General features: G+C 45.5%; 1 protein-coding gene across 3 annotated transcripts; it reads right to left on the reverse strand.

The window, feature by feature from the left end:
* Positions 1 to 18,144: 18,144 nt before the first annotated feature.
* MAP7D1 (MAP7 domain containing 1) lies at positions 18,145 to 175,944 on the reverse strand. Of its 3 annotated transcripts, none has more exons than XM_063954406.1 (13): positions 175,089 to 175,944; positions 90,285 to 90,381; positions 68,931 to 69,356; positions 66,656 to 66,724; positions 52,808 to 52,971; positions 29,329 to 29,443; positions 28,893 to 29,000; positions 26,544 to 26,666; positions 26,323 to 26,450; positions 25,926 to 26,059; positions 25,541 to 25,845; positions 20,367 to 20,589; positions 18,145 to 18,374 (listed from the first exon to the last, which is right to left on the reverse strand). In XM_063954406.1, exons 1-13 carry the CDS (start codon positions 175,116 to 175,118, stop codon positions 18,176 to 18,178), a joined length of 2,121 nt encoding a protein of 706 aa, XP_063810476.1. In that variant the 5' UTR covers positions 175,119 to 175,944; the 3' UTR covers positions 18,145 to 18,175. The 3 variants fall into 3 exon arrangements, with proteins under 3 accessions (XP_063810476.1, XP_063810475.1, XP_063810477.1); XM_063954405.1 differs by having other exon boundaries at positions 25,541 to 25,848; XM_063954407.1 differs by lacking the exon at positions 90,285 to 90,381 and having other exon boundaries at positions 25,541 to 25,848; positions 175,089 to 175,938.
* Positions 175,945 to 258,629: the final 82,685 nt, after the last annotated feature.

Here is a 258,629-nt window from a genome sequence, read left to right on the forward strand (position 1 = left end):
GCTCCAGGACATTGATGGGAAGCTTGCTTTCCTGGGCAGTCCAACGTCCTTGGAATGTATACTGGTCGGAAACTGCACCCCCACCCCCGCAGGCTGACATCCGTGGTGAGCAGGATCCAATCTTGGATCCAAAAGGGGTGTCCCTGATCCAGGTTGGACCGAAGAAGCCACCGTGAAAGGGAGTACCGCACTTCTCTGGACAGGACAATGGACAATCCTGCAAAGTGCAGGTGGGTTCCATTCCATTTGGCTAGCACTTTCAACTGAAGGTCGCGAATGAAACTGCGCATACTCCACCATGTCGAAAGTGGCCACCATGGACCCCAGGATGCGCATACAAGCCTGTATGGACACCCTGCAGTGAAGAAGAAAACGTTGAATCTTGGATTAAAGAGTTTGAATTTTGTCCTCTGGGAGGAAGAGCCGCGAATTGAGCAGAGCTCTCAAATGTAACATCTCCTGCGAAGGCACCAAGAATGATTTGCGCCAATTTATCTTCCAGCCGTGAAATTGTAGAAGATTCACCGTAAGCTGAATATGTTGAAGTAGTACCTCCCGGGACTGGGCCATGAGGAGCAAGTTGTCCAAATAAGGAAGGATCCGTACACCCCTGCAACAAAGTCTCTCCACCATGACTTTCATAAAAACCTGAGGTGCCATTGACAAACCGAATGCCTAAAATTGGTAATGATCCTGTTGAATAGCAAACCTGAGGAACCGCTGAAGACTGGCCCGAATTGGAATATGCAAATAGACATCCTGAATGTCCAGTGATGCCAGAAAGTCCCCCGCTTCCAAGGCAAGGAATATCCTGTGGAGAAACTTGGGAATTCGCAGAGCCTTATTCAACGACTTTAAATTGAATATAGGGGGTAATTCTGAGTTGATCGCAGCAGGAACTTTGTTAGCAGTTGGGCAAAACCATGTGCACTGCAGGGGAGGCAGATATAACATGTGCAGAGAGAGATAGATTTGGGTGTGGTGAGTTCAATCTGCAATCTAAATTGCAGTGTAAACATAAAGCAGCCAGTAGTTACCCTGCACAGAAACAAAATAACCCACCCAAATCTAACTCTCTCTGCAAATGTTATATCTGCCCCACCTGCAGTGCACATGGTTTTGCCCAACTGCTAAAAAAAATGTCCTGCTGCGATCAACTTGGAATTACCCCCATAGGGCGGTAAGAGCCATCCAGCTTCCGCACCAGAAACAATGTTAAATAAAATCCCTGTCCTCTCTGGGACTGAGGAACCGGGATAATCACATTGGAGGCCAGAAGGGAATTAACTGATTCCCGTAGAGCTTCTGCTTTCCCTGGATCCACTGGGAGACCTGTGGAAAAGAACCTGACACGGGGACGCTTCCAAAAGTATATTGCGTACCCCTGAGAAACAATGTCCCTGACCCAATTGTCCGACGTGGTCTCCAGCCATAACGGGGCAAACCGCAGAAGTCGGCCTCCCACCCCGGGGTTCCTCAGAGGGAAGCCCGCCCCGTCACTCGGCATCTGGTGGCCCATGGCTGTTTAGCGCAGGACTTTGCTCCCTTGGATGGGGCCTGGTACTGTGGGGAAGCCTGACCCTTAGCTCTTCCCTGCGGGTGAAAGAAATGAAATGTAGGTCTGGCCTTGGACAGAGCTGCCGAAGGAAAGGAAGGTGGTCTTGGCCTCCGCTAAAGTTGTGACAATCTTGTCCAGACCCTGCCCAAAGAGAGTATCTCCAGAAAAGGGAAGAGCCTCCAGAGCCTTTTTTGAGCTGGCATCAGCACGCCAGTACTGGAGCCAGGGCACTCATCTAGTTGCAGCTGATACCTTGGAGGTTAGGACCCCGGTATCCATAGCTGCTTCCTCCAAATAGGTGCTAGCCTATTTAATATTTAGCATGTGAGCAAGCAATTGCCGTCTGCTAGTACGAGACGAAAGTCCTTGTTCCAACTGTTCTGCCCAGCTATCGATGGCCTTGGCAACCCAGGCTGAGGACAGGGCAGGACGAGCCACCGCCCCAGCATGCGAGTAAGCCGTTCTCAGCAAAGCTTCCAACTTCCGATCCGTAGGGTCCTTTAGGGAAGATGTGTCTGAAATGGGCAAAGGACTGAAGATCTCACCAATCTGACCACATGGGCGTCCACCGGAGAAGTTTCCCACTTAGCACGCTCTTTAGGATGTAGTGGGTAAAATGAAGCCATGCTCAGGCACATGAAAACGTTTGGTAGGCTCAGCCCATGCAACCTCTAAGAGATCTTCTAATTGAGTGGAGGAAGGAAACTGGGTCGACTTTTTTCTGCTGTTTAAACAATGGCACCTTATCCTTAGGAGCTGGATCAGAGTCTTCAATTTGAAGTATTGACCAGACTGCTCGAACCAAAGCCTCAACATCGATCAGAGACATAGAATCTTCCGTAACCGAAGAATACTCCTGGTCGGTATTAGCCGACCCAGTGTCCTCCGTGTTCGACACCGACTCAGGATCGGACTGGGCCAGTGAAGTAGAACTATCACGGGCCAGTAACCTACGCCTAGCAGGCCTGTCCCTTTCTACATCTGTGTTAAGGCCTGTACCGACTGCGTAAAAGACTGCATCCAAGGTGGCTCAATCTGAGACATCTGAGGTTGGAAAGAAGTGGCCCAACTGGCCGCAGCTGGTAGTGGAGCAGGAGGTACAGCCACCAGGCGATCAACAAGCTGAGACATTACCTGTGTCAATGTTGATGCCCAAACCAGATCAGGAGAGGGTGTCGGCTGTACCGATGTCACATTCTTAGATGACGTGAAGCAGTGGACACATGAGCCATCCTTATCTGGGTCCTGTGGAGAACAAATAGTGACAAAGACCCTGCAAGTATTAGGCTCTGGAGGAGTGACTTCCTTGCTAGCCTCGTTTCTGGCAGACATGTTAGCAGAATACAAGGCAGTCACCACACTGAAATTAAAATAACAGTAGGATACCAACAGTGCAAATAAGGACACCAACCGTCCCTATATAAATGGGGTAAGGTTTAGAATAATAGGATGTCAATGCAATAGGTTGTTCCTATTAGTGAGTGGAAGAGAATTACAGACACACACTCTACATGTACACAGTAAACTCTCAATGCACAGAAAAACAGGGTGTGGAGGCAATAAATGATACTCAACAACCCAGCCACCAAGTAGCAGGAAGGAGTAGGCGAAGAACCTGGCTGCAGGAGTGAGGAACTGGAGAGAGAAAAGCTGAGGGATCCTCTCCTTTCCAAACTGGATTAGCAATGTGCCTAAAAATGGCTGCCCAGCGTCCTGAGGGAGGGGAACTGAGAAGGAGGAGGAAAAAGCCTCCAGGCAGGCAGAATACATTGTAAATGGGAGCCCCAGAGGTGGGGGTGGGGGGCAAGGACTCCCTCCCCCTCAGGCAACAGGACCCCAGGGACACAGCTACTGTGCCTGTGCTAATGCCCTGCTGGTCTAGTGACATAGCGCAGCAACCTGGGCTTGCACTGCACCTGCACCCAGTGCTCTCTCACCCGCAGCATGGACTGCCGCCTCGTCACGGCTCCCTGGAGCCGGTCAACTTACCCTCCAGTCCCCGGACGCGGCAGCGGGCGCCTGGAGTGTGCGGCTGCCTAGCGATTCACGGCAGAAGTCACTGACTCGGTCGTCGGTGCTGCCGCTGCCGGAGCTGGGCGGAGGAATAACTATGCAGGCATCCAAGGGATGCCTCATAGTTACTCAGAAGAATCCATTCTGTAAGAGGGAGCTAAGTTCAGCTACCTACCTCAAGGTGCCCAGCTCCTGCCATGCACCAAAGAAAAAAACTGGCGGGCCGCAGGAAGCGGGCGGGGTATGCGAGAGAGGAGGCCTGAGGGCTGCTGGGAAGAGTTCTGTAAATCTCTGGGAGTGTAGTATGGTTTGCCGGCGACCAGCATACCGGCGCCAGAATCCCGACTGCTGGTAAACCGACAGCTAGGCGAGCGCAAATGAGCCCTTCGCGGGCTTGCTGCGGGCATGGTGTCACGCTATCTATTCTCCCTCCAGGGGGGTCGTGGACCCACAAGAGGGAGAAAAGATGTCAGTATGCCGGCGGTCAGGATTCCGGCGCCGGTATGCTGGTCGCCGGGACCCCAACCGCCGGCAACCTGAAGACCACCCACTCTTTGGTGTCTGGACTCTGTCCTCTGCCTTCCTATACCCAGCCTTTATCCCTGTGCCCCGTAGTGGGCGAATATGAATGGCCGCTATGCAGTGTGTTTTATTAGGGTTTGCTTAGATTTTGGCGGTGGATCCGACTGAGCAGAAGAAATAATTGAGGCTAAAGGAAGGAGTTTAGAAGACAGTGTAGTGGCATAGTTGTACAGATCCGCATTACTAACAGTGAGGGATACACCTTATTTTAATTGTTTTTATATTAACTGCATCTGAACCGGTCTGGTATGTCTTTAAGTTTAATTCTACTAGATGGTCACCTTCTCTTGAAGCAACTTGTGCTCAGTTAGTTATGGGACAAGATCTGTTCTTTCGTTTTGTTTTCTATGTGGTCTGTAGTTGTACCTAACTTTATGACTTCAGGTTTTATTTAACAGTCACTCTAAATTAGATTAAAGATCTGCTTTTAAAGATTACACTAAAAAGGGGTCTTAAAGTCTGACCGGACCATCAATTTCCAATTGAGTAGGCTAAGGGGTATACCCCTATTCTATCCCATCTAAATTCGACTTTTTCAAGTCGAATTGAGATGAGGGGCCCAGAGGAGAAGAGGGGGGAGTCGCGGGGAGACCAGCGGGGGACAGCCGACGGCAGACGGAGGAGATCAGCGCTACAGTAGCGCTGCAGAAGGATGTCACACAGCCGCCCGACCTCACGGCAGTGTCCACACGGCTCCAGCAAGCGTGACTTCACTTGCTCGAGCCGGGTGTACGCTGCCTTGAGCGGCGTGGCTGTGTGACATCCTGCTGTAGCGCTGATCTCCCCTGGCTGCCCACGGTGTCCCCCGTCTCCCTGTGGCTCTCCGCCCTCTCCTCCTCTGGATCCACATCTCAGTCAGACATTTTTTTATGTCGGACTGAGATGGTCGAAAAGGGGGCGCCCCGTTTTCGACACAAGCACGTGGATCGGCAGCTATACCACCGATCCACGTGCTTTTCGACAAGTTGAATTTCTCAACTTGTCGAAAATATTGAATAGGTTGGAACCCCTTCCGACCTAAAAAAGTTGAAAACTGCCGTCTTTTCGACATCAACTGAATATACCACTAAGGCCCTTAAGTGGGATCTAGACAATTTCAAGTTCTTTGCACCCAGTGTAATGCATGGATCGCTTCTGTAGTCATATACACGTTAGGAAGGGACATAAGAACTATGAGCTTCAACCTGATTTCCATTTACAGGTAATACAGGAGTTGTTAAGAAATGTCAGTGACAGGACCAATGGAATATTTTGAGAATATTTGAACAGCTATCACATAGCAGCTTGTAAATCCACTAAGCTGCCACCAGATGTCAGTGTAGATACAAACAAGTATCAATCAGCAGAGCTAGCCTAGTAACGGTAGAGCGTAAACCTACCACTCAACTTCCGTCCAGATGAAAAGAACAAGCACACAGACAATACAATACGTGGCAGACAGAGAGAAGAATAAAAAAAACGTCAAGAGAATATAGCCCTTCTGTTGAAGCAGACACCCACTGGGACTCAAAATATTATATCTGCCTGGAGTAACAGATTGTTGTTGCCTTAATGAAAGCAGGCCAAGAAAATATCGAGCTCCAGTATCTACATACATATAGAGGGAGATGTATCAAGCCTTGGCGAGAGATAAAGTGGAGACGTTGCCAAAGCAACCCTTCAGCTTCATGAATTTATCTAGCAGTCTCTGATATGACTGTTACATGCTGACTAGTTGCTATGGGCAATTCCTCCACTTTTTCTCTCTCCAAGGGGTATATGTAATAGGGTCCGAATTTGCCAGAGGTGTGGGATGCCGGCCGATCTTGGACGTTTTTAAGCTGGCAATCATTTACAAGGCAAAATCATAACTTGTAAATGATTGCCCCTTTAAAAAAACCCGTCTGAGACCAGCCAGCATCCCGCACCTCCGGCACACTCAGACCCTATTACAAATGTACCCAAGGCTTGGTACATCTCAAAGAAACTGTGGCAAGAAAAACAGGTTGTAAGTAAATAGAGAACTTTGAGCTCATATACAGCCCCATTCAAGATGTAGATAGTGGACAGTTAAGTAATATTTGACAGCAGAAAAGAACAATGTGGCCAGGGGTGTATCTAGGGGTGGTCTTCAGTTTGCCGGCGGCAGGGCTCCCGACAACCATCATACCGGCGCCGGAATCCCGACCACCGGCATACAGACAGCTTTCTCCCTCTTGGGGGTCCACAACCCCCCTGGAGGGAGAATAGATAGCGTGCAAGGGGTGCATTTGCGCTCGTCCAGCTGTCGGTATGCCGGCGGTCGGGAATACGTCACCGGCATGCTGGCCGCCGGCATAACATACTACACCCGTATCTAGAGAAGAGGAGGCCCGTGTTCGGGCTGCGTCTGGGCCCCCTCCTCTCTAGCTGGCAGCGCCTTAGCTCTGGGCACTGGGGTCCGTAGCACTGTCACAGAGCCTAGAGCGCATGTGCAAATTTCCAAGTGATTTTCCTACTTTGCATGAGCAAAACACTAGGAAAATGGCGCACCGTATTTCTGCAATGCTGTTGCTGCACAGAGTGTTAAAAATAAGTGTTAAATAAAAACAAGTGTTAAAAATAACGGGTCAGGGTGTGCCGTGTGGGACTCCCTGGACCCCGTTGGCCTGTGTGCATCACACACACTGCACCGATTATAAATACGCCAGTGCACGAGGCCTATCTAGTCTGACCATGTATACACACACACACACACACACACACACAATTACACATTCATTATTGTAAATTAAATAGCAACAATTAATATCACTGGCAACAGAAACCTGCAAAATCCCAAAAATACAAAACTACCAGCCCCTCATATACTGAAATAGTGACTGTAGATGTTTGGATGGTGCGCCGATAGTATTAAAGTGAGATATACAAGATTAAAAATCCTTTAAAGGATTGAACAGCAAACTGGAACCACAGAAAACTCACACGAGACCAGCGTGCGTCAAATAAAAATATTGCCCTTTGCTCCCCCCATACGTCAAACCCTGGCTATGCCACTGCCCTGTCTGCGTGATGTAACCTAAAGTCAGGGCCGGAGACATGGGGGTTCAAAGGGGGCACCTGTACCGGGCCCCAAGGATTTGCTGCTCAGTGCCCTGCAGGGATGTGAGCAGTCTTTTCCAAATATGGCAGCGAGCTGTAGGTGGTGTGGGTGCTGCCTCAGAGTCATAGGAGCTTCTCACATACAGTGACTGTGTAGCGCAAGTGAGCGCTCACTCTTCTGGGTCCACCTCTGTTGCAGGCAGTTACGGGACATGGCAACAGCTCCACTGGCCAGGATTCCTGTACACCGCGCTGGCCTCTTTTGGTGGGGTGTGAGGCCTGCATGGTATATGCTGTGCGGCGTTCGGGTCTGGATACTGGGGAGTGCAGCGCAGGCGAGTCTTTCCCCAAGATAAGAGTGGATTGGTGAGGGGATACAGGGCTTAGGGATGGGGTGGGGAGCTGGGAATGCAGCATGGAGTCATTGGGGAGAGACAGACTGTGGGGTGTGTGGGGGAGGAAGGAGAGATATACATATTTATAGAAATATATATTTGACACACAGTGGCGGATCCAGGGGGGGGCACTCGGGCCCGTCCCCCCCTGTCATTTGTGGCTTCCCGTCCCCCGTCCCCCCCCCGCGGCGTCGGCGCCGCACAGGGAGATGACGGGCGCCCGCTGAGATTGTGTTACCAGCGGGCGCCCGTCTCCCTGCACAGCGGTAGCCGGAGGCAGGAGCTCAGTACTGAGCTCCGGCTTCCGGCGCTGTCACTGCGCCGTGCGCTATGGGAGAGACGTCAGTCATGACGTCTCTCTCATAGTACTGAGGAGAGGACGCCAGCCAGAAGGAGGACTGCAGCGGCGCGGGAACGGGGCTCGGTAAGTATTATGTTTTTTTCTTCCTTAATGCAGCGGGGGCATCTCCTGGGGGAAACTACAGGGGGACATTACTACTGGGGGGGGCACCAACAAGAGGCATTACTACTGGGGGGGGCATCAACAAGGGGCATTACTACTGAGGGGGCTTTGCTACTGGGGGCATTATAACTGGGGGCATCACTACTGGGGGGGCAGCTACTGGGGGCATTATTACTGGGGGGCACCTACAGGGGGCATTACTACTTGGGGGCTAAACTACAGGGGCATTACTACTTGGGGGCTAAACTACAGGGGGAGCCAAACTACTGGGGGCATAACTACAGGGGCCAAACTATTGGGGGCATTACTACTGGAGGCTAAACTATAAGGGGGGCATAACTACAGGGGCTAAACTACAATGGGGCAAACTATAGGGGGGCATTACTACTGGTGGCTAAACTACTGGGGTCATAACTGCAGGGGCATTACCACTGGGGGCATAATGACTGGGGGCATTACTACAGGCAACATTACTACTGGGGGCAATACGGGCATTGCATAAGGGACACCACTACTATGGGGTCTATATAAGGGGCACTACCAGTACAGTGGACATTGCATAATGAGCGCTACAACTGTGGGCATTGTATAAGAAGCGCCACCTCACATGCACCGAAGCCGCACGCAAATGTACTTGCCCCTTCCATGGTGCCCCCCCTATCATTTTCTTCTGGATCCGCCCCTGGACACACATACATATACATACATATACATACATACATATATATATATATATATATATATATATACACACACATACATACATACATACATATACACACACACACACACACACACACACACACACACACACACACACACACACACATATACTGTAGATAGATAGATAGATAGCTATATATAATTATCTTCAGCAGCCTGGCAGCAAACCAGAGATAGAGAACCAGCACATCTGATTTAGTAACGTGCAATAGGTTTTTAATCCCAGATGCTCAAGTTATGGCAGCATAATATACTTTACATGCGTACGGTCAGCACACGGTATGGCATGGGAGACATTCCTCCTGTAAGAAACCAGCACATGCCATACCATGTGCTGACCAGACGCATGGACTTGCTTGTCCTCTATCTCTGGCTTGCTGCAAGGCTGCTAAAGATAACTATATATATGACCTGGCACTCCAATATTGCTAAATGGATAAGTGTGTTCATCCCCCATTGCTTCTCTTTTTTTGCTCTGTTTCACAGCATATTGCCTTGAAAAAAGCGCCCTGGCGCTGAAACGTCGGCCATGATATGCCACTTATCTGATCCACTTGTTTAATACAATAGTGTTTTCACAAGTCCTCGGAGTGCCGCCTGTTCTTTCACCATTGGGAGTGGGTTGAAGCACCCCCCCCTCTAGAAGGACATTTCTTTTCTATATTATATATATATATATATATATATATATATATATATATATATATATATATATATATATATATATATATATATATATATATATATATATAGATATATACTGTGCAAAAGGGTCCGGCACTCCTCGTCCCTGCTGGGTACCTGCTCCGGTGCCCTCCTTAGGCTGTGAAAGCTCAATGTATGTGCAATGGAAGGCGGCACTCAGAGACTGTCATCAGGTGAAAAACATGTGCTTTGATCGACGTTTCGGGAGACGTACTCCCTTCCTCAAGACACAGCAAACAGATCTAGGATGTGTTATTTTAGTGTTCCCTTTATTTTTTTGAGGTATGTATGTATGTATGTATGTATGTATGTATGTATGTATGTATGTATGTATGTATGTATGTATGTATGTATGTATGTATGTGCCCCACACGCAGCTCTGCAAAAATGAGTCTTGTACCCTGGGAAATTGGCTCACACATTGCCAGGAAAGGGCAACCGTGTAAAAGCACATGAGGCTATCAGGGATCATCCTCTCTGTGACTGTTTGCAACAGGATGTATTTCACAGTGTGTATGGGTCAGTACAGGAATGGACAGACAAGTGAAGGGATCTCGATGAATCCAGTAGATTATAGTAGGTGGGCAGAGATGTACAGCGGATACACCTGTGTAAACTAATGGACCGTCCTCTAGACTGGCCAGCTAAATGGTGAAGCTAATCAACCAATCAGTTTAATTAAAAATAGGATTTGAATTACCTACCGGTAAATCCTTTTCTCGTAGTCCGTAAAGGATACTGGGTCCTACATTAGTACCATGGGGTATAGACGGGTCCACTAGGAGCCATGGGCACTTTAAGAAATTGATAGTGTGGGCTGGCTCCTCCCTCTATGCCCCTCCTACCAGACTCAGTCTAGTAAACTGTGCCAGAGGTGACGGACATACTTTGAGAGAAGGATATAAAAGGATAGTGGTGAGATTCCGAACCAGCACACACAAGAGGAAAGCCAAGCTAACCCAACTTTAAACCAGGAACAGCAACCGCTGAACCAACAATACTTAACCAAGTAACAGTGCAGGAAGAAATGAAGCACTGGGCGGGTGCCCAGTATCCTCTACGGTCTATGAGAAAAGGATTTACCGGTAGATAATTAAAATACTATTTTCTCTTACGTCCTAGAGGATACTGGTTCCTACATTAGTACTATGGAGATGTACCAAATCTCCCAAACCGGGTGGGAGAGTGCTGAGGTTCCTGCAGAACTGATTGACCAAACTGAAGGTCCTCAGAGGCCAAAGTATCGAACTTGTAGAACTTAGCAAACGTGTTTGAACCAGACCAAGTAGCTGCTCGGCAGAGCTGTAAAGCCGAGACACCCCGGGCAGCCGCCCAGGAAGAACCCACCGACATAGTAGAGTGGGCCTGTACAGATTTAAGCATGCTGGATAGTAAGCCTGATCCAGCGTGCAATTGTCCGCTTTGAAGCAGGACACCCAATTTTATTGGGATCATAGAGAATAAACAGAGAGTCCGATTTCCTGTGACGAGCTGTCCGCTTCACATAGATCTTCAAAGAACTCACAACATCCAAGGACTTTAAAGTAGCAGAGGTGTCGGTAACCCCCGAAACCACAATAGGTTGGTTGATCTGAAACGCATACACCAACTTTGGATGAAATTGCTGACGAGTTCAGCCCCATCTTCATAAAATATCAAATAGGGGCTTTTGTGAGACAACGACCCCAGCTCCGACTAAAGCCTAACAGAAGCTAAGGCCAACAGTGTGACAGCCTTCCACGTAAGAAACTTGACGTCAACATCCTGTAAAGGCTCAAACCATTCTGATTTTAGGAACTGCAACACCACGTTGAGATCCCAAGGTGCCGTAGGAGGCACAAAGGGCGGTTAGATGTGCAGAACCCCCTTCAAAAATGTCTGAACCTCAGGAAGAGGAGAAGCCAATTGTTTCTGGAAGAAAATGGATAAGGCCGAAATCTGGACTTTGATGGAGCCCAAACGTAGGCCCACATCCACACCTGACTGTAGAAAAAGTCCCAGTTGAAATTCCACCGCAGGGAATCTCCTGTGTTCACACCAAGAGACGTATTTTTTCCAAATACGGTGGTAATGTTTAGACGTTACCCCCTTTCTGGCTTGGATAAGGGTTGGAATAACCCTTTCCGGGTTAGAATTTGACGCTCATCCTCCATGCCGTCAAACGTAGCCGTGGTAAGTCTTGATAGGCCCCTGTTGGAGAAGGCCCTCGCGAAGAGGTAGAGGCCACGGGTCCTCTAGGAGCATCTCCAGTAGACCTGCATACCAGGCCCTTCTTAGCCAGTCCGAAGAATGAGAATTGTTTGAACCTCTTCCCTTTTTATTCTTTTGAGAATCTTTGGGATCAATGGGAGTGGTGGAAACACATACACCATATGGTAGACCCATGGAGTCACCAGAGCGTCAACTGCCACTGCTTGTGGGTCCCTCGACCTGGAACAATACCGCTTGAGCTTCTTGTTGAGACGAGAGGACATCATGTCGATTTGTGGAATTCCCCACCAACGTGTCAAGCACCCGAACACCTCCGGGTGAAGGTAGTGTCTGCTGAGAAAGTCTGCTTCCCAGTTGCCTACTCCAGGAATGAAGATCGCAGACAACACCAATGCATGTCTTTCTGCCCAGAGAAAATCCTTGTTACCTCTGACATTGCTGCTCTGCTCTTCGTTCCGCCTTGTCGGTTTATGTACGTTACTGCCGTCACATTGTCTGACTGAACCTGAATGGCTTGATCTTGAAGATGTGATGCCTGTAGAAGGGCGTTGTATATGGCCCTTAGTTCCAGAATGTTGATCGGAAGAATGGCTTCCTGACTTGACCATCTTCCATGGAATTGTTCCCCTGGGTGACTGCTCCCCAACCTCTGAGGCTTGCGTCTGTGGTTAGCAGAATCCAATTTTGAATCCCGAACCTTCGGCCCTCGGTCAGGTGAGAAGTCTGAAGCCACCACAGAAGAGAAATTCTGGCTTTGGCGACAGACGGATCCTCTGGTGCATGTGAAGATGCGATCCAGACCATTTGTCCAACAGATCGAACTGGAATGGCCTTGCGTGCAGCGCCTCGTAAGCAGCTACCATCTTTCCCAGGGGGCGAATGCATAGATGCACTGATATCCAGGTTTGTCTTAGAACATCCCGCACGATCGACTGGATTTCCAATGCCTTTTCCAACAGAAGGAATACCTTCTGTGATTCTGTATCCAGTATCATCCCCAGGAACAGAAGCCTCCGTGTGTTGGTTCCAGATGAGATTTTGGTAGGTTCAGAATCCACCTGTGATCCTGGAGTAGTCGGGTTGAGAGGGCAATGTTGTCTAACAACCTCTCCCTAGATGGTGCTTTTATCAGCAGATCGTCCAGGTATGGTATTATGTTCACTTCCTGTTTGCGGAGGAGAAACATCATCTCTGCCATTACCTTGGTGAACACCCTCGGTGCCGTAGAGAGGCCAAATGGCAGGGCTTGGAACTGGTAGTGACAGACCTGTAAAGCAAACCTTAGATAAGCCTGATAAGGCGGCCAAATCGGAATATGAAGGTACGCATCCTTGCTATCCAGAGACACCAAGAACTCCCCCTACTTTAGACCCGAGATCACCGCTCTCAGAGACTCCATCCTGAACATGAACACCCGTAAGTACGGGTTCAACGACTTGAGATTTAAAATGGGCCTTACCGAACCGTCCGGTTTCTCAACTACAAACAGGTTGGAATAATAACCCTGAGTTTGCAGCTGAAGTGGAACTGGGACAATGACTTGAGTCTGTACCAGTTTTTGAATTGCTTCCTGTAAAGTCATACTTGCTTCTTGAGAAGCTGGTAAGCCTGATTTGAAAAATCTGTGAGGTGGGAGTTCCTGAAACTCCAGTCTGTAGCCCTGGGCTATAAGATCTCTGACCCAGGGATCCTGGCATGATGTTGCCCATATGTGACTGAAGAATCTCAAACGGGCTCCCACCTGCCTGTCTTCCAGGCAGTGCGGTCCACCATCATGCTGAAGGCTTAGAGGAAGCAGAACCAGAGTTCTGTTCCTGTGAACCTGCAGTTGCTGGTTTTCTGGGTTTATCTCTATTGCCTTTAAAGGCCGTAGAAGAACCTTTGGTTTTGTGTTTAAACTTTGCTGTCCGAAAGGACTGCAGAGTTGGAGCAGTGTAGGATTTTCTAGCCGGGCAAGCTGCGGAAGGAAGGTATGTAGACTTACCCGCCCATAGCCTTGGATATCCACGTATCCAGGTCATCTCCAAAAAGGGCTTCACCTGTGAAAGGTAGGCTTCCCATGCCTTTCCTGGAATCCACGTCCGCAGTCCACTGGTGCAGCCACAAGCCCTTGCATGCGGACACTGCCATGGCAATGGTGCGTACATTGAGTAAACCAATTTCCTTTATGGCTTCCACCATAAAGTTAGCAGAATCCTGTATATGCTGTAGGAGTAAAATTATCTCCCCCCGGACAAGGAATCTAACCCGTCAATTAGATTACCTGACCATTTTGCAATGGCCCTAGAGATCCATGCACAAGCTATAGTGGGCCTCTGGGCCACCCCCGCAGCGGTGTACAGAGATTTGAGAGTGGTCTCAATCTTGCGGTCTGCAGCATCCTTCAAGGAAGCTGCCCTAGGAACAGGTAAAACTATCTTACGTGACAGCCTAGAAACAGATGCGTCAACTATCGGTGGGTTTTCCCATTTTTTCCTATCATCCTGAGGAAATGGATGTGAGTAACCGTTTTGTGACCTGAAACTTCTTGTCAGGATTTACCCAAGTTGCTTCAAATTGGGAATTGAATTCCTTAGATGCAGGGAAAGTAGTTTTCTTTTTCACATTAAAAAAGGATTCCTCCTCGTCCTCTGACATCTTGTCAGGAATGTGCAGGACATCTCTTATAGCTTCAATCAGGGCCTGTATTCCCTGTGTTAAAGCTGCATCTCCCCCTACCAAGTCCACCTCCCCCTCCTCTGGGTCTGATACACCATCATCGGTATCAGCATGCATGATTTGGGCCAGAGTATGATTCTGTGGACAAATAGCTGGGGTCTGAGAGACTGGAATGACCACTAAATCTTTATTCAACAGGTCATCTACAGATTACCTTAAATACTGCGTCTCCTTTTCATTTTGGGATAATTTGTTTGAAATATTTGAAATCATCCCTTTTAATGAATCTAACCATATAGGTTCAGATCCGCTAGCCTGAGAATGTGTACCATCCTGAGTACACTGCAGAGATTCCCCAGACTAAGAAAAGCACTCTGCTGTGCATGATACACACTCCTTTGACATGATAAATGTAAAAGAACACACACAGTGAGGAATAGGTTAAAAGCAGTTAACCCACACAGGCCCTTCTAGGGAGACAGAGTATATTGGAGCCAGCCACACAGCATCCCTATAGCTAAAGTACAAACTTAGCTGGGTTGCAAACTAAGTACCTTAATAGGGCTTAGTACAGCAAAATATTGCTCCCCCCCTTTGCTATGACCCCCTGGTACCGCTGAGGTGCTCTAGAGTCCTTGTGGAGGAGCTGTGCTTCCCTGTGAGGCTGCCTGTGTAAGCTGCATATGGGCAAATGGCACCGGGGAGATGCTGGATCTGCTCCAAGTGAAGGCCTCCGCCCCGTAATGGCGCGCGGTCTTCCCGAGCATTATACTGGCTGAGGTGCAGAATAAAGTCTACAGTGGTTAAAACTGCTGTAAGGTATGCCAGTTTGTGGGTAATAGTAATGGCTCCAGCCGCCCCTCACAGCGGTCACACAATGCATCTGAAGCCTGTAGCGCAGCGTGCACGCAGCGCTGCGCTCCTACTCTTATGCAGTCATTACATCCGGCAACCCGCTAACCGGGATACCGGCCACCAACTCAACACTCTTCAGTCTGCTGGCTGTGTTAGGGGTGGCGGCGTGCTGCGGGTCTGTACGCTCGCCGTGGTGGAGCTTGCGAATAGGACCCTCAGGAGCTCCTGAGCGGGGAATGTCCTGTCAGCGGGGAATGGTACCATTAACCATTGGGAGGTATACCATATAGAAGACCCAGCTGTTAAACTGCAAGAGCAGGTGGACTGGGAGCAAAGGACTGCAATAACAGAACTGACTACTGGGCGTCCACAACAGAACCAGAATACCAGGGGTTAACCTGGGAGCACAGAGCTTGAGCACCTTACAGCAACAAGTAAACTTGAAGCACTGGCAACCATGACTACGCATCAACCCCTTTTTATAAGGAAAGACTGCACCGGATTGGCTGGATGCGAACTGGGATACCTATTGGCTTGACTTGGTCTCCAACATGGCAGCTCCCTGCACAGAGGACACATGTGGAACCAGCACACAGCCACTACCTCAGGCCTCAGCCTCCCAGACACCGCACTCCAGCAACAGAACACTTGGAAACAGACACCTCCGGCTGCCATGCTCCGCTCCCCAGGACCCGGACCCCGGCCTCCAGACACCCGACAGCCGCAACGGAGGACCTCGCTGCCACAGCTCCTATCCGCCGCAGTCACACCAGCCAGCTAAAACGAAGGCCGCAGGGACCAGAACAGGAGGTAAGACTCCAGATGCTGACATTATGTAACATATTAGTGGTTTTATTGCTACTTAGCTGAACCCAGCTTTCTATAAAGAGCATTACGTCCCAGACTGTGAAAATAGTGAGGTAACAGATACACGGGGCAGTTAAGTTTAACATGCTGTGGGAGTAGTAACAGCAGTAGGATAGCCCTCTGCAATGGCAGTACTATAGATGTAACAGTACATGGCAACTTCTATGGGGCCCAGTAGCACAGGGGAATCTGTCCTTGATGCATTATGTACCCCAGAATACATATTTAGTATATCTTCATAACCAGTGTATTCAGACAATTCAATGATTTGGAAAATAAGGAGGAAATTATGACTACATATATTACTAATGTTCCAAATTTCTACCAATACAATTAGTTCTCTGCCTGTTGGGTATTGATTAGAGATGGCACAGACATTGTGGTGGGTTTGACTTTATGATAGTGTATGCTGTGCCAAGTCATAATTAGGCCCTGGGCCACATATCACCATAATGAGTAAGTGAGCTAGGCAGTTATTTATAAATGAATAACTTTCACTTACATAGCGCCAGCATGGTCAGTTGCGCTTTTTTGCGCTTTTTAATAAAGAAACCAAGTGGCTATGCACACGCTAAGGCAAAGAAAAGGGTTTGACCCCAGGTGCAATGAGCGGAGTACACTACAAAGGCTGATAAAGCTGGAGTGAAATAGCACTAGAAAGAATTACTTTTAATAGTAAAAGTAACCTCAACATACTATTTTAGTTGCATATGGCTCTTTAGGGAGTACTACAATCACATGTACTATAGAAATTCATGATCTCTGCTGTGACAGCCATTTTAGCTGCATTCATCTAGAGGTAAGTTTTCCAGCTTCAGGACCTTGAATACTAATCAATAATACTGTATTTATCAAAGATTCAGTCAAGTTATAGGTCACCAGATGCTGCCATGACAGATCTCCAGTTTCTACACACCCCAGAAGTGATAGATAAGCGATATAGGGAATAGGACTGTTGGGATTAAATTATGCTAATATGAGAAAAAAAAAACCCTATAAAAATAAACTTATTCTTTAACAGCTTTTAAATAGACAAAACAAAAATAAAACAACAGAACACAAAGTATTCATAGTCCCACTCTGTGGTTACTGCAGATAAACTTTTCTAATATTACTGTTTGTACAGGAGTATAGTCTACTTTTTTTGGGTATGGGTCGTTGGGTCGACCCAACTTAGGTAGACAGTCATTAGGTCGACCACTAAAGGTCAACAGGGCAAAAGGTCGACATGAGTTTTTGGACCTTTTTTGGTGTTGTTTTCTTCGTAAAGTGATGGGGAACCCCAATTAGTGCACTGTGTCCCCTCGCATGGCTCGCCATGCTTCGCGCAAGGTGCCTCGCTGCGCTCAGCACAGGTTACCGTTCCCAATTGTAGTCCACGTGGATGGTAAAGTATGAAAAAGTACAAAAATTGGGGGAAAAAACTCATGTCGACCTTTTGACCTGTCGATCTAGTACATGTCAACCTAATGACCATGTCGACCTTTAGTGGTCAACCTAATGGCTGTCGACCTAACAACCGTATCCCCTTTTTTTAATAGATGAGAGTTTGCTGATGGACTACACAGCTGGCAAGGTTTCTGAAATTTATAAAATGTACCTAATATGTAATACTTAATTAGTTTGAAATAACAGAATATAATGTACTGTAGTTTGTACTTTGGAACCTTTTGTTAAAATTCAGAATTAATGATGTGAATACATCAGTTTTCTATGAAAGGACAGAAAATCAGGTATAGAGTAAAATAAAAGAAATTCAGCAGAGTCCCAGTAGAGGGAATAAAAGCAACATCCTTGCATTTAATGCTGCATTTGCACAGCAAGATGTGTGTGAATGCCTTTGTATAGCATATGCAACCACAGTGTATTGTGTGATCTGTTCTGTATCTGTCATATGATCAGGCAACGGGACATCCGTGTCAATAAACTCCTCTGCCCCTGCATGACCCAGCATAGTGTAGATTTACATTTAACTATGTGATTCAAGATGTTTGCAACCAACAGCTAGAACTTGTACAATATCAGCAACATCTTCAATCTAAATCTTTCCTGTCCTATACTGGCAACGTATGGTATCTACTTTATTCATACTTGTTTCTGCAGTCTTTCCATTTCCTCTTGCTCAACTTGGGCTCTTTCTTCAGCTTCTTTCCTCTGTTGTTCCTCTTCCCGCAGGCGCCTCTCCACTTCCTCCAGCTTTCGCTGTTCCTCCAGCCGTTGAGCTTCTGCCTCCCTCTGAAGCTTTTCCTCAGCCTCCCTCAAAGCACGCTCTTCTCGTTCTTGTCTACATAAAGTGAGAGTTTACATTTAGTGACCATGAATGCTACAGTAAACTAATAAAAACAGAGGAGTATACTTACGATATGGGAAGAAGGCCATTCCGGGACAAATGTCTACAACAGGTGTGGGCAATTACTTCAGGTGAGGGCCGTTTAAGTAAACAGTCGAGCAGCTCTGCATGCCCCTCTTATGCCATCACCCTCCTACACATGCCCCTTTTATACAATCACACTCCTCCATATGCCCTTGGAAATAAGCCACCACTAGATGGCCTTTATAATTTGAATATAACCATGAGAATCCACAATGTCTCCTGCTTAGCTATTCTGTGGGAGCCCATGCAGAGAGATAGGAAAACATTCTTCCTCTGGCCCTCAAAGGAGAACCATGCTCCCCACTGATTTCCAGCATTGTGTAGCAGGAAAAGCCAAGTCAGTGACATACCCACAGTGCAGGTCCTTCCCCTAGCCGCTGTTGCCTGCTGTGCTGTTTAAAGTTGTTGCCAACCTACACCTGAGCCAAACCGTGCAGTGTGGTGTAGCTAGGAGCAGAACAGGTCACATATATGCTGTAGGGGGGAGAGGATGTGGGCTGGACTAAACTGCCTGATGGCCCACATACGGCCTGAAGAATGTATTTTGTAGGGGTAATGAAATGTTAAGTTATGGTGACTAGAACTTAAAGAGCATTTTTCTACTTTGCATTTTTCTCATAACAGTGAAAAATTGATACAGGTTGAGTATCCCTTATCCAAAATGCTTGGGAACAGAAGTACTGTATTTTGGATATCTGATTTTTCCGTATTTTGGAATAATTGCATACCGTAATGAGATATCATGGGGATGGGGCCTAAGTCTAAGCACAGAATTAATTTATGTTTCAAATACAGTACACCTTATACACACAGCCTGAAGGTAGTTTTAGCCAATATTTTTAATAATTTTGTGCATTAAACAAAGTGTGTCTACATTCACACAATTCATTTATGTTTCATATACACCTTACACACACACCCTGAAGGTCATTTAATACAATATTTTTTAATAACTGTGTATTAAGCAAAGTTTGTGTACATTGAGCCATCATAAAACAAAGGTTTCACTATCTCACTCAAAAAATTCTGTATTTCGGAATATTTGGATATGGGATACTCAACCTGTATAACAGATATAAGAATGCAATAGGCTGGCAGGCAGGTCACCGTTTGCTAAGACAGGTTACAGATCAGCAATTGGTAGTCCAATGGGAAATGGTCAAACCCTAAAATGAATGTTGTTCATGAGACTGGGAAATACTGTTGTAGAACAAGAGAAGTGGCTAAAAACAGAGCAATGTATAGTAAAATAAGGGAGAACATGCAGAACCTGTAATGACCAATATTGGATTACTTTGTTAAATGGGTTATTTAAACAGTCTGCCCATGGTGGTCTTAATGTTAGTTTGCAGTTAGGTTTTCCATAAAAAGGGTTATCTTGAAATATACTTTTGTGAACAAACTTATCCAGTAATATATACTGTATGTACATGATATATACCTTTCCATTACTAAAACATTAACCTAATGATCCACAGGTTCTCAATCTCGGTCCTCAGGACCCCACACAGTTCTTGTTTTGCAGGTCATCTGTAGATTTTTAAAATGTGACAGTTGGTGATATACAGTGCACCTGCTGGGTGACATGGAAAACGTGAACCGTGTGGGGTCCTGAGGATCGAGTTTGAGAACCACATTATAAAGCAAGCTCCAGTCACAAAACTGCTCTGCACACTATGCAGCAGTAACAAATTTTAATGAGTCTTGGGAAAATTTTGATCCGTAAAATTTAAAAGTCAGACTTTGCCCAGATATAGATACGATTTACTTACAGCACCATTGTTATACTTTTATTTACATAGGGGGGCCAACTGTTCTTCCATGCATCAATAATGGAAATCATGACAGAATCAGTTGTGTCGACTGGGCGCACTTCATCATTATATCCAGTGCGACACCCACCTTTGTTGTTCCTCCTTCTCCCTCCTCTCCTGCTCCTCTCGCTCCCTCTGCTCTCTAGCCTGCCGTCTCTTCTCTGCCAGCAGCCGGGCAGCTTCATCTTTATCTGTTGTGCCAGCCATGGGCTTGTTTGGTGAGGGGGCAGGAGCTGGAGCATTGCTCACTGCTATAGGAGCATGTGAAGGGGCTGGTGCAGGGCCGGTGTCACTGGAAGAAATGATAAAATCTGAAAAACAAAAAGGAGGTTTTAATGGAGACAATCGTATTCCTGTCTGGCTGTCTCTAAAGCTGATCCCACTTACTACCTGGCATTGTTCGGAGTCCCTCAGCATATGAGCTAATGGGTGGCTAGAAAACAACTATACAACTTTATTACATGAATTAAAAATCACAAAATGGACAATAAATAGATTTCATTCTTACAGAGTATGGAGAATGCTAACAATGAAATGTTATGATTGTCAATTTTTTCATACCTGGAAAAGTGATAGCATTCATGCCATCACTTTGACATGCCCTAAGAAAACTAGACAGGAAAGGATGGATAGCTATGCACTGGTGAAGGGGCGGGATTTGAACTCTGGTAGCAGATTTAATTAGCCACGAATTAGGTCGCGCCAATTTTTACCACAGGTAAAACCCCCGGACTGTGTATAGTTAACAAGCAACATTGGCACCATACCAACAAATTGCCGTTTCTACTTTCTAGCAAAAATACCCAGCGATATGCACGTAAAATTAGGTTGGGACTTCACAGTACAGAACTTGTGGGTATTGTATCTGCCCACATATCGATTAGCCTCTCTATACTCTGTAGTTGTTTTCTTTTATGACTTGAAGAGAGGCTACACTCAGAATAAATAATAAAAAACAAATGTAACAGCAAATATTCTATATAGGATACTAGTACAGGTTGAGTATCCCATATCCAAATATTCCGAAATATGGAATATTCCGACATACGGACTTTTTTGAGTGAGATTGAAATAGTGAAACCTTTGTTTTTTGATGGCTCAATGTACACAAACTTTGTTTAATGCACAAAGTTATAAAAAATATTGGCTAAAATGACCTTCAGGCTGTATGTATAAGGTGTATATGTAACATAAATGCATTCTGTGCTTAGATTTAGGTCCCATCACCATGATATCTCATTATGGTATGCAATTATTCCAAAATACGGAAAAATCCCATATCCAAAATACCTCTGGTCCCAGGCATTTTGGATAAGGGATACTCATCCTGTATATCCCAAATAAATATTTGTCGTAATTCATTTTGTTTCTTCCTGTGTGGTATGCATGTTCTTAAAAATAAGAAAATGTAAGAACTTAGAAAGATTAATGTGAAATACTGTAATTAAAATAAGAGGTCCGCCATCTGGATAATACTATAGTCTATCAATTAAATATGTTGTAAATGAATAAGAAAACAAATGGTATAAGTATAATAAACCAGTATAAATAATTTATTGATATATTAGTTTAAAAATATCCTGTAATCTAATCCACAAACAAAAGCAGTCTCTTAGCTTTATTAGATCAGTAATGATTATTAAAAAAGTTCTGCTATTGAACTTGAAATACAGAACATTATGGATCTAGTTAAAAGAAAAAGAAAAAAGAGACAACTATTAACTGCAATATAAGGCAACAATAATTTTATAACAGAGAAATCAGTAAGAAAATTTACCTATGCTGGTTTGTAATAATCCTATGCCATTTGTGTTCTCAAGGTATGTAACATATAGATTGATTACAGAATCACCTGAACCTTGCTTTGATTCGGTCACACAAATCTTTTTTTTTTTTTTTTTTTTAAATGCTAACCATTTTTATTCTACATTTTTATTGTACAATAACTGCATATAAAACAGTATAGTAAACAATAAAAAGAAAAGAAACTGCCTGGATAAAAAGCAGAACGGCATATGATTACAAAGATAACAGCGATGTAGAAATACATAGTGTCCCAATGACACTTTACAGAAAACAAAATATAGAACAAAAAATATAACAAAGATAAGGAACAACAAGGTATACCAAAATTAAACAGGAGACAGGAGGGAGGGATAAGGAGGTAATGGAAGACCAAGGGATGGAGAAGAGGGATAGGACGATAAGGGAGAGAGTAGTAGGATGCATCTGTGGCTCTGAGGTATGAGGTGCATAGCGAAGTTCCTTTAAATTTCAACCAGGGTAGCCAGGTAGTAGAAAAATCTGAATACTTGCCTACAGAAAATATTATATCAACCATGTCTATATAATAATCAGTCCTTGAGAACCATTCCTTGATATATGGGAAAAGTGAGACAACCCCCAAAGGAATGGAATCACAGCCTCTGCTGCTTTATTGAGGTTTTTTTTAAAAAAGGGGGATTTCTTGTAGGTGGATATTTTTATAAACTGTTACATATTGGGATGAGGGGCACCTTCTCCTTTACCCACCAATTTAGATTAAGTTTTCTTGTCTTTTCTCATAAGTAAATAGGAGAATTTAACAGAACAAAGTAAGGTGTGGCTAGCAGAAACTATCCACAATTAAATATCTAGAGAGCCATCAGGCGTGTGGCCAGAGCATAACTAAGAAGTGCAGAAGTCCTAAATCCGACAGAGGTAAGAGACGGGGGAGGAGTGCGTGCATCTGTCTGTATCCATAGAGGAGAGAGTCGACAAACAGGGGCACACATTGTGGTAGAAGTAGCCGGGAAACTGCATGCTAAGTATGTATGCTCATCTAGGGTGCTTTAAAGCAGACCAAGCCCCTTAGTTAAGGGGGAGACCCAACACCATAGGACCAAAGGGGATAGTAGAACTCTGGGGCCCCGCAGCACGGCCAGAGTGGCCCAGCCGCCTTCAAGAGTGCCTTGTTGACAGGTTAGGAGGTCAGGCTCTGGCCAAAAGATGACCGCAGGCATGGGTGTGGGCAGTCAGACACATTTGGATTGTGAATCTGAGTCAGGGAGATCACCACAGTAGAAGTGTAGAGGGGTCCAGGGTATGTATACCTTATGTCCATCGAGAACTTTCCAAGTGTGTCCACTATGTTAGGCAGCCAGGGGACACATAAATATTTTGCCAAAGAAATATCATGTACCACATGGTAGCATGATTTTAAATACACAATTGATATCCTAAAAATACTATTCTTATCAATATAATTGGGATTTATGTTGCCCCCTAAAAAGTGGAAGAGAAATTAAAAAGCCGCTGTAATAGGCTACTAAGGCAGAGGTGGTCTGTTACATCAAGCACAACACGGTATAAAATAAATAAATAAATAAATATATATATATATATATATATATATATATATATAGTTGTGCTCATAAGTTTACATACCCTAGCAGAATTTGTGATTTTTTGCTGGCCATTTGTCAGAGAATATGAATGATAACTCACAGACTTTTCTTTCACTCATGGTTAGTGGTTGGGTGAAGCCATTTATTGTCAAACAACTGTGTTTACTCTTTTTAAATCATAATGACAACAGAAACTACCCAAATGACCCTGATCAAAAGTTTACATACCCTGGAGATTTTGGCCTGATAATATGCACACAAGTTGACACAAACGGGTTTGAATGGCTACTAAAGGTAAGCATCCTCACCTGTGATCTGTTTGCTTGTAATCAGTGTGTGTGTATAAAAGGTCAGTGAGTTTCTGGACTCCTGAAAGACCCTTGCATCTTTCATCCAGTGCTGCACTGACGTGTCTGGATTCTGGGGAAAGCAAAAGAATTGTCAAAGGATCTGTGGGAAAAGGTAATTGAACTGTATAAAACAGGAAAGGGATATAAAAAGATATCCAAGCAATTGAGAATGCCAATCAGCAGTGTTCAAACTCTAATTAAGAAGTGGAAAATGAGAGATTCTGTGGAAACCAAATCACGGTCAGGTAGACCAACAAAAATTTCAGCCACAACTGCCAGGAAAATTGTTCGGGATGCAAAGAAAAATCCACAAATAACTTCAGCTGAAATACAGGACTCTCTGAAAAAAAGTGGTGTGGTTGTTTCAATATGCACAATAAGGAGGCATTTGAAGAAAAATGAGCTGTATGGTCGAGTCGCCAGAAGAAAGCCATTACTACGCAAATGCCACAAAGCATCCGTATTACAATACTCCAAACAGCACAGAGACAAGCCTCAAAACTTCTGGAACAAAAAGTCATTTGGAGTGATGAGACCAAAATTTAAGTTTTTGGCCACAACCATAAACATTACATTTGGAGAGGAGTCAACAAGGCCTATGATGAAAGGTACACCATTCCTACTGTGAAACATGGAGGTGGATCGCTGATGTTTTGGGGATGTGTGAGCTACAAAGGCACTGGAAACTTGGTCAAAATTGATGGCAAGATGAATGCAGCATGTTATCAGAAAATACTGGAGGAAAATTTGTACTCATCAGCACAGAAGCTGCGCATGGGACGTACTTGGACGTTCCAACATGACAATGATCCAAAACACAAGGCCAAGTCGACCGGTCATTGGCTACAGCAGAATAAAGTGAAGGTTTTGGAGTGGCCATCTCAGTCTTCTGACCTCAATATCATTGAGCCACTCCGGGGAGATCTCAAACGTGCAGTTCATGCAAGACAGCCCAAGAATTTACAGGAACTGGAGGCTTTTTGCCAAGAAGAATGGGCAGCTTTACCATCTGAGAAAATAAAGAGCCTCATCCACAACTACCAAAGACTTCAAGCTGTCCTTGATGTTAAAGGGGGCAATACACGGTATTAAGAACTGGGGTATGTAAACTTTTGATCAGGGTCATTTGGGTAGTTTCTGTTGTCATTATGATTTAAAAAGAGTAAATACAGTTGTTAGACAATAAATGGCTTCACCCAACCACTAACCATGAGTGAAAGAAAAGTTTGTGAGTTATTATTCATATTCTCTGACAAATGGCCAGAAAAATCACAAATTCTGCTAGGGTACGTAAACTTATGAATACAACTGTATATATATATATATATATATATATATATATATATTTACTTTATTACAAGTGCACCTTAAATATGTGGAATTAATGTAAAAAAAATGTCCTTACTGAACACACCTGGATGCACGTTTAGCGCATAGTACAGCTTCACGAAACAGAGTTTAACTGAGTGTTGTACCATTACACTGATGCTCAGGTGTTAGTAAGGTCTTAGCTTCAGCATACAAACCTATAGTTGGCGTTGTGCTGCAGGGGCCAGCGCCTGGAGTTTCCTGTGTCTTTGTGATTTCCTGTGGTTGGAGTGCACGGGATGGTTGCCTCTCCTTCTCAACCTTTTGCTCTACTTTCTTCTCTCTAGTTTTGCTTGAGGTTTTCTCCTTCGGCTTCTCTACCTTTACTTTTGACTTCAGTGTTCCCTGAGTACCCTTTGGGGGAGACAGCTTTGGGGTTAGTGGTGCTGAAGAAGCTGGACAAGGCGATGCCGGGCGGCGAGTAGGAGTAGATGGTGAGGATGGGCGGTTTTTGGACTTTGTACTGCTGAGAATAAGAGAAACCATTATAACATGTATTCCAAAGTGAAACAGCTTCTCAGTATTCTGCAGCTTTACACTGACCTTGTGTCAGGTGTTGGAGATGCACGGCTCTTTGTAGCAGGAAGTGACTGGCGTTTCTTCAGGATACGGTCCCTAGTCAGGGCACTTCTTTCACGCTCATTTTCTCGGTCTTTCTCCTTCTTTTCTTTCTTTTTCTAAAAAGGTTGTAAGACAATCCTCTTAATGTCATGAACACTACTTTAATCAACACACATTTTAACCAATTAAATAAGATGGACTGAAAACAATGCTAATACAAACAAAATATTCATCACCATTACACCTGTAATTGATTAAAAGTTAAGAACATGGAACTATGAATTATCATGCATTATTTATTGTCCCCTCATCCTCAATCCTACTTTGGATCTCATATCTTAATGGGGTAAGAATTCCCCGAGTGGGAGGTTACACTCACCGGGGAGGAATCACTCCTCTTTCTGGGGGTTACATCAGGGCTGCTGACTGTGATCCTACGGCGGTGCTTGTGATTGTTACATGGGGCTAGGGGGCTTGCAGAGGCAGAGCGGGGACATACCAAAGAACCTGGCAAAGAAGAACGGTATGTTAGTATTGCACACAATGAAAAATAGCAATGAAAACCATATTGAGACAGAAATTTCCTGCTACAGGTCTTACTCAGATTACTGCTGTTTCCCGGGAGAGCTGCTGCACTGCGGCTTCGGGCTAGAAAGGACAGTGTGGGTGTCATCAGGCGGTCAACAATACTGCTTTCCCAAGGGCTGAGCTGCAAACTCCTGTCTGCAGAAAAGAAACCCGGTTATAAAGACGGGGAGAAAAATCAAGAAGCAGAGGGGGAAAGAAGACCGAATTGCCAAATTAAAGGCGGTGTCAAATAAAGACAAAAACTATATTTTTAACTTTACAGAGTATCCAAATGTGGTTGATTGAAACTTAGCTGAGCAACTTCCATTTCCATAACATTATTCAGGAATATCTGATTAAAATAGGAGGCTTAATCATGCAGAATATACTGTAAGAGCTATTCTATTATATTATAGCTTTCTTGTATTTTACCTGTAGGAGGGGGAGAATAGATTGTACTCTACTGGCAAATTGAGGCTTGAAACTTCTAACAAGATAGGTAAACTGTGTAACAGGGCTTACTCCAAAACGTTAGAAAGTTGTATATTTTAGATGCATTAGTAAATAGTCTCCTGGAGTATGCCAGCCCTATCTTTACAACCTCATGGAGAAGCTGGTGTACATGCAATAAGGTAGGGGTAGGCAACTCTTGGCATTAGTACCACAAGGTGGCACTGGAGGATGTTTGGGGTGGCAATAGTGGAGTCAGTCCCTCCCCTGCAAAGCTTTATCTTCCCTCACAGCAATACACTTTCTTTGGTGGTGTTATACCCTCTACAAACCAAAGTGTGGCCTGCATACCCAATGAAGCCTGGACCTTTGGTGAGTGAACTGGTTAGTACTGTTCACAGATGAAAAACAGCACAAAATTCTGAGGCATGTTGTTTTCTCCAGACTACGAAGTATCAACCTAACCTGAGCATACTAGCTTTAAAGGGGATGCAGTAACAAAACCGCTAGTCGGGATTCCGGAAATCACAGGCTTTTCTCCCTCTATAGGTTTCCACGACACCCATAGAGGGAGAATATAAGCCGTGGCAAGCGCAGCGAGCCACCATGCCCGCAGTGTAGCAAGGCCGCAAGGGGCTTTCTAGAGCTCGCCCCGCTGGCGGCATACCGGTGGCCGGGATCCCGCTGACGATATACCGACGGACGGGATTCCTGACGCCAGTTTTTCATACTGATCCCCTTCAAAAAAAGCAATGACAGGAAATCCACTAACATTTTAGTTACAATGTATTCATTTGTAATGTTTGTATATGTTGTATATGTTGGCACTTTGTAAACATTTTACTGGCTTATAATGTTAAACATTTGGCACCTAAATGAGAAAAAAAGTTTTTTCTAATCCTGTACGAAGGTATAATCTGTAACACTGATGTGCATATTACAGTACAATAGCATCTTTCAGATCCCAAAACCAAGTTATTTTAAAAGAAGATTCTGTAGTGTTTGTACAAAGGAAAGAACAGGCCTGCAACTTCACTGTTACACAATGATGAAACTCCAACCTCCGCTATCCGCCCTGGAAATATCTGGGAGGCCAAAGCCGGTAATTAGCAACATTCCTGAGAAACTGAAAGTACTCTGCAGCCACTAAGTCTTTGAGCAGTAGTTTCATTTATATACATGGACAGACCATTAACATTGCAGTCCCAGAACAATATTCTTTTGATATGAATCATGTTATTATGGGGTAGATCTATTATAGCGGCACAAGCTCTTCCTGCTTTATCTCTTTATCGCGGCGAAGCAGGAAGCAATACCGAGGAGATGCGTTACATCTCGGCTACCGGAGTGGGGGATGAATACCCCCCCCACCCCCCCCCCCACCCCACCCCGGCGACCCCTGCCTGAGCCCACAGCACATCAACTTAGTGCTGATGCGCTGTGTATCAACTCCCGGCCGGCTTCACTGGGTATGTACGAGATCTCGCAAACACTCCTGAGATCTCATGTAAGCAGCCACCACAGATAATAACATATCCCGGGAGGTAATACCTGCAGATATGTGAAATGATTATTTTTTTGCGCCATACAATTGTATGGTTATGGTGAAATTGTTAGATGTTTTCAGATACCATAGAGAAGAGTGATTTTGAAGTAATCTGCTTTCATACATACAGAGGTTAGTTGTAAGTGTCAAATAGCGCTGGTTATAGAGCAATTGCCACTTAACCACCTCCTCTTTTATCTCCCACTGTATGAAGGACCCTCTACCTTTAAGCATTCAGAGACCAAGAAAAACCTAATTAAAATCAATCTGCGACCTGGACATTAACTGATTTATGGCACTATTAAACAAGACCTGATTTTTAGTCACACAGATATAACACACCAGGCTTAGCGAGAACATTTCCCACAACAATATACATCTCTTACTTCTGTTGGGAGAGTTCCACAAGGTGGCAGAAGATTTGGATAATCGCTTGTTGATTATGGAGTCAACATGTCTGGGAAGGTTTACTGCGGATACAGAGCATCTGTTTGCTGCCGAAATAAAAAATAAATAAAAAACAAACACACGAGACTGACTGATTACACACAGAACTACTAACCTCTGAGCTAATGCAGCAGCTAGATTTAATGTTATTTAGGTCTGGGCCACACATAGCGGTCAGGCGGGTCCTGCTGAACGGGACCTGCTTGGCCGCTATGTGTGGCCCCACACTTAGGCCCAAAATATTAATTTATAACTAACACACCTGAAATAAGTACTGTAAAACAAATGAATACAATTGTTTTGTACTCAAAAATAAAATTCATAAAATTGATCCAAGGTTGTAAAGACAGCACCCTCATATAGAGTATTACTTACCGCCTTTCTGTCCAGGAGAGTTCTGATGCAGTGCGCCTGCCCAGGACCATCGCTGCTGGCGAATCTCTGCCCACGTCTTCTTTGTGGCACGGCTGACCGCAGACTCGTATCTCTCCTGAGAATTGGCACATTGTTAGAATTACATTGTATTAAAATAAATAAAATAAAACCACAATAGTGATGGCCTTACAATTGGTGTAACATTCTAGGTAAATATACAACAAATAACGAGTTTTATGGTAAGAACTTACCTTTGTTAAAACTCTTTCTGCGAGGTACACTGGGCTCCACAAGGATAGACATTGGGGTGTAGAGTAGGATCTTGATCCGAAGCACCAACAGGCTCAAAAGCTTTGACCTTCTTCCAAAGATGCATAGCGCCGCCTCCGTGCACAGGAGCTCAGTTTTGTTACCCAGCCCAATGCAGTAGCAAGTAAAAGAAACGACAACTGCAAGTTGCCACAAACACCACACTCTCCCGACAGGAGAAAGTGTCAGCGGCTAATGCCACACCAACCCAAAGAAGCTAAGTGCGTCAGGGTGGGCGCCTTGTGGAGCCCAGTGTACCTCGCAGAAAGAGTTTTAACAAAGGTAAGTTCTTACCATAAAACTCGTTTTCTGCTGCGGGGTACACTGGGCTCCACAAGGATAGACATAGGGGATGTCCTAAAGCAGTTCCTTATGGGAGGGGACGCACTGTAGCGGGCACAAGAACCACGTTTCCAAAGGAAGCATCCTGGGAAGCGGCAGTATCGAAGGCATAGAACCTTATGAACGTGTTCACTGAGGACCATGTAGCCGCCTTGCACAATTGTTCAAGGGTAGCACCACGGCGGGCCGCCCAAGAAGGTCCAACGGACAGAGTAGAATGGGCCGTAATGTGAGCAGGAGCTGACAGACCAGCCTTCACATAAGCATGTGCAATCACCATTCTAATCCATCTGGCCAAAGTCTGCTTGTGAGCAGGCCAGCCACGTTTGAGAATCAGATTTCCTACTAGAAGCAGTTCTCTTCACATAGATACGGAGAGCCCGTACCACATCCAAAGACCGCTCTTTGGGAGACAGATCAGGAGAAACAAGTGCCAGAACCACAATCTCCTGGTTAAGGTGGAACAAAGAAACCACCGTAGGTAAATATCCGGGACGAGTCCTAAGAACCGCCCGGTTTCGGTGAAATATCAGATATGGGGAACTGCAAGGCAAGGAAACCAAATCCGACACTCTTCTAGCTGAAGCAATAGCCAGCAGAAACACCACCTTAAGGGAAAGCCACTTAAGCTCAGCTGAACCAAGAGGTTCAAACGGAGACTCTTGTAACTCCTCCAAAACCACTGACAAGTCCTAAGGAGCCACAGGCGGGACATAGGGAGGTTGGATACGCAACACACCATGAGTAAAGGTATGCACATCAGGTAAGGTCGCAATCTTTCTCTGAAACCACACCGACAAGGCAGATATTTGAACCTTGAGGGAGGCTAGATGCAGGCCTAAGTCCAGGCCCTGCTGAAGAAAGGCCAACAACTTGGCTGTACTAAACTTGGAAGCGTCATAATTGTTAGATGCGCACCAAACAAAGTAAGAATGCCAGACCCTACGGTAAATCTGAGCAGAAGCCGGTTTCCGGGCCCGCAACATAGTTTGAATGACCACCACAGAAAACCCTTTAGCCCTTAAGACGGAAGCTTCAAGAGCCACGCCGTCAAAGACAGCCGGGCTAGGTCCTGGTAGACACAGGGGCCCTGAACGAGGAGGTCTGGGCATTGTGGAAGTAGAATTGGACGCTCTGACGATAGGCCCTGCAGGTCTGAGAACCAGTGCCGTCTGGGCCACGCTGGTGCTATGAGAAGCAGAATTCCTCTTTCTTGCTTGAACTTCCGAATTACCCTGGGGAGGAGATACACCGGAGGGAACACGTAAGGCACCGAAACCTCCACGGCACCGCCAGCGCATCCACGAATGCTGCTTGAGGATCTCTTGTCCTTGCTCCGAAGACTGGAGCCTTGTGATTGTGTCGAGATGCCATCAGATCTACGTCTGGAAAGCCCCACTTTTCCACTAGGAGTTGAAACACTGCTGGATGGAGGCCCCACTCTCCGGCGTGTACGTCCTGACGACTGAGAAAGTCTGCTTCCCAATTCAGGACTCCCGGAATGCATATTGCCGATATGGCCGGTAGATGGCGTTCCGCCCATTGCAGAATCCGTGAGACTTCCTTCATTGCCAAACGGCTTAGAGTGCCGCTTTGATGATTTATGTAAGCCACTGTGGTGGCGTTGTCCGACTGTATTTGAACAGGACTCTTGTGAATTAAATGCTGGTCCAGGTTCAACGAATTGAAGCCCGCCCGCAATTCCAGAATGTTGATCGAGAGGAGATCCACCAGCCCTGAAGGGAGTGTTGCTCCAGCACCGCGCCCCAACCTCTCAGACTGGCATCTGTCGTCAACAGGACCCAGTCGGATATCCAGAAGGGATGGCCCCTGCACAATCGTTGGTCCTGAAGCCACCAGTGCAGCGACAGACGGACCTCCGGAGTCAATGAGATCATGCGAGACCTGATCCGGTGAGGCAAGCCGTCCCACTTGGCTAGAATAAGCCTCTGGAGAGGGCGAGAATGGAATTGAGCATACTCCACCAAGTCGAATGCTGACACCATGAGGCCCAGCACCTGCATCGCCGAATGTATCGACACTTGCGGACGAGAAAGGAAGCAACGAATCCTGTCCTGAAGCTTCAGGACTTTCTCCTGGGACAAAAACAACTGCTGGTTGTGAGTGTCCAATAACGCTCCCAGGTGCACCATGCTCTGAGCAGGGACCAGGGAGGATTTCTTCCAGTTGGAGAGCCACCCGTGGGCTTGTAGAAACCGGACAGTCATATTCAGATGACGTAAAAGAAGTTCTGGGGAATTTGCCAGGATCAACAAGTCGTCCAGATACGGCAGTATCCTGACCCCTTGACGGCGGAGTACCACCGTCATCACCGCCATGACTTTGGTGAAGACTCGCGGAGCCGTAGTTAAACCAAAAGGTAACACCCAAAACTGGTAACAGAGGTTGCCAATCGCAAACCTCAGGTATTGCTGATGTGACACTGCTATAGGAATATGCAGGTAAACATCCTGTATGTCCAGGGAGACCATATAATCCCCAGGTTCCAAGGCCAGAACTATAGAGCGAAGGGTTTCCATACGGAACTTGGAAACTTTCACAAACCTGTTCAATGCCTTGAGATTGAGAATGGGCCGAGAGGACCCATTCGGTTTCGGGACTAGAAACAGCGGAGAATAGTACCCCCGGCCCCTCTGAGCAAGAGGCACCTGTACTACGACTCCTGTATCCAGGAGGGTCTGTACCACCGAATGTAGAGTGTTTGCCTTTGTCTGGTCCAATGGGACGTCTGTCTGGCAAAATCGATGAGGGGGACATTTTATGAAGGCTATGGCGTAACCTCGAGTGACGACTTCCCGTACCCAGGCATCTGAAGTGGTCTTCAACCATTCCTGGATATACCCTAGAAGCCGGCCCCCCACCCTGAGATCCCCCAGGGGGAGGCCCGCCCCATCTTGCGACAGGCTTATCCATCTTGGAAGCTGGCTGACGGGCAGCCCAGGCTCTTTTGGGCTTCGACTTACCAGGTTTGGAAGTGTGGGCCTGCTTTTTGTACGCCTGACCTTTTGCTTTACCTGAAGGACAAAAGGGGCGAAAGGACGTACCTTTAGCCTTCGACACAGAAGGAGCGGTACTTGGCAGACAGGCAGTTTTGGCAGTAGCCAACTCAGCCACTATCTTATTTAAGTCCTCCCCAAACAGAATATCTCCCTTGAAAGGGAGTACCTCCAGGGTTTTTCTAGAGTCCAGATCCACAGACCAGGATCTCAGCCACAATATCCGGCGAGCCAGGCCTGATGTAGTAGAGGTCTTGACTGCTAGAATACTAGCATCAGAAGCCGCCTCTTTAATATACTGAGAAGCTGTGACAATATATGACAAGCATTGTCTAGCATGTAATTGAAAGAAAATTTAGTTTTTAAGTCGGGGGCCTTCCTGTACACTACTTTTGGTTGTGGGGGTAGGATTCTGGCTAGTGTCTCATCCTGCATCAGAATGTCCCAGTGTTTCTTGATGCTTTGTTTGATTTTTCCAGCTGCATTGTTGTACAGCAGGCATTCCCAACCACGGTCCTCAAGGCACACCAACAGTACAGGTTTTAGTGATATCCAGGCTTCAGCACAGGTGACTTAATTAGTAGCTGAGCTATTTTGATTTAACCATCTGTGCTGCAGCCTGGATATCACTAAAACCTGTACTGTTGGTGTGCCTTGAGGACCGTGGTTGGGAATGCCTGCTGTACAGTGTCACAAAGTATATATAATTTCCTTGCTTCGCTTGGTTCCTATCTTTGTACGTCAGAAGTGTTCCCCTATCCGTTTCTTCCAGTTTCTGATATGCCTGGTCTACAGTCTCTTTGTCATATCTTTTATCCAAAAATTTCTGTTTTAACTCCTGTCCCTGTTCCTTGTAGTCATCCATCTGTGTACAATTTCTCCTCAGACGTGTAAACTGCCCTATGGGGATACTTTTGAGCCAATTCAGGTGATGGCTACTGGTAGATAGGATGTAACTGTTCACACCCACTTGTTTGTGGTATGTGCGTGTTTCTATCCTGTTGTTGACGATGTGAATGTCTAAATCCAGGAAGATTGCCTTCTCTTTACTGTAGGTGGTGGTGAATTGTAAATTTCGGTCGTTGTCATTAATATAGGATATGAATGCCTGTAGGTCACTTTCTGTTCCTTTCCAAATGAACAGTATGTCGTCTATAAAGCGTCGCCAGAGGACCAGGTTTGCCCCGAAGCCATGCCCCTGCCAGATGTTGTCCTCCTCACACTTACTCATAAACAGGTTGGCATAGCTCGGGGAAAACCTGGTCCCCATGGCTGTCCCTGTCACACTCACAAAGACTACACATACTAACCAGAAGTACATAGGCACACCACACCTATGGTAAAGGTGACCCATACTAGGGTACACCAGACATTAACCCCAGCCGGGGTCCTTCTGAGTAAGGTATACCATCAGGAGGGTATACTTATAAAGGGTGGTCTGCAAGACACACCTGATAGTGGTAATTGGACACATTGACTATAAGGGCTTAAGCACAAGTGTACCATTCAGGAGGGCACACTCAGAAAGGGTGGTCTGCAGGACACACCTGAAGAGGGACATTTGTCTATAGCAAACAGTGAATAAATATACACAACCTATTCTGTCTTACGGGTATCATTACACAAACAGGGAATATACTCCATATAAGAACAAGACCAACCCCCCCCCTCCCCCCCCCATTTTTCATCTATTCTCAGTGCACTCTGGGAGTGTGGATATTGGGGGGGCCCAATATCCACTCCCAGAGTGCGCTGACCATTTTCTTTCAATTATCTGCAATAGGAGACAGGACACCTCCAGGTCCAGCAGCACTCATCCTAACTGTCCCCCAGTGAGCGCTATCTCTCCCCATTTCAAAATTGTCTAGCATGGTCAGAAGAGATTTCAGCTTCCAACTCTAGGGCCTATGCTTCATTAGCCTCTGCAGCCCATGTTGCTGCAATAGTGGGCCTTTGTGCAGCACCCGTGAGGATGTAAATCGCTTTCAGACAACCCTCCACACGTTTATCTGTAGGCTCTTTTAGAGACGTGACGGTAGTGACAGGTAGAGCCGAGGAAACCACCATCCGAGCCACATGCGAGTCCACTGGAGGAGGCGTTTACCAATTTTTAGACAGCTCTGGCGCGAGGGGATAGCGAGCCAGCATCTTCTTTTGAGGCACAAACTTCTTTCCTGGGTTTCCCCAGGATTCCTGAGTGAGGTAAAACTTGTTTAACCACCTTCTGACTCTTGAACCTATTTGGTTTCTTAGGAGGGACGGATGGCTCGGGATCATCCGTAATCTGTAGAATCAACTTAATAGCCTCCAAAAGATCAGGAACATCCACATGTGAACTACCCTCCCCATCAGCAGTATCTGTGTCAGAATCTGTGGGGTCAGTGTAAGCGCCATCTCCATCAGACGAGGTGTCAGTGACAGCAGTGGATTGTGAGGAGGTAAGAGCTCGCTTAGAGGACCCCATGGTCTTAGGCGAGCGAGGACTTTTTACTAGTCAAGGACTGGTTCAATTTCTTCAATTGAGCAGACAAGTTATCTGCCCATGGCAGGTTAGCCGCGGGGACCACATACGGTTGAACTGGCATAGGAGGTCCCATAGGGGGTGTTAGTTTAGCAACTAGCGTATTTAGAAGCGTGGAGAAAGTAGCCCACGGTGAGTCGTTATGGGCCCCCATTGCCACAGTCCCACTGGGGGGCAAGGAGCCCCCAGAACAAGAGCCCGCAGCTGCTATAGCCTCCTCATAGGGATTTGTGGCTTCAGCAACACCGGCAGTGTGTTCAGCCCCAGAACCGTTACCTTCAGAAGCAGACATGATGTAACTTGCAATATCAGGTAACACAGTACAATTGTCAGCAGCACAATACCTCATGCCCAAACTCCTGCCCAATGTAGTCAGCACAAGCAGGGATACAGGAGAGATATGGTGACTAAAATCCAAGAGAAAAATACGTATTAGAGTATATCTTGTGAATATCCTATATTATAAAACCTGACGCACCAAGCCCCCTCAGGTTATAGAATATAGGGATAGCAAGGTGAGTGAGAGACACGCAATGGAAATCACTCAGCAACCTAATGCACACACATATAGTCACAGTTATACAATGCAGAGGTTATTACCAACAATAATACTGCACTGGACCTATATATATATATATATATATATATATATATATATATATATATATATATATATATATATATAATATAAGAATTTACTTACCGATAATTCTATTTCTCGTAGTCCGTAGTGGAAGGTGGGAACTCCGTAAGGAACATGGGGAGTAGCGGCTCCGCAGGAGACTGGGCACAAAAGTAAAGCTTTAGGACTACCTGGTGTGCACTGGCTCCTCCCCCTATGACCCTCCGCCAAGCCTCAGTTAGGATACTGTGCCCGGACGAGCGTACACAATAAGGAAGGATTTTGAATCCCGGGTAAGACTCATATACCAGCCACACCAATCACACCGTACAACCTGTGATCTGAACCCAGTTAACAGCATGATAACAGCGGAGCCTCTGAAAAGATGGCTCACAACAACAAAAACCCGATTTTTGTAACAGCAACTATGTACAAGTATTGCAGACAATCCGCACTTGGGATGGGCGCCCAGCATCCACTACGGACTACGAGAAATAGAATTATCGGTAAGTAAATTCTTATTTTCTCTGACGTCCTAGTGGATGCTGGGAACTCCGTAAGGACCATGGGGATTATACCAAAGCTCCCAAACGGGCGGGAGAGTGCGGATGACTCTGCAGCACCGAATGAGAGAACTCCAGGTCCTCCTCAGCCAGGGTATCAAATTTGTAGAATTTAGCAAACGTGTTTGCCCCTGACCAAGTAGCTGCTCGGCAAAGTTGTAAAGCCGAGACCCCTCGGGCAGCCGCCCAAGATGAGCCCACCTTCCTTGTGGAATGGGCTTTTACAGATTTAGGCTGTGGCAGGCCTGCCACAGAATGTGCAAGCTGAATTGTACTACAAATCCAACGAGCAATAGTCTGCTTAGAAGCAGGAGCACCCAGCTTGTTGGGTGCATACAGGATAAACAGCGAGTCAGATTTTCTGACTCCAGCCGTCCTGGAAACATATATTTTCAGGGCCCTGACTACATCCAGCAACTTGGAGTCCTCCAAGTCCCTAGTAGCCGCAGGTACCACAATAGGCTGGTTCAGGTGAAACGCTGAAACAACCTTAGGGAGAAATTGAGGACGAGTCCTCAATTCTGCCCTGTCCGTATGAAAAATTAGGTAAGGGCTTTTATAGGATAAAGCCGCCAATTCTGACACACGCCTGGCCGAAGCCAGGGCCAACAGCATTACCACTTTCCATGTGAGATATTTTAAGTCCACAGTGGTGAGTGGTTCAAACCAATGTGATTTTAGGAACCCCAAAACTACATTGAGATCCCAAGGTGCCACTGGAGGCACAAAAGGAGGCTGTATATGCAGTACCCCCTTGACAAACGTCTGAACTTCAGGAACTGAAGCCAGTTCTTTCTGGAAGAAAATCGACAGGGCCGAAATTTGAACCTTAATGGACCCTAATTTTAGGCCCATAGACAGTCCTGTTTGCAGGAAATGCAGGAAACGACCCAGTTGAAATTCCTCTGTAGGGGCCTTCCTGGCCTCGCACCACGCAACATATTTACGCCAAATACGGTGATAATGTTGTGCGGTTACATCCTTCCTGGCTTTGATCAGGGTAGGGATGACTTCATCCGGAATGCCTTTTTCCTTCAGGATCCGGCGTTCAACCGCCATGCCGTCAAACGCAGCCGCGGTAAGTCTTGGAACAGACAGGGTCCCTGCTGGAGCAGGTCCCTTCTTAGAGGTAGAGGCCACGGGTCCTCTGTGAGCATCTCTTGAAGTTCCGGGTACCAAGTCCTTCTTGGCCAATCCGGAGCCAAGAGTATAGTTCTTACTCCTCTCCGTCTTATAATTCTCAGTACCTTGGGTATGAGAGGCAGAGGAGGGAACACATACACTGACTGGTACACCCATGGTGTTACCAGAGCGTCCACAGCTATTGCCTGAGGGTCCCTTGACCTGGCGCAATACCCGTCTAGTTTTTTGTTGAGGCGGGACGCCATCATGTCCACCTTTGGTTTTTCCCAACGGTTCACAATCATGTGGAAGACTTCTGGATGAAGTCCCCACTCTCCCGGGTGGAGGTCGTGCCTGCTGAGGAAGTCTGCTTCCCAGTTGTCCACTCCCGGAATGAACACTGCTGACAGTGCTATCACATGATTTTCCGCCCAGCGAAGAATCCTTGCAGCTTCTGCCATTGCCCTCCTGCTTCTTGTGCCGCCCTGTCTGTTTACGTGGGCGACTGCCGTGATGTTGTCTGACTGGATCAGCACCGGCTGACCTTGAAGCAGAGGTCTTGCTAGGCTTAGAGCATTGTAGATGGCCCTTAGCTCCAGGATATTTATGTGAAGTGATGTCTCCAGGCTTGACCACAAGCCCTGGAAATTTCTTCCCTGTGTGACTGCTCCCCAGCCTCTCAGGCTGGCATCCGTGGTCACCAGGACCCAGTCCTGAATGCCGAATCTGCGGCCCTCTAGAAGATGAGCACTCTGCAACCACCACAGGAGAGACACCCTTGTCTTTGGTGACAAGATTATCCGCTGATGCATCTGAAGATGCGACCCGGACCATTTGTCTAGCAGATCCCACTGGAAGGTTCTTGCGTGGAATCTGCCGAATGGGATTGCTTCGTAGGAAGCCACCATTTTTCCCAGGACCCTTGTGCATTGATGCACTGAGACTTGGCCTGGTTTTAGGAGATTTCTGACTAGCTCGGATAACTCCCTGGCTTTCTCCTCCGGGAGAAAAACCTTTTTCTGGACTGTGTCCAGGATCATCCCTAGGAATAGAAGGCGTGTCGTCGGGATCAGCTGCGATTTTGGAATATTGAGAATCCATCCGTGCTGCCGCAACACTATCTGAGATAGTGCTACCCCGACTTCCAACTGTTCCCTGGATCTTGTAGGTAAGCATCTTTGATGTCCAGAGACACCATATAATCCCCTTCTTCCAGGTTTGCAATCACTGCTCTGAGTGACTCCATCTTGAATTTGAACCTCTGTATGTAAGTGTTCAAGGATTTTAGATTTAAAATTGGTCTCACCGAGCCGTCCGGCTTCGGTACCACAAACAGTGTGGAATAATACCCCTTTCCCTGTTGCAGGAGGGGTACCTTGATTATCACCTGCTGGGAATACAGCTTGTGAATGGCTTGCAATACTGCCTCCCTGTCTGAGGGAGACGTCGGTAAAGCAGACTTTAGGAAACGGCGAGGGGGAGACGTCTCGAATTCCAATTTGTACCCCTGAGATACCACCTGAAGGATCCAGGGGTCCACTTGCGAGTGGGCCCACTGCGCGCTGAACTTCTTGAGACGGGCCCCCACCGTGCCTGAGTCCGCTTGTAAAGCCCCAGCGTCATGCTGAGGACTTTGCGGAGGCGGGAGAGGGCTTCTGTTCCTGGGAACTGGCTGTGTGCTGCAGCCTTTTTCCTCTCCCTCTGCCACGGGGCAGAAATGAGGAGCCTTTTGCCCGCTTGCCCTTATGGGGCCGAAAGGACTGTGCCTGATAATACGGCGTCTTCTTATGTTGAGAGGCTACCTGGGGTAAAAATGTGGATTTTCCAGCAGTTGCCGTGGCTACCAGGTCTGATAGACCTACCCCAAATAACTCCTCCCCCTTATAAGGCAATACTTCCATGTGCCTTTTGGAATCCGCATCACCTGACCACTGCTGCGTCCATAACCCTCTTCTTGCAGAAATGGACAGCGCGCTAACTCTTGATGCCAGTCGGCAAATATCCCTCTGCGCATCACGCATATATAAAAATGCATCTTTTAAATGCTCTATAGTCAGTAATATACTGTCCCTATCTAGGGTATCAATATTTTCAGTCAGGGAATCCGACCACGCCACCCCAGCACTGCACATCCAGGCTGAGGCGATTGCCGGTCGCAGTATAAACACCCGTGTGAGTGTATATACATTTTAGGATATTCTCCTGCTTTCTGTCGGCAGGTTCCTTTAGGGCGGCCGTATCAGGAGAGGGTAGTGCCACCTGTTTAGACAAGCGTGTGAGCGCTTTATCCACCCTAGGGGGTGTTTCCCAACGTGCCCTATCCTCTGGCGGGAAAGGGTATGATGGCAATAACCTTTTAGGAATTATCAGTTTTTTATTGGGGGAAACCCACGCCTCATCACACACTTCATTTAATTCCTCGGATACAGGAAAAACTACAGGCAGTTTTTTCTCACCAAACATAATACCCTTTTTAGTGGTACTTGTATTATCAGAAATATGCAAAACATTTTTCATTGCCTCAATCATGTAACGTGTGGCCCTACTGGAAGTCACATTTGTCTCATCATCGTCGACACTGGAGTCAGTATCCGTGTCTGTGTCTGCCATCTGAGGTAACGGGCGTTTTAGAGCCCCTGATGGCGTTTGAGACCCCTGGACAGGCACAAGCTGAGTAGCCGGCTGTCTCATATCGTCAACTGTCTTTCGTAAAGAGCTGACATTGTCACGCAATTCCTTCCATAAGCTCATCCACTCAGGTGTCGACTCCCTAGGGGGTGACAACTCTATTATAGGCAATTGCTCCGCCTCCATCTCATTTTCCTCCTCAAACAGGTCGACACAATCGTACAGACACACCGCACACACACAGGGAATGCTCCGATAGAGGACAGGACCCCACTAGCCCTTTGGGGAGACAGAGGGAGAGTATGCCAGCACACACCAGAGCGCTATATATAGACAGGAATACCACTATATAACGTGCTTCTCCCTTTATAGCTGCAGTTATTATCAAAACTGCGCCAAATTAGTGCCCCCCCTCTCTTTTTTACCCTTTTCTGTAGTGCAGGACTGCAGGGGAGAGTCAGGGAGACGTCCTTCCAGCGGAGCTGTGATGGAAAATGGCGCCCGTGTGCTGAGGAGATAGGCTCCGCCCCCTTCTCGGCAGCCTTTTCTCCCGCTTTTTGGTGAATTCTGGCAGGGGTTAAAATACATCCATATAGCCCTGTGGGTTATATGTGGTGTATTTTCGCCAGCCAAGGTGTTTTACATTGCTGCTCAGGGCGCCCCCCCCTAGCGCCCTGCACCCTCAGTGACCGGAGTGTGAAGTGTGCCTGAGGAGCAATGGCGCACAGCTGCAGTGCTGTGCACTACCTTGTTGAAGACTGATGTCTTCTGCCGCCGATTTTTCCGGACCTCTTCTTGCTTCTGGCTCTGTAAGGGGGCCGGCGGCGCGGCTCTGGGACCGGACTCCGAGGCTGGGCCTGTGTTCGGTCCCTCTGGAGCTAATAGTGTCCAGTAGCCTAAGAAGCCCAAGCTGGGTGCAAGCAGGCAGGTTCGCTTCTTCTCCCCTTAGTCCCTCGATGCAGTGAGCCTGTTGCCAGCAGGTCTCACTGAAAATAAAAAACCTAAAACTAAACTTTCACTAAGAAGCTCAGGAGAGCCCCTAGTGTGCACCCTTCTCGGCCGGGCACAAAAATCTAACTGAGGCTTGGAGGAGGGGGAGGAGCCAGTGCACACCAGGTAGTCCTAAAGCTTTACTTTTGTGCCCAGTCTCCTGCGGAGCCGCTATTCCCCATGGTCCTTACGGAGTTCCCAGCATCCACTAGGACGTCAGAGAATATATATATATATATATATATATATATATATATATATATATATATATATATATATATAATCAATAGATATACCACTGCACAGTAAGAACTGGATGTATATCACAGGGTACTTGTACCAGAGAATACTGACTAAATGCACTCTCTTAACTAACACTATCTAATTGACATGTAGAATACTTAAGTGTCATGTAAAGTCACAGCGCTGACAACCAGGCGGCTCTACAAAGGAGGATTTGCCCAAGCAGTGTAGCTGGGGAAATGGCGCCCAAACACTGACAGGGAGTGAGGGAGAGACAGATATGCAGCTCCAGGGCGGGAACATTTACTGGAAATGGCGCCCTGAGGATGGGGGAGGGGCTCCAGGTCTAAGCCTTATCCCCTCTGCTGGCAAAACCACCGGGTACTGCGGGATACTTGTAAAAAGGTTTAGAGAGAAAACCTGACCTGCACCCATGCCCTGGTGATCTAGTGGGATCGCCTGTACTGCCACAGTGGCCACCGCCGGTGAGCGCTGCCCGCCTCCCACCGGCCGCGCCGGATCGCGATAACGTGCGGGTCTGCGAGCGGGACCCACTTACCTCCTCTTGAAGTGCGGCCACGCGATCCCGGAGAGCCCCAGCCGTGTGTGACTGACTTGGAAGAAAACCGGAGCCTCCTGCTGTAGGTACCCGGCAGCCAGGGCGTGGGAGTGTACAGCGCCGCTGAGGGAAAGATGGAGCTGCAGCAGGTAATTGTCTACTGACCTAACACAATCTGTGCCTCTGCTGCAGCCCTTGTAGTCTTCTTTTTTTCCTCAGAAAAAGCTTTTTCTAGAGCTGCTGTGAGCAGCTCTTCCTGTTACATGCTTGCACTGCAAGCACCAACTACAAACTGAGCTCCTGTGCACGGAGGCGGGGTGATATAGGAGGCGGCGCTATGCATCTTGGGAGGAAGGTCAAAGCTTTTGAGCCTGTTGGTGCTTCGGATCAAGATCCTACTCTGCACCCCAATGTCTATCTTTGTGGAGCCCAGTGTACCCGGCAGCAGAAACAAGGTTGATTGTCTAATCAGTAACACGTTCACATATAAAAACAAAAATGTAAGTAACCTAAATTTATACATATACCACATTTCTTTATCCCGCTTTCAATCAGCTAGAAAATATGTCCACAAAAAGGAAATGCCACAAAAAGAACACCCCCATTTTTCCAGTTTTTATTAAAACTTACAAAGTTTAACATCTCAATGTACTCTGAAATTAAAACAAATAAGCAACTGAAGAGAAGAAATCATAGTGTCATATGTTTAATAAGTTTTATTCCAAATTTTTACTCCTCAAAGTAGCCACCTTTCGTAGACTAAGGGACCCAATGTGATGAAGTCACCTGGTTGCGATACATGGGTCAGCATATTAGCGCAAATGTGTGCTAACAACTTCAAATATACTCCATGTTAATTGTGCGGGTTTATTGAAATTATTCTCACTATAAGTGTTCTTAGTGCTAGGAGTGTGCATCTGCATCTTTTGTAGAATGCCAGACATTGTGGCATACTTTCTACAATACAAATCAAATACTGCTCGAGAAGTTCTTCTCAACACAATCGCCAATTCGAGATTTAGCAAAAGAGCCCCAGACCATCACATTTCCTCTTCCATGGTTGACAGCTAACGTCACATTGGGGTTATTTACCAAGCATAAATATACGCAGAAAAAAGGCGCCATTTAAAACTCACGGCTTACTAAATAAACCCCACACATCGAGGAACCATTCTTTTGTCTATTTGATGTCATACAAAACCCTACAAGGTGAACAAAAGATTTCAAATTTGTTCAGTGCTGCAGAACAGCGGTATGTTCTTAACCCATTACTAGTTCACAGAAAAAGGCTTCTTTTTTTTATTTAAAGCACTGCAACTCACATTTTTCTTTTTACCTCTCATAGATTGGCCCTAAAAAATAAAAAAAACTGTACCATTTCAGGTTATTCACAGTCCTTATATTTCAATAAAAAGTGGTAAAATGGAACTGTACTAACAATTTTGACCAGTGGGGAAAGTACACAAGTTTGGCCCATACTTGCAGACTCTTTTAATGGAAAGCTCCGGAGAGACAGTTTGCAATTAAGTATATAATCTCAGAACCTCCTGCTACGGTGCAGCTGGGACAGTGCAAAAGGCCTTTATTCACCAAAAATCATGTCATCAAGCCCTTAGACCACTGATTTCACGGGGGGGGGGGGGGGGGGGGGAACAGGAAGGATGGTCTACTTTCACAGAAGAACCAAATTTCTGGAATCTTCCAAATATTCCGGGAGAGTAAGAATGTATAATTTGGGTCCTTCATTTGGATACAACATATCAATTATTCTGTCAATATCCTTCAGTTGTGCTATATTTACGTATACAGGGTTCAACGAAAACTCCCTGTTCATGCCATATAATCCGTTCATTTACTTGATGGGTATACAAATTAGTCTCCTCAACACCAAAAGTTAATCACATTTTTGCTGTAACTAGGTAGCTAAAACTTTTTTTATAAAACTTCGTACACCAAGTTGTGTAATGGCCAGTCCTTTATTGAAAGCATAGCTGAAAGTCTGTCAGACACTCCATGGATGCTATTTGGGAGTGCGGCTATAAATACATTTCTATCATCTTTGTTCAAAAGGAGGGGAAAAAAAAATACCAGGACATTGGCTGTGTAGCAACAGCAAACACATACCATTAACTAGCACATGAAGAAGCATAGCTAGGCCAGGATCAAGACAGATGAAGCAGGGCACCGATGGCATCCACCCATTTGTCCCGAAGAAGCAAAAAGTCAGTAATTGATAGAGGACCATTTTAGTTGACCATGACTATGTATGTATGTATGTAATTAGTAAGCAGGGGGAGGAAGTCTCTTGGTAGTGCAAATTATGTGATCTATTTATATTTTGAAAAAGATTTTAATACTAATCCACAAAACAGTCTGGCATTCAAAATGAAAGGATTGGGCCTAGGAGTAAAATAGTATGAAAATGGATACAGAACAAGATCAAGATAATTAATAATGGGACATATTCAGACTGGGCTAAAGTTACATGTGCAACATCAGAGAGATTAGTAATAGCCAAAGCCCTTTTTATGAATTTCCCTGTAGATGGCCTATACCTAGACAGTAAGGGGCCCATATTTGCTAATGCATTCACATTTGACATGTGATACTGGAATTTATTTATTTTTGTTAAACCTATATTTTATTAGAGAGATCAAAGTGAGTTACAGCGACCAAGACAGGTAAACATCACAATTGCAGAGATAACATGCATAATAAGTCTCAACTCCATCAAAACAAACGCATTAGTGATCTAATTTTATACATAACACAAAACAGTGATGGAGGGTAACTCCCACACACAGAGCAGTAAAGAATACCGGAGAAATGGAGCTATAGAAATAGTAAAACAGGGTGAATAGGATAAAGAAAAGGACCATCGGGGGTGTGGTGGTGAAAAAATAGAGTGTGCAGTTATGAAGCAGTGTTTCTGGTATTTAACATTTCATTGTTTAAAACGCAAGTGGGCACCTGCCTATAAGGGTAGCTATGCTGTAAGATGCCCTGCCACATGATGCGGTGATGGCAAATTCATTAACTAAAAACTTAAACATGGATTGGGAATTTTTCTTACCATGGAGCCACCTTGCACAATTGTTCAGCGGACGCGCCATGACGGGCTGCCCAAGAGGGTCCAACAGACCGAGTAGAATGGGCTTTAATAGCAGCAGCAGCTGTGAGTCCAGCCAGCAAATAAGCTTGTGCAATCACCATTCTAATCCAGCTGGCCAAGGCCTGCTTATTCACAGGCGAGCAACGTTTGTGGAAACCAAAAAGTACAAAAAGGGTCCTCCTAATAGAGGCAATTCTCTCCACATAAACACGGAGAGTCCTTACCAAATCCAAAGACCGCTCTTTGGAAGACAAGTCAGAAGAGATGAAGGCAGGAACCACAATCTCTTGGTTAAGGTGAAAAGATGACACCACCTTAGGCAAATAACCGGGATGAGTTCGGAGAACTGCGCGGTCACAATCAAAAATCAAAAAGGGTGGACAACAGGACAAAGCGCCCAAGTCCGATACCCTTCTGGCAGAGGCAATAGCCAATAAGAAAAGGATCTTGGCTGTGAGCCATTTAAGGTCCACTGACTCAAGAGGTTCAAATGGAGACTTGCAGGGCATTCAGGACAACAGACAAATCCCATGGAGCCACAGGAGGGACATAGGGAGGCTGAATTCGCAGTACGCCCTGAGTGAATGTATGAACGTCAGGTATAGACGCGAGTTTTCTCTGAAACCACACCGACAAGGCAGATATGGAACGGATAATGAAGGTTGTCAATAGCAAACCGCAGATATTGCTGATGCGATATGGCAATAGGTATATGCAGATAGGCATCTTGTATATCCAGGGATACCATATAATCTCCGGATTCCATGGCCAGTACAATCGAGTGCTGCGTTTCCATACGGAACTTGGACACTCACAAATTTGTTCAGTGATTTGAGGTTGAGTATAGGCCGGAAAAAGACCCATTGGGTTTCAGGACTAGAAACAGGGTCGAGTAGTATCCTCCACCTCTCTGGGACACGGGTACCGAAACTACCACTCCTGTATCCAGGAGGGAACGCACAACCAGGTGTAGTGCTCACACCTTCAACGGGTCCGAAAGTATAACAAGTTGTTCTGAAGTGGTCTTTAACCAGACCTGGGTGAATTTCAGAAGTCAGCCTGTCACCCTCGGATCCCCCGGGGCGAGGCCTGCCCCGTCATGCAGCAGGCTTGTCTTGTTTGGAAGCAGGATGACGGGCAGCCCAGGATTGTTTTGCTTTGGGCTTAGTGGTTTTGGGAGCACAAGCTTGTCTCGGGTATGCCTGACCTTTTGCTTTCCCTTGAGGTCGAAAGGAACGAAAAGTGGTACTCTTTGCCTTCTGTGCAAAAGGATTAGTATTTGGGAGAAATGTAGTCATAGCAGCCAATAAGTCAGTCAAAATCTTATTCAGATCCTCCTGAGCACCTCCAAGGTCTTTTTGGAGTCCAGGTCCACCTTCCATGACCTCAACCACAGAATTCGGCGAGCCAGGATGGACGTAGTCAACGCCTTGACTGCCTCAGAGGACACCTCCTGAATGTAGTGGGAGGCGGTGGCAATATGAGACAGATATTGTCTGGAAGTGTCAGATATATCATGAGGTAGCTCTTCCTCTATAGCCAGAACCCATGCTTCAATTCCTTTTGCGCACCAGGAGGCTATTATAGTGGGTCTATGTACAGCACCTGTAAGGGAGTAAATAGACTTCAACACGCTTATCTGTCGGTTCCTTCAGTGAGGTGATAGTTGTGACAGGCAGAGTAGATGACACCACAAGACGGGTGACATGGGAATCCACCAGCGGTGGATTTTCCCACTTGTTACACAACTCAGCGGATAGAGGATAACAAGCTAGCATCTTTTTAGACAGGGAGAATTACTTTCCTGGAGAAGACCAGGGTTCCTGATGTATGTCTACCAAGTGGTCAGAATGAGGTAAAACTACTTTAGTTACCTTCGGACGTTTAAATTTCTCAGGCTTCTTATACGCAGTAGTGGGATCTACATCATCTTCATCGATTTGTAGAATCAGCTTAATAGCCCCCACTAGGTCAGGGACGTCAACATGCTTCCTCGTCAGAAACGACTGTATCAATGTCTGACAGATCAGTATACTCCCCATTCTCATCATAAGTATCACCTGAGATATTAGTAGATTGTGAGGAGGAGGCGGCCCGCTTAGATGACCCCTTGACCGCAGAGGGACGTTGGGTAGGTTTTTGTCTAATCAAAGATTGATTCAATTGTTGTATCTGGGTAGACAAAGGGGGTCATTCCGACCTCATCACATGCTAGCTATTTTTTGCAGCGCTGCGATCAGGTCAAAACTCGGCAAAACTGCGCATGCGTATGCACCACACTGTGCCGGCGCGTCGTACGGGTATAAAGCGGATCGGTGCTGGGCGATGGATTTTACGAAGAATCCATTCGCACAGCACAGCCGATCGCAAGAAGATTGACAGGAAGAAGGCATTTATGGGTGTCAACTGGCCGTCTTCAGGGAGTGGTTGGAAACTACGCAGGCGTTTGCAGGGCGGTTGTCTAACGTCAATCCCGGGACCGGACAGGCTGAAGTGATCGCAGTGGCTGAGTAAGTTCAGACCTACTCAGAAACTGCACAAAACTTTTTTGTACCGCTCGGCTGCACAAGCAATCGCACACTTGCAAAGTGAAAATACACTCCCCCATAGGTGGCTACTATCTGATCACAGCGCTGCAAAAAAAAGCTAGCGAGCGATCGGAATGACCCCCAGACTATTTGCCCAGGGTGGATTTACCATAGGGGCAATATGTGGCTGTAATGGCACAGGAGGTCTGTCACAAGCGTATTAAGCATATTTGAGAATGCTGCCCAAGGTGGTTCCTGATTGGTGACAAGAGCAGCGGGCTGACTGGGAGATGTATAGCACATATTACACAGACCATCCTTCAAAACTTCCCCCTCAGGCAAATCCATGGTGCATGCGCTGCAGGATGCAGGAACCTCCACGGTTTCCCGCCCTTTGTGGTAGACATTATAATGAATGTACGCTATAGCCAGACAAATATAATACCTGCAAATAAATCCCCTATTTATGTGTCAGAAAATGCAAAACACAAGCCGAGAATAAATGCCGTATGAGGTGACTGAAATACACAGTAAAATACACAACTGTAAATACTGCGTAGCGCTATATAACAGACCCTGACGCACCTAGTCCCCTAGGGTACAGAATACAGTGATGGCTATAGCTTGTGATACACTGAAAGTGAAATTCACACAGCAGCTACAGGCACACACAGTCACAGTGACACTGCAGATAATTAGTTTAGTCAGAAAATAAAACTGCAGTTGACTAGTTATATATATATATATATATATATATATTTTTATATATTACACACATACATACATACATACATACATACATACATACATACATACAGTTGTGCTCATAAGTTTACATACCCTAGCAGAATTTGTGATTTTCTGGCCATTTGTCAGAGAATATGAATGATAACTCACAAACTTTTCTTTCACTCATGGTTAGTGGTTAGGTGAAGCCATTTAATGTCAAATAACTGTGTTTACTCTTTTTAAATCATAATGACATCAGAAACTACCCAAATGACCCTGATCAAAAGTTTACATACCCCAGGTCTTAAATACCGTGTATTGCCCCCTTTAACATCAATGACAGCTTGAAGTCTTTTATGGTAGCTGTGGATGAGGCTCTTTATTTTCTCAGATGGTAAAGCTTCCCATTCTTCTTGGCAAAAAGTCTCCAGTTCCTGTAAATTCTTGGGCTGTCTTGCATGAACTGCACGTTTGAGATCTCCCCAGAGTGGCTCAATGAAATTGACATCAGGAGACTGAGATGGCCACTCCAGAACCTTCACTTTATTCTGCTGTAACCAATGACAGGTCAACTTGGCCTTATGTTTTGGATCATTGTCATGTTTTAACGTCCAAGTACGTCCCATGCGCAGCTTCCGGGCTGATGAGTGCAAATTTTCCTCCAGTATTTTCGGATAACATGCTGCATTCATCTTGCCATCAATTTTGACCAAGTTTCCAGTGCCTTTGTAGCTCACACATCCCCAAAACATCAGCGATCCACTTCCGTGTTTCACAGTAGGAATGGTGTACCTTTCATCATAGGCCTTGTTGACTCCTCTCCAAATGTAACGTTTATGGTTGTGGCCAAAAAGTTAAATTTTGGTCTCATCACTCCAAATGACTTTGTTCCAGAAGTTTTGAGGCTTGTCTCTGTGCTGTTTGGAGTATTGTAAGCAGGATGCTTTGTGGCATTTGCGTAGTAATGGCTTTCTTCTGGCGACTCGACCATGCAGCCCATTTTTCTTCAAATGCCTCCTTATTGTGCATCTTGAAACAACCACACCACTTTTTTCAGAGAGTCCTGCATTTCAGCTGAAGTTATTTGTGGATTTTTCTTTGCATCCCTTACAATTTTCCTGGCAGTTGTGGCTGAAATTTTTGTTGGTCTACCTGATCGTGATTTGGTTTCCACAGAATCCCTTATGTTCCACTTCTTAATTATAGTTTGAACACTGCTGATTGGCATTCTCAATTGCTTGGATATCTTTTTATATCCCTTTCCTGTTGTATACAGTTCAATTACCTTTTCCAGCAGATCCTTTGACAATTCTTTTGCTTTCCCCATGACTCAGAATACAGACACGTCAGTGCAGCACTGGATGAAAGATGCAAGGGTCTTTCAGGAGTCCAGAAACTCACTGACCTTTTATACACACACACTGATTACAAGCAAACAGATCACAGGTGAGGTTGGTTACCTATAGTAGCCATTCAAACTCGTTTGTGTCAACTTGTGTGCATGATCAGGCCAAAATCTCCAGGGTATGTAAACTTTTGATCAGGGTCATTTGGGTAGTTTCTGTTGTCATTATGATTTAAAAAGAGTAAACACAGTTGTTTGACAATAAATGGCACCACCCAACCACTAACCATGAGTGAAAGAAAAGTTTGTGAGTTATCATTCATATTCTCTGACAATGGACAGAAAATCACAAATTCTGCAAGGGTATGTAAACTTATGGCACACACATATATATATATATATATATATATATATATATATATATATATATATATATATATATATATATATATATATATATAGGCAATTTACGGCACTCCTGAGTCCTGTATATTGATGTAGTTGTTGATAATGGCCGGTGCCCTCCAAAGGAAAACGGGAGAAGCCGGTTCCCGACATAAGAAGCATGCAGCGGCGGCACTCACAGCACTGAAGAAATTCATATATACATATACACACACACACACACACACACACACACACACATATACACACACAGTGGGGCAAAAAAGTATTTGGACAGCCACTGATTGTGCGAGTTGACCCACTTAAAAAGATGAGAGAAGTCTGTAATTTCCATGTTAGGTACACTTCAACTGTGAGAGACAGAATCTGAAAAAAAAACCAGGAAATCACATTGTATGATTTTTAAACAATTTATTTGTATATTCTTGTGGAAAATAAATATTTGGACAATCAAAAAGTTTAAAGGTCCGTACACACTTAACGATAAAATGAGCGACGTCGCTCATTTTCCCCCTCCTTGAGCGACGTCGCTCATTTTATCGTCAAGTGTGTATGCCGCCAGCGACGACCGATGCGCGGCCCAGCGGGTCGGCAACGATCGTCGCTGTCGGTAGGGCATGCATGAAGGATGTGGACTGTCGTCCACGACCTTCATGCAGGGCTGGCGGGGGCGTGACGTCACTGAGCGATATGAGCAGTCATATCGCTCAGTGTGTATAGTCGGCCGCCGGCCCGGGAGGGGGAAACATTAGACGATGTCGCTCACAGAGCGACATCGTCTAATGTGTATGGGCCTTAACTCAATACTGTGTAATATAACCTCGGTTGGCAATTACAGAGGTCAAACGTTTCTTGTAGTTCTTGACCAGGTTTGCACACACTGTAGCAGGTATTTTGGCCCACTCTTCCATGCAGATCTTCTCTAGATCTGTCATGTTTTGGGGCTGCCGCCGGGCAGCATGGACTTTCAACTCCCTCCACAGATTTTCTTTTGGGATTAGGTCTGGAGACTGGCTAGGCCACTGCAGGACCTTGAAATGCTTCTTACGAAGCCACTCCTTAGTTGCCCGGGCGGTGTGTTTGGGGTCGTTGTCATGTTGGAAGACCCAGCCACGTTCCATTTTCAATGCTCTTACTGAGGGAAGGAGGTTTTTGCCCAAAATCTCACGATACATGGCCCCATCCATCCTCTCCTTAATACGGATCAGTTATCCTGTCCCCTTTGCATAAAAGCAGCCCCAAAGCATGATGTTTCCACCCCCCATGCGTCACAGTGGGTATGGTGTTCTTGGGATACCATTCATCATTCTTCTCCCTTCAAACACTGCGAGTGGAGTTGATACCAAAAAGTTTGATTTTGCTCTCATCTGACCACATTACATTCTCCCAATCCTCCTCTGGATATTCCATATGGTCACTGGCAAACTTTAGATGGGCCTGGACATGTGCTGGCTTAAGCAGAGGGACCTTTCAGGATGCAGCAGGATTTCAATCCAGGACAACGTAGTGTGTTACTAATGGTAACCTTTGTGACTGTGGTCCCAGCTCTCTTGAGGTCATTGACCAGGTCCCCCCATGTAGTTCTGGGCTGATACCTCACCGTTCTCAAGATCATTGTTACCCCACGAGGTGGAGCCCCAGGGTGAAGGAGATTGTCAGTGATCTTGCATTTCTTCCATTTTTTAATAATTGCGCCAACAGTTGATCTCTTCTCACCAAGCTGCTGGTCTATTGTTAAGTAGCTCATCCCAGCCTTGTGCAGCTCTACAATTTTGTCCCTGGTGTCCTTAGCTCTTACATTTGTGTTCAGCTTTGGGTAAAGTCCTCTAGGAACTTAGGCTCCAATTCTAAGTTAGGAGTATATCCAAAGAAATGTAGATAGGTGAGGGGTGTGTCCAAACTCAAATCTAAATTGCAATTAATGCTAAAAAGAACGCTGTCCAGCGTTTCTAGGCTACAGGCAAGATAAGCCAGTCTTTGCATGCACAAAAGTATTTGCACACCTTGCTTGCTTTGCTCAGTAGCAGCCATATATTGAGAACAAATCACCTCTTAACATTGGAGAATACAAGCAATGCCAAATAAAATCAAGAGAACTCAAATTAAAAAAACACAAGACGGTCAGAATGTTTTGCTAGCAAATTTGGTCTACGTTTATGAGCATGTAGCTTGCAACTAGTAAAATGGTAATGTAGTTCCATCACATAAGATAGTAAGAAATATAATGGAAAGTCAAAGATTACCATATGTGACTACCAACAATAAAAACAAGAGCGTATTTGCTAGGCCCACAGCAATACTGTGTGAGAAGGGCGTAAAGGACTCCATGAGACTGTGTTTTAGTAAAAGGAGGGGAAAGGAAATACTCTCCTGTAGCATGTCTTGAATCATTGTACTGTAACAATCTACATTTACCAAAAGTCCTATTCAGCATACACCCTTACCTTGTTTTTCTCATGCTTTAACCTTTGCCGTTCCTCCAATAGAACCCTTTTTCGCTCTGCCTTGATCCTCTGTTCTTCCAACTTCTTCCTCCTGTCTTGTAACTGCTTCTCCCGGAGTTGCTTTGCCTTTTCCTCTTTCTCAAGCCATACATTCTTCTTGGCAGCTGAAGGATATAAAAAAAGCTTGCTTGGATCATTTGCTTGAATAATATTAACATTTGTACTGTAGTGTACTATTGATTGTCCAAAATGTAGAATGGAATTCCATTCCCAAGTATTACAACTTCACTATAACCACGGGGAGAATTCAATACAGTGCGATGTTCCAGTTAAGATGTTCAGCTGTGCACAATAAAAGCATTAATGTCTAATGCTGGGATAAGTGTGTGTGACCGGATGCACCTCGCTGCGCTAATCGTTCACAGATTCTGCTTGATCCCACTGGACCTGGGCTAATAGGAGATTCTCTCTTACCGTCAGTACCCGCCCACTGCGCATAATGTGCTGCTACCACCTACAATCAGCACCTGAAACTGCATCTTCCACTCAGGCGCCTTGAAACAACCTATTCCCGAGTATGCATGGACACACTGCTGATGTCTGCGAATTCCCACTGGTCCCTCACCCCTATCCGTTTGATAGATAGACAGTGTCTAGTTAGACAGTCCATAGATAAACACCATATATTAGACAGACATTAGGTCGACAGGGTCAAAAGGTCGACAGGGTCAAAAGGTCGACAGGGTCAAAAGGTCAACATGAAAATTGTCGACATAAAAAAGATAGACAAATGTGTTTTTTTTAATGTAACATGTTTTTGGATTATTTCATACTTTCTCTATCCATGTCGGCATAGAGTTGGTTATAAACCTTGTGGCGAGCGCAGCGAGCCACCGTGCCCGAAGCGTGGCGAGCAAAGCGAGCCCCGCGAGGGTATGCCTTTCTACAATTGGGGGTCCCAGATGACAAAACTATCCACACAAACCACAAAAATGCAAGAAACATGGTGTCTAACTTTTTCATGTCGACCTTTTGACCCAGTCGACCTTTTGACCTGTCGACCTTTTCCATGTCGACCTCTTGACCCTGTCGACCTTTTGACCCTGTCGACCTAATGTCCATCTAACATATGGTGTCTATCTATTGACTGTCTAACTAGACACTATCTATCTTTCATACCGGAACCTCCCTCACCATGGACCAGTTCTCTGCAGGGTAGCTGGCAGAGGGCTTATAGGTCTATTTACTAAGCCGTGAATGGAGATAATATGGACGGCGATAAAGAACCAGCCAATCAGCTCCTAACTGGCATTTTTGCAACATAGCCTGTGGCATGGCAGTTGGAAGCCGATTGGCGATTTACTAAGCTGTGATAAGAGCGGAGAAGTTGTCCATGGCAACCAATCAGCACTGAAGTAACATCTATAATTTGCATACTATAAAATGATACAGAGCTGCTGATTGGTTGATGGGGCAACTTCTCCACTGGCTCACTTCTCCGCTCTTATCACTGATTAGTAAATGTCCCTAAAGTACCAGCCATCACCTTTATCTCCATCCAAGGCTTAGTAAATAGACCCCTCAGTCTGGAGACACCGTCCTTAACCCAGAACAGCCAAAGAACGGAATAACGTTTTGCGCAATTCTGTTGGTCGCAGGATACAGATGCAGTCATCTTAAAGACAATATGTTTATTGCTCAAAAAGTCTTAAAAAAGACTGTGGGGTCTATGTACTAAGCCTTGGAGAGATAAAGTGGTCATAGATAAAGTCTAATAAGCTTCTAAGTCATTTTTCAAACACAGACTGTAACATGTCATTTAGGAGCCGACTGGCTAGTACTTTATCACTCTCCAAAGCTTAGTACATAGACCCCTTAGTCCATCGCTAAAAGGTGCTAAGAACCATTGGCAGCATACAAAAATGATACAGAAGATCAGTCCTCTCCCAGAGTCCAAGGATATCTATACACACAAGACTCGCTCGCATGCCTGCTTTTTATCCTGTCCTAACACAACACAGGGGCTAAATCCACCCTGGATTTTTTAACCAATCATGCTATCCCACAAAATAGCATGACTGGTTAATTTGTTAGCTCATTTCAAAGGGGCTAACAAATGGATAAAACAATGTCCTCCTTCCTTTCATAGATATACAGCACCAGAAGCCTCCACTTGACCATCTCCAGTTTTGATGACATATTGCATGAAGGTTGGTATATATGTATAACTAACTTTGGTAAAGTTTCAGTTCATAGTGTGCAGTAGTAGTGGAGTTGTGGCCCTGGTAGTGAAGGTAGGTGAAACGGTCACAGACTCCGCAGTGCACAACCAGCAATGTTCAAGTAATTGCTGTGGCAGATCTATGAGAGCAAAAATTGTGAAAGTGCACATACTTATACAACGTTTGATGCCGATGTCAAAAATTGCTGTCTCAAGGCTTACAAAAAAGTTATTTTTTGACAGTATGAGGCCAGAGTAGGCCTAAATATCTGTTGTGCAATTTTTTTCCACTAATTCAGCTGCCCATATCTCTACAGGAAACCATTATTTTAGTATGACATTAGTATAGCTAGCTATCCAAGTGGGCAGCATCACAATCATAAATTAACAGACTTGAAGTCGCTTAGTTTCTGAGATAATGTCATCTAAAATTGCTTTTACAAATCGCGCAATTTTCTACTATCTTTGAAGTTCAATAGCAAAAAAGAAGCAAAACAGATTTTCTTGAAACAACATTAAAAAGAGCAGACTTTAACTTGTATCAATAGATCACCCACTATCACGCAGTAAAAATAAAAATCTAGAATACAAAAAAACAAAAACTGTATAATTAGGTAAATAGCTTCCTAGTATTTTTCACTACGGGTTTGATATCGAAGATCTATACTGTCTAGGCAGACCGTCATTGGGCCAACCACATGTGGTCGACATGCATTAAGTCGACGGGTCAGAAGGTCGACAGGTAAAAGGGGTAAGGTCGGCTGGTGTAAAAGGTCAACAGGATCAAAATGTCAACATGGCAATGGTCAATACAAAACAAGGTTGACACAAGTTTTTAAAAGTTTTTGTAATTTTGTATGTTTAACCATAGCTAAGAAAAACTAGCAGAAACATGAACCTTGGAGAGCTCGCTTCAGTCGCCACACTTTGGTCAAGGTGGCTCACTGCGCTCACCACAGGTTGCTATTCCCAATCATAGTCTACTGTAGAAAGTACATCAAGCAACAGTTGGAAAAACATGAAAAAAAAAAAACATTGTCTACCATTGTCATGTTGACCTTAAGCAATGTCTTCATTTGGACTATGAACTAGACATTGGAACCCCTTCACCACTAGGTTGTGTTTTCTCTGGAAATCCACAGATAAATGAAGATTTTGTATACACAATTCCGTCATTTTCCAGCTAAAGGATACCTTTAAATAATATACCGATGCAGAAGAACTATTATTGCGATAGATCTGCAAATATGCATGGAAAATAAGAATTTACTTACCGATAATTCTATTTCTCATAGTCCGTAGTGGATGCTGGGGACTCCGAAAGGACCATGGGGAATAGCGGCTCCGCAGGAGACTGGGCACAAAAGTAAAAAGCTTTAGGACTACCTGGTGTGCACTGGCTCCTCCCCCTATGACCCTCCTCCAAGCCTCAGTTAGGATACTGTGCCCGGACGAGCGTACACAATAAGGAAGGATTTTGAATCCCGGGTAAGACTCATACCAGCCACACCAATCACACCGTACAACTTGTGATCTGAACCCAGTTAACAGCATGATAACAGAAGGAGCCTCTGAAAAGATGGCTCACAACAACAATAACCCGATTTTTGTAACAATAACTATGGTACAAGTATTGCAGACAATCCGCACTTGGGATGGGCGCCCAGCATCCACTACGGACTATGAGAAATAGAATTATCGGTAAGTAAATTCTTATTTTCTCTAACGTCCTAGTGGATGCTGGGGACTCCGAAAGGACCATGGGGATTATACCAAAGCTCCCAAACGGGCGGGAGAGTGCGGATGACTCTGCAGCACCGAATGAGAGAACTCCAGGTCCTCCTCAGCCAGGGTATCAAATTTGTAGAATTTAGCAAACGTGTTTGCCCCTGACCAAGTAGCTGCTCGGCAAAGTTGTAAAGCCGAGACTCCTCGGGCAGCCGCCCAAGATGAGCCCACTTTCCGTGTGGAATGGGCTTTTACAGATTTTGGCTGTGGCAGGCCTGCCACAGAATGTGCAAGCTGAATTGTACTACAAATCCAACGAGCAATCGTCTGCTTAGAATCAGGAGCACCCAGCTTGTTGGGTGCATACAGGATAAACAGCGAATCAAATTTTCTGACTCCAGCCGTCCTGGAAACATATTTTCAGGGCCCTGACTACGTCCAGCAACTTGGAATCCTCCAAGTCCCTAGTAGCCGCAGGCACCACAATAGGCTGGTTTAAGTGAAAAGCTGAAACCATCTTAGGGAGAAATTGAGGACGAGTCCTCAATTCTGCCCTGTCCTCTACTTTAAACTTTTACACTAAGCAGCTCAGGAGAGCCCCTTAGCCTGCACCCGTCTCGTTCGGGCACAAAAATCTAACTGAGGCTTGGAGGAGGGTCATAGGGGGAGGAGCCAGTGCACACCAGGTAGTCCTAAAGCTTTTTACTTTTGTGCCCAGTCTCCTGCGGAGCCGCTATTCCCCATGGTCCTTTCGGAGTCCCCAGCATCCACTAGGACGTTAGAGAAAGTATCAGAACATTTACAGTAATGCTTTGAAGGTTAAAATGAAGGGCAATGTCACTCCCTGCATCAAACGACCCACACCATCATCCGTTCTCTTTTGCTTTCCCCTGCGACGAAGCAGTACTGTCTGTACAAAAAGCATCCCTTCCTTTATCCTCTGACACCAGTATGATGACATTGGGGACTGCAGATGCACCACCTCAAAGTTCTGCAGTAGCTTCAGATCAATGTTTATGGTCGAAATAAAACATTATAAAGAATCTGATCAATACCTGCAATCCGGCAATTGGAAGTTTGCCAGAGAGGTGGCTCAGTTCTTAAATACCAAATTGCCTCAGTGTGCATGCTGTAAGAGCCAGAGGACAGTGGTTATATGGAATTCTGCTAATTGAAAAAAAAAAAAACAATATACTGTACGAGATGGCATTTTCATATAGCTAAGCTAAAGGATACATTTCAGTCCACAAAGGCTTTGGATAATACAAATGAAATGCATCTTTGTAAATAGTTTATTAAGTTACAGAAAAAAAAAATCATTATAAAACAGTTTGTGTATAAAACCTGTGTGATACCTGGTATCAAAGAATGCAGAACAATTCTCATGTCTTTGTGAGTGAGTGTCGGGACTGGCCAGAAGAGAATGAATGACAACAGTAAACACAGCCTGTAAAATGACAGACGCTGATCGGTTGGTAATTTATCTCTCTCCAAGATTTGACCGCCTAAGCAAGCTAGGCTTTTCCATGCTAACGATATCAGAATTTATGGCAGTTTCTAAGACTTTCCAAGTAGAAAAATATACCAAAAACTATTTAATCTTATATATAATTTTTATTAAAAATAAAATAAAAAAAAAAGTATAGCTTTGGCACTACATAAATAAAAGGATGATAGCAATATATACGTTATGGTAAGAACTTACCGTTGATAACGGTATTGCTCCTAAGTCCACAGGATAACATTGGGATATGATGAAGCAACAGCGGATTTGCACCAATCAGTCAAAGCTTTTCGGCCTCCCAGCATGCAACTGGCCCGTCCATATATCCCCGCCTCCTGGCTCAGGCAAATCAGTTGTATTCCCAAAGATCAAGGCAGAAGCATAATAGATGGCCCTAATCAGGCGTGAAGAACACGGTATCCGTTTGCAAGGTCGACCATGTTATGGTCGACAGTCATTAGGTCGACCACTATTTGTCGACATTGACATGGTCGACATGTGAAAATGGTCGACGCGTGAAAAAGTCGACATGAGTTTTCAAAAAAAAAATTATTTTGGGGAACTTTTTCATACTTTACGATCTACTTGGACTACGATTGGGAACGTTAACCTGTGCCGAGTGCAGCGAGGCACCTTGCCCGAAGCATGGCGAGCGAAGCGAGCCATGCGAGGGGATGTGGTGCACTAATTGGGGTTCCCCGCACTTTACGCAGAAAACGACACCAAAAAAAGTTAAATAAAACATCATGTCGTCCTTTTCATGCGTCGACCATTTCCATGTGGCGACCATGCCAATGTCGACCAATAGTGGTCGACTTAATGACTGTCGACCATAACATGGTCGACCATTCATAACGGAACCAAAGAACACACATGCACACCCTTCCGTACAAGAAGGAAGAGGTTAGTGAGTAAAAGGATCCTCAAATCAGGTGCGTCAGCGTGGGAGCCCTGTGGACTTAGGAGAAATACCGTTATCAACGGTAAGTTCTTACCATAACGTATATTTCTCCAGCAGGGTCAACAGGTTATCCACAGGATAACATCGGGATTTCCCAAAGCAATTTAGTGGTGGGGACGCTCCTGATTGGACAGGAGAATCCTTCACCCAAATTCAGCGTCATAAGAGGCAAAGGTATCCATAGCATAATGTCTAATGAATGTATTCATGGAAGACCATGTGGCTGCCTTACATATCTGTTCTGCTGAAGTACCATGTTGTGCTGCCCATGATGGACCTACCTTACGAGTAGAGTGAGCAGTTACATTAGCCGGAACAGGGAGATCAGCTTGAGAATATGCTTCTGAAATAGTCATCCGAAGCCACCTTGCTAGTGTCTGCTTATCAGCAGGCCATCCTCTCTTGTGAAATCCATAGAGAATGAAGAGGGAATCTGTCTTTATGATGGCACTGGTACGATCCATGTAGATCCTTAAGGCACGGACCACGTCCAGCGATACATCTCCCGCAGAAAGGCCCGGTTCCTGGAAAGCCGGGACTACAATTTCTTAGTTGAGGTGAAATTTAGACAGCACCTTGGGAAGATACCCAGATTTAGTTCTAAGAACTGCTCTATCGGGAGAAAAAAAGATCAGAAATGGAGGATGACATAACAATGCCTCTAAATCTGATACTCTTCTAGCTGACGCCATGGCCAATAGAAAAAGAGAACTTTAGCGGTCAACCATTTAAGATCCACTTTATTAAGCGGTTCAAATGGAGCAACTTGAAGTCCCGGGGCACTGTAGGAGGAACAAAAGGAGGTTAAATGCGCAGCACTCCCTGGAAAAAAAAGTATGCAAATCCTGTAAGTTGGCAATTTTCTTTTGGAACCATACAGTCAATGCGGACACTTTGGCACTCTCAAGGAAGCCACCTTCAAACCTTTATCCATTCCTGTCTGCAGGAATACTAAGACCCTGGAAACTCTGAAAGACTTTAGGGTCCATTTTCCGTTCACTGCACCAATGAATATAGGATTGCCATATTCGGTGATAAATGCGAGCTGAGGAAGGTTTCCTTGCTCTGGGCATTGTTTGAATTACCTGTTGTGAGAATCCTCTTGACGACTTCAGGATAGAGGTTTCAAGAGCCACACCGTCAAAAACAGTCGATCCAGATGTCTGTGATAACAAGGACCCTGTATCAGTAGATCTGGGCGTTGAGGGAGCAGGAGTGGAGCATCCATCGACATTCTCTGCAGATCTGTGTACCAATGTCTTCTGGGCCAGGTCGAAACTATTAGTGTCATGGCACCCTTCCCTTGCTTATCTTTCTCACCACCTTGTGTAATAGGGTGACTGGAGAAAACACATAGGCCAGATGAAAGTCCCATCTCACAGACAGGGCATCCACAAAGATCGCTCTGGGATCCTTTGTTCTTGACCCATATGCGAGAACTTTGTTGTTCTGACGGGACACCATGAGATCTATCTCTGGCAACCCCCACTTGTCTACAAAAGTCTGGAAGACCTCCGGGTGTAGAGCCCATTCGCTTGCCTGAATGGCGTATCGACTGAGAAAATCCACTTCCCAGTTTAGGACTCCTGGAACGAATACTGCGGACAAGGCTGGATGATTAAGTTCTGCTCACTTTAGTGTGTGACTTACCTCCTTCATTGCTTTTCGGCTGCGAGTTCCTCCCTGATGGTCGAGGTACGCTACTGCCGTTGCATTGTCTGAGCAGATCTGAACTGGTTTTCCCCGAAGAATGAAGAAGTAATTAGTGAGTGCGCTGTCAACGGCAGCCTGTATGGGGGTGGTTAGTCCCTAAATAGTGAATACAAGACAGGAAAAGATACTGGCGCCGGCTGAATCTCAAAAATGAATAACGGAAACAAATTGATAAATTAAAAAATTATTAAACATACATTTATTAAAATAATTAAAATGAAGCTTGTGTATTATCAAGAGGGTAATTGATAATAAAATTGAGAGTCTCTCAAATTATCCTAGGGCCACTTGTATTTCCATTAAGGTAATAATCACAGGTATTCTGGCTAGGACTCAGTCCTCCAAGGTATCCTCATAAGATTTCAGATAGAGATATTACCATGGTCTCAGATGAAAGTCCCCTTGGTTCTCAATTGCAGATCGAGGTCCAATAGCAGCAGGGGAATGAGCAGAGACTTCAGATGGAAACTACTGATAGGGATCCTGGAGGATTTGAAGTCCAGAAATTGCCAGATGATTCCAGATGGTGGTTAAAGTGCCCGTGGTCAAGAAGAAATATGGCTCAACGCGTTTCGCTGGTCTAGGTCACCGCCAGCTTCCTCAGGAGCCCCGAAGAATGTCCTTTGCCTGAATCAGTGCCATGTATATGGCCCGAAGTTCCAAAATATTTATTGGCAGGAAACCTTTTTCCTTGGTCCATTGCGCCTGGAAACACAACCTTCCTGACACTGCTCCCCAGCCCTGGAGACTGGCATCCGTTGTCAGAATTTCCCAATTTGATATCCAAAAGGGTCTCCCTTTGTCCAGATGGGATGTCTGTAGTCACCAGGCTAATGACCTTCTTACTTCCATCTTAAGGACCATAATTTGCGTTTTTATCATCTGATGCAACCCATTCCATTTGGCAAGGAACAGATGTTGCAGAGGCCTCAAGTGGAACTGTGCATATTACACCATGTCGAATGTTGACACCATCAATACCATCACACGCATTGCTGCGTGAATGGATGCCTTTTGACTGTGTAGCAACTCCTGAATCCTTAAATGAACCTTGGATATCTTGTTCAGAGGTAAAATTACTCTGTAAAGGGTTGCATCCAGTACAGCCCGCAAGTGAGTCATCCGCTGTGACGGAACTAGAGACGATTTTGCACAATTTATGAGCCACTCGTGCCTTTGCAGACACGTTATCATATGTTGCAGATGACTCAGAAGCAATTCCTGAGACTGTGCCAGGATTAAAAGATTGTCGAGGTATGGAAAAATTCTTATCCCCTACTGGCAGAGATAAGCTGCCATTACCACCATAATATTGGTAAATACTCTGGGAGCTGTGGCTAACCCAAAAGGCAGGGCCTGGAACTAAAAATGCTGTTGGAGGATAGCGAACCTGAGATAGCACTGATGGGACAGTGCTATAGGAACATGTAGGTAAGCATCCTGGATATCCATGGCCAAAATGATGGAACGTAAAGTCTCCATATGAAACTGAGGTACTCAAATGCATTTGTTCAGCACTTTGAGACTGAAAATGGGCCGGAATGACCCATTTGCCTAATGAACTAAAAACAGGTTTGAGTAAAAACCCTGTCCAGGTTGCGCAGAAGGAACTGGAATGACTACTCCTGACTGAAGCAATTTTTGAACTGCCTCTTGCAAAGCCCTGGCCTTCGTCTCTACCCGAGACGGGCTGCTTCAAAAAAAAAAAAAAAAAACCTTTGAGGAGGGTGCTTCTTGAAGGCAAAAGCATAACCTAGAGATACAGTTTCCTGTACCCAGGCATCTATTGTAGACTGCTGCCAGATCTGGGCAAACTGAAGAAGTCAGCCCCCCACACTGGGATCCCCTAGGTGGAGGACCGCACCATCAGGCTGATGGCTTATTTTCTGTTTTACCAACAGGTCCTCTGGTAGCCCAATGCTTTTTAGTCTTACCAGACTTGTTGTATTGGGGCTGCCTGCCATCACTTTTTCCTTTAGCTTTTCCTTGAGACCGAAAGGGCCGAAAAGCTGGAACTTTAGGTTTAAAATTGTATGTGGAAAGAAACTTTACCTTCTTGGAGCCTGCTTCTGACAAAATATCTGTCAATTCTTTACCAAAAAGAATATCTCCAGAAAAAGACAAAGATTCCAAAACCTTCTTAGATTATGAATCAGCTTTCCACGTACATAGCCAAACTGCTCTGCAAACAGCTATTGTTAAAGCTGATGCCCTGGTGGCAATTGTACCCATATCCAATGCTGCTTATTCCAAGAACATTGCAGCCAGTTTTGTATGCGCTATATGAGATTTTTGCTCTCTAGATGCCATTGAAAAATCCCCCTCCAATGCATCAGCCCAGGCAACCACTGCCTTTGCCATCCAAGCTGAAACCATGGATGGCTCTATGACTGCCCCAGACAGGGAAAAAATGGTTTTTAAAAAACCATCCACACTCCTATCCGTGACATCATTTAATGATGATGAAGGTAAAGGTAATGTAGATTTTCACACTAATCGAATCACATTCATATCTACATTGGGAGCCACCTACCTTTTTAAACAATCCCCAGCTGGAAGAGGATGATTGGAATTCCATTACCTAGGAATTCTAAACTTCTTATTGGGCACAGCCCAAGCCTCTTTCATGATTTCCATCAGCTGATCTGACCCCCGGAAACTCAGTCTTAACTGTTTTGGGACGTTTAAACACAGGTGCCTTGGTTTTTAACACAGGCTCTGCTGAATCCTCTAAGGATAGAATGGCTTTCATTGCTTTAATTAACACAGCTATATCCACTGAGCTGAGACCTTCCTCTTCCTCTTCGTATGCTGAAGCAGAGTTTATTGAGCTTTCATCCTCCGATGAATCCTCATCAGAAACAGGTGTAGCCTGTGAGGATGAAGATTTACTTACCACTGGCTTATCAGCCTGTTTCTTTTGAGAGGTTGCTGCTGGAAGTGATAAACCGCAGGTGGGAGTCTGCATGTAAGGGTTAATCGTGTAACCTATCCCTGGTCCAGGAGTTGGAATTATCCGTTCAGCTATACTGGATGTCTGTGCAAACATAGCCCAAGGCGGATCAACCTGCACCTGAATCTGCCTTGTATTTTTCAATAGACCCTGGTGAAAGCTAAAACAATTTGCCCACAAACCATCCTGAACCAGATCCTGAGAGGTTAACCCAGCTTTGCAAGACAAACATGATATGAGTGTTGGTGTTGCTGTGTGTATCTTCCTCACCTTTGCCGCTCTTAGACATGATAAATAATCAACACTTCCACAGTGTACTACACAAGTTGTGACTGTAATCACTTTAAGCTTTTTAAAGTGACATACAATCCGACCCTACCCATGCACCAGCATTGAGGATCGGAATAGAACAAAACTGACAGAATATGTAGTAAAGTCAGCAATCACACTAGCAGTCAGTCACATTATACACTAGTTTAATAAACAATATGAGCACGTCATCAACTATAACTACATTTCAAGTATGTAGGAGAACATATTACTGAATCATGTTTAAACAGATCTACCATATTCAGACGCATAGTGAAAGAAACAACAGTAATAGTATACAGACTCATATGCATTAGGGACTTATCTAACTATTCGTACTCAAAAGGTAGATAGAGACTTAGTGCTGTATTACCCATACTCAATAGAGTGGCATACAGAGAGACTCACCCCTTATCCAGGACCGATCAATACATTTGCGAACGCTGAGTGGATACAGATGCTACTAATGTACACTACCGCTCTGTGAACCTATAGTGAACACAGGCGCTCAGTGAACACAGACGCACCCATCACACAGCCTCCTATGCTGCGACTGGGTCCCTTTCGTATACAGCATCTCAGATGGAAGCGGGAAAACAGTTCATGGCGGGAGACTCTGAGGAAACTGGTCATGAACCGGGGGGAAGGGCGACCAGGAGAGTGTCTGACTCCCCACTGCTGCCATCAACCATAGGGATCGCAGCCTCATACTATTCCTGGAGCCTATGATCCCTAAGGCCTAGCGCTGGTGCACCCGAGGTGGCAGCGGCGTCAGCGACTGTTTGGTAGTCTCCTCCCAAAATAGTGCGGCTGTGTCCGTATTCCCCTTCTAAGCGGAACCGATGCCTTACCTTCTCCCCGTGCTCCGGCCACAGCCTGGTAACGTCTGCTGGACCTGCTAGTATATCCGACACAGACTCCCACCGAAACAGCATTGTACACCTTGGTAAGCATTGTCGCGACCCAGCGGAGAGTTGTTGGAGCAAATCTTTCTAAGGTACGTATAAGACGCTTTTTAGAAAGATCGCTCAAGAAAAAAATAGTAAGACTATAAAAATAAAATAAGAAAGCTTAGGGCTGCTAAAAACCAGCAGCCCTCTGACCATGGTCCGGCTCCTGCCACACCAAACAAAAAACTGATTTGCCTGAGCCAGGAGGTGGGGATACATGGACGGGCCCGTTGCATGCTCGGAGGCAGAAAAGCTTTGACCAATTGGTGCAAATCCGCTGTCGCTTCATCATATCCCAGTGTTATCCTGTGGATAACCTGTGAACCCTGCCGGAGAAAAATCAAATACTCCAGGTAAGATGTATCAAACCCCTGTGGGGGAGATTTAGCAAATCATGCAGAGAGATAAAAAGGAGAAGTTGCCCATAGCAATCAATATTATAGCTGTAATTTCATAGACCGTTAGATAAATGACAGCTGTAAGCAGATTGGTTGCTTTGGGCAATTTCTCATTTTTATCTCTCCCCAAGGTGCGAGACGACTTCAATGAGACTCTGTTTTACCATACTTGCCCAATAAAAGCTTTATAGGTAAGTTGGTAATGGAGAAAGGAAAAATATAATAACTCTGTAAGGAAACCAATACAATCTAGCATAGATTTAAGACACGGCAAAAGCGTTCCCCATAGATATCAAATTTGTATTGTATGTGCCAAGTACTGGTTTTCTTGACTAGATATGACATGGTTAAGGGGTTTCAGAAATGTGATAATTTCTAGTATAAATAGTAGATTACAAGTATCTACCATTATAAAATGTCAATGACAGTGCTTAAGGTTGACACAAAAAAAAAATTCTTAATTTTTTTTTCCACTTTTTCATCCTTTACCATCCATGTGGTGTAAGATCGCTCACTTGCCCGAATCATGGAGAGGGTACGTTTCATCATATCTGGCTGTTACACTGTTCATCATACAAAATGATACCAAAAAGTAAAAAACCCTGTGTTGACCAATTTTGTGTAGACCATTTCCATGATGACCTTTTCAGACATCTACCTTTTACATGTCGACCATATGGGGTAGACCTAGTGACTGCCAGCCTAATTTAGGTCAACCTAATAATCCACACCACAGCTCCTTCCCTCTTCTATTTATGTTATTATCTCCAGAAAGCCTGCTATTACAGAAGATAACTAATATGAAAGGTAGTAAATACTTAAAAGAAGAGTACGGAAGAATTTGCAGCAAAGGCATGAGTTAATTTGCCCTGGCCTGGATTTCCAGACATCTCTAAAAGAATTAAAATATTTATATTGTGCAACCTTCATGGCCAATGAAATATTCATGGCCTGACCTGTAAGCTTTCCCAGAAAGAAGGTATTTCAGAAGACAGTGCACAACCCCTATTCTAAGAGAGAGGGCACAATGTACTGCCGAATAAAGTGTTGCTACTCTCTCCAACAACCATGAGTAAACATAACTTTCTGCCATGGACACAGGAAAACTCACCGAGATACTTGGCCCTTTCTTCTCTCCTCTCCTTTGCCTGCTTCTGTCTCTGTTCTGCTTTCTGGGTATCTGAGGGAATTCAAACACAGACTCTAGTGAAGCCAGATTCTATGTGCATACTGTTATTGCAGCACCATGGAAGATCAACAGAGCAAGAACACACATTCGGGTGCATTTATTAAAAACACAAGAAATATCTAGCTAAAATATGAGCACAAACATACGTTTATTCCCCAGAAATGCCATACTCTTTACTCACAACCCATTATTTTACATGTGCTCTCTGTCACAATAAATAGACATGACATGGGCTTGATGCGGGGTCGAATGCTCGTCTGTTTGTGGAGTGTATCTTGCGTGTTTTCGCACTGTGCCTGCTCCAAAACCAAGGGGTAAATTTACTAAGATGGGAGTTCTATTTAAGATGGGATGTTGCCCATAGCAACCAATCAGCTTCTACTTCTCATTTATCTAGCACCTTATAGAAGATAATTCCTGGAATCTGATTGGTTGCTATGGGCAACATCCCATCTTAAATAGAACTCCAAGTGTCTGCAAGTATATGAGATGCATGCACAACCGCAAACAGTTCAGTCGGGGGTGCGGTTCATAAGGTCGACACGCATTGGGTCGACCACGTTTGGTCGACATGATCACTAGGTCGACATGGAAAAGTGTCAACATGATTGTTTTTTTTTTACTTTTTTGGGTGTTTTCTTCTAAAAGTGACAGGGAACTCCAAATAGTGTACCGTGACCCCTCGCATGGCTCGCTTCACTCGCCATGCTTCGGGCACAGGTTACCGTTCCCAATTGGATCGTTAAGTATGAAAAAGGTCAAAACAAAAACAAAAAACCTCATGTCAACCTAGTACATGTTGACCTAGTGATCAAGTCGACCAAACACGGTCGACCCAATGTATGTCACCCTAACTCATGTCGACCTAATGACCGCCATCCATTTCAGTCACATTGCCACTTGTGGCTGAAGTGCGTAATTGGGCTGTATTGGGGCATTCTTATGCAGGCAAAGTTCAGTGAGGGCGTTGTCCGTGGAATTGTAGGCTCTGTAGTGCTGGACAAATGCCTAAATATGGCTGTTTCCAGGCGTGTCATTTCTACCAAGTAAACACTAATGATAAGGATGACTATCAAACGAGCACAGATAGAGGACGGGTGCTCCGACAAGCTGCATACAGGTGGATATACACATTTACTTCCATGCATACAATGTGGGAGCAACTACAGCAGATATACATTTAACTCAGCACAATAAATTGCAAGTTTATTTACTAAAGTCTTTGTCAGACTGGGGTATACAGTGCTACCAGGCCCATGTTGGCAGAATATTAAGCATTGAATTATATTTACAGTCTACATATAAAATGACATAAAACATACACAAATACATTACTAGAGAACTAACGTCTAATGTTTTCCTTGTGTCAGGGATATGCATGTGAATCTGCTGGTTACATATGCCCCATGATGTCACTGCAGCAGCTGATTCACAGATGCTACATTTCCTCTGCTATTTTATACATATGGGCAAGTACAGAAAAGGCCTCATTGCAAAACCTTTGCTTGTTTAGAATTCTATATTTTCATTCAGAAATAACAGCCTCCAAGTGAGGTTTGAATGGCCCACCAGGTATGACTAGATTAACATAGTGGCCACATACGAAGGTTAAAATTCCCATAACTTATGCAACAAATACATTTTATGCTCTCAATACAATATACTATAATATATTATTATATATCTTAGTAGTGGTAAAAGGCTTTGAAGTCTCCGGTAACTTAAATAGGCAGCCCGAGTCTGAGGAGTTAAAATGTAAAAGAAACTCTCATCATTGGCCACTATAAGTAGGCACACTCAGAAGAAAGAACAATATATTAAATACAACTAGGCTTTTATACATGTACCCAACACATTTTTTAAAGCTGCCTTACTTTAGATACTATAATACAAATACAAAAAAGGCTGTAGCAGAACTCTGAGTTGATCCATCACTATGATAGCTTGCTATAAGACAACAAAGGTTAAAGTCCAGGAGTTACTGTAATGCCATCTGTACCAATGATGCATCATCACTGATCAGAAACGGCAAACCAACAACATTGTAGCACAATCACATTTACCATGAAACACAGAATCGGAATCGCTTTGCTGTTGGTCTTATTTCTACAACACTAAGGATACAAACATATGTCTTCTATACAACCACCACTCATTTTCCATTCACTGAAGAGCAAACAAGGTTTAGGAGGCGCACCTAGTTTTTGTCTGGGACTAACAGCAGCAGTAGGAGACTGGGCAGCAGGTGAAGAGGTCCCCTCGCATTTTACAGTCTGTTGCTCTTTTGAAGAGTTGAGGCTCTCAGTCGTTTGTGATGTGCTTGAGTTTTCGGTTTGAGGCAAAGAACTATGGTCTTCAAGGGGTAACCTGGGCCCTTGTTCTGTAGAAATACAAGGTCCCCCGGTTTGTGACATGAAAGTGGGCCCTTCAGCTGCTGGGGCAGAAATGAGTCCCTGAGTCTGTTGATGGGTGATGTGGCTCTCAGCAAGTGAAGGCGTGCTGGCAGTTGTTTCCTCTGGCCGTGTGCTAGGCTGACCAGCTTCTAGACGAATGTCTGGGTTGTGTGTAGAGGACTCCGCTGGGGTATGCTGTACATCATTTTCTTTTGCTGTTATTCTGAAACCTGGAAAAGGACAGACATGATTAACAGAGAGCCTAGCAGCTAACTTACCATCAATACATTTGTGGTTTTTTCAAACACCACAATTAGGAAATACATGGACAATAAAATAAATATGGAACATCTAATAAATGAATAGTTTTGAATCATAGGAACACAATATAAATAAAACAAGCGCCTTTCGTTGGGTCAAGACTGCGTACTAGGATCAATAAATAAAATAAATAAATATGTGTGAAATCCAATGGAAATCACTGTGGTACATGGCTTTGGAATGTGATGTGGACAATATTTTAGCATTTATAGCAACACATTAACTCACTAGCAAGTTTGGACTTATTAGGAACTAAGTAGATGTTCGAACCAGTCACAACCGACTTCACAGATCAACCAATTGAGTACCTATATGCAACAGCAGTCGCAGATCCTTCGATAATAGACTCCCTGAGCGCCATACCATGTGACGGAATACGTTTGGGTACATTTTTAAAATTACGTTCCATTCCATGAATAAGGTTGAATAGTGAATACTGAACTTACTTTCTTTAATCATAAATAAGTTAAAGCTTAGAATGGATTCTAGTAATATAAAAGTTTAAAATAAAATGTACTTGTGATGGAATAGGACTCAGACAAAAACACAAAATCCATCCAAGGTAACATCAAAGTTCTGTGAAATTAGACCAGGCTAGGGCTGATTTTTCCTGCGCAGGGTGAGCAGACCCACTGGTTTAATTATATATGAAGCTAAAGATTTTTGCACTTTTTCATACAAGAAAAAAACCACACACAACAATTGTTTAGGTGACAGAGTGGGACATCCAGTGTGATGGAAGGGACATGTGTAACAGTTTTTTTATTACTTTACGATAATATTTTATAGTATGTTCATTATTTTATATGCAGTATATTAGTAGTAAATGCACTAAAGTATGTGTGCAAAACATTTAAATTATTATGGAGTTACAACAAACCTTTTAAACTTTCTCAGTCTTGAAATACTGCTATTCCCGTGCCTTTGTTTCTAACAGTAGCTAGCTATACTAAGATGAGCATTTACAGAACACGGATGTTTTTTTTTTACACCAAATTTACCTTGAAAAAAAGCAGTGATTTTGAAAATGTAGAGCCAGAGCTATGGGCGGGGTATGAGGGGAGAGGGGTCCAGTGCATCCTGAGAGCTTGTAAAAGCTTAAGCTGTTCGGTGCCTGTCATGGTCTCCACCAGCATACTCCAAGGTTAACCCTGTGGAGACTATAGACCCCTGAAGAGAAGAAATTATTTTTCAGTTTGGTTTCACTTTCTATGGAATAGCCCAAGTATACCTTATGGTCCTGCAAAATGGCAATGGGAATTGAGACACTGGTGCCATGTTTTCTGCATATACACGTAGGATCTCTGTTGTAGGTTGAGGCACAAGTGGGGTTTTGACATGGCTAGTGCACAGCACAACAGCGACCAATAAAAATTTAATTTCATAAATATTGACACTGCGTACAACTGTAAAGCAGGGTCTTGTCCAGAACTGCATCCTGCAAGATTTGATTTCTAACTGAAGTCTTCTGTTTTTCCTATTTTATAAACCAAAGTCTCCTGTACTTCATGTATACAGCATTTTAATAAACTAAGACAGTGGTTACCAACTTTTTTGAATCAACCTATTTTATGACTGCCAGCCACCAGCACTGGTTTTGCCTATTACATGGACCATAAATAATTTGAATTGGTCTTGGACCACCAATCCACACTTTTTGAGAACCACTGAACTAAGCTATCACGTGAATCAGCTAACACTACAAAGACAGAAGACTACTGAATGAAATTTTATAAGACCAAATAGTCATAGGGGGGTATTCAATTAAGTCCATTTTTTTTCGCCTAGGCAAAAAAAAAAAAAAGACGTTTTCGCTATTAAAGGCAAATGGGGATTCACCCTATTCAATAGCAGGGTAATTTTTTCGCAAAAATTCAGCAGGAGCGAAAAACATGTGGATCAGCAAATCCACATGTTTTTCCACCTGCAGAGTTGAAAATGCGGGACGTTTTTGACGATTTTAAGGCATTTTTCGCCAATGCATTTTTACTTTAAAAAAGGTGAAATGGCATTGGCTTATAAACCGGGTGAAAACGGCCTGCAATTGAATACGCAGGGGGGCGAATTCAACAGTTCTGAAATGATCGGAGCTAATTGATTACCCCCCCTATAATGTTTTAAAGGTATACAAAAATTATTTCAAAAATAAAAGCAGAACGGCATGTCCCGAGACAGATATGAGTATTTGGTGCCTAATGTGTGGTATACTACTGTTGAACCTTGATGTGGATGAGCTACATGTTGTGCATTCATAGACGCTCTGCATACCACTGTTTTTATGTATGTTTATTTCAGTTACTGTCCCCTTACTGATAAACTTGTCTGCCCATTCTACTCTGTACTTTATTAACATAGTGAGTGGCTTATTAGAAATCTGCATTAACAACCGGGTGTACCCAAAAAGGTGGCCCCGGAGTGTATATTACACACCTATCCTAATGTTTGCATTTATTTGAAAGTTACAGTATATAGAGCTGTGATTGCCTAGTACTGTGATGCAGACATTTTTCTGACACAATTACTGACTAAATAGGCAAAGGAATTAAAAAGGTGACTGGAACTGGCTGAAGAATTACACAAGATAATAATACTGTCTGACCAAGCCACTAACAAGTTTATATGGCAGAGACAAAGGTATTACAACAAGTTTGAAAAATACCACGGAATGTTGATCTCTGAAATCCCAAGGTATAAGTTACCTATCTTCTGGCCAGCAGGGACTCAAAATGGCTAATTTCAGATTACCCCTGCTTGATTCATTTAGAATTCCAAAAGATTTTTTTCAAAACTAATAATCTCCCACAACAAATATAATCTCCAAAAACAGACAGGAAAAATATTTCCTAATTGAAATCAATAATTTGCACCAAAATTATGCCTAAGAAATCTAGGAAAGGTAAAGAAAACAGACCATACACAAGATGGACTCCAGACCCCAACCCTTCCCATCTTCTTTTACATAATACATCTTAAAGTTTATCCAGTTTGGGCATTTTCTAAGAACCCACCAAGCAGGTAAATACTTAAGGAAAGGTATGATCTCATCTCCAAACAGAACTTTGCTGGACTCTGTGCTAGGGCACCAGAACAGAAATGAGGGGGGATTTTGGCAACCCTTATAAAAATAAAGAGAACAACTTGGGAGGAATTACAGAAAAAAAATTGGTGTCACTTTAAATCAAGGAACATTATACTTTAAAACAATATTTTACCCCTGATAGGCTATCAAAATGCCCCATCCACCTCTGACTGCTTTTATATTTAATGGATTTGTCCTAAAATATCCAGAGTATAGATACTAAAAACTCCAGGATACACTATGCAAAACTAACATCTCACAATGGGATAAAGTTGGCATCACAATGGACGGAGTGATCTTGTAAACATCTGGAACCACCCAAAGTTTTTTTCTGGAAATTATACTATATGAGAAGTCTGCACCCTATGGCTTTCAGCAAAATCTATTCATGCAAAGGGTATGGGTCGACACTACTTAGGTCGACAACTTAAGGTTGACATTGGCATTAGGTCGACATGCACTAGGTCGACAGGTGAAAAGGTCAACATGAGTTTTTGGACTTTTTTGGGTGTCGTTTTCTTCGTAAAGTGATGGAGAACCCCAATTAGTGCACCGTGTTCGCTCGCCATGCTTCGGGCAAGGTGCCTCGCTCCTCTACCGCTGCACTTGGCACAGGTTACCGTTCCCAATTGTAGTCCACGTGGATCGTAAAGTATAAAAAAGTCCAAAAATTGAAAAACTCATGTAGACCTTTTGACCTGCCGACCTAGTACATGTCGACCTCAGTGGTCGACCTAATGACTGTCGACCAAACGACCGTATCCCCATGCGAATACCCCCACCATCATAAACTGGGCCCACCCTACCCTGAGATGGACCACTGTATTATCATGCTGTCACACAATACTCCGATCCACACAGCGCAGATATAGTACCTTGATAATTACTATAACACTCACATCTTAGGATTTTAGGGTGCTATCCACGCCCCATGCCTCCATAGCATTCCCTGCAATTCCCTCCAGAACCTGCTCAATCATCCAGGCTTCCAGTAGAATTTTTCAGTTGTACCTTTTTTTTTGTTGAGCTTCAGTATAAATATTTATGTCATATTTACATTCTGTTACAACTGTTACCACATTTTTATGTAAACCTCCAGATCCTGTTTGAAATCATCCTGTTTGATTTTCCTGTATCTGAAGAACGTTAAGAAAAAAAAAAAGATAATACTGGTACCAATAAAGAAAAATATGAAACATGTGCTTAGTATGAACAGCTTACAATAAATACATTACCAGACAGACTGCTGTGCACAGTATTGTATTCAACTAATATTATGGGGGGGGGAGAAAAAAAAAAGTTGTATCCAAAGAGGTCACAAAAGGTCAGGAGTAAATGTAATTTACATTTCCCATACATACAGTATCTGCATTCTGAGGCGTATTGGGACAGTGTTATTCTTTTAATTTTCTGCTGCATTTAGGTATGACTGATGCAACAATGTCTTTGAAAATGTCGTCATCTCACAGGTAGGCAGTCAGGAAGCTCACAGTGGATTATGTAGATATCCATAACGTCAACACCAGAAAGTTGACAGTGATGATGCAGACATGGTTAAAATGCTGACATTGGCAGAATGCCTACATATGACATAGTCAAACAGTCAGCATTAGTGGTACCTTACAAATGCAGTGTTGCCATTATGACCATGTGGATATTTCATCAGTGTCAACATGCTGAATGTGGACACGATGAACGTTGACATCATGTATGCTGACAGAACATACCGAACCCAACTAACATACAATGAAATGTGGTTGCACAGCATTTGCAGCTGGCTTATACAAGTCCACGTGGTTAAATCAAACTTAAGTCACCTGTTCTCATGCATGAAAATCCTCGAGACCTGGACTGTTTGGGAACCTCTGCTCGGGGGGGGGGGGGGGGGGATAAAAGCCGTATACTACTACTGATACCACATTCAGACATAATATCCCAGCTTCAATACGGCTCGGGGTCGGGACACAGAGCATGGGTTGAAGCCGGAGCTACCCTTTCATACATGGGTAATGGCCTGGATAATTACCTGGCGATCCCCCTTCACACCGGACCTGGGTCTTCCAGTGACTTGAATCTCATCTCCAAGCCAATCATTTTCTTTTAGACATTACCTGGGTCATGAAGACCCAGGTCGCACCTTTCAGAGATAAGCCAGATCGTCTATCCGGGTTGCAGGCCCTGGGAAAAACCCTGCTAGCGAACAGGGTCAAGGACCAGGGACTCTCAACCTGGGTAGACCCTTTCAGGCATAAGTCGAACTTAATGCGAGTCCACTTGCAAAAGCCCGGGTTTATGGCTTATGTTTGAAAGGGGTATGAGAGAGCAGAATCCCAGTAAAATTACATCAGGGGTTAATGTCCTATGGAAACAGCTGGGTAGATACCATTCCTTATTGTTCCCTATGTCCTTTTCTTTAGCAAGCTCTCCACGTGACCCATCCCATCAGGAATGAACAAGCTGCAGAATATTTTTAGTTCATGTGTAGCAGGAACAGCACAAACATGTGTTCTAACTGAAACCCTTAGCACACTGCAAGAAAAAAATATTGGGCCAAGAGCCAGATTCTTATCTCTAGTCACATGAGGAGTATTGGGAAGGTGGAAGTGCTGGAATGATTTAAAGGTTTCATTGACAAATGAATGTCCTGCTGTGCTTAGTGAAGAGTAAGCTAGATCTGGATACAATCGGGGTAACAGGAAAGCTCAGTTTCTACTCTCCACCATCTTTATTAAGTAACTGCTATGGTTCTTATATAATTATAACTATCTACTTTGTGTGTAAACAGTAAAAGGTGTGAAAGTTTTTAATAACATTTTTAATGAAAACATAATAGAAAGTAAATAAGTTAGGGAAGGACTCCAGAAAAATAATGGGAGTCTAACGAGCCCTACACACTTGGCGATATTAAAGGACGATATGAACGATATCGTTAAAAAAATGAATGATAAATTGTTCATATTGTTCAGTGTGGATGCATCAACGATGAACGATACACATTCCCGCAGTCGTTCATCGTTGGTCGACTATCATTTATTCATGCAAACCAATTTGGACGCTGTTGATGTAATACACTGCTCAAAAAAATAAAGGGAACACTAAAATAACACATCCTAGATCTGAATGAATGAAATATTCTTATTAAATACTTTGTTCTTTACATAGTTGAATGTGCTGACAACAAAATCACACAAAAATTATCAATGGAAATCAAATTTGTTAACCCATGGAGGTCTGGATTTGGAGTCACCCTCAATATAAAAGTGGAAAAACACACTACAGGCTGATCCAACTTTGATGTAATGTCCTTAAAACAAGTCAAAATGAGGCTCTGTAGTGTGTGTGGCCTCCACGTGTCTGTATGACCTCCCTACAACGCCTGGGCATGCTCCTGATGAGGTGGCGGATGGTCTCCTGAGGGATCTCCTCCCAGACCTGGACTAAAGCATCCACCAACTCCTGGACAGTCTGTGGTGCAACGTGGCTTTGGTGGATGGAGCGAGACATGATGTCCCAGATGTGCTCAATTGGATTCAGGTCTGGGGAACGGGCGGGCCAGTCCATAGCATCAATGCCTTCATCTTGCAGGAACTGCTGACTCCAGCCACATGAGGTCTAGCATTGTCTTGCATTAGGAGGAACCCAGGGCCAACCGAACCAGCATATGGTCTCACAAGGGGTCTGATGATCTCATCTCGGTACCTAATGGCAGTCAGGCTACCTCTGGTGAGCACATGGAGGGCTGTGCGGCCCCCAAAGAAATGCCACCCCACACCATTACTGACCCACTGCCAAACCGGTCATGCTGGAGGATGTTGCAGGCAGCAGAACGTTCTCCTTGGAGTCTCCAGACTCTGTCACGTCTGTCACATGTGCTCAGTGAGAACCTGCTTTCATCTGTGAAGGCGCCAGTGGCGAATTTGCCAATCTTGGTGTTCTCTGGCAAATGCCAAACGTCCTGCACGGTGTTGGGCTGTAAGCACAACCCCCACCTGTGGATGTCGGGCCCTCATACCACCCTCATGGAGTCTGTTTCTGATCGTTTGAGTAGACACATGCACATTTGTGGCTTGCTGGATGTCATTTTGCAGGGCTCTGGCAGTGTTCCTCCTGTTCCTCCTTGCACAAAGGCAGAGGTAGCGGTCCTGCTGCTGGGTTGTTGCCCTCCTACGGCCTCCTCCACGTCTCCTGGTAGCGCCTCCATGCTCTGGACACTACGCTGACAGACACAGCAAACCTTCTTGCCACAGCTCGCATTGATGTGCCATCCTGGATGAGCTGCACTACCTGAGCCACTTGTGTGGGTTGTAGGGAGGTCATACAGGCACGTGGAGGCAACACACACTACTGAGCCTCATTTTGACTTGTTTTAAGGACATTACATCAAAGTTGGATCAGCCTGTAGTGTGTTTTTCCACTTTAATATTGAGGGTGACTCCAAATCCAGACCTCCATGGGTTAATAAATTTGATTTCCATTGATAATTTTTGTGTGATTTTGTTGTCAGCACATTCAACTATGTAAAGAACAAAGTATTTAATAAGAATATTTCATTCATTCAGATCTAGGATGTGTTATTTTAATGTTCCCTTTATTTTTTTGAGCAGTGTATAATGTCATATCGTCCAAATCGGCCATAAAAATTGTTCAGTGTGTGTGTAAAAAATCATTGATTAAAAATCATCCAACGATAATATCGATGGCCGTGACAATTGCCTAAATCGCCAAGTGTATAGGGCCCCTAAAGAGAGCATAATAGCAGTTAAAGACACAGAGGCAAAAAACTGAAGAATGGTGACCACTGATATTAATTTGTGTGTGTTATTTAGCTAACAGCACTGGTGTATTTATAATGGGTGCAGTGTGCGCGGTGCACACTGGCTCCCAGGGTCCAGGGGGGCCTATACTGCACACCCTGCACCCATTATTTTTCATACTTACCCTTCAGAGTCCAGCGGCGCTGCACCATTTTCCTGGTGCTTCACGCATGTGCAGTAGAAAAATCACTGGGAAAATGGCTGCCGCGCCATTTTCCTAGAGATCTGCGCATGCGCTGTAGACTGTGGGACAGTACTTGGGTCCCCTAGGGACCCTAGTGCCCAGAGGTAAGCCCTGCCGCCGGCTAGAGTGGAGGGGCCCAGACGGAGCCTGCACACGGGCCTCCTCCTCTCCAGAAACGCCTCTGGCAAAAAGGCTCATAACAAGTCACATACAATCATTTCAAGGACAAGGTGTGTGAAGTGATTGGAGAAGTGACATGGTGGCATTCACTGCATCTTCTACAATGCTGACTGGAAATCTGCCCTCATTTCTGCTGTTGAAATAACAATCTGCTAGTTGAATTTGAATATGCATGTTATGGTCACTTTGTATGCAGGGCCTGATTCAGATTTGTAATACATGACAATATTTTCCAAGATGAACAATGTTTTGCTACTGCACATGCGCAAATATCCATGGAAACCCTATTATGCACACACCGCATTTGCATTAGGACACGCAGTTGTGTACTAAGGAGGTTATTCAGATTTAGGGGTACATTTACTAAGCAGTGATAAGAACGGAGAAGTGAGCCAGTGGAGAAATTTCCCCATCAACCAATCAGCAGCTCTGTATCATTTTATAGTATGCAAATTATAGATGTTACTTCAGTGCTGATTGGTTGCCATGGGCAACTTCTCCGCTCTTATCACTGCTTAGTAAATGTACCCCTTAGTAGCAGTTCCTGCTAAAATAGCAAAAACGGCTACCAATAAAATTCACATGCTGGGGGCCGCCCAGCACAGGGCAAGATCACCCAGCGTGTGGCGCTGCCCAGCAATGCGATTGCAATTCAATTGCCATCGCATTGCAAAAACCCCTAAATAGAAGTAGACCTCTGTATATGCAGCCAGGCCGCATATACAGGCGCACTGCCACCATATTTTGCAACGCAAGAAACGCAGACAATGTCAGGCTGACCCGAAAAAGAGCATGACGCGCCACTCCCGCTCCACTCCCTATCAACTTCATGTCGCCACCCCCGAACACCCGCTGTCAATCATAATGCGATCACGCCCTTTCGGGATGCGATCGCATTATGATAGGTTATGCACACGCACTGCGGCCACTGAGCATGCACAGATGGCTGAAAATTTGCCGTTTGCGAGATTTCTCTTTAGCGATCATCTCTGAATAGCCCCCTAAATTGTAATGATGTCAGAAGACCACTGCAAAGCACTTGTGAATCTGGGTGGAGACTGGGAGGAAACCAAAATGAAACACAAAAAGAGGCTGTGTTGCAGGTGTGTAATAAGCGTGTTATGGGCATGCTTGTCACAATACCGCAGACACAGTGACCATATTTAGGGAAAGCTTTAAACCTGCACTACCCAGGACTTGCTGGAGCAGTCGATGCTGAACAAATGTAGCACAGTGCACAGTGGGCGTTTCACTTTCACAGTCTAGCTCACACTTGTACATGTGGGAAATGCTCATACTAATAGTTGAATATTTTTGCACAGTACGTGCATCTCTGAATAACATGCATCTCTGAATCATGAATCCAATACACACACACTTTTTCCCCTTGGATATAAAAACAACATAGATACCTTCATAGGAGAAAAAATGAAACGCTTATACACGACAGTGGTCAGATATTCTCTGAACGTCAGTAGTGTACACTAGTGAGTGAGTATATTGTGGCCTAACCTGACCTTACAAAACCTTACACAAAAAAACTAAAAACTTTTGGGAAAAAGTGAAAGTGGTCAGCTTAAAGCCCCCAGCATGACATATATGCTTATGGCAATTATCTGTGTAGTATTAGGAGCAGGGCAGTGTTTAGCGTAGGGGAGAAAGCTCCTTTAAGGTAAAGGTAGTATGGCCCATCTTTGCTCATCACCACTGAATGTGCCCTTCCTCCCATGGTTGTGGGAAGAGGCCGCAATCATTACAGCTGCCCTGTGCAAATTCTCTTCCTCAGCTGCCCTCTCCAGGACTGTCAGTAATGCAGCACCTGTTAGCCGAGAGACTGTCTGGGGCTCAGCCCTGTCCATTGAGCTCTTGCCAGCTGTCAGCCAAGTTGGGAAGGGACTCTCTCCTACAACTATCCGAAGTTCCAGTTCATCAATACAAAATCACTTTTTTATTTAATGAAAATAGAGTTCCTCAGATACATATACTCAAGCACAGAGACCACTCTACTGTTAAATGCCAATTTATTTTCCACTTATGCAACTCGACTTCTTTTAAAGACCTATAAAATATATGCACATAATCCTTAGATAATTCTATTGCAAAGCGGACCATTGGTTTTATTTAATTAACTCAACTACAACCTACACATCAGACTTAACATTTATTTTTTATAAAGAACTAAGTAATAAACATTTCTCTAATGTTTCTCCTTTGAGGACAGTGATCTCTAGTAGTTAAAGTAGATTAAAACCAAAGCTGAATTGATTGAACTGCCTAAAAGTTCTTTCCTGTATTTTGCACCCAGTCACTAAACGTTAGTAATAGTATTTAGTTTACTGACGCTTTAACAAGCAACGCTTCCAGCTGCTAGCAGACATCAGAAAGCAGGGTAAGAGCCAGAACTTCATATGCACCACACAGCTATGATTACCTCCTAGCTGCCAGCTCCAAACGGAGAAGGGCTGACTATCAGAATGAAAATGTATGAGCACAGAACCATGGGTTATGGGAATGAGTAGACAGTAAATTAGACACATGGAAGTACAGTAAAAGTGCTTGCACTCACGGGGGGAGAAGAGTCATGCAAAAACTAACACAAGTACCTTTTAAAGATACTCTGTACAATAATAAATACTGAAAATGTGGGCGAGATGTAATGAAGTCCACGTTCAGCGGCCGTGCGGGATGCCAGCACAACTCAGATGTTTTTTAAAGCGGCAATCATGTACAAGGCATGGTTTAGCCTTGGACATGATTGCCCCTTTAAAAATAATAATAATAATAATAATAATGATTATATATATCTGCGTTCGGCCGGTACCCTGCACGGCCGCCAAACTCGGACTTCATTACATTGCGGCCTGTGGCTTTATTTTTACTCAATACAGCTTGAGTGTTTTCAGAAATGGAAACGCTGGAATAAGCACAATGGTGCACTTACACATTGTTATGGGAATCACAGTGCATCAATGAAATTCTCTTTAAGACCACCAGATGCTGAGAAAGAGATTCCCCATTTTACATCAGAAAGAGGACAGATTAGAAAGGGAGAAAGAAACAATGTACTTGTAAAACAATAAATTAGGCAGAATGTGTGATACATATAGTTACTCACTGTCATAATGTGTGAAACAGATGGAAATGACGTTAACACTCAATACATGACCTCAGGACAGGCCTCTAGTCTGCTTAATGTCAGTCTGCTGCTGAGTCAAAGAAAGTCTACTTTCTAAATCACAACAAAACTACTTTGTCTTAACACAATCTTCAATTGCTGTGACTGAACCAACCATCTACGTTGTCCTCTTAAAATAATGACACAAAATAAAACACGTGAAAGATAAGGGCACAAAGTACTACAAAAAGAAAAACTAGCTGTAAACAGAAACATACTGTACATTTTATTTGATAGGACCAAAGACTAGCATAGAGAATCAATAAGGACTGGGTGTGACGAAGAAATGTGGTGGTCTGTGTTACTGGCATGAATGCCAGGCTATGCACGCAAGTAAACTCTCAATGACAGCCCAAAAGAGAAGCAGACAATGGAATAGCTAGACTCCTATTCTCCACACGGCCGCTGAAATACACCCTTACAGGGGTGTAGACGCAGCACTGGGGGTCAGTGGGTTCTGTGTGAGAGAATGATGTAAAGCAGCAAGAAGATTAATACAGAGACCACCCCATGATTCCGCATTCACACACAGCCTATCACGTGACCAGCTGAGCACCACAGGATAACTATGTCTACCAACACTCCCTACTTTATAGACTGGCCTTAGCTAATGCTGTAAGAATGCAGTCACTAATAACTCCTTCAGTCAAAGAACTCACTCAGGGTTTTTGTTGTGCTTGTTATCATTCACTACACATCACCCCTGAACCCTGTGCAGAAACTTTCTTGAATCATTCAGAATTGCAGGCAGGTCTTGGAAAATGCCTTACAAAACAGTTATTGGGTTTCAAAGTTAGATGTATATTAATAATACAGTATTTAACACGTATGAAAACTTCCACACTTAACTAGGCAGAAAATAATATGTTGTCCGTAGCAGCCTCACATTTGCTTTCATTTTCTAAAGCAGTCGTGTGCAAGAGGCAGCCCAGTGAGACTGACTGCGGCCCCCAGCTCTATGCTGCACTCTGACAATCACTTTTTATTTTTTTATTTAAGGCAGAAAATGAGACTAATCATTCTCAAGTCGGAATTTGTCCCTTGCAGGCTACCATACATGCAAAACCCATAAACCACCATTACAGTTCACCTGTGTTCCACCATGTTTACCATCAGCAGTTACCATACAAAGGAACTCTATGCAGCGGTATCATACCAGTATGTTAGAAGACTATTTATAGAGTAACTCTTTATCCACATTAAGTGATACTGAGAAATCGGAGCCATGCAATTTATTACTTAAGAGCTTTCTGAATTAATTTTTAACAATGCTGAATTGAGTTATAGAGCGTTTTAAAACTGTAGGCACTTGTTTACTCATTATTAAACCATCATTTTAGCTAGAGCTGTTCTAGTTTAACTATAAATACTGTTTTACTTGGATATTCAATAGTTAAGAAAGCTCATCTACATGCATCCATTTGGGATTTATTAATTTACAGTTCGGGCCCGGATTTATCAAGCCTTGGAGAGTGATAAATTGCGCGGTGATAAAGTACCAGCCAATCAGCTCCTAACTGCCATGTTACAGGCTGTATTTGAAAAATGAAAGAAGCCGATTGGTTGGTACTTTATCCCCGTGCAATTTATCACTCTCCAAGGCTTGATAAATCTGGGCAGTGGGTCCTTGAAGTCAGTCAGGTTGCCTATCACTGTTCTAAAAGTATACAAAAAACAAATATGGCCACTTATAATTGGTTGGGGTTAGATTAATATCTTTTCACGTACCAATATCAACAAGAACAGTATTGTATGTATTTGTAGGTTTGCAAAAGGTGTTACTAAAGTTTAAGAAACATAAATATTAAAACAGGTACAGAAAATAAGACTAAAACCTGGAGCCTGACAAATGCCTGAAATACATACTTGACCATGCACATTTGAGGGGACTGTCACACTTTCCAGCAATAGGCTCATTCATCCTCATTTGCAAGAGGTTGGAAGATATTTCACCAATAAAATAACCATGCCCACTAGTACACAGTCATGTTCCCATGCCCAAATTTCAGAACTAGCAGTCATGGTCAAGTTTAAAGAGCAGATGCTTCTAATTAGGAAAGGCAAACTGAATATACCTAAGCAGGACAGACCCTCCTCCGCTCCCAATAATGTTAGCTGCATTATAATGATGTGCAGAAATCCGCAAGTGTTCATGTAGCAAAGAGAGTACATGTAGTTTACAGGCATAAGACTCTGCTATATGAATTGCAATGACTTCATTGACCATATTAAGTCACCCACATAATCATTGCAGTAAACTATCCTAATTGCTAGATGATCTCCACCCTGGTAACAGTGCCATCCATAGTCCCACGTGTAAAGTCATTCAGCCAGCTTGTCTACAAGAGCCCACCACCACATAATAAATCAGCCACCGCATAACAAATGGTGACCTAACCTAAGGAAAAGACAGCACAAAAAATTATCTTTGTTGAGGCAGTGACAGCTGTGTTTTTATGTCCCTGCTATTCATTAAATATGATTGAAGTCATCCCACCTTCATCCATTTAAAAAGTTCCTCAATCATAAAAAAAAGGACGAGAAAACAAAAAAGGTCAAGATCCCATTCGAAATAAAAATGACTAAAGACAGCAAATGGGAGAGCTGTTATCAAAGCATAGAATACAACAGAGATGTTTTGGGTGATATTATTACAGCTATCAATGCTGCCTACATGTGTAGAATGCCAAACTGCAGAGAAGTGGAAACTCAGTCACCTGCCCCCCACGCCACCTCTGTTACAGCCAATGATCAAATGCGTCATCTATGGTCTTGGCTATTTGTTTTAATCTGACGTTTTATAATCTGTTAGAACTGGGTTTAAATTAATGCAGGATGGTATAGATCAGACATAAGACCTGCTTATTGGTTACATTTGTTTTTGTGTAGCTGTTAACTAAATTAGCGCACAGAGAACCTTATTCCCCTTCAAACTTGCATGCGTATTAATATGTGCTGCCAACTGCTTTCTTAGGTGTCTATTTACTAGGCCTTGTAATGAGATAAAAGTGGACGGAAATAAAGTACCGGCCAATCAGCTCCTAACTGCCATGTCACAGGCTGGGTCTGAAAAATGACAGGAGCTAGTTGGCTGGTGCTTTACCTCCGTCCACTATAGGGATGTATATTTCTAGTGTGCAGCAATGTCATCACATCTTAATTTGCCTACAGGGTGCACCAATTGTCTTTTCTTTATTAGCAACTAATAAAGCTAAACAGTAGTTTTAAGCAGTCTAGTCCAAGTAATATTAATGAATTTAAGTGATTGGCTACTGTGAGTTACAACATATTTAAGATACTTACAGCACTATCATAGATGCCTGTAACAGTGACAGAAGCCAATATGAACTCCGGAAAGGGCGAGAAATACAACTTGTGCCTTTTTTAAGGATAGATACCATAGGTTCTAGTAGGAGGCAATCAGGCAGTATTTCTATGGTAAGCGCAGTAAAGAAGGCAAGTAAGGTGCTAGCGTGCATAAAACGAGGAATTGAGTCAAGGGACTCGGATGTAACCCTGCCGCTGTATAAAGCATTGGTACTTCCGCACCTGAAATAGTGTGTTCAGTTTTGGGCACCACTGTATATAAAAAAAAAAAAAAAAAAGATATCGGTGAACTCGAAAGGATTCAAAGGCGAGCTACTAAATTGATTAAAGGACTAGAGGGACTGGAATATGAGGAAAGGCTTATTAGGTTGAATATGTATACAATAGAAAAGAGGCGTCTAAGAGGGGATATTATTAATATCTTAAAATATGTAAAGGGGCATTAAAGAGTTATAAGAGGAATTATTTGTTAAAAGAACACAGTTTAGGACACGTGGGCTCTTGCTGCGGCTGGAGGAGAGAAAGTTCTGAACGTGACAGAGGAAAGGGTTCTTCACTGTTAGGGCAATTAGGATGTGGAATTCCCTGCCAGGGAAGGTGGTAATGGCGGACTCTGTAAATGGATTTAAAAAAGTAATGGATACATTTCTGAATGAAAATGATATACAAGGTTATAATATTTAAAATATCAAAATGGTTAATCCGTGGGTTATACGAGTTATAGTAGTTAACTAGTCATAAAACATACTCAGCGGGTATGTAGATTCATCGCAACTTAATACAGGTTGAACACGATGGGCAAATTGCCTCTTTTCAACCTCAATTACTATGTTACTATGTTATCTATTTCGTTTGTTTATTCTTTAAAACTGAAATTAACCTAGAGGCATTTTTGTTTAGAAATAACAAAGAAAATATAAGTAGCAGAGTTCTCAGATTTTAAAACAAACAAAAGATAAAACTAAAATGAAATTACAAATAACCACACACAATGTTGATGTGATTGTTTTTGGAAAATCACCATTTCATATTTATGTAGTTTTTTTTTCTGAGCTGAATAATATACATGTCATAGCTGTAATGTTTATACTTCACTAAATAGCTGCATATGTCTAACCTCTATAGGACCTTTTCACTGGTGCAAGTTATCTTCACTTCTCATTTACAACTTCAGTAACTATGTGCGCCATCTTTCTCCCTCCGCGGCATGGTTGGAGGGAAGTGGTTCTCTAATAGAGCAGACACAATGTGACAGACTGACAGGGTAGCTTTGTAGATATGCCCAGTATGGATTGGAGGATTTACACACTGGGACATGGGCAGCACTATAATCATAAATCAAAAGCCTGCGGAACCAACTCTTGACCTGTATCAGGTGCCTTAAGGACGCCACGTTAAATATGTGGGAGGAGCTTCAGCTGTTTACAATGGAGTGGGGGGTTAATAATTAACTCTTTTACAGAGTAGTAGCAGAATGCCAAGCTAATACTGCAGTACCTCTTTTCTCTTTCAGATCTGAACATTTAGGTTTGGGGTTTCTTGATCCCAAGTAATTAATTCTCCCTGTTCTTAAGTAACACCAATAGCAAAAATAGGTCCATGTTCAGAGATGTAGCATTGTAGATGACATCACAAATTTACACAATCATGGGGCTCAGCCCCTTGGTGCAGGGCAAGGTGGGATGGAGGAAAGCCAAGTAACGAAGTAGAAGATGACTTTCTATGGGCCACAAAACAGACATCTCACACAAAAAGTACTTTGTTAGTGCTTCTAAACTGCTTATTAAAAACACAGTAACATTACAAACAATGGCTTTCCTTATCACCTCAGTTAACATGCACTAAATGTAGCACCAGTGGTTATGGGGCGGGTTAGTTTAAGTATTTGGGCCGGATGTAATGGAGTCTGAGTTTGCCTGACATTTTTTTTTTTTTTTTTTTTTAAGGGGCAATCACTTACAAGGTATGGTTATACCTTGTAAAGGATGCCCTTTTAATTAAACATCCGTGTTGGGTCGGCATCCTGCAAGTTGGGTGAACTCGGATTCCATTACATCCCACCCTATGGGGTCTATTCATGAAGCAGTGAAAAGTGTGGAGAAGTGAGCCAGTGGAGAAGTTGCCCATGGCAACCAATTAGTATTGAAGTAACATTTAGAATTTGCATGCTATACAATTGTATGGAGCAGCTGATTGGTTGCCATGGGTAATTTCTCCACAGGCTTACTTCTCCAATATTTTCACTGCTTCATGAATAGCCCCCTTTGTCTTTGAAAGAGTTTTCTAGATTATTCAGAAAGTCATTACACTAGTCTTGTGCACATGTATGTGCAGAGAAAACGGATAGATATCAGAATCAGAATCAGCTTTATTGGCCAGGTGTACTCACGTACACTAGGAATTCTTTGTGGTACAATGCATCGTCAAGCAGCAACATGAAGGGGGAATACATAGCATACGAAGGGGGAAGAACATAGCATACATTACACACATTACACGTATGAGTTGATACTGCACATTGCAACTGTATTAGGAGCACTTTAAATGTACTTGTGTCATGGATTAACACAATACTTAGTTGTTGTGTAGTATAACGTAAACACAATTATCTGAATAGTACCATTAAATCTTACAGATTCTAGCATTACTGCACATTTAATACATTTATGAAAACATTAAAAGCACAATACAAGAGGATCGGTGTGAAAAAGCCCTGAATATACTTACTATGATCATTCTGGACGATCACATCAAGGGTGTATCACATGCAGTCTTCGTTTTTAGTCTTACATGTACAGTTGCAAGAAAAAGTATGTGAACCCTTTGGAATTTTCTGGATTTGTGCATAAATTGGTCATAAAATCTGTTCTGATCTTCATCTAAATCACAACAATAGACAAACACAGTCTGCTGAAACTAATACCACACAAACAATTGTATGTTCTCATGTTTTTATTGAACACACCATGTAAACATTCACAGTGCAGGGTGGACAAAGTATGTGAACCCCTAGGCTAATGACTTCTCCAAGAGCTAATTTGAGTCAGGAGTCAGCAAACCTGGAGTCCAATCAATGAAACGAGATTGGAGGTGTTGGTTAAAGCTGCCCTACAAAATTCACACACCAGTTTTGAGTTTGCAATTATCAAGAAGCATTGCCTGATGTGAACCATGCCTCGCAGAAAAGGAGCTCTCAGAAGATCCACGATTATGAATTGTTGACTTGCATAAAGCTGGAAAGGGTTACAAAAGTATCTCTAAAAGCCTTGATGTTCATCAGTCCACAGTAAGACAAATTGTCTATAAATGGAGAAAGTTCAGCATTGTTGCTACTCTCCCTAGGAGTGGGCATCCTGTAAAGATGACTGCAAAAGCACAGCACAGAATGCTCAATGAGGTGAAGAAGAATCCTAGAGTGTCAGCTAAAGACTTACAGAAAACTCTGGCACATGCTAATATCTCTGTTGACGAATCTACCATACATAAAACACTGAATAAGAATGGAGTTCATGGGAGGATACAACAGAGGAAGCCACTGCTGTCTAAAAAAATCCATTGCTGCACGTTTGAAGTTTGCAAAAGAGCACCTGAATGTTCTACAGCACTACTGGCAAAATATTCTGTGGACAGATGAAACTAAAGTTGAGTTGTTTGGAAGGAACACACAACACTATGTGTGGAGAAAAAAAAGGCACAGCACACCAACATCAAAATCTCATCCCAACTGTAAAGTATGGTGGAGAGGGCATCATGGTTTGGGGTTGCTGTGCTGTCTCAGGGCCTGGACAGATTGCTATCATCGACGGAAAAATTAATTCCCAAGTTTAGCAAGACATTTTGCAGGATAACTTAAGGCCATCTGTCCACCGAATTGAAGCTCAACAGAAGATGGGTGATGCAACAGGACAACGGCCCAAAGTACAGAAGTAGATCAACAACAGAATGGCGAAAATACGCCTTCTGGAGTGGCCCAGTCAGAGTCCTGACCTCAACCCGATTGAGATGCTGTGGCATGACCTCAAGAGAGCGATTCACATCAGGCAACCCAAGAATATTGCTGAACTGAAACAGTTTTGTAAAGAGGAATGGTCCAAAATTCCCCCTGACCGTTATGCAGGTCTGATATGCAACTATAGGAAACATTTGGTTGAGGTTATTGCTGCCAAAGGAGGGTCAACCAGTTATTAAATCCAAGGGTTCACATACTTTGTCCACCCTGCACTGTGAATGTCTACAAGGTGTGTTCAATAAAACATGAGAACATATAATTGTTTTTGTGGTATTCGTTTCAGCAGACTGTGTTTGTCTATTGTTGTGGCAAATGAAAATCAGAACACATTTTATGACCGATTTATGCACAAATCCAGGAAATTCGAAAGGGTTCACAGTTTTTCTTGCAACTGTATAATATGTCTATATGTCGAGTCTATCGTACAGTTACAATGTGCTTGGCAATGCATTGTACCACAAAAAAATCCTAGTGTACATGAGTACACCTGGCCAATAAAGCGGATTCTGATTAATCTCAAGCAAGCGTTGTAATTTTAATTCTATTTATATAGCATACTTTTGGAGGCGGTTTTTTTCAGCTACACATTGTACGACACACAAGCTGCCAAATTGGACAAGATCCTGCTGTTCTGGTATCACAGAGACCTGTTCGTTCCAATAGAAGTCATTTATGGTTATGTTCATACTGCATTCACCATTTACCTGCCATTACTGTACACATCAGAGATATCTCAAGGATCAGGCCTTTTCTCAACCTGGAGGAAACCAAGACCTTCATTCACTCACCGATCATCTCAAGACCGGACTACTGTAACCTCATCTTAGAGATGTGCAATCATACATCATTGCTACAGTACCACACAGCCCGTCTCAGCCAGACAGGTCCTAAATGAGACTGCAAGTTCCGCTGAGCTACGAATACAGTCACACGCAATATTAAAGTGTTGCATATCAAATTAATCAGCAGAGCCTCCAAGTTTGTCTTCGTTACACCAAGGTGCGGCTAAGGTGCATTTTTGGAAAAAATAAATAAATAAAAGATGTCCAACGTTACCAGAGTGGCACAGGACCTGTCCGCTCACTCACGCCAGGCATCTAATGCTTCATGGTGTACTAAGGTCAGATGTATGGGGACACATCTGTAGCTGGCCTCCCCGTCTCACACCTCTCTCCACTCTAATCTGTGCTTACTGCTGTTCAGCTCTTCTTCCTTTCCAAACTCACTGTCTGCCTCCCCTCTCCTACAGGCCCTTCACTGTCTCCCCTTCAGAACCCAATTTAAAAACTTTGTGCACTCACGTACAAAGCCTTCACCCAATCCTCTCCACATTTCTGACTTCATGTCGATTCACATTCCTGTCCACCCACTTCACAACGATTGGAATCTCTCCTCCCAAATGATTACTTCAACCCACCTCCAAAATTTTGCCTGTGCTGCTCCCACCACTTGAACCTCTCCCTATCAAACTCTTTTTCCTTCCTTCACTTTTGCCCTCACTGCCTCCCCACTGATAAAAGTGGCACCGAGCATTTGTGTTCAGCCAGCGTTGCTTATTTGTGTATTATGGCAGCTGATGCAGCAATGTTATAAACCTTGTAGTCCCATGTTCTGCGATATCTTGTACTATAAGCCTCTTTTCTCATTTTGGTCCTACACTTTCTATTTATGTACTTTGTTAGGTCACTGCGCAACCACTGTGGCACCAAATAAAGGATAATATCGCAGTGTGTTGGCCACTATTAAATATTTTCAAACTCCTTCTTTGAATCAGTGGCTACCAATAGTACCATTCTTCAAGCGAAAAGTTTAAAGTAGCAATGCTTAAATGTTTCTGAAAAAAATAAAAGCAAAGCGTGTATTCCCATCATCGTTACAAATCATCAGGGTGTATTCCCATCAATCATTGCTACAAATCATCAGGTCAATTACTAAGGGTCTGTAGTATCTTACGTTCAACTTCCCAGATATAGTTTAGCTATGGAGAAATAATTGGAATTGATACAATGCCTTAAGGGGATCCTTCATTTACCTTAAGCGCCATCATCATTCCTGTGCGCTGTTCTCACCTAAATGTGAATCACAATCCGTCATTTCCTGCCTCTCCCCAAAATACCAAAGGAATGCAGTGCACAGCTTTCTAACATTTCTTCCGCAAGGTATTGTCTACGGCAAAGGAAACTGTGATTACATGAAGGGAAAAAAAACTAACACTTTCGTCTGACTCACACAGGTTAGATATTAGACATGTGAACCTGCATGAATACTGTCTCTAAGCATAGCTAGGAATGCAGAACATGTCCGCATGGGATAACAGGTGAAGCATTAGATGATGGGTCTCCTTTTTATATTAGTGGTTGTATGCAAAAGGCACTGGGGCCGCTCATGGTGGCCCTTCATGCCAATTTAAATGGACAAATAAAAATAAACAGAAAAAAGCAAGTTCTCCCAACACCTTGTATTATGACTCTCCACTCAAGAAGCACTAAATATAAGTAAAACGGGAATTGCATAAACAGACATCACCATACACTGGGGGGCATTCAATACAGAATTAAGGAGAAGCACAATGGTGAAAAGGAAAATTTGCAATTCCGAAAAACACATTCAATATCCGCATATTGAAAAATATCTAAAATGATGCAATTTATGTAATCTGGATTGATTTTTTTTTTTTTTTGATACTCATCGTTTTAAAAAAGATTTAGTTTGCAAATTTATGCCAGATAACAAATAACACTACAATTATTGGCAATTACTGATGCATAGAGCACAAGGGGGAATATCCAGCATAAGCTGAAAACTAACCATAGGCATGGGCACAATAAAAGGTTAAGAACCGCTAAAAGTCAAAGAAGGGTTGGAACCCCAAGACAGAGCCCAAGAAAGAGGCAAAAAAGCAAGAGTAAAGCAAGGTAAAGCAAGAGCAGTAGTTGATGAGACAGGTGGGAGGATGGCCCTGCTCATAGGGGCTTACATACTAAAGGAAAGGGGGAGACATAAGGATGACACAGAGGAGCAGAGGGCAGGAAGCAAGAGTGGGAGACATGGAGGATGAAGGGGGGTGAGGGAAACTACAGTAAGTGCTATATAAACCTAACACATGCCCTCTGAGCGACATTTTATGTTTTGTATAACATCCATTTGTCTCTGGTGGTATAATATTTATTATTTATTTGGTAGAAGGGTGATGTGAGGTTTGTAACAATTCCAAATAACCAATAAGCACAGTATCATTAATACTTTACGAGGCAGTTGTGTTGGAAATGTATAGTGCTAGGAAATACCCCTAAGTGCACATAAATGTAATCTCCCTAACGAAACGTTAGCTGTGCCTGGAGACTGGTGATCTCCAACACCCAGAATTTCTCATGGCTGAGCTCATACCCTCTCTCCTTCAGACACTGAATATTCCCCAAGCTCTTTCTGCTGCACACATCTATAGATTCCCCAATTACACGAGCCTGGCTGATATGCTAGTGAGAAGAGGTGAGAGGGGACCTCTTATTCATGTACTGTAAGTGCCCAGGCTGTTCTGCAGCTTTTAGGAGCAGAAAAGGATTACTGGACTATATAAATGCCATAGTTACAATGTTTCTTTCTGAAACATGTAACTTTCTAAATTTGTGACATACGCTATAATTTGGAGCGGTTTAGTCCAGACACTCCACTTGAGCTCATTTCTTTTTCATAAAATAAGATCATGCCAGAAACCATATGAAATCATAAACCAGACATAAAAGGCAGTATATACTTACAATAATTCCAACACATTTGTCCACTTACATTTTTCCTTTACAAATAGAACAATTGTTGTGGTGCAAACAATACAATGGCAGCAATGAGGCCTTCAAATTGAATGGTGAAAATGAATACTTTAAGATGTGTGGAAGAAATCAGGAAGGGACAAGCTACTATAAGCTTTTCCAAATACTGTACTTTTTAGACATAACTGGGGGTTACGGTAAGCACACAAATGGAGAGAGAGAAAGAATGAGACAAAATGTAAAATCTAGAAAAAAAAATAATGTTTTGTTCTCGCTTTGCACTATCCTTCTCTCAATTACACCCCACTCAGTCAGTGACTCAGACCCTTCCCCAGGGTGCAGGGTCATTGAGTGCTATGGTTATTAATAGCCACTCAAGTTTTATAATTATCTCACTTTGATTTTATACTTTCCCTGCTGTACTGTCTGTTCGAACCTTTTGATTTGCACTGCCCATATCAATGTTATTTTGCATGTACAGCGCTTAAATGAAAGATAACTATATATATATATATATATATATATATATATATATATATATATATATATATATATATATATATATACATACACACACACACACACATATATACATACATACATACATACATACACACACACACATACATACATACATACATATACACACACACACACACGTGGGTACCTTGCTGGGGGCTGCAAGCTTAATCATTAATCAATAAGTAAAACTCCACTGTTTATTATTGTTAGCTAATATAGCGAATGCAGAGCCCCTGTGATTTCTATTTAAACAATGTGGTCACAAACAGTGCTACACCCCAAATCTAGGAATAGGTGAGTGCCGTGGAATAGTGCTTTTTGTTTATTAGATTCATTTTTAATTAATCTTTTTGTGACCACATTTTCTCATGCACCCTGTTTTAACTTAATTTTAGCTTGTGTCAGCTGTTCTCCTAGGTGCTTTATAACAGGTGAGTTGGTAACTGTCTCACCTATATAAGCAGAGATGCTGTGAGCTTTAGACCAGATAGCATACCTAAATTTGAACACTAATGTGATAGCTATTTTCATGATAATTATCTTGAGCAATAGAACAGGACCTGCAGTGTAGTGGGGTCCCTTGACGGGGGCTGCAAGCTTAAATGCACTGAGCAATACATGAACTGAAACTCCACTGTGTACTGTGAATATAGCAAGTGCAGAGCCCCTATGATTTATAATGAATTAATTAATGAATTAATGTGTGTATATCTACACACACATAATATATATATATAATATATATATATATATATATATATATATATATATATATATATATATATACACACATACACATACATACATACATACATACATACATACATATACTGTACATACAAATACACACAGCAGCAGAGATTCTGGCACACACTCTGGTCTTGCATAAGTGTGCAGTGCTCTGTTGGTTATTTCTCTGAGTGAAGCCCTTATTAGTATTATATACTCATATATCATATCTCCCAACATAACCCGCTCCAGGAGGGACAAAATGCTCTGCATCTGGACTTTAATCTTCATTTATTAATGTCTGCACCTGTGTTGAACAGGTTAATGGATAAGTAAGGTGTTTCAGCACACGTGATGGCAATCATAAATTAAGAGGGAAGTCCAGGAGCAGAAAATTCTGTCCCTCCCAGAGAGGGTCATGCTGAGAAGTATGATGTGTGGAAGTACACATCTTCACCTTCAAAGTACCTGCAGAAAAAATGCCTTGTCTTTCAGCATCAGCACTTCCACACACACACATACATAATATATATATATATATATTAATACATTTCTGGTATACCAAAATATGCTTTTAAGTATTAGCAGGGTGTTTTACTATACTGCACTTTCATATACAGCACATTATACGGAGAACTGCTCTGGTCACACACAGTGTCCAAGTCAGTCACTATGGTGTGGAAGGGGGGGGGGGGGGGGGGATTAGATTCAACAAAATCTGCACACATTTCGGCCACATACAGTAAGAATACATTGTAAAGCTTGAAATGGCGGCAGGCTCGATGTGCCTTTCCGGAGCAGTACATCTCATACTTCACGGTGAATGGAATTCACCACTAAGTCAAATGATAGCCTGTAAACTGAGAACATGGCAGATGAGCAATATGGAGAGTATAGTTGGAACTCATCCAGTAGCAAAGTGATTTATTGTATAGTATATGAGTAAAGGATATATGTTTCTTAAGTGAATGGAAGGACAGAACAGCTGTTATTTCAGGTGTGTTATTGAGCTCTGCAACAGTCACTCTCCAGTACATGTTAAGGTCCAGTATGGGTTTAATTGCCCTCTAAGGACCTGATTTCGAGTCACAAGTAAATCCAGCTAAAAGGTGACACTTAGCACCTTGGCAAAACCATTTTGAAAGTGGTGTGAAAGGTCACAATCCAGTTTAACGCTTAATTGTGGAGTTAAAAAAAAAAGCGTTTGCATCTAAAAACATTGTTTGTCCAGGTGCAGCATTACATCTTTTATATGGATGTGGCAATAAATATATATGGTTCTATAAAATATGAATCTACTCATCTACTCTGCATCCAGTTGATCACGCAGTCATTTGTAGCTAAGGAACGGTCAGACTGTAATGGCTGTACTGCAGAACGGTTCTGTAGGTGCTTCAGGCAATCAAAATGATTCAATAGTGTCTAATAATTGCTTATCGACATTAAAATAATAACATCATTGTCTGTACCAGGGCTGGTGACAGGGGGATTACAGGACAGGCAGGATCTCAGGCATTGAGGCGGAAAAGTAGATACACTGCGGGGAAATTAACCAGGCAGCAGAGTAAACTGAAAGGAGGCTGGGACATTACAGGACAAAGCAGAGCTTCCGGAAAGAACAAAACAAGAGCTGATAACAGCCTTCCAAAAACATCCACTCGCATCCCTCCACTATGGAATCTACTCTCCGTCTGCACTGGGCCAAATTATTACATAGTAACTCTATAATACCAGAATGTTGCAGAGCACATGAGCATATAGCAGCATATACACTGGACATCCAACCTTTTCTTGAACCTGTGTAAGATAATCATAAATGGATATTAAATATTTTAGGTGCTCAGGATATCACTGGGTGTCCTACTAAAACAGATACAGCTTCCAAAGTGCTATTGTAACCCCCTAAAAATATAAAGGATACAAAAAAGGAGAAGCACAATATAAATCAAATTACTCACAAAAGACTCTTCCAAAACATATGTAGAGAAGTAATGTATTACACAATCAATATTCAAAATATGGGGAAGCAAGCTAAACAGTAACAATCCCAAAAATGTAATGAACAAAATTAATTTAATATAAAACCGCTATGCATACAGTAAAACACAGGCAGGGGCGGATTTGCCATAAAGGCCCATACACACTTGACGATAAAATGAACGACGTCGTTCATTTCAGCCCTCATAAACGACGTCGCTCATTATATCGTCAAGTGTGTATGCATCCGACGACCACCGATGCGCGGCCCCGCGGGACGTTAACGACCCTCGCTTATCTGTGGAGCATGTATGCTCAATTTCCACTATGGTCGTTACAGACCAGAGACGTCGTTGAATGTGTATGGTGTGAAAGACCAACGACCAACGACCAAGCCACTGTTCACCAGCCCTGTTCCCAGCTCATTATTTTAATAAACTGTTCAGCTTGGATGCTTCAACGATGAATGGTCTATGGTCTTTGGTCGTTGGTAGTGTGTATGCTCATGTCGTTTGCTCAGCTGTTCAAGGGAAGTTCAAGGGAAGTCGTTAACGACGGTCGTTAACGATGTGTGCATCGTCAAGTGTGTATGGGCCTAAGTCTCACCAGGAAGATTCCTCATAGGCCAACGTGTCTGCGGGGCCTGTTTTGTCAGTTGTCATGTTGCTCCACCCCCCACATGAGCCCACCACACTCTATACACTGCATTGTCCCCATTCATTGTTATTCCATCTCTGAAGTACAGCATCTCTGCCATCCAGTGATGCTGCCATGGCTACGTGGTATGTTATACCTCTTGTGCTGCCCATGTCGGGACACTTCTACAAACTTTTACAGGACTACTTTTAGTTCACAATCTGCCCCAGGTCTCATACACAACTGCAGCAAAAGATACAAGGAAGGCCACAACTGTGTATAATCAGGCCCCTCAACAGACTCCGCCCGCTCATCAGACAGAACCTCCATTGGGCTGCTTCCATAAATGTCCTGGGCTGGTTTTCCATCCCAATCCACCCCTGCTCATAGGGCCTTCCTACCTCTATGACTGTTTGTTATTCCCCAGTTGTTGTTTTTTTGACACTCTTCAATACAGTATGTGACTATTTTCTGCACAAACAAACAGAGTTTTTATAGTGATTTTTGCCCAATGGTCATTATCAGATTATCCAATCAGCGTCCCTTTTATTTGCACAAAAAAATTACCCATTTTTGAGCTGAAAAACCAGGGGATCCGGGTATAATTACCCAGGCCCATTTGTTTTAAAAGGCTGCGATTGTGAAAATGGGTAGTTTACGGGGGGGGGGGGGGGGGGGGGGTTATTTTATGCCTCAGGCAGGTGGAAAAATAATACCAGATAACTGCCGGCTTGCAAGGCTAACTGAATAGCCCTGAGTGCTGTAATTAGCCGCGGTAATTGATTGCGGCTAGCAGGGTACCAGCCTGGGTCTGAGTGCAAGCCCTGTGGTCATTGGTCATAAAACGGCTACTGCAGTGGTTCCCAAACTGGGTGCCTCAGGACAATTGCAGGGGTGCCTCGGGTTGGTGGTCCAGGACCAATTAAAATTAATTTATGGTCAATGTAATTGGCAGCCACCAGCACTGGTCTTGCCTATCATAAAGTATGTGGACAAACAGAAGCAAATCTTGTCCCTCACCACACAATTGACCCCAAGGATGACATATAAGCACAAATTCACTTAATTTAATATTTCTTTATTTCTCAATAAGAAACCTTTGGCCTAGGGGTGCCATGAAAAAAATTCTGATACTCTAGGGCGCCGTGATTGAAAAAAGATTGGGAACCACTGGGCTACTGGATGTTCGAGGTGAAAGGAGAACAGGCAGACTTGTTCAGACCAACAGATGGGCAAATGTCCATCAAATAACAATATAAAATCAGAGACCAATTCAGATGGCCTCTCACCGAACAGTACACTGCATTGTATAGACAGAAGGCGTGTCCATACGTCATTGCTATCTGCAGCAGACTGGGCGAAAAGCCTCCAGTTTGACCAGAAACACAGGAATTTGACGGTAAAAGGATTGGAAACGGTCATGTGGTCTGACGGACAGGGTGAGGATATGGAAATGACAGCATGAAAGAATGAATCCTTCTTGCATAGTCATGTCTCTTCAGCCTGGTGAAGGAAACATAGTATTGGACATGTTTTCAAGGGAGTGCCTGAGCTCTTTGATTTATGTGGACAATTAGTAAAATTCATACCTAAAAGAAGCCGCATTGATCTGGCCTAACAAAGTACTTGCCCAGTGGCATATATACTGTATGACTATATTACATATAATACAAATCTATCTCAGAGCTATTGATCATATTCAATAAGAGCAGCCGAAAAAACAAGAGAGAATAACCAAGACATCAGTTGGTGTTTGCTCAGAAAAGACTGCAGTAAAACGACTGAAGCATGTGGCCCTAAGACTAGGAATGAGCTAATTATGGCCTCCAGCTTCAGTGTATGTTCACGTAAAAAAAAAAATGCAATGTGCAAACAAAATGATGTGGGTCAAAAACTTTCAAGGACATATGGGGAGCTATTGTTCCATTTCAGACTTTAAAGTTAGTAAAGACTTACACAGAAAATACCCCACTGTAAACAGAAGCTACAGTAACCGCTATGGATGACTGAGAAAATAAGACTCATTCAAATAAATATATTTCTGATTTTTATAATTTTACTCATTATTCATTCATTTTTGAGGGACTCTGAAGATGAATACGTGCCTCAGTGTTAAAAAAATAAAAGGGGTCCATGTACTTGGATGGAGATAAAGTGGACGGAGATAAAGTATAAGCCAATCAGCTCCTAACTGCCATGCCACGGGTTGTGTTTTGAAAAATGACAGTTAGGAGCTGGTTGGCTGGTGCTTTATCTCCATCCACTTTACCTCCATCCAAGGCTTAGTAAATTGACCCTAAAATGTCAAAGATGTGAGATAAAGGCAGAAGGATGAATTGTGAGAAAATATTTATTTTTTTCCTTCGCTTGGAAAACCAGACATCGGAGAATAGTTTGAGAATATATATATATATATATATATTACATAAGGTATCTAGAATCCTTCTCTCTAAAGTGTCACTTAATAATTTATAGTTTACTAGCATTTTATTAAAGATTCAGGAAGTTTTAGAACAAAACAAAAAACAGTGATTACACTTGTAATAAAGGATTCACCTTGGAATCTGTAGCCCTGGTTACATTCTAAACAAAGTGAGCTGAGATTTAGGAAGGGGGGTGGGGAGTTCCTGTTTCCTGCTATCTGATGTCACTGTGTATTCAAGGGATAGTTTACAAAGCCAAAGTCCCATTCTCACCCCATCACTACTTCTTAGTTATTGCAGCTTCCATAAGAACAAAAGCCCCATCAGTCACAGGCCTCTAAGAAATGCAATTTGCATTAAAATGATCAAATCAATTATTTGCTTTTAACCAGATTACATTCATTTACATAGCTAATTACACAGTTTAAGCTTTTACAATGGCTTATTTTTGGAAAGCTATATAAAACTAGATTGTCAGATTTCAGAAAGGGCGATGGGAATTTTCTTCCTGCAGTCTACTAAAAACAGCGAATGAGGTATTAAAAATAGATTGTAAGCTTGCGAGCAAAGCAGGGCCTTCCTACCACTATGACTGTTTGTTATTACCCAGTTTTGTTTCATCATTGTTTCCAATTGTAAAGTGCAATGAAGAAACTGTTAACAAATAAATTAATTAATTAAGTCGTTGCAGGAGACCTGTGTCTAACTGCAAGCTGTACATGGAAAGCCTCACTAGAACAATACACTTTATACATGTATAATATATTTCTAGATATCATTTTATAGACTGTTCTTGATAAATGACAGCTAAAAGCGGATTTGTTGCTATGGGAAATTTATCCACTTGTCCTCTTTATATACACTGTAAAGAGAGAATTTAATCAATGGGGGATGTAACAGGCCTTGGAGAGAGAGAAAGTACCAGCCAAACAGCTCCTAACTGCCAAGTTACAGGCACTTAGGAGCTTTTCTCTATCGTCCTAAGTGGATGCTGGGGTTCCTGAAAGGACCATGGGGAATAGCGGCTCCGCAGGAGACAGGGCACAAAAAAGTAAAGCTTTTACCAGATCAGGTGGTGTGCACTGGCTCCTCCCCCTATGACCCTCCTCCAGACTCCAGTTAGATTTTGTGCCCGAACGAGAAGGGTGCAATCTAGGTGGCTCTCCTAAAGAGCTGCTTAGAGAAAGTTTAGCTTAGGTTTTTTACTTTACAGTGAGTCCTGCTGGCAACAGGATCACTGCAACGAGGGACTTAGGGGAGAAGTAGTGAACTCACCTGCGTGCAGAGTGGATTTGCTGCTTGGCTACTGGACACTAGCTCCAGAGGGACGATCACAGGTACAGCCTGGATGGTCACCGGAGCCGCGCCGCCGGCCCCCTTGCAGACGCTGAAGAGAGAAGAGGTCCAAAATCGGCGGCTGAAGACTCCTGAGTCTTCATAAAGGTAGCGCACAGCACTGCAGCTGTGCGCCATTTTCCTCTCAGCACACTTCACACAACAGTCACTGAGGGTGCAGAGCGCTGGGGGGGGCGCTCTGAGAGGCAAATAAAAACCTTATTAGAGGCAAAAAATACCTCACATATAGCCCACAGAGGCTATATGGAGATATTTAACCCCTGCCTAACTTCAAAAATAGCGGGAGACGAGCCCGCCGGAAAAGGGGCGGGGCCTATCTCCTCAGCACACAGCGCCATTTTCTCTCACAGAAAAGCTGGAGAGAAGGCTCCCAGGCTCTCCCCTGCACTGCACTACAGAAACAGGGTTAAAACAGAGAGGGGGGGCACTGATTTTGGCGATATTGTATATATATAAAAGATGCTATAAGGGAGAAACACTTATATAAGGTTGTCCCTATATAATTATAGCGTTTTTGGTGTGTGCTGGCAGACTCTCCCTCTGTCTCCCCAAAGGGCTAGTGGGTCCTGTCCTCTGTCAGAGCATTCCCGGTGTGTGTGCTGTGTGTCGGTACGTGTGTGTCGACATGTATGAGGACGATGTTGGTGAGGAGGCGGAGAAATTGCCTGTAATGGTGATGTCACTCTCTAGGGAGTCGACACCGGAATGGATGGCTTATTTAGAGAATTACGTGAGAATGTCAACACGCTGCAAGGTCGGTTGACGACATGAGACGGCCGACAATCTATTAGGACCGGTCCAGGCGTCTCAGAAACACCGTCAGGGGTTTTAAAAACGCCCATTTACCTCAGTCGGTCGACACAGACACAGACACGGACACTGAATACAGTGTCGACGGTGAATAAACAAACGTATTTCTCATTAGGGCCACACGTTAAGGGCAATGAAGGAGGTGTTACGTGTTTCTGATACTACAAGTACCACAAGAAAGGGTATTATGTGGGAGTGAAAAAACTACCTGTAGTTTTTCCTGAATCAGATAAAATAAAATGAAGTGTGTGATGATGCGTAGGGTTACCCCGATAGCAAATATTGGCGTTATACCCTTTCCCGCCAGAAATTAGGGTACGTTGGGAAACACCCCTTAGGGTGATAAGGCGCTCACACGCTTATCAAGTGGCGTTACCGTCTCCAGATACGGCCGCCCTCAAGGAGCCAGCTGATAGGAAGCTGGAAAAATATCCTAAAAAGTATATACACACATACGGTGGTTATACTGCGACCAGCGATCGCCATCAGCCTGGAGATGCAGTGCTGGGTTGGCTTGGTCGGATTCCCTGACTGAAAATATTTTATTCATGTAGAGCATTTAATAGGATGCATTCTATATATATGTATGTGAGATGCACAGAGGGATATTTGCTCTCTGGCATCAAGATAAGTGCGTTGTCCATATCTCCCAGAAGATGTCAGGGACACGACAGTGGTCAGGTGATACAGATCCCATACGGCAGATGGAAGTATTGCTGTATAAAGGGAAGGAGTTATTTGGGGGTCGGTCCATCGGACCTGGGGACCACAGCAACAGCTGGGAAATCCAACCTTTTTTACCCCAAGTTACATCTCAGCTAAAAAAGACACCGTCTTTTCAGCCTCAATCTTTCCTTTCCCATGAGGGCATGCAGGCAAAAGGCCAGTCATATCTGCCCAGACATAGAGGTAAGGGAAGTAGACTGCAGCAGGCAGCCCTTTCCCAGGAAAAGAAGCCCTCCACCGCGTCTGCCAAGTCCTCAGCATGACGCTGGGGCCGTGCAAGCGGACTCAAGGTGGGGGGGTAGTCTCAAGAGTCTCAGGGCGCAGTGGGATCACTCGCAAGTTGACCCCTAGATCGTACGAGTATTATCCCAGGGGTAAAGATTGGAGAGTCGAGACATCTTCTCCTCGCAGGTTCCTGAAGTCTGCTTTACCAACGGCTCCCTCCGACAGGGAGGCAGCATTGGAAACAATTCACAAGCTGTATATCCAGCAGGTGATAATCAAAGTACCCCTCCTACGACAAGGAAAAGGGTATTATTTTTCCACACTATATTGTGGTACTGAAGCCAGACGGCTTGGTGACACATAGTCTAAATCTAAAATGTTTTGAACACTTACATAAAAGGTTCAAATCGAGATAAAGTCACTCAGAGCAGTGATAGCGAACCGGAAAAAAGGGGACTATATGGTGTCCCTGGACATCAAGGATTACCTCCATGTCCAAATTTTGTCCTTCTCATCAAGGGTACCTCTGGTTCGTGGTACAGAACTGTCAATATCAGTTTCAGACGATGCCGTTTGAATTATCCACGGCACCCCGGGCCTTTTTACCAAGGTAATGGCCGAAAAGATGTTTCTTCAAAGAAAAAAGGCATCTAAATTATCCCTTACTTGCACGACCTAAAAAGGGCAAGTTCCAGAGAACAGTTGGAGGTCGGAAGAGCACTATCTAAAGTAGTTCTTCGACGGCACGACTGGATTCTAAATATTCCAAGAATCGCAGCTGTTTTCCGACGATACGTCTGCTGTTCCTAGGGATGATTCTGGACACGGTTCAGAAAAAGGTTTTTTCTTCCCGAGGAAAAAGCCAAGGAGTTATCCGACCTGTCAGGAACCTCCTAAAACCAGGAAAGGTGTCTGTACATCAATGCACAAGAGTCCTGGGAAAAATGGTGGCTTTTTACGAAGCAATTCCATTCGGCAGATTCCATGCAAGAATTTTCCAAAGGGATCTGTTGGACAAATGGTCAGGGTCGCATCCTCAGATGCACCTGCGAATAACCCTGTCGCCAAGGACAAGGGTATATCTTCTGTGGTGGTTGCAAAAGGCTCATCTATTGGAGGGCCGCAGATTCGGCATACAGGATTTGATCCTGGTGACCACGGACGCCAGCCTGAGAGGTTGGGGAGCAGTCACACAAGGAAGAAACTTCCAGGGGGTATGGACGAACCTGGAAAAGTCTCTTCACATAAACATTCTGGTACTAAGAGCAATCTAAAATGCTCTAAGCCAGGCGGAACCACTCCTGCAAGGAAAACCGGTGTTGATTCAGTCGGACAACATCACGGCGGTCGCCATGTAAACAGACAGGGCGGCACAAGAAGCAGGAGTGCAATGGCAGAAGCTGCCAAGATTCTTCGCTGGGCGGAGAATCACGTAATAGCACTGTCAGCAGTGTTCTTCCCGGGCGTGGACAACTGGGAAGCAGACTTCCTCAGCAGACACGATATTCACCCGGGAGAGGGGGGTCTTCATCCAGAAGTCTTCCACATGCTAATAAACTGTTGGGAAAGACCAATGGTAGACATGATGGCGTCTCGCCTCAACAAGAAACTGGACAAGTATTGCGCCAGGTCAAGAGATCCACAGGCAATAGCTGTGGACGCACTGGTAACACCTTGGGTGTACAAATCAGTATATGTGTTTCCTCCTCTGCCTCTCATACCAAAGGTATTGAAGATTATACGGTGAGGAGGAGTAAGAACAATACTAGTGGCTCCGGATTGGCCAAGAAGGACTTGGTACCCGGAACTTCAAGAGTTGGTCACGGACGACCCGTGCCCTCTACTCCTGAGAAGGGACCTGCTACAACAGGGTCCCTGTCTCTTTCAAGACTTACCGCGGCTGCGTTTGACGGCATGGCGGTTGAACGCCAGATCCTAAAAGGGAAAGGCATTCCAGAAGAAGTCATTCCTACCTTGATTAAGGCAAGGAAGGAAGTCACCGCGAAACATTATCACCGCATTTGGCGAAAATATGTCGCGTGGTGCGAGGATCGGAGTGTTCCGACGGAGGAATTTCAACTGGGTCGTTTCCTACATTTCCTACAATCAGGATTGTCTATGGGTCTCAAATTGAGATCTATTAAGGTTCAAATTTCGGCCCTGTCAATATTCTTCCAAAAAGAATTGGCCTCAGTTCCTGAGGTACAGACTTTTGTTAAAGGAGTACTGCATATACAGCCTCCTGTGGTGCCTCCGGTGGCACCGTGGGATCTAAATGTAGTTTTAGATTTCCTCAAATCCCATTGGTTTGAACCATTGAAAAAGGTGGATTTTAAATATCTCACATGGAAAGTGACTATGTTACTGGCCCTGGCTTCCGCCAGGAGAGTATCTGAATTGGCGGCTTTATCTTATAAAAGCCCTTATCTAATCTTCCATTCGGATAGGGCAGAACTGAGGACTCGTCCGCATTTTCTCCCTAAGGTGGTATCAGCGTTTCACCTGAACCAACCTATTGTGGTGCCTGCGGCCACTGGCGACTTGGAGGACTCCAAGTTGTTGGACGTTGTCAGAGCCTTAAAAATATACATTTCAAGGACGGCTGAAGTCAGAAAATCTGACTCGCTGTTGATACTATATGCACCCAACAAGTTGGGTGCCCCTGCTTCTAAGCAGACGATTGCTCGTTGGATTTGTAACACAATTCAACTTGCTCATTCTGTGGCAGGCCTGCCACAGCCTAAATCTGTTAAGGCCCATTTCCACAAGGAAGGTGGGCTCATCTTGGGCGGCTGCCCGAGGGGTCTCGGCATTACAATTCTGCCGAGCAGCTACGTGGTCGGGGGAAAACACGTTTGTAAAATTCTACAAATTTGATACCCTGGCAAAAGAGGACTTGGAATTCTCTCATTCGGTGCTGCAGAGTCATCCGCACTCTCCCGCCCGTTTGGGAGCTTTGGTATAATCCCCATGGTCCTTTCAGGAACCCCAGCATCCACTTAGGACGATAGAGAAAATAAGAATTTACTTACCGATAATTCTATTTCTCGGAGTCCGTAGTGGATGCTGGGCGCCCATCCCAAGTGCGGATTATCTGCAATACTGTACATAGTTATTGTTAACAAATTCGGGTTATATTGTTAAGGAGCCATCTTTAAGAGGCTCTTTCTGTTATCATACTGTTAACTGGGTTTAGATCACAAGTTGTACGGTGTGATTGGTGTGGCTGGTATGAGTCTTACCCGGGATTCAAATTGCCTCCCTTATTGTGTACGCTCGTCCGGGCACAGTACCTAACTGGAGTCTGGAGGAGGGTCATAGGGGGAGGAGCCAGTGCACACCACCTGATCTGGTAAAAGCTTTACTTTTTTGTGCCCTGTCTCCTGCGGAGCCGCTATTCCCCATGGTCCTTTCAGGAACCCCAGCATCCACTACGGACTCCGAGAAATAGAATTATCGGTAAGTAAATTCTTATTATTGGTGATCTGGTCGAGAACCCGGCTCTCAGAATCCCGGCAGTTGGAATACAGAGACCGGAATCCCAACACTGCTCGGAATCCTGATGCTGGGATGCAGTCATGGATCGCAATGCCAGTGCCGAAATTCTGAATGCCAGGATCCCTAACGTACGTATGCAGGGCTGCTTAGGGTCAGGTACTTTATCTCTCTCCAAGTCTCAGTACATCTGCCCCTTAATCTCCAATACTACCCCCCAAAACAAGTTTAACCACAGGTACAGTATCCCTATCATTTGGACAACAGGTATAGTCCTTTGCGCCATATAATCTTGTCTAAGCCTGGAAAGTATTCAGAATGTGTATTTTTTTTAAAAACCCAAGTACAGTTTTAACTCGCCATTTTTTTAATTTTAAATTACATGAGTTACTTACCTTTTAGTTAATCTCATGCAGCTGGTCTCTCCTATAAGCTCTGCTCTACTCAAGAATGTCATTATCCTGCGCACCCTGCAGGTACGGCTCCACTGAAAAATAATTATTTTGCAATAATGCTTTCTAAATGACCTTAACGTGTTGGTCAACTGCAGTAGGGTGAGCTCAGCAGCTCCTCTTGCTTATAACATTCTCGTAGGTCAGATGCCTAAAATATACCCCGAGCAGAGAGGGCACAGGTGAAAATGCGCCAAAAATAAAGAAATGGTGATGACTCAACTACGTGGAGGTATGGAAAAATATCGGAATTGAATTCCATGGTGTGGGGGTGGGAGGAGTCAGATGTATTTACCCGCTGTGCTTATTAATGGGCCGTAAAATCGTTGCTCAGATCGGGTGTGAATTCCATGGGTGCACAAATTTCTGTTCTCAGCCTTCTGAGATGTTGCGCATAAATGTGCAAAAAAGTCCAGGTTTGGGCACTCAAAAGGCTTTACGTGGTAAACCTGGTCTATTTGGGGGCGACAAGCGCGATGATTAATGGACGCCCAAAAACCATTGCATTGCTCTGGCGGGAGCCCATTAATTATCTCGACACCTAACACAATTGAATTCCCCCCTATTAGAGAGAGACTAATCCTTCTTATAGCCCAGGCTATAATTACATACATGCCTACCAATCAGGCTAAAAAAAGATTTCGCTAACTCCCCTAATGGTACAGTACAAGATGATCTAAAGTTTATAGAAGTCTACGCATCCTGGAGAGTCTAAAGACAGCTATTCTATTCATTGTGTACCATCTGAGAAAAACAAACAAAACCCTGGTATGTACACAATGGTTGGGGGGCTGTGAGTGTGTAGGGGGGGTGGTCTTCAGTTTGCCGGCTGTCGGGATCCCGGTGCACAGTATACCGGCGCCGGAATCCCGGCAGCCGGCATACCGACAACTATTCTCCCTCTTGGGGGTCCACGACTCCCTGGGAGGGAGAATAAATAGCGTGGCACGCCACCGTGCCTGCAGCGTGGTGAGCCCACGAGGGGCTCATTTGCGCTCGCCGCGCTGTCGGTATGCCGGCGGTCGGGATCCCGGCGCCGGTATGCTGGTCGCCGGCATACCATACTAGACCCTGTAGGGGGAGTGATGCACATAGTTACTGGTACAGGTAACCATTCCTTTATACTTTTATTTGCACCAATTTGTTCCCTACCTACAGAAGACCAGATTTTTTATGTACTACATATTGCTTTATAGCTACTGATAGGACATATACTCTGATATAAATCTATGTTATCTCACACTCTGATTTGTATGATTAAAGATGATATGTTCTTACTAGCATTGACAAGTTCACTGGATGGTATTTACAGCAGAATGGTACTACTATGACGAGTTACATGGATGCTCTCGATTCAAGCGTTCAAATGTTTACACTACACAACAGTTCTGACACCACTGAAACCGTGGTTATTATAAATGTACAGTAAACCATCTAATCCCAGCAGGCTATATGCAGGTAAAAGCACCATACTGGAGGCTCTGTATGTAATTTAAAAGGCAAAGCCAGTTTGGTTTGAGTTTTAAAATTGACATTAAAAATATGGCGAGACTTGCCAGAAACATGCCTGTACCTGCATCTTGGAGGCAATTGTATAAGACCCTATTGTCTTTTCATCTTGTTCAACATATTTGGGTCCTGGTTGATTTACAACAGGGGACTAGCAGCAAACGTGTGACGGTCACATCAATGAGGACTTTAGCACCTGGCCTTCATTACAATAAAGTTTTCATTTTTCTCATGGTATAATTCTTAGTTAAGGAAGGACAAAATATTACTTACTAACTATTATTTTATAACAATTTCAGGGTGCATATGACACTTTAAATACAATTCTCAGCAAGCAGTGTGTGTGTATAACGTTTGTCCCCGACGACGGGGCTAGACCCCGAAACGGCGTAGGACCGCAATAAAGAAAATAAGATTTTACTTACCGGTAAATCTATTTCTCGTAGTCCGTAGAGGATGCTGGGACTCCGTAAGGACCATGGGGAATAGACGGGCTCCGCAGGAGATAGGGCACTTTAAGAAAGCTTTGGTCTCTGGGTGTGCACTGGCTCCTCCCTCTATGCCCCTCCTCCAGACCTCAGTTAGGGAAACTGTGCCCAGAGGAGATGGACAGTACGAGGAAGGATTTTTGTAAATCTAAGATTCATACCAGCCACACCAATCACACCGTATAACTTGTGATAAACTTACCCAGTTAACAGTATGAACAACAACATAGCCACGGTACCACCGAAAACTATAACATAACCCTTATGTAAGCAATAACTATATACAAGTCTTGCAGAAGAAGTCCGCACTTGGGACGGGCGCCCAGCATCCTCTACGGACTACGAGAAATAGATTTACTGGTAAGTTAAATCTTATTTTCTCGAACGTCCTTGAGGATGCTGGGACTCCGTAAGACCCATGGGGATTATACCAAAGCTCCCAAACGGGCGGGAGAGTGCGGATGACTCTGCAGCACCGATTGAGCAAACAGGAGGTCCTCCTCAGCCAGGGTATCAAACTTATAGAACTTTGCAAAGGCGTTTGTCCCCGACCAAGTAGCTGCTCGGCACAACTGTAATGCCGAGACCCCTCGGGCAGCCGCCCAAGAAGAGCCCACTTTCCTAGTGGAGTGGGCCTTAACCGATTTCGGTAACGGCAATCCTGCCGTAGAATGTGCCTGCTGAATCGTGTTACAGATCCAGCAAGCAATAGTCTGCTTTGAAGCAGGAGCGCCAACCTTGTTGGCCGCATACAGAACAAACAAAGCTTCAGTCTTCCTGATTCTAGCCATTCTGGTCACATAAATCTTCAAAGCCCTGACTACATCCAGGGACTCGGAATCCTCCAAGTCCCGTGTAGCCACAGGCACGACAATAGGTTGGTTCACATGAAAAGATGAGACCACTTTTGGCAGAAAGTGAGGGCGAGTCCTCAACTCTGCCCTATCCACGTGAAAAACCAAGTATGGGCTTTTATGTGATAAAGCCGCCAATTCGGAAACACGTCTTGCCGAAGCTAACACCAACAACATGACCACTTTCCACGTGAGGTATTCTAACTCCACAGTTTTGAGTGGTTCAAACCAAGGTGACTTGAGGAAACGTAACACCACGTTAAGATCCCAAGGCGCCCCCGGAGGCACAAAAGGAGGCTGAATATGCAGCACTCCCTTCACAAAGGTCTGTACTTCAGGAATAGAGGCGAATTATCTTTGAAAGAAAATGAATAAGGCCGAAATCTGGACCTTTATGGACCCTAATTTTAGGCCCAAAGTCACTCCTGTTTGAAGGAAGTGGAGTAGACGGCCCAAATGGAACTCCTCTGTAGGAGCAGCTCTGGCCTCACACCAAGCAACATATTTCCGCCATATACGGTGATAATGTTTTAACGTCACATCTTTCCTAGCCCTGATCAGGGTAGGAATGACTTCCTCCGGAATCCCTTTTTCCGCTAGGATCCGGCGTTCAAACGCCATGCCGTCAAACGCAGCCGCGGTAAGTCTTGGAACAGACAGGGCCCCTGCCACAGCAGGTCCTGCCTTAGAGGAAGAGGCCACGGATCCCCTGCGAGCAACTCTTGCAGCTCCGGATACCAAGTCCTCCGTGGCCAATCCGGAACAATGAGTATTGTTCTGACCCTGCTTCTTCGTATTATTCTCAACACCTTGGGTATGAGAGGAAGAGGAGGAAACACATAGACCGATCTGAACACCCAAGGTGTCACCAGAGCGTCTACCGCTACCGCCTGAGGGTCCCTTGACCTGGCGCAATACCGCTTTAGCTTTTTGTTGAGACGGGATGCCATCATGTCGATTTGAGGCAGTCCCCAATGATCCGTGATCTGTGCGAAGACTTCTTGATGAAGTCCCCACTCTCCCGGATGCAGGTCGTGGTTGCGGGGGAGGGGTGGGGGGCTGGTGCGGAGGTGGGGGAGGGGCGGGTGCTGCGGGTGGGGGAGGGTGTGTGTGCAGGTGCAGCGGATGGGGCCATGAAGCACTGCGAGTGGGGGAGGGGCGGGTAATGCTTCTCCTGCATCTCCTCCTGGAAGCAGCTAGGCTGCTGTCCTCCCTCTGGCAGTGGCTCTCCTGGAGACTCGCACAGCAGCCAATCACTATTGTTAGCGCCGGTGTCCCAACACACCACATTACAGGGACGAAGATGCACTCAATAAACTACAGCTCCCAGCAGCCCTTAGCGCCTGAATGCTTCGGCGCTAAGAGTTGCTGGGAGCTGTGGTTTATTTAGTGCGTATACTTCCCTGTAATGCGGCGCGTTGGGACACCGGTGCTAACAATAGGTACTGGCTGGCAGAACTGACTGACTCGCTGAATCAATGTAAAAGGAGAGAGTGCTGTGCAGTGCTAGTGTCAGCGTCTAGATATTACCATCCGCGATATCACCCACTCTATCCATTACATTAGTCATCTCGGGGCTTCCAGGCTGGCCGGCCGGCAAGGTGCTGTGTTGTGTCAGGGCCTCTGGGGATTTATGTGCGGCTGTGGCAGGGAGGCACTTCTGTGACATCACGCGCAGAGGAGGCTCCGGGGCTCAGAGCGTATGCGGCGCTGGGAGGGCTATGAAAGCCTTTAGCTGCGCCACTTTCATACACATCTATGCCGGTGGCCGCAGCAGCTTTTGTTCCACGTGCGCCGCGGCTAGGGAATGGGTATTGTTGATGCCGGAGGGGGCAGGCAAACTGGCAGCAGGACATAAGGGGTCATTCCGCAGTGATCGTAGCTGTGCTAAGTTTAGCACAGCTATGATCACTTACACTGACATGCGGGGGGACGCCCAGCAAAGGGCTAGTCCGCCCCGCATGTCAGGCCGCCCCCTCCTCCCACACAAGTACAAAAGCATCGAACAGTGGCAATGCTTTTGTACTTGACGGGTAACTCCCAGCCAGCACAGGTCCTGCGGTTGGCCGGGAGATACTCATCGCTGCCCGGGTCGCAGTGGCTGCGTGTGACATCACACAGGCGCTGCGGCGCACCCACCTCACGGTCTGGCCACGCCTGCGTTAGCCGGACCGCGGCCACAAAATCGCAGGCAAATGCCGCCCAGTGACCGCTTCTGCCTGTCAATCAGGCAGAGGTGATCGCTAGGCAATGACAGCTGTCGGCTGTCAGCCATGTGCCGGCACACTGCAGCGTATGTGCAGTTCTGACCTGATCACTGCACTGCGATGAACTGCAGCGAGCGATCAGGTCAGAATGACCCCCCATAGGACGCAGCAGTAAAAGGTTTTTTTTCCCTATCCACAGCACAGAGACTTGCTGCAGATGCATACCCTCCAGCTGTACCCTTTTTTTTATGGTCTGTACCGATTTTTGGCTCTCCAAACTTCTATTGAAAGCATATGAAAAGGGGCGTGGCCATGCCATGGCACCCATGGCCACGCCCCCTTTTGGATTTTACCGGTTTTTATGTATAAATTGTTGGAGGTTATGTTGCTGCAGATGCAGTGGGCCTATTTTGGGGTGTGGAGCTGGAGCTCCATCAGACCCACTGTTAATCCTGCTCTGGGAACACACAGCAGCCAAAGGACCGAGCCTCCCATTGGATGTAACATGTGTGGGAGGGCGTTTCTCGTCCAATCAGCTGTGGACTGCGTTAGCTACACAGTCACAGGAGAAAATAATAATAATAATAAATATATATATATATATATATATATATATATATATAAGGGGGGGAGGGTACAGCGCCACTTGTGAGGTATGATCTCAGTAAAATAAGTATGAATAATCTAAAATGAAATTAAAATTACCATGAACAAGACACACTTAACCTCAATAAAGGTGTCTGCCAAGCCCCAAATATGCAGTGCCGGTCTCGCACTGCTGGACGTATGGAAAGCTGGGGAGATAGGGTTCGGCGCTCAGTGTTGTTAAGAACTGGTTAATTTAAAAGCCACAAAATATATATGTAAAAGAATATTTAATATACATGAGAATAAAAAAAGTTATACAAAGTACAATAAAGACATAAAATATGGACCAAGAAAATATTAAAAGGATAAGGAGATCAACTTAGCTTTAAAAACAGCAGGGCGTTAGTGCAGGAAACCCAACGCGTTTCGTCTCATCAGACTTCTTCAAAGCTGCTTCCAGGAGGAGATTTTGAAGAAGTCTGATGAGACGAAACGCGTTGAGTTTCCTGCACTAACCCCCTGCTGTTTTTAAAGCTAAGTTGATCTCCTTATCCTTTTAATATTTTCTTGGTCCATATTTTATGTCTTTTATGTACTTTGTATAACTTTTTTTACTCTCATGTATATTAAATATACTTTTACATATATATTTCGTGGCTTTTAAATTAACCAGTTCTTAACAACACTGAGCGCCGAACCTTATCTCCCCAGCTATATATATATATATATATCTCCATGTATTTGGGGTCCCTGGCACTCTGGACTTACGTTCACCTTGCTCCGGTGCCTTCCCTGCAGATCAACATCTGTGTATATATCCTTTGTGTGGGCGGCACTCAGAGACTTGCAAACAGCGTTTAAAGTGCAAAAAAAGACCCCACTGGGCCAATTTATTGGTAACGTTTCGGGGTGTTGTTCCCCTTCCTGGCCAAGTGGGGTCTTTTTTTGCACTTTAAACGCTGTTTGCAAGTCTCTGAGTGCCGCCCACACAAAGGATAGATAGATAGATATATATATAGATATATATATAGATATATATATATATATATATATATATATAGATATATATATATATATATATATATATATATATATATATATATATATATATATATATATATATATATACATACATACATACATACACACACACACACATACACCTCCCTATATATATTTTTTACTGGATGTTACGCAGCTGAAATTTAACATAGGTATTCTGCAGGTGAAAATATGAAAACGCCGTAATTAGAATTTTAATAAACCTCCCCTAAGGGGATGACAGAATGACGTCATTACCGATGCGTGGCTTGCGTTACGTGAAAGAAAACGCCCAAACGGACAATCGTATCAAAAATTTGGATTGCACCTCCAGTATGTAAATTTTAATAAACTACACAAATGGTCCTGTGACATTTTGCCGTATCTGCTAAGGGTGCTCCTCAGGTAATGCCAAGAAACATGAATTAATATTTACTGACATTAAGACGTTTAAAATGTACATATCTATAGATTTATCAAATGTTCAATACTCTTTTATATTTACAACTGTGAAAATCAGAAACTCCCATGTGCAGAACGGGTAGAATAGCTAGTTCTAAAAGAAAGGAAAGGGGGGGGAAGGACTAAAAAAAAAAAAAAAAAAAAACTACCAGCTCTGATCTAGGTTTTGCCAGAGCACCCTAAAACTGTGCTCATTCAACCCAATCTTTCTCAGCAAGAGAAATCTTGCATATGCTTACATGCAATAAGCCACACACCAACTACCCCCAACGTATGCAGACTTCATTTGCACCAGACATATGGCTATCGTACTCCACACAGCTATGTGCTTGCGCCTTCTTAAGTACATGAAACGCACAGCAGGTCTAAAGCATGTTTTGCACTGCACATCAGGCATGCACTGGAGTCTGACTAATTTAGGCCTAGCATGTACATGCACTTATGCGTTTATAGTAGAAATCTCATTGTGAGCTCTATTGTGTCATGGACTGAAGTTAATAATTAAACATTTTCTGTAGAGCATTATGTCATATGTTGACAGTGTTACTATATAACTAAACGATAATCACAAAAGAAGTCAAATGAAATCTGCTGTAAAGCAAACGTGGAAAACCCAAGGAGTGGTCATGTATAAAAAAGGAAGTGTCCAAATCCCACAACTGCACATGAATGAAGCAAAAGGAATAATAAAAATAAAATAATAATAATAATAATAATAATAATAATAATAATAATAATAATATTTTGTTGGTATATGATGCCCACTAGACATATGGGGAGATGTACTAAGCAGTGATAAGAGTGGAGAAGTGAGCCAGTGGATAAGTTGACCAATCAGCATTAACGTAACATTTATAATTTGCATACTATAAAAGTATACAGAGCAGCTGATTGGTTGCCATGGGCAACTTCTCCACTGGCTCACTTCTCCACTTTTATCACTGCTTAGTACATGTCCTCCAGTCTTATATCCATCAACTTCGGACCTCTACTGCTCAAGGCACCCCATCCCACACACGGTGTAAATGTCGTAAGATAGTCACCTTCTGCCAGGAAATACAGACTGTTGTCAAGTCTATCCAAATTCAGTTCACTTTGAATCTTTCCTTTTATCTGCTCCCACATTTACTGCCAGATGTCCCAAAACCTACTTGGCAGCTAATCAATAACATAGGGAGAGTGAGTAAATATGTTGCTGCAGAACAACGGAAGAGGCTTGATTCCCCATGATTGTGTAGCATTGATAATATCTGGCAGATAATCAAGATCATATCCCAAACATTATTCATGACCAACTAAAACAAAATCACCAAGTAGGCGCACGGTACCAGTGATGTTGATAAAAACACAATTTATTAACATAAAACCAATAACAAACTGATTAAAAGACACAACACTACACAGAGCATATAACTGAGGTATTATACCTTATAGTTCACACATAAAGTGTATAAATAAGTGAAAGGGACACTAATATGCAGGAGAACCCGTCTCTGTAAGATATGGAATTAATGTGAGAGATTAACCCTATCAGACAGTTTAAATGAAAAGGAAGTCCTGTAAACTGATGTAATTAGCGTTTGTGACCATAAAGGTGTCCAGATTTAAATAGTGTTTCCTTGGAGCAAAATAAACCAGCCGATTAATGTTACTCACTGAGACGTAATGATCTCTTGCTGTACGGGATAAATGGTTAAGAAACCGCTTGTTATCACCCTGTGCATGGGTGAGACATCCGTCAGCGGTATATTCAGATGAAAGCCACTTCTTTCTGTGCAGCACCAGTTGCCTGTATTAGATCACCATACAGATCCTCCAGCTTGCTGAGCGACGCCCGGCCGGGCAGGAGGTAACAATGTTCCAAATGCAAGGAGAGTTAGAGTGGAGTGATTGAATCACAGGCTGGATCATTCACCGGTAACTTGTAACAAACGGCTGAAAGTGATGGATGTCGTGCTCCGTGGGACACTTAATGGTCAAGTGTGGCCCTTACTTCTGTACCCTCAACGCGTTTCTCCGCACCTCAGGCGGCTTCTTCAAGAGGCAGAGTCTCTGCCTCTTGAAGAAGCCGCCTGAGGTGCGGAGAAACGCGTTGAGGGTACAGAAGTAAGGGCCACACTTGACCATTAAGTGTCCCACGGAGCACGACATCCATCACTTTCAGCCGTTTGTTACAAGTTACCGGTGAATGATCCAGCCTGTGATTCAATCACTCCACTCTAACTCTCCTTGCATTTGGAACATTGTTACCTCCTGCCCGGCCGGGCGTCGCTCAGCAAGCTGGAGGATCTGTATGGTGATCTAATACAGGCAACTGGTGCTGCACAGAAAGAAGTGGCTTTCATCTGAATATACCGCTGACGGATGTCTCACCCATGCACAGGGTGATAACAAGCGGTTTCTTAACCATTTATCCCGTACAGCAAGAGATCATTACGTCTCAGTGAGTAACATTAATCGGCTGGTTTATTTTGCTCCAAGGAAACACTATTTAAATCTGGACACCTGTATGGTCACAAACGCTAATTACATCAGTTTACAGGACTTCCTTTTCATTTAAACTGTCTGATATGGAATTAATGTGAGAGATTAACCCTATCTTACAGAGACGGGTTCTCCTGCATATTAGTGTCCCTTTCACTTATTTATACACTTTATGTGTGAACTATAAGGTATAATACCTCAGTTATATGCTCTGTGTAGTGTTGTGTCTTTTAATCAGTTTGTTATTGGTTTTATGTTAATAAATTGTGTTTTTATCAACATCACTGGTACCGTGCGCCTACTTGGTGATTTTGTTTTAGTTGTTTCACTTTCAGGAGGCCGGCTACCTCCTTACCAAGTGGCTGCCATTACCAGTGCTATATTTGCACGACCCTGTTCAGCGCCTAAAAACCTTTTTTCTGTTTGATTATTCATGACCAACCCGTTCCATTCCTTTTAGTTTGGAGCACTTGGGACGACAACGTTCACTCAGAGAGATCCCTCACTGGCAATCTCGTCAAAGGTTTGTTTCCTCCATTTCAGATTCCTGCCCCTCACTCCCTATACCATATTTACTGCTCAACGTCAGTTAACAAATTGTTAAAATAAGATTTTACTTACCGGTAAATCTATTTCTCGTACTCCGTAGTGGATGCTGGGGACAACGTAAGGACCATGGGGATAGACGGGCTCCGCAGGAGACATGGGCACTTTAAGAAAGAATTTAGGTTCTGGTGTGCACTGGCTCCTCCCTCTATGCCCCTCCTCCAGACCTCAGTTAGAGAAACTGTGCCCAGAAGAGCTGACGGTACAAGGAAAGGATTTTGGTAATCCAGGGCAAGATTCATACCAGCCACACCAATCATACCGTATAACATGTGAAAACAACCAGTTAACAGTATGACAAACAACAGAGCATCAGGTCAAACCCTGATGCAACCATAACATAACCCTTATTGAAGCAATAACTATATACAAGCATTGCAGAAGAAGTCCGCACTTGGGACGGGCGCCCAGCATCCACTACGGACTACGAGAAATAGATTTACCGGTAAGTAAAATCTTATTTTCTCGAACGTCCTAGTGGATGCTGGGGACTCTGTTAGGACCATAGGGATTATACCAAAGCTCCCAAACGGGCGGGAGAGTGCGGATGACTCTGCAGCACCGATTGAGCAAACAAGAGGTCCTCCTCAGCCAGGGTATCAAACTTGTAGAACTTTGCAAAAGTGTTTGAACCTGACCAAGTAGCCGCTCGGCAAAGTTGTAATGCCGAGACCCCTCGGGCAGCCGCCCAAGAAGAGCCCACCTTCCTAGGGGAATGGGCCTTAACTGATTTTGGCAGCGGCAATCCAGCCGCAGAATGAGCCTGCTGAATCGTGTTACAGATCCAGCGAGCAAAAGTTTGCTTTGAAGCAGGAGCACCAAGCTTGTTGGATGCATACAGGATAAACAACGACTCTGTTTTCATGACCCTAGCCGTTCTGGCTACATAAACCTTCAAAGCCCTGACCACATCAGGCAACTCGGAATCCTCCAAGTCAGTAGTAGCCACAGGCACCACAATAGGTTGGTTTATATGAAAAGATGAAACCACATTCGGCAGAAATTGTGGACGGGTCCGCAATTCTGCTCTATCCACCTGAAAAACCAGATAGGGGCTTTTATGTGACAAAGCCGCCAACTCTGACACACGCCTAGCCGAAGCCAAGGCTAATAGCATGACCACCTTCCACGTGAGATATTTCAACTCCACCGTTTTAAGTGGTTCAAACCAGTGGGATTTCAGGAAACTCAACACCACGTTAAGATCCCAAGGTACCACTGGAGGCACAAAAGGAAGCAGAATATGCAGCACTCCCTTTACAAATGTCTGAACTTCAAGTAGAGAAGCCAACTCCTTTTGAAAGAAAATGGATAGGGCCGAAATCTGGACCTTAATGGAACCCAATTTTAGGCCCAAATTCACTCCGGACTGTAGGAAGTGAAGGAAACGGCCCAGCTGGAAATCCTCCGTAGGAGCATTCCTGGCCTCACACCAAGCAACATATTTTCGCCATATACGGTGATAATGTTGAGCTGTCACGTCCTTCCTAGCCTTTATCAGCGTAGGAATGACCTCATCCGGAATGCCTTTCTCTGCTAGGATCTGGCGTTCAACCGCCATGCCGTCAAACGCAGCCGCGGTAAGTCTTGGAACAGAGAGGGCCCCTGTTGCAACAAGTCCTGTCTTAGAGGAAGAGGCCACGGGTCCTCTGTGAGCATTTCTTGCAGATCTGGATACCAAGTCCTTCGTGGCCAATCTGGAACAATGAGGATTGTTCTCACTCCTCTTTTTCTTATTATCCTCAGCACCTTGGGTATGAGAGGAAGAGGAGGAAATACATAGACCGATCTGAACACCCACGGTGTCAGCAGGGCGTCCACAGCTATCGCCTGAGGGTCTCTTGACCTGGCGCAATACCTCTGTAGCTTTTTGTTGAGGCGGGATGCCATCATGTCCACCTGTGGCAGTTCCCACCGACTTGTAATCTGTGCGAAGACTTCCTGATGAAGTCCCCACTCTCCCGGGTGGAGGTCGTGTCTGCTGAGGAAGTCTGCTTCCCAGTTGTCCACTCCCGGGATGAACACTGCTGACAGTGCGCTTACGTGATTCTCCGCCCAGCGAAAATTCTGGTGGCTTCCGCCATCGCCACCCTGCTCCTTGTGCCGCCTTGTCGGTTTACATGAGCCACTGCGGTGATGTTGTCTGACTGAATCAGAACCGGTTGGTCGCGAAGCAGGGTCTTCGCTTGACGTAGGGCGTTGTACATGGCCCTTAGTTCCAGGATGTTGATGTGAAGGCAAGTCTCTTGACTTGACCACAGACCTTGGAAATTTCTTCCCTGTGTGACTGCTCTCCAACCTCGGAGGCTTGCGTCCGTGGTCACCAGGACCCAAGTCCTGAATGCCGAATCTGCGGCCCTCGAGAAGGTGAGCGCTCTGCAGCCACCACAGGAGTGACACCCTGGCCCTGGGGGATAGGGTGATTAACTGATGCATCTGAAGATGTGATCCGGACCACTTGTCCAGTAAGTCCCATTGAAAGGTCCTCGCATGGAACCTGCCGAAGGGAATGGCCTCGTATGATGCCACCATCTTTCCCAGGACTCGGGTGCAGTGATGTACTGACACCTGTTTTGGTTTTAATAGGTTCCTGACCAGTGTCATGAGTTCCTGAGCTCTCTCTATCGGGAGATAAACCCTTTTCTGGTCTGTGACTAGAATCATGCCCAGGAAAGGCAGACGAGTCGTAGGAACCAACTGCGACTTTGGAATATTCAGAATCTAGCCGTGTTGCCGTAACACTTCCAGAGAAAGTGCGACGCTGTTCAGCAACTGCTCTCTTGATCTTGCTTTTATGAGGAGATCGTCCAAATACGGTATAATGGTGACCCCTTTCTTCCGCAGGAGTACCATCATTTCTGCCATTACCTTGGTAAATATTCTCGGTGCCGTGGAGAGACCAAGCGGCAACGTTTGAAATTGGTAATGACAATCCTGTACCACAAATCTGAGGTACGCCTGATGAGGTGGATAAATGGGGACATGAAGGTATGCATCCTTTATGTCCAGAGACACCATAAAATCCCCCCCCTTCCAGGCTTGCGATGACCGCTCTCAGCGATTCCATCTTGAACTTGAACCTTTTCAGGTATATGTTCAGGGATTTTAAATTCAATATGGGTCTGACCGAACCGTCCGGTTTCGGGACTACAAACATGGTCGAATAGTAACCCCTTCCCTGTTGAAGGAGGGGAACCTTGACCACCACCTGTTGAAGATACAATTTGTGAATTGCAGGTTACACTATTTCCCTCTCGTGGGGGGAAGCTGGTAGGGCCGATTTGAGGTATCGGTGAGGGGGCATCTCTTCGAATTCCAGTTTGTATCCCCGAGACACAATTTCTATCGCCCAGGGATCCACCTGGGAGTGAACCCACTTGTGGCTGAAATTTCGAAGACGTGCCCCCACCGGGCCTAGCTCCGCCTGTGGAGCCCCAGCGACATGCGGTGGATTTTGTAGAGGCCGGGGAGGACTTCTGTTCCTGGGAACTAGCTGTGTTGTGCAGCTTCTTACCTCTGCCCCTGCCTCTGGCAAGAAAGGACGCACTTCGGACTTTCTCGTTTCTTTGTGATCGAAGGACTGCATTTGATAATACGGTGCTCTCTTAGGCTGTGAGGGAATAAAAGGCAAAAAATTTGACTTTCCAGCTGTAGCTGTGGAGACCAGGTCCGAGAGACCCTCCCCAAACAATTCCTCACCCATGTAAGGTAAAACCTCCATATGCCTTTTGAGTCGGCATCACCTGTCCATTGCCGAGTCCACAGGACCCTTCTGGCAGAAATCGACATAGCATTTATTCAAGAACCCAGTAGACTAATGTCTCTTTGAGCATCTCTCATATATAGGACAGCGTCTTTAATATGCCCCAGGGTTAACAATACAGTATCCTTGTCTAAGGTATCAATTTCCTCAGATAAGGTATCCGTCCATGCTGCTACAGCACTACACACGCAGGCCGACATGATTGCCGGCCTCAGTAAGGTACCTGAATGTGTATAAATGGACTTCAGGGTAACCACCTGTTTGCGATCCGCAGCATCTTTGAGGGTAGCCGTATCCTGTGACGGCAGGGCTACCTTCTTGGATAAGCGTGTTAAAGCTTTGTCCACCCTAGGGGAGGATTCCCAGCGTAACCTGTCCGTTGGCAGGAAAGGATACACCATAAGAATCCTTTTGGAAATCTGCAGTTTTTTATCTGGAGATTCCCAAGCCTTTTCACATAACTCATTTAGCTCGTGTGAGGGGGGAAAGGTTACCTCCGGCTTCTTTTCCCCATACATATGCACCCTCTTGTCAGGGACTGGGGTTTCCTCTGTGATGTGCAACACATCCTTAATTGCTATAATCATATAACGGATGGATTTAGCCAATTTTGGCTGTAACTTTGCATCATCGTAATCGACACTGGAGTCAGAATCCATGTCGGTATCTGTGTCAACAGTTTGGGATAGCTGGCACTTCTGAGACCCTGACGGCCTCTGCGACATAGGATCAGGCACGGGTTGGGACCATGACTGTCCCGAGGCTTCAGCTTTTTCTAACTTTTTATGCAAGGATTTAACATTATCATTTAAAACCTTCCACATATCCATCCAATCAGGTGTCAGCGCCGTCGGCGGAGACACCACATTCATTTGCTCCCGCTCTGCTTCCACATAGCCTTCCTCATCAGACATGTCGACACAAGCGTACCGACACCACACACACAGGGAATGCCCTCTCTGAAGACAGTTCCCCCACAAGGCCCTTTGGAGAGACAGAGAGAGAGTATGCCAGCACACACCCCAGAGCTATAAACCCAGGAATAACACAGTAACTTAATGTTAACCCAGAAGCTGCTGTTTATATTGCTTTTTGCGCCTAATTATGTGCCCCCCCCCCCCTCTCTTTTTACCCTGTTCTACCGTGTATCTGCAGGGGAGAGCCTGGGGAGCTTCCTCTCAGCGGAGCTGTGGAGAAAAAATGGCGCTGGTGAGTGCTGAGGAAGAAGCCCCGCCCCCTCGGCGGCAGGCTTCTGTCCCGCTTAAATATGCAATTTTTTGGTGGGGGCTCATACATATATACAGTGCCCAGCTGTATATATGCTTAACTTTTCCAAAAGAGGTCCCAAATGCTGCCCAGGGCGCCGCCCCCCCCCCCCCCCCCCTGCACCCTTACAGTGACCGGAGTATGTGTAGGTGTGTGGAGCAATGGCGCACAGCTGCAGTGCTGTGCGTTACCTCAGTGAAGAACACTGAGTCTTCTGCCGCCTGTGAAGTCTTCTTTGCTTCTCATACTCACCCGGCTTCTGTCTTCCGGCTCTGCGAGGGGGACGGCGGCGCGGCTCCGGTACCGGACGGCAAGGGTGAGATCCTGCGTACCGATCCCTCTGGTGCTAATGGTGTCCAGTAGCCTAAGAAGCAGGACCTAGCTTCAGAGAGTAGGGCTGCTTCTCTCCCCTCAGTCCCACGATGCAGGGAGTCTGTTGCCAGCAGAGCTCCCTGAAAATAAAAAAACCTAACAAAATACTTTCTTTCAGCAAACTCAGGAGAGCTCACTGAAAAGCACCCAGCTCGTCTGGGCACAGTATCAAACTGAGGTCTGGAGGAGGGGCATAGAGGGAGGAGCCAGTGCACACCAGAACCTAAATTCTTTCTTAAAGTGCCCATGTCTCCTGCGGAGCCCGTCTATCCCCATGGTCCTTACGGAGTCCCCAGCATCCACTAGGACGTTAGAGAAATATTTTGTGAAATTGTCCCCCCCACTTCATCTTCCTCTTCCCCCTTGTGTTCCTCCTTAGGGATTTTTTTTGTCTCTAACCTCTTAGAAAAAAAAAACCCACAATCAATAACCTCTTGCAGTGGCTTCAGTGGTGACTAGAGTCCATTTTTGCCATCTTAACTTGTATGAAGTAAGATACAAAGGGGCCGATTTAATTAGCTGTGGGAACATTGTACTAAAAAAACAGTGGTTAACTGTGTGAGGGAATTCAAATACAGCTGGAAATGTTTTTGTATTTAGTAAAATGTATTTGTATACATTTCATATGAGCCAGCATATTCCATTGTGCATTACAATAAGAAAACAGAACAGTAATAAAATGGGACAGGGTGATAGCAGACAGAAGCATGCGCAGATGGCCGCGGCAGCTGCGGGGGATGCTGGGAGGGATCCGATCAGATCCCTATACAGAATGGATGCGGACAGAAGCCCATATGCTTCTATAAAAGCTGGTGTTACCTTCCGCACCAACCCGCCCGTTTACAGGGCTTAGTACATATCAGAAATGTGGCCAAAGCCCGAAAACAAGCTTTTGGCGGCATTTTCCCATTACTCCATCCCATCCTAAGAGGTACAAGCTATAGGGAAATGCCAAGTTTAATGAGAAAATAGTTACATTATACAAGGGGAATGACATTTAATATATATATATATATATATATATATATATATACACACATACATACATACATACATACATATACACACACATACACAATAAAATAATTCAGAAATTAGTTCAGGGATAAGAAGAAGAAAAAAAAGTGGTGGAATATAAGTGAATAATATTTAAATGCTATGTAGCCTCTGTAGTACCGATTCATGAGAGGTTATATGTGCACATCTCCATTGACAACATTGCTTAATCACTGCTAAAACTTCCCTCTTTCACATCCTTTTAGTTGGCATATGGAAAAATGTGAACTTTAAAAAATGTGATTTTTCATGAGAGGAAATAAAACTGCACTCACCATGGCTGGACTATCCCAGGCATTATTTATCTCTCTCCTTACAAGGGCCTGGCATGCTTAATGACCTGTAGACTGGGAAGTGATCTACCTAGTAGGCTACGCCAGCAGTCCGTGTCCACAGCACGTTACGTGTGCTGGCACAGTACTGCTGGCCATCCCATAATAAAACATTCAGCACCAGCAGACAGGAGCAGCAGAGCATGCAGCTGTGAGGCAAGGGGTGACGGAGGAGAACTGCAGATAAGGCACAGCAAAGCCCTTCTGCAAACTACTGTTCTACAAGAAGAAGACAATTCTCTTGAGACAAGGAAGACTCTGTACCATTATTATGTCAGCCTATGTTCACCTTAGCATGGGGGGGGGGGGGCGCAAACAGTCCTATCCCTATAAATTAAAAAACACCGGAAGTAGTCTAGATCCACTTTAAAAATGTAATTTTTGTCCTGAAGCAAGCAAAAAGCTATTTATAAATAGCAGCCGTTACTTTAATGATGCATATTATATAGCTCTCCATCTTCAGGCTCTGTGGCATAGGAATCAATAAGGACAGGAGCATATGCACAATCTGTTCTCTTTGGAACACAACACAACTATGAAGCTCGTGTAAACAAGCCGAATACTCGAGTTGTGTTCCATCGTGAAAACACACCAATAAAAAATGGTTTATCCTTTCCTCTAGAAACATATCAGAATTAGCAATGCTAAAATAGTAATATAAGACTCAGATACATTTAGATACAGAAAATCAGTTCAATGCAAAAAAATGTTGAACCATTTTAATAAAGGATCAAAAAAAGAAACAAGCTTTTCTTTTTTCTCTCTGTTCTTTTTCTCTTTGTTTCTCTCTCATAAAATGGAAAAATTATATTCTGTTACTCTTTTTTGTTTATATACCTTTTGGATTGCATTATCTTTCTTATTTCAATATTGTGCAAGCACCGGATTTTGTGTTTTTTTTTATTTATTTATTTTTATTTGGTGCTACATATTGTTTGTTTTTAGGTTTTATTTTTCTCATCTCATACTGCACTGATGCCTGAGGTTTATGTTTTCCTCATGCTACCTGCCTGATTATTATTTAATCTGTTAGTATTCTATACTAAAATAAAAAAATAAACAAATACTAAACATACAAAACCATATAGAAACCATAATTGATACACTTCCTAAAGGGGGGTACTCACGGAGCAATAATCTAAGCAATCTGACTAGATTGCTTAGATTTTAAGCAGCGATCACTCCGTGTGTACCCCCCCTCACAGTGATAGCAATGCGCAGCCCCGCGCACCGCTATTGCTGGTGCTAGATTGGCCTGCCATGCAGGCCAATCTAGCAGGTCGCTCATTTCACCCGCTGGGTGAAATGAGCGGCCCCCCAGTCTACCCCCGCACGCTCAGCACACATCGCGCTGTGCTGAGCAGGGGGAAGAGATGTATGCTGAGCAGTTCGCTCAGCACACATCTCTCCCACATCGGCCCATGAATACGGGCCTTTAGTCTATGTATACCTTTGTCTTTCCTTTCTTCTACAGAGTCAGACATCCTACGTCAGCCTTATCTGCGGAATAGCTACTTTGCATTAGAGTATCTGGTAGTCATAATTTGGCTGCTCAGTATCTGAAAATAAATATACAATGGAGGGACACATTGGGGGAATTCTTCTGTGTGTGATGTATAATTCTGGAACTTCATATTGCACCCACCTGCATCACAAGTTTTCCCTTGTACCCCATAGAGGTGTAAAGGAAAACTTGCAATGTTGAAATGCCAATTAAGTGCGCAGATTGGCATCGCTGCGATGACTGGCGACACATAGCATTGAGCAGATTTCCCTCCATTGACGCCTATTGATTTTAAACATATTTAGAGAATGACATATTTAGTGCTTAGACTATGTAGGAGACAATCATCAATATGTCCATCTATGCCCACACATGTATGTTAAAGTTTAACAACTTGATACAACTGGAGTGTGATAAAACACTATTGAAATGTTACACACGGTTGCTACAATTTACTACATCCTGCACAGAGAGGCTCAGCGAATCACATCATGCGAATCAGATAGGATAAAAAGACCAGATTACCATCCTGCAACTTTGGTTCATGACAGAGCCACACTATGGGGGCGATTCATCTCTTTCATGGTAATTTAACTTTAATAACTTCCCGTGATAATGTCCAGGATTAACGACATTAAGCTTCAGCTTCCAGGAGCGATGCAATTGTCAGGTCACGAGCAGAAATCTGCAATAAGTGCAGCTTTAGGGTTTAGTTGTGGAAAGTAACAGAATAGCTCCTAGGATAATTGCCATTAAAGAACGGAATCGCCCCCTATCGGTCATATATACGAGTGGTGTGCAATAAGTTTCCGGATGTGTAATGCATAGGTGGAGTAGACACAATCTAACTGCCTGATTGTGAACTGTAATCTATGGTTAAAATTCTTGTGGAATGTCAAGGCACAGAACCGTATATAAGCAGCACTGCAAACCGATAAAGTCAGCATGTTCTCTTGCTCCACAAACTCGTTATGGAGCTCAACAGAGGCCACTGGAAAGCCATGATCTTCTACGATGAATCCTGGATCTACAGTTTCGACCCTGAGACAAAGCAGTCGGCCTAGTGGACACCAGTTGGAGCTGCGCCGCCACAGAGGTTCCAATGTGAGCACAGCGTTTCCAAGCACATTGTGGCTGTTTTTTGTGACCAAGACTGGTCATGTCGCTACTGTACCACTCGTGCAGTAGTGCACAGTCATTGAGGACTGGTACACCAACCAATGCCCGCAGCAAGTACTGGAAGCCATTTCCAGACACCATTCAAGAACTTGCGCTTGTGTGCCTTCTCCAATACAACAATACACCTGCCCACAAATCCAGGAAAGTGGTGGATTGTTGAATGAAGACTGCACATACAGCAAGATAATGATCACCACCTGAACTGTTCCTGCAAACCAACAATTGTCTGAAAGGTTCACAATTACAATATTGATCAGTGGTTGTATTGTGCCCACAGTACTTGCGATTTGCAGCCATTTTAGGGAAAAAATTACTTAATTGCTCATCAATATCCTAAACACTGAGGTCGGTGTGTGTGTATGTTTCTACTTCGGGGTTGGTCATTCCAATTAATGTTCTTTAACAGTTCTGTAACACATTAGAATTACAATAAGGTGGATATCATGCATTTATACAATAATACTATTTGGGCAGTGCATGCAAACAGATCCCAAAATTTCGTTTAGCAATCTTTTTGTGTATTCTATAACTCGTTCCTTGGCTTTGTGCAACCCTGTTGTGGCTGAGCTACTCTTCCTGTCATAAAAATAAACTGCGTTTGACTAGAAATGTGAGCACAAACAGTATATGGAAATTATGTACTGTAAGTTATCAAAAAAATGCCTTAAAAAGGCCAAACAAAAGCAGCTTCTGGTGTAAAAACCGAAGTAGAAAATGAACTATTCTAGCTTCCCCAGTGCTTATAAACAGACCTGAATAAGATTTTCCTTACTCATTGAAATGTTTGTTATGAACACTTGACAAGAGTTACGAAAACTTCCTGACTTGGATAATTGTTACTGAATGTTTAAGGAGTGCCTTTTCTGTTACATTTCGAAACAATTTAAAACTGTAATGTTGTTTAAGTACACTTTACAGCTAGCTGCTCTGTATGTACCACTTCACAGGTGAGTTATACCCCTTTCACACCGCAGCTTATACCCGGTATTTTGCCGTTTTAACTGGCTTCCTAAACGGGTCAAGCTGCGATGTGAAAGGGTCCCCTTCAATTTACCATTTTCAAAATACCGGTATTTTGAAACTGTAAAAAAGCAGGGTCCTACCCGTTTCAGTCCCATTTCACTGTGCAGTGTGAAAGGGTCTGAAACGGTATTTGCAAGCCCCAGAAGATGATAGGCTGTCTCCATGTGTGATGTCACCAGCCACAACCAGGAAACAGCTTGGAAAACATAGGAGACACATGAGAGAGTGGCTTTATACACGTTTAAATGTGAAAAACACGGGGGAAAAATGGCGTGGGGTCCCCCCTCCAAAGCATAACCAGCCTCGGGCTCTTCGAGCTGGTCCTGGTTCTAAAAATGCGGGGGGAAAATTGACAGGGGATCCCCCGTATTTTTAAAACGAGCACCAGGCTCTGCGCCTGGTGCTGGTGCAAAAAATACGGGGGACAAAAAGAGTAGGGGTCCCCCGTATTTTTCACACCAGCATCAGGCTCCACTAGCTGGACAGATAATGCCACAGCCGGGGGTCACTTTTATGCCGTGCCCTGCGGCCGTGGCATTAAATATCCAACTAGTCACCCCTGGCCGGGGTACCCTGGGGGAGTGGGGACCCCTTCAATCAAGGGGTCCCCCCCCCCCAGCCACCCAAGGGCCAGGGGTGAAGCCCGAGGCTGTCCCCCCCCATCCAATGGGCTGCGGATGGGGGGGCTGATAGCCTTTGTTGTAAATGAAAAGATATTGTTTTTTCCAGTAGTACTACAAGTCCCAGCAAGCCTCCCCCGCAAGCTGGTACTTGGAGAACCACAAGTACCAGCATGCGGGAGAAAAACGGGCCCGCTGGTACCTGTAGTTCTAATGGAAAAAAAATACCCAAATAAAAACAGGACACAGACACAGTCGACAGTTAATTATTTATTACACACTGCCGACACACACATACTTACCTATGTTCACACGCCGACATCGGTCCTCTTCTCCATGTAGAATCCAGGGGTACCTGAAAATAAAAGATCAATATACTCACCTCAGCCATGGTCCAGAGATAAATCCACGGACTTGGCAAAAAAAGAAAACGAACACCCGGACCTGCGGACCGAAAGGGGTCCCATGCTGACACATGAGACCCCTCTCCCCGAATGCCGGGACATCACGTGACTCCTGTCACTGAAGTCCCTTCAGCCAATCAGGAAGCGCTACTTCCGTGGCGCTCACCTGATTGGCTGTGCACTGTCTGAGCTGTCAGACAGCGCATCGCAAAGCCGCTCCATTACTTTCAATGGTGGGAACTTTGCGGCTAGCGGTGGGGTCACCCGCGGTCAGCCGCTGACCGGCGGGTGACCTCACCGCTAGCCGCTAAGTTCCCACCATTGAAAGTAATGGAGCGGCTTTGCGATGCGCTGTCTGACAGCTCAGACAGTGCACAGCCAATCAGGTGAGCGCCACGGAAGTAGCGCTTCCTGATTGGCTGAAGGGACTTCAGTGACAGGAGTCACGTGATGTCCCGGCATTCGGGGAGAGGGGTCTGATGTGTCAGCATGGGACCCCTTTCAGTCCGTGTGGTCGGTTGTCCGGTTTGTTTTTTTCTCCAAGTACGTGGATTTATCTCTGGAGCCTGGTTGAGGTGAGTATATTGATCTTTTATTTTCAGGTACCCCTGGATTCTACATGGAGAAGAGGACCGATGTCGGCGTGTGAACATAGGTAAGTATGTGTGTGTCGACGTATGAAATAAAGTTTTACTATCAAGGTGTGTGTGTACTGTTTTTATTTGGGTATTTTTTTTCCAGTAGAACTACAGGTACCAGCGGGCCCGTTTTTCTCCCGCATGCTGGTACTTGTGGTTCTCCAAGTACCAGCTTGCGGGGGAGGCTTGCTGGGACTTGTAGTACTACTGGAAAAAACAATATCTTTTCATTTACAACAAAGGCTATCAGCCCCCCCATCCGCAGCCCATTGGATGGGGGGGGACAGCCTCGGGCTTCACCCCTGGCCCTTGGGTGGCTGGGGGGGGGGGGGACCCCTTGATTGAAGGGGTCCCCACTCCCCCAGGGTACCCCGGCCAGGGGTGACTAGTTGGATATTTAATGCCACGGCCGCAGGGCACGGCATAAAAGTGACCCCCGGCTGTGGCATTATCTGTCCAGCTAGTGGAGCCCGATGCTGGTGTGAAAAATACGGGGGACCCCTACTCGTTTTGTCCCCCGTATTTTTTGCACCAGCACCAGGCGCAGAGCCCGGTGCTGGTTTTAAAAATACGGGGGATCCCCTGTCAATTTTCCCCCCGCATTTTTAGAACCAGGACCAGCTCGAAGAGCCCGAGGCTGGTTATGCTTTGGAGGGGGGACCCCACGCCATTTTTTTCCTGTATTTAACCATTCCATCTAAAAAAAATAATAATTTAAAAAAATATATAAATAATACTTGTGCCTCCAAAAAAGACAAACCAAGTACCTAATCCCATCTAATAAAAATAGATATGCTTCAAGCTGCTGGGTTCCATCGTACGACTATCCAAATTATTAATAATGAATTAATTAGTGATTAATAATAATGTGTGGGCCAGAAAAGTCCATTTATAATGACAACCACTGTTTTCTATGGGTGAAACGGGTTCAGTGTGAAAGGTACCAAAACGGGAATGAAATGGTAATTTACTGGTTACAACATGAGATGTGAAAGGGGTTTAACTGCTCAGACCCGTTTTAAGAACCGTTTCAAATACCATTTCAAAAGCAGGTTTTGCGATGTGAAAGCAGCATTAAGCTGGTTATACACTAAACTAAACCATTATAATTCCAATTTGCTGGTGAGTGGACGCAAACTACTATAATCGTCCATGCAAGCAGCAGGAGAAATCAAACCAGTCTGATTTCTGGCAACTAGTTAACTGACTACTGTTTCAGTTTAAGGGAAAAGTTGGACACCATTTTAACACAATTCAAGTAGCCACTCTACTCCCAATCAGACTGCACCCCACCACCGATCCACGGCACGTACCTTACCTGCTCTGCTCCTGGTCACTGCTTTTATCTTCTCCCTGCATCTCAGCCAGTTCCAGGACAGAGGAAGCCTCATTTTTAAAACCATGAACACTGATTTGAAACTGTTCTATCTAAACGAGACTGCCTCAGTCAGGGCTGTGGGATCTGACACAATTTTGGACGGTGTCAGAGTCGTTAGGAACGTACCGACTCCAGACGAAAAAATCAAAAACGTATAATATTAAAGAAAGATCAGCGATCGCATTCGCAGTATAGCATTGTACATGCGTGTTATTAGTAGTACAGGGAATAGGTCGAGTACTAATGATGATTTAAAGTGGATGCAGTTAAAATGCCATCTGTCGGGACCCTAGCGTTCAGGAGACCAATGCTGGAATCCCGATAGTTGGCATCTTACCGATGGACGGCAACCCGACACCCGCCAGTATTCCCACTCTGTTGGTGGGTTCACATCACCAACCGAGTGTGAATAAAACCTGTGGCGAGCGAACTCGCTACCAGGATTCCGGAAGACGGGATGCCGCTGTCGGAATACTGGCAGCCGGCATCCCGTCTGCCGGTATATTATACCGGATCCACTTAAAGTTGGTGCAAATTGCAGTTTTTGAACAAACCATGTAGCACTGCAAGCAAGGTGTGCAGTTTTCTTCAGTGAACTACAGGTGCCAGCAGGCCCTAGCAGTCATTGTGGCAGCCAGGCCATGCTGGTACAAAGACAAATTGCTATTTTCTGTACTTAACTACCACCCTGGGGTACGAGGAAAAGCCCTGTTATACACAGGATTGGGGTGCCCGCTCATTTTTGCAGGCCCAATTTCACCAGACGTTTTTCTTTTCTTCAGTCTTTTTTTATATTGCATAGACCAGGAGGTTCCCAAACATGGTCCTCAACGCTTCCTAACGGTCCAGGTTTTAAGTATATCCAAGCTTGGCCTCAGGTGACTTTAGTAGTACCCCAGTCAGTTTGATTTAACTATGTGAGCTGAGCCATGGATATACTGAAAATCTGGACTGTTAGGCTGCCTTGAGACTGCATTTGGAAACCTCTGGCATAGACAGTACTAAAGAAACAATTTGGATTAATTGAAAAAATGTGATAAATCATTTCTCGTTTGTCAAGTGCTTCAATCGGCAGCACTTTTAACATAAAAACAAGGTATCTGACTTTTTTTAGTCATCCTTAGCTACTTTCTCTGTGCCATTATTGTCAGCCCCTATTGCAAAAAAATTAAAATAAAAAAAAAAAACCTATAGAGCTTACAGTTTATATTCCCTACCACATGTACACGCACACACATTCATGCTAGGGATAATTTTGTTGGAAGCCATTTAACCTACCAGTACATTTTTGGATTATGAGAGGAAACCAAAATCCCCGGAGGAAACCTGCGCAAGCACGGGGAGAATATACAAACGCCACATAGTTAGGGCCATGGTGGGACTCAAACTCATGACCTCAGCGCTGCGTGGCAGTAACGCTAACCATTACACCATCAATGCTGCCCTACCATAGCATTATTTCATTCAGAATTTCAAAATGATTGATCTTGCAGACAGACTTCTAAAACCATGCAGATCGGTAGCATCTTTAGTTCTCAATGCTGGTCACAAAGAGGGCATACTTTTATACTGATTGGGATTCAAAATGCAGACAATTTATAGATGTGTGGCTCTTTTTTTTTTTTTTGTAACGGTAATGGTATGCTACCTTAGAATAAAAGCACATAAGCACCTAGTTTGTGGAGAGAGATGTGGACTAGCTTTGTACGGTTAGGGTTAACATTTCTAGTGAATGCTTGAGTGAGAGGTCCTGGAGAAAGTTCATCCTATGAGAATGAATTGGGAGGGGGCTCATATTGTGTATAAATAACCTGAGATGAGAAGGATACTTTCGTTTTGCATTCAAATGTTTCCTGCCCATCCAGCTTCAAAGGTTATGGCTATTTGATTATCACGCACCATCTCCTGACGGGAGATCGAGGGGACAATATTCAATTGTATCTGTTTTTCACGCCCATAGAGGTTGGGTTTAGCCACGTAAAGCAGCTAAACCAGACCATAGTGTTGAGCGAGATTATAAAATGTGGTGTTTGGGCACCCAAACGGGGCACTTTTCGTGCTTCTCAGCATACACCACCAGCCATCGCAACCCAACAGAGCTACAATTGAATAGCTCCGTTTGGGCACCATCTACTGGCTGCAGGTGGAGAACAATTGAATTCTGCCCCTTAAGTTTGGAATCAGTGGCATAATGTCAATAAATGGGGGGGGAGGGAGAGGTACAGCATTTTCAGTCAAGGTTGCACTGGAGTTGTACACGTTTAAGTTCTAAGGGGCCGATTCAACTGTTTTGGGTGTCTAAAAATCCCGTCTAAACACCCAAACAATTGTCACTATTCAATGCATAATGTGCTTGCCGCACCCAAACAGACCAGGTTTAGCCGCCTAAACTCCTGTTTGGATGCCCAAAGTGCAGAGTTGGCACACATTTTCTTCTCGCACTTCAATAGGCTGCGAGAAAAAATGTGTTCTCCATGGCTACTGGGAGCCTAAATGGCAGAACAATTGAATTGGCCCCTAAATGTTTAATGTGTTCTAAGTTGGTTAAGAATCAAGCTGAAATCCATCAAACGATAGGCAGCTTACCCTCATTTCAGAGATGAGATGCAGGTTGTCTGAGGATAGCTCCCAGAGTTTACAGTCCTTAGCCCAAATTTGTGGGTCTCATGAACAAATCCAGAATAAGCAAAACACACCTACAGAAACATCTTCATGGATATAAATGCTACATTTAAATCAGTGAGCAGCCACAGATACTTACAACAGAAACAGCACATGAGCCACTTCTTGCTTTGCTAAAACATGTACAGGGAGAGAGTTAACTATACACAATGCCATATGGTAAGTCTGGACAATTTTTTTTTTTTTTACAAGTAAATATTGTTGCAACATCAATCTTTGTGTGGATGTAAAAATGATGCAATATGATCAAAAATACATGCGACATAACACTTTCATCATGAGCAATTTTTATATATGAAAACCCAACTTGATGTAATCAGTCTAATTTTACAGACTCTTGAAATACCATGAAATACATCCTGAAGTCTGAAACACAGCAAGCAGTACAGGTGCTAAACACAGATAGAGCAGACCCATCGCGGGAGCAACTTGCCTTGCCTGGGTGCAAATAATGGCACCCACGATTAGACATTACATTGTCTATGAGCCGCGGGTGAGATTATCTGTCCAGGCATGCTACCGTGCAAAAACTAATGCGGACTATTCACACACTGGATGAGGAGGGCTACATCTGTATCTTAGACATAGCTTAGGGATTACATTTGGAACACAGGCCAATACTGCATATTGTATATTCCACAGAGAAGTTAGAATGTGTGTAAAACTTGGTGCTAGACATGGTTGTTGAAAAAGGCCCTAAAATGGTTTTCAAACATATTGGCATACTCACTGGCTTATTTAAGAGAGCTTAGGGAGTATTGTGACCAGCAAGATAATGCAAGACTGTTAGCACAATAGTCACCTAATGTGAAATTGTCTACCCTAGGGTAACATAACAAAAAATCTGAGTTTGTCCGTTTATGGCTTTACTTCTGTTTCTTTGAAGAGACATTTTGTAACTGAATTTCTGTATGTAACTGTCATCCTTTTTTTACATGATATACATGGAGACTTTATCATATTAAACTCCATGCAATAACAGTCTGTCTTGGTCTTCTTAAATGATTCATGTGTCAGTGAGACAGTGCTATCATATTACTACTTTTAGGCAGAGTAAAGTTAGATTTACAAGAAATTATGGTTAAATTAGTTGGAGATTATAATAGGAGATAGATCAGAGAGCAACTGCAGACTTCTGCAGTTTCAGCTTTGGAATGAAATCTTAGTGTGGCAGAACTGGCCCATTACCTATTGCAATAGTCTCCTAACTGGTCTTCCCAAAACGAGACTCACCACTACAATCCATTCTGAATGCAGCGGCGAGGCTGATCTTTCTCGCTAGACGTTCATAGTCTGCAGATCCACTCTGTCAGTCCCTCCATTGGTTACCTGTACTCTACCGCATTCAATATAAAATACTTTTACTCACACACACACACAAGGCCATTAACCAAACTACACCAACGTACATCACTTCGCTTATCTCAAAATATCTCCCAACCCGACCTCTTTGCTCCGCACAAGACCTGCGTCTCTCATCCACACTCTTTACTCGCTCCCACTCACGAGTGCAGGACTTTCATCGGGCTGCACCCACCCTGTGGAATGCCCTACCACGCACAATAAGACTCTCCTCTAGTCTCCAAACCTTCAAGCGTTCCCTGAAAACTCACCTCTTTAGGCAAGCGTATCAAATTCCAGAACTGCCCACATAACTTTCATAAACCTTCCTATCAAATTGCATCCACTCTGTACAGTCCTCACATATCTTCTCATTCTATGCAATAGATAGCACCTTTCCTTGTGTACACATGGCTATTTCCCTATAGATTGTAAGCTTGCGAGCAGGGCCTTCCTACCTCTATGACTGTTTGTTATCACCCAGTTTGTTATTGTTCTTTCAAATTGTAAAGTGCAATGGAATTTGCTGCGCTATATAAGAAACGGTTAATAAATAATAATAAATAATTACCTGTGAGCATAAAATAGCATTTTGACAGACCTGGACATTTTGTATTGATTAACTCTTTCACACCCACATCACAGTCTTCCTACATACAGATTTAGAAAAGTTACAAGGAGCTTGATTCAGAGTCAAAGGTAAAGCAGCCACAGGCAAGCTCGCAATGTGGCTGCTTTGCGTATGATTGAATCATAGCCAATGTCTTTTTCAAAATGTATTTTAGGTTTAGTAGGGACAATTCAATTGTGTTGGGGGCTATTCAACTGTTTGAGCAACCAGCCCTACACTGGTTATACACATATACCACATTCTCACACAGAAATCTGCAATACGTGCAGCCTGGGGAGTGGGTGCAACTGGATAGCTCCTAGTCGCTTTAAACGGGAGCTGGATGGCCCCCAAGGAGAGGCAAAGCAATTTTTGTCATTTATAGTACTTTAAATGACATTTACATACTGCTTTCCTGCTGAATGTAATGCCCATGCAAAGACTATCATAATGTAATGTTCTTCAGAGATTTAACCCTTATTATACATCTAGCATTGCTGGTTAGGCATACATAGAGGAGTACGACCCTGATTCATAGTAAACTACACTAGACAAAAGTGACTGGATCCCCCGCGCAAGTGAAATGATGTTCTTGAAGGTATAAAACTGGTAGAGTGGCACTGATTAGACCATTTGCTAATGAAATGGCTTGCCGGAAGGAGCTAACCAAGTCTGAAAAGGGGATCATTGTTGGCTGCGCGATGTCATGTTTACAGGTGACGCTGGACTGGTATACAAACAATTCAGTAACCTGGATAGACTGCCCAGCTCAAAGGCCAGATCTTAACCCCAATGAGAACCTATGAATTGGAGTGGTGGGTGTGTTCTAGACTGACTCAACTTTCTTCGGTGTCGTAGTTGGTCACTGTACTTAAGGTGGAATGGCAAAACAAACTGCTGTTGTACAGGGACTTGTGGGCAGTTTGCCAAGAAGGGTGTCTGCAGTAAACATTGCACATAGTGGATCTGCAAAGTACTAATGTTAATAAAATCTCACTGATCTATTTGCAGTCAGTGTCCAATCACTTTTGTCTACATAGTGTAGTACATTAATGCTAGCCATACATGAGGACAATTTCGTTCCAACCAGCTGCTATACGGGGGTACCTGGATGCCCCCCCCTGCTGGGTACATAGTGCTGTGCAGCGGTGGGGCATATGGCACAATAGAGCAGGGGGAGGCGAGCTCCTCCCCTCCGACTGGGGAGCCTTCATTGGCACTGTCCGCTAAGGGCTTGGCGGCTGGGAAGCCCTCGCTGGCCTCGCTGAGAATGGTGTTCTCCGGCGTTGGTGCAGCTTGCGTCCCCCGGGCTGTCTAGGTGCAGGCCCCTGGGATACTTCTTTTGCTGCTGCTGTTATTGCTGGCGTTTGTGATGCCCCACGCTGAAGTCCAAGCCCGGTAGCAGTACCTCCACCCCTCCTGCAGCCCCACTAGTTATTGCAGCAAAATTCTACGTATCGCGGCGCCCCTACACTCTCCCACTCGCGATTGCGGCACCACCCGCACACCTCCATCCCAGCCTGTCAGTGGCAGCAGCTGAGTGACAGTGCTGATCAGTAGTGTCCCCTGGCCTGCTAGCACAGCACTCACGAACACCCGGCATCCCCTCACTCCCGCGCAAGCACCACCTGGAGGAGCACCTTCAGTGTCCTCTACCTGCACCCCCCCTTGTGATCACCTACCCACCAGAGACAACAGTAGCAGATCAGTGCCCGATCAGTCTCCTCCGTGCTGCACCCGTGCACGGCATGCAGATTTCATAGGGAGAGACTGCAGCAGCAGCTTAGCACCTGACCACTGCGCCCGTACAGCTGCCACGGTCACTGTGCACCCCCAAAAATCCCCTATGCACCTCCATCTGGGACAGCCGGCACTATCCCCTTGTGTGCCGTGCGCCCATCTCAGTGAGTAGTACCGGATGCAACACTGAATTTAAGTGGCCGATTTTAAGAGATATATGATAATTTCTAATATAAAGAGCAAAACATGGATGAATGAAAGCAATGTGGTCCTAATATATACAGCTAGTGACTGTTCTATTATGTGACACTAACCATTCTGTTGTAGCCACGGGTGGCAATAAACAAAATACATAACATACCACACACTCTTTTGGGCTGTGACCAAGCTACACACTATTATGAAAACACCATTTACCGGAGTACAATGAAATACAGTATAACTGCAGCTTGTCTTGCACGGTTACACCATATATGTAAAACCCGAGTATCAGATTTGCTCTACAACAATCCCGGTTAACTGTAAACAGGTATAATATGAATGAAATTAAAACTGCAGTATCTTGAATTAATCAGTATAATTGTGTCTGCTATTTTGAAGAAACACGTGTATATAAAAGGACGTTCCTTGAAAGCTCATGCTGCATAAAATGTCACTTTATGTATATGAATATCTCTGTTCCCAAATATAGCTAAACAACACAGGGATCTTTCACGTCATAGAGCTGAGCATTACAGCTCTGTAATAACCCCGACAACAGAGTAGCAATAAAACATACAAAGTTGCAGTATGAAATGCTATTTGTAGCAATGTTGGATTAAAGAAATGGAATACTGACTGCTACAAAATAGAAACGGTCTAACCTTGGGGGTGATTCAGACCTGATATAGCGCATCTATGATCAGTTTCTCTGGCACAGGGCTAGTCCGCCCAGCATGTCAGTCCCTGCCCCCTCATACACACGCACACCAGTGCGAAAGCTACCCGCTACAATCTGGGACGCAGCGGCTGCGTGTGACATCACACAGCCGCCGTGGCCCGATCCCGCAATGGTCCGGACCATGCCCCACCAATGGCGCTCTAACGCCGTTAGCATACCCCCTCCCGCCTCGCAATCGCAGCAGTGGGTGCGCATGCACAGTGCACTCACGCACTCCCCAAAGGTCGTCAGGCTATGATCGCTGACGCGATTGGGTCTGAATTAGGCCCTTTATAAAGATATTTCCATGCAGAATTAACATTAAAAAGGACGTCTGTAAACTGTGAAACCACTCTAAACCAATTAACTATCTTTATATTATCTTTTTTCACTGAGCACATACAGGGTTTAAGTATTGTTTAAAATAAGAATTTACTTACCGATAATTCTATTTCTCGGAGTCCGTAGTGGATGCTGGGGTTCCTGAAAGGACCATGGGGGATAGCGGCTCCGCAGGAGACAGGGCACAAAAAGTAAAGCTTTACGATCAGGTGGTGTGCACTGGCTCCTCCCCCTATGACCCTCCTCCAGACTCCAGTTAGGTACTGTGCCCGGACGAGCGTACACAATAAGGAAGGATTTTGAATCCCGGGTAAGACTCATACCAGCCACACCAATCACACCGTACAACCTGTGATCTAAACCCAGTTAACAGTATGATAACAGCGGAGCCTCTGAAAAGATGGCTCACAACAATAATAACCCGATTTTTGTAACTATGTACAAGTAATGCAGATAATCCGCACTTGGGATGGGCGCCCAGCATCCACTACGGACTCCGAGAAATAGAATTATCGGTAAGTAAATTCTTATTTTCTCTATCGTCCTAGTGGATGCTGGGGTTCCTGAAAGGACCATGGGGATTATACCAAAGCTCCCAAACGGGCGGGAGAGTGCGGATGACTCTGCAGCACCGAATGAGAGAACTCCAGGTCCTCCTTAGCCAGAGTATCAAATTTGTAGAATTTTACAAACGTGTTCTCCCCCGACCACGTAGCCGCTCGGCAGAGTTGTAATGCCGAGACCCCTCGGGCAGCCGCCCAAGAAGAACCCACCTTCCTTGTGGAGTGGGCTTTTACCGATTTTGGCTGTGGCAGGCCTGCCACAGAATGTGCAAGCTGAATCGTACTACAAATCCAGCGAGCAATCGTCTGCTTAGACGCAGGAGCGCCCAACTTGTTGGGAGCATATAGTATAAACAGCGAGTCAGATTTCCTGACTCCAGCTGTCCTTGAAATGTATATTTTTAAAGCTCTGACAACGTCCAACAACTTGGAGTCCTCCAAGTCGCTTGTAGCCGCAGGCACTACAATAGGTTGGTTCAGATGAAATGCTGACACCACCTTAGGGAGAAAATGCGGACGAGTCCGCAGTTCTGCCCTGTCCGAATGGAAAATCAGATATGGGCTTTTGTAAGATAAAGCTGCCAGTTCTGACACTCTCCTGGCCGAAGCCAGGGCTAGTAGCATGGTCACTTTCCATGTGAGATATTTCAAATCCACAGTTTTTAGTGGTTCAAACCAATGAGATTTGAGAAAGTCCAAAACAACATTGAGATCCCACGGTGCCACTGGAGGCACCACAGGGGGCTGTATATGCAGCACTCCCTTAACAAAAGTCTGGACTTCAGGAATTGAAGCCAATTCTTTTTGGAAGAAAATCGACAGGGCCGAAATTTGAACCTTAATAGATCCCAATTTGAGACCCATAGACAATCCTGATTGCAGGAAATGTAGGAATCGACCCAGTTGAAATTCCTCCGTCGGAGCACTCCGATCCTCGCACCACGCAACATATTTTCGCCAAATGCGGTGATAATGTTGCGCGGTTACTTCCTTCCTTGCTTTAATCAAAGTAGGAATGACTTCTTCCGGCATGCCTTTTTCCTTTAGGATCCGGCGTTCAACCGCCATGCCGTCAAACGCAGCCGCGGTAAGTCTTGAAACAGACAGGGACCCTGCTGAAGCAAGTCCCTTCTCAGAGGTAGAGGCCACGGATCTTCCGTGATCATCTCTTGAAGTTCCGGGTACCAAGTCCTTCTTGGCCAATCCGGAACCACTAGTATCGTTCTTCCGCCTCTTTGCCGTATAATTCTCAATACTTTTGGTATGAGAGGCAGAGGAGGAAACACATACACCGACTGGTACACCCAAGGCGTTACCAGCGCGTCCACAGCTATTGCCTGCGGATCTCTTGACCTGGCGCAATACCTGTCCAGTTTTTTGTTGAGGCGAGACGCCATCATGTCCACCATTGGTCTTTCCCAACGGGTTACCAGCATGTGGAAAACTTCTGGATGAAGTCCCCACTCTCCCGGGTGAAGGTCGTGTCTGCTGAGGAAGTCTGCTTCCCAGTTGTCCACTCCCGGGATGAACACTGCTGACAGTGCTATCACATGATTCTCTGCCCAGCGAAGAATCCTTGCAGCTTCTGCCATTGCACTCCTGCTTCTTGTGCCGCCCTGTCTGTTCACATGGGCGACTGCCGTGATGTTGTCCGACTGGATCAACACCGGTTTTCCTTGAAGCAGAGGTTCTGCCTGGCTTAGAGCATTGTAGATTGCTCTTAGTTCCAGAATGTTTATGTGAAGAGACGTTTCCATGCTCGACCACACGCCCTGGAAGTTTCTTCCTTGTGTGACTGCTCCCCAGCCTCTCAGGCTGGCGTCCGTGGTCACCAGGATCCAATCCTGTATGCCGAATCTGCGGCCCTCCAATAGATGAGCACTCTGCAACCACCACAGAAGAGATACCCTTGTCCTTGGAGACAGGGTTATCCGCTGGTGCATCTGAAGATGCGACCCTGACCATTTGTCCAACAGATCCCTCTGGAAAATTCTTGCGTGGAATCTGCCGAATGGAATTGCTTCGTAAGAAGCCACCATTTTTCCCAGGACTCTTGTGCATTGATGTACAGACACCTTTCCTGGTTTTAGGAGGTTCCTGACAAGCTCGGATAACTCCTTGGCTTTTTCCTCCGGGAGAAAAACCTTTTTCTGAACCGTGTCCAGAATCATCCCTAGGAACAGCAGACGTGTTGTCGGAATTAACTGGGATTTTGGAATATTCAGAATCCACCCGTGCTGTTTTAGCACTTCTTGAGACAGTGCTAATCCCATCTCTAGCTGTTCTCTGGACCTTGCCCTTATTAGGAGATCGTCCAAGTATGGGATAATTAATACGCCTTTTCTTCTAAGAAGAATCATCATCTCGGCCATTACCTTGGTAAAGACCCGAGGTGCCGTGGACAATCCGAACGGCAGCGTCTGAAACTGATAGTGACAGTTCTGTACGACGAACCTGAGGTACCCCTGGTGTGAGGGGTAAATTGGAACGTGGAGATACGCATCCTTGATGTCCAAGGATACCATAAAGTCCCCTTCTTCCCGGTTCGCTATCACTGCTCTGAGTGACTCCATCTTGAACTTGAACTTCTTTATGTACAGGTTCAAGAATTTCAGATTTAGAATAGGTCTTACCGAGCCATCCGGCTTCGGTACCACAAATAGAGTGGAATAATACCCCTTTCCTTGTTGTAAAAGGGGTACCTTGACTATCACCTGCTGAGAGTACAGCTTGTGAATGGCTTCCAAGACCGTCACCCTGTCGGAGGGGGACGTTGGTAAAGCAGACTTCAGGAAACGGCGAGGTGGATCCGTCTCTAGTTCCAACCTGTACCCCTGAGATATTATCTGCAGGATCCAGGGATCTACCTGCGAGTGAGCCCACTGCGCGCTGAAATTCTTGAGACGACCCCCCACCGCCCCCGAGTCCGCTTGAGAAGCCCCAGCGTCATGCTGAGGCTTTTGTAGAAGCGGGGGAGGGCTTCTGTTCCTGGGAAGGAGCTGCCTGTTGCTGTCTCTTCCCCCTTCCTCTGCCTCGTGGCAGATATGAATATCCCTTTGCTCTCTTGTTTTTAAAGGAACGAAAGGGCTGCGGTTGAAAAGTCGGTGTCTTTTTCTGTTGGGGAGTGACTTGAGGTAAAAAGGTGGATTTCCCGGCTGTAGCCGTGGCCACCAAATCCGATAGACCGACACCAAATAACTCCTCCCCTTTATACGGCAAAACTTCCATATGCCGTTTTGAGTCCGCATCGCCTGACCACTGTCGCGTCCATAAACTTCTTCTGGCCGAAATGGACATAGCACTTACCCGTGATGCCAGTGTGCAGATATCCCTCTGTGCATCACGCATATAAAGAAATGCATCCTTTATTTGCTCTAAAGACAGTAAAACATTGTCCCTATCCAGGGTATCAATATTTTCAATCAGGGACTCTAACCAAGCTACCCCAGCACTGCACATCCAGGCTGTCGCTATAGCTGGTCGTAGTATAACACCTGTATGTGTGTATATACTTTTTTGGATATTTTCCATCCTCCTATCTGCTGGATCTTTAAGTGCGGCCGTCTCAGGAGAGGGTAACGCCACTTGTTTTGATAAGCGTGTGAGCGCCTTGTCCACCCTAGGAGGTGTTTCCCAGCGCGCCCTAACCTCTGGCGGGAAAGGGTATAAAGCCAATAACTTCTTTGAAATTAGCATTTTTTTATCGGGGGCAACCCACGCTTCATCACACACCTCATTTAATTCATCTGATTCAGGAAAAACTATAGGTAGTTTTTTCACACCCCACATGATACCCTGTTTTGTGGTACCTGTAGTATCAGCAATATGTAACGCCTCCTTCATTGCCAAAATCATATAACGTGTGGCCCTACTAGAAAATACGGTTGATTCGTCACCGTCGCCACTGGAATCAGTGCCTGTGTCTGGGTCTGTGTCGACCGACTGAGGCAAAGGGCGTTTTACAGCCCCTGACGGTGTTTGAGGCGCCTGGACAGGCACTAATTGATTGTCCGGCCGTCTCATGTCGTCAAACGACTGCTTTAGCGTGTTGACACTATCCCGTAATTCCATAAATAAAGGCATCCATTCTGGTGTCGACCCCCTAGGAGGTGACATCCCCATATTTGGCAATTGCTCCGCCTCCACACCAATATCGTCCTCATACATGTCGACACACACGTACCGACACACAGCAGACACACAGGGAATGCTCTTAACGAAGACAGGACCCCACTAGCCCTTTGGGGAGACAGAGGGAGAGTTTGCCAGCACACACCAAAAGCGCTATATATGACAGGGATAGCCTTATAATAAGTGCTCCCTGTATAGCTGCTTTAATAATATAGTTTTGCCACAATTTTGCCCCCCCTCTCTTGTTTTACCCTGTTTCTGTAGTGCAGTGCAGGGGAGAGCCTGGGAGCCTTCCTGACCAGCGGAGCTGTGTGAGGAAAATGGCGCTGTGTGCTGAGGAGATAGGCCCCGCCCCTTTTTCGGCGGGCTCGTCTCCCGCTCTTTAGTGGATTCTGGCAGGGGTTAAATATCTCCATATAGCCCCCGGAGGCTATATGTGAGGTATTTTTAGCCAAAAAAGGTTTTCATTTGCCTCCCAGGGCGCCCCCCTCCCAGCGCCCTGCACCCTCAGTGACTGTCGTGTGAAGTGTGCTGAGAGGAAAATGGCGCACAGCTGCAGTGCTGTGCGCTACCTTAAGAAGACTGAGGAGTCTTCTGCCGCCGATTCTGGACCTCTTCTCGTTTCAGCATCTGCAAGGGGGCCGGCGGCGAGGCTCCGGTGACCATCCAGGCTGTACCTGTGATCGTCCCTCTGGAGCTAATGTCCAGTAGCCAAGAAGCCAATCCATCCTGCACGCAGGTGAGTTCACTTCTTCTCCCCTAAGTCCCTCGTTGCAGTGATCCTGTTGCCAGCAGGACTCACTGTAAAATAAAAAACCTAAGCTAAACTTTTCTAAGCAGCTCTTTAGGAGAGCCACCTAGATTGCACCCTTCTCGGCCGGGCACAAAAATCTAACTGAGGCTTGGAGGAGGGTCATAGGGGGAGGAGCCAGTACACACCACCTGATCGTAAAGCTTTACTTTTTGTGCCCTGTCTCCTGCGGAGCCGCTATCCCCCATGGTCCTTTCAGGAACACCAGCATCCACTAGGACGATAGAGAAACATATATTATTTATAGAGCTGCCACTTCAGCTAATATCCTTGTGCATCATGTACTGTAGCATGATGTCCTAACCACCTTGAAAATGTACTGCACCCCAGACCTTCCCTCAGTACAAGTGGCACTGTAACTCCTTTGACCTATCTCTGTGCCCTAACCTCCCCCTCCCTGATTTATCTCTGCACTCTAAACTCACCCACCTTCCCCTAACCTCTCTGATTCTACACCCTAACCTCACCATCTTTGCGCCCTAACCTTTTAAAATAATAAATAGGACATGCAAAAAGCTTTTTTCTTTACAAAAATGTATTCAAAACATGCAGAAGTAGTCAGAATCTGTCCGCCTACTACTGTGACATCACAAGTTGGAGTGAAGTTGGATGGTTTGCTGAAAAAGTTGGATGGTTAGCTGGGCTCATAAAAAAGTTGGTTAGGTGTGTAGGGCAGCGTTTTAGTTGGACAGACAAGTTGGACGGTTAGTCAGTTGGGTGGTTGGAGTAAAGTTGGTCTGATATATAGCTAGCATTATGCTATGGCAAATGTAATTTCTGACTCAGAGGATGTGTAAAATTATTCTAATTGAACAGCCGCTGGGACTTCTATAGAGATGTCCACAGAAGCCTTTGCAGCATCAACATAGATCCAGGAAACATTGACTACACTACTAAGTCTATGGTCATTAAGAACGGCTGCCACCACTGACACGCTGTAGACGTGATTTCTGCATACAGCATCCCAGCTGGCAGGTGATTGCTACCTGAAAGCACTACCGATATTTTTGCCGCCACTCCCCCATTACCTCCCACAAAATGTACGCTCCATGTCAATAACTTGCAAAAGAATCCTTATTTTGAGAACTGCGATTGCAAATCAATCGCTGTGCACTGTGGCAGTGACGCATGCGCAGTTTACCGATAATCACTCAACTGCAAAAACATCAGCATAGTGTACAACTCTGAATATATTTGACCGCCCTCCCCTGCCAAACGTAGATCATTTACTCTATAAAGCAGTAATTAGAAACACCTCCTTGCCAGAAAATAAAATGAATCTTAACATATTCTTAGTATTCTATTTCTACTGGCATCATGCAAAGCCAGCTCCTGTAAAGTGAAAGCTTGTGTGCTCCAAAACTTGATAAGATTCCGTAAACTAAAAACAAATGATAGCAATTGCTGCATGCAGCCCGGTAATAATGTCAGACATTATCACAAAGCTCCTCCACATAGACACTTGTAGGAACACTGCTGTATATGGTACGGAAGGGAGGAATGCTTGTGACTGCATGTGAGCAAAAAAAATGCAATCACGTCTAAATTTATTTTACTAGAGGATATGCATGATGCTCCAAATAATGGAAAACCCCATATCCCAAGCACTATTAATAAATAGGTCCAATATCTACTGCTGCATCCAAATATGGTGTGTGTTACCATATGTTCTTTCCAAGATGGGATTACACAGACACTGCATTCTTAACAACTGCTAAGATCACGGAGCTGGCACAGAAGAGTCAAAACAAACAAGACAACATTTAAAAAAAAAAAAAAACACAAATAAGACTGAAAAGACACGAGGAGAAAGCATGACTGCTTTATTATATTACTGCTTTGTATTCATAAATAATGCGGGCTTCCATTTTTGGTGTGAGTGATTGGCCATATCAGCGGGACAAGTTACCAGGCCTCTCATTTTTCTGTATACCTTTTAATTATAACAAAAAAAGTTTTAGTAAGGCATAAATATACAGAGTGCTGGAGCCATGATGTCTTCACACATTTGGAGAAGTCCTTTACTTGCAGTGTCTTGATATTTAAAAAAAAAATAAGAATTTACTTACCGATAATTCTATTTCTCGTAGTCCGTAGTGGATGCTGGGGACTCCGTCAGGACCATGGGGATTAGCGGCTCCGCAGGAGACAGGGCACAAAAGTAAAAGCTTTAGGATCAGGTGGTGTGCACTGGCTCCTCCCCCTATGACCCTCCTCCAAGCCTCAGTTAGGATACTGTGCCCGGACGAGCGTACACAATAAGGAAGGATTTTGAATCCCGGGTAAGACTCATACCAGCCACACCAATCACACTGTACAACCTGTGATCTGAACCCAGTTAACAGCATGATAACAGCGGAGCCTCTGAAAAGATGGCTCACAACAATAATAACCCGATTTTTGTAACAATAACTATGTACAAGTATTGCAGACAATCCGCACTTGGGATGGGCGCCCAGCATCCACTACGGACTACGAGAAATAGAATTATCGGTAAGTAAATTCTTATTTTCTCTGACGTCCTAAGTGGATGCTGGGGACTCCGTCAGGACCATGGGGATTATACCAAAGCTCCCAAACGGGCGGGAGAGTGCGGATGACTCTGCAGCACCGAATGAGAGAACTCCAGGTCCTCCTCAGTCAGGGTGTGCCCCTGACCAAGTATCAGCTCGGCAAAGTTGTAAAGCCGAAACCCCTCGGGCAGCCGCCCAAGATGAGCCCACCTTCCTTGTGGAATGGGCATTTACATATTTTGGCTGTGGCAGGCCTGCCACAGAATGTGCAAGCTGAATTGTACTACACATCCAACTAGCAATCGTCTGCTTAGAAGCAAGAGCACCCAGTTTGTTGGGTGCATACAGGATAACAGCAAGTCAGTTTTCCTGACTCCAGCCGTCCTGGAAACTATATTTTCAGGGCCCTGACAACATCTAGCAACTTGGAGTCCTCCAAGTCCCTAGTAGCCGCAGGTACCACAATAAGCTGGTTCGGGTGAAACACTGACACCACCTTAGGGAGAAACTGGGGATGAGTCCGCAGCTCTGCCCTGTCCGAATGGACAATCAGATATGGGCTTTTTTGAGACAAACGCCGCCAATTCTGACACTCGCCTGGCCGAGGCCAGGGCCAACAGCATGGTCACTTTCCCTGTGAGATATTTCAAATCCACAGATTTGAGCGGTTTAAACCAATGTGATTTTAGGAATCCCAGAACTACGTTGAGATCCCACAGTGCCACTGGAGGCACAAAAAGGGGGTTGTATATGCAGTACTCCCTTGACAAACTTCTGGACTTCAGGAACTGAAGCCAATTCTTTCTGGAAGAAAATCGACAGGGCCGAAATTTGAACCTTAATGGACCCCAATTTGAGGCCCATAGACACTCCTGTTTGCAGGAAATGCAGGAAACGACCGAGTTGAAATTTCTTCATGGGGCCTTCCTGGCCTCACACCACGCAACATATTTTCGCCACATGTGGTGATAATGTTGTGCGGTCACCTCCTTCCTGGCTTTGACCAGGGTAGGAATGACCTCTTCCGGAATGCCTTTTTCCCTTAGGATCCGGCGTTCAACCGCCATGGCGTCAAACGCAGCCGCGGTAAGTCTTGGAACAGACATGGTACTTGCTGAAGCAAGTCCCTTCTTAGCGGCAGAGGCCATGAGTCCTCTGTGAGCATCTCTTGAAGTTCCGGGTACCAAGTCCTTCTTGGCCAATCCGGAGCCACGAGTATAGTTCTTACTCCTCTACGTCTTATAATTCTCAATACCTTGGGTATGAGAAGCAGAGGAGGGAAGACATACACCGACTGGTACACCCACGGTGTTACCAGACCGTCCACAGCTATTGCCTGAGGGTCTTTTGACCTGGCGCAATACTTGTCCAGTTTTTTGTTCAGGCGGGACGCCATCATGTCCACCTTTGGTCTTTTCCAACGGTTCACAATCATGTGGAAGACTTCCCGATGAAGTCCCCACTCTCCCGGGTGGAGGTTGTGCCTGCTGAGGAAATCTGCTTCCCAGTTGTCCACTCCCGGAATGAACACTGCTGACAGTGCTATCATATGATTTTCCGCCAAGCGAAAAATCCTTGCAGTTTCTGCCATTGCCCTCCTGCTTCTTGTGCCGCCCTGTCTGTTTACGTGGGCGACTGCCGTGATGTTGTCCCACTGGATCAATACCGGCTGACCTTGAAGCAGAGGTCTTGCTAAGCTTAGAGCATTGTAAATTGCCCTTAGCTCCAGTATATTTATGTGGAGAAAAATCTCCAGACTTGATCACACTCCCTGGAAATTTTTTCCCTGTGTGACTGCTCCCCAGCCTCTCAGGCTGGCCTCCGTGGTCACCAGCATCCAATCCTGAATGCCGAATCTGCGGCCCTCTAGAAGATGAGCACTCTGTAACTACCACAGGAGAGACACCCTTGTCCTTGGAGATAGGGTTATCCGCTGATGCATCTGAAAATGCGATCCGGACCATTTGTCCAGCAGATCCCACTGAAAAGTTCTTGCGTGGAATCTGCCGAATGGAATCGCTTCGTAATAAGCCACCATTTTTCCCAGGACTCTTGTGCAATGATGCACTGACACTTTTCCTGGTTTTAGGAGGTTCCTGACTAGCTCGGATAACTCCCTGGCTTTCTTCTCCGGGAGAAACACCTTTTTCTGGACTGTGTCCAGAACCATCCCTAGGAACAGCAGACGTGTCGTCGGAAACGGCTGCGATTTTGGATATTTAGAATCCACCCGTGCTGTCGTAGAACTACTTGAGATAGTGCTACTCCGACTTCCAACTGTTCTCTGGACCTTGCCCTTATCAGGAGATCGTCCAAGTAAGGGATAATTAAGACGCCTTTTCTTTGAAGAAGAATCATCATTTCGGCCATTACTTTGGTAAAGACCCGGGGTGCCGTGGACAATCCAAACGGCAGCGTCTGAAACTGATAGTGACAGTTCCGTACCACGAACCTGAGGTACCCTTGGTGAGAAAGGCAATTTGGGACATGGAGGTAAGCATCCTTGATGTCCAGGGACACCATATAGTCCCCTTCTTCCTGGTTCGCTATCACTGCTCTGAGTGACTCCATCTTGATTTGAACCTTTGTATGTAAGTGTTCAAAGATTTCCCATTTAGAATAGGTCTCACCGAGCCGTCTGGCTTCAGTACCACAATATAGTGTGGAATAATACCCCTTTCCTTGTTGTAGGAGGGGTACTTTGAATCACCTGCTGGGAATACAGCTTGTGAATTGTTTCCAATACTGCCTCCCTGTCGGAGGAAGACGTTGGTAAAGCAGACATCAGGAGCCTGCGAGGGGGAGACGTCTCGAATTTCCAGTCTGTACCCCTGGGATACTACTTGTAGGATCCAGGGGTCCACTTGCGAGTGAGCCCACTACGCGCTGAAACTCTTGAGACGACCCCCCACCGCACTTGAGTCCGCTTGTACGGCCCCAGCGTCATGCTGAGGACTTGGCAGAAGCTGTGGAGGGCTTCTGTTCCTGGGAATGGGCTGCCTGCTGCAGTCTTCTTCCCTTTCCTCTATCCCTGGGCAGATATGACTGGCCTTTTGCCCGCTTGCCCTTATGGGAACGAAAGGACTGAGGCTGAAAAGACGGTGTCTTTTTCTGCTGAGATGTGATTTGGGGTAAAAAAGGTGGATTTTCCAGCTGTTGCCGAGGCCACCAGGTCCGATGGACCGACCCCAAATAACTCCTCCCCTTTATACGGCAATACTTCCATGTGCCGTTTAGAATCTGCATCACCTGACCACTGTCGTGTCCATAAACATCTTCTGGCAGATATGGACATCGCACTTACTCTTGATGCCAGAGTGCAAATATCCCTCTGTGCATCTCGCATATATAGAAATGCATCCTTTAAATGCTCTATAGTCAATAAAATACTGTCCCTGTCAAGGGTATCAATATTTTCAGTCAGGGAATCCGACCAAGCCACCCCAGCGCTGCACATCCAGGCTGAGGCGATCGCTGGTCGCAGTATAACACCAGTATGTGTGTATATACCTTTTTAGGATATTTTCCAGCCTCTCAGCTGGCTCCTTGAGGGCGGCCCTATCTGGAGACGGTACCGCCACTTGTTTTGATAAGCGTGTGAGCGCCTTATCCACCCTAAAGGGTGTTTCCCAACGCGCCCTAACTTCTGGCGGGAAAGGGTATACCGCCAATAATTTTCTATCGGGGGAAACCCACGCATCATCACACACTTCATTTAATTTATCTGATTCAGGAAAAACTACAGGTAGTTTTTTCACACCCCACATAATACCCTTCTTGTGGTACTTGTAGTATCAGAAATATGTTACACCTCCTTCATTGCCCTTAACATGTAACGTGTGGCCCTAAAGGAAAATACGTTTGTTTCTTCACCGTCGACACTGGAGTCAGTGTCCGTGTCTGTGTCGACCGACTGAGGTAAATGAGCGTTTTACAGCCCCTGACGGTGTTTGAGACGCCTGGACAGGTACTAATTTGTTTGCCGGCCATCTCATGTCGTCAACCGACCTTGCAGCGTGTTGACATTATCACGTAATTCCTTAAATAAGCCATCCATTCCGGTGTCGACTCCCTAGAGAGTGACATCACCATTTCAGGCAATTGCTCCGCCTCCTCACCAACATCGTCCTCATACATGTCGACACACACGTACCGACACACAGCACACACACAGGGAATGCTCTGATAGAGGACAGGACCCCACTAGCCCTTTGGGGAGACAGAGGGAGAGTTTGCCAGCACACACCAAAAACGCTATAATTATACAGGGACAACCTTTATATAAGTGTTTTTCCCTTATAGCATTTTAATATATATATATATACATATCGCCAAATAAGTGCCCCCCCTCTCTGTTTTAACCCTGTTTCTGTAGTGCAGTGCAGGGCAGAGCCTGGGAGCCTTTCCACCAGCATTTCTGTGAGGGAAAATGGCGCTGTGTGCTGAGAATAGGCCCCGCCCCCTTTTCGGTGGGCTTCTTCTCCCGTTTTTCTGAGACCTGGCAGGGGTTAAATACATCCATATAGCCCCCAGGGGCTATATGTGATGTATTTTTAGCCAGAATAAGGTACTATCATTGCTGCTCAGGGCGCCCCCCCCAGCGCCCTGCACCCTCAGTGACCGCTGCTATGAAGTGTGCTGACAACAATGGCGCACAGCTGCAGTGCTGTGCGCTACCTTATGAAGACTGAAGAGTCTTCTGCCGCCGTTTCTGGACCTCTTCACTTTTCGGCATCTGCAAGGGGGGTCGGCGGCGCGGCTCCGGGACGAACCCCAGGGTGAGACCTGTGTTCCGACTCCCTCTGGAGCTAATGGTGTCCAGTAGCCTAAGAAGCCAATCCATCCTGCACGCAGGTGAGTTCACTTCTCTCCCCTAAGTCCCTCGTAGCAGTGAGCCTGTTGCCAGCAGGACTCACTGAAAATAAAAAACCTAACAAACTTTTACTCTAAGCAGCTCTTTAGGAGAGCCACCTAGATTGCACCCTTCTCGGCCGGGCACAAAAATCTAACTGAGGCTTGGAGGAGGGTCATAGGGGGAGGAGCCAGTGCACACCACCTGATCCTAAAGCTTTTACTTTTGTGCCCTGTCTCCTGCGGAGCCGCTAATCCCCATGGTCCTGACGGAGTCCCCAGCATCCACTTAGGACGTCAGAGAAATAAGAATTTACTTACCGATAATTCTATTTCTCGTAGTCCGTAGTGGATGCTGGGAACTCCATAAGGACCATGGGGAATAGCGGCTCCGCAGGAGACTGGGCACAAAAGTAAAGCTTTAGGACTACCTGGTGTGCACTGGCTCCTCCCCCTATGACCCTCCTCCAAGCCTCAGTTAGGATACTGTGCCCGGACGAGCGTACACAATAAGGAAGGATTTTTGAATCCCGGGTAAGACTCATACCAGCCACACCAATCACACCGTACAACTTGTGATCTGAACCCAGTTAACAGCATGATAACAGAGGAGCCTCTGGATAGATGGCTCACAACAACAATAACCCGATTTAGTTAACAATAACTATGTACAAGTATTGCAGACAATCCGCACTTGGGATGGGCGCCCAGCATCCACTACGGACTACGAGAAATAGAATTATCGGTAAGTAAATTCTTATTTTCTCTGACGTCCTAGTGGATGCTGGGAACTCCGTAAGGACCATGGGGATTATACCAAAGCTCCCAAACGGGCGGGAGAGTGCGGATGACTCTGCAGCACCGAATGAGAGAACTCCAGGTCCTCCTCAGCCAGGGTATCAAATTTGTAGAATTTTGCAAACGTGTTTTCCCCTGACCAAGTAGCTGCTCGGCAAAGTTGTAAAGCCGAGACCCCTCGGGCAGCCGCCCAAGATGAGCCCACCTTCCTTGTGGAATGGGCTTTTACAGATTTTGGTTGTGGCAGGCCTGCCACAGAACGTGCAAGCTGAATTGTATTACAAATCCAACGAGCAATAGTCTGCTTAGAAGCAGGAGCACCCAACTTGTTGGGTGCATACAGGATAAACAGCGAGTCAGATTTTCTGACTCCAGCCGTCCTGGAAACATATATTTTCAGGGCCCTGACTATGTCCAACAACTTGGAGTCCTCCAAGTCACTAGTAGCCGCAGGTACCACAATAGGTTGGTTCAGATGAAACGCTGAAACCACCTTAGGGAGAAAATGAGGACGAGTCCTCAATTCCGCCCCGTCTGAATGGAAGATCAGAAAAGGGCTTTTACAGGATAAAGCCACCAATTCTGACACGCGCCTGGCCGAGGCCAGGGCCAACAGCATGACCACTTTCCATGTGAGATATTTTAACTCCACAGATTCAAGTGGTTCAAACCATTGTGACTTTAGGAACCCCAAAACTACATTGAGATCCCAAGGTGCCACTGGAGGCACAAAAAAGGAGGCTGTATATGCAGTACCCCTTTTACAAACGTCTGAACTTCAGGAACTGAAGCTAGTTCTTTCTGGAAGAAAATTGACAGGGCCGAAATTTGAACCTTAATGGACCCCAATTTTAGGCCCATAGACACTCCTGTTTGCAGGAAATGCAGGAATCGACCTAGTTGAAATTCCTCCATCGGGGCCTTACTGGCCTCGCACCACGCAACATATTTTCGCCAAATGCGGTGATAATGCTTTGCGGTTACATCCTTCCTGGCTTTGATCAGGGTAGGGATGACTTCATCCGGAATGCCTTTTTCCTTCAGGATCCGGCGTTCAACCGCCCTGCCGTCAAACGCAGCCGCGGTAAGTCTTGGAATAGACAGGGTCCTTGATGGAGCAGGTCCCTTCTTAAAGGTAGATGCCACGGGTCCTCCGTGAGCATCTCTTGAAGTTCCGGGTACCAAGTCCTTCTTGGCCAATCCGGAGCCACGAGTATAGTTATTACTCCCCTCCGTCTTATAATTCTCAGTACTTTTGGTAAGAGAGGAAGAGGAGGGAACACATACACTGACTGGTACACCCACGGTGTTACCAGAGCGTCCACAGCTATTGCCTGAGGGTCCCTTGACCTGGCGCAATACCTGTCCAAATTTTTTGTTTAGGCGGGACGCCATCATGTCCACCTTTGGTTTTTCCCAACGGTTTACAATCATGTGGAAGACTTCTGCTGAGGAAGTCTGTTTCCCAGTTGTCCACTCCCGGAATGAACACTGCTGACAATGCTATCACATGATTTTCCGCCCAGCGAAAAATCCTTGCAGCTTCTGCCATTGCCCTCCTGCTTCTTGTGCCGCCCTGTCTGTCTACGTGGGCGACTGACGTGATGTTGTCCGACTGGATCAGCACCGGCTGACCCTGAAGCAGAGGTCTTGCTTGGCTTAGGGCATTGTAAATGGCCCTTAGCTCCAAGATATTTATGTGAAGTGATGTCTCCAGGCTTGACCACAAGCCCTGGAAATTTTTTCCCTGTGTGACTGCTCCCCAGCCTCGCAGGCTGGCATCCGTGGTCACCAGGACCCAGTCCTGAATGCCGAATCTGCGCCCTCTAGAAGATGAGCACTCTGCAACCACCACAGGAGAGACACCCTTGTCTTTGGTGACAGGGTTATCCGCTGATGCATCTTAAGATGCGATCCGGACCATTTTTCCAGCAGGTCCCACTGGAAAGTTCTTGCGTGGAATCTGCCGAATGGAATTGCTTCGTAGGAAGCCACCATTTTTCCCAGGACCCTTGTGCACTGATGCACTGACACTTGGCCTGGTTTTAGGAGGTTTCTGACTAGTTCGGATAACTCCCTGGCTTTCTCCTCCTGGAGAAACACCTTTTTCTGGACTGTGTCCAGGATCATCCTTAGGAATAGAAGACGTGTCGTCGGGATCAGCTGCGATTTTGGAATATTAAGAATCCAACCGTGCTGCCGCAACACTACTTGAGATAGTGCTACCCCGACTACCAACTGTTCCCTGGATCTTGCCCTTATCCGGAGATCGTCCAAGTAAGGGATAATTAAAACTCCCTTCCTTCGAAGGAGTATCATCATTTCGGCCATTACTTTGGTAAAGACCCGGGGTGCCGTGGACAAACCAAACGGCAGCGTCTGAAACTGATAGTGACAGTTCTGTACCACAAACCTGAGGTACCCTTGGTGAGAAGGGTAAATTGGGACATGGAGATAAGCATCCTTGATGTCCAGAGACACCATATAATCCCCTTCTTCCAGGTTTGCAATCACCGCTCTGAGTGACTCCATCTTGAATTTGAACCTTTGTATGTAAGTGTTCAAGGATTTCAGATTTAAATTAGGTCTCACCGAGCCGCCCGGCTTCGGTACCACAAACAGCGTGGAATAATACCCCTTTCCCTGTTGTAGGAGGGGTACCTTGATTATCACCTGCTGGGAATACAGCTTGTGAATGGCTTCCCATACCGCCTCCCTGTCGGAGGGAGACGTCGGTAAAGCAGACTTTAGGAAACGGCGAAGGGGAGACGTCTCGAATTCCAATTTGTACCCCTGAGATACCACCTGAAGGATCCAGGGGTCCACCTGTGAGTGAGCCCACTGCACGCTGAAATTTTTGAGACGGGCCCCCACCGTGCCTGAGTCCGCTTGTAAAGCCCCAGCGTCATGCTGAGGACTTGGCAGAAAACGGGAGAGGGCTTCTGTTCCTGGGAACTGGCTGTTTGCTGCAGCCTTTTTCCTCTCCCTCTGCCACGGGGCAGAAATGAGGAGCCTTTTGCCCGCTTGCCCTTATGGGGCCCAAAGGACTGCGCCTGATAATACGGCGTCTTCTTATGTTGAGAGGCTACCTGGGGTAAAGATGTGGATTTCCCAGCCGTTGCCGTGGCCACCAGGTCTGTTAGACCTACCCCAAATAACTCCTCCCTTTTATAAGGCGATACTTCCATATGCCTTTTGGAATCAGCATCACCTGACCACTGTCGCGTCCATAACCCTCTTCTGGCAGAAATGGACAGCGCACTTACTCTTGATGCCAGTCGGCAAATATCCCTCTGTGCATCACGCATATATAGAAATGCATCTTTTAAATGCTCTATAGTCAGTAATATACTGTCCCTATCTAGGGTATCAATATTGTCAGTCAGGGAATCCGACCAAGCCACCCCAGCACTGCACATCCAGGCTGAGGCGATTGCTGGTCGCAGTATCACACCCGTGTGAGTGTATATACATTTTACTGCTTTCTGTCAGCAGGTTCCTTAAGGGCGGCCGTATCCGGGGACGGTAGTGCCACCTGTTTAGACAAGCGTGTGAGCGCTTTATTCACCCTAGGGGGTGTTTCCCAACGTGCCCTATCCTCAGGCGGGAAGGGGTATGATGCTAATAAATTTTTAGGAATTAACAGTTTTTAATCGGGGGAAACCCACGCATCATCACACACTTCATTTAATTCCTCAGATGCAGGAAAAACTACAGGCAGTTTTTTCTCACCCAACATAATACCCTTTTTAGTGGTACTGGTATTATCAGAAATGTGTAAAAACATTTTCCATAGCCTCAATCATGTAACGTGTGGCCCTACTGGAAGTCACATTCGTCTCTTAATCGTCGACACTGGAGTCAGTATCCGTGTCGGCGTCTGTATCTGCCATCTGCGGTAACGGGCGTTTTAGAGCCCCTGATGGCTTTTGAGACCCCTGGACAGGCACAGGCTGAGTCGCCGGCTGTCTCATGTCATCAATCTTTTGTAAAGAGCTGACACTCACATATTCCTTCCATAAGCTCATACACTCAGGTGTCAACTCCCTAGGGGGTGACATCTCTGTTACAGGCAATTTCTCCGCCTCCACATCATTTTCCTCCTCATACATGTCGACACAACGTACCGACACACAGCACACACACAGGGAATGCTCTGATAGAGGACAGGACCCCACTAGCCCTTTGGGGAGACAGAGGGAGAGTATGCCAGCACACACCAGAGCGCTATATATATACAGGGATAACCTTATAGAAGTGTTTTTCCCCTTATAGCTGCTGTATTGTTATACTGCGCCTAATTAGTGCCCCCCTCTCTTTTTTAACCCCTTTCTGTAGTGTAGTAACTGCAGGGGAGAGCCAGGGAGCTTCCCTCCAACGGAGCTGTGAGAGAAAATGGCGCCAGTGTGCTGAGGAGATAGGCTCCGCCCCCTTCTCGGCGGCCTTTTCTCCCGTTTTTCTGTGGAATCTGGCAGGGGTTAAAATTCATCCATATAGCCCTGGGGGCTATATGTGATGTATTTTCGCCAGCCAAGGTGTTTTTATTGCTGCTTAGGGCGCCCCCCCCTAGCGCCCTGCACCCTCAGTGACCGAAGAGTGAAATGTGCTGAGGAGCAATGGCGCACAGCTGCAGTGCTGTGCGCTACCTTGGTGAAGACAGGATGTCTTCTGCCGCCGATTTTCCGGACCTCTTCTTGCTTCTGGCTCTGTAAGGGGGCCGGCGGCGCGGCTCTGGGACCGGACTCCGAGGCTGGGCCTGTGTTCAGTCCCTCTGGAGCTAATGGTGTCCAGTAGCCTAAGAAGCCCAATCCACTCTGCACGCAGGTGAGTTCGCTTCTTCTCCCCTTAGTCCCTCGATGCAGTGAGCCTGTTGCCAGCAGGTCTCACTGAAAATAAAAACCTAAAACTAAAAACTTTCACTAAGAAGCTCAGGAGAGCCCCTAGTGTGCACCCTTCTCGGTCGGGCACAAAAATCTAACTGAGGCTTGGAGGAGGGTCATAGGGGGAGGAGCCAGTGCACACCAGGTAGTCCTAAAGCTTTACTTTTGTGCCCAGTCTCCTGCGGAGCCGCTATTCCCCATGGTCCTTACGGAGTTCCCAGCATCCACTAGGACGTCAGAGAAAATAGCATTTTAATACCTACCGGTAAATACTTTTCTTCTAGTCCGTAGAGGATGCTGGGGACTCCAAAAAGGACCATGGGGGTATAGACGGGATCCGCAGGAGACATGGGCACACTATAAGCCTTTGAATGGGTGTGAACTCTCTCCTCCCTGTATGCCCCTCCTCCAGAGCTCAGTTATAGGAACTGTGCCCAGGGAGACAGACATTTCGAGGAAAAGGATTTTTGTTAAACTAAAGAAGTGAGATACATACCAGCTCACACCACAACACACCGTAGAACTGGATTACCAGGAATACCAGATAACAGTATGAACGAAAGACAGCAACAAGCTGAACATAACCGATACACAACCTTCGTGTAACCGAAAACAACAACTAACAATACAACTGCAAGTAACAGTCCGCACTGGGATGGGCGCCCAGCATCCTCTACGGACTAGGAGAAAAGGATTTACCAGTAGGTATTAAAATCCTATTTTCTCTTATGTCCTAGAGGATGCTGGGGACTCCAAAAGGACCATGGGGTCTATACCAAAGCTCCAGACCGGGCGGGAGAGTGTGGTCGACTATGCAGCACCGATTGAGCAAACATGAGGTCCTCATCAGCCAGGGTATCAAACCTGTAGAACTTAGCAAAAGTGTTTGAACCCGACCACGTAGCTGCTCGGCAAAGTTGAAGTGCCGAGACCCCTCGGGCAGCCGCCCAAGATGAACCCAACTTCCTGGTAGAATGGGCCTTCACTGGCTTCGGCAACGGCAATCCAGCCGTAGAATGGGCGTGCTGAATCGTATTACATATCCAGCGTGCAATAGTCTGCTTGGAAGCAGGATTTCCAATCTTGTTGGAAGCATACAGGACAAACAGAGCCTCCGTTTTCCTAACAAGAGCCGTTCTGGCGACATAAATTTTCAAAGCTCTTACGACATCGAGAGATTTTGGCACCGTCACGGCATCCGTAGCCACAGGCACCACAATAGATTGATTTGTGTGAAAACGAAGAAACCACCTTCGGCAGAAATTGTTGACAAGTCCTCAATTCCGCTCTATCCACATGGAAAATCAAATATGGGCTCTTGTGAGACAAAGCCGCCAATTCAGACACCCGTCTGACGGACGCCAAGGCCAAAAGCATGACCACTTTCCAAGTGAGAAATTTCAACTCAACCTTTCGCAAAGGTTCAAACCAGTGAGACATAAGAAATTGTAACACCACGTCAAGATCCCACGGTGCCACAAACGGAGGATGGATATGCAGCACTCCCTTCACGAAAGTCTGAACTTCAGGAAGGGCGGCTAATTCTTTTTGAATGAAAATAGATAAAGCCGAAAACTGCACTTTGATGGAACCCAATTTCAGGCCTGCATCCGCGCCTGCCTGCAAAAAATGGAGGAAACGGCCCAGCTGAAACTCCTCCGTAGGAGCTTTCTTGGCTTCACAACACGACACATATTTTCTCCAAATGCGGTGATAATGCTTCACCGTGACCTCCTTCCTAGCCTTTAGGAGAGTGGGGATGACTTCCCCGGGAATACCCTTTCGAGCTAGGATTTGGCGTTCAACTTCCACGCCGTCAAACGCAGCCGCGGTAAGTCTTGAAATACGCATGGCCCCTGCAGTAAGTAACAGGTCCTCTCTGAGAGGAAGCGGCCAAGGATCTTCCATGAGCAATTTCTGAAGATACGGACACCAGGCCCTCCGTGGCCAATCTGGAACGACGAGTACTGCCAGAACCCTTGTTCGTCTTACGATCCTCAACACTTTTGGAATGAGAGGAAGTGGAGGGAACACATATACCGACTGAAACACCCACGGAGTTACCAGGGCATCCACGCCATCATATCTATTTGAGGAATTCCCCAACTCCTTGTCACTTCTGCAAATACCTCCTGATGAAGAGCCCACTCTCCTGGATGGAGATTGTGTCTGCTGAGGAAGTCTGCTTCCCAGTTGTCCACGCCCGGAAGGAAGACTGCTGACAGAGCGCTCACGTGCTTTTCCGCCCAGCGGAGAACTCTTGTGGTTTCTGCCATCACCGCTCTGCTCTTTGTTCCGCCCTGGCGGTTTATGTACGCCACCGCTGTTACGTTGTCCGACTGAATCAGGACAGGTAGACCTCGAAGAAGTTGTTCCGCTTGCAGAAGGCCGTTGTAAATGGCTCTTAACTCCAGAACGTTTATGTGGAGACAAGTTTCCTGGCTTGACCATTTTCCCTGGAAACTTCTTCCTTGTGTGACTGTTCCCCAGCCTCGGAGACTTGCATCCGTGGTCAGCAGGACCCAATCCTGGATCCCGAACCTGCATCCCTCTAGGTGAGAACTTTGCAGCCACCACTGGAGAGATATTCTGGTCCTGGAAGATAGACTTATTTTCCGGTGCATGTGCAGGTGAGACCCGGACCATTTGTCCAGCAGGTCCCACTGAAACACCCGGGCATTAAACCTGCCAAACGGAATGGCTTCGTAAGCCGCAACCACCTTCCCTAGCACTCGAGTGCATTGATGAATCGACACTCTTGCCGGTTTCAGAATCTCCTTGACCATGCATTGGATTTCCAGAGCTTTATCCGCTGGAAGAAACACTCTCTGCAGTTCCGTGTCCAGGATCAAACCCAAGAAAGGCAGCAGAGTTGTCAGAATCTACTGAGACTTTGGCAAATTTAGAATCCAACCATGATGTTGCAGAACCGTCAGGGAGAGTTCCACATTTCTTAGCAACTGGTCTTTTGATCTCGCCTTTATCAGGAGATCGTCCAAGTACGGGATAATTGTGACACCCTGCTTGCGTAGGAGTACCATCATTTCCGCCATCACTTTGGTGAAGACCCTCGGGGCCGTGGAAAGCCCAAACGGCAACGTCTGAAACTGGTAATGATAATCCTGCACCGCAAATCTCAAAAAAGCTTGATGTGGAGGATATATCGGGACGTGTAAGTAGGCATCTTTTATGTCGACTGACGCCATAAAATCCCTCCCTTCTAGGCTGGAGATCACTGCTCGAAGAGATTCCATCTTGAACTTGAAAGTTTTCAAATACAGATTGAGGGATTTTAGGTTCAGGATTGGTCTGACCGAGCCGTCCGGCTTTGGCACGACAAAGAGGCTCGAATAAAACCCTTCTCCCCGTTGGGATGGGGGTACCGGGACAATGACACTCTGTTGACACAGCTTTTGTATCGCAGCACTCACTACTTCCCTTTCTGGGACAGAAACTAGCAAGGCTGATTTGAAAAATAGGTGGAGGGGCACCTCCTGAAACTCCAGTTTGTACCCTTGGGACACTATGTCTAACACCCAAGGATCTAGGCCCGAGTGAAACCAGACCTGACTGAAGAGTCGGAGACGCGCCCCCACCGGCCCGGACTCCCGTATGGGAGCCCCAGCTTCATGCGGTGGACTTGGCAGAGGCCGGGGGGGGACTTTTGGTCCTGGGAACCTGACACAGCAGGCGACCTTTTCCCCCCTTCCTCTACCTTTTGAAGCAAGGAAGGATGAGCCTCTTCCTTTTTTGTATTTATTAGGCCGAAAGGACTGCATCTGATAATGGGGTGCCTTTTTCTGTTGTGCTGGAACATAAGGAAGAAAAGATGACTTACCCGCTGTAGCAGTAGACACCAGGTCAGCGAGGCCGTCACCAAACAAGACACTACCTTTATATGGGAGAGCTTCCATAGCTTTCTTGGAGTCGGCATCAGCATTCCATTGATGAATCCACATCGCTCTCCTGGCCGAGACTGCCATGGCATTGGCCCTTGATCCCAAGAGGCCAATATCCCTCGCCGCATCCTTTAGGTAAGCTGCAGCGTCCCGGATATAATCGAGAGTCAACAGAATGTTATCCCTATCCAGGGTATCCGTGTCAGATGCCAAATTATCAGCCCACTTAGCAATAGCACTACTCACCCATGCCGACGCCACGGCAGGTCTGAGGCGTGCCCCCTTAGTGACATAAATGGCCTTTAATGTCGTTTCCTGCTTACGATCCGCAGGGTCCTTGAGGGCAGCAGTGTCGGGAGACGGAAGGGCCACCTTCTTGGACAGCCGTGACAGAGCTTTGGCCACATTGGGAGATGACTCCCACTTTTCCCTGTCGTCAGAGGGGAAAGGCTATGCCATAAAAATTCTCTTGGGAATCTGCCACCGTTTATCAGGTGATTCCCAAGCCTTTTCACAAAGAGCGTTCAGTTCATGAGAGGGGGGAAACGTCACCTCAGGCTTCTTTCCCTTATACAAACAAAACCTTGTATCAGGAACAGCAGGTACTTCAGAAATATGTAAAACATCTTTAATAGCCACAATCATGTACTGAATACTCAACCAATTTTGGATGTAAACTGGCCTCATTATAGTCGACACTGGAGTCAGAGTCCGTGTCGGTATCCGTATCAGCTATTTGGGTAAAAGAACGCTTTTGTGACCCTGAGGGGACCTGTACCTGGGACAAGGCGTCCTCCATGGATTTTCTCCACGTTTGTGTCTGAGAATCAGATTTATCCACCCTCTTAGACAATAACGCCACATTTGCATTCAATGTACTCAACATATTCAACCAATCAGCAGTCGGCGGTGCCGACAGAGTCACTCCAACATCTTTCTCTGCTCCCCCAGTAACTTCCTCCGGGGTGGAGCACTCAGCCATGTCGACACACCGTACCGACACGCACACACTCACACTGGCTATAGGGGACAGACCCACAGGAAAGCCTGTTAGAGAAACACAGAGGGAGTTTACCAGCTCACACCCCAGCGCCCATATAATACTGAGAAAGAATATATGATGTCTGCGCTGTTATAATGGCACCAAATTACTGTGTACCTCCCCCCGTTTTGCTCCCTGTACTTGATCAGGAGAGTGGAGGCCCAGGCCAGCATCTCTGCAAGTCTGTGAAGAGAGAAAATGGCGCTGGTAAGCTGTGAGGGCTAAGCCACACCCCCTCCCGACGCGCTGTAGTCCCGCTCAATTTTGAATATTTATACTGGTGGCGGCTTATATTTAGTGCCTAGGCACTTATAATATAACTTTTTTAGCCAGTTTAACCTTCAGTAACATGCTGCCCGGGGCCCCCCCCCTGCACCCTGTAAGTGCCGTTAGAAGTATGTGTGGGAGCATGGCGCGCAGCGCGACCGCTGCGCTGTACCTCGTTACTGAAGTCTTCTGCCGTCACTGAAGTCTTCTGTTCTTCTATATCAGGCTTCTTTCTTCTGGCTGCTGTGAGGGGGTTGACGGCGCAGCTCCGGGAACAAGCAGCTAGGCGGACCAAGTGATCGAACCCTCTGGAGCTAATGGTGTCCAGTAGCCTAAGAAGCAGAGCCTTTAAGTCAGAAGAAGTAGGTCTGACTTCTCTCCCCTCACTCCCACGATGCAGGGAGCCTGTAGCCAGCAGGTCTCCCTGAAAATAAAAAACCTAACAAAGTCTTTTCAGAGACCCCTAGTGTGTGTCCAGTCTCTCTGGGCACAGAATCTAACTGAGGTCTGGAGGAGGGGCATAGAGGGAGGAGCCAGTTCACACCCATTCAAAGTCTTATAGTGTGACCATGTCTCCTGCGGATCCCGTCTATACCCCCATGGTCCTTTTGGAGTCCCCAGCATCCTCTAGGACGTAAGAGAAATAATCATTTCCTGGCTGAAAGAAAAATAAGAATTTACTTACCGATAATTCTATTTCTCATAGTCCGTAGTGGATGCTGGGGACTCCGTAAGGACCATGGGGAATAGCGGCTCCGCAGGAGACTGGGCACATCTAAAGAAAGCTTTAGGACTATCTGGTGTGCACTGGCTCCTCCCCCTATGACCCTCCTCCAAGCCTCAGTTAGGATACTGTGCCCGGACGAGCGTACACAATAAGGAAGGATTTTGAATCCCGGGTAAGACTCATACCAGCCACACCAATCACACCGTATAACCTGTGATCTGAACCCAGTTAACAGCATGATAACAGAGGAGCCTCTAAAAGATGGCTCACAACAAAAATAACCCGATTTTTGTAACAATAACTATGTACAAGTATTGCAGACAATCCGCACTTGGGATGGGCGCCCAGCATCCACTACGGACTATGAGAAATAGAATTATCGGTAAGTAAATTCTTATTTTCTCTAACGTCCTAAGTGGATGCTGGGGACTCCGTAAGGACCATGGGGATTATACCAAAGCTCCCAAACGGGCGGGAGAGTGCGGATGACTCTGCAGCACCAAATGAGAGAACTCCAGGTCCTCCTCAGCCAGGATATCAATTTTGTAGAATTTTACAAACGTATTTGCTCCTGACCAAGTAGCTGCTCGGCAAAGTTGAAAAGCCGAGACCCCTCGGGCAGCCGCCCAAGATGAGCCCACCTTCCTTGTGGAGTGGGCATTTACAGATTTTTGGCTGTGGCAGGCCTGCCACAGAATGTGCAAGCTGAATTGTACTACAAATCCAACGAGCAATAGTCTGCTTAGAAGCAGGAGCACCCAGCTTGTTGGGTGCATACAGGATAAACAGCGAGTCAGATTTCCTGACTCCAGCCGTCCTGGAAACATATATTTTCAGGGCACTGACAACGTCTAGCAACTTGGAGGCCTCCAAGTCCCTAGTAGCCGCAGGCACCACAAATAGGTTGGTTCAGGTGAAACGCTGAAACCACCTTGGGGAGAAACTGAGGACGAGTCCTCAATTCCTCCCTGTCCGAATGGAAAATCAGATAAGGGCTTTTTCAGGATAAAGCCGCCAATTCTGACACACGCCTGGCCCAGGCCAGGGCCAACAGCATGACCACTTTTCATGTGAGATATTTTAACTCCACAGATTTAAGTGGTTCAAACCAATGTGACTTTTGGAACCCAAAACTACATTGAGATCCCAAAGTGCCACTGGAGGCACAAAAGGAGGCTGTATATGCAGTACCCCTTTTACAAACGTCTGAACTTCAGGGACTGAAGCTAGTTCTTTTTGGAAGAAAATTGACAGGGCCGAAATTTGAACCTTAATGGATCCCCATTTCAGGCCCATAGACACTCCTGTTTGCAGGAAATGTAGGAATCGACCCAGTTGAATTTCCTCCGTCGGGCCTTACTGGCCTCGCACCACGCAACATATTTTCGCCAATTGCGGTGATAATGTTTTTGCGGTTACATCCTTCCTGGCTTTGATCAGGATAGGGATGACTTCATCCGGAATGCCTTTTTTCCTTCAGGATCCGGCGTTCAACCGCCATGCCGCCAAACGCAGCCGCGGTAAGTCTTGGAACAGACAGGGTCCTTGCTGGAGCAGGTCCCTTCTTAGAGGTAGAGGCCACGGATCCTCCGTGAGCATCTCTTGAAGTTCCGGTTACCAAGTCCTTCTTGGCCAATCCGGAACCACGAATATAGTGCTTACTCCTCTCCATCTTATCAATCTCAGTACCTTGGGTATGAGAGGCAGAGGAGGGAACACATACCCTGACTGGTACACCCACGGTGTTACCAGAGCGTCTACAGCTTATTGCCTGAGGGTCCCTGGACCTGGCGCAATACCTGTCGAGTTTTTAATCATGTGGAAGACTTCTGGGTGAAGTCCCCACTCTCCCGGGTGGAGGTCGTGCTGAGGAAGTCTGCTTCCCAGTTGTCCACTCCCGGAATGAACACTGCTGACAGTGCTATCACATGATTTTCCGCCAAGCGAAGAATCCTTGCAGCTTCTGCCATTGCCCTCCTGCTTCTTGTGCCACCCTGTCTGTTTACGTGGGTGACTGCCGTGATGTTGTTCGACTGGATCAACACCGGCTGACCTTGAAGCAGAGGTCTTGCTAAGCTTAGAGCATTGTAAATGTCCCTTAGCTTCAGGATATTTATGTGAAGTGATGTCTCCAGGCTTGACCATAAGCCCTGGATATTCCTTCCCTGTGTGACTGCTCCCCAGCCTCGCAGGCTGGCATCCGTGGTCACCAGGACTCAGTCCTGAATGCCTAATCTGCGCCCCTTTAGAAGATGAGCACTCTGCAACCACCACAGGAGGGACACCCTTGTCCTTGGTGAAAGGGTTATCCGCTGATGCATCTGAAGATGCGACCCGGACCATTTGTCCAGCAGGTCCCACTGGAAAGTTCTTGCGTGGAATCTGCCGAATGGGATTGCTTCGTAGGAAGCCACCATTTTACCCAGAACCCTTGTGCATTGATGCACTGAGACTTGGCTCGGTTTTAGGAGGTTCCTGACTAGCTCGGATAACTCCCTGGCTTTCTCCTCCGGGAGAAACACCTTTTTCTGGACTGTGTCCAGGATCATCCCTAGGAACAGAAGACACGTCGTCGGAACCAGGTGCGATTTTGGAATATTGAGAATCCAATCGTGCTGCCGTAACACTACCTGAGATAGTGCTACACCGACCTCCAACTGTTCCCTGGATCTTACCCTCATCAGGGAATTGTCCAAGTAAGGGATAACTAAAATTCACTTCCTTCGAAGGAATATCATCATTTCGGCCATTACCTTGGTAAAGACCCGGGGTGCCGTGGACCATCCATACGGCAGCATCTGAACGGATAGTGACAGTTCTGTACCATAAACCTGAGGTACCCTTGGTGAGAAGGGTCAATTTTGACATGAAGGTAAGCATCCTTGATGTCCCGAGACATCATGTAGTCCCCTTCTTCCAGGTTCGCAATCACTGCTCTGAGTGACTCAATCTTGAATTTGAACCTCTGTATGTAAGTGTTCAAAGATTTTAGATTTAGAATCGGTCTCACCGAGCCGTCCGGCTTCGGTACCACAACAGTGTGGAATAATACCCCGTTCCCTGTTGCAGGAGGGGTATCTTGATTATCACCTGCTGGGAATACAGCTTGTGAATGGCTTCCAAAACTGTCTCCCTGTCAGAAGGAGACATCGGTAAAGCCGACTTTAGGAAACGGCGAGGGGGAGACGTCTCGAATTCTAATTTGTACCCCTGAGATATCACCTGAAGGATCCAGGGGTCTACTTGCGAGTGAGCCCACTGCGCGCTGAAATTCATCGAGACGGGCCCCCCACCGTGCCTGATTCTGCTTGTAAAGCCCCAGCGTATACTGAGGGCTTGGCAGAGGCGGGAGAGGGTTTCTGTTCCTGGGAACTGGCTGATTTCTGCAGCCTTTTTCCTCTCCCTCTGTCACGGGGCAGAAATGAGGAACCTTTTGCCCGCTTGTCCATGAAAAGACTGCGCCTGATAATACGGCGTCTTCTCATGTTGAGAGGCGACCTGGGGTACAAACGTGGAATTCCCAGCTGTTGCCGTGGCCACCAGGTCTGAAAGACCGACCCCAAAAAACTCTTCCCCTTAATAAAGCAATACTTCCAAACGCCGTTTGGAATACGCATCACCTGACCACGGACGTGTCCATAACCCTCTACTGGTAGAAATGGACAACGCGCTTAGACTTGATGCCAGTCGGCAAATATTCCGCTGTGCATCACGCATATATAGAAATGCATCTTTTAAATGCTCTATAGGCAAAAATATACTGTCCCTATCTAGGGTATCAATATTTTCAGTCAGGGAATCCGACCACGCCAACCCAGCACTGCACATCCAGGCTGAGGCGATTGCTGGTCGCAGTATAACACCAGTATGTGTGTAAATACCTTTTAGGATACCCTCCTGCTTTCTATCAGCAGGATCCTTAAGGGCGGCCATCTCAGGCGAAGGTAGAGCCCTTACAAGCGTGTGAGCGCTTTATCCACCCTAGGGGGTGTTTCCCAACGCACCCTAACCTCTGGCGGGAAAGGATATAATGCCAATAACATTTTAGAAATTATCAGTTGTTATCGGGGGAAACCCACGCATCATCACACACCTCATTTAATTTCTCAGATTCAGGAAAACTACAGGTAGTTTTTCCTCACCAAACATAATACCCCTTTTTTGGTGGTACTCGTATTATCAGAAATGTGTAAAACATTTTTCATTGCCTCAATCATGTAACGTGTGGCCCTACTGGAAGTCACATTCGTCTCTTCACCGTCGACACTGGAGTCAGTATCCGTGTCGGCGTCTATATCTGCCATCTAAGGTAACGGGCGCTTTAGAGCCCCTGACGGCCTATGAGACGTCTGGACAGGCACAAGCTGAGTAGCCGGCTGTCTCATGTCAACCACTGTCTTTTATACAGAGCTGACACTGTCACGTAATTCCTTCCAACAGTTCATCCACTCAGGTGTCGACCCCCTAGGGGGTGACATCACTATTACAGGCAATCTGCTCCGTCTCCACATCATTTTTCTCCTCATACATGTCGACACAAAAGTACCGACATACAGCACACACACAGGGAATGCTCTGATAGAGGACAGGACCCCACTAGCCCTTTGGGGAGACAGAGGGAGAGTTTGCCAGCACACACCAGAGCGCTATATATATATATATATACAGGGATAACCTTATATAAGTGTTTTTCCCCTTATAACTGCTGTATAGTTAATACTGCGCCTAATTAGTGCCCCCCTCTCTTTTTTAACCCTTTCTGTAGTGTAGTGACTGCAGGGGAGAGCCAGGGGAGCTTCCCTTCAACGGAGCTGTGAGGGAAAATGGCGCCAGTGTGCTGAGGAGATAGGCTCCGCCCCTTTTTCGCAGACTTTTCTCCTGCTTTTTTATGGGTTCTGGCAGGGGTTAAAATTCATCCATATAGCCCTGGGGGCTATATGCTATGTATTTTCGCCAGCCAAGGTGTTTTTATTGCGTCTCAGGGCGCCCCCCCCCCAGCGCCCTGCACCCTCAGTGACCGAAGTGTGAAGTGTGCTGAGAGCAATGGCGCACAGCTGCAGTGCTGTGCGCTACCTTGTTGAAGACAGGACGTCTTCTGCCGCCGATTTTCCGGACCTCTTCTGCCTTCTGGCTCTGTAAGGGGGCCGGCGGCGCGGCTCTGGGACCCATCCAAGCTGGGCCTGTGATCGTCCCTCTGGAGCTAATGTCCAGTAGCCTAAGAAGCCCAATCCACTCTGCACGCAGGTGAGTTCGCTTCTTCTCCCCTTAGTCCCTCGATGCAGTGAGCCTGTTGCCAGCAGGTCTCACTGAAAATAAAAAACCTAAACTAAAACTTTCACTAAGAAGCTCAGGAGAGCCCCTAGTGTGCACCCTTCTCGTTCGGGCACAGAGAGCTAACTGAGGCTTGGAGGAGGGTCATAGGGGGAGGAGCCAGTGCACACCAGATAGTCCTAAAGCTTTCTTTAGATGTGCCCAGTCTCCTGCGGAGCCGCTATTCCCCATGGTCCTTACGGAGTCCCCAGCATCCACTTAGGACGTTAGAGAAATGTTATGTTATTATCCTTTATTTATATGCCCTAACAAAGTACATAAATAAATGAGCAAAACAAGAAAAGATTGTCGTAAGATGTGCACACACCTAAAGATATATCTGCAGATCAACCGATGCAGCATGAGGGCGCCCAGTCCACCTACAAGTGGGCCCCTGGCAGCAGCACCAAGCTAATGTTAGTGCACCTGGGCTGTTGTGGAACTACAAGTCCAAGTCAATCTCTCCATTTTGGAAAAATCAGAAGCAGGAATGGTCATGCTAGTGACTGTAGCCTCAGTGGAGACAGCACCTGTTAGACCTGGGCTGCGCAGGCATACTGGGACTTGTTGTGTCACTGAGTGCCAGCTAGGCGGGTGGCAGCAATTCCAGCTTTCAAAGTGGGTGAGAGCACATTAGAGGATCAACCAGGTTGCCGGTGCTGTGCGACTGTCAGCTGGGAGATGTGCTCGGGAGAGTGGCATGGTGATACATGGGGAACAGGGGTGGGCAGGATGCCGGGCACTGGACTAGAGATACTTATTTACACCACTGGTTCCCGGACAAAGGCAGTGTGTGCCGGCTCTGGGGTAAGATGAAGTCACTGCAGCCTTGCACACTGGTCAGTAACTCAGCAGACAGACAGAGAAGATGGGTTGTCTGAAGATCAGCCCTGTCACAATGTGTGCAGTGTGCATAGCTAAGTAGTGCTGCTAATAGCTCCAGCTTGTTGCTGTGCTTGGAGGCAGAAACAGCTGTCACTAGTGAACCTGAAGGGAGTCTGACTAGGACTGAAGAGTGACCAGCCTCCCGATGGTCAAAGCACTCACCATCCTCCCAACCCTCTCTGGTCATGGCTCCCACTGTCTGCTCCCTCTGCTCTCTGACCGTGCATCCCTGATGGTCCCCCGACAGGTCAGACTGACAGGGTCAACCAAATTCATCCCCCACTACCTGCAACTGCATCTCCCGATGGGCACATCAAACCCCCCACCACCAAACACCCAGCAGCACCCTCCCACTATCTGGGCCACACACTGTGCATATCATCTGCATCCAGCCCCCCCCCCCTCTTCACTGTGCACATCACCTGCACCCAATGCCCCTACTGCTCCCTCCTGCAAGCAGGACCAAAACTGCAGTGAAGTCGTTGGTCTAGCACAAGGACTCATTAGAATCAACCTGCCCATCATGGTGAAGCTCAGAACAGTTTACCTATCGTGCATTTGCGGGTCGGCCATACACACTGAACGATGCACCAACATGTGTGTACATATATTGGTCATGCCAATCAGTTAACGATATATTAGCCAATCAATTGATCAGCCAATATATCTGTCAGTGAGTACCCAGCATTACAGGACAAGACGTTGTACGACAAGTACAAGGTATATATAAACATTTCTGCATCAGCAGGGTGGCATAAACCAAGGCTAGGTACCGTTGTAAAAAGTATGGAAAAGATGATAGTATAAGTAAGGGAAGGAAAAGCAAATGAGGGAAGAGGGCCCTGCTCGTGAGAGCTTACATTCTAAAGTTATAGTTGAATTACCTGAATGCTCGGGAACACAAATATGACAGAATTGTGATCACTGATGCCATTAGATTTTGTGCAATGTAAATCAACTTACTAAAGCCAATAATCACAGTACACCATCTTTAAAACCTTCCACTACCTTGTCTCTTACTGCTCTACTTATTAGTAACTTTATGCTCAAGGGATTACTTAGACATAATTTATATGTGAAGCTGGACACACATACCATGTTGGAGGAGATACTGAACAACTGGCCCAAATTCATTAGGAGTAGCCCATAAATTGCTACCATCTTAATAATCTGATCAAAATTGATTGCATCATTATTTGCTAAATTGGTGAATATAATCTGATGACGACCACTATCTGTGGGTTCAATTCAGCGCGATGGTATGCCCAACTAGAGGATTTCCTTTCACACCCCGCAGAGATTCCACAAACTACTGTTGCGATGCGGTTTTCTGCCCTTAGCGTGGCAGAAACAGCATCGCTATGGAGAATATCAGTTCTCGTGACTAAACACCATCTTTAAAAGGCATGAGAACTGGCATTCTCCGACCTAACAGGACACTGAATTGAATAGCTCTGGGAGCTTCTTCCTGGCGCTATTCAATTCACGCTGAATTGAATCGCGCCCTGTGTAAGAAGCCAAATCTATGGTTAACTAGTCAGTCAGATCTTGCACAAACATGTTCCATGCTGATAAACATAATTGGGAAGAGCAGTAGGCATGGTCTCAGTGTGGACAGCACACTGAGCAAAAAAACAAACACACTATAGGGCACTTGTAGTTGTAGGTCTAATAAATGCGTTTACACAGATTTCAAGGGTGCAACTGTTTAAGCCCATCACTTATACCCCTTTTCCACTAGCTCAAAAAACACGGGTAAATGCACGGGGGCGCGCATTTACCCGTGTTTTTTGCTAGTGAAAAAGGGTCCCCCCGCAAAAACCCGGATCAAGTGACCCGTGAATCCTACCCGGGTAACTACCTGGGTAGGACACGGGAATGATCCGGGTAGGGTTGTAGTGTAAACGGAAGCCGATGCGACATGACTCCCATTTACACTGTATGGAAGACCGGCGCTGTGAGATCATGTGATCTCCCAGCGTCGCCCCTGCCACGTCACCAACCCGGCAATATGCCGGGTTGGTGAGCGCAGTGGGAAAGGGGCACCCGTGTCAGGCTCCCGGCTGCGACCCGTGCTCAGTAGGTGGAAAAGGGGTACAAGGTGCAATGCTGACTTATGTGCGATTCTGACTATGCGATATTGTCTATGTGTACTTGCGATTTTGGCTACGGACGATTTTGACTATTCTTTGTACTAGATAGTCAAAACTGACTTGCCTGCATAGTCTATTTTTTCTTGCGATACTGACCCCACATCAGTATCATAAGCTGTGTACACATATATAGTCAAAATCTCAAGGATATATTGCACTGTGCGTATGCACCTTTACTGAGTCACTTTATAAATAATTACCTATAAATTCTGATTTAGGGGTCCATTTACTAAGCCTTGGATTGAGATTAACTACCATCCAATCAGCTCCTAACTACCATTTTTCAAACCCAGCCTGTGACATGGCAGTTAGGAGCCGATTGGCTGGAACTTTATCTCCATTCAAGGCTTAGTAAATAGACCCCTTAATGTTTGTTTTGGTGAACTGCAGACAAACCACTCTTATCTTTGTACTAGGTACATCAGAAATGGCCAAAAGTTTCAGTTATGTTTAGCTATGGTCAAATATATGTTTTACCCTCTAAAATGCCCTACTGACTTAAAATAGGAGTCGTTAAAAAAGCTAACAGACTGAGCCTACCTCCTTAAGGAAAATGTCTGGAATGTAACACTGGAACCAGTAGGAATGAGAAGGATGTCTGCTACATAAAAGGAATTTTGTGAAAAACAGTTATACATTAGGCAGGTATTACTCCCCAGTGCATACTAAGCAAATGTTTTCTATCATGTACTGTATTTAACTCATTGATGCTAATTTACTTTGCATCCAGATAAGACACTGATCTGCCCTGTGCATTTTACAAAGAAACGTGTGAAAACAAAGACAAGAGTAGCTACTGTGTAATTACAATTCAGTCATCTATTGTACCACCTCATCTGTCACTGGTGCTCCACAGACCTGTATAGTTAATATAGGTTGCAGGATAAAGGGGCAATATCCTGTTTTTTTATAAACCTCCATAGTGCTACTCACCTATGACAGAAATAGCCAATGGTAATGAAGATACTAAACCAGGAACTTTAAATCACTTAATTATGTATGACTTATTGAGCAGCAGTGGCTGGCTCAGTGCTGTAAGCAGACATACTGTGTAACTTATTAGGAAGAAAACGTCTGCCAGGACTGCCCATGTGCCATCACCATGTCATATGGAAGTGCTGGCAGAATAGACTGCAATAAAACATTGTTTTCACAAGTAATACAGCTAAACAGATGGACGAACACAACTGCAGATTCGCAGAATAATTATCCTGATTAAAAGACCATTTCTGTACCACATAACTACTACCAATTATGGATGATATATTAAAAAAATGCTGGGAACGTCAGCCTAAGTAATAATTTTTGTAGCAAAAAAGTAATACAGTACTTAATATACAAATGTATGCAGACATCTTCATCGTATGGAACTTCAAAACACTGTACATTGCATCCAAATGTAGATTTTAAAGCTTGAGCCACAATAAAAGGGTGAAATACCAACAAATCTCTTTTCCAACATCGTAACAGTCTGTAGCACACTCCATTACACAAGTATGGTGGAACGGAAGTGACATTTTAAGTTTCATATGTTAGAGTGACATGTCTGGAATGCACCACTCTAATCATTATTAATGACAAGGATGTCTGCTTCATAGAAGGACTTTGTGAAATAAGTGATGATAGCCAAGTATCATACCCTAATGCATAATAACAATATTTTGGGGGAATTAAATTGTTTTAGACATTTTATAATCCAGTCTAAACGGGACTTTTTAGATGCTCAATTGTCACAATTCAATTGTTGTTTGGGCACCCATGCATATTGTGCATGTCATGCACAAACAGATAGGGTTTAGCAGTGTAAAACGACTAAACCAGTCTCAAGTCCTGCTTTGGGCATCCAAACTCCCATTCAGATGCCCAAAGTTCCCACTTTGGGCATATTTCTTCTCGCACCTCAGAAGGCTATGAGAAGAAATGTCATTCCGACAGCTATCAGGCATCTAAACTGAGCAACAATTGAATCGCTTCATTTTGTAACGCCTAGTGGTATCTGCAGGGTGAAAACAATTGAATTCCAACCCTTGAGGTTTCCATTTTTTTCACCCCCAGATATCATGCACTGTTTTCTACGCTGTATCCAGAAGCTCAGTACTTTAGTCCACAACTAAAACAATACAACCTGAAGAGATATTATGGAAGAGAAAATATAAACCTGAAAATATAAAGTGATGCTGTAAAGCTATAAGAGGGTATGCTTAAGCGGATACATTAATATTGTATCATTCAATATTTGTGTGATATTTCCAGAAAACAGCTGTTTTGGAAGGTATTCGCAAATATTAAGGATCCCTCAGATGTACTATGGGAGGATCGTAGCAAATATCTAAGATATCTTCTACTGTCCATCTATTTTTATCCGCAAATGCAGCCCCCATAAGTTTCTATGGTGGCTGCTGAGCTGCCAGATTTACCAAGGAGCTTGACTCCAATAGATAACACCATCTCCAGGTAGTGATATCCTATAGTAGCTTAAGGGCAACTATTTTACTTTTTTTTTTTTTTTTTTTTGACGAGGGATCCTCCTGCAGTATGCTCCGTGTAACCCAACCAGGAAGCAGTGCGATAGCAAAGAACCACCTGTGTAAACTAAAAGAAAGTGGGACAGCACATGGAAACCTTTCTGTCCTTATGATGTCATCATTAGTATCAGAACATACAGCAGCCCCAACCTGGCTGCAAAAGATTCCTCTGAAACAGACAACCTCTCTCCATCCACCGATCAGTTCCGTCAATCGCATGGCTGACTCCCAGTTACCGCACTGACACATCCAGTTCACAGACAGTGTAGCAAGGCGATGGATTGACCAATCTGTACACACTAGCAAACTCTGTCTGTGAGCTTAAAGGGCTCTACACACTGGTCGATTTCTCTGAAAGATATGAACAATATCGTTCATAAATGAATGAGAAATCATTCATATCTTTCAGTGTGGATGCTTCAACAATCAACGATGCATGTCCCCGCGCTCGTTCATCGTTGGTCTCCCGTCGTTTAACATGCAGGTCGACATGGACGACCTGAATGTTCGGGAATGGGGCCGGGTGCCTCCCCTCGTCACCAGCAGCCGGTCGCTCGTCTGCCGTATCGGCCGTAGGTCGCCGAGCGTGTGGGGCCCTTAAGTCTGATCTGTCAAATTGAACAGTTGCCAATTTCTCTCTTTGGCGCATACGCAGTATGATGAAATTGATGAGAAACTTTGTAGTTCCACATCCGACTCAGAATTAGGCCCTACGTCTGTGAGCACATAGCAACCTGCACCTCAGGGTATGTGCTACTTTGCTCACCATTGCAGAGGTCTGTTTTCTCCACAGCAACATGCTAGACTAAATAATATTGCTGAAAACACAGACAACTACAGATAACATTCTGGACCAACTTAATCTGAGCTTTCCTTACTGAATACAAAATATGCATCAGTCGAACTTTAGCCTTCTGACAAGAGGTAGTGCTGTGAAATAGTAATTCACCATGTCTTGCTGCAGACAATTGGTAAAGCCTACACACTGCAATTTGGTAGGACCATAAAAAGACTATAGGACTAAATGCATCTTTACTTGGAGAGTGATAAAGTGGAGAGAGAAAAAGAACCAGCCAATCAGCTCCTAATGGTCATATCACATGCCCTGTTTGGAAAATAGAAGTTAGGAGCTGACTGGCTGATAGTTTTTCACTCTCCATGCGATTACAGTATTCATCTACCCCAGTGGTTCCCAATCTTTTTTGAATCACGGTGCCCTGGAGTATCAGATTTTTTTCAGGGCACCCCCATGCAAAAGATTCTTCATAAGAAATTTAGAAATAAATATTACATTAAGTAAATTGTGTTTATGTGTCATCCTTAGGTTCAATTACGTGGTGAGGGTCAAGAGTCACTTCTGTTTGTTCATATGTTATGATTGACAGTCACCAGCACTAGTTTTGCCTATTACATTGACCATAAATTTGAATTGGTGCTGGACCACCAACCCAGGGCACCCCTGCAAGTGTCCCGAGGCACCCCTGGGTGCCAAGGCACATAGTTTGAGGGGTGGTCTTCAGTTTGCCGGCTGTCGGGATCCCAGCGCACAGTATATCGGCGCCGGAATCCCGACAACCGGCATACCGACACCTTTTCTCCCTCTTGGGGGTCCACGACCCCCCTGGAGGGAGAATAGATAGCGTGGCACGCGTAGCGCACCACCGTGCCGCAAGGGGCTCATTTGCGCTTGCCATGCTGTCAGTATGCCGGCCGCAGGCATACCATACTACACCCAGTTTGAGAACCACTGATCTAGCCCATCATGAACAAACAAGGATGACAACACTTGCTATTAGTGCCTTCACTTCAATTAGAAAGACAACTCAAAGATCAAAGACACCATGAGGATTATTGGTTAGGAGCTGGACACTGGACTGACATTCCCGATCAAGCCACAGAGGATTATTATTATTATTATTATTATTATTATTATTATTATTGTTGTTGTGTGTAACTATCGCTGTGGAACTGAACAATTTGGTCCAAACAAAATGTAATGTGCAAGAAGTTTATATATTAAAAAATAAAACACCACTTCTATTCCCCAAAATATTATGGTAGTTTTAACTTGAGTAACTGTCATGGATGAATAAGATATTTGGGGGTTGGGCTACAGAACTTTTCTATCACTGCCTTTATTCCAGTCTGTTTAAAAGTTTCCTCCTCTTGATGTTGGGTATGAAGGAAGAACCAAATTATATATAAAGATAAAATTCCTTAGAAGATGTTTATCCAGTGCTGTCACACATACATTTAGAAAAGGACTCGGAATGTTAGGGTATACACAAAGGAACGTCTTCCACCTGGTAACATAGTCCATTTATTATTATGTCGTCTTTTAGGATCTACCCTTGGATCCCTAGAGAAGAAACAATCTTCCAGCTGCTGAAACTAGCTCTCTGCTAAAGGAAGAGACACCACAAAGTAGATCTTCCTTCAGAGGAAGAGAACAGCCTGTTGGCTCTGAGCAGAGGAAAGAGGGGCTGTGTTCCCCTCCTCCTCCTGAATCAGCCTATTGTGTAGTTCTCCTCCATGAGGACTATCTGGAGCATTGTGGGGCATAATGCAGAAGAAAACATGCATTTGGTGTCTAGCTGTGGAATCTGCAGAGTCATTAAGTGCACACAGCCCTAGAAGCAGCAGCACCAGTCTATCTATTCTCTACAAGTGACCTCACCCAGACTGCCTGCGTGCCTGGGGAGTGGGCTGGCATATGCCACCCAGCTCTGCAAGAATATTCCTCCAAGATGCACAAGTCATGCCAATCACACCACTAAGCAGAGCACCGATTATCCTGCCATATAACAGCCATCTCAATATAAATAAGAGCATATTGCCAAGATGAGCAGAATACATACAGATCAGCGATTGTGTGTGCAGTGTGCGAGAGACAGGCACTGGTTAGGTTCCAAGCGCCTGGGAATACATAGCAGGCTGTGTCCTGCTGCTGCCAGACATACACAGTGTATAGTATAACAGAAAGCTACTGCACCTTGTGTGGCTTCCCCTGGCGTGGTCTCATCAGGCTTCTTGTCCATGTCCGTAACTGATACTGGGGCTGTGCTAGTTCCCGGAGTGCTGGTCTGCTGGAACTATCAGGGGTTAGTTTTGCTCCTCTGGTGCAGTCTCATTCCTATGGGCAACAGGATCCGTTTAACAGTTGGGGGGAAAAACCTTCCTCATCATCATGATCAGCATCACCACCACCACCACCACCAGGGAGGGAAAGAGTGCTGTCCGGCCCCCTCCCTGCTCACACACAGCCAGGCTTTACTGCTGCTGCTGAGATTTATTTGTTGTGAATGGAGATCACAGGTTGCTGGGTCACACACAGGCTCCCCGGTGACGCCTGAGCTCTCTGCTCCCAGTCAGTGTGTAACCTGGGACTAATGCAAACTTGGGATGGAAGAGCAGAAGCACCAGCGCTGAGCAGCTATGTGTGTGTGTGAGAGCCAGGAGCAGCTGATGGAAATGCTGCTGCTGCTATTGTAACAGGCACTGAGCAACCTCTAACATAGGAGCGTACCAAGTGTCGTAGCAGGGGGGACCTCACTTCCTCTCCCGTTCTGGACTCTGATTTACAAGCACTGATAGAAGCAGCCAATTACACATTTTGCCGCCACGGTGTGTCACGTCTCCCATTGTCTGTCTCACTGTGCGGAAGACCGTTTTCTCTTTCATTCATACAGCATTGCATAGAGTAGGGTAACAGACCCCCCTCTGCACGGTTTGGTTGGACCCTTCAGCGTGTTGAGACTATCTAAGGAAAGTTGCATTCTTTTAGGATTGGGAAGCAGCAGCAGCGAGAGCAGGGCAGATGGTGACTCACTCCCGAGCCTGGCCCCAGACAGCACCCAGCCCAGTCTGTGCAGCATAGGGCGATGCTGCCGATGGGATTTGCACAATATCATCTCCTGCATCGGTCACTGCTGCAGGCTGCCCTCACCCTCACCCAGGGCAGGTGACGTCATGCATCGTGTTACGTCATTGCACTCAGCGGATGGTGATTGAGAAATCATTTCATGGAGATTTTTTGGGCGAACCCATTTTTCTCTGTCACTGTTTTCCTATTGTATGTGCTTATTAAACAAAGTTGCGTAACAAATGAAGTTGTCTTGTCAGCTGCTATTCCAAAGTCTTTAAAGAGTGATAATATTGTGAAATTCATAGGGGGAAGGGTCACTGTATCCTTGGTTTAGATTTGGAATACTGTTTATATACTTCAGTGTTAATATTTATGTCCACCAATGTGAGAAAATTCAATGATAAATATAATTTTCTTGGCAATATGAGTCATTTTGCACCTTAAAGGTGGACCCATTTATCACTGAATATTTGCAGCTTGTTTCAAGTGGTAACCACAAATATTTAGGGGCTAATTCATCAACAAATGATAAAGCTCGTGGATGCTAAAACTCATTGTGATTGATAAATGGTGCCCAGCCAATCTGCTCCCAACTGTCGTGTTCAGCTCCTTTCATGTGTTTGAAAAATGACTGTTGGAAGCTGATTGGTTGGGGCACCATTTATCATACGCAACCAGTTTTATCACTCGTTGATAGATGGGACCCTTAGCATCCCCTGAATGTATCACAGAGGGACTGCAGCAGTTATCTCTCATACCTGCTACAATCCTCATCTGCAGCAACTCCCAAATGTTTCTATGGGGGATGCGATGATGCCAGATTTACCAACCTGCATTCCAGAGATAGGCCCGTGTAGCTACCGCCATTTGAAAATTCAATCATAATCAAAATTCAAACACATCATAATTTTAGCAGGCAGAGGGTTCCCCCATTACTTTCCCCAACAATGGCTGTCACCTCCCTGACAATGGCTGCCACGCATCATGGGGGTAATTACAAGTTGATTGCAGCAGGAAATTTTTTAGCAGTTGGGCAAAACCATGTGCACTGCAGGGGGGGCAGATATAACATTTGCAGAGAGAGTTAGATTTGGGTGGGTTATTTTGTTTCCGTGCAGGGTAAATACTGTCTGCTTTATTTTTACACTGCAATTTAGATTGCAGATTGAACTCACCACACCCAAATCTCTCTCTCTCTCTGCACATGTTATATCTGCCTCCCCTGCAGTGCACATGGTTTTGCCCAACTGCTAAAAAATTTCCTGCTGCGATCAACTTGGAATTACCCCCCATGGGGGTAATTCCAAGTTGATAGCAGCAGGAAATTTTTTTAGCAGTTGGGTAATTCCAAGTTGAACGCAGCAGGAAATTTTTTAGCAGTTGGGCAAAACCATGTGCACTGCAGGGGGGCAGATATAACATGTGCAGAGAGAGATAGATTTGGGTGTGGTGAGTTCAATCTGCAATCTAAATTGCAGTGTAAAAATAAAGCAGCCAGTATTTACCCTGCACAGAAACAAAATAACCCACCCAAATCTAACTCTCTTTGCAGATGTTATATCTGCCCCCCCTGCAGTGCACATAGTTTTGCCCAACTGCTAAAAAAATTCCTGCTGCGATCAACTTGGAATTACCCCCCATGTACGGTCGGCAGGACCGCACGTATGCAAAAGCCCTGGCAGCACACTGAGCACATTACAGGGACGTCCCAGCCGATGTATGTGCATTGTGCAATCCAATCTTGGGCGTTAACATTGTCTCCAGATCACATTGCATATGTAATTATTGATAAATGTCCCCCTAAGTATCTTGTATATGATTTGTAACAAAATGATTTGTAATCTTAAAGCTCTGTTCGGTACAATGATGCTATAATTTCTCTGACGTCCTAGTGGATGCTGGGTACTCCGTAAGGACCATGGGGAATAGACGGGCTCCGCAGGAGACTGGGCACTCTAAAAGAAAGATTAGGTACTATCTGGTGTGCACTGGCTCCTCCCTCTATGCCCCTCCTCCAGACCTCAGTTAGAATCTGTGCCCGGCCCGAGCTGGTTGCACACTAGGGGCTCTCCTGAGCTTCTAGTAAAGAAAGTATTTGTTAGGTTTTTTTATTTTCAGTGAGATCTGCTGGCAACAGACTCACTGCTACGAGGGACTAAGGGGAGAGAAGCAAACCTACCTGCTTGCAGCTAGCTTGGGCTTCTAAGGCTACTGGACACCATTAGCTCCAGAGGGATCGAACACAGGCCCAGCCTCGGTCGTCCGGTCCCGGAGCCGCGCCGCCGTCCCCCTTGCAGAGCCAGAAGCAAGAAGACGTCCTGAAAATCGGCGGCTGAAGACTCCGGTCTTCATTAAGGTAGCGCACAGCACTGCAGCTGTGCGCCATTGCTCCCTATGCACACCACATACTCCAGTCACTGATGGGTGCAGGGCGCTGGGGGGGGGGCGCCCTGGGCAGCAAAAAGAGTACCTTACATTGGCAAACAGCACATAATATAGTCTAACAAACTATATATGTGCAAAAATCCCCTGCCATAATATAAATATAAGAGCGGGAGAAGTCCGCCGAGAAGGGGGCGGGGCTATCTCCCTCAGCACACTGGCGCCATTTCCTCTTCACAGCTCCGCTGGAAGACAGCTCCCCAGGCTCTCCCCTGCAGTTTCCAGGCTCAAAGGGTAAAAAAGAGAGGGGGGGGGCACTAAATTTAGGCGCAAACTGTATATGTAAAGCAGCTATAGGGAAAATCACTTTGTGTTAGTGTAAATCCCTGATTATATAGCGCTGTGGTGTGTGCTGGCATACTCTCTCTCTCTCTGTCTCCCCAAAGGACTTGGTGGGGTCCTGTCCTCAGTCAGAGCATTCCCTGTGTGTGTGCGGTGTGTCTGTACGGCTGTGTCGACGTGTTTGATGAGGAGGCTTATGTGGAGGCGGAGCAGGTGCCGATAAGTGTGATGTCACCCCCTGCGGGGCCGACACCAGAATGGATGGATATGTGGAAGGTTTTACACGACAGTGTCAACTCCTTGCATAAAAGGTTCGATGACATAACAGCTGTGGGACAGCCGGCTTCTCAGCCAGTGCCTGCCCAGGCGTCTCAAAGGCCATCAGGGGCTCAAAAACGCCCGCTACCTCAGATGGCAGACACAGATGTCGACACAGAGTCTGACTCCAGTGTCGACGAGGACGAGACTAATGTACATTCCACTAGGGCCATCCGTTGCATGATTACGGCAATGAAAAATGTGTTGCACATTTCTGACATTAACCCAGGTACCAATAAAAAGGGTATTATGTTTGGGGAGAAAAAGCAACCAGTGGTTTTTCCCCCGTCAGATGAGTTGAATGAAGTGTGTGAAGAAGCGTGGGCTTCCCCCGATAAGAAAATAGTGATTTCTAAAAAGTTACTGATGACGTACCCTTTCCCGCCAGAGGACAGGTTACGTTGGGAGACATCCCCGAGGGTGGATAAGGCGCTCACACGCTTGTCAAAAAAGGTGGCACTGCCGTCTCAGGATATGGCCGCCTTAAAGGAGCCTGCGGATAGAAAGCAGGAGGCTATCCTGAAGTCTGTATATACACACTCAGGTACTATACTGAAACCTGCAATTGCTTCAGCTTGGATGTGTAGTGCTGCAGCAGCTTGGTCCGATACCCTGTCCGAAAATATTGATACCCTCGACAGGGATACGATTTTGCTAACCATAGAGCATATTAAAGACGTCGTCTTATATATGAGAGATGCACAGAGGGATATTTGCCGGCTGGCATCTAGAATTAATGCAATGTCCATTTCTGCCAGGAGAGTATTATGGACTCGGCAGTGGACAGGTGATGCTGATTCTAAAAGGCACATGGAGGTTTTGCCTTATAAGGGTGAGGAATTGTTTGGGGATGGTCTCTCGGACCTCGTATCCACAGCAACAGCTGGGAAGTCGTCATTTTTACCTCAGGTTCCCTCACAGCCTAAGAAAGCACCGTATTATCAGGTACAGTCCTTTCGGCCCCAGAAAGGCAAGCGGGTCAAAGGCGCTTCCTTTCTGCCCAGAGGCAAGGGAAGAGGGAAAAAGCTGCACCAGACAGCCAGTTCCCAGGATCAAAAATCTTCCCCCGCTTCATCTAAGTCCACCGCATGACGCTGGGGCTCCACAGGCGGAGCCAGGTGCGGTGGGGGCACGTCTCCGGAACTTCAGCGACCAGTGGGCTCGCTCACAGGTGGATCCCTGGGTTCTGCAAGTAGTATCACAGTGATACAAGCTGGAGTTCGAGGCGACTCCCCCTCGCCGTTACCTCAAATCAGCCTTGCCTGCTGCCCTCAGAGAAAGGGAGGTAGTACTGGTGGCAATTCACAAGCTGTATCTTCAGCAGGTGATAATCAAAGTACCCCTCCTTCAACAGGGACGGGGTTACTATTCCACAATGTTTGTGGTACCGAAACCGGACGGTTCGGTGAGACCCATTCTAAATTTGAAATCCTTGAACATTTATATAAAAAAGTTCAAGTTCAAGATGGAATCGCTCAGGGCGGTTATTGCAAGCCTGGAAGAGGGGGATTTTATGGTGTCATTGGACATCAAGGATGCTTACCTGCATGTCCCCATTTATCCACCCCACCAGGAGTACCTCAGGTTTGTGGTACAGGACTGTCATTACCAATTCCAGACGTTGCCGTTTGGTCTGTCCACGGCACCGCGGGTATTTACCAAGGTAATGACCGAAATGATGATGCTCCTCCGAAAGAAGGGAGTCATGATTATCCCGTACTTGGACCATCTCCTTATAAAGGCGAGGTCCAAAGAGCAGTTGCTAGTCAGCGTAGCACTATCTCAGGAAGTGCTGCATCAGCACGGCTGGATTCTGAATATCCCAAAGTCGCAGCTGATTCCTGCGACGCGTCTGCTGTTCTTGGGCATGATTCTGGACACAGAACAGAAGAAGGTCTTTCTCCCGGAGGAGAAGGCCCAGGAATTATCATCTCTGGTCAGGGACCTCCTGAAACCAAAGCAGGTGTCGGTGCATCACTGCACACGAGTCCTGGGAAAGATGGTAGCTTCTTACGAAGCAATTCCCTTCGGCAGGTTCCATGCAAGGATCTTCCAGTGGGATCTGTTGGACAAGTGGTCCGGATCGCATTTCCAGATGCATCGGTTAATCACCCTGTCCCCGAGGGCCAGGGTGTCTCTGCTGTGGTGGCTGCAGAGTGCTCATCTGCTCGAAGGCCGCAGATTCGGCATACAGGACTGGGTCCTGGTGACCACGGATGCAAGCCTCCGAGGTTGGGGGGCAGTCACCCAGGGAAGAAACTTCCAAGGACAATGGTCGAGTCAGGAAACTTCCCTACACATAAATATTCTGGAACTAAGGGCCATTTACAACGCCCTGAGTCAAGCAGTACCCCTGCTTCAAAACCAGCCAGTTCTGATTCAGTCAGACAACATCACGGCAGTCGCCCATGTAAATCGACAGGGCGGCACAAGAAAATCACGTGCTAGCACTGTCAGCAGTGTTCATTCCGGGAGTGGACAACTGGGAAGCAGACTTCCTCAGCAGACACGACCTCCACCCGGGAGAGTGGGGACTTCATCCAGAAGTCTTCAAGCTGATTGTAAATCGCTGGGAACGGCCACAGGTGGACATGATGGCATCCCGTCTCAACAAAAAGCTAAAAAGATATTGCGCCAGGTCAAGGGACCCTCAGGCGATAGCTGTGGATGCTCTAGTGACACCGTGGGTGTACCAGTCGGTGTATGTGTTCCCTCCTCTTCCTCTCATACCCAAGGTACTGAGGATAATAAGAAAAAGAGGAGTAAGAACTATACTCATTGTTCCGGATTGGCCAAGAAGAACTTGGTACCCAAAACTTCAGGAAATGATCTCATAGGACCCATGGCTTCTGCCGCTCAGACAGGACCTGCTACAGCAGGGGCCCTGTCTGTTCCAAGACTTACCGCGGCTGCTTTTGACAGGAGTGACTATGGGCCTAAAATTGGGTTCCATAAAAGTCCAGATTTCGGCCCTGTCTATTTTCTTTCAAAAAGAACTGGCTTCACTGCCTGAAGTTCAGACGTTTGTTAAGGGAGTGCTGCATATATAACCCCCTTTTGTGCCTCCAGTGGCACCTTGGGATCTCAATGTTGTGTTGGACTTCCTAAAATCACATTGGTTTGAGCCACTTAAAACCGTGGAGCTAAAATATCTCACGTGGAAAGTGGTCATGCTGTTGGCCTTGGCTTCGGCAGGCGTGTGTCAGAATTGGCAGCTTTGTCGTGTAAAAGCCCATATCTGATTTTCCATATGGACAGGGCAGAATTGAGGACTCGTCCCCAATTTCTCCCAAAGGTGGTATCAGCTTTTCATTTGAACCAACCTATTGTGGTGCCTGCGGCTACTCGTGACTTGGAGGATTCCAAGTTGCTGGACGTAGTCCGGGCCCTAAAAATTTATGTTTCCAGGACAGCTGGAGTCAGGAAAACTGACTCGCTATTTATCCTGCATGCACCCAACAAGCTGGGTGCTCCTGCTTCTAAGCAGACTATTGCTCGCTGGATCTGTAGCACGATTCAACTTGCACATTCTACGGCTGGACTGCCGCATCCTAAATCAGTAAAAGCCCATTCCACGAGGAAGGTGGGCTCTTCTTGGGCGGCTGCCCGAGGGGTCTCGGCTTTACAACTTTGCCGAGCTGCTACTTGGTCGGGTTCAAACACATTTGCAAAATTCTACAAGTTTGATACCCTGGCTGAGGAGGACCTTGAGTTTGCTCATTCGGTGCTGCAGAGTCATCCGCACTCTCCCGCCCGTTTGGGAGCTTTGGTATAATCCCCATGGTCCTTACGGAGTACCCAGCATCCACTAGGACGTCAGAGAAAATAAGAATTTACTCACCGGTAATTCTATTTCTCGTAGTCCGTAGTGGATGCTGGGAGCCCGTCCCAAGTGCGGACTCTCTGCAATACGTGTATATAGTTATTGCTTAACTAAAGGGTTATTGTTATGAGCCATCCGTTGAGTGAGGCTCAGTTGTTATTCATACCGTTAACTGGGTATAGTTATCACAAGTTGTACGGTGTGATTGGTGTGGCTGGTATGAGTCTTACCCTGGATTCCAAATCCTTTCCTTGTTGTGTCAGCTCTTCCGGGCACAGTTTCCCTAACTGAGGTCTGGAGGAGGGGCATAGAGGGAGGAGCCAGTGCACACCAGATAGTACCTAATCTTTCTTTTAGAGTGCCCAGTCTCCTGCGGAGCCCGTCTATTCCCCATGGTCCTTACGGAGTACCCAGCATCCACTACGGACTACGAGAAATAGAATTACCGGTGAGTAAATTCTTATTTTATGTGTACAACATTATGTATAAGTAAAAATAATTCTGTAAACTTTGTTTTATTTAACTATAATAAGGCTTTATACTGCACGTTTAATGACATTAGTATGATTTAATGTACCTAATTGATAAAGTAAAAGTGTTCTTCGTTTGATTGGTCTAATTTAAAAAATAAAAATATGAATACCACACTGCAAAGGGGTATCAGCATGCCAGATAAAATCTAGTTAAACTCAGGGTGTGTTAGTTCTACTTACGAAAACACACACACATACACAGACATATTCTCAGAACGTTACACATGCCCATTATATGCCACAAGACCCTCCATATCACTTACACAGGCATTAGATTCCGCTCTATGCCCCATTGTGCTGTAGCACTGGTAGAGAGGTGAGGTTTCCTCAACTCTGACCTCCCTGCATTGTGAATAGAAGGAGGTCAAATGCTGCAACCAAAGCTCCTCCCTCATCTACCCACACAGTGGCAGAACCCTGCTACTGTTTCCAGCTGGGAGCCAGCCATTTGCCATGATATTTAAATGTGGTCCACGTGGCAGAGGTTGAAGACTGCAGCTATATACTAACAGAAAAAGGGAATATAAATGTAGCGATAGCTTTACTGTTGCCATAAATGGGACATTGTGACAACATTTGGGCTGGTATCCAAAAACTTATTTCTGTTAAGGTGCATACACACTAGTCGATTTTAATGCACGATATGCACATTAACGATATTATCATGCATATTATCTAGAGATGAGCGGGTTCGGTTTCTCTGAATCCGAACCCGCCAGAACTTCATGTTTTTTTTCACGGGTCCGAGCGACTCGGATCTTCCCGCCTTGCTCGGTTAACCCGAGCGCGCCCGAACGTCATCATGACGCTGTCGGATTCTCGCGAGGCTCGGATTCTATCGCGAGACTCGGATTCTATATAAGGAGCCGCGCGTCGCCGCCATTTTCACACGTGCATTGAGATTGATAGGGAGAGGACGTGGCTGGCGTCCTCTCCGTTTAGAATAGATTAGAGAGACACTTGATTTACTAATTTTGGGGAGCATTAGGAGTACTCAGTACAGTGCAGAGTTTTGCTGATAGTGACCAGTGACCACCAGTTTTATTTATAATCCGTTCTCTGCCTGAAAAAAGCGATACACAGCACACAGTGACTCAGTCACATACCATATCTGTGTGCACTGCTCAGGCTCAGGCCAGTGTGCTGCATCATCTATTATCTATATATAAATAATATTATATATATCTGTCTGACTGCTCAGCTCACACAGCTTATAATTGTGGGGGAGACTGGGGAGCACTACTGCAGTGCCAGTTATAGGTTATAGCAGGAGCCAGGAGTACATAATATATTATATAGTGAGTGACCACCAGACACACAGTGCAGTTTATTTAATATATCCGTTCTCTGCCTGAAAAAAGCGATACACACAGTGGGGTATATTTACTAAGATTCGTAATTTCCGAAAATAGGTCAAAGTTCAATCACGAATGACATCGGCAGTGTAAAACTGCAACTTTTTGAATTGATTACGACTAATTTACTAAGCTGTCGTATTCGTATTTTTCTTTGCTTCCGATGTCGATGTCATTCGTGTTTTTTTACCTAATTTGACGGCAGTGATTAGCAAAACACTGCCGTTTTTTTTTACAATCAATCTCGGCCGGATCTGTGTGATCCGTGCTGGGGTTCGTATTTTTTTTTTTTTTTAAATTAAACAAAGTAAAATCCTAAAAAAAATTGCGTGGGGTCCCCCCTCCTAAGCATAACCAGCCTCGGGCTCTTTGAGCCGATCCTGGTTGCAGAAATATGGGGAAAAAAATGACAGGGGTTCCCCCATATTTAAGCAACCAGCATCGGGCTCTGCGCCTGGTCCTGGTCCCAAAAATACGGGGGACAAAAAGAGTAGGGGTCCCCCGTATTTTTAAAACCAGCACCGGGCTCCACTAGCTGGACAGATAATGCCACAGCCGGGGGTCACTTTTATACAGCGCCCTGCGGCCGTGGCATCAAAAATCCAACTAGTCACCCCTGGCCGGGGTACCCTGGGGGAGTGGGGACCCCTTCAATCAAGGGGTCCCCCCCCCCCAGCCACCCAAGGGCCAGGGGTGAAGCCCGAGGCTGTCCCCCCCCATCCAATGGGCTGCGGATGGGAGGGCTGATAGCCTTTGTTGTAAAATAAAAGATATTGTTTTTAGTAGCAGTACTACAAGTCCCAGCAAGCCTCCCCCGCATGCTTGTACTTGGAGAACCACAAGTACCAGCATGCGGCGGAAAAACGGGCCCGCTGGTACCTGTAGTACTACCACTAAAAAAATACCCAAAAAAACACAAGACACACACACCGTGAAAGTATAATTTTATTACATACATACACACATACATACATACTTACCTTATGTTCCCACGCAGGTCGGTCCTCTTCTCCAGTAGAATCCAAGGGGTACCTGTTGAAGAAATTCTACTCACCAGATCCAGTGGTCCAGGCTCCTCGGCAAATCCAGGGATAATCCACGTACTTGAATAAAACAAAAAAACGGTTGCCCGACCACGAACTGAAAGGTGACCCATGTTTGCACATGGGTCACCTTTCCACGAATGCCAGAAACCCACTTTGCCTTCTGGCTAAGTGGGTTTCTTCAGCCAATCAGGGAGTGCCACGTTGTAGCACTCTCCTGATCAGCTGTGTGCTGCTGTCCTCACTGACAGGCAGCACGCGGCAGTGTTACAATGTAGCGCCTATGCGCTACATTGTAACCAATGATGGGAACTTTCTGCCCTGCGGTTGACCTAAAGTGACGTCACCGCTGAGCAGAAAGTTCCCATCATTGGTTACAATGTAGCGCATAGGCGCTACATTGTAACACTGCCGCGTGCTGCCTGTCAGTGAGGACAGCAGCACACAGCTGATCAGGAGAGTGCTACAACGTGGCACTCCCTGATTGGCTGAAGAAACCCACTTAGCCAGAAGGCAAAGTGGGTTTCTGGCATTCGTGGAAAGGTGACCCATGTGCAAACATGGGTCACCTTTCAGTTCGTGGTCGGGCAACCGTTTTTTTGTTTTATTCAAGTACGTGGATTATCCCTGGATTTGCCGAGGAGCCTGGACCACTGGATCTGGTGAGTAGAATTTCTTCAACAGGTACCCCTTGGATTCTACTGGAGAAGAGGACCGACCTGCGTGGGAACATAAGGTAAGTATGTATGTATGTGTGTATGTATGTAATAAAATTATACTTTCACGGTGTGTGTGTCTTGTGTTTTTTTGGGTATTTTTTTAGTGGTAGTACTACAGGTACCAGCGGGCCCGTTTTTCCGCCGCATGCTGGTACTTGTGGTTCTCCAAGTACAAGCATGCGGGGGAGGCTTGCTGGGACTTGTAGTACTGCTACTAAAAACAATATCTTTTATTTTACAACAAAGGCTATCAGCCCTCCCATCCGCAGCCCATTGGATGGGGGGGGACAGCCTCGGGCTTCACCCCTGGCCCTTGGGTGGCTGGGGGGGGGGACCCCTTGATTGAAGGGGTCCCCACTCCCCCAGGGTACCCCGGCCAGGGGTGACTAGTTGGATTTTTGATGCCACGGCCGCAGGGCGCTGTATAAAAGTGACCCCCGGCTGTGGCATTATCTGTCCAGCTAGTGGAGCCCGGTGCTGGTTTTAAAAATACGGGGGACCCCTACTCTTTTTGTCCCCCGTATTTTTGGGACCAGGACCAGGCGCAGAGCCCGATGCTGGTTGCTTAAATATGGGGGAACCCCTGTCATTTTTTTCCCCATATTTCTGCAACCAGGATCGGCTCAAAGAGCCCGAGGCTGGTTATGCTTAGGAGGGGGACCCCACGCAATTTTTTTTGGCAAAAAAAAGCACTTTCCCACCCCTTCCCACTGATATACATGCACGGATCTCATGGATCCCTGCATGCATCTCAAATCACGGAAAAAAAAAGCAGGTCTGTTTTTTTTTAGGACTTTTTTACGAGTTGTAATTTTTCACGGCAGTGTTTTGTGTTTTTTTGCTTTGCACTTCTTAGTAAATGACCGAGATTCATATCTAAACAGGCGTAATTTGACCGATGGTGTATTCATTCGTAATTTTTTACCTGAACTAGCAAAAAATTACGAATGCCCTCATCACTGCCGTGATTAGTGTTTAGTAAATGACCGAGATTAACCGAGATGACACTTTGATGAAAAAACGGCATCTCGGTCAAAATCGGGAGCTTAGTAAATATACCCCAGTGACTCAGTCAGTCACATACCATATCTGTGTGCACTGCTCAGGCTCAGGCCAGTGTGCTGCATCATCTATATATATTATATATCTGTCTGACTGCTCAGCTCACACAGCTTATAATTGTGGGGGAGACTGGGGAGCACTACTGCAGTGCCAGTTATAGGTTATAGCAGGAGCCAGGAGTACATAATATTATATTAAAATTAAACAGTGCACACTTTTGCTGCAGGAGTGCCACTGCCAGTGTGACTAGTGACCAGTGACCTGACCACCAGTATATATAATATTAGTAGTATACTATCTCTTTATCAACCAGTCTATATTAGCAGCAGACACAGTACAGTGCGGTAGTTCACGGCTGTGGCTACCTCTGTGTCGGCACTCGGCAGCCCGTCCATAATTGTATATACCACCTAACCGTGGTTTTTTTTTCTTTCTTTATACATACATACTAGTTACGAGTATACTATCTCTTTATCAACCAGTCTATATATTAGCAGCAGACACAGTACAGTGCGGTAGTTCACGGCTGTGGCTACCTCTGTGTCGGCACTCGGCAGCCCGTCCATAATTGTATATACCACCTAACCGTGTTTTTTTTTCTTTCTTTATACATACATACTAGTTACGAGTATACTATCTCTTTATCAACCAGTCTATATATTAGCAGCAGACACAGTACAGTGCGGTAGTTCACGGCTGTGGCTACCTCTGTGTCGGCACTCGGCAGCCCGTCCATAATTGTATATACCACCTAACCGTGGTTTTTTTTTCTTTCTTTATACATACATACTAGTTACGAGTATACTATCTCTTTATCAACCAGTCTATATATTAGCAGCAGACACAGTACAGTGCGGTAGTTCACGGCTGTGGCTACCTCTGTGTCGGCACTCGGCAGCCCGTCCATAATTGTATATACCACCTAACCGTGGTTTTTTTTTCTTTCTTTATACATACATACTAGTTACGAGTATACTATCTCTTTATCAACCAGTCTATATATTAGCAGCAGACACAGTACAGTGCGGTAGTTCACGGCTGTGGCTACCTCTGTGTCGGCACTCGGCAGCCCGTCCATAATTGTATATACCACCTAACCGTGGTTTTTTTTTCTTTCTTTATACATACATACTAGTTACGAGTATACTATCTCTTTATCAACCAGTCTATATATTAGCAGCAGACACAGTACAGTGCGGTAGTTCACGGCTGTGGCTACCTCTGTGTCGGCACTCGGCAGCCCGTCCATAATTGTATATACCACCTAACCGTGGTTTTTTTTTCTTTCTTTATACATACATACTAGTTACGAGTATACTATCTCTTTATCAACCAGTCTATATATTAGCAGCAGACACAGTACAGTGCGGTAGTTCACGGCTGTGGCTACCTCTGTGTCGGCACTGGGCAGCCCGTCCATAATTGTATATACCACCTAACCGTGGTTTTTTTTTCTTTCTTTATACATACATACTAGTTACGAGTATACTATCTCTTTATCAACCAGTCTATATATTAGCAGCAGACACAGTACAGTGCGGTAGTTCACGGCTGTGGCTACCTCTGTGTCGGCACTCGGCAGCCCGTCCATAATTGTATATACCACCTAACCGTGGTTTTTTTTTCTTTCTTTATACATACATACTAGTTACGAGTATACTATCTCTTTATCAACCAGTCTATATATTAGCAGCAGACACAGTACAGTGCGGTAGTTCACGGCTGTGGCTACCTCTGTGTCGGCACTCGGCAGCCCGTCCATAATTGTATATACCACCTAACCGTGGTTTTTTTTTCTTTCTTTATACATACATACTAGTTACGAGTATACTATCTCTTTATCAACCAGTCTATATATTAGCAGCAGACACAGTACAGTGCGGTAGTTCACGGCTGTGGCTACCTCTGTGTCGGCACTCGGCAGCCCGTCCATAATTGTATATACCACCTAACCGTGGTTTTTTTTTCTTTCTTTATACATACATACTAGTTACGAGTATACTATCTCTTTATCAACCAGTCTATATTAGCAGCAGACACAGTACAGTGCGGTAGTTCATGGCTGTGGCTACCTCTGTGTCGGCACTGGGCAGCCCGTCCATAATTGTATATACCACCTAACCGTGGTTTTTTTTTCTTTCTTTATACATACATACTAGTTACGAGTATACTATCTCTTTATCAACCAGTCTATATATTAGCAGCAGACACAGTACAGTGCGGTAGTTCACGGCTGTGGCTACCTCTGTGTCGGCACTCGGCAGCCCGTCCATAATTGTATATACCACCTAACCGTGGTTTTTTTTTCTTTCTTTATACATACATACTAGTTACGAGTATACTATCTCTTTATCAACCAGTCTATATATTAGCAGCAGACACAGTACAGTGCGGTAGTTCACGGCTGTGGCTACCTCTGTGTCGGCACTCGGCAGCCCGTCCATAATTGTATACTAGTATCCAATCCATCCATCTCCATTGTTTACCTGAGGTGCCTTTTAGTTGTGCCTATTAAAATATGGAGAACAAAAATGTTGAGGTTCCAAAATTAGGGAAAGATCAAGATCCACTTCCACCTCGTGCTGAAGCTGCTGCCACTAGTCATGGCCGAGACGATGAAATGCCAGCAACGTCGTCTGCCAAGGCCGATGCCCAATGTCATAGTACAGAGCATGTCAAATCCAAAACACCAAATATCAGTAAAAAAAGGACTCCAAAACCTAAAATAAAATTGTCGGAGGAGAAGCGTAAACTTGCCAATATGCCATTTACCACACGGAGTGGCAAGGAACGGCTGAGGCCCTGGCCTATGTTCATGGCTAGTGGTTCAGCTTCACATGAGGATGGAAGCACTCAGCCTCTCGCTAGAAAAATGAAAAGACTCAAGCTGGCAAAAGCAGCACAGCAAAGAACTGTGCATTCTTCGAAATCCCAAATCCACAAGGAGAGTCCAATTGTGTCGGTTGCGATGCCTGACCTTCCCAACACTGGACGTGAAGAGCATGCGCCTTCCACCATTTGCACGCCCCCTGCAAGTGCTGGAAGGAGCACCCGCAGTCCAGTTCCTGATAGTCAGATTGAAGATGTCAGTGTTGAAGTACACCAGGATGAGGAGGATATGGGTGTTGCTGGCGCTGGGGAGGAAATTGACCAGGAGGATTCTGATGGTGAGGTGGTTTGTTTAAGTCAGGCACCCGGGGAGACACCTGTTGTCCGTGGGAGGAATATGGCCGTTGACATGCCAGGTGAAAATACCAAAAAAATCAGCTCTTCGGTGTGGAGGTATTTCACCAGAAATGCGGACAACAGGTGTCAAGCCGTGTGTTCCCTTTGTCAAGCTGTAATAAGTAGGGGTAAGGACGTTAACCACCTCGGAACATCCTCCCTTATACGTCACCTGCAGCGCATTCATAATAAGTCAGTGACAAGTTCAAAAACTTTGGGTGACAGCGGAAGCAGTCCACTGACCAGTAAATCCCTTCCTCTTGTAACCAAGCTCACGCAAACCACCCCACCAACTCCCTCAGTGTCAATTTCCTCCTTCCCCAGGAATGCCAATAGTCCTGCAGGCCATGTCACTGGCAATTCTGACGAGTCCTCTCCTGCCTGGGATTCCTCCGATGCATCCTTGCGTGTAACGCCTACTGCTGCTGGCGCTGCTGTTGTTGCCGCTGGGAGTCGATGGTCATCCCAGAGGGGAAGTCGTAAGCCCACTTGTACTACTTCCAGTAAGCAATTGACTGTTCAACAGTCCTTTGCGAGGAAGATGAAATATCACAGCAGTCATCCTACTGCAAAGCGGATAACTGAGTCCTTGACAACTATGTTGGTGTTAGACGTGCGTCCGGTATCCGCCGTTAGTTCACAGGGAACTAGACAATTTATTGAGGCAGTGTGCCCCCGTTACCAAATACCATCTAGGTTCCACTTCTCTAGGCAGGCGATACCGAGAATGTACACGGACGTCAGAAAAAGACTCACCAGTGTCCTAAAAAATGCAGTTGTACCCAATGTCCACTTAACCACGGACATGTGGACAAGTGGAGCAGGGCAGGGTCAGGACTATATGACTGTGACAGCCCACTGGGTAGATGTATGGACTCCCGCCGCAAGAACAGCAGCGGCGGCACCAGTAGCAGCATCTCGCAAACGCCAACTCTTTCCTAGGCAGGCTACGCTTTGTATCACCGCTTTCCAGAATACGCACACAGCTGAAAACCTCTTACGGCAACTGAGGAAGATCATCGCGGAATGGCTTACCCCAATTGGACTCTCCTGTGGATTTGTGGCATCGGACAACGCCAGCAATATTGTGTGTGCATTAAATATGGGCAAATTCCAGCACGTCCCATGTTTTGCACATACCTTGAATTTGGTGGTGCAGAATTTTTTAAAAAACGACAGGGGCATGCAAGAGATGCTGTCGGTGGCCAGAAAAATTGCGGGACACTTTCGGCGTACAGGCACCACGTACAGAAGACTGGAGCACCACCAAAAACTACTGAACCTGCCCTGCCATCATCTGAAGCAAGAAGTGGTAACGAGGTGGAATTCAACCCTCTATATGCTTCAGAGGTTGGAGGAGCAGCAAAAGGCCATTCAAGCCTATACAATTGAGCACGATATAGTAGGTGGAATGCACCTGTCTCAAGTGCAGTGGAGAATGATTTCAACGTTGTGCAAGGTTCTGATGCCCTTTGAACTTGCCACACGTGAAGTCAGTTCAGACACTGCCAGCCTGAGTCAGGTCATTCCCCTCATCAGGCTTTTGCAGAAGAAGCTGGAGGCATTGAAGAAGGAGCTAAAAGGGAGCGATTCCGCTAGGCATGTGGGACTTGTGGATGCAGCCCTTAATTCGCTTAACAAGGATTCACGGGTGGTCAATCTGTTGAAATCAGAGCACTACATTTTGGCCACCGTGCTCGATCCTAGATTTAAAGCCTACCTTGGATCTCTCTTTCCGGCAGACACAGGTCTGCTGGGGTTGAAAGACCTGCTGGTGACAAAATTGTCAAGTCAAGCGGAACGCGACCTGTCAACATCTCCTCCTTCACATTCTCCCGCAACTGGGGGTGCGAGGAAAAGGCTCAGAATTCCGAGCCCACCCGCTGGCGGTGATGCAGGGCAGTCTGGAGCGACTGCTGATGCTGACATCTGGTCCGGACTGAAGGACCTGACAACGATTACGGACATGTCGTCTACTGTCACTGCATATGATTCTCTCAACATTGATAGAATGGTGGAGGATTATATGAGTGACCGCATCCAAGTAGGCACGTCACACAGTCCGTACTTATACTGGCAGGAAAAAGAGGCAATTTGGAGGCCCTTGCACAAACTGGCTTTATTCTACCTAAGTTGCCCTCCCACAAGTGTGTACTCCGAAAGAGTGTTTAGTGCCGCCGCTCACCTTGTCAGCAATCGGCGTACGAGGTTACATCCAGAAAATGTGGAGAAGATGATGTTCATTAAAATGAATTATAATCAATTCCTCCGCGGAGACATTGACCAGCAGCAATTGCCTCCACAAAGTACACAGGGAGCTGAGATGGTGGATTCCAGTGGGGACGAATTGATAATCTGTGAGGAGGGGGATGTACACGGTGATATATCGGAGGGTGAAGATGAGGTGGACATCTTGCCTCTGTAGAGCCAGTTTGTGCAAGGAGAGATTAATTGCTTCTTTTTTGGGGGGGGTCCAAACCAACCCGTCATATCAGTCACAGTCGTGTGGCAGACCCTGTCACTGAAATGATGGGTTGGTTAAAGTGTGCATGTCCTGTTTTGTTTATACAACATAAGGGTGGGTGGGAGGGCCCAAGGACAATTCCATCTTGCACCTCTTTTTTCTTTTCTTTTTCTTTGCATCATGTGCTGATTGGGGAGGGTTTTTTGGAAGGGACATCCTGCGTGACACTGCAGTGCCACTCCTAGATGGGCCCGGTGTTTGTGTCGGCCACTAGGGTCGCTAATCTTACTCACACAGTCAGCTACCTCATTGCGCCTCTTTTTTTCTTTGCGTCATGTGCTGTTTGGGGAGGGTTTTTTGGAAGGGACATCCTGCGTGACACTGCAGTGCCACTCCTAGATGGGCCCGGTGTTTGTGTCGGCCACTAGGGTCGCTAATCTTACTCACACAGCTACCTCATTGCGCCTCTTTTTTTCTTTGCGTCATGTGCTGTTTGGGGAGGTTTTTTTGGAAGGGACATCCTGCGTGACACTGCAGTGCCACTCCTAGATGGGCCCGGTGTTTGTGTCGGCCACTAGGGTCGCTAATCTTACTCACACAGCTACCTCATTGCGCCTCTTTTTTTCTTTGCGTCATGTGCTGTTTGGGGAGGGTTTTTTGGAAGGGCCATCCTGCGTGACACTGCAGTGCCACTCCTAGATGGGCCCGGTGTTTGTGTCGGCCACTAGGGTCGCTAATCTTACTCACACAGCTACCTCATTGCGCCTCTTTTTTTCTTTGCGTCATGTGCTGTTTGGGGAGGGTTTTTTGGAAGGGACATCCTGCGTGACACTGCAGTGCCACTCCTAGATGGGCCCGGTGTTTGTGTCGGCCACTAGGGTCGCTTATCTTACTCACACAGCGACCTCGGTGCAAATTTTAGGACTAAAAATAATATTGTGAGGTGTGAGGTATTCAGAATAGACTGAAAATGAGTGTAAATTATGGTTTTTGAGGTTAATAATACTTTGGGATCAAAATGACCCCCAAATTCTATGATTTAAGCTGTTTTTTAGTGTTTTTTGAAAAAAAACACCCGAATCCAAAACACACCCGAATCCGACAAAAAAAATTCGGTGAGGTTTTGCCAAAACGCGTTCGAACCCAAAACACGGCCGCGGAACCGAACCCAAAACCAAAACACAAAACCCGAAAAATTTCAGGCGCTCATCTCTATTATCTAGTGTGTACGCACTATAATGATGCACACTCCAGTGGGTTGTTATCGTCTATCAACTGATCATGCAGTCAAATTCTGGCTATGTTGTTGATGGCTAGGTGCATATCGTTCAGTGTGTGTGTGTACGCATTATAACGATAGCGACGTCATCACGGCTGCTCCTTGTACCCTCCCCAGCGCCATTTTATGCACACAGCACCCAGGGAAAGGAGCACCATTCTCCATATCGGTAAGCACTGCTGGGGGCAATGTTTACTGGCGCTGCTGAGGCCAATGTGTATTGGCACCGCTGGGGGCAGTGTGTATTGGCACCGCTGGGGACAATGTGTATTGGCACTACTGGGGGCCATGTTTGCCCTCACTGCTGGGGGCAATGTATACTGGCACTGCTGGGGACAATGTTTACTGGCACTACTTGGGCAATGTGTATTGACACTGCTGGGGGCAATAACTGGCACTGCTGGGGGCAATGTGTAAGTAGTACTGGGGGCACTAAGTGGATGTGACACTATACTGGGGGCATTACGTGTATCTTGAACTATACTGGGGGAAGTAGAAAACACCACTGCCCATTAATGTTTTCCCCCTATATGACACCCTGTATACACAAATGGCCACCAATGTTTTTTCCCTGTGTTTTCAATCATGTTTATAGTATTATATATCATTTTGTTTTGGGGGGGGGGGATTTTTTTTAATGTATAAAATGCCAAATTCAAATATGTTCTAGAATGGATTCCTTGATATCTATCAGGCCAACGCATGCCTATGGCGAATTTAGAGCAAAGGCTATTGCAGCAAAGTTAAGAAAATTTAGGTATTTCAGATACTGGTTGTCCCGGCTGAGGTTATATTTCAACTCGGTCTAAGTCTGGTTTCTGGGTCTGGACTTGAGAGTTGTGGACAGAATTGCACAGGCTTAAGGTACAATCTCCACATCCAGACGTGGCAGTTGGCTGAGGAACGTAGAAGAGAAAGTGACCAGCTATTTGGGTACTGAAACACTGGTGGCATGAACCACCAGTGCAATGGATAGCTGGATGGTCACTAATAACAGAAGTCTATAAAGAGTAGCAGTAGGAATGCTTGGAGTTACCAGCAGACAGATTGTCAGAATGCTGGGTGGACCCAGCACAACAGGTTTTCCAGATGCTGGACGGAATCAGCGAAGTAGAGTTTGCTAAGGATGCTGTGTGGAGTCAGCAAGGCAGGTTTTCCGAAGTGCTGGACGGTGGACAGAACCAGCAGTACAGGTTTTCTGAGAATGCTGTGTGATGTCAGCAATGCAGGTTTTCCGAAGTGCTGGACTGAACCAGCAGCACAGGTTTTCTGAGAATGCTGTGTAATGTCAGCATTGCAGGTTTTCCGAAGTGCTGGACGGAACCAGCAGCACAGGTTTACTGAGAATGCAGTGAGATATCAGCAATGCAGGTTTTCCGGATGCTGTTTGGAACCAGCAAGGCACAGATGCCATGGCGGTATTCAGAACAGTCTTTAGATGCACTGGGATGGAACACCTATGCACTTGGACACGCTGAGATGTAAATAGCGGTATGGCCCTTTAAGATCAGCCAGGGCGTCATCTAGTACTGAGATGGGATTAGTACTTAGTGGCTAATTCAGACCTGATCGCTAGGCTGCGTTTTCGTACAGCAGGCGATCAGGTCTAAACTGCACATACGTATGCATCGCAATGATGAGGCGCATCGCACAGGTACAAAGCGGATCGCCACTTAGCGATGGGTTTGTGCGAAGGATCCGTTCGCAAGGAGATTGACAGGAAAAAGGCGTTTGTGGGTGTCAACTGACCGTTTTCTGGGAGTGTCTGGAAAAACGCAGGCGTGTCCAAGCGTTTGCAGGTAGGGTTCCTGACGTCAATTCCGGCCCCGGACATGCTGAAGTGTTCGCAGCAGCTGAGTAAGTCCTGGGCTACTTAGAGACTGCACAAAATCTGTTTGTTCAGCTCTGCTACACCTGTGTTTGCACACTTGCAAAGCGAAAATACACTCCTCTGTGGGCGGCGACTATGCGAACACAGGACTGCAAAAAAAACCAAGCGAGCGAACATGTCTGAATTAGTCCCTTAGTCAATTACAGCTGGAGATTCAGGCGCTCTACACAGACTGAGAGACAACAAAGCACTGACAGCTTACCAGTGCTGGGACTTGGAATTTATACCTCCTGCTCTCTGCTGACTGGTTGAGGGATTCACCTGATGAGGAAGTGATTCCGGATTAGGCCCAGGAAGGTCAGCTGACCAGGAACTGTCATGGCGACGTCCGTAGCTGGTTTTGGAGGAAACTCTGGCGTGGTGAGGACTAGGACGTTTGCTAAGTCCACCGGATCCATCGGCGCTGATAGGGAAGCCACAGCGTAGCAGCTGACCATGCAGGATGCTAGTAGACTGCACAGATGACGGAGCACCAGAGCTTGCGACAGAGGTAAGACAGAGTGCGGCTGGGTAGCGCTGAAAGCCTCCATTTTATGACAGTACACCCCCCCCCACCCCCCCACCCTCCTTAGGAGCGGCCTCTGGATGCTTTCTTGGCTTTTGATGGAACCCGGAATGGAATTTTATTACCAGAAGAGGAGCGTGAACATCCTCAGCGAAGATCCAAGATCTCTCCTCAGGACCATAACCTTGCCAATCGATCAGATACTATAAGCGTCCATAACGGATACGAGAGTCAAGAATTTTCTTAACTTTAAATTCCGCTCCTCATTGAGTTCGAACTTTAGGGTCAGAAGGAGGTGATGACTGGAACTGATTGAGAATCAGAGGCTTGAGTAGAGATACATGGAAAAGCTTTAACTGATATGCAACTGGTTTGATTACCTACTGGTTAATAAATTGCCCAATATACCGAGGAGCACACTTCATAGAAGGCACTCTGACATGGAGGCTATGTGTAGATAGCCACACTTTGTCACCAGCTTGAAGAAGAGGAACAGCCTTCCTCTCTGCAGCGGGGTACACTGGTATTCCACAGGGAATAACATCGGGGTGTAGAGTTGGATCTTGATCCGAGGCACCAACAGGCTAAAGCATTGACTGTTCCCAGGATGCACTGCACCGCCTCCTCTATATCTCCGCCTCCAGGCACTGGAGCTCAGTTTGTAAGTTGGTGCCTGCAGTGCAGGCAGCTAACAGGCAGCCCTGAAAAGAGCTTTTCTGACACGAAAGAAGACTTCAAGGGCCGCAGCATAGGCACTTGGTGCTATATGTCATCCTGACATATCGTGCTGCGGCTCCCTCACCTCCCCCAGCGGCGCTGTATACTCCCGCGCCCTGGTTGCCGGGTACTTACCGCAAAGGCGCTCCGGTCTCATCAGGCACACATACCGCCGCTGCTCTCCTGGATCATGTGGCCGCATGATAGGGAGGAGATAAGAGGGTCCCCCAGGCGGGACCCGCCGAAATCGCGATCCAGTCGCTAGCATGGACACTGTGGTCGTGCATGGACCTCACTATATCCACCAGGGCAAGGAGCACAGGTCGGATTTACTAAAATCTGTTTAGTACAGGCTCCATAGTACCCGGTGGTGAAGTCCAGCAGAGGGGATAAAGCTCTGACCTGTAGCCCCTCCCCCAGCCCCAGGCACCATCTACAGCAGATGTTCCCGCCCTGAAGCTGCATCTCTCTCCCTCACTCCCTATCAGGGTTTGGGCGCCATTACATACAGCTGCGCTAATTCTGGGACTGCTGGGCACTGTCTCCTCTGTATAGCCGCCTGCCTCATCAGCGCTGTGCATTTACAGGACACTTAAGTATTCTACATGTCGTTTAGACAGTGTTACTTAAGAATAAGTGCATAACTACAGGGATATTTAGTACAAGTATCCTGAGATATAACAATGCACAGTAAATACTGGATGTATATCTGTATACATATATAGCTTTACTTAGTATTGCTAGTCCAGTGCAGTTTTATTGTTGTTTGTAATCATTTCTGCATTGTACATGTGACTGTGTGTGCCAATAGCTGCTGTGTGGTTCCTATTCCGTGTATCTCACACATATTGCTATCCCTATATTCTGTACTCTGACGGGGGCTAAGTGCATCAGGGTCCTATATATATAGTGTTTCACAGGATATACTGTTTGGTATTTTTCTCTGTGTATTTCAGTCACCTTATACCACTTAAATCCTCTGTTTGTGATCTGCAATCACACTCCACAGGGGTTTTTTGTCAGGTACTGTGTCTGGCGATATTGTACTGTTACGCCCTAGGGCACATTATCCAATAATGTCTGCGTCACAGGGCGGGAGATCTGTGGCTGATCCTGCGTCATGCAGTGCTGACGCCGCAGATTTATCTGAGGAAAATATTCCAGTGAGGGTCCAGGTAGTGGGGGTTCTGTACCCCATGGTCAGCCTGCAGCACCGGTGACACACCAAGACCCACCTTGGGTTGCTTTTTCCAATTTACTGACTACGCTAGTAACGAGACTTGCGCACCCTGTGGGATCTCCTGTGCCATTACAATCACATATTGTCCCTGCTGTTAATCCACCATGGGTGGATTCTCTGTCGACTCAGTTACAGCAATTAAATCAGTCTTTGGTTAAACAAAAGCCTGACCCTCGCCCTCCTAGGACCAAAGGATCATCTAAGCGGGCCATTTCTACCTCACAATCCACACATGTTTTGGATACTTCATCCGATGAGGATGGCATATATACTGACCCATCAGACACTGATGCAGGTGCTTCTGATGGAGAATCTACAACACAGGTGGATGTTCCTGACCTCTTGTAGGCTATCAAACTGATTCTTCAGATCGATAATGAACTGAACCTCCAGATACGTCTAAGAAACCTTATAAGTTCAAACATCAGCAGGTTACTAAATTTGTTTTACCACATTCTGACCATTTAGTTGACATATATGTCAGGAATCCTGGGAGTCTCCAGGAAAGAAATTCTCCCTGTCTAAAAAGATGCTAGCCCATTATCCCCATCACTGCAGAGTTAAGTAAACATTGTGAAACACCGCCGCTGGTGGACTCACATGTTGCACGTCTGGTGGTGTCTTCTACTCTGCTTGTCACTACCGTCACCTCTCTGAAGGAACCGACGGATGGGCTGCAATAGCTATTGAACCCTGGGTTCAAGAAGTTGAAGCGGAGCTACCTTCTAATTTTTCTGATAGTGCCAGACAGTGTCTTTCATATATTACCACAGCCTCTCATTACATTCAGGAGGCGGCCTCTAATGCCGGTGTGCTGGCAGCCAAAGCGTCTACTACGTCCATTCTGGCTCGCCGGAATCTGTGGTTGCGGTCCTGGTCTGTGGATCTGGACTCTAAAAAGATCTTGGAGGTGATCCCTTTTAAGGGAGACATCCTTTTTGGGGAAGATCTGAACAAGATTGTTGCTGACTAAGCGTCTGCTAAAACTGCATGTCTGCCGAGTACTAATCCTTTGGCTCCAAAGGCTAAGAGTACCACCTATCGTTCCTTTCGACCTCCAGGTAAAGCAAAGGATCAGGCGCACCCGAACCCGGCTCTCACTTCCAAAACCTCTAAGCCCAAACCTAAACATTCCTGGGCTGCCCGTCAGCCTGCTTCCAAACCAGACAAGCCTGCTGCATGACGGGGTGGGCCTCCCCCTGGGGGACCCCAGGGTGGGAGGCCGACTTCTGCGGTTCGCCCAGGTATGATTACAGACCACTTCAGATGCCTGGGTGAGGGGAGTCGTCACTCACGGATACACCATCTCTTTCAAGAAATTTCCCCCTCGACAGTTTTGCTCAACAAATATCCCTTTGGATCCGTTGAAAGCAAAAACTCTACATTTGGTGGTACAATCCCTTCTGGACACAGGAGTGATAGTGCCGGTGCCTCTGGCTCAGAGAGACAGAGGGTACTATTCAACGCTTACCTACACATACCTATTGCCATGTCGCATCAGCAATATCTGCGGTTTGCTATTGGCAACCTACATTATCAATTCCAGGCCTTGCCTTTTGGACTGACCTCGGCTCTGCGAATCTTCACCAAGGTCATGGTGGTCGTGACGGCCCTTCTCCGCCATCAGGGTATCAGGATCCTGCCATATCTGGATGACTTGTTGATATGGCAAACTCCCCAGAGGTTCTCCTCCGTCACCTGGAACTGACGGTCCAATTCCTGCAAGCCCACGGGTGGCTCATCAACTGGAAGAAATCCTCGCTGGTTCCTGCTCAGAGCATGGTACACATGGGAGCATTACTGGACACACACGACCAATGGTTGTTCTTGTCTCTGGAGAAGGTCCTGAAACTTCAGGACAGGATACAATGCTTCCTCTCTCGCCCTCATGTGTCGATACACTCGGCGATGCAAGTACTAGGCCTCATGGTGTCGGCTTTCGACATGGTAGAGTACGCTCAATTTCATTCTCGCCCTCTGCAGCGGTTAATCCTTTCCAAGTGGGATGGCCTGCCTCACCGGATCAGGTCTCACATGATTTCCTTGATTCTGGAAGTTCGTCTGTATCTGAGCTGGTGGCACCAGGACCAACGATTGAGCAGGCTTCGTCCTTACTGAATCTCCAACTGGGTCCTCCTAACGATGGATGCCAGTCTGCGGGGTTGGGGCGCGGTGTTGGAACAACACTCTCTTCAGGGTCGGTGGACCAGGGAGGAATCTCTCCTCCCGATAAACATTCTGGAGTTGCGGCCAGTGTTCAATGCTCTGAAACTAACCCTGCCTCTGGTACAGAACAGGCCTGTTCCATGGAACTTTCGGCTGCCATACGTGTTTCCTCCAGTGTCACTTCTGCCCAGGGTAATAAGGAAGTTCAAGCAAGAAGGAGGATTACTACTTCTAATCGCTCCAGCGTGGCCCAGGCGGCATTGGTTCTCAGACCTGCAGGGTCTCTCGATAGAGCGTCCTCTTCTACTTTCTCAACGCCCAGACCTCCTTGTGCAGGGCCTTTGTGTCTACTAGGATCTGGCCTGACTGGCTTTGACGGTGTGGCTCTTGAAGCTTCAGTTCTGAGGGCCAAGGGATTTTCTGAGGCGATCGCTCAAACTATGTTGAATGCCCGTAAACCGGCTTCGGCGCGGATTTATTATAGGGTCTGGAATTCTTACTTCATTTGGGGTGTGGCTAAGATTTATGATGCGTACAAGTTCAGTACTGCCAAACTTTTGACTTTTCTACAACAGCGCCTCGACTTAGGCCTTTGTCTGGCCTCCCTCAAGGTTCATATTTCAGCCTTGTCGGTATGGTTTCAGAGAAAAATTGTGACTCTGCCTGACGTTCATACTTTCACTCAGGGTGCTTTATGGATTCAACCTCCCTATGTTCCTCCTGTGGCTCCTAGGGATTTGTTGGTTGTTCTGGATGCCCTACAAGAGTCTCCGTTTGAACCGCTTGAGTCTGTGGACCTTAAGTGGCTTGCACTTAAGGTCTTATTTTTGCTGGCTATTGCCTCTGTTAGAAGGGTTTCAGACTTGGGTGCCTGTTCTGTCGGTCACCCTTTCTGATTTTTCACTGTGACTGTGCGGTTCCTAGAACTCGCCCTGGTTATCTGCCTAAGGGGGTGTCGTCTTTCCACCTTAACCAAGAGATTGTGGTTCCGGCCTTTATCTCTCCTGGTTTGTCCTCCAAAAAACATGGATGTGGTACGGGCCCATTGAAGAAGTTGCTTACGAATATTTGGAGCAACAAATGATTTCCCAGTAGGAGGAGCAAGATTGGTCTTGGCAGAAGCAAACACCATCAGATTCAGAATAGGATATTGGTTCTCAGAAAACGGATCCTCCTCTTGTGAAAGAGAGCGGGAAAGAGCGTCCGCTTTCCCATTTTGAGATCCAGGCCGATAGGTGAGCTTGAAATTGAACTGGGAGAAGAACTGATACCATCTTGCTTGGCAAGTAGATCATCATTGCAAGTTCTTTAAATACAAAAGATTCTGTGTAGACGGTAATTGGAAATTGAGCTCCTAGAAGATAACGACATTCTTCGAAGACTAACGTGATTGCAAGTAGCTCTTTCTCCCCAATGAGATAGTTCTTTGCGGGAGCAAATTTTCCGGGAAAAATAGGCACAGGGGTGACGTTTTTCATCAGAAAAGCGTTGGGAAAGAACTGCTCCCACTCCAAAAGAAGAGGCATCAACCTCTAAGAAGAATGGATGGGAGATGTCCGGTTGTTGAAGCACAGGAGCAGAAGTGAACGCTTCTTTCAATAATTGAAAAGCTTGTTTAGCTTCAGGAGTCCAGGATCTGGGATTGGCACCCTTGCAGACAAGAGCTGAGATAGGGGCAACCAAAGTGGAGAAGCCAAGGATAAATTTCTGGTAATAATTAGCGAACCCTAGAAATCATTGTGTAGACTTGAGAGATGAGGGTTCATTCCAAGTGAGAATAGCCTTAACCTTCTCAGGGTCCATACGAAGACTGTATCCAGAAATTATTTATCCATGGAATGCAATAGTTGGGACCTCAAAGACGCATTTTATCGAGCTTGCAGAAGAGTTGATGACTCCTAAGATGACGAAGCACCTCTTGGACTTGTTGTCGGTGAGACTGAAGATCCCGAGAGAATATCAAGAGGTCATCTAAGTACACCACAACAGACTGGTACAACAAGTCCCGAAATATCTAATTAACAAAGTACTGGAACACAGCAGGTGGATTACTAAGACCAAAAGGCATCACTAAGTATTCATAATGCCCATCTCGGGTGTTAAAGGCGGTTTTCCATTTGTCGTCTGCTCGAATGCGTATGAGATTAAATGCGACTCTCAAATCCAATTTTGTGAAGATGGTTACTTCTTTTACTCGGTCAAAAAGTTCCATAATGAGGGGTAACGATTTTTAATTGTAATGTCGTTCAAACCCCTATAGTCAATGCAAGGGCGAAGGCCTCCATCTTTTTTCTTGACGAAAAAGAAACCTGCTCCAGCAAGCGAAGATGAAGGTCGGATGAAGCCTTTCTCAAGGTTCTCTTTAATGTATTTGGACATGTCAGCAGTCTCTGGAATAGAAAGGGGATACGTTCTTTCCCTTGGGGGCGATTTGCCTGGTATAAGATCAATTGGGCAGTCCCATTCAATGTGTGGAGGAAGTTTATATGTCCCTCCTTTACTGAATACATCTGCAAAAGAGTGGCATGGCTTAGGCAAATCCGCAGGAATGGATACATCGGATTTCTGCACAGGAATGATCTTCTGCAGGCACTGAGAGTGGCAGTCAGTTCCCCAGGAAAGAAGTTGCATGGTGGTCCAGTCCACCTTTGGGTTATGCTGCTGTAGCCAGGGAAGTCCGCGAACAATGGGCTGAGAGGACTAGTGTAATACCATGAATGAAAGGACTTCAGAATGTAACACTCCCACTAAGAGAGTCAAAGGATAAGTCTCTTGGGTGATAGTCCCATGAGGAATAACACTCCCGTTTACTGCTGTGAGAGTGATTGCTTGTGGAAGCTTTTTAACAGGTGTTTGGTAACGAGAAACCCAGTCTACTGAAATAAAGTTCCCTACTGCACCAAAATCCAGGAGAGCAGACACAGTATTGAGGCCGGTGGGTAACTGCAGGGATACAGAAATAACAGAATCTTTCTTGATTGGAGAGCTTTTAAAAGTTCCTAGCTTCGACCCTCCACCCAAACCTAGGACCGTCCATTTCCCGGACGTTTGGGATAAGTAGTTAACAAGTGGCCGTCCTCCCCACAATACATGCATAAGTTCATCTAGTGGCAACGCTGCTTCTTCTTATAAAGAAGTATGCATAAGACAATGGCGCTAAATGGATATAGCCGCCTAGATGTAGTCAGGTGGAACCCACCCACCCACCAATAAATGCACGTAATACAGAGAATGAGCACACCTTGGGCGCTATCACTTAAAAAAACACATTGAGAGTTCTTTCAATAATATAAAACCATATCACTCAATTAATCAACGAAGTGAAACAGATGGAGAGTCCCAAAGAAATTCCTGTAGAGATGGATCACCAGGGAAGTAATATCCTCAATTTGCTTGGATTAAATTCCAGCATGGCTTATTCTCTGTTAATATAATTGCTTGTAGATATTTCAAATAGGAATTGTGGAAAGAAAAAATATGTAGAAAGAAAAACAATATATAGTGCAGTAGGCTACTTAAAAAGCTTCACAATTTATTTTAAAAAAGGTATTTAAATTTTTTTAAAAATAAAGAAAATATTCCATCAAATGCATAATTTGCAAACAAATTTCATCACAAAGCTGAGTGCAAAATGGGAATGCACCGTGCTAAGCTCCTGGCAAGGAGCAATGGAGTGAGCAATTAACGGGAGGCTCCGGAATCCTTCTTTCCTCCCTCCAAGCTATTCGCCAGTTCCCGAACACAGTGTTTTCCTCTAAATGCAAGGATGCAAGTGAGTAAACCAGAATGCTGTCAACTCTTCCTCAGGGCAGTATGGCCCTCACTAACATGCATCCATATTTATACCCAAAGGTGACCCGGAAGTACCTCCTGACCTCACATTATTCCTGAATCCTCTAAATATCTCCAAATACATACTTATCATTAACAAACTCTCTGTACAGTCCACATAACCTCACATATTTTGTCTTACAACATTGCTGGGTGATCATATCATACAACCCATTAAGAACCTAGCAATCTGGTGGACCATTATGCAATAGGTAACATCTATCCTTGTGTATCTATGCCTATTTGTCTATAGATTGTAAGCTTGCGAGCAGGGCCTTCCTACCTCCATGTCTGTCTGTTTTTGCCCAGTTTTGTTCTATTACTGTTGTTCTAATTGTAAACCGCAATGGAATATGCTCGCTGTATAAGAAACTGCTAATAAATAAAGAATAAACAAACATTTAACACAAAAAGCCATATATAAATACAGTAGAATATCATAATGAATTTTGAAAGGAACTATCATATATCCCTAAGATGCAACACTTCCCGTTTGGTATTTATCCTATAATCAATGCAGAACAACTTTGTTTCTTACTATATCCCTCCATATAAATATAACCACACAAATTCTGTCTTCTCACATTCTAGTGAAGATAAATCCTCATACATTTCAATTTTTTTTTTAACCCCGGCCGGGATGCCATGCGTTCCACAGGCACCTGGCCGAGATGACATTTGCGTTCCACCCGTTGTTGTCCCGGTCTGTACGTCATGAGTTACACAGGCGCCCGGCCAGAAATGTTATCTGCGTTCCACCTCTGTACCGGAAGAGCTTCAATTGCTTCAGTCAGCGGTGGAGCGCTGATCTCTCCAAGGTGCATGACCGGAAATTACACTGACAGAAGCGCTTTATGTTTCTATATGTTTTAGGGACAATGTCGATTCCAAGGCGTGTGTGGCATCCCAGTCCTGAGGGATACCCCTTTTATGGAAACATAGGAAAGGTTTACAGGCTGTGGCTCGGTTGTGTCACTTGTGAACTTGATGAACTGTGACAGCCTGGGATTCTGCAATTGCAGCCTGGGTGCTAGGCAACCAAGACTGTGCAAAACGGAAGCAATCTGGAGGGTATTGAGACCCAGGAGAATCTGACTGTGCCTGAGAGGAGAGCAGGAAAGGCTGCAGAGGGGGATGTGACGTCAGACGCCAGAAGAGTGTGTGCTGAGAAAGCCTGCATCTGACGGAGCTTACAGAGTGCCTGTGAGATTCAAGCAGTGATCAGCGTGGTTTGAAGTGAACATTCCACATGCTGTGATTTACTTCAGCTCAGAAGGAGAGAGCAATAGTTCATGTGCACCGAGGAAAAGCAGAGCGGAGTGATCGTTCCACTCAGTAACCGGGTGACAGTGATCTGAGGACTGGATACACTGACAGCGCAGCGCTGCACAGCGAGACAGTGGAGTTCGTGTGGGGTGGCCCCTGAGTAAGCAGATCATCACTACAGTCATAGGACACGTGAGTCTGGCTAAGTTAGACACTGAGTTCTGGAGTAGCCTAACGACTGGGACAGTCTCATACACTATACTAAACAGCTGCTTACGGGTGTAAAGACCCATAATTAGCCTCTGAAGAAGAGTGAAGTAATATAAAGGCCCCCTCTGCCCCTCCGTAGACTACCAGGCTGGCAGACTATATAAGAGAGAGACTCTGGTCACGAATGACTGAACACTGCCTTACAAGCTAAATCACTGCTATCTCAGTGAAACTGACATTGATTAGACATTGAGCATTGAGAAGTGATCATTCACACTGCAGCACCACCTGGGAATACATAGTAATTAACAAGACTATATCCCTCATACAGAGAGAAAATTCAGCAGACTTCCAGTTTGAGATCTCCACTTTAAACAGAGATCTGTTAGGGCTTCTCCTAGTTACAGCAATTGGTGACATTTCTACTATACTTGCCAGTCCCTACGTATTATATGGAAATCAAGCTTCATCAAAGGATTGAAATCCTAAAATCCTGTGCACAGACCTCTCCGCAAAGAGAATAGGAGTACCATCGTGAACCTAATTTTGGGTAAGAACAACACCATAAGGGGCTAACCTGAGGGTACCACAAGTTGAATTTGGCATCCTACGAACAGGATAACGAACGGGAAAAGAACATGTCCGTGACAGACCAAAACAAAGAGACACCGGCAACGCCACAGCCAGGTACGTCGGGAACAAGAATAACCACAGCACCAACAATGGCCAATGTGAATCCTATTACACTCCCATATTACTTTGGAGCACCATGGCTTCCTACATACTCAGGGGATAAGAACAAGAAAGACTCAAGTTCATGGACAGTATTCAAGAACAAGTTACAATCTATGTATAGGCTCTATCCCCTGGCTAACCAACAACAAGTCGAAATATTGATCGGCCAACTAAAAGACTCAGCTCTAAGAGAGGTATTATCGTGGCCGGACACCGAGAAAACAGATGTAGACCAAATATTCCAACATTTAGCGACAATATTCGACACAAGCACATTGGCAGAACTAAAATCCGACTTCTATGCCAGAAAGCAACACCCCGGGGAGTCACTACGAGATTTTGCCCTGAGTTTACAAGAGGCGCTGAAGAAAATACAAGAGATGGACCCCTCGAAAGTGAAAGAGAAGGATGAGACGCTAATCAACCAGTTCATGGAAGGCACAAGCGGAGAAGGAATCGGCGCCCAACTGCGATTACTGAGGCTCCAACTCCCTAGAGATTCATTTCTAGATTTCAAGGAGGCTGCTATTAAAGTGATTGGCCCACCCTGGCCTAATAAAGCTCACTTCCCAGAGATGCCAGGTTACCAAGAGAAGAAGGATGATGAAGACCTCCAAAAGCCGACGCGAGAGGCCCCTGAACCAAAACGAGCAGTTGTACATATGGGACAGAATTCCCAAACCGATTCAGTGAATGACCTGAAAAGTCGAATAGAAGAATTAACCGTAGGGATGGATACCATGAGTCGGGAGCTACGGAGGCTAAGGAGACGGGCGCCTCCGGAAAGGAATGAGTCCAATTGGAGGGCAGACCGGAGGGAAGGATGAAACGATCAGTGGGCACCCCCTCCAGGAAGAGGTAGAAGAGATACCGACCAATGTGACTCATTAGGCCGACCTATATGCCGAAGGTGTAACCAAAGTGGCCACGTAGAATGGAATTGCCAGCTAACCTGAGGGTTCCACACGTGGTTTGCGTTCCACTCTCTTACAGGGAGGAGGGGCCATGCGTTCCATATCCTTAAAATACATTTAAGATATGACTCTTTACTTTCCAGAGGGGGGAGGGGCCATGCGTTCCATACACTTGAACTACATTTGAGATACATTTACGATATGACTCCTCGCTTTCCAGATAAATGTTAGTCTTAATAAAAATATTGGTTTAAAACATATTAAATGCATACTCTATCATTGTAAGGATTTGGGTTTATAGGAACCATTTAACTTTGAATTCTTTATTGAGTCCATCGGGCACGATAGTCCCCAATTTGTGAATCCACATCATTTATGTCATTGCCAACATGCCTTCCTGATCCCTATGCTTCCAATCGATGTTTACATGTTGGATCCCCAAGAAGTGTCTAATTGCTTTTGTGTTGCAATCATGTGAGAGCTTAAAGTGATTCGAAAGATTATTTATCTCTAGTCCCTTATTAATATTTCTGGCATGTTCCCCCATACGTGTTTTTAGAGCTCTGGATGTACGGCTTATATATGCCAGGCCACCAATACATTCAATTAGGTAAATCACATTACTTGTGTGGCAGGTAATAAGATCAACAATCTTATATTCTTTGCTCCCTAATTGACAACTAGATGTTTTGGATATTTTACTTGGAACTAACTTACACATAGTGCAGCTTCCACACCTATAGAAGCAGTCACGATCCATCACATGATCGGATCCCAGAATATGATATTTCTCCTATTGTGTGTGTGATATAAGATGTTATTTCCTGTGAACTGCTTGTGGACGTAACCCCAAGAGGTCTGTCTACCATTTCCCTCTGCTAGGTTGTAAATATTGTAGACATAACCCCAGGGGTTTATCACTGAGTGCATCCCCAAGCCACTCAGTGTGTATAGTAGTGACAAGATCAAAACCCAGCAATGAGGTGGGAGAAGAAATTTATGTTCGAGTACTGGTCTCTCATCCTATTATAAATGTTGGGGGTGGAAGACTGCATCATTCATTAGGGCAGTATGGATGGTGTAATGGTTAGCATTACTGCCTCACAGTACTAAGGTCTATGGGTTTGATTCCCACCATGGCTCTAACTGTGTTGAGTTTGTATATTCTCCCCGTACTTGCGTGAGTTTCCTCCGGGTACTCTGGTTTTCTCCCACAATCCAAAAATATACCGATCATTTAATTAGCTCCCAACAAAATTAACCCTACTGTGAATGTGTCTGTCTGTACATGTGGTAGGAAATATAGATTGTAAACTCCACTGGGGCAGGGACTGATATGAATGGGCAAATATTCTCTGTAAAGCACTGCGGAATATGTGTGCGCTATATAAATAACTGATAATAAATTTAGCTCTCATCTTCAAACAAACTGGTCACTTAGGTCATAAAGCAAATAGCCTGGAGTTCTGTGTCCATGTGGGCTAATCCCCCTCCCCCAACTCTTACAAGACAACTAGGTGAAGACGGTGTATGATACCTTAAGGCCAGTGTCCAGCAATCCAGCATTGAGCTGGTCAAAAATCCCAAGCATGGGAGGATGTGAGTTCAGCTGAAGGGTATAACTATCACTCTCTCAGTAATATGTGTGTTCATTCTTGATGGGATCTAGCGATTGCTAGGAGTGGGCCATTCAACTCATCTGTGTCATCCCCATGACCGGATTCTAGGTTTGTGCGTAAGTCTAGGCTTCGGAATTCTTAACCCTTTTTATTTTTGTTTGAGATTGTACTGTACTCTGCGTATTTTTTAAATATTCTTAATAATCTTTGTAACACTTTTTGCAACTAAAGCTCTGAAGTATTCTTGAAATTAAAATGACAAATTCTAGTCCTGATTCTGTAATTCTTAGAACCTAAGGCCTTGTGTGGCCCACGTCACCGATTTTTCTAGGTATTAATAACTGTGCATGACAGGTAGAAGCGAAGGGTACCTTACGATCAGACGCTAAAATCCCTCTTGCTGGTGGTGGCGAATGTGCTTCTATAACCCTGCGTGTCCAAAGTGAACCCCATGTCACAGGCGGTGCTTCTCAGATTGGCGTATCTGGAGAAGCGACCGGCAGGTCTGTGACAGAAGCCCTCAGATCTTACTGGGTTATTGATACTCATAGGGAGTGCACTTTTGACTAATATTGACCTCAAGTTGTTCGCTGTTCTATAAATAAATTTTGGAGTTTCAGGGATTAAATGCTTTAAAATGTTATCCTTTTTGAGGATATGCCAGTGTTTGTTTATCACAGATTCCACTTTTTTGTGGTTTGCTCCAAATGTCGTGATAAATGCTAGATCATATCCTCCTCCCTCCTTTTCTGTTTTACAAGTATATCTTTTTTCCTTAGCAGACAATTTGGAATGGCTCACCTGCATGAGTTCGACATCAGAATAAGGTGAACTGGGACGAGGAGCAGGATGCGATCTTGGCCATTCTAGGCAAGGCTTCTCATCAGATCTCTCTCTGAAGCAAAGGTCTATCTTACTACACAACGACATCAGGTCCTTGAGAGTTGCTGGCATATCATGGGAAGCTAACTCATCTTTGAGTTTCTCTGAAAGGCTGTGCCAGAAGGCCGCAATAAAAGCCTCCTCGCTCCACTGAAGTTCCGATGACAGAGTTTGTAACTCAGTGATATATTGGCCAACAGGCCTGGAGCCCTGGCAAATCCTCATGATCTCAATGGAGGCTGAAGTAGGTCGCCCGGGTTCAGCAAAGATCCCTCGGAAGAACTCCAGAAACTTGGTGTAGTTACTAAGAATGGAATCAGATCTTTCCCATAGGGGACATACCCACTCAAGGGCTTTCCCGGTTAGCAGGGAGACAATGAAAGCCACTTAGGTTTTGGAGGTTGGAAAGTTCTCTGGTTGTAGGGTGAAGTGTACATCACAGAGGTTTAGGAATCCTCTGCACAACTTTGGGTTCCTGTAAAATTTCCCTGGTGTAGGGAGTTGAAGGGTCTTGGATACCCCTGAGAAATTCTGAACTGGGTCACGAACAGTAGATGGAGTAGAGAAGGTTGCCAAGGATGCCTGAAATCCATCTTGTCGAGCTGAGAAATCATGTAGGCCTTTGACCACCTGTCGCTGAACGGTTTCAAGTCCTTCCAAATGAGCTGCTATAGCTTAAAGCAGGTCTGCGTGGCGAGCGCAAATGAGCCCCTTGCGGGCACAGTGGCATAACCCCCACGAGGGAGAAAAAGTGTCGGTATGCCGGCTGTCGGGATTCCGGCGCCGGTATACTGTGCGCCAGGATCCCAACAGTCGGCATACTGAAGACCACCCAAATAGCGGTATGGCCCTTTAAGATCAGCCAGGGAGTCAGCTAGTACTGAGATGGGATTAGTACTTAGTCAATTACAGCTGGAGATTCAGGAGCTCTACACAGACTGAGAGACAACAAAGCACTGACAGCTTACCAGTGCTGGGACTTGGAATTTATACCTCCTGATCCCTGCTGACTGGTTGAGGGATTCACCTGACGAGGAAGTGATTCTGGATTGGGCCCAGGGAGGTCAGCTGACCAGGAACTGTCATTGCGATGTCTGTAGCTGGTTTTGGAGGGAACTCCAGCGTGGTCAGACCTAGGGAGTTTGCTAAGGCCACCGGATCCTTCGGCGCTGACAGTGGAGCCACAGCGTAGCAGCTGACCACGCAGGATGCCAGGAAAAAACACAGATGATGGAGCATGCCAGGGCTTGCGGCGGAGGTAAGACAGAGCGGCTGGGTAGCGCTGAAAGCCTCCGTTTTGGGACACTGGTCACCTTCAGTAAAGGGCAACACGGTGATGTAGACGTGGCATGAGTCAAGAAGAAAATTCTGAATCTGAGGACTGTGTTTATGAAAGAAACACAGGAAATCCCAATGATCTGAAGCGGGGAAGAGGAGGTCAATAAACCTAGATTATGGTACTAAGGGGGTCATTCCGACCCGATCGCACGCTGCGCTTCCTCACAGAACACAGCATGCCATGACAAGCCACACTATCCTGTCCACAGGCATTTTGATAGCTGTATGGACACACCCACGCCCTCCTCCCAACATGAAGCATCTGATGGGCTCGAAGAAAGCCAGCGCTGTCCCTTCTACGTCTTCCGAGCAATTTTTGAAGCATGCGGAGTCTGTCCTTACCAAAACGCCTGACCATTTTTGCATCAAATGCTGGGAGAGAAATGCGGCGCATGAGTGAATCCCAACTCAGACATTTTAAGCTTCTGATATATGATATTATGATAAATGGGATCTGTGAAGATTTGGATATACCACTACCATAATGAAATCACATACCAGACACCCTGCGAAAACACCAACCAATTTTGCCCCACCTGTCCCTTCACAAACAGCCATGCTTCCCGCAATGGGTGTCCCTCTGCTACCAGCCACCTATGCCGCACCACCTGTTTTTGTCCCCTTCCTGATCTATTTGTGTAACCCTTACTTGTTTTACTTGTTTCAGATCTTTAAACAAAACTAGATTAAAGACAAAAACAACCTGAGTAAACACAAAATACAGATTTTAATTATCATTAATTTATTGATGGGAAAGTTACCCAACAGCAAGTGGCCCTTTGTGAAATAGTAATTGCTTCCTTAGTTATTCATTCAACCACTGAACCAAATTGAAGTAATAATTGGGTTCAATTAGACTGGACACAATCAGGCTTGATTACTGCCAGTCCTATTGAATCTAATGATCACTAAAATAAAACATTTCCAGCAAAGTGAAGTTGACGTAACAAGCAGCACAGAATATCGCAATGAAAAATTCCAGTAGAAATGAGAAAGAAAGCTGCTAAACTATATCAGTCTGGAAATGGTCACAAAGCAATTTCTAAAACCACAGGGAGAGCTATTACCTCCAAATGGAGAGTACTTGGAACAGTGGTGAATCATCCCAAGAGTGGCATCCTAAGAAAATTTCTCCAAGAGCACATCAACGACACATTCAGGAATTCACAAATTAACCCAGAGAAACATCTAAGGAGCTGCAGACTTCTCCCACCTCAGTTAATGTCAGCATTTGTGATTTAAGAAATAGACTGGGCAAAATGGTATCCATGGGAGAGTTGCATGGCAAATGCCACTGATTAACCAAAAGAAACATAGAGGCTTGTTTCACAATGGCAAAAAATAGAAAAAAAAGAAGAACAAAACACTTTGACAACCCCCAAGTGTTTTTGGGCTAATATTCTGTGAACTGATGAGTCAAAAATTAAATTTTTTTGGAAGATATGGGTCTTGTTATGTCTAACGTAAAGGCTTGGAAAAAGTAATCATACATCTTGACGATATTCTGCCTTCTTGTTAAGATCCTACAGAGCAGCGGAACAATGTGAAAATAGTCCTAGAGAGATTGCGGCAGAGTAACTTTTATGCCAAAACTAGAGCAGCGTGCCTCCCACATAGAAATGATCAAATTCCTGGGAGAGATGGACTCATAGGGCATACACACGGGGCGACTTGTGCTAAGCGATCTAGGTTAGCTAAGCGATCTAGGTTAGCACAGACCACTCAGCACACATCACTATACACACAGCGTTGTGTGCTGAGTGATCTGTGCTAACCAGTGTTCTTTATGCACATGCTAGGTGATCTAAGTAGATCTTCCAGCATGTGCTAAAGGTCTGAGCGGGCGATGCGACGCACGCGACCGTGCATCGCCATCGCTATAGGGTGTACAAATGGAGCTATCTGTGCTTAATTTCTAAGCGACCTAGACAGATCACTTAAAAAATAGGCAAAAATCGCTCCATGTGTTTGCCCCATATCAGTATGGATACTTCTAAAACACAGGCCTTACAAGAATGACTCACTAATTATGATGTTAAAAGTTTGCAGATGTTTCTTGACTTTGCAAATTATGGGTACCATTTTTATGGTCAGATGCTGCCACAAGGGCTTTTTCCTCTCAAGCAAATTTCAGCTCCAGTTCCTGCTTGTCTAGATTCTACACAACCTATTGTTATTGTAATCATTGTTTTTTGGCAACCACCAGTCATATCAAAATAGGCCTATGGGCCTAATTCAGTAATGCTGCTTTCAGATCGCAAATGCCGGATCCTACCCGGTAAGAGAAACGTGTCCTTACCGGGTGGGATCCGGCATTTGCGCTCCTTTGCTGGCTTTCCGACCCGGCAATATACCGGGTCGGTTGCCATAGCAGCGGGGGGCGCAGCAGCAGCAGGGGCGGGGGTGGAGGTGGCGCCGGGAGATGAGCTCATCTCCTGCGCCGCCTCTCCCTATGCTGTGAATGGGAGCCGTGTCGCATCGGAACGGCTCCCATTCACACTGCACCTGACCCGGTATTCAACCCGGTAATAACCCTTCTTTTTTACCGGGTTGACCCGCTAATTCACCAAAGGAGCTTTCACATCGCACACTGACCCGTTTCGACACGGCAATATGCCGTGTCGATACCGGGTTATTTGTGCGATGTGAAAGGGGCATAAGTGTTGCAGATTCTGCTTTTTAGCAGAATCTGCAGTCCTTGCAATCACATGCTTGGAGCCACCCATCGCAGGGCAAGGCTGCTCAGCATGCTACCCACTGCCTACCCACTGATCAATCGCAATGCAATTAGAGTGTGGTCCCAGAAACTAGTGAAGCCTCCTGCCGTCGCAGCCTGGCTGCGACAGCAGGTGTTCCACCGCCATTTTTATGAATGGAGTGGCTGCATGTGCCGACACACAACCACCCCGAAAACGCCACTGACATGCCCCCGTTACCCCGACGCTGCCCCCAAAACGCTTGGTTCCTGCCCCACGAATGCCTCTGCCTGTCAATCAGGCAGAGGCGTTCGCAGTAAATGCGCACCGACCACTGAGGGCACATGCGCAGGATGAGACCTGCATATGCGTGTGGGGGTCCCATCACCTAAATTGCAGTGCGACCTTCGTTAGGCCCAATATGCGCACTCCATCCATGCCTTTTTCTCCAAGAGGCTGAGTCCAGCAAAGTAAGCTAGGAGGTCGCAAATGACCTGCCATTCACATGGTCATGAAAGAATAGTCTAATTTATTAGAAGAAGTTACTATACAAATTACCATTTTTACTGACCATAAACATTTAGAATACCTAAAAATCGATAGAGGGTTTAATTCCAGACAAGCTTGTTGCACCTTATTGTTTTTGCTCTTTAATTTCATAGTAACCTACTGATCTGGCTCATTCAGTGGCCAAACTTTATCACGTCAATTTAAGTATTCCCTTTCTGCACATCTACACAATAAAATAATATCATTTAGTGGTCTACAAACTTTTCAGGTTCGTCTAGCTAGTGGAACCAAAAGGTACAAGGGCCTGACCAGTCATTTCATCCAATACCCAGGAATATAAAAGATTACCAGATGGTTGTTGTTCATTGATGTATTGACTATTTGTTCCCAAACAAGAAATGTATAAAGTTTCCATGACATTCTTCCACTGAGCAACTTGGCATCCACCCAGGACATCAGGACATACATTGAAACTTGCTCTCTGCAAGACATAAACCTTCATACTTTGTCTTCAGGATTGATCATTTCCAATACCATCAAGTCCATGGAAGGATCTATCAGTGGACTTTGGGCCTGATTCAGAGTAGTACACAAACCCGATGGCTTGCGTACAACTCCGATGCAGATAAATCCGAGCATGCACCGATGCCACACTGCACATTTGCTAGTCTTGTTCAGTGCACTCTAAAACACATCGTGATTGACAGGCTGAGGTTTGTGGCAGAGCGAGGCGGTGGAGGGGAGCATTGCAGAAAACAGGGTGGTGTCACGTGTGTCTAGATGAGATGAATAAAGTTACTGCGTCCTTGGATGCTGCCTAATTGGCTTCAGCTGTGTGAAACCCCTGGTCATCCTGTGTAACACACATGCGTCACACATAGTGATCCGATGCTGCATCTTCAGAAAGTAGCAGCATATCCCAGAAGCCGCCAGGAAGCATCTATTTACACAAGACGCCTCCTACGGCATTAGTATAATCTCAAAATAGTGGTTGTGACAACCGTCATAGCTGCTACTAAATAGCATCCATTTCTGGATCAGGTACTTTATCTTAGAACGTCCTCAATCTGACTTATTTACAAAAATGGGTGGTCTTCTGTTTGCCGGCGGTCGGGCTCCCGGCGCTCAGTATACCGGCGCCGGGAGCCCGACAGCCGGAATACCGACAATTATTTTCCCTCGTGGGGGTCCACGACCCCCATAGAGGGAGAATAAAATAGTGTGGCGCGCGTAGCGCGCCACCGTGCCCGTAGCGTGGCGAGCGCAGCGAGCCCGCAAGGGGCTCATTTGCGCTCGCCAAGCTGTCGGTAAGCCGGCGGTCGGGCTCCCGGCGCCGGGATGCTGGTCGCCGGGAGCCCGACCGCCGGCCAGCCGTAGTGAACACTACAAAAATGGCTCATGTTATACTAGTAGAGAAATAACCCAGTTCTTCATAAACTGCAAAGCTATTCATACATTACATCTATATGTAACCCTTATTCACTAGTGGCGTGCCTCCACCCAAGCAGATATACCCTGGCTTGCTTGGGAAAGCTTTCCTTTATTAGGATAATGGGTTAGATGGTGATGATCACTCAGGTTACAATAACACTATGGAATTCAGTAACAATAGGGACTTTAATTTTCCTCACCTTTTGTTTTCTTCTGCAGATTTCTTAATGTACTGTACTCTTCTCTTCTCTTACAGTGTGCCCAAATACACCCAACCAGCTAAACAGGTAAGTAATTTTATTGGCAATAAATTGATGAAACATTCAGTTTTATAAGACATATACTCATATAAATATATATATATTCTCAAATAATACACTCAGATAAACATATGTCACACCATATATGCATGCAGCACAAAAAAAAATATATAACCCACAGCAGGTAAATCTGTGGACCCGGGGTTTTAGATAATTTTAATTATTACTATCTGCGCAGATTTACCCTAGGTAATATTCACTCTATAAGGTGTCAGTATCTGGATGGCCACCAGAGGGGATGAGGGGGTTCCTTATGGTCACTTACTCTTTAGTAATGTCTATTTAATCCAGTTGCAGAGGGGATATAAGATGTGCAATCTTCTTCCCTCTCTGTTTATAATTTCTTGTAAAGTGGTCTATAAGGGCCCAATTACCATAGTGAATCTACCGATTGTGGGTTCCTGAGCTCTCCAGATAATCTTGATCTACTAAAATCTCCTTTTTTACTGTTAGGTACTTTACCCAAAGGACTAAATTTCACCTTAAAGTGGATCTTTCCCTTTCCACTTCACTATAGTGTAAGCTTTACTCAGTGAATATTCAAACTTACAACCACATTCGCCTTCTATTACCCCAAAGTCTGGAAAGTTATAGGGGATCACACTTCTCACTCTAATATAGTCCTGATCCTGGACAGTCTTCCCGTTTAATTTTTATATCCTAGAATATAGAGGAGATGAATAACGTCTTCTGAGGGGTAAGTAAATATGCGGACTCTCCTATAGGTATCCTTATTCACATACTTTTCCAACTTTCTTGGAAGCACTTCATTTAATTGGTTGCTACCAGTTTCATTACCTGGTAGATGAAAGGAAATCCTCTTCTTATTACCCAGATCTGATTTTACATTTAGCTAGTAATAACTGCACCGCGGCTGTTATGAGGATGGCAGTTATACCTCCAGTGCAAGCATTAAATATATATATATATGAATGGATCAATAGTTCTGTGCAACTAGTGGGGTGTACATATCCATGTACATACCTCCTTAGGATAATTAAGAGGATCCCTGTTTAAAATGCTTTACATTAGGGTAATCTGTGCAAAGATGCTCCCCTAGTATGCCTTTCCTCACAGTTTAGTTTTATTTTATATTTATGTTAATATTCTTAGGGCACTCCCCCGACTCCTCCTCTACTTTTCATAAAAGTTAGTCTATACTGAGGGGCAGGCTAGCAGCCAATTGTGCCAATTGTATTCGGGTGCCGCCTTCCAGAGGGAGGACCTCGTATCTAAGGATTTTCCCAATACCATCAGCCTCTCTGGTCCCTATGTCTCACCGGATACTGTTGAGGACATTACCGAGAGGAGTGTAGGTGCATCACCTTCTTCTGGTTCCCCCAGCTCTTTGTAGTTACAGCGATGCAGGTAGGTACGGGTGGCTATCTCATTCAGCTCTCCCGGTTCTCCGTCCGCTGCGTGCCCGTCACTCTCTCTACGAAGCAGCACTTCTCCCCCGTCCTTCTCATCGAGCTGCGCACTGAACTCCTTACCAGCCGCGCTTCTCCCTCATCCGCCACAGTTCAGCTCGCTCTCCCTCAGCGGCTCGTCAGCCCCCCTGCTGAGCGGCTAGTCATCCCCCCTGCTGAGCGGCTCGTGCGGCCGCGCTCTCCAGGTGTCTGTTCCCCTTCCTTCTTCAGCGGCGCGAGGGCTTCCAGAACAGTCTCTTAAGTACCCTCGTGCCACTCAATTCAACCCAACACACACACTTCTATAATTTACTATAATACCTCTTACACATACTATACAGTATCATTGGTCTCTGAACTATACTTATCCTCCCTAGTATTTACTAACACAGTTTACTAACACAGTGTTACATATAGATTACACAGACGTCCACAATCTGTTGTGTCAGGGAAGAACTTTGAGGTTCTAGAAAGCCTTCTGCAAATCTTTGCAAGTCCAGTCCAATATCTGCAAATATATTTTAAGCATGACAACCGGGCTGCACTATTGCCTGTAGCTGATCTCACATACAATAACGGAGTCCATACCTCTTACAGGTTTAGTCGTTTTTCCTACAATCCCAGACACTGTGAGACAGAGCTTCCTGTGATAGAAAGCCTCCATAGAAGCCTCCAGGACACCAAGAAGCACCTAATTAGTCATTTACAGCAAGCCCAATAGAAACAAAAACCTCAGGCAGAAAGACATTGATCAGGTGCTCCAGAAGTTTCTATCAGAGAAAAGGTTCGGCTGTCAACTAGATACTTAATTTTAAAGAGGCCTTTACAAAAATGTACCTGAGAACAAGTAGTTTACACTGTAATAGGGCTTTTAAGCAGTTCCTGCATTGTACAAAGTGTTTGATGCAATCTAGTTTAACATAAAGGGTTAATATTTAAACTTTTTTTTTGTTTGCAATTTACTTATATCATGTGTGTTATAACAAATATGATAAGTTCAGCCTTGGACTGAGTATTGCTTCATAGATGATGTAATGTATCCGTCCTAAGAAAGGATGGATGTTGTATGGATTATTCTTAGACAACATAGAGACCAGCTATATGAGATCACCAGCAAACAGATTGTTCCCTTATCAAGCTACATACATATTAGGCTGCTGAGACACAGGTGTTATGAGTATCTATATAACACTATCTGTGTTTAATCCTGCTTAGCACAGTGCAAACAAAGCACTTATTATAGGTGATAGGCAAAGAAAGCTGCACACACATCCTCATCTGTTCTCTGTAATGCAGCTATACCTGAGCTATCAAGTTTAGTGTACATGGACATCATTTTAAGCATTATAAGCATTTGCACCTAAATAAATGGTTTATCTCACACATTCACACACAATAGTGACAACTGTAACATACTGAATTCCAAAAAACTAACAGACATTGGGGGTAATTCCAAGTTGATCGCAGCAGGATTTTTGATAGCAATTGGGCAAAACCATGTGCACTGCAGGGGAGGCAGATTTAACATGTGCAGAAAGAGTTAGATATGGGTGGGTTATTTTATGTCTGTGCAGGGTAAATACTGGCTGCTTTATTTTTACACTGCAAATTAGATTGCAGATTGAACACACCCCACCCAAATCTAACTCTCTCTGCACATGTTATATCTGCCTCCCCTGCAGTGCACATGGTTTTGCCCAATTGCTAACAAAAATCCTGCTGCGATCAACTTGGAATTACCCCCCATTGGGTTTTATAATGAGTGCTCAAGGCGATTTGACATCTGTAAGAAAGTGAGTACTCTTGCAAAATATTCTATATATACATCACATTATTATGCGGGTACTTATCATGTTGGCTCTTATATACTCCTCCTTGAGTGATTAGATTGGAATAGGCAAAGGACCCTACTGACATATAACCGTCACAGGACAGTGGTGGCTATCCAATGCTGATTGCCCTTCAATGAAAGGTGACTATGGGCCTAATTCAGACCTGATAGTAGATGTGCGAAAAAACGCACATCTACGATCAAATCTTTGACATGCCGGGGGGTGTCTCGCCAGGTCCTGGCCCCTCCCTACCCCGCAGACAAGCTTTCACACCTGCTGAGTAGTTCTCTGCCTACGCAGCCTAGCTGCGAAGGCAGACGGCTACCCGCTATATTTTTGGCCGTAGTGGCTGCGTTTGACATCACGCAGCCGCCGTGACCCACCCCAGCAGCAGACCGCAACACATTCCCAATGCCGCCGACCGCCCTGCGACCGCCTCTGCCTGTCAATGAGGCAGAGGCGATCGCACAAGTGAGATGCTGTCGCATTTCACTGTGTGCACACGCGCAGTGTGGTTTCTGCACATGTACACACAGCACTGGCCTTCAGCCTGCGTAAGCTCCAACTGCAGCGACCAGGTCTGAATTAGGACCTATATACCTAGATACTGCATTACTCACCTCAATGCATGACAGACAGTGTATAATTATTTTGTCGTATGTATCTCTTCTGGGACATCATTATACCATTCCATAGGGAGAACATGCAGGTTATAGAAGTGACAACAGCCCATACACGGAATAGTTACATATTGGGGCCCTGTTCATCAGGCAGCATATCTTTAACCTACACAGTGGAAGAATTTTGGCGGGGGGTCACAGCAAGAGTACTTGGTTTAATATACAGATTAGTGATCCCCGTTAAAAGATCAGATAATAAAAATAAAAAATGGATTGGCCATTGCATTATTAGCGCTCCCCACAATTTACAGCAATGTTTACATCAGTATTTGAAACAGAGTTGTTGGTTTTTTTTTTAAATACAGTAGACTAGTGGTTCCCTAACTCTTTTGAATCCACGAGTATCAGAATTTTTTTCACAGCACCCCTAGGCCAAGTTTCTTATTGAGAAATTTAGAAATAAATATTAAATGAAATAAATAGTTTTTATATGCAGAGCCGGATTAAAGAAGGGGCGACAAGGGCAGTCATCCCTGGCCCCCCACACATTAGGGGCCCCGCCCCCACATCCACTGTGTCCCCCTGACCAAGGGAGCGAGTCAGCATTGTGTCGCGTGCAGCGTTTTCTGCCGGACAGCACTGCGCACCAGAGCACTTGTCTCAGACGCTGCCCGGCTGTGCGCTGCACCGCATGACATCAGAGATCACGCAGTGCAGCAGCCCCATGCCTTCAGCCGCGGCCAGTGCCAATGGCAGGTGCCAATGAAAGCAGGCTGCGGGAGTTGGGACGGAACTTGGGAAGAGGAGGGAGCTCTGCTGCTGCTGCAGACCTGTCGGTGCGAGACTCGGGAGTAGGAGGGAGCCCTGCTGCTGCTGTGGACCAGTACCGAACCGGACAGCCCAGCCCCAGTAAGACAGCGCCACTCCCTGTTGCTCTGTGATGGTGCAGGTATGCGTTTGTCATGCAGGATGGGGAAGGGGGTGTTGAGAGGTTGTATATAAACAGTTTTATTATGGGGGCCCCCACAATTTCATTGCCCCTGGGCCCCCATCAGCCTTAATCCGGCCCTGTTTATATGTCGTCCTTAGGTTCAATTGTGTGGTGAGGGACAAGATTTGCTTCTACAAATTACACTGACCATAAATAATTTGAATTGGTCCTGAACCACCAACCTGAGGCACTCCTGCAAGTGTCCTGAGACCAGGGTGTCTAGAAAGACAGTTTAAGAACCACTGCAGTAGAGGCAAAACCAGGCGATTTTTTATTTTATTAAATCACTGTTCATTACATCTCCTCTCTTTAATAATGTTCTTGTACATCATTAATCAAGTTTGTTTTTTAGATCTATCCTTAAACAAGCGAAGCTGTTAATTTTAAGTTTAAAGTACATAAATCAAGACCTGCATCCATTATAGATATGCCAATGCATGTACAGTTAAGGGGGGTACACACGGAGAGATCCATGCTTAAAATCTAAGCAATCTGACTAGATTGCTTAGATTTTAAGTACAGATCACTTGTGTGTACCCTCCACAGCGATAGCGATGCGCGGCACCGCGCATCGCTATCGCCGGTACTAGATTGGCCTGCATGCAGGCTCAATCTAGCACGTCGCTCATTTCATGAGCGCCCCCCGACCCCCGTCCTCCCCCACACCGCTCAGCACACATCGCGCTGTGCTGAGCGGCGGGAGAGATGTGTGCTGAGCGGTTTGCTCAGCACACATCTCTCCCGTGTATATGGGCCTTTAGGCACACAGAGGCATATTAAGAGAGGAGGTGGTCCATGTACAGTTTCTGTCCGCGCTCCCTCCTCCACTGATTCATCAAGACCTGGAGCTGTGGATAGTCATTTATTGAGGTGGTGGTGGTGGTGGTGGTGGTGGTGTGTGTGTGTGTGTGTGTGTGTGTGTGTGTGTGTGTGTGTGTGTGTGTGTATGTATGCTACGCATTTCACACAAATATAGTTCTGCTAGTTGAAGCTCTTTTTTAGCTTTAGAATGCAATTATCTGCCTCATTCAGTAGTTTTTGGCCTTGGGCAAAGTTTCATGCAGTTCAGTCAAAGCTATACAATTACAGGTATTTCACGTCTCCTTGAGACTGCACAGACAAAAACAAACACACTGCATAAAGGTGATGTCAGGGGGCAAAGTCCTCATTGTATCAGCACACTGCCAAACTGTGTCCTAGATGAGAAACATACAAAAAAAAAAAATACATGTCAAAGCAATCATAAAGGAATACACATTCTAATAATTACAATGTGCACAGGTTTTATGCAAATCAAAACGTTCCTTTGTTTGTGGACACCAATGTTTGTCTGCAAAATGTGCCCAGTCTCCCTGCTTTAAAGTTTTAAAATTCTTAGCAGAGCTGACAAAAGTCATTATGTGACATTTTCATTGGCTAGTGTGACATTATACATACCTCCGAGTCCCAACTTCTTTGCTGTGGAAAGAGGGACTTTGGCGCAGCGTAGCCGCACCCCGCTGGGTAAAGGGAGTGTGACCTCGAGAAAGGGGCATGGCTTTGCAGGAGTGCCGTGATCGCGAGCCCCCCCCCCCAGTTTTCATCACTGAGGGGGCATGCCCAGCGCTCTATGAGCTGCTGGCATGCCCCCTCTATCTTCATCTTTAGTGAATAAACATTGTGCACATGCGCACAGCGTCTATTCACTGCTACTCTGCTAAGCAGGGCAGCGAGTGACAGAACTTCCCAACTGTCCCCCTCCTCCACCAACGTGGGACACAGCGGCCCGCAGGTGGGACAGTCCCCAAAAAACGGGACTGTCCCACGAAAATCGGGACAGTTGGGAGGTATGCATTATATCCTACTGACCAGCGGTGTAGCGACGGTGGCTCCGGTGGGGGCGCGAGCTCCGGACGCCGGAAAAGTTAAAGGGCGTGCCACTTGTTCCCCCCTTCCTCCGCCTGCTATACTGCAGAGCTGCAGATCAGGAGGAAGAGAAGCAGAGGGACACACACTGACTCAGACTTGGAGACTAGGTAGGGAACAGGGCAGGCCAGAGGCGACATCAGGAGACACTGACAACCAGCACATGCTGGAGCTCTGCCGTCCTCTTTATATGTCTCACTGTGTGCTTGTAGCTGTGCAGCAGGGTTACTTCTGTCCTGCAGCACCTCTCTCTGTCCCAGCTGCTGCAGCACCTCTCCGCCCCGACTGTTGCAGCACCCCATTCTGCCCTCGGCTGGTACTGTTTTGTGGCCACACCACTTCTCCATGAAGCCCTATATTTTTGCTGCACGCCTTCTCGTACTGTTCCCAGTTTAAACATGGGAGCACCCAAAGGCAACTTTTGCCCTGAGATACACAAGGTCTAGAACCGGCCCCCAGGGGCGTATCTACGCATTGGCCAGGATGGCACTCGCCAGGGGCGCCTGCCAAGGAGGGGACGCCGCCCAGCGGTGCCATGCTGGCCTGACACCCTCTGTCATCAGCAGCTCTCTGAGCTGTGCGGGCGGCTGCGGAGGCAGGGGCTGGAGACGTCTGGCCTGCCTCGGGGGGGAAGGGGGGGGGCGTGCGGGCGTGCAGTAGCGTAGCCTCTATGGCCAAAGCACCCGGACCCGCCCCCTACTATCCCTCACTGGCGGCTTCTCACAGGGCTGGATGTGGCTGAGCGCACTGTCCCGCTGCTGTTCTCTCACGGTGGCCATGCGGCTGTGAGCCTGTGCCACCCTCAAGGGACAGCTTTCCTTCATCACTCTCCTGGCTGCCTGCATTTATTTACAGGAGGAAAGAAAAAAAACAGGTACCATGGGGGGCACTGTGTTTTGGGGGACAGTATGGGGGAGCTTAATGTACTGGGGTGATATAGGGGTGCAGTGTGTATAGGGGGACATATGGGGGTGCTGAATGTACTGCAGATAATATGGGAGTGCTATGTGCACTCGGGCAAGGGTAAAATGGAGACACTGTGTACTGGGCTTAATATGGGGTACTGTGTTTACTGGGGGTAATATGGGGGGTGCTGTATATACTAGGGTTTTATATAGGGGTGCTGTGTGGGGTTGGGAATGCAATGCCGGCTGTCGGGATGCCAGTGGTCAGGAGGCCAGCAGCAGCATCCCAATTGTCGAAATCCTGATGTGGGTTGGTAAGTGGTCTAATCCCTACCCTAACTCTAACCCTCCCCCTACCCTATCTCTAACCCTACCTTTTAGGTGCCTAACCCCAACCCCTCCTTGCAGCCTACCCTGAACCCCCACGGGAGCGCCTAAACCTAACTGCCCTTGCCAGCACCCTAAACCTAACCGTCTCCCCCATCCCAGGTGTAGTACTTACGGGGTCCGCTGTCTGTGACTGTACATTCAGGATCCCGGCGGTTGGGGTTCCGGCGTCAGTGTCCTCTGCCCTTTTGGGGTTCCAGCGTCGGCCTTCCATTGTGTGTAGGTATTCCGGCGCCGTTATGTTGTGCACCGGGATCCCGACCGTCGGGATATTAACTGCATCCCGCTGTGTGTACTGGGGGAATAAATACCATGGTGGGCACTGAGACTGGTGCATTCTGGAGCCTGACAGGGATAGCCGGAGGGGGGAGTTTTCACTCCCACACTCTGGCATAAAAGATGTTCTTACATCTTGGTAAAGAGGCGAAGCGGGAAGACTTATACCGACACAATCCCGGGCAGTATCATACATCCCCCCCTAATGTGTGGCTAGACTAGGGTAGGGTTAATGGCGAAGAAGGTGTCGGTGGGGTTAGTGAGAGTATATTATTAAAAAAATATGGCGTGGATGGGGAAGGGGGGGGCGTCAGTCCCTTACTTTGCCTGGGGAGCTCAGACCCCTGCCGGCCCCTTTCACCAATTTAGGATTTTTAAATATTTTTTCTTTTCAAATGTAGCATGCACCCAATTCAGTACAGGTGAGGGGGCGCCAAAACATACCCTTGTTCCGGGCACCGTGGCACCTAACTACACCTCTGCTATTGACATGACTGCTAGGTTGAGAAGTAGGATTTAGCAAGGTTGTGAAAATATATTCTGGGAAAGCATGCAGTTAGCCTGTATACAATGAGGGCCATGTAGAGTGGGACACACCTGCTCCTCGAAAATCCATAGCACTAGCACCAATTTTACATTTTGTGACCATCCACTGGGAGATCTCAGAGAGGAGGTCCAAATGGCAAGTGTAGGGGTAGTGAAAATGTGATATGATCAGCCTGATCCTGCCCTCAACTGTGCGATACCACAATTCACAGTATTACCCACAATGCCATGGTTAACCTTCAATGGCATCACACCCTCAATCCAGGAGGGTGCCATGCTCTTCCAGATGTTAGGGACTACTACCTTAAATCCTTGGTTATTTAGGAGTCACTCTGTGAGAATAGGGAGGCATGATCACACCAGATTTATTATTTATTTATTAACAGTTTCTTACATAGCGCAGCGAATTCTGTTACGCTTTATCATTGTGCACAAGTCATAGACGTAGGAAGGCCCTGCTCACAGGCTTGCAATCTATAGGGACAGCTTACAATCTATAGTGTACTGATATGTGTAAGTATGCATGACAGCTGAGGGGATGGCAAGCATTAAACCTATGCTCAATGTACTCAGTTCAGGAGAGGCATTACCTAATAATGTAACACATGTACTTTAATACATTATTATGTTATGTACAAATATGGCAAAATGGAGAAATATAAAAGATAATATTGTAGCATATTTAATAAAACATTACTACAACTCCTCTTTTTTTATCCCTTTAAAATGAAATGAGAATAGTTCTCTTCATTGCTGCAGTTCCTGCTAGACATCTGCTAATTAATTTAATTAATTAATTAATTAATTAATCTAGCATAGCCACAATGCTTCTGAAAGAAGTATTATTAGCTAGAGGTCAGTCTGCAAAGTGCAAACAGCTAATCAGATGTGGCTGCAATGTGCTGCTGATGATGCTGCTTGTGTATATTTGCACCAGCCTTCAAGTAGCTGCAAGAGAAACCTCCTGATCAGTGTATGTGCATCCTGTCTACTTGAGCCCCAATTACAGGAACATGTCCATGAATTTGGCTCACAGTGTGAGCAGTAAAGAAATGTGAACACAGATATTCAAAAATGCGCCCCCCCATCCCCCCAAGACATTAAAAAAAATCTATTTTGCGTGCACCAAAGAAGCATGTGCTCCTGGCAAGGGGGCATGACCCTGCTAAAATGGCCTCACTAAAATGGGCATGGCCTCACATTAAAAGACTAACTTACACCTCAGATTTTCACCCTGCACCAATAGACCTCAGCCACCGCAGGAAAAAAAACATTACACCATATTAAGTCCAACACAGTAATGCCCCTTGCACCATATTGTGCCCCCTGCACTATATTAGGCCATACACTGCAATACTTGTGATACATTATGCCCTACAGTAAGGCTTCTAATGACTTTTAAATTACCTAATCATTGCCAGAAGTTTCATGTGCTGGGTGTCATTCTCATTGCCAGGAGTTTCATGCACTGGGTGTCATACTCATTGCCAGGGGTTCCATGCATCAGGTGTCATGCTCGTTGCCAGGGGTTTCATGTGCTGGGTTTCATGCTCATTGCCAGGGGTTTCATGAGCTAATTGTCATTGCTGACCGACAGTCACATGACCTCCTCCACGAGCCCGACGGCTCACTTTCCCGATGGTCGGCATGCCGACCAACAGGGACTATTTCCACTCGTGGGTGTCCACGACACCCATAGAGTGGGAATAGAACCTGTGGCGACCGCAGGTCGCCACCAAGCCCGCAAGGAGCTTGCTGCACTCGCCCCTCCCCGCCGGGATCCCGGCGTTGGTAAGCTGACCGCCGGTCAGCCATACTACACCCGTCATGATATTTGCCAGGGGTTTTATGCACTTGGTGTCATGCTCAATGCCAGGGGTTTCTTGCGCTGAGAGCATTAGCTGCTACCCCGCCTCCCGTCCATTAGCTGCTCCCCCTCTTCCCGTCCATAGTACTCTGCTCAGGGGGAGGGGGCGTCATTTTGTAAAATGACGCAGTTGCGTTGTGATGTCACAACGCAATCACATCATTTTGCAAAACTTCTCCCCCCCAAGAGTACTAAGGACGGGAGGAGTGCAAGCAGGATACCAGCCAGCAGGTGTCGCGGGGAGCGCCCAGTGCGATTGCACAACTCGCCCACTGCAAGAAACAGCACTGCTCCCCCTCTCCAGGTGTAACTTAGATGAAAAAACTTAATATGGACGTGTGCATCCTATTTTATTTTGTGTGCCTCCACAGTCCAAAAATGCCTATCTTGCACATCAAAACAAACATGCCCACAGTGGGGTATCTATAATGGATGCAGGGTGTGCACCCTGCTCCCATTTTTTCAATACTTACCCCTCCTGAGTCTCACAGCAGCAGCGCTGCATAAATCACCTGGAAAATGGAGCATCAGCCAGTTTCCTGACGTTTTGCCCATGCGCAGTAGGAAAATCATTTGGAAAATGCCCAGCGTGTGACATGTGTACTAGACTCTAGAACAGCGCTAGGGTCTCCTAGATACTCTAGTGCTCAGAGTCTACTGCTCTTCCGGCTAGAGAGGAGGGGGCCTGGACAGAGACTGCACACAAGCCACCTCCTCTCTTAATATGCCTTTGTGTGTCTAACCGTACATGCATTGACATATCTATGATGGGTGCAGGGTGTGCGGTGCACACAGGCCCCTGGGTCCCCTGGGTCCAGGGGAGCCCATCCCACATACACACTGCACCCATACAGTTATACTTACCTCTGTAGGTGGCTGGCAATACTGACATAAATGAACAAGAAAATGGTGTGGCAGCCATTTTCCCGGTGATTTGTGCATGGCAGTAGAAATGTCTCAAGGTGTGGGCGCCATGTTCCCAGAGACCTGCCCATGCGCTGTAGACTCTGGCACAAAGGCAGAATCCACACCACTGTCAGAGAAGAGGGGGCCCAAACAAAACTTGCACACAGGCCCTCTCCTCTCTTAAACCGCCCTGTGATCATGACCCCCAGTGTATGTACTCCATCCTTGCTGACTAATTAATAGTGCCCTATGGGAAAAACCAAAGGTCAGGCGCAGATGGCATGTGTGAGAAGCGTGGCATTGTGAATCACGGCAACAGGCATCAAGTCCCCAGACTGGGAGCAGGGCTAGATTGGCCATAGAAGCCACCGGGAGTTTCCCGGGGGGGGGCGATTGGGCCATGGGGCCGCCTGTCCTACGCAGCCCCGCCCCCTCTGCGTCACCAGGCTGTCTACCGTTTATTGAAATAACTGCAGGCAGCGGTCGCTATGGGGAGAGCTGGCCCTCCCTCCTCCCTTTCACAATACCTGTGTAATGTAATGCTGCGGCCGCTGTCAGGAGAGCCGGCCCGCCCCCCGCACATCACCAACTTATGCTGCCCCCCTTCCCCTCAACAGCTTATGCCTGTGTGCGGCCTCGCCCCCCCCCCCCCACGCACGTCACCAGTTCATGCTGAACCCCCCTCGTCAGCAGTTTTTTTCTGTGTGTGGCCGCGGGCCGCTATCAAGAGAGCTGGCCCGCCCTACCCCCACTTCCCCCGCACGTCACCAGTTTATTCACACCAGCAGGCAGCAGCTTATTCCTGTGTCAGGAGAGCTGGCCCAGACCGGCCCGCCCCCCCCCCCTCCAGCACGTCACCAGTTCACGCTGCCACACTCCACCTCCCCTCCACCCCCCACCCCCCATCAGCAGCTTATTCCTGTGTGCCGCTATCAGTCTGGGGAGGGGTGTGAGGTGTAATTTTATGTCTCGGGGGGGGGGGCATCATTTTATGTCTGGGGTGTGTGAGGTGTAATTTTATGTCTGGGGGCGGGGAGTGAGGTAATTTTATGGCTGAGCTGTGAGGTGTAATTTTATGCCGGGGGGTGTGAGGTGTACTTTTTTTGTGCTGAAAAAGCCACTTCGGGTTATACTCAAGTGAGTATTTAGGAGGGACACGGAGGGCACAGCGCGCGTCTCTCCTGTGTCCCTCCTGCGTCTCCGGTGGCAGCACGAACCGGCACTTCCTTTAACACACACACGCCGGAGACGCAGGAGGGACACAGGAGAGCCGCGCGCTGTGCCCTCCGTGTCCCTCCTTCAGAAGACAGCGCGGGAGCGACGGGACAGCGCAGGAGCGACGGAGGGTAAGTAACAAACTGGCACTGTGGGGCATATCTGGCACATCTGGCACTGTGGGGCATATCTGGCAGCATGAGGGCATATCTGGCAGCATGAGGGCATATCTGGAACTGTGGGGCATATCTGGCAGCATGAGGGCATATCTGGCAGCATGAGGGCATATCTGGCACTGTGGGGCATATCTGGCACATCTGGCACTGTGGGACATATCTGGCACATCTGGCACTGTGGGGCATATCTGGCAGCATGAGGGCATATCTGGCACTGTGGGGCATATCTGGCAGCTTGAGGGCATATCTGGCACATCTGGCACTGTGGGGCATATCTGGCAGCATGAGGGCATATCTGGCACTGTGGGGCATATCTGGCACATCTGGCACTGTGGGGCATAGCTGGAAGCATGAGGGCATATCTGGCACTGTGGGCCATATCTGGCAGCATGAGGGCATATCTGGCACATCTGGCACTGTGGGGCATATCTGGCAGCATGAGGGCATATCTGGCACTGTGGGGCATATCTGGCACATCTGGCACTGTGGGGCATATCTGGCAGCATGAGGGCATATCTGGCACTGTGGGGCATATCTGGCACATCTGGCATTGTGGGGCATATCTGGCAGCATGAGGGCATATCTGGCACTGTGGGGCATATCTGGCACATCTAGCACTGTGGGGCATATCTGGCAGCATGAGGGCATATCTGGCACATCTGGCATTGTGGGGCATATCTGGCAGCATGAGGGCACATCTGGCAATGTGGGGCATATCTGGCAGCATGAGGGCATATCTGGCACTGTAGGGGCATATCTGGCAGTATGAGGGCATATCTGGCAGTGTGATGGCTGTGTACGGCTAGGGCAGCATTTCCCACCCTAGGCTTATACTCGAGTCAATAAGTTTTCCCAGGTTTTTGTGGTAAAATTAGGTGCCTCGGCTTATATTCGGGTCGATTTATACTTGAGTATATAATTTTATATCGGGGGGTGGGTGTGAGGTGTAATTTTATGTCGGGGTGGGGGTGAGGTGTCATTTTATGTCTGGGGGGTGAGTTGTAATTTTGTCTGGGGGGTGTGAGGTGTCATTTTATGGGTGTGTGGTGAATTTTTATGGAGGTGTAATTTTGTGGGTGTGAGGTGTAATTTTGTGGGTGTGAGGTGTAATTTTATGTCGGGGGATGAGGTGTAATTTTGTAGGTGTGAGGTGTAATTTTGTGTTAGTGAGTAATGAATACACCTGTGCATCTGCTAGGTGACCTAAATAATGTGAGCTGTGTGGGGTCTTGAGGACCGAGCTTGAGAACCACTGTAATAGAATATAGCATGAAGTAGCTATAATTGCTTTACAATTTATTTAGTGAGCGTGCAGAGGATTATATGTCACCTCAGTTTTAATTTCTTAACTACTTATGCTACAGCACTATACTTTCTAAAGTTTTTAATGTGTTATATCCGGCTAATATAACATGCTCTGCCTTTTGTTGGTGTAACTCCATGTACATTACATTTTGAAGTATTAATCCCGCCTCCTTTGGTATTGGCTCCACCCACAGTTCATTTGGTGCCGCCCACACGAGGCCACTTTTAGAAATTTTTCCAGGGCCACTTTTGTTTCCCAATCCGCCCCTGACTGGGAGAGATCCTCAAAACTTGTGAGTCTCTCAGATATTCATGAAGAATGCAGTAGGCAAGTATGCAGCACTCTCATACTGTGCTAGTAGTTTCAGGATGGTGTGCGCAGTGCCCACCAGTAAATACAATTACAGGAGGGATTTGTCACATTGTACCAGAACTCGATTCCTTCTTATCTGGCGGCGCTGGTTCCCTGGATTGTTGTGAAGTTCTCCTTGCTGCCAACAGTCCCTCTCCTGGACCCCTCCCTCTATTATTCCAGTCAGCTGCATCTCTCGTAGGTACATGTGCTGCACTGCTTGAAATTGTCACAATGCCGACACCGGAATCCCATCTAGCCGTGAAATACTGCAGCCGTAAGCCCGGCTCCACAGGCTTTTCTCCCTCTATGGGTGTCCACGACACCCATAGAGGGAGCGTATAACCTGTGGCTAGTGCAGCGAGCCACCGTGCCTGCAGGGTTGTGAGCGCAGCGAGCCCACAAGGGGCTTGCTAGGGCTCTCCCTGCTGCTGGCACACTGGTGGCTGCGATCCCGCTGCAGGTATACCGACGGCCGGGTTCCCAGCCACTGGTTTTTCATACCGATCCCTTGCATTGTTATAGAGGTTTCAACTCTGACCACTGATCAGGAAACAAAAACATCACTTATGAGGTACCACAGTCTGGATTTCAGTGATCTGAAAAGAGAGCAATAAAATAACTGATGTCCAATTCTGTTTGCTGACATACTGTATCCATTTCTCTATTTGCCAACATGTTACACTCAGTTACACAAAATATTCTCTTAAAAGTATATTGCAAGTCAGTCAAGTATTGTACAGGCCTGTCACTTCAGTGGGGCCCATTAGTGAGCGGATATCTATGCAGCCTGTAAAGCTGCATATGTAGATATCCTACAAGGGCTACCCCTCCTTACCAGCCACCGATTCCATATAGGTCCCCAAGACAGAGACAACGGGCCGGATGTAAAGACGCCTGAGTTCGGCGGCCGTGCAGGATGCTGGCCAAACTTGGGCGTTTTTTTAAGTGATTGCCCCTTTAAAAAAAGTAATCATTACATCTGGCCCAATGTCTTCCAATCATCCTGATACATAGCATCGGATTACCATCGTGCCCATAAGTGCATATGTGCCTGCTATAATAAGGCATATCATTGCAGTGGCGTAAGTTCGTCCCAGTTGCCCGGAGGCAAGATAAATATTGGTGCCCCCCTATTTCCTATATTAAGATAAATATATGTATGTATGTGTGCGTGTGTGTATATGTGTGTGTGTGTGTGCAGAGCCGAAACTAGGGGGGGGCTAGGGGGGCAGGCGACCTGGGCGCTGGATTGGAGGGGGCGCCGAGACCCCCTAACATGCTCTCCTTATGCGGCAATGGTATCATTTCAGAGCAGTCTGTGAGTAAACTGAAAATAAACTACAGCTCCCTGCAGCCCTCGGGAGCTGTAGTTTACTTTCAATTTCCTCTCTGCAGTCAGTGGCGGACAATCGGTGCTTCCGCCTCCTCACAGTCCCGCTGCCCGTCACCCACCCGAACGCTTCTCATTTCTCCCCACCCCCGCTGCCCGACTCCCGCCTGAACATATTTCTTTTCAACCACCCGCTGCCCTTCTCCCGCCCGGAAACCTCTAATCTCTCCCCAGCTCCGCTGCCCGTCTCCTGCCTGAAGGCTTCTCCTCCCGCCTGTCTCCTGCAGGGTGCGTGGAGCATACAATAGGTGAGCTTTCTGGCAGAGGGCATTGACTGGCAGTCTGGCTCAGGACAGGTGGGCAAGAAGAGAACATAAAAGTTTCTTAGTGTGTGTGTGTGTGTGCATATGGCTATGTACGTATGTGTCTGTGTGTGTATGCGTGCGCATGTGTGGCTCTGTATATATGGCTCTGTATATATGTGGCTGTGTGTGTGTGCATGTGTGGATTTGTATATGTGGCTGTATGTGTGCATGTGTGGATTTGTATATGTGGCTGTGTGTGTGTGTGTGTGTGTGTGTGTGTGTGCGCACACTTGTGTGTCTTTACATATGTGGCTGTGTGTGCATATGGCTGTGTGTATGTGAAAATTTACATGTGTGACTGTGCATCTGCATATGCCGCTAAATTTAACATGGATCCAGCTTGTTAACCCACACCCACTATATAGTACTGTCCACTATTAAATCCACACTGTGCATTACAACATTTGGGGATATTTATCATATTTATCAAAACTGGCGCACAGGTTTAAGTAGAGTTGCCCTTAACAACAATGGAGAAAATGGTGTAATGTACTGTTTGCCTAATACAGACCTGATCGCTGTTGTGCAGTGGCCGATTACTAAATGACTGCACATGCGTATGGATCGTAATGTGGAGACGAGACGCCAAACAGCTAAAAAAAAATCCTGCTCCCTTTTTAATCACTAGGCGAACGCATGCTGATTGACAGAAAGCGGACATTTGGTGGTAGTAACTGGACTTTTTTCCTGAGAGTGTCAGGAATAATGCAGGCGTTCCCAAGCGTTTTTCAGGGAGGGTGTATGACGTCAGCTCCGGCATGATCAGCCTGTTTGTATCGCACTGTAGGAGTAAGTCCTGGGCTGCACAGACTGGAAAAATCATTCGATGGTGAGTGAGTTGCGAACGGATTTGCATATGTCCGCTGTGTGGCGAAGTTTTTGCAGAGCCAAGGATGCACCTGCCACCAACAGGAAAGCCGAAGAGCCGGACGGGAGGAGAGAGATCCTGCAGAATGGGAGGTATGTGTGCACCTACCACACACACATGCAGGTCCCCGCTAAAATTGCTAAGGCAATTTTTCATGTCAAAACGTTCTGAAATGTAATACTTTTTATATATATATATATATATATATATATATTTATTTTTTATTTATTTTATTTTCGTATATATATATATATATATATATATATATATATTATTATTATTTTTTGTGTGTGTGGGGGGCGCCAAATGACTACCTTGCCCCGGGTGACAAAAATCCTAGTTTCGGCCCTGGTGTGTGTGTGTGTGTGTGTGTGTGTGTGTGTGTGGAGTGTTCTGAAAAAAATTATATACTGTATTTATACATGTAATTGTCTTTTATTTTAAATCACACATTTCTTAGCAGTCATACCCAGGATTAGAGCCCATGACTTGTTACACTAGCAGCAGACACTTTACTGATTGAGTTATTTGCTCCTGTAGAGGAAGCATGAGAATTCTAACTATATGAAGATACGTGTAATTGTCAGAGAAGTATCTTCATATAGTTAAAATTCTCATATTTCCTATACAGGAGAAACAGCTTCATCAGTAAGGAGTCTGCTTCCAGTGTAATAGGTTGTGGTTTCTAATTCTGGGTGTGACACTTGTAAAATGTGTATATTCAGTATAATAAAGAGGGTGTGATTTGCAGCTATCAATTAACTTAATTTAATTCAATGGTGTCACAGAATGGGAGGAGAGGTGCCCCCTTCAGAGCAGGAGCCCGGCGGCAGATGACTCCGTTGCCTCCCAGAGTTCTGCCTCTGTATCATTGGTATCTAGCAGAGGCGGAAGTACACACGGATGATGATGATTAGGAAGCTACTGTATACCTCCCAACATCCGCTCTGTGTTTGTCCAAAAGAGGTGTGTCCTAACTGTGTGGGAGATTGGTCTCACATCACTTTTTCCTATTTATGTCACTGTTGGGGTGCCCTCAGGATCTCCCCCCACGTTGTTTAGATGACGTTCACATGGCACAGCGTTTAATCACTCACTGCTATTCTATGAAGCACAGTGGTGAGAAACTGCTCCATCTATCCTTTCCAACCAAATGGGCCATCATGTGCCACCAGTAGTATAGTGGGGCAGTGACCAAAAAGTAGGACTATTCTACCAAATGTCATATGGTAGTCAGGGAGTATGCTACTGTAGGTGTACTGTATATGCTGCCCTCTCAGAGACAACTGCATCTCAACATGCATATGGTTGGAAATACACTATTTATCCATGCACATTACTTTACATATTTTTTTTTTCCAATTCTGCATCAGCCCAATAATCACTGACACCAGGAGGCGGCTTGTTATCACTGCTGAAATATTTTCATGTAGGCATCAAGGTGTGGTCATGGACTTGGCTTTGGGATGCATTCTTCTATTTCTGCATAATGCAGCATTAATCACTCCACAGAATGTATTATAGGGAGTTAAAAATTAAACTGCTACTGTGCAAAGTAAATGCGTGTGCCTGAAGCTAATTAATTATAGAGAATCTAACTAATTAACATGTTTGAAGCTGTTAACTGAGTCTGGGAGGGATCAGGGACAGAGATAGAGGCTTTGCCTTGAAGCCCAGACTGTAATTACAACCTAGTTGACAAGCTGGATATAACTTAAAACTGCATCAAACTCTCAGGAGGTACAACATGTGTTAACCCATGTGATTCTGATCACTGGTGATATATATACATAGTAGCATACCTGGTATATACATAGCATCCTGTGGGTGCAGCATCTGCTGAGGAAGGCAAATATCCCCCCTGTGCGGCCGCCAGTGTCCCCTTGGTACAAAATTATTTTTAGCTGGATTTGGCCATGGCATACCTCTCAGGTATCCAGGCTCTAGGTTGACCATGAAAAGGTTGACAGTCATTATTTTGACCACTAATGGTCTACATGCATTGGATCAACATAGAGAAAAGGTTGACATGTTAATAGGTCGACATGTATAATGTCGACAGTACTTATGGTCACCAACTACAAAAGGTCAACAGGTTAAAATGGTCAGCACACATATGGTCGACACTGCGTTTTAGGGCTTTTTTTTAGTAATTTAATCAACTTTTTCACACTTTACCATCCACGTGGACTATGATTGGGAACAGTAACTTGTGCTGAGCACAGCAAGGCAACCTACCCAAAGCATGCACTAATTGGGGTTCCACGTGTTTTGACAGCGGAAATAACACAAACAACCTTAAAAATGGTATGGCGACTTTTTTGTGTCAACCTTTTGTCATGTCGACCTTTCCATGTGTCATCCTTTTGACCATGTCAACCTTTCCTACTGTCGACTTTTTAAGATCAACCTCTTCATGTGTTGACCTTTTGACCATGTCGACATAGTGCATGTCGACCAATAGTGGCCTAATGACTGTAGACATTTTCCATGTAGATCTGCTGATCCATACCCCCCTCTCAGTACCTCAGTCTGTGGTCGCTCTTGGCAGCCCTGCATAGCACCTCTACATTCTGGGAGTATAATTTGAAGCTTCAACTGTCAATGCAGCCTACGAATGTAATAGGACAGGTAATATATTTCACCGCTGCTACTATTGATATTTACTTCACCAGGCACAGTCAGTCATCTGTCGTCTTAACTCAGTTTAATAAAGTTTTCCCGTAAAGCAAGATTGAGAGTTACATTTTACATCTAAAAAAACCCCACCAACAATTATTGAAGCTAATAATATATATGTTGAATAAACTACACAATGTCTGATTATGGGGACTATTAATAATAGCACTGTCACCATGATAATTAACATATCATCACACATCAGAGCAAATTGGTATTTTTGTGTGTGTTCTATTTAGCAAACCCAGGGACTTTTTGGAGTTCCAGCAATATGTGCATTTGGCGTTTGTTAAATCAGAGATACTAAAATCATGTGTAAAGTTCCACTTCTGCTTGCTTTTCAGTGGATTTTAATAAATAAAGGCCCCGAAACAATTTTTCTGAAGTGCTTCTATCACTTGCTTGTTGGCTCTGTGATAAACTGATGGGATGGGAACAAGAGGTCTTACGCTTCTTATGATAGGTAAACTTTTGGCGAATCCTCAGGAGATCTGACCCCAGACTGACAAGTTGGTTCAACATTGGACAAGTGTACCCTTACCCGACTGATCTTTTTATTCGATCCTGGTTGCGATCAGCCAACCAATATTGAAATGTGTAGGCTGCAGAGGCCATAGCTGGTGACCATGTTCGTCTTTTCGTATGAGCTCAATGGACAGTTGCCCAAGGGCCCCTGGATTATAATGGCCCTAGGCTTATAGCTGAGGGTCCCCTATTTCCAGGAGTACCAGATTTTTAAAATTGGCCCTGGGGAACCGGAGATATCCGACTTCAAAGCAGTGGTCCCAATCCAAACCTGTTACTTGCTCTTCCCAGACAGATAGCTTGAGTTCTGTCTGACTGCGTTTTTCTGAGGGTATACTCCAAATGCTGGGACTCTCCCCTTTTTTGGACACTGGCAGCTTGTCTCTACTATGCCCAGAACCAGAGATATCAGCCTTCCAGCATCTGGTTCCTGCTCCAGCTCCACACGCCTGGTATACAGTTTTATATTTTTGTCGGTGGATTGCTCTGGCTCCTGAAGTCTGATCCCCAAGTCCCAAGAACCCTCTGATAGGTGGGACTCTCTAGTTTTTAATCTCAGAAATCTATTTCCAGGAACTGGAGTTATCTGCAGTCAAGCAAGCTGCTCTCCCACCAAAAAAATTATGAATATTAAGTCTACTCCACTATCCACTCCTACCCAGCATATTAAACACCTCTTCCACCCTGGAAGTCATGTACCAGGGCCCCTTTATTTAGCCAAATACCCCCTACTACAGTTTAGTGTTCTCCCTCTTGCCCATTTCCCACCATCTGTGCAGTAACGGAGTAATTAGCAGAAAATACTGTTCCAGGTCCTACATGCTGAGTGGAATATAGAGCACCCCAACCACCCGCAGAACTATCAAAGCTACAGCTGATAGCACCCCCCACCCATACCGCTGTAGGATGGGTAGGGGCCCCGGTTAATTGGTTTGCCCAGGGTCCTACACTGTTGTTAAGACAGTATCATGTTGTCATGCAACGTTTCGGTCTTTCCAGACCTTTTTCAAGCATATTCACAGCAAGTGGTATATACAGATACTCCTAAGAAGACATTGAAGGCATATATAATAATTTACACATATACATAATAATTTACACGTATACATATGCACAATTACCCACCAGTGGTGGATTTCCCACTAGGCACATGAGGCACATGCCTAGAGGCGGCACTTGCTGGGGGGTGGCATACCAGGCTGAATTTTTTTTTGTCATTATGACTTTTTTTTTAGATTTTATTTAGCAAATGATGGGTGTGTGGCAATGGGCAGCAAATTGTGGTCCAGGAGGTGGTGGTAGAGTGAGGTTGAGGCTGATTTGGCAGTCTCTAGGCATCCGGACTGGCATCGAAATAAAGTGGGCAATGACGTGATTGGAAAGGGGGCGGCAGTCAATAATGTGCCTAGGGGCGGCCTGACCCCTTAATCTGCCCCTGTTACCCACTAGGTTGGAACTGCTGTCAAACAGTTCAAAAAGCATAAAGATAGGGAGGAATCCCAGATACTCCAACCAGTCTATGCGCTGTTGTAATTGAGCTGGGGTTCAGTCCTTGTGTACGTCCTCTGGGTCCTGCACTGTAGACACCAATGCATTTCTACCCCTCACTGGGGTCTTTTTCAAGGTGATGGAAGCAATCCAAATCTATGTGAGTCCCTGATATTTAAACCGTTCTCTAGCCAATCCCAATCCACGGAGCACAGCTGGACCCTATACAACAATTGCTACTTGTCCCATGGTCCTTTGTTGTGCCACGTGTTTCCTGCATTCCGATTGGCCACATCTCTAGTAACTCTGGCAACTTGGCGTCCAATCACAATCGGGCGCCAGGAGCCGTCGCGTAATTTCTGGTTTTGTTCTGCCAGTTACTGGGCAAATAATTTCCTTCAGTGCACATTATCAAAGGGCTGAACCTTTCCAAAGGCATTACAAATGCTTGAATTCTTTTAATTGATCAATCCAATGCATGTGAATGGTCTCATTCCGCATTACTTTATGTCCGATACGTCACACACTTGTACATAGGTAATCAAGTCCCATTCATAAAATAGACATATCTAGTTCCAGGCAATAGGACTCAGTAATATATCATAAAAGAATATATTGTAACAATTAGTACATGTCACACCAAAAAAGGAACAGTCTCATAAAATAATTAAATATGCATAGTATACATGAACCATAAAGTGCTTTGAAAGTGCATCTCAGATAATCTTTAAAATCTATTTTATCTCAAAGTCTAGATTATAAAGTGCCTAGTTCATATATAGCCTTCACTGCTGCTTTAGCTAATTGACTGTTATCATCTTTTTTTCGTCAGTGGGCTTTAATATGTTCCAACCCACAAAATCTGTTTATTTCAGAGGGATTACTTTGGTGATGTTGTTGGAAGTGGTCTGAGAGGGCATGGGTCATCAATCATATTTTGGAGATGTTATCTGATACAGACTTTCAGAGGTCTTGTGGTGCACCCTATATACTAGAAACCGCATTTGCACTCGACACCATAGATAACATTACTCGTATTACAGGTAATAAAATCATGGATTTTAAATGGCTTCCCATTTATTGATATTTCAGTTAGTTTGGTACCACTGCCTGTTACTCCTCTACTCCCCACACATAAGCCACATCTAAAAAAGCCCTTAGACTTTATAGTTGTCCTTGATTTTTTGGGGGGTAAGGTACTTCTCACTAAACTAGTGCTCACATTTGGTGCCCTTCTGTAAATACATTTTTGTTTAGATGGTAATAATTTTCAGATAACAAGGTCCTTTTGAAGACCTGTCCAATGTGTTGTAAGGTATTTTTTTATTGTTCTGCATTGACTGTTAAATGTAGTTATAAATCCCCATTCATGTGCATTGTTTTTAAAATTACCATCTTTCGGTTTGATCTCCAGTACATTTTTTCATTCTACATTAGATATTGTTTCTCTCGTAGTGTTGATTTTTTTTTGTATCATAACCTAATGCCTCAAAATTTTTTCTGCATGCTTTTTGCTTGGGAGAGATATGTCTCCTGTTTTGTGCAATTACGTCTTAAAGCATCTAAATTGCCTGCCTGGAATTGAGTTCAGCCAGTTAGGATGATGGCAACTGTCTGCCTTAATGCTTTAATGTAAGCACCAGCATCAGTAGGTTTAACATAGTTCTTAGTATGTTTAAAACTGTATTCCCCATAAATAGTAATATCTAAAAAATGTATTTTATCTTCACTACTTTCAAATGTAAAAAAGATGTTTAAAACATTGTCATTTAAATAATTACAAAATTCTGATAGAAGTTCCTTCCCTCCTCTCCAAATAAAAAGAACATCATCAATGTATCGTTTCCAGGACACCAGGTTCGCTCCAAAGGGGTTATTATTCCAAATTACCTCCTCTTCCCACTGCCCCATGAAGATGTTTGCATAACATGGAGCGAACCAGGTGCCCATGGCTGTTCCAATCTTTTCTAGATAAAACACATTATTAAAAACAAAATAATTATTGTTTAAAATAAACCTTACTCCGTCAATAGTAAAAATGTGTAAGTCTTGAGGAAAATTACTACTAGCCAGGACTTTTGATATTGCCTTAGTTCCCCCTCCATGCTCAGTAATAGTGTACAATGAGCATACACCCGCCATTGCAAATAATAATCATTCCTCCCAGCTAATGGTATCCAAAATGTTCAGAGAGTCTCTGGTATCCTTTAGATGTGAGAATTTATTCGATATTAAAGGTTGCAGGTGATAGTCTATGAATCCGATTGTTTTCAAGGAGTCTATACCTGAAACTATCGGATGTCCCGGGGACTTTAATGGGTCTTTATGGACCTTTGGAAGGGTATATAGGACAGGTACAATTGGTTCATCATTATAAAGAAATTTTACTTCATGCTCTTCCAATGTTCCTTTCTCTTTGTATGCTTTGTATGCACTCTATTACATATAAAAACCCACCATTTATACAGAATCGAAGGCTGTTACAAACCAGCATAAATGTTCAATTGTAAGGAAAGTTCTGATGCATCATCTTGTAATAATGCAACAAAGATCACAAACGTAAGTATCCAGGCATCACTAGTAGATCAGTGAGAACTGGATCTAATAGTAGCTGCTATTAGGTACCGGTCACACTATCGGCCTCATATAGAGTTAGAAGTTCAGCTAAAGGGGGCACATTTGAACCAGTAAATACTCTGTTCATATGCATATACATCTCTGCTTTACATGCATGAAAAATACAGCATGCATAAACCAACTGTTTTATTTATGATAATACTATTTAAAATCCAACCAGGATATGCCTCCCTCCCAACTCTAAGGCTTCTAAAACAGACAATAGGTGTTGCCCATAGCAATCAATCAGATTGTATAGAATGTAATAAATAAATCATACCTTAAATCTGATTGGTTGCTATGGGCAACATCTCTACGTATATTTAGAAGCTTTAGTAAATCTACCACTAAACCTGTCAGCACAACCATTACTGCTTGTGCAGCATCTCGGAGACCAAGGTCTACAATGGGCTTTACAGTGCATCTGCAACCCACCCTGCAATTTTTGGCACAGCAATGTAGTGTTCCTCCTCTGCTGACATTATTTCCTCCACTTTGTGTATACACATGGCTCCTCACAGGTATAATGTCATACAGAATGTGTGATTAGGGAAAACATTGAGACCACCAGCAACAATCAAATCTTGAAGAGCCATAAAGTAGAGAGAGAGAAAGTACTTTCCAGTCATCTTCTGTCATTTTATAGGCTGTTTTTGGAAAATGACAGTTAAGAGATGACTGGTTTGTTCCGTATCTCTCTCAAATGTTTGATATATCTCCCCTTTTGACTTTTTAAAGCTGTATTTCTAAACACGTTTGCATTCTACAAAGCTGAAGCCTGAAAAATAAGAATCTGGAGGATTGTAGCTCTATGTACGTGAAGGGAGACAGATGGAAAATATTAATAAATGTAATGCAAGACCTCTGTGTGACATTTTTCTGTAGGGTAAGGAAGCTAGAAGAAATGAAAGAGGAACTATTTACTATGGATAATGTCCAAATGCTTCCATTGCATGGGTAGGTCAGCTGACATGGAAACATATACTTATATCAGGCCTGTCTATTGTTCAACTTCCATCTGTCCTAGTCTTACCACTCATGCTGGCTTCTCCAAGAAGCTTTAGTGTATATATTTTCATTTGCAGCACATGCCATGGAAAAGCTTATTTACACTGTGGTTAGACTTGCTTAATAAAAATATATACCCACTTACATTGCTATTCAATAAGGTGAAAGGTCTTTTATGTCTAATGGATTTTAGCACCAATCAAATAAGGAAACAAACTACAGTAGTAACTGCTGTGTAACCCTATGCTACACCCTGGCTCTAAGACTGTTATTTTATATACTGCATGTGTTATTACAACGGGTTGGGTATGTGTGACCGGCGGTCAGGAGACCGCAATTCACAATACTGACGGCGGGATACTGGCTGTGAGATTGCCGATGGGGAGGAGGTGTCCAGCGCAACAAAGACCCTTGTGGGCTCACTGCGCTTGCCACAGGTTCTATTCCCACTCTATGGGTGGGAATAGTCCCTGTTTGTCGACATGCCGACTGTCAGGATTGTGAGGGAGTGGGATGTAGCCATTGGTATTGTGACCGGCGGTCTGCTGACTACATCCCATTACAACTGGTATATTCATTTACCCATCATCTGCATTACAGGGCTTACACAGAGCAGTAATAATTTTATATAGCCTGCTTCATTGAATTAGAATGGATTTTATTTGGGAATTTCTATCATATATTAATACAAAATATTAACTGTGTAATATATACAAGAAAAATTGATTACATAGATATTCACCAACTTTGTATTAATAGAAAATAAAAAGACAAGTGCCCCCAAGTTAGGATTTATTACCCCACCAAAAATTGTCAAAGCGCCCCCCCCCCCCCCCCCCCCAATTAATTTCAAACCAGTTCAATATTCTTATCTGAATGTGGAACAGAAAGGACTATTGAACTGGTTTGAAAGTCATTGTTTCTTCATTGACAATTTTAGGTGGGGATAATAACTTGGGAATGCTTGTTCACATTCTTTTGATATTTTATTACTTTCGGGGCTTTGTGGTAACCCTTGTGGGTGAGCTAGCTACATCTGCATCTGATAGCAGAAGTTATTCTGCCGTTTAAAACTTTTGTATTAATATCTGGTAGAAGTGTCTTTAGCTGCAATTAGAGTCGAGAGTCTGGAAGTTTGTTCATTCTTAGTAATTTCACACAAATTTCATCACAAGATAGGGACTTTTATTGACCAGCAATTCTGAAATCAGTGCACAGTTTCTTTATGGGGGTGTTTTTCAAACTTAGGCCAGTATCCAATTGTCGCTGATAGCATGGGAAAAAATAGTATTATCGGGCTATCCAATTATAGCCTATTTTTATTTTATTATACTGTAAATTACCTGTTTCAGTCGATAACAAATGGGCTACTTGATAAGTTCCCGGACCCATGTGTTACCATGTGTTATCGCAAAAAAATGAATCTCTGGCAGGTGCTTATCGCGGATAATGCTTCAGGTGCATGAGGCACCCAAATCATAATCCCCGATAAGTGCTACTTATCGTGGCTAATTGGATAGCCTTGTGCCAATCCATTAGCTGCGGTAAATTACTGCAGCTAATTGGATACTGGCCATAAACCTCAAAGCATCTTAACTATATATATTTTAAGGATATCTAAGCTTAATCACAAATGGTTAAATCAAGCTGACTTAAAACCAATACTATTAGGGTAATTAGGGCCGAATTCAATTTGCCCCGTTAATTTAACAGGGGTGAAAACATGGGGTAGCTTCAACCTTTAACGTCTCTGGCTTTTTAATTACAGCCCCTTTTTCTCACCAGTTTAATTAACCTGTTTTAGGGTGTTCCTGGACGTATCTGTAAACACTGTGGGGCCTTAAAACAGGCTAATTATTGGTTCAGATGGGAAAAGAAATCCCTGTTAAGTGCAGCCTGCAGGCCCACTTCGAGACTAATTGAATAGCCTCGGGGAATCAATTAGCCTGTGGTAAATGACCACTGCTAAATGAATTCCCCCCTTAGTTTGAGACACACTGCTCTATGGGATTGAGCTCTGTATCAAGGACAACTCTTATATGATTTTTGTGTGTGCTGTGAGGTCCTAGGTCTCCTGACTACCACACATTTTCTTCCAAGATTTCTCTCTATAATGCTTCATTCAGTTTGTCCTCTATATTTGACATGCTGTCTAGTTCTGAAGTTTCATGCTTCAGGATAGGATTAGCGTTCCTAAAATAATGTGCAGTGTTAGTTTGCACCAAAACCTTATCTCTTCATCAGAGGCGGCCCTAACCAATATGATGCCCTAGGCAAGGTGTTGGCTGGTGCCCCCTAGCACCGCCGCTAGTTCCGCCTCTGACCCTGTACCCAATTCCCAGCACCATCACCAATCACCCATGGCAGTCCTCGTTTTGGTGCTCTTACCCCCTATATTTTAAATAGGAACAATGCGCACATTCAGCGCACAGCTCAAAAAGGGGCGTGTTCTTGCTGGGAAGGGGTATGGCCATATAATAGTACCCCCAATTCATATTACGCCACACAGTACTGCAACTTTATTCACATTATATCATGCAATAGTGTCCCTAATTCACGTTACATCACATAGTAGTACCACTTTACTAGTACCATAGTAGTACCACTTTATTACTAGTAGTACCACTTTACTACTTTAATACATTACTGCTCACAGTAGTGCCCCTTATTCACATTACACTACACTGAATTGCTCCTTATTCACATTACACCACACTATATTGCTCTTTATTCACATTAGACCACACTGTAGTGGCCTTTCTATATGTTATGCCACACAGTAGAGCACCTTATAAACATAATGTCACACATTAGTAATGCATTTATACACATAATACCACACAGTAATGCCCCTTACACACATGACACACATTATTAATGCCCTTATACACATAATGCCCCTTACAAATATGTCGAACACTACTGCACAACCAACCCACCCACAAACAGCACTCACATGGCCACTAACACTGTGACCTCTGCCTCTGCTTGGATACAGATGTGTCCTCATACATCCTGCCTCAATACGCTATGCAGCAGGAGATGCCTGGCGTGAGTCAGCTGGCAGCTCTGCTAACGTTGGACACCTTTTTTTATGAAAATGCATCTTATTTCCAGTACTATGTGGCTAGGATGCACAAGCAGCTCCGCTGATTAAAATTATATGCGGCATGCCTATGTACTGTGTGCGACTATGGCTGTATCTGCATGCGAAATGCTACCTTACAGTGATTTCCAGGAATACACTGTAAAGTAGCATCTCATATGCACATACAGCCACAGTCACACACAGAATATAGGCATGCTGCATATCATTTTAATCAGCAGAAGCTGCTTGTGCCTCTAGGCATTCCAAATGCCCTAGGTATTTGTCTAGTTTGCCTATGCCTAAGACCGGCTCTGCTCTTCATACCACAAAATCTCTCTGTATTGCTGTATTGGTCAGGGGGTTTCCCACAAGCTTTCTGGCAAATTGTAGGTGAGATTGCTCAGCTCGGGGATACCGCCAGTACCACACAAATTCTCAGTCTCTCCATTTTTTTATGGAAGTGACAATGTTACAAAGAAACATAGGCTGACATTTTTTAACCTTTTGGTAACCTCAACCCTATTTGATCCTTAGTACTTTGTAAGGATATCCTTATGTCTATCCCAAGCATGTTTAAATTGCTCTACTGTCTTAGCCTCTACCACCCCTGATGGGATGCTATTCCACTTATCCACTACCCTTTCTGTGAAATATCTTTTCCAGAAGTTTCCTTTGAATCTACTGTACCTCCTTCCAGTCTCAGCATGTGCCCTTGTGTTCTAATACATATTTTCCTTTGAAGAATGACTCCCTCCTGTACCTTGTTAACATGGATGTGCAGTCAGGGAAGTCAGAGCCTCCCCTGTCATTCTTCAGAGTCTTCACTAAACCAGGAAATGCCAGCAGAGTTGCTGGAAAGGGATGATGAAGATCGGGCAGCCACGTGGGGTAAGTAGCAGCCGGTATCCGGATGGTAGGTTTATAGTCAAAAGGTCGACCACTATTGGTCGACATAGACATGATCGATAGAGGGAAATGGTCAACACATTAAAATGTTCGCAGGAGGCAGGTCAACACATGAAAAGGTTGACATAAAATCTTTTTTTTTTTTACTTTTTCATACCATCCACTTGGACTATGATTGGGAATAGTAACCTGCGAAGCGAGCCATACAAGGGGACATGGTGTACTAATTGAGGTTCCTGGTCATGTTACGCAAATAATGAAACTAAAAAAGTATAAAAATGTAATGTCAACTTTTTTGCGGCTACCATTTACATGTGTTGACCATGTTAATGTTGAGCCATTGAACCTAGCAGCTAGTACCTGACTTCCTGACCACAACCTCCCCGTATGTATATAAGGGACATCAGAAACCCAGCTGGTTTTGACTACTGGCTTCAGTGGTGAGCGTGCCTCCCTAGCCCCTGACCTCATCGCACATCCCTGCTTGTTAAAACAACTGATATATTTGAACATTTCTATCATGTCCTCCCTTTCTCTTCTCCAAACTACACATATTAAGATCTTTTAGTCTTTCCTGGTAGGTTTTTGGTGCAGCCCATGCACCATTTTAGTTGTCCTTCTTTGTACAATCTCTAATGTATTTATATCCTTCTGGAGATATGGCCACCTATATTTAGCCTTTGGGTATTTGAGACCCAAGTGCATGATTTTGTATTCTTTGGAATTAAACTGTAGTTCCCATGTTCTTGCTTATTCCTCTAGTCTACCTAGATACTCAATAATTTGTTTCACCCCTTCTGGTGTGTCTACCCTATTGCATACTTTTGTGTCATCTGCAAAAAGACAAACTTTCCCTTTGACACTATTCGTGATATACCGAACAGAGATATTAAAAAGCACTGCACACCATTTACTACAACCCTCTGTTTCCTATCCTGCAACCCAGTTCTTATGCATTCAACCGTCTTAGAATCCAATCCCAAGCTTTCCAATGTGGGATTGTGTCAAAAACCTTACTAAAGTCTAGATATGCTACATCGATGGCTCCTCCTTCATTTATTATTTTAGTCACCCAGTCAAAAAAGTCAGTAAGATTTGTTTAGCATGATCTCCCCTCCCATTAAATCCATGCTGTTTGGGATAATGTAAATTGCTAGATTTGAGATATTCTACAACTCTTACTTTTCATAGCGTTTCCATCAATTTCCCTATGCCTGATGTAAGGCTCACTGGTTGGTAGCTACTTGCCTCTTTCTTGCTTCCACTTTTGTGCAGTGGGACTACCTTTAAGCTCCCCTTTAAGTATCCTTGGATGTATCCCATCTGGCCCCAGTGATGTGTGGTGAGGCAGAGCCTGTCACAACTGAGGGCCTGAGCTGACGGGAGGCAGCCTCAGTTGTAGGGGCTGAGATGTACCGGAACCTGGGAGGTTGTATCAGACCCCTGGACATGTAAGTAACATGAATAATAACTGCCCGAAGGCGTGACCACGACAACTTGGATAAAAGTCAATGATGTTTATTATGACAACTCCGCAACACAGCAGCAGTAAAAGAAAACGTAAAAGTCAGCAAAGAATAAATACAGTTCCTGGGTACTACAGGATGGCAGGAGCCACAGGGCACTGGTAGTGTGAGATAGTTCTTATGATCTTCTAGATGGAAAGTCCTTACCAGGCCCGACTGTAGCAATGGAGATTACCCAGGATTGTGCCAGCTGGTGTTCCAGGAAAAGCTGGGTTGCTGAAGATAAAACAGCTGCTGTGGATACTGGCTGGAACCAGACTGTTGTTAGCACGGAGTGGATACTGGCTGGAACCAGTTAAATAATAAATGAACTTGGGAGCGATGAAATATGAACTGAAATGTAGAACTTGAGAGCGGAGAAATAATAATACCGGTGGAGAGTGGTAAAGTGTAGAAAGGACACCGGCCCTTTAAGGGAAGCTGTACTCTGCTGGAAGCTGAGCTGGAAGCAGGTAATGTTGTAGCTGGAAACAGATGAATCCACAATGGATTGGAGAGTCAGGCTACACCGCAGGTGGAATGCTGGTGCGGGTCTCTATGGTGGAAGTCTTGAAACAGGAGCTGGAACCTGGAAGACAATCACAGGAGAGAGACAAACAGGAACTAGGTTTGACAACCAAAGCACTGACGCCTTCCTTGCTCAGGCACAGTGTATTTATACCTGCAGCAAGGAAGGGATTGGCTAGGCAATTATGCAGATTAACAATACTGACAACAGATTGGAGGAAATGATCAGCTGACAGAATCCAAGATGGCTGCGCCCATGCAGACACTTGGAGGGAAGTTTGGTTTGTAATCCATGTGGTAATGAAAACAGTAATGGCGGCGCCGGCCACTGGAGACAGGAGACGCCAGGCTGACAAGTGCACATCCAACCACGCGGACACAGCGGAGGCCGCGGCTGACGTAATCGCCACTCTGACACTCTGCATGCAGAAGCTCAGGGACGGCGGCGGGGGCCGCGGGAGACGCCATGCCAGATGTAATATGGCGCTTACTGTGACAGCGTCCCAGAGTGACAGGAGAGGATACAGGAATGTACACATCAGGATAACAGATGGAATCCGGTCCTGGAGCGCTGAGCCAGCCTTAGGAGGCATCTGATGGGTAAGAAATGGCGTCCAGATACCCGGATCGTGACAGCACCCCCCCCTTTAGGAGTGGCCCCAGGACACTTCTTTGGCTTTTGAGGAAACTTGGAATGGAATCTCCGGACCAAGGCAGGAGCATGGACATCAGAAGCATTGGTCCATGAACGTTCCTCAGGACCATAACCTTTCCAGTCAATAAGATATTGTAGTTGACCGTAACGGTGACGTGAGTCCAGGATCTTGGCCACTTCATACTCAACGCCTCGTTGAGTTTGGACTTTCGGAGTTGGAGGAAGTGAGGAATGAAACCGATTCAAGATCAGCGGTTTCAACAGGGAAACATGGAATGTCCTGGGTATTTTTAAGAAGGGAGGCAACTGGAGTCTGTAAGCAACAGGATTGATGACTTGTTCAATCTTGAAAGGACCGATATAGCGAGGTGCAAACTTCATACTGGGAACTCTTAACCTCAAATTCTTCGTGGATAACCATACCCGATCACCCACCTTGAGAGCAGGAACTGCTCGACGCTTCTTATCCGCAAACTTCTTGTACCTGAACGATGCCTTGAGCAGAGCTGATCGTACGCTCTTCCAGATATTGGCAAACTGATGCAAGGTGATATCCACTGCGGGAACAGAAGTTGCTGGAAGCGGTTGGAACTCAGGGACTTTAGGGTGGAATCCAAAGTTAGTGAAGAATGGTGTTGAAGCAGATGAAGAATGATACTGGTTGTTATGACAGAACTCGGCCCAGGGAAGTAATTGAACCCAGTCATCTTGAGAGGAGGACACATAGATGCGGAGGAAGGCCTCCAAGTCCTGATTCACCCTCTCGGTTTGACCATTGGTCTGAGGATGGTAAGCCGTGGAAAACTTTAGCTTGACTTGGAGGACTTGACATAAACTTCGCCAGAATTTGGCTGTGAATTGAACTCCTCGATCTGAGATAATTTCTTCAGGAAGACCGTGGAGTCGGAAGATCTCTTGTATGAATACTTGAGCCAACTTGGAAGCTGACGGAAGACCGGTGAGAGGAATGAAGTGTGCCATCTTGGTGAACCGGTCAACTACCACCCAGATGGTATTGAACTTGTTGCACATGGGTAAGTCTGTAATGAAATCCATCGACAAGTGGGTCCATGGTCGACGGGGAACGGATAGTGGAACCAGTTGCCCCGCAGGCGACTGGCGGGATACTTTATGTTGGGCACACTTTGGGCAAGATGCAATAAACTCCAAGACGTCCTTTTTCAGAGTTGGCCACCAATAGGACCTAGAGATAAACTCCAGGGTTTTTTGGATACCTGTATGTCCGGCAAAACGGGAAGCATGGGCCCAATGCATGAGCTTCTTCCTTAACAAAACTTTTCCCTGATGGGGGCGTAGAGTCCATCCCTACCGTGGAGAATGCCAACGGATTTATAATAGGATGCTTGTCTGAAGACTCTGACTCATTTTCTTGCTCCCATGAGCGGGAAAGGGCATCGGCCTTGCGATTCTGAGAGCCCGGACAGAACTGGAGTTTAAAGTCGAACCTGGAAAAGAAAAGTGCCCATCTGGCCTGACGAGGGTTGAGACATTGTGCGCCCTTCAGGTATAAAAGGTTCTTGTGGTCTGTAAGTATGGTGATTGAATGAGAAGCTCCCTCCAACAGATACCTCCACTCTTCTAGAGCGAGCTTGATGGCTAGCAACTCCTGGTCGCCAATGGCATAGTTGCGCTCAGCTGGGGAGAACTTCCGGGAGAAGAAACTGCAAGGGTGTAAATGGCCATCTTTAGCCCTCTGAGATAACACCGCTCCTACTCCAACGGAGGAGGCATCCACCTCTAAGATGAAAGGAGAGTCGATGTCAGGCTGTTTCAGAACAGGCGCAGAGATGAACCTTTGTTTTAAAAGATGAAATGCTTGCATGGCTTCTTCAGACTACTTGGACGGGTTAGCACCCTTCTTAGTGAAAGCAGTAATAGGCGCCACAATGGTGGAAAAGTCTCGTATAAACTTTCGGTAATAGTTGGCGAACCCTAAGAACCTCTGGACCCCTTTGAGGGTTAAGGGTACCGGCCAATTTTGGATTGCTTGTAGTTTCTCAGGATCCATCTCTAGTCCGGAACCGGACACAATGTACCCTAGAAACGGAATGGACTTGACTTCAAAGACGCATTTTTCTAATTTGCAATAGAGATGATTGACACGGAGACGGGACAGAACCTCTTTAACCCAAAAACGATGTTCCTCTAAATCGTTGGCAAAAATGAGGATATCGTCTAGATAGACCACGACATGACGGTATAGAATGTCTCTGAAGATCTCATTGACAAAATGCTGGAAGACAGCTGGAGCATTGCTCAATCCGAAGGGCATGACGAGGTACTCATAATGTCCGTCACGGGTGTTAAAGGCGGTCTTCCACTCGTCACCCTCACGGATCCGGATGAGATTGTATGCACCTCGCAAGTCCAGCTTTGTAAAGATGGTAGCTCCGCTAACTCTGTCAAAGAGCTCAGTAATCAGGGGTAAAGGATAACGGTTCTTGATGGTAATGTCGTTCAAACCTCTGTAGTCGATGCACGGCCGCAGACCACCATCTTTCTTTTTTACAAAAAAGAAGCCTGCGCCGGCTGGAGAAGAAGAAGGTCGAATGAACCCCTTTGCTAGGTTCTCTTTAATATATTCCTCCATAGAATGCGTCTCAGGCAGAGACAACGGATAAGTTCGGCCTCGAGGTGGAACCTTCCCTGGAACGAGATCAATCGGACAGTCCCATTCTCTATGAGGAGGAAGGATATCAGCAGAAGCTTTACTGAACACATCCGTGAAATCTTGATATGGAGGAGGTGGAACATCAGACGACCTGGGGGAGGAAGAACAGACAGGCAATACTTTAAACAAACATGTCTCAGCGCAGGAGGAACCCCATGCCAGGATTTGCGTAGTCGTCCAATCAATTGTAGGATTGTGAAGACGGAGCCATGGAAGGCCCAGGACCACAGGATGTGTGGCTCTTGGAATCACTAAAAAAGAAATAAGTTCGGAATGAAGAACTCCCACTCTCAGACGAACTGGTAGAGTCCTTAAAGAAATAACTGCATCAAAAATTTTGCTGCCATCCACGGCAGTTAAAGAAATGGACGAAGGAAGTCTCTCGGTGGGTAGGGACCACCGTTTAACATAGGCTTCGGTAATAAAGTTCCCAGCTGCTCCGGAATCAAGGAGGGCAATGACGTTCCGATAACGTTGAGCAACTTGAAGCGAGACTGGGAGATTACAATCTTGAGGAGATGGAGAGGAGATCATTACTCCTAGCCGGCCCTCTCCTTGGCGAGCTAGGATTTGGAGTTTCCCGGACGTTTGGGACAGGCATTAATGGTGTGAGACGGAGCTGCACAATAGAGACAGAGAAACTCGGAGAGACGTCTTCGGCGCTCAGCAGGAGTTAAACGGGAATGGCCAAGTTGCATGGGCTCATCTTTAGATGGTGACAGTTGACGAGGAGGAGGAGCAGAAGATTTTGGAGCAGATGATCTTCCACGCTCAGTTGCTCTCTCTCTGAAACGTAAATCAACTTTCGTGCAGAGTGAGATTAGCTCATCTAACTTAGAAGGTAAGTCTCTGGTAGCTAACTCATCTTTAATACGCTCAGATAAGCCATGCCAGAATGCAGCATACAGGGCCTCGTCGTTCCATGCCAGTTCGGATGCCAGAATCTGGAACTGTATCAGATATTGTCCTACAGTACGTGACCCCTGGCGTAAACGGAGAATCTCGGATGAAGCTGAGGTTACCCGGCCTGGCTCGTCGAAGATGCGCCTGAATGTTGACACGAAGGCAGTGTAGGAAGATAGCAGGGTGTCGGACCTCTCCCATAACGGTGATGCCCAATCAAGGGCTGAGCCACTGAGAAGAGAAATAATGTAGGCAATTTTTGTACGGTCACTGGGAAAATTGCCAGGTTGTAGCTCAAACTGAATCTCACACTGGTTGAGAAATCCCCTGCAGAATCTTGGAGATCCGTCAAATTTTGCTGGCGTTGGAAGATGAAGACGTGGAGCAGAAATGGGTAAGGTGGGTGGGGTTATAGCTGGAGTCACTGTGGTTGACGCACCAGACGCGCCTGATCCACGGAGAGTTGTCTGAATCCCATCCAGCCGAGTAGAGAGATCCTGGAGACAGCGGATGATGTGGCCCTGTGCAGCCTCCTGACGTTCTAGTCGGGCTGCCAGTTCTTGCATCGGCCTGGCCGCTTGATCCTGGTCTCCGGCTGGATTCATTAGGTCAGTGCTTACTGTCACAACTGAGGGCCTGAGCTGACGGGAGGCAGCCTCAGTTGTAGGGGCTGAGATGTACCGGAACCTGGGAGGTTGTATCAGACCCCTGGACATGTAAGTAACATGAATAATAACTGCCCGAAGGCGTGACCACGACAACTTGGATAAAAGTCAATGATGTTTATTATGACAACTCCGCAACACAGCAGCAGTAAAAGAAAACGTAAAAGTCAGCAAAGAATAAATACAGTTCCTGGGTACTACAGGATGGCAGGAGCCACAGGGCACTGGTAGTGTGAGATAGTTCTTATGATCTTCTAGATGGAAAGTCCTTACCAGGCCCGACTGTAGCAATGGAGATTACCCAGGATTGTGCCAGCTGGTGTTCCAGGAAAAGCTGGGTTGCTGAAGATAAAACAGCTGCTGTGGATACTGGCTGGAACCAGACTGTTGTTAGCACGGAGTGGATACTGGCTGGAACCAGTTAAATAATAAATGAACTTGGGAGCGATGAAATATGAACTGAAATGTAGAACTTGAGAGCGGAGAAATAATAATACCGGTGGAGAGTGGTAAAGTGTAGAAAGGACACCGGCCCTTTAAGGGAAGCTGTACTCTGCTGGAAGCTGAGCTGGAAGCAGGTAATGTTGTAGCTGGAAACAGATGAATCCACAATGGATTGGAGAGTCAGGCTACACCGCAGGTGGAATGCTGGTGCGGGTCTCTATGGTGGAAGTCTTGAAACAGGAGCTGGAACCAGGAAGACAATCACAGGAGAGAGACAAACAGGAACTAGGTTTGACAACCAAAGCACTGACGCCTTCCTTGCTCAGGCACAGTGTATTTATACCTGCAGCAAGGAAGGGATTGGCTAGGCAATTATGCAGATTAACAATACTGACAACAGATTGGAGGAAATGATCAGCTGACAGAATCCAAGATGGCTGCGCCCATGCAGACACTTGGAGGGAAGTTTGGTTTGTAATCCATGTGGTAATGAAAACAGTAATGGCGGCGCCGGCCACTGGAGACAGGAGACGCCAGGCTGACAAGTGCACATCCAACCACGTGGACACAGCGGAGGCCGCGGCTGACGTAATCGCCACTCTGACACTCTGCATGCAGAAGCTCAGGGACGGCGGCGGAGGCCGCGGGAGACGCCATGCCAGATGTAATATGGCGCTTACTGTGACAGCGTCCCAGAGTGACAGGAGAGGATACAGGAAGGTACACATCAGGATAACAGATGGAATCCGGTCCTGGAGCGCTGAGCCAGCCTTAGGAGGCATCTGATGGGTAAGAAATGGCGTCCAGATACCCGGATCGTGACAGAGCCTTTCCGACATACTCCAGTGTTTTGACTATAAAAGGATATGAAAAATACTATATATACATCTTCATTGCATTATTCTAATAATTTTTATAGTCAAAACTCTGTAGTGAAAAGTCTATGACAGGTGAGGCAGTGCCTCACCTGCTATATTGTGTGCAAATATGGCTGTGGTACTAGCCTGTGCCTCGTCAGCCATTTACCTCACCGCATGTCACTGTCTGGCTCCATTGATTTAATTTATCCACTTTCAGTTTTGAGAGTTAAGTTAGGACCTACTCCTCTGTAAATGTACAAAGTATCTAACTCATTTTTACAAACATTCTTACAACTTAACAGTGGCGTCTTCCGCTCTCTTTCTGTAGTGAATACTGAGCAAAAACAATTATTTAGATGAACTGCAATTTCCTTCTCCTTCGACCAGACTCTCACTCTCTGTTTTAAGTTATATTATCAATTTGCTTTTCTCCTTTCAGTTATATACCTAAAAAATATTTTGCCCTCTTTACTGACTGGGCCATTTTCTCCTCAGCGTGTGCCTTTGCACGTCTGATTACCTTCTGAGCCTCCTTCCATCTGACAATATACTCCTCTTTGTCTTCATTTTTTTTAGTCTGCTTATATTTCCTAAAGGCAATCTTTTTTGCTTTCATACTAGTTGATACCTCTTTCATAAACCCATTGGCTTCCTTCTCCTTGTGCTTTTCATAACCCATGAATACAAAGGTCTGTTGCTTTTAGTATTGCACTTTTACATTTTTCCCACCTCTCCTGTACTCATTCCAAGTTCCAGAGCCGGATTTAGGGGTCAGGCCGACCCTAGGCACAATGATATTGCCCACCCCCCAAGCACCACGGGAAGGAGCATGGCCACAGAATAGTACCAATTCATATTACACAGCACAGTAGTGTGTATCAGTCACTTTACACCACACAGTAGTACCCCTTATATACACCAGAAAGAGCCTCTTACACATATTGCACCAGGTAGAGCTCCATTTTACACATTACTCCAGGTAGAGCCCCTATCACACATTACAGCAGGTATAGTCCCCCTTTTTACGCATTACAGCAGCAGAGTCTCCTTTTTTATACATTACAGCAGCAGAGTCCCCTTTTTTTTTTACACATTACAGCAGCAGAGTCCCATTTTTTACACACTATGGCAGGCAGAGCCCCCTTTTTCCACATTAGGCAGGCAGAGTCCCCCTTTTTACACACTATGGCAGTCTGCAGGTAGAGTCCCCTTTTTACACACTATGGCAGGCAGAGTCCCCCTTTTTACACATTATGACACCTAGTTACAGCCCTGCATAGATCATGTGCCATACATTTTACCCACTCCACTCCATAAATGTTACCCACCCCCTCCCCAAATAGGGCTTGCACTTGCAAAACATTATCCTTTCTTCTTGTAGTTATAGCATACTGTTTTGTGTCCTCCTCAGCTGGAGCTAGTGACAGCCCCACACTGCAGCATCTCCCGTACTGTGTCCTCCTGGCCGACTCCTCATGCAGACTCATGCAGGCTCTCTGGGTCACGCTTAGATGTCATGTCACATGACATGACGCCAGTGACCAGTCCAGAGCACGAACGCAAGAAGACAGAGGAGGAGCACCTGTGCCGCTACTGCTGCTGATGGATGCTGCACTTGGCGGGCGGGAGGGAGGGTGGGCGGACATTTCTCTTCTGCTTATACTGCTGTACAATAGGTACACGGCCGGGTCCCGGGGGACATCAGCTTCTCTAATTGGGGGGGGGGGGGATTGCCTTGCCAACCCCGGCAGGTGCCGCCCATAGGCATGTGCCTCATGTGCCTAGTGGGAAATCCAGCACTGCCAAATTCCTCCAATCTGCCAATGAATGACTTACACATCTCCCCACCTCTGCAAAATCAGCGTTCCTAAAATCCAATACCTGTGGGGTTTTTTGTGACATGAGTTGGACCATGTCTTTATTGAAAACCATGCTGCTTGATGGTCACTGGACTTTAGGTTTTCTCCCACATTTATGTCTGATGATCTGTTGCCATTTCTAAGTATTACTGTATGTCTAATATTGCATCTTTGCATTTGGGCTCCCTCACCAATTGCTTGAGGAATTAAGACAGTCTCCACTTCTAGTGGAACTTCCAGAACTATTACCTCCCCTTTGAAAGCCATTTTAGTGATATCCTGCAACAGTTTTCTGTCCAGATTTTCTCTATGGCATGGTGGTTTATAGATCACCCCAGTGTAAATAATGTCGTTCTCCCCCATTTCTATGGTCACCCAAATGGCCTCAGTTTTTTTGTCAATATTTTGTATTAAAGAAGCATTTATACTCTTTTTCACATGCATTGCTACCTCTCCTCTGATTTTTTCCATTCTGTCCTTTCCAAATAAAGTGTAACCCGGTATAGTTATGTCCCAGTCATGTTTTTCATTGTGCCAAGACTCTGTAATAGTCACAATATCCAAATCATCCCTTGTCACTGTTGCAATTAGTTCTGGAACTTCTTCTCCCAAGCTCCTAGCATTTACACACATAGCGCTAAGAGTTTTGTGCATTTCCTATTCGTAGCCATGTTCAGACACTTAAGGCCCATACACACTGGCCAATTTTGAGCTGAAAGCAGCTCAAAACCGCCCAGTGTGCATGCACAGGCAATGAGCGCTGAAGCACGCCTCCGCTTCATGAACGGCGGGGTGGACGGCTTTCTATAGCGTCCTGCTATGGAAAGCCGTTCACCGCTGCTGACATCGCTGGGCAGGGGGAAAAATTGCTCAGTGTGTATGCACTGAGCGATTTTCAGCCCAGCGATGTCAGCGATCATCGCTGTGCATACATACAAAAATGCCCAGTGTGTATGCACCTTTCGATCAGTACATATGAAAATGTTAATTTTTAGGTTGTAATTACCTGGTCTTAGATGTTCTTCAGTGTTTGATGTAATGTTCTGAATATTAATGTTCACTTTGAGATTCCCACAACAGCTGCCCCTGAAGTTACGTTATAGCAAGCAGTGGCGTAAGTTCGTCCCAGTCGCCCGGAGGCATGATAAATGTTGGTGCACCCCTACATATACACACACATACCATATGTAACTATCCGGCACTCAGGGTGAACAGTAATAGCGTGCTCAGGTACCTTTCCCAATAGTAATATAGATACACATAAAAAGTGGACGCACTTCAAGTCAGTCATTACAATAAAAACAGATATCAGCATACCTTTATAGTACACCTACAGTGCTCCCAAACCCGCCAGCAGGTCTCGATGGAGATGCTTTGGTGCAGCGGTGTGCCTATATGTATAAAAAACACACAAACACCTCATTCACTTAAAAGCACACACACGCCTCTTTCACTTAAACATACACACGCCGCTTTCACTTTAACACACAAACGCCTTTCACTTAAACACACACATGCCTCTCACACATGCCTCTTTCACTCTCACACACACACATGCCTCCTTCACTTAAAAACACACACACGCCGCTTTCATTTAAACACACACATGCCTCTTACTTACACACACACATGCCTCTCACTTACACACACGCCTCTCACTTACACACACATACACACATGCCTCACACACACACGCCACACACACACACACACATACACATACACATACACACACCTCACACACACACACATACATTCAGAAATGGACACCCCTCCATATATTTGTAATGTAGCGTGTACACAGACCAGGCATGTGCTCTGTACATAGGTGGTCATTCCGAGTTGATCGCAGCCATCAACTTTTAGCTGCTGCTGCGATCAATAGTCCACGTCTATGGGGGAGTGTATTTTAGCTTAGCAGGGCTGCGATCACTTGTGCAACCCTGCTAAGCTAAAAAAAAATCAAGCAGAAATAGACCAGCCCTGGACATACTTACCCTGTGCGATGGATCCAGCGATGATGGGCCCGGCTTTGACGTCACACCTTCGCCCTCCGTTCTCCTGGTCACGCCTGCATTTTACTCACCACTCCCCAAAAACGCTCTCCAACGGTCCTGATCCGCCCATCCACGCCTTCTTCCTGTCAATCTTCTTAGCGGTCCCCTCGGCGACC

Source organism: Pseudophryne corroboree, chromosome 2 (assembly GCF_028390025.1).
Source record: "Pseudophryne corroboree isolate aPseCor3 chromosome 2, aPseCor3.hap2, whole genome shotgun sequence".
NCBI lineage: Eukaryota > Metazoa > Chordata > Amphibia > Anura > Myobatrachidae > Pseudophryne > Pseudophryne corroboree.

What these genes read in the sequence shown, in the direction of transcription:
- MAP7D1 (XM_063954405.1), bottom strand. Translation starts at nt 175,118, where the DNA reads ATGAGACCACGCCAGGGGAAGCCACACAAG. An exon ending in GGATTGTGATTCACATTTAG is followed by an intron (nt 69,357 to 90,284) that starts GTGAGAACAGCG and finishes GTCCTTTTCCAG; the next exon opens with GTTTCAGAATAACAGCAAAA. An exon ending in AGAGGAGTGATTCCTCCCCG is followed by an intron (nt 26,060 to 26,322) that starts GTGAGTGTAACC and finishes CAACCTTTTTAG; the next exon opens with AAAAAGAAAGAAAAGAAGGA.